The sequence below is a fragment of the Cervus elaphus genome, chromosome 5 (genome assembly GCF_910594005.1).
Source record: "Cervus elaphus chromosome 5, mCerEla1.1, whole genome shotgun sequence".
In the NCBI taxonomy this organism is placed as follows: Eukaryota; Metazoa; Chordata; class Mammalia; order Artiodactyla; family Cervidae; genus Cervus; species Cervus elaphus.
In genome coordinates, this window is record NC_057819.1 from 35,982,151 (window position 1) to 36,220,229 (window position 238,079).

At 35.8% G+C, this 238,079-nt stretch overlaps 1 protein-coding gene across 9 annotated transcripts; it reads left to right on the top strand.

The window, feature by feature from the left end:
- The first annotated feature begins 30,403 nt into the window (after positions 1-30,403).
- Positions 30,404-226,962, top strand: KIAA1109 (KIAA1109 ortholog). Of its 9 annotated transcripts, XM_043902345.1 has the most exons (88): positions 30,404-30,648; positions 32,068-32,155; positions 46,407-46,537; positions 49,136-49,252; positions 50,259-50,337; positions 51,465-51,529; positions 59,676-59,862; positions 64,630-64,711; positions 65,316-65,509; positions 67,493-67,572; positions 69,469-69,619; positions 74,958-75,114; positions 76,132-76,210; positions 78,546-78,637; positions 79,932-80,049; positions 88,008-88,163; positions 88,424-88,521; positions 90,612-90,790; positions 90,958-91,064; positions 92,067-92,272; positions 94,675-94,902; positions 95,680-95,817; positions 103,146-103,325; positions 106,087-106,215; positions 108,177-108,296; positions 109,022-109,302; positions 113,648-113,898; positions 116,581-116,839; positions 118,037-118,874; positions 121,131-121,201; positions 121,732-121,905; positions 122,396-122,516; positions 123,622-123,768; positions 124,289-124,416; positions 124,748-124,947; positions 126,301-126,498; positions 130,573-130,784; positions 134,272-134,423; positions 134,887-135,037; positions 135,209-135,361; positions 137,238-137,478; positions 138,562-138,704; positions 142,198-142,417; positions 142,877-143,035; positions 144,779-144,954; positions 147,867-148,042; positions 150,412-151,118; positions 151,548-151,787; positions 152,289-152,382; positions 153,446-153,496; positions 157,562-157,768; positions 159,486-159,724; positions 165,795-166,039; positions 168,146-168,251; positions 172,109-172,206; positions 172,957-173,142; positions 174,817-174,985; positions 176,539-176,750; positions 177,832-178,030; positions 181,444-181,503; positions 186,133-186,359; positions 187,523-187,723; positions 187,910-188,040; positions 189,330-189,453; positions 191,204-191,313; positions 192,181-192,271; positions 192,814-192,876; positions 195,129-195,382; positions 196,149-196,364; positions 197,549-197,729; positions 198,284-198,485; positions 200,076-200,237; positions 200,854-200,993; positions 202,596-202,797; positions 204,530-204,730; positions 205,501-205,680; positions 208,103-208,240; positions 208,929-209,186; positions 210,105-210,255; positions 210,654-210,811; positions 210,923-211,115; positions 211,338-211,555; positions 214,422-214,673; positions 215,355-215,558; positions 217,220-217,414; positions 217,838-217,972; positions 224,337-224,502; positions 226,214-226,962. In XM_043902345.1, exons 3-88 carry the CDS (start codon positions 46,441-46,443, stop codon positions 226,428-226,430), a joined length of 15,273 nt encoding a protein of 5,090 aa, XP_043758280.1. In that variant the 5' UTR covers positions 30,404-30,648; positions 32,068-32,155; positions 46,407-46,440; the 3' UTR covers positions 226,431-226,962. The 9 variants fall into 9 exon arrangements, with proteins under 9 accessions (XP_043758280.1, XP_043758271.1, XP_043758278.1 ...); XM_043902336.1 differs by lacking the exon at positions 187,523-187,723; XM_043902343.1 differs by lacking the exon at positions 187,523-187,723 and having other exon boundaries at positions 198,284-198,380.
- The last annotated feature ends 11,117 nt before the right edge of the window (positions 226,963-238,079 follow it).

Here is a 238,079-nt window from a genome sequence, read left to right on the forward strand (position 1 = left end):
GCCCCCATGTCTCACTGTATCTTTTGTGGAATACAGGAGTACTTCAAAAGATGAGCCTGAAAATGGATATTCGTGAGAATTAGAAACAAATCACTGCAGGGAACTAACAACATAAAAATGCTTCAAACTGTGAGGAATTGAAGCAACAGTTCCTGTTTGGACGTACACAATGGACACAGCGTGTGAGCAGCTATAAAAAAAGCCTAGAGGAAAAAGTGTATCTATGAAAAACAACTTTAAAAAAACCCACAGAGAGCTCAAACGCTTCACGTGCAGACAGTCACGTGAACTTTTCTGCAGTAACTACCACAGAAAAGTCTTTGGAGTCAAGAGAATCTATGGCAAATGTTTAAAGTTTTAATCTCAGAGTAAGTTTTGCCAGGACTTACCCATCTCCTGGTGCCCACAAATTCCTCTTAGTGAAACTAAAAGTCTTCCTGCTTCTATTAACCCCCAAGCTACATGGCCAAGGTTACCATGTCCATTCCAACGTGACTTAATTATGTAAAACTGGATGAGGAAGATTAGTAATTCAGTCCTTAATCTGAAATAAGGCATATATTTCTACACTAGTGTTTTAAGAAAGCTCAACTTGTGACTTGCTATGCATATACTGTTGTTGTTCAGTCTGTTAAGTCATGTCCAACTCATTATGACCCCATAGATTACAGCACACCAGGCTTCCCTGCCCTTCACTATCTCCCAGAGTTTGCTCAAATTTAAGTGCACTGAGTCAGTGATGCTATCTAACCAACTTGTCCTCTGCCACTCCCTTCTTTTACCTTAGATCTTTCCCAGCATCAGGGTCTTTTCCAATGAGTAGACCTTTCATATCAGCTGGCCAAAGTACTGGAGCTTCAGCTTCAGCATCAGTCCTTCCAATGAATATTCAGGGTTGATTTCCTTCAGAATGGGTGATTGATAAAACATGACATCATCACCATATTACTTTTCAAATGTAAACCTACTACTCTGGCATCTCAAGTAAGATATTCTGAATGGAATGAAGAATAAACATAAAAGTACAAGCCTGTAATCATTATTGAATATTACATATGCCAAAAGGAATTATTTTAATTGAGTCACATTCCTCTGGGAGAAATCTTTTTTTTTTTAAAGTCACCAACAGACAAATCTGACAGTGACACAAAACTCCCTTTTGATATTGAAGGAATGACTCTTCCTAACTGGGTTACTAATGAGAAATTTATTACACTCAGTCTATTTTGTAATTGTTATAATCATCTCTAGATGATTCAAGTCTTAGAGGGTAATCCTTGCACATTTTGGTGATTTAAGAACCATTCCCCAGCTGGCACAGTACTAAATAAGCAAGAAATTTCTGTTTCACTTAGGTTGCTTTCAGCTAGAACTAGTAGAAAGCTCATCTCACCCTGCTCAAACATTAAGGATATGTATTATCTTACATAACAAGGCGTCCATAGTTAAGAGAAGTTATCAAGTGTCTGAATCATCTTATCAGAAACTCAAGTTCTTTCCATTACACTATCCCAGAATGTCACCTTTTGCTTAGAGGCCAGCTCCCTTCTTGGTTGTAAATGAACCCTCAGGCATCATGTGCAGCTATGTCAAAGTCTGATGGATAAGGTGGCCATCTCTCCCCATATATCTCTTAGAGAAGGAGACATTTTCCAGGTGTCTCCTGCATTGGTTCTTCAGGAACTGGGTCCCATGACAACTATTAAATCAATCACTTCCAAGGCAGGTATAAGCCAATGATTAATTTAGACTAATCAAGATTTAATTCTAAGGCTCACAAATGAAAAATGGACAACTCTATCAGTTAATAGGTTTTGTTGTGAGTAACAGAGCTTTTAGCCCACTTTGGAGACGTATTTTGCTATGTTGAACCAGTGTGAAAAAACTCTTGTCAGGAAGCATATTGTCTGAATTACTTGTATTCACTTATTCTTCCTAGAATATTGAACCACAATGTGTCTTTTAGGATTTGAGAGGAGTTCTGAAATTAAAGGATGCATTTGTCATGATTTTTCATTACATTGGGAAATCAAGTGCAATTTAAAAATATCAACCAGTTAATTTAAACATTAAAAAGGAATTATTGAAAGAGGTATGAGGTAGTCATAGAAATGATGAGAAAACTGGAAAACAAGGACTGGGCATCCCAAAGGTGATGAGGCAAAGCCAGGATCAACCCTAGTAATGGCTACTCGAGACCTCCACTTCTGCCGCTGTTGCCTGTGGAGGCTCTCTGTCCATGTCACTGGCTTCTAAACTCCACAGTGGCAGCCTGAAGCTCTCTCACTGACCCTGTGCCTTGAAGTCAGTCCTCTAAGAGGCAAAGTTCTAGGCAGAAGCATCAGATTGGCTCCTTTTAGGTCAGATGTCCGTGCTTTGACTGCCGGAGCAATAGAGAGAAATATCTGCACTTCCATCTGTTTTTGTGATGAAGAAATCAGGCTGTGTCCCACCTGCCTTTGGATTCCTTCCAAATAAGAATGTTAGGAAGCTGGTCAGCGAAACCACAAATACCCACTACAGAAGCTGTGGATGGGTGCTTACAGGGGAGCAGGGTCACTTCACTCAGTTTTACAGGATGTTGGGACGGGGGAGTGAAGAAGCAGTGATCCAGTGTGGGTGGGAGAAATTTTAAACTGAGAGACACTCACCAATAGAAAAAATTAAGTAGGAAATTAGAATGGAAATTTTCAGACATACAAGATCTCAAAATATCTCATGTTTCACATCCTTTTAAGAAGCTTCTTGGACATGTACTACACCAAACAAGGAATAAGCCAAGAAAGAGAAAGGAATAGGAACCAGGAAGCAATGTATCCAAGGTAAAAGAGCTGTGTGAAGAATTCTTAGGATGAGGGTGAAGGAAGCCCCCACATCACAGCTGAGCAACAGACCCAGAAAGCCACCAGCTCCTAGTGGAGCAGGACAGAGGACTCTGGAGAGTGGGATATGTATAGGAATGTGGATATGTACATGGAGATATTTGGGGATACATTAGTGATAGATGCACAAAAAAACAAAGTAAATGAAAAATAAGTTAATTACTAACTCCAAATAAGATATAAAATTCTACAAGGAATGTAATATAATGTCTACTATAATTCAATTGTAAAGATTACAATTATAATAATGCAAACACTGAATTTTGATCTAATAAGAAATTGTGATAAAATCAGATTCTGGGATTTCCTTCAAAATAGTGTGAGATGATGGGGAGAGTATGTGGAGTATGGATAGGGCATGACCAGCTATAGTTTAATGGTTGTTGAGGTTGGGTAACAGGTATATGACGGTTCATTATACAATATCCCTTCCGTGGGTAGTTGAAAATTCCGTGTAATAAAATGCTTTGAAAATTATATAACTATATTGAAAGGATATGAGGAGATGAAAGGGTTGGGGCAGGGATGTAAGCGCTAATCCTCGGAGATCGAAGCCCATACCGTTTCAGTCCCTGAGTCAGGAAGATCCCCTAGAGAAGGAAATGACTACACACTCCAGTATTCTTGTCTGGAAAATCCCATGGACAGAGGAGGCTGGTGGGCTACTGTCCATGGGATCTAAAACTAAAAACTCAAGTAGTGGTTGAATATGCATGTTACTCAGAGATATGGACATAAATATCAGATGGTATAGTTAAGAGATAAAGTCAAGTGTCCTGAGGAGAAGGAATCAAGGATGAAGCTGCTGGTTTCCCTTTTGCGCCTTGTAGAACAATTTGAGTTTTCAAGCCATGTGTCTGTATATCTTTATAAATTAAATTATTAAATTTCACATAGAAAATCTTTTTAAAAGAGAGAAAAACAAAGCAGAAGGACTAGTCTGAAAAAGTTATACCTTGCTGTGCACCGCTGGAGAATCCTCTCTGGGTTGGATGAGCAGGACTCCTGGCAGGAGTCAAGGGCAAGGATGATGTCGGGCCAGGAGCTCAAGTCCGCCCACAGGAGAACTTCCCAACCGTTACCCAGAAAGTAGGCTTCCCTGTGGCTCAGACGGTAAAGCATCTACCTGCAATGAGTGAGACCCAGGTTCCATCCCTGAGTTACGAATATCCATTAAAGTTAACAAGAAATGCAATGGGGTCATTACAGACACGCCCTTGGTATGCCAACATCTTGTATCTCATACTGGTCAGCTACTTATTAGCTAAACGTCTAGCTTTGCAAAGATGAGAGCCAATAACTATTCCTGGGGCCTTCTGGATGCTTCTTCTTCTGACTAGAAGAAAATTCGCAGTGAAGCTGCCACTCTTTCAACATATCTTTAGACTTTAGTCCATTCTTTTCCTTGTGGCTTCCACGGGCAGATAATTTTAGTTTGAGGTGACATTAAATGTATTAAATAATTGATGCAGGACTCATTGTGATCAATTGAAGGGACCTGAGTCACAGTGAAGAAGCAGGGGCCTCCAGACTGCCTGCCAAGCCAGGCATTAATTATTTGGTTGTTGGACTGTGTGGAGATCCTGAAGGTCCCAGGGGAGGCCAGGGCCAGTGTAGGGGGCATACAGGAGGTTCGGGACATTTGCCATTCACCAACTTTTACCAACATGTTTCAACATTTTTTAACAGTTCTTTCCTGTATTAGTATAAACCAGCCAAATACCAGCCCTGTTTCAAGAATCTTAGCACTTGGCAGCTGACCCAGGTGGGATCGCCATATTTATTTATTTTTAACCTTTTTTATTTTATAATGGAGTATGTACGCATGCTCCAGTTGTGTCCAACTCTTTGCAACCCCATGGACTGTAGCCCACCAGGTTCCTCTGCCCATGGAATTTTCCAGGCAGGAATGCTGGAATGGGTTGCCATTTCCTACTCCCGGGGATCTTCTCCACCCAGGGATCGAACATGCATTTCTTAAATCGCCTGCATTTGCAGGCAGATTCTTTACCATTGGTGCTACCTGGGAAGTCACCTAATGGAGTATTGCTAATTAACAATGTTGTGATAATTTCAGGCGAACAGCAAAGGGGCTCCATCAGACATATACACGTATTCATTCTCCCCCAAACTCCCCTTCCATCCCGGCCGCCATGTAACATTAAGCAGAGTTCCCCGTGCTATGTAGTAGGTTGTTGTTGATGATCCATTTTAAATATAGCAGTGTGTACATGTCAATTCCAAACTCCCTCACAACTATCCTTTACTCCCATCCTTCCCCCTGGTAACCGGTAGTTCCTTCCCTGAGTCTGTTTTGTAAGTAAGTTCATTTGTATCATTTCTTTTTAGACTCCACATATAAAGGATGTCATACCAGTATCTTTCCTTCTCTGTCTGACTTACTTCATTCTTATGGCACTGTCTCGGTAGGGTGGCCATATTTAGTGTGGGTCTGAATCACCTCACGTTTGTATCTGCCTGAGGCCGGCACTACGGATGTTAGTGCTTTCACCACAACTTAGCCTGGAGGGAGAGGGACAAAGAGTTCTCTTGGCGTAACAGCGTATCCCTGATGTACCCTAGTCTGCTGAAAGGTACAGTGCCTTTTTGGTTGTCCCTAGTTAGGTTTTCTCCATTCTACTGTCTCCGGTGCTAAGTTGCTTCAATTATGTCTGTTTGCGACCAGATGAACTGTCGCCTGCCAGGCTCCTCTGTCCATGGGATTCTCCAGGCAAGAGCACGGAAGTGAGTTGCCTTGCCCTCCTCCAGGGGATCTTCCTGACCCAGGGATCGAACCCATAACTCTTACATGTCCTGCATGAGCAGGGGAGTTCTTTCCCACTAGTGCCACCTGGGAAGCCCACATAACTGTGATATTAAATAGTCCCACAGACACTAGGTACGTTTATGTACTTCAGAGGTTTTTAAACATGATGGTTAGGGACACAAACCTGAAACATAAGATCACAACAATAATCACTTCTGCACACTGGGATTCGGATTCTTAATCAGGGATTCATAAACTTGGGTAGGAAAAATTACATTTTTTTACCACTATCTCTAGCTGAAATTTACCAATTTCTCCAATTATTAATGTGATAAGCCACCTAAGTACCAGCTATATTTGTGACTTTGTCTCCAATAGAAATCACAAATACTTTCATATCACATTACAGTTACTGTAGATAGCTCAAAATAATGTTTATGCTCAAAATTTCAGTAGAATGCATTTTTAAAATAATAAAAAATTTTCAGTAGTTATTAGACCTGCCACTACATCTTGCTATTTGAGGTGCTAATAGGAAAGTATATGTATTATAAGTTTGTTTCTAACTATGTTTAATGTCATTTATTTCCTTTGAAATTCTGGGTATTCTATTTTATATTTTTCAAAACATAATCTGAGAAGCAGTTTTCAAGTTTGGACAGTCAAAGGGTTCATGGCACACACTCATCAAAAGGGAGGCTTCCCTGCTCTATGCAAAGCACTTTACATAACTATTGAATCATTACAATAACCCTGTAATTAGTTACTGTCATTCACCACAGTACAGATCGTGACACCAACCCTAAGAGCGACGGGAAATGTGCCTGAAGTCAAACCACACAGCCAGAAAAATGTAGCAAAATCGAGATGAGTCAGTCTGTCTCCAAAGTCCATGCCTTCGTCATCACATTACAGCACACCTGGGTATTATAAGAATTGTGTGCAAACCATTATTTTATGCATTAAGATAGGGTTGATTTCTGGTGTGAAATCAGAGTTAAAAATATTATTAGCATTGAAATAAAATGGTTCTAATTATTACTGAGACAAAAAATTTTCTGATTACAGAAGTAATATAAAGTGGTAGCACAAAGCGGGATCACACAATCTCTGTCTAGTGAAATGAATAAAAATTAGTCTAACAGTCAAGCAGCAAATATTCATCTCCTATGATGCAACAGATCCTGGGACTGTGACTGGGACTGGGACCAATAGGTCCTGGGACTATGGAAGTGAAACAAAACAAAGTCCCTGCTCTCATTTCACACCAGCCCCCAATTCAACCAGCAGCAAACAAACACGGGAAAAGAAATAGCAGAATGGAACAAACTAGTTATCCAGAAAAGATCCTGATATGAGGCACAGTCAGACTCCAAACCTTGTCCCCATCTCCCAGAAGTAGTACTTAGCATAAAGGAAGGGATTTATATTTGAAAGGTGACTGGAAGGTTAGTAGGCAAGTCTAATGAGTCCAAGAAAAGGCCTCATGAGTTTAGCTCCTACCTGCCGCCATAAGACATCAGCAGAGGTCAGAACTGGCTCATGATTTTTCCAGAGCACTAAAAATGCTTGTGTTGGGGTTTTCACTGCTTTATTCATTTAACAAATATTTTAAAAACACACAGTACTGAAAAAAAAAAAAACACTGAATGATAAGAAGGCATTCATTCTGGGATCAGAGAGCAGAGGTTTTAGGCTGAGGAGACAGAGAATGCAAGAACAAATTTGGAGTGTATGATGGTTTGTTTTATGTATCAGCTTGGCTAGGCTATGGTCAGATGGTCTAGAGGTTGCAGTGAAGGTATTTGGTAAACATGATTAACTTCTACAATCAGATGACTTTAAGTAAGGGAGATTACTCGAAAATGTGAGTGCATCTCATCCAGTTTTAAGGCCTTAAGAACAAAAAGCAGGTTTCCCAGGAAAGGAGAGAAATTTTGCCTCAAGACTACAGTATTAACTTCTGCTTAACTGTCCAGCTTGCCCTGTGAATTTCAAACCAGTCAGTTTCACAATTGTATGAGCCAATTCCTTAAAATACATATGGACTGAGTGATTCAGAGAGAGAGTGATGTTTCTATATCCATATGGACATACACATTCCATCCCACTATCTGCTTCTGAAGAACCCAGCCTGCAAGAATTACTGCCAAGATACAGTATATCCTATTGATGCTGTTTCTCTGGAGAATGTGACTGATACAGAGCTCTGGTTTGAGGAACAGAAAGAAGGCCATTGTTACTGGAGCACAGTGAAAGTGGTGGTAGTGGGGATGGCTTGGTGGGAGAGTGACACGTGAGGAGGACAGAGAGATGGGGGGTGGCCAGGCTATCTCAGGCCTTGTAGGTTCCACAAAACAGGGATCCACAGAACAGATGCTGAACAACAGGTTAAGTGAGAAGAGAAATCAAATTTTTATGGTTCTGAAAACTAAATTAAGTTTCTCGCTTATCAGATTGGTAAATATTCCAAAGATTGACAGCCCCCTGTGTTGGTGAGGCTGTATGAAAAGGAGCCTCTTAGATATCTCAGGTGGGAGGGAAAGGGGCATAACCCCTATGGAGGGGGGAATGTGAGAATAGCTAACAAGACTGCATATGCATTTATCACTGTGTCAAGCACTCCCAGCTGAGGGAATTTAGCCTGAAGTTGCACCTCCATAAAGATGAAAGACATAAATTATTGGCAGCATTATCTGTAATAGCAAATTATTGGAGGCGACTTAAATGTCTATCCATAGAAGATAAGTTAATAAACTAGAACCTGCACACAGTAGAGTTTTACAAAGCTGTTTTTAAAAAGGAGAATTTCTATATATTGCTACAGAGTGATTTATAATTTTGTTAAGAAAAGCAAGGGGCAAATGAATACTGGTAGAATGCTAAGAAGGAAGAGGAAGTAAAAGACTGCGTGTTCATGCATGCATGTGTGTGTGTTTATTTTTGCAAATAAAAAAAAAAGAGGCCAAAAATTGCAAAAACTCAGATACATATCAGAATTATCCTGGAATTTTTTGAAAAATACAAATGCCCACGTGTGGCTTTTTTCTCCAGATTCCAGATGTGTTTCTGATGAGCAGCCATGTTTAAAAACAACTGGACTATATGAGGATCTTTTCATTTTACCTAGTTTGTTTCACTTTTTCAATTTCACATTCAGTGACCGCCCCCCCCCGCTTTCATTTAGCTGTTTTCCAATTTCTCCGTCTCTTCTTTTTTTTCAAAATGTTCTTTCTCAAGCCTTTATCAAGGGTAGTAGAAAAACCTTTGTATACATATACATAGCATGTATAATATAATATATATTTTAGAAAACTTATGAACTTTTGCCTAGCTAAAAAATTTATGACATTTTCATTCCACTTGTTTGACTTAGTATGAAGAGAATGCTAGATTTCTAATTAAAAATTAGATGTGCAAAAAGCAACAGAGGTTTACTGTATAGTCCAGGGAACTATAGTCAGTATCTTGTAATAACCTATAATGGAAAATAATCTGAAAAATAATATATGTGCATATGTATAACTGAATCAGCTTGCTATGCACCTGAAACATTGTAAGTCAACTATACTTCAATAAAGTATATATTAAGAAAAAAATAAAGCCTTTCTTAGACCCCCCCAAAAAAAAAGAATTTGAACACAATATAATTTACCATTTGCTTATTTTTCCTAACCATTGTATTATATGTATTTATATTATGAATAAAAGTACTTTAAACATGAAAACAATGCAGGAACTAAGAAAATGTTTTTTATGTAGTCAAATGGACAGAAATGAGAATAAGACTTCCCTCAGTATAAATTTTTACATGGTTTTAATCTTTACCTTATGTAAGTATTTTAAATAATCCCAATCATAAAATTAAAACAGTGTGTAAATACTAAAATGTGCCACCCAAGTCCTCTTTCAAGGAAGCTACCCAGCCTCGGGGGAATGCAAACAGTAGAAGGTCTCCAGCTGTCAGCTCCTTCAGGGTTTGCCTCAGCTGCAGAAGAAGAACAGCCTCCTGCAAAGTCACACCCTTCCTGGGCTGACCACATCCTGTCACTGAGCCAGGCAAGGGCTCAAAGGCCCAGGACTCGCCTCCAGATTGGCTGAGGCTTTGTTTGGCTTGCATCACAGTTTGTCTTCTCCCTTTTGCTAAATCTTGTTCCCTCTCCCTTCTTTTCACAAGTATTGATCTCTAATAAACACCTTGCATCCCAAATTCCCATCTCCATCCTATGTCTCCAGCAGTGGCAGGCAGGTTTCCCAAGAATCCAGACTGCTAGAGTTGCAGCCAAGAGCTGGATTATTCACCACCTGGCTGGTCGTGAAGACCCCTTTACTGGTGGCGGGCGGAGCACAGCAGACCTTGGCACGAGGCAATGGTCCCGTCGTTTACTGGTGACGAGTTGACAGGGTGTGCCAGTCGAAGGAAAGGCACTATCAAGCGGGTGCTCTGTGTCTACTCTCTGAGGAGCATGCAGGAAGTAGTAGCTCTGATAGGATCTATGGTTGCCAGGAGGGAAGGGTGGAGGAAAGGGATAGCTAGGGAGTCTGGGATTGACGTGTGCACACTGCAATGTTTAATGTGGATAACCAACAAGATCCTACTGTATATCATGGGGAACTCTGCTCAATGTTATACCATAGCCTGGATGGGAGGGGAGTTTGGGGGAGAATGTGTGTCTGTATTTGTGTGTGTGTCTGTTATTCAGTCGTGTCTGACTCTTCGTGAGTCCATTGACTGTAGCCCACCAGGCTCCTCTGTCCACGGAATTCTCCAGGCAGGAATACTGGAGTGAGTTGCCATTTCCTTCTCCAGGGGATCTTCCTGACCCAGAGACTGAACCCACATCTCTTATGTCTCCACCATTGGCAGGCAGGTTCTTTACCACTAGCACCACCTGGGAAGCCCTCTTTTGGGGGAGAATGGATTCATGTATAAGTATGGTTGAGTCCCTTTGCTATCTACCTGAAACTATCACAACATTGTTAATTGGCTATATTCTAATATAAAATAAAAAATTAAAAAAAATAGTAGCTGTGAGGATTGCAGCATTGGGTGGTATTGCTAAGCTCCACTGATGCCCTACAGAAAGTTGAGAGCCAGGTAACAGACAATTAAAAAGAACTCTGGAAGCCAAAAGGTCTCTTTGTTTACATGCAAATAAGCTCAACTTCTATAGCAGGAGAGCCGAGAAAGTTGAGGATCAAGATCAGACATTATGGTCTAAGTGGCTGAATTTCAAAGAAACTTAATGTCCAACAATAGTAGTCTATTGCACTAAGGTAAGGCCTCTGATGGGGAAAACTTAGGCAACTCTGGGATGGAGGTATCTGAGCCAATGCTTCCAAAGAGTTAGACTCCTCATACTCCCCTGAAACTTCTGAGTCTGTAGCAATGTCCTGGTCCTCCCTGTTGAAAACTAGTGATGCACCCACACCGGAAGAAGTCTTGGAGCCCTCTCCGCACCAGGCAGAGTGCACCCCTCTCACGATCCGCCCCATCTCCCCTCTGCCCTGTTGTTCAGTCGCTCAGTCACGTCCAACTCTTTGTGAACCCGAGGACTGCAGCACACCAGACTTCCCTGACTTTCGCCATCTCCCAGAGTTTGCTCAAACTCATGTCCATTGAGTTGGTGATGCCATTCAACCATCTAGTCCTCTGTCATCCCCTTTTCTCCTCCTGCCTTCAATCTTTCCCAGCATCAGGGTCTTTTCTAATGAGTTGGCTGTTTGCATCACATGGCCAAAGTATTGGAGCTTCAGCTTCAGGATCAGTCCTTGCAATGAGTATTCAGGGTTGATTTCCTTTAGGATGGACTGGATGGATCTCCTTGCAGTCCAAGGGACTCTCAAGAGTCTTCTCCAGCACCACAGATCTAAAGCATGAATTCTTTGGCATTCAGCCTTCTTTATGGTCCAACTCTCACATCCATACATGACTACTGGAAAAACCACAGCTTTGACTGTATTGACATTTGTTGGCAAAATAATGTCTTTGCTTTTTAATATGCTGCCTAAGTTCGTCGTAGCTTTTCTTCCAAGGAGCAAGTGTCTTTTAATTTCATGGCTGCAGTAACCATCTGCAGTGATTTTGGAGCCCAGGAAAATAAAGTCTGACACTGTTTCCCCATCTATTTGCCATGAAGGGATGGGACCAGATGCCATGATCTTAGTTTTTTGAATGTTGAGTTGTAAGTCAGTTTTTTCATTCTCCTCTTTCATCTTCATCAAGAGGCTCTTTAGTTCCTGTTAACTTTCTTCCATAAGGATAGTGTCATCTGCATATCTGAGGTTATTGATATTTCTCCTGGCAATCTTGATTCCAGCTTGTGCTTCATCCAGCCCAGCATTTTGTATGCTGTACTCTGCATATAAGTTAAATAAGCAGGGTGACAATGTACAGCCCTGATGGATTCCTTTCACAATTTGGAACCAGTCTGTTGCTCCATGTCTGGTTCTAACTGTTGCTTCTTGACCTGCATACAGGTTTCACAGGAGGCAGGTCAGGTGGTCTGGTATTCCCATCTCTTTAAGAATTTTCCACAGTATGTTGTGATCCACACAGTCAAAGGCTTTGGCTTAGTCAAAGTAGAAGTAGATGTTATTTCTGGATTTCTCTTGCTTTTTATATAATCCAACGGATGTTGGCAATTTGATCTCTGCTTCCTCTTCCTTTTCTAAATCCAGCTTGAACACCTGGAAGTTCTCGGTTCACATACTGTTGCAGCCTGGCTTGGAGAATTTTGAGCATTATTTTGCTAGCATGTGAAATGAGAGCAATTGTGTGGTAGTTAGGGTTAAGTCACAAAATAACACAGCTGGGACCGATCTGGGCCTGATCAGAGGGGATAGAAATTATACCTTAAAGGAGCTACTAGACTATGGTAGCAGGTATTAGGAGCTGGGAGATGATTTTTTTTAAGATCTAACATTAAAAATTTTTTTTTTGAATTTCAGAAATTTTGTTATAATTTTAAAGATAGGTACTTACATTTGGGGTAAAATGCTTCCCTTTAAAATAAATGTTATTGTAGTATAGTTCCTTTTCAATGTTGTGTTAATTTCTACTGCACAGCAAAGTGAATCAGCTATAAATATACACATATCCCCTCTTTTTGGATTTCCTTCCCATTTAATTCACATAGAACATTGAATAGAGTCCCCTGTGATATAGGACAGGTTATTGTTAGTTATATATTTTATACACAGTGTCAACAGCGTGTACTTGTCAATCCCAGTCTCTCCGTTCATCCCATACCCTCCTTCCCCACTTGGTGTCCATGTATTTGTTCCCTATATATGTGTCTTTATTTCTGCCTTGTAAATGAGATTGTCTATACCAATTTTTTTCAGATGTAGAGATGTCCTGGAGCTAGAGATTGTCATACAGAGTGAAGTAAGTCAGAAATCAAACAACAAATATTGTATATTAATGCATATATGTGGAATCTGTGAATATGTATTGACTGGATTCTGAGGGTCCTGATCAAAGGAAATGTTTATTGACTAGAAAGCATTCTACTAAGATGCAGCATTTAATAGTCTTGCAAAGGACCCAGGAGATGGTGTGAACTTGCTTCTGAAATGGCTCCTAGAGGCATGGATAAAGCCTGTCAATATGACACTCATATCATGGCCCACACTGAACAGACTTGAAATGCCACAGTTTCCCTGGTAGACAGTAGAGGAAGGGATTTGAAAGATTGGGGGAGTGAGCATGTGGATGGATACAGCATGATGATAAGATTTGGCAGATGCTTACATTCCACAGGAAGGCCCAGGGGATGTACCATTTACTAATGCTGTGAGAATAAACTTGGCTCGCTGACAGAAATGAGGATGATAGAATCCCAAAATAACAGAAGGCAGAGGGTGGCACTTAAGAGCCAGAAGCCAAAGGACAACAATTATTGTAATGATGAGCAAGATCAGATTGGAAGCCAAGAGGTCTGATACACAAAAAAGTACAGAGATTGTTAATAGTATACAGCATCCCCAAGGGTAAAGTCGATGGGTAGCTGTCACAGAAGCTGTTTCACTTATATCAGCAGACATGAAGAACAGATGACCAACGGGTGAGATATATGATTCCTTGCACAGTTCTTCACCTGAGTGAGGTTTCAGATGAAAACGTCATTGACTAAAAGTTGGCAGTGGGAGGGAGCCTGTAACACCATGCTAAATACACATGGTGATAATTTCTTCAGTCCTTCCCTGGAGAGATTTATAGCCATTTGTATAGGTAACTATGCATCAAAGAAAAGGAAATACCCAGACATTCTAGGATTGATGGACCCAGTGTCTAGGTGACATTGTAATCTGGAGTGCTGAAGCATCGTCATGGTCCCCCGTTAATGTGGAAAAATATTAGGATCAGTCAACAGGGTTCTGGTCAAGACGAGGCTTACATTGCATTCTCTGAGTCCCATTGGTCATTTCCCCAGTCCCTGAATTGAGACTGATATACTTGGCAGTTGGCATAACCCTCACATGTCTTCTTGGTCTATGGATTGGGAGTAGAGAAGACCATGTGGAAGACCCTACCATCCCTTGCCAAGACATTAGATAAAAAGCACAGTATTGCTTCCCAAAGGCAGCAGAAATTAGTGCTGCCTTTAAGACTCTAAATGATGTAGCAGTTATGGTCTCCATTCACTTAATTCACCAGTCTGGCCCCTGCAGAAACCAAATTAATGCTGGAGGATAATTATAAACTACCATGAACTCAACCAACTGATACCCCCGGTCACAGCCACAATGCTGGATGTGGTATCTTTTCTAGAAAAGATGAATATGGCCTCATAGATATAGTATGCAGCCATCAATTTAGTGAATGTTTTCTTTTCTCTCCCAATCAGAAAAGAAGATCACATGGAACTGTTCTACCCCAGATCTCTGTTAGCCCTCTTATCGTCTATCATAATATAGCCTGAAGAGGTCTGGACCATCCAGACTTTCCACAGAAAAGCACATTATTCCATTATATAGATGGTATTATATTGATAAGACTACATAAACACAAATGGTTGGTGTGCTGGAGGCCTTAGTAAGATCCATGCGTTCCAGAGTGTGGATGATAAACCATGGAGTTTCAAGGGCATACTACATCTGGAAAAATGTTTAACGTTTCAATGGTCAGGGTTGTGTTGAAGTATCCCCTAAAAAAGAAAAGTTAAGGTTTTGCCTTTGGGCCTCCTTCCAGGAAAAGAGAAGTATTGGTAGGTTTGCGTTCTGGAAACAACACTTCTGGCCATAGAATGAGTGATGAGTGGCTGCCAATTTTGAATAAAGTCCAGAGCAAGAAAGGGATCTGCAGCCGATGTAAGTTACTTTCTTTCTTTCTTTTTTTTTATTTACTTTTAATTGAAGTATAATTGCTTTACAGTGTTGTGGTAGTTTTTGCTGGATGACCACATGAACCATCTGTAAGTATACATATACAGATCCAAGTTTCTATGCAAGCAGTTTGACCCCTGGGTCAGGTACACTCTAGAACCTTTGAAAGTCACAAAGCTGGGTGCCTGCATCTGTAGCAGAAAATTATGTACCTGGCATGCTGCTTGGACCCTATAGAGGTGGAGTATCATGGGGAACCAAGTGACCATACTTCAGGAATTGCCTCTTACGAGAACTTACAAATTCATAAAATTGAGCAGGTTCCAGCAACAGTCTCTCATAAGATGGAAGTGGAACTTTCAGCACCACTGAGCGCAATCAGGGCCGGAGGGCACAGAGCAAGCTGCATGTGCAGGTAACCCAGATTATGACATCCACCACTGTTACACCAGTGCCCGTCACTCAGATGAAAGAGGGGAAAAGAAAATCTGATCTCAGTTTATGGATGAGTCAGCTCTATGTGAGGATGCAAGCTGAGATGGAAGACAGCTGCACCATAGCTTCATTCAGAGAAGGTCTTGGCAGTGATGAGAGAAAATTATTTCAGTGGGCAGAGGCCTCATGATCAGTGGCTTGGCCAAGACGACCAGTGACAAAGAGTTCTGGAATAGAAGCATGTGGATGGACATTTGGAAGTGTACACTTGTGGAGGGAAGATTTTTATATTATATCTTAATGCACACCAGAGAGCTTCCATTATGAGAGACAACCAAGTAGACGAAATGATTTGGCCAATCAATGCCTACCCATGTACTAGTGTGTTAAGTACAAGTGTCATATGATATGTTTATTTCGTACCACTAACCACTGAAGTGACCTAGAAGCAATAGCACTCCAGTAGCAATGAGTACATCTAGTTCTCAGATCTTAGTTTTTGAAATACCAATATCCGTTTAAAAGAAAGCAGGAATCCTCCAACGTTTCCTCATTGGAGGAATGGTTGACTCCAAATCTGGGACAGAAAAAATACAAGGTGAGCCTGAAACACTTTCATACCAAAAAAGCAGTGAAAAGCGAGAAGGTCACAGGAGCCATCTTGGAGTTCCCACTGACCAAACTTGGGACAGTTTGAACATCAAATTGAATAATGATGCTAATGAATTATAACACACTGAATAAAAAGGCAATCATAAGTCCATAGTATTCTTTTCTAAACATGAGAGGGAGAGGAGAGGAAAAAGAGAAAGCTTTCATCTATAAAGGAATACAAGCCAACAGATGCGGTGGAAATGCTCAGTAAGAAAATCACCATTTTGCAACCACTGATTGATGTAGGTGGGAATCATTAATGGATGCTAAAACTCAAAATAAAAAGTTATTGGGGAACAGGTTATTCACACAATTTTCAAATAGCATGCTGCAGATTACTTATTCATTATAAAGAGGAGGGAAAGATTTGATTTTATAATAGATCTGGTGGACACCAGTGTAACCAAGTCATGAACTGCCTTGTCAATAATGGAGTGGATATTTTTAAGTTCTTGTGATGAACAGAGAAGGACACAACATCACCTGTGCTATGCTCTTGTCAGAGTGTTTAACCTGAATATAATCATGAGGAAAACAATCAGGTAAATCCAGAGTATGAGACAATTTATAGTTAAAACAAGCTTCCCAAAATGTCAATCATTGAAAGCAAAATAAAAGATGGGGGAATCTCTTCTGTACAAAAGATTAAATTCTTCTATATTAAAGAAGTGCATGACCTTTGATTGGATACTGGGTCAAAAATAAAAAATGAATGACAATTAGAAGGCACATTTTGGGGACAATGGGAGAAAATTGAGTATTGGACAGTATGTTAGGTTAAAATAGCGTGTTGGTGTTACATTTCTTAGGTATGATGATGGTATGGCATTTATGTGACAGAGTGTACTTATTCGTAGGATATATAAATACTTTGCGAAGTATTTAGGGATGAAGTGTCCTGAGAGACAACGAGAGTGTGTCAAAATATTAACAATGGGTAAATTAGGTTGCAAGATAAGAATCATTTTATTTTTACTATTTGTTCAACTTTTTTATTGGTTTGGACTTTCTTCAAAGTAAGCAGTTGGGGAGGGTGCAAACTCTTCAAAACATGATCCATTCAAACACTTTGCAGAACTGATTTTGTGCTATTGACAAACAATAAAGCAATCTGAAAAAATAAAAGACAACGAGAACAGCATTGTACAATGGAGGCAAGGCTGAAAAACAAATCATTGAGAAGGAGGAAAAGCTTCCATCAGTCGCAGTGAACGCCGGGGAGAAAGACGGAAATTGACAGGCAGAGGCTGCATATGCGGTGCAATAGCATTTCCTGCAGCTAGAAGGAAATTGGTGCAAGATAAAGATTTGAACAGCACTCCCCCTAAAAATTAAACTGTCCTCCCAGGCAGAGGGTGAAGTTTAGGGAAAGAGGGTGAGGATAATGGAGGGGGAGTGGAAGGAAAAGGCAGCTTGAAGAAGTGTTACGTCACCGTCACTACAGGCATTCTCTGCTCTTCCTACAAGTTCATGCGATTGAGGGAAATGATACACAGACCCACTCAACCACCCAAAGCTTTTGTACACCCCTGAGAAAGCGCCAGATCTTGAGATCACCTTGAGACTTCAAGTTCTCTTGGCTTTTTCTAAAAAACTCATTGTTCCAATTATATTGACACCAGAAGATCTAGGATCATGTTTTACTTAAAGCTTCCTTTAAGAAAGGTCCTTCTTCCATGACCCCTGAAAATAAATTGAGATATAAGCAGTGTATGAATTGGATATTGGAGATAAATTATTGAAAAGCCAGTATTTCCTAGGCTGTTATAATTACGGAGTTAAGTTTGGAAACATGTGGTGCTTTCTCCAGATCGGAAGGAAAGTATGACACATTTAACAGCTATATAACTTTCTTTCTGTTGCATAAACATTTCCTCATTATTAACATTTCATTCTCAACAAATCAAAATGAAGTTAGCAATGTAAAACTCTGTGTTTACCTGCTCTGGGGACAGTAATGTCCTCCACTGTAAGACGAGTGATAAAATTCATATTTTTCTTCAATAAGAATAAGCCATCATAAGGCAGGAAAAGATTTCGTAATTAAGGTTTCCAATAGTTGTTCTCGGGATTGGAAAAAAATTTACAACTTTTGTATCACATTTACATGTACTAATTACTGTTTTAGCAAAATGTTTTGTTGCCATCTAGAGGATGTCTGGCTTTTAAAAAAATATAATTTGATTCCAGTCAGAAAAATACATCCATCTGAGTTATTCTTTTTAAATTGATTTTTCTCACTGGAGCATGGAATAGTACTGTGGAGGCTGAAGCTCAGAAGAATAGGACAATCCTAGGATGTTAGGGCTACAAAGCGCCTTGGAGGTCATTCAGTGCAATCCATATCTGATCCATGAAACCTGTACACATTGTCCTCAATGAGGTCGAGAGCTGAAAATCCATCCAACAAAGATGATAGTAGAGCTACTTGTTTTTCAGAGATCTTGAGCAAGAAGCTTTGCAATTCTGCTTTGAAAACTGTGAAACTGAGTCTGAAAAAATCATCTGGGTTAATATTAACAAAAATGACTAAGAAGTCAAATTCCTTTCTTAAAACAATTTGTTTGGTTAGTGTAATAGACTTGCTAGACTACATGAAACAGCCATGAAGTGTTTTTATTAGATGAGCAATGCAGGTCCTATACATAAGAATGAAATAACCTATGTCAACTTGTGCACCTGTTGTATTTATTTTCAGGTGCCGGTAGGGCAGAGAGTTGGGCTAATCTTGTTGTTCAGTCTATCAGTAGTGTCCAACTCTTCGCGACCCCATGGACTGCAGCACACCAGCAGGCTAATCTTACTTCTTAGTTTTAAGCACTTTATCAATATCTACCCATATCCTCATATTCTTCTCTTCCTTTAGGTCTCCATTCTAATTAAAGACAATCACAAGGATAATGTTTGTAACTATATTTATCCTTGTAAAATATGTGGTACTAGATGCAGTGCTATTTTGATAAGTATAGCATTGTACTATAAATCTCATTCTTTATTTTACTCTTTGTATTATTGCAAGGAGAGATAATAAAGCCTTCCTCAGTGATCAATGCAAAGAAATAGAGGAAGACAACAGAATGGGAAAGACTAGAGATCTCTTCAAGAAAATTAGAGATACCAAGGGAACATTTCATGCAAAGATGAGCACAATAAAGGGCAGAAATGGTATGGACCTAAGAGAAGCAGAAGATATTAAGAAGAGGTGGCAAGAATACACAGAAGAACTGTACAAAAAAGATCTTCACGACCCAGATAATCACAATGGTGTGATCACTCACCTAGAGCCAGACATCCTGGAATGTGAAGTCAAGTGGGCCTTTGAAAGCATCACTATGAACAGACACTACTATGAATATCTTGAAAATTAGCGCTTCAAGGACTTGTAGAAAGATTTTCTCTGGGATATATCAGAATAGGTCACTGGGTCACAGGATGTACACACATCTCCTTCCTTTGTCCATGATCAGATCATTTCCAGAATGACTCACATTAGCAGTACACGATTATTCACCAAAACCTTAGTGACATGCATCTTTATCATTTAAGTAACATGATAGGCTAACATAGCATATTATTAAAAATTTCCATTTCTCTGGTTACTAATTAATTTGGGACTCTTTAGTATGCTTGTTGGACATTGGGCTTCCTCTTCTGTGAATGCTTCTTCATGTCCTATGCCCATTTTTTTCCCATTATATTCACACTTGAAATTATACCTTCACTTGCTTTTTATGTTCCCTTGTTTTGTTTCTTTTTATTTTAATGATTGTTGATTTTTGAAATATAGCAAATATCTTTTCTTAGTCACCTGTGTACTAATGATACCTGTGATATCTTACCCTGAACAAATATTGTTTTCTTTAATTTGGATATAGTCAGCATCATTTTTTCATCTTATTGTTTGCCTTCAGGATCTTGTTTAGGAAGCCTATCCTCAGCTTTTTTTTTCCCATCCATATTTTTTTTCCATTAGCGCTGTTGTTTACCTTTAGTCTACTTATTTATATAAATGAAGTAGGAATACATATATATTTTTATATACTGAACTAGTTATCACAGTGCTCCTGAAAATAGGCACCTTCTTTTCTACACTGTTCTGGGGTAAGAATTTCATGTAACAGTTTTTACACACACACACACACACACACACACACACACACACACACACAGTTCTGTTCCACAGGCTTATTTATTTGTTCCTGTTTCAGTACCATATTGTTTTTACTAATAAAGCTTTGTTTTAGTCAATACCTAATAAGACATGCCCCTGCTCTTTCTTTTTGTTTATTAAAATTGATTTAGGTATTTGTTAGCTTCTATGAATCAATATAAAATTTAAAATGAGCTTGTTGAGTTCCTCATACTTCAGCTGCATTTACTAATTCAGTTTCATTGAATTTATGTATTAAATATAATTCGCACTATTCTAAATTAAAACATTATGAGCATAGCCATCTCTTCACTTACTTAAATCTTTTATATCCCTTAAAATTTTGCTCATAAGTGTTTATACATTCTTTCATTAAATCCTAGTTCTATTAATAGTTTTGTTAATGGTGTCCCATTTCCTATATTTCTAATTGGAATTGTTTAATGAAAGTATATTATAGTATTTATATACTGTAAAAAAACAATACCACTGCTTTTGAGAGGAAACTAAATTTTGTAGTTAAGTTCATGTTTGTAAAGTGAAGACACTTTTAAACCACTGTGTATATATCTGTCTCTTTCCATGGTAAATCCCACACCCAGTTCTAATCTTCATTTCTACTCAGCTCAGATCCCCTAGCTTGCCTTATCACAGCATTTAAAACATGCCCTTTAAAGAAACTAAAATGATGTGACGTATAGCCTCTATAGTTATATACTTTTTGAAGTTTTTTATTCAGATTCTTCTCATCTGACTCAGTTTCACTTCTTAACTCAAAAGACAGGGACTTTCAAGGTGTTTTCAGACCAAAAAGCTCATAACCTGATTTTACTATCTAGCAACATTTGTGTCAGCCACTAGGAAGATGATTAGTTTATGTAAACTTAGATGAATCTTGTCATAAATTGTTGGGTTTTGCAACTACCATTAATTTAGAGAAAAAGTAGCAAGGGGTTGCTTAGGATAGCTGTATGAATGGGGCAATAATTCAATTACATGTTACTGAAGTGGGAGTTTATAAAAGAGAAAATATGATTAGAGTTTAATAAAAGTGTACATTAGAGAATTACATCTTTGATGTAGAGTAACGAGTAAACAAACTACCATATTTTCTTCTAATGAAAGTGCTGACACTGATCTGTGACATTGACATCACTTAGTGTGTCCCATAAAAATTGCCACTGAGAATTATAGCTATTGCTGAAAAGGTTTAGTAATTTTAGAAAAATAATTCAGTGGTAGTGTTCAGCTCAGTTCAGTTCAATTGCTCAGTCACGTCCAACTCTTCGCGACTCCATGGACTGCAGCACGCCAGGCCTCCCCGTCCGTCACCAACTCCCGGAGTTTACTCAAACTCATGTCCATCGAATCAGTGATGCTATCCAACCATCTTGGCCTCTGTCGTCTCCTTCTCCTCCTGCGTTCAATCTTTCCCAACATCAGGGTCTTTTCAAATGAGTCAGTTCTTTGCATCAGGTGGCCAAAGTATTGGCGTTTCAGCTTCAATATCAGTTCTTCCAATGAACACTCAGGACTGATTTCCTTTAGGATGGACTGGTTGGATCTCCTTGCCGTCCAAGGGACTCTCAAGAGTCTTCTCCAACACCACAGTTCGAAAGCATCAATTCCATGTCCAGTTCTAACTGTTGCTTCCTGACCTGCATACAGATTTCTCAAAGGCAAGTCAGGTGGTCTGGTATTCCCATCTCTTGAAGAATTTTCCACAGTTTATTGTGATCCACACAGTCAAAGGCTTTGGCATAGTCAATAAAGCAGAAATAGATGTTTTTCTGGAACTCTCTTGTTTTTTTGATGATCCAGCAGATGCTGGCAATTTGATCTCTGGTTCCTCTTTTCTTAAACCAGCTTGAACATCTGGAAGTTCACGGTTCACATATTGTTGAAGCCTGGCTTGGAGAATTTTGAACATTACTTTGCTAGCATGTGAGATGATGACAATTGTGTGGTAGTTTGAGCATTCTTTCATAGTGTATCCAACATTTAAATTTGGTTGGGACAGAAAAACTTGAATTCCAGAGTAATAAAATAGGGTATATATATACGCTAACTGAAATATGTTTCCTTATGCCATTAATAGAAGAGGTCAACTTTTGCTGTTATTTATCTTTGCTGTTACTCAGAGATTTGTTTCTGCTAAGGAGAAACACTAAAAAACTTAAGTCAAATTTAGAAAATTTAGAATTTTATTTTGCATATTTATTAATTAATCAAAAATAAAATGAGTTCTATAGGTTTTCTGTCTAGATAAGCTCCCCTAAGTTCTCTGACTGTAAAATGTCTGTCTTACAAACAATTTCTACCCATAAATTATAGTCATATTTTGCCTACCTCCTTTTGTTACTGATGAAAAAGTTCATCTTTCAGTTGCAATTGCATTTTTAGTCTATGGAACATATCTCCATTGTGAAATATTAACCTCTCTTGGCTTCCTTGCCGTACTGCTTTTTGTGGTTCCCTTCCCACCTTATTGGTCACTTTGTTCCATTTTGCCTGGCTTTTCTTTCTCTACCTCCCCGATCAATGCTGGAGATTATTACAGTTCAATCTGGAGCTATCCTTTAATCTCACGCGTTACTTCCTTCCTGGGTGTTCCAATGCATTTTCTTGACTTTAGTTACTAACTATGTGCAAATGACTACCAAATGTACATCCCTGGAGGTGACCCATGAAAGCACATAAAATAAACTAAAAAATCATATTTTAACTTAAAGACACAAAGAAGTATGAGGGAGCTAAGTTCAGAGAGGGACAAACCCTTGTGAATGAGCAGGAACCTGGGACTGCTTCCATCCTGGGAGCTATTTGCTGGGTCTTGAGACACAGGAGGGTGAAGGAGCAAGTCTGTTATAGCTAGAACTCTGCTGGGACAAGGAAAAACCAGTCCGTTTTTTAAATCTATTTTTAAACTGTTTTATTAAGATAAAATCTATACCATTTTTCCATACAAAATGTATGATTATGATTGATTGTTTTCTTTCTTTTCATGTAATCATAGGGTTATGCAATCATCATCACAGTCTAATTTTAAAACACACTTGTGCCCCCCAAAAGGAACTCCATAACATCAGCAGTGAATCCCCAACCCCCCTCCTCCAGCCTAAGCAACCATAAATCTACTTTGTATATCTATGAATTTGCCTAATCTGGATATCTAATATAAATGGAATTATGCAATATATGGTCTTTTGGGACTGATATTTATTATAACGTTTTCAAGTTTAATCATGCTGGAGCAAGTATCAGCACCTCATTTTTTATTGTTGAATAATATTTCATTTTATCGAGGTAGCACATTTGGTTTATCTACCCATCAGTTAATAATATTTGAGTTTCCCCTTTTGAGTTTCATAAATGGTGCTGCCATGAACATCCATGTATACATTTTTATGTGAATATATGTTTTCAATTTTAGAATCCGCCTCCCAATGCAGGAAGCATAAAAGACCTGGGTTCAATTCCTGGGTTGGGAAGGTCCCCTGGAAGAGGAAATGGCATCCCACTCCAGTACTGTTGCCTGGAAATCCCATGGACAGAGGAACCTAGTGGGTTATAATCCATGGGATTGCAAAGATTGTGAACATGTCATTTTGCATTCCTATCAGCAAAATATGAGGGCTCCAATCTTTCCACATCTGTTGTTTTGATTATGGCCATCCTAGTTAGTGTGAAAAGGCATCTCATTGTGGTTTTGATTTGCATTTTCTTAATGAGTAATGACATTGAGCATCTTATGTGCTTATTAGCCATTTGTATATCTTCTGGAGGAATAGGTAGTCAAACAGTTTGCCCATTTAAAAACTGGGTTATTTATATATCTTTTGTTGAGTCATGGTAGTTCTTTATGTATTTTGGATATAAATTCCTTATCAGATATATGATGACAAAATTATTATCCTATTCTGTTTTGGGTTGTCTTTTCACTTATTGATAATACCATTTGTAGAACAAAAGTTTTTAATTCTGATGCACTCCAATTTATATTTTCTTTTGTTTCTTGTGCTTTTGATATCACATCTAAGAAGCCATTGCCTAACTCAAGGTTATGAAGGTTTATCTGTGTTTTCTTCTAACATTTTGTAGGTTTATATTCTGTATAAATGTGCATACTCCATTTAATTGCCTTTGCTCCTTTGTCAAAGATCAGTTGACTATATTTGTGTGGGCCTGCTTTGAGGCTCTCTTTTATGTTCTATTGACCTATGTGTCTAGTCTTTCACTAATATCACATTGTATTGGTCTAGTAACTATTGGTGTAATAAAAAGAGAGAACTCTGGTTCAGGCCAAATAGCAAGTGGTCCTATAGAAATTCTAAGATTTTTACTCTTTACCACTGTACATGCATTGAACCACTGGTCTGCTGAAAGAATGTAAGCATTCATGAACCAATATCGGTGAAAAGATATTAATAAAGCCACAAAAAGTACCTACCTCACTTGTCCTGTCTTTCCAAATAACTGAGGGAAGCATGTTCATACTACTCCCTGACATATAAAACTGCATAATGGACCATTTGAGGTTTGGCAAATGGATTTCATACATCTGCCTAGTCTCACAGACCTAAATATTTTTTAGTTGTTGTTTGTATGTTTTCATACTGGGCTGGAGCTTTCCCTTGTATGCAGGTCACTGCTTCTTCCATGGCTAAAATTTTGTCAGAAAAGATTATTCCTACTAGGGGAACACCTTCCAAACTTCACAGTGTTTCAGGAATGTGTTTTACTTTCCAGATACTTTTGACAAGTCTTTGTTGTTTGGCTGGTTTTATAACACTTTCATTGTATTTACCATACCCAATCCCGAGGGTTAGTCTAACATACAAATGGCATTATTCAAAAGACACAGTTGGCAAAATTTGTAGAGACCCTCCAAATACCCTTGCCAAAAGCACTGCTGTTAAGTCTTTTTAAATCTCAGGTCTACCCCTTTCAGAACTCATAAACTCTAACCCTTTGAGATAGTGCCTAGATGCCCAATGCACTTGACCTTTGCCTCTTCTCACCTGCAGCTGATAAAAGGAGATGTACTTCAATGTTGTAAAGGCCTAACTGCTTCTATTAAAAATAATCTTGCTCTGGTGGAGCCAGCTTTCACAGTGTGCTCTTGGAAGATGAAGACCTTAAGCATCACAACTTGCATCACAACTAGAGATTTTGTCTATTGGAAAAGATACCTCCAGAAGGATCCTTTTCTGGCTCACTAGAAAGGGCCCTATCAGGTACTGCTAACCAACCTCTGTGCCGATGAGCTCAGGGAACAGACTCCTGGATTCCAATGATACATTGAAAGAAAGCAGCAAGTCCTGACTGGATCCGCACATTATCTGGGGACTCAAAGGTCAAAATTTCCCGGAACTGAAGCAGACAACAACTGGTAAGACAGCTTTTTCAAGATATCCAGATCAGGCCTGTCAGAAGGTTTAGAATTCACAGAAGTCTCTTTTTCATCTGTGGACTTAGATGGTAGAGAATCTGCCTGCAGTGCAGGAGACCCAGATTCCTGGGTCTGGAAGATCCTCTGGAGAAGGGAATGGCTACCCACTCCAGTATTCTTGCCTGGAGAATCCTACGGACAGAAGAGCCAGGTGGACTGCAGTAGATGGGGTTGCAAGGAGTCAGACACAAATGAGTGACTAACACTTTCTTTTTCATCTAGACTATGAACTGATTCTGGATTCTTTTCTAAATTCATAGTTTCTGAATTTGCAATCTACAAGCTGTGTTTACTGATAAAGCATTTGGTTCTAAACAGTTTCTTTTGCGATAACAGCATTGTTTAATTACTTCATGTTTGTTCCTGCATTGTGTTTTCCCGAAGAGTTTGTTTAATTCCTTCAATTTTGAGTGTGTTCTTGCTGGATGCAATATACTAAGATAGAGATTTTTAGGGAGAAAATGCCTGAGACATCCTCCTCCTATCCCTTCGTGTTACACAAGTGTGACCACAATCGGTTTCTGAACTGTGAACCTTCCTCTTGACATGGGAAATGACACTCAGGAAAGGTCCTTCCGGGCACTGAGGAGCAAAAGGACACTAAACGCTGATAAAAAATAAAACCTAACAGTCTTTTATCTATACAAACAAAGTAGCAGTGGGTAGCTTGTACACTTTGGTCATGTGTGAATATTTCTATATGATTTGTTTCTAGAAATGGAATTGCTGGGTCAATAGATACGAGCACTTAAAGTTTTAAAAAGATTGTCCCCCATTAAGGCTAAACCAGTTCATGCCCACCAGCAAGGTAAGAGAGTTTCTGTTTCTTCAAACTCTTTCTAATATTGAGTTATCAAAAATGTTTTGAGCTTTGTCAGTTGAAAAGAAATGGCACAACTTTAGCTTTAATTGGCCTTTATACTTTTATAAGAATTATGACCATCTTTTTTAAAGTTTTAGGTCCAGTTATATTTCTTTTTATGTGAACTATATGTTCATATATTTTGCTCATTAGGTTGTTGGTTTTCTTGTTGATTTGTAGGATATTATATGTCATTACAGTTCAAATCCTCCTTAGAAGGCTGGATTTTTCTAGTGTATCAAAAGATGTACAAACTCCCTCTTTTAAAACGTATGTTCAGCTACTTTCACTTTTCCATCAGCTTTAAAGTATGTAATTCTGGTCTTCTTAACATATCTTCAACTTAAATGTCATTGGTTTGTTTGTTTTAGCATTGGTGGTTCCTGGGACACAGAAGCTTGAATTGTGGCCTACATTGGCAGGGGTAAGTGAAATAAAAGAAATAATTTAAGTTGGTATATATATTGGGAAATAATATAGGAAACTATTATTTTTTTGTGTGTATGTTTTTATAGACTTACTGGTGTTACCTTTTTCTTCTTTTTGGTATAAGAATTAACTTCAGACTTGGTGTGGTGTTATAAAAAGTGTATAACAACTTTGGAACATTCAAATTTGTATACGGAGAAATTGTGATTTTAAGAAATTATTAAAAGATAGTGAAATAAAAATCTGAATTAAACATTCACAACAACTAACATATTGATGCCATTAAATCCCTTTATGCATTAAAATACAAACAATATGCTGCTTTAACATCATTGTTTTAAAATTAGCTATAAAGTAGTTGTGTTACTGAACCAAACGAGTCTGCTTGCCCCAGTGCAGTAATGCCCATCTACTGACACTGGATTGTTGTGGAGGAAAGCACAACATTTATTGCAGGTGCCAGGCAAGGAGTCCTGGCAGCTAGTGCTCAAAAGGCCCAAACACCCTGATGGCTTCCAGGGAAAGGTTTTTAAAACCAGATTGAGGGAGTGGGTTGCAAGGTGTATGATCAGCTCATGGACAGTCTTTTGAGTGGACTGGTGGTGAGGTAATGGTGAGTCAGCATCATCAACTTTCTGGTTCCAGCTGGCCTGGGGTCTATGTGCTTGTGGGCAGTGTACAATTAACTTCTTCCACCTCATGGGGGTTTCAGTGTCTGTAAAACAGCTCAAAGGACATGGCTTAGAATATTATCTATAGTCCTTGAAGAAGAACTGATTTAATCAGACATCGCTTTATTTGTATTAAACCCACATGAAGTGAAGTGAAAATGACCCACGTGGGAAACAACCAAAATGTTCCTCAGTAGGTGAATGGTTAAACAGATTGGAACACTCAGCATTAAAAATAATAAACTGTCAATATATGCAACAACTTGGATAGATCTCAAGGGCATTGTGCTGATGAAAAAAGCCAGTCTCTAAAGGTCACTTATCCTATGGTTTCATTAAAATAATATTTTTGAAATAATTACATGTATAGAGATTGAAGACAGATAAGTAATTGCCAGAGGCTAGGCGTGGTACAGGGAGAGTAAGTGTGACTATAGCCTGAGGAGATATATTTATGGTGATAGAATAGCTCTTTTCTTGTTTGCAGGGATGGTTACATGACTTTACACGTGGTAAAATGATATAAAGCTATATATGCACATTACACCAATGTCAAACACCTGGTTTTCATGTTGTATTATAATTATGGATAATTATATAATCATTGGGAGAAACTGGGTGAAGGGTACACAAAATCACTGTGTACTACCTTTGCAACTTCTGTGAATCTATAATGATTTAAAAGTAAAAAGTTAAAAAAGAGACACAAAAAATCAGAGAGAGGGCTTCCATCATGAGAGCAACTCTTATTGTCTCTGAATGGAGACAGTTGCCTTTGTATCCTTAGTTTTGTGGGATGCTGGTGAAAAAATGAAAGTAGATGGCAGATAAGTGAAGGGAATAAGCTTTTTCGTGAAAATTAATGAATGAAATGGTCAGATAGCTTAATGATCTTCACAACGTTAAAAACCTTAAGAATAGAGAGGCTTTTAAAATAAATAATTCATTTTCATGATGCTATCTAATGCATATCTGCAGTTACAAGGTAGCTCTTGGTCTTAGGGATGAAAGGCAGTAGAGTCAGAAACTTTTAGATTCCAGTTCTCCACTCAGTGATTAGATGAACTTAGTGAATTTCACCTCTATCTTCCCTCTTTCCTATTAACTGCTTGCGTAGCTCCAGGGCAATTGAGTTTCAGTTTAGTTTTTGATTTGAGGAACCTGAACCACATCTTAGTATTCCTTGCCCAGAGAACTTGCGCTGGGACAATTTCCCTCTGGAAAAGTTGACTGTAGCAAACTTGAATCCTTGTGGAGGTCTTGGAGCCTTACTAGGGGATAAGGATTAAGAATGACTGGAAGATTCTTCCAGACTTTGAAAGAGACTATTGAAATTAATTTGTTTGTAGAAGTGTGGAAATAAGCTCTAAAGAGTTCATTCGAATAAGGGAGGTAGGGGTGTCTTGGTGGCAGGTGGAAGTAAGTAAAATAATGTATACTTTTTTCTTTTTGGCTTTCCTCCAGTCCCTTCATGAACTACTCTTGCTTGGGCCTCCATTTCCTTATAGGGAATGAAGGTGAGTACAATACTTCATGTAATTACCTTTTTCTGGCTTTATTTTAAATTTGGCTTCATAGCTATTGCTCTGAGGTAAAAATGGAGCTCCCACATAAAAATGTTAGGGGAGTGGCACTTCAGCTCAAGGAAATCACAACTAGAGATTTAGACATTTAGAATTTAAGAGGCAGACCCTGATGCTGGGAAAAACTGAAGGCAGGAGAAGAAGGGGACCACAGAGGATGAGATGGTTAGATGGCCTTACCAACTCAATGGACATGAGTTTGAGCAAGCTCTGGGACATGCTTAAAGACAGGGAGGCCTGGCATCTTGCAGTCCGTGGGGTCACAAAGAGTCAGACACGACTAAGCGATTGAACAACAATAGAATAATGCTTAAGAGCATACACTTTGGAGTCATACTGCTTAGGAACCCTAGCTCTACAGTTTGGTAAGTTATTTAACCTCTCTCTGTACCTTAGTTTTTAATTTGTGAAATGGAAGTAAGTTGAGATAATAAGAATATTTATCTCACAAGGTTTTGGGAGGATTAAATGTCAGTAAATATAAAGTGCTTAGAACAGTGCCTCGCTCAAGCTTGACACTGTATTAGCTATTGCTAGTATTAGTATATTACCGTTTGCATTTCTAGTTATCTTATGTGCATATTCTACATCTGCCCCCAAGCAATCAGAAAACTTCTACAGCGTTAAAGACTGTTTCCCACTTTTCCTTTTCCATTACAATTGGTACCTAAGACGTGTGCAAAATATCTATAGTAAGCCCGTAACTCCAGGAAGTCTTTTGCTTTGGTTCACCCTCGAATATTACGAAGAGCTTTTCTCTTTAAAAATAGTATCAAACCAGTTTTCATTAGTGTAACAATGAGACAGTTGAGCTATTCACTGTGGCAGCATTTCACACCGTCAAGCTCCCCTGTATTGGTAAGAGTCATAGGAATACTGCTCTCCTGAGCGGATTCACTTCAAATCAGAGCACCGGTCTGATTCTCCTTTTTGTTAGCGATCTGTCCCTACCTGTGCTCTTCTCTCTCAGGGCCTCAGTAGAGCAATTCATTAACATTCCTTTACGGTGGGTAGCAAAATGATTTTTCAAATTTGCCCCTTAACTCCGCCTCAACGTCCAGGTTCCGCCCCCAGCCCGGAGAAAGGGGAGAGGGGCGGGGCGCCCCAATTCCTGGGCGGGGCTCGGGTGGCGTGTCTCGAGGCGCCGGCGCCGTGACGCGTGACGTTACCAGTTGACGCAGCCGCAGTGCCGCCCGGCCCCATCTCGGACCCCTCCCATCTTCCTCCGCCCCTCTCTGTGTCAGAGGTTGGGGCCCCGGGCCGCACGTCGGGCGGCGGGCAGGGTGGCGGGGCGAGAGGGTGTGGACCCGGGCAGCGCTCAGCAGACCGTGTTTGGCTGGGCGCAGCAGCTGCCGCCGCCGCCGCCGCCCAAGGCCCTCGGCGTCCCCGGGAGAGAGACCCGAGCGGTTCCCATAGCCCCGGCGCTCGCTCAGGTGAGGGGACGGGTCGGGTTGAGCAGGGTCTGTGTGGGCAGCACTGTTCCCAGCATCTCTGTACCGCAGCCTGGTCAGAATCAAGGAGGTGTGGTTTCGTCGCGGCTGCTTGCTGCAGCGTCGACTCATCTCTTACTCGTTTGCCATCTTTACCTCCAGCAAGGAGACTTGAACACCGGGTATCCGAGGTCAGTGAGAAGGCCTGAAAGGGCCTTGACAGTCAGGTGATTAGGGACTCGAATGCAGGAACTGGCCCGGTGAATGGAGGTGAGGCAGACGGGCGACGCCCACCTGCTGGTATGCGGGAAGGATCGCATACCTGCAAGCTCTGGCTTTAGTCTTGTTAGCTGCATGGGGCTGCAGGAGACCCCAGAGTGCTTAACGCAAGGTAGATTGTGGACCAAGGGCGGGGGAGTCTTTGAAACCCTCTCTACTCTTCAGGTGTGGTGTGCTTGTATTCTGATTGGTGCTTGCTGAGTCTACACTATGCAAGAGTACATTTCAGCGGAAACATCTTTTGACCAAAGGAAGGTGAAGGGAAGTTGATTTTCCCTCTAGAGAATTGTCCCCCTCCTGCTTCTCTTGGCCTTAGTGTTGACAGAAGCAGGTTAGGGACGGTTGTTAAAGGGACAGAGTTCTTGTAAATTTCCTCTGTAAGGAAATAATTGTTTTCCGTGACTGTTGAAACGTCTAAGTTTCAACTGGTTTCACGTTGCTGCTTTCAGCTCTGTGCATAGCAGTGAAGCTGATTTATTTTAAATTAGCGAGATACATGAAGTTTAAAAATAAATGAATTAACCAGAGTATTTATCTTATCTAAGTACTGGTGGTACATGCTTTATGTGCATATCTCAATTAATAATCATAACAACCCTGTCATGTAAAGTCTGTTTTTAACTCTCATTTTATAGATGAGAGAACTAAATCCCACAGCCCTGAAAAACGACTTGTCCAAAGTCAGAGCTGTGATTTAAATCAGGTAATTGGACTCCGGTTCAGAGTCCTTTAAGTAGTATGCTTTACCACTCCCAAGCAGCTTGAGAACTTGCAAGGTGATTTTCATTTGATAAAAAATGCTGGGAACAGGAAGGAAATTGAGGCATCATTTTTGCTGGCAGGGACCCAGGAGTATGTTTTAAAGGTAACGTCTGACCTCTAGAATCCTCTGACTACCAAAATCATGCTCTTTCCATCCATACAGTGGTTTTGAAATCTTTGGAAGACTGTAGTTTGGAAATATGGTCTTCTAGTTTTAGGGATATTTTTTGAAGAAAATATAACATTTGGATTAACATTAGTTTCCGTGTGTGTGCACACATGCAAGGGCATGTGTAATGAAATCATTTAATCTGAAATGGTGAAACTGCTGATAAAGCCAGAATATCTTGTATAATTGGTTAAAATTGGTATTCTTTTCAGATGTGTTAAGATGAAACACTTCAGATAGGCCTTCTGATCAAGAAAAGGAAAACAGAACATTACAGACTCTGGAAAAAACAACAACTTGGTAAATATTTTGGGTTGTCAATTAAAACTCAGATAGAGAAAATCTAACTTTCTGCTTCAGTCGTAATTTAACCTGCTTAAATTAACCTGCTTGAATTGGTCTAAGAATGGGGGTGGGTGACAGTAGTGTATAAGGTGACCTGTCAATCATTTTACCTGAGTTTTGAACTATTGCTATGACTGACAGTTGAGTCATGTGCTTGGCTTGTGTATCGGCAGGAGAAAGCCAAGGGAAGCGTTCACTTAATTATCTATTAAGTGTCAACTTTCTGTTCTCTCTTTTGCTTCCTCATCAATCTGCCCATGTTATAAAGGATTTTAAAAAGAAAGGAAAAAAATTAGTTGACTTTTGGCTTGTTCTTCATAGAATATTGTGTATAGTTTAACTTAAGTATGTTTGTTTCCATGATGGTTCATTCACATGGCTTTTGGCTGGAGGCCTCAAATTCTCACCACATGAACTTCTGTAGGGCTTCTTAAGTGTCCGAACAAGGCACCTGCAGCTGTCTTGCTCTGGAGCAAATGATTAGAGAGAGAGAGAGCACACGCGTACAAAGAGGAAGCTATGATGCCAGTTTTGACAGAGTGACACACCATTCCTTTGCCCTATTCTTTTAGAACTGAATCAGTAAGTCCAGCCCACACTTGGGAATGTGTTAAGCACCACTTCTTGAAGAGAAGAGAGAAGTCACTCAGTCGTGTCTGACTCTTTGCGACCCCATGGACTGTAGCCCGCCAGGCTCCTCCATCCATGGGATTTTCTAGGCAAGTGTACTGGAGTGGGTTGCCAGTTCCTTCTCCAGGGGATCTTCCCAACCTAGGGATCGAACCTGGGTCTCCCGCGTTGTGGCCAGACGCTTTACTGTCTGAGCCACGAGGGAATCCCTTCCTGAAGGGAGGAATATCAGATACTTTTTGTACATATAGTAAAGCTTCCACATACCGGCTATCAACTGTCAGTTTCTTTAGGGGGCAAGTAAGCTCTGTTAAAATATATAGCTACAGCCTTTATGTCTTCCAGGTGAGAGAGAAGTGTAGAAAAGTGGGGAGGTGGTTCAGTCAGATTTGACTTTACAATTTATCCTCCTTTGCCATTGATTAGGCTCAATAACTTGATGTGTTGCCTCTTGTAGTTAATTTTAAAAAGTGACTACTGGCCTTTGATTTATTTGAGGATTCTTTTAGAAGAAAAGAAATGCCATACTGGGCAAAATATGAATTTTTTATACCAAAATATGGATTTTGGTAACATTAAATATATTAGCTCCTAATCTAGAATTTAGAAGTGGAAGGAAGGGATTCATTTTTGTAGTTAAAAAAAAAAAAATGAGGACCAAAAGACAATTACAGGCTGATTTCTGTGAACATATGGATGAAGCACAAGGTGGAATGAAGAGTGCCAGGAGAAATATCAATAACCTCAGATATGCAGATGACACCACCCTTATGGCAGAATGCAAAGAACTAAAGAGCCTCTTGATGAAAGTGAAAGATGAGAGTGAAAAAGTTGGCTTAAAGCTCAACCTTCAGAAAACTAAGATCATGGCATCTGGTCCCATCACTTCATGGCAAATAGATGGGGAAACAGTGACAGACTTTATTTTCTTGGGCTCCAGAATCATTGCAGGTGGTGCCTGCAGCCGTGAAATTAAAAGACACTTGCTCCCTGGAAGAAAAGTTATGACCAATCTAGACAGCATATTAAAAAGCAGACACATTACTTTTCTAACAAATGTCTGTCTAGTCAAAGTTATGGTTTTTCCAATAGTCATGTATGGATGTGAGAGTTGGGCTATAAAGAAAGCTGAGCGCCGAAGAATTGATGCTTTTGAACTGTGGTGTTGAAGAAGACTCTTGAGAGTCCCTTGGACTGCAAGGAGATCCAACCAGTCCATCCTAAAGGAAATCAGTCCTGAATATTCATCGGAAGGACTGATGTTGAAGCTGAAACTCCAATACTTTGGCCACCTGATGCGAAGAATTGACTTTGAAAAGAGCCTGATGCTGGGAAAGATGGAAGGCAGTAGGAGAAGGTGATGACAGACAATGAAATGGTTGGATGGCATCACCGACTCAATAGACGTGAGTTTGAGAAATCTCCAGGAGTTGGTGATGGATAGGGAGGCCTGGTGTGCTGCAGTCCATGGGGTTGCAAAGAGTTGGACACGACTGAGTGACTGAACTGAACTGATACGATATGAGAGGCAATATAAATTTACACAGACTGTAAAGCCAAACTGTGTAGATTCGTATCCTGGATTGGCCGTATCTTAGCTGTGTTTGTGCTTTGCTTCTCATTGCCACAGTTTTCTCTCTGTGAAATAGGGAATTGTTAATAGGTAGTTATTTCTAACAGTTAGATCAGTAACTACATGTAAAGTGTTTAGACCAGTGCGTAGCACATAACAAGCAGTGAATAAACATTGGCCATTTTATCATGGTAGCTATATTTTATCATTATAATGGTGAGTTAATAGCATGGAATGAACATTTAAAAAGAATAATGTAACACTGTCCAAAATGTTTGTAAGTCTAAACTTTAGACTACTGACCTTATTGGACCTTGTCACTTTTTATATATATGTGAAGTATGTTTTTATCCAGCTCCATATCCAATTAAAATACTGTTTCAGGTATCACCTGTAGTATAAGGTTATATCTGCATAAAATTCCTAAAGCAGCCTCTTTAAGTTGTAGTATTTATGTAAAAGTTCAATTTAAGTGTTCTCAGTTCATAGAAATTGGCTATTAAATGGATCTGTTGGGTCTCTGCATAGCAACATCCTAATAAAAATAATTTCTTTGAACTTGGTATGATGAGAATGTTGGTAAACACACTTGGCCAGTTACTTCCTCCCTCTCGCCCATATCCATATCCCTTGTGGCTCAGCTGGTGAAGAATCTGTCTGCATTGTGGGAAACCTGGGTTCGATCCCTGGGTTGGGAAGATCCCCTAGAGAAGGGAAAGGCTACCCACTCCAGTATTCTGGCCTGGAGAATTCCATGGACTGTATAGTCCATGTTGTCGCAAAGAGTCAGACACGACTGAGGAACTTTGACTTTCACTTTGAGTCAGTTACTTCTTAATTAAGGCAGACATAAATGACTTTGAAATTGGGACCTCTACAAAGGTATCTCAAGGTTATTTCTTACATATGAGCAGAAACCAAACCATACCTGGAAAGTTTTCAAGTAAGTTTGAAATATATTCTGTAACAGCTAATGTAGAATCTGTATATATTCTGTAACAGTTAATGTGAAATCAGTCTAGTTTGGTTTATGGGCAAGCAATGCAGAAATGTGCACAAAGTGCATACTTCACAGGATTTCTAGTGTACGGAGCGCTGCTGTGTGCTGATAGATACGCTTGAAGTTGAAGAGAATGTCACTGTTGATGAAGTTTAAAGGAAAGCTGTAGAGTTGATTTATTTTCCAACCCTTAAAACCTGTTTAGCATAGTGAACTATATGCAATACCCTGTGATAAACCAAAATGAAAAATCATATATAAAAATGTATATGTATAACTGAGTTACTTTGCTGTACCGCAGAGATTGGCACTACATTGTAAGTCAATAAAAAAGAAATTTAAAAAACCCAAACAGCCATATAGTTTTCTTTATGAAAAGGAACTGTGGTTAAATTCAAAGAACTTTAACAATCTGAAGATATATGAATACCTTTTATACAAATGATTGTGACTTAATTGTTGTGTGAGAGATTTGAGTATGATTAATTTTTTCCTTTATTTTTGTTATATTTGGGATGGGTTATCAAGATGTTGAATATCCTCTTCTTAAACTCAAGTAAACGGAAACCAAATTTTCTTGAGTGTGAAAAAGATCATTTAGGAGTCTCTTGGCCTTGAATAAGTACTTACCTTTGGCAACAGTTCATAATTATGTACTTTCTACAGTGATGCATTTATTTCATTTATGAAACAAGTATTTATTGATAGACTACTGCATACCAGGAACTTTGTTGGATATTGCATACGCAAATGAATAGGGCAAAGACATCCTTAAAGAGCAGTTAGCTCTTGCTGGGAACAGACTTGGAACTAATAGTTACAATGTGATGAATGCTAAGATACAGTTACTACTGTGGGCATCTGGAGCTCACTACCATTGGGGATCTCTCAGAGACCAAACAAAATATGCATCAGAGTTATCCCAAGTCAAGAGCAGGAAGGCTGCAGGTGTGTACCCAACTACTTTCTAGGTGTCATTGACTTTATTTCCGGCATTTCTGGCCTACCCTAAGTACAGACTGAACACATTTCTGCAGTCAGAAAGCAGCCTACAGTGGGGTGTTCCAAGTGTTCAGAATGAATAATCTTCTGTTGTAGAGGCAAATATCAACAGTATATGGGGAAGACACAAGTGGCATTGATTGCCAGCATCAGACATTTACACAGTATATTAACCTACTGTGTGCCAGAGTTCTTCTAAATGCTTTCCATATCCAAACTGTAAACTCTGTGAGGTAGGTACTGTTAGTTCTCATCTTACAGATGAATAAGAGCACGGAGAGTTAGGTAACTTGCCCACGGTCACGTAGTGATAATGTTCCAACTGGTTTTTGAATCCGGGTGGTCTCAGTCCACATGATGCTCTCAATCCACATTATGGACTGCTTTTGGAACAGTACAGTCTGAAGCAGGACCTTTTGACTCTTCTGTTATTCCTTGATAACTGCTTCCTCTTTCTGTTCCTCCAGTCTCCTTCCTGTTGGTGTTCTTCCTTCTTCGTAACCTAGCCCTTTCCCCTTCAGATAACAGTACAGCTGTTCAGCTTCCCTTCTTACACTCAGAGCTGTCAAATCAACCAATTCTTGCTGAGGTGTTAACTGATATTTCTGAGGTTTTAATGAAGCCTTGAGTTTGATATTGCTTGGTATTTGTGTTTTAATTTTTTTAAAAAGACAAGGGTTTAAGAACTGAAGAAAGACAGACATGGTGGTAGAATGACAGATGATCAATTGACAGATGATCACGTTGATATTCTAGAGGTGGGAGAAACCTGTTCCTTGGCCATAGTTATAAGGAGAGGCTGTGGCCTGTGTGCTTGGGCAGGAAAATCCCCTTTCTTGCCTGTCATGTCCTGTCTTCCAGCCACCACCCTCCCACCCCCCTTTTTTTTAAATTAAGGAAGAATTACAAGCCAGTTGTAAAATATTTAAATAATAGTTATCTCTCAGAAGTAATGGCATTGCTAATGTTTTTGCAGGTTAATAAAAGTATATACATATACACAGCACATATGTGCATATGTGGTGTATCTATATGGTTTAGATATGTAATACGTATAATGGATAGTCTTTTTTTTTTAAATATATGTAGAGTACTATACATCTTTTTGCTCAACTTGCTTTTCTCCTGCTAACATTACATATATATATGTAATGTAACATATATATATATATAAAATGTAACATTACATTACATATATCCTGAACATTTCTCTATATTGTTCCCTATAGAGCTGTTTTATTCTTTTAAAAAGGCTTACATATTGTTTCACATAGTAAGAGTATTATATATGGTAAGGGTGTCCCATAATTTAACTATTTTCCTATTAACTAATATTTTTCTATTTTCTCAGTATGATATATAATGCCTCAGTGATTGTCCTTGAAAAAACATCTTTGTTTCTAAGTATTTCTGAGAAATAAATAGAGCCCTGGAACTGAAATTTTCAAATCAGAACATGTACATTTTTGTATTATCTGATAAATTGTTCTTCTCAAAGGCACTACTCTGTCAACTGTAAGAGTGCCCATTTCCCCATACTTTTGCCAATATAGTTGATTGTAATTTTTCTAAAAATTTTTGTTTTTATGACTAGTGAGTGATAAATTGTGATTGTTGCCAATTGTTAGTGATATTATCTTTCTCTGTGAATTACTTGTTTATATATTTTCTTATTTTTCTGTCAGATTATTTGTATTTTTTTTTTTTTTATTTGTAGGCTGACCTCTATTCTTGTAGGACCAAATCAACATTTGGAGTTCTGTCTTTGAAAATCTGATGATGCAAGTATTAGATGTTAGTTTTGTTCCTTCATGTGAGTGGGAGAGAAAATAAGTTGAATATAGTACTTGAAAAAGATTTTACAGATAATTCACTTAGAAAAGTAAATGTTTTTTTTTTTTTTTTGTAAATGTTTTTTTTTGAAAAGCTGTTTCTAAGAATTGTGATAGTGGTGGTAGTATTAGGAACTTTGATAAATCTCTGGCCATTGCTGTGTTTGATTAAACTGTTTCACATCACATTTTCATGCTTTTCTTTGTACATCACTAAAATAGTAATTGCCACAATTTCTTTACTAATGTGGACAGCAGTTTTGAAATGAGTCCCATGGATTTCAGGAAGAATGAACAGAATATAGGTGAATCATGAAAATACTGAGAGAATATGTCTTAAAATGTGTAGATCAGTGTTAGTTTCTTGTGTAATAGATAAAAATACCATTTAAAATGACATACTTGAAATTAATGGCTGTGTTCAAGGCATTGTCACTGGTATTGTGGATACAAAGATGAATAAAACAATCTCTATTGGTCATTATGATTCAGAGGAGAGAAGCAGGAATATAGGTTAGATTCAGGTTATGTGTCTTTGCAGGAATATCAGGGAAGTGAGACTGTTTTCTTGGAAGGCAGCTATGCTCACCACTATACCACCAACACTAGGCTGTTTTTCTCTATTAAAAAGTAAACAATTTTGATTTATACCTATATTGATGATGTTTACTTTGATCACTTGGGCTTCCCTGATAGCTCAGAGGGTAAAAAATGTGCTTGCAGTGCAGAAGACATAGGAAACGTAGGTTTGATCCCTGGGTTGGGAAGATCCCCGGAGAAGGAAATGGCAACCCACTCTGGTGTTCTTGCCTGGAAAACCCAATGGACAGAGGAGCTTGGTGGGCTACAGTGCAAAGGGGTGCAAAGAGTCATACACAACTAAGCACACAGGAACTTTGATCACTTAATTGTCAGTTGTCTCAAAATTCCTCTTTTCCCCTTCTTCGTTAACAGTTATTTTGGAGAGCAGTTACTCTAAGATATGAGTATGCTGTTGCTCATCAAAATTTAGTTGATTATTTATATCGGTATGGATTCATAGATTTGTATTTATTAAAGTTGTAGTTTGTTACTATTATTTTCTTCAATGCCTAAATTGTCCCAGATTTTGCCAGTGGGAGCCTCTTAAAGCTGGTTTTTACTTCCTTTTGACATTTTCCATCATTCTTTGAACACGTTTTTCCTTTGTGGAAAACAAAGCTCATCCTGACTTTCCCTGCCCTAGTTGTAGAATTAGTCATTTCTTCAAGGAACCCTCTAAAGAGAAAATGGTTTTTAGAAGAGAAGTCCTCTGCTCATTTATATTGGGGTACTGCTCTCAGGGTCTGTTAATGAACTATGCACGCACATATATATACATACATACACAGCTGTAGCTATTTTTATCAATTTATGTTGAAAGCCATACCTCTAGTTTTTATCCAACACAGGATACAGGGTTAATTCTGATTTTCTTCCTTTATATATCCTCTGACAGTGAGACACTTGGCTTCCATTATTCTTGATATACTTACTAGATTAACTCCCTCCTGCATCCCCTACATAAGCCACCTCCCAGGTGTTTGTCCTCCTTATCCTGCTCCTGTCGTATTCCAGATCACCCTCTTGCATGGAAGCTCTGCTTATCTCTTTGGGATCTGATGCCTTCCTGTTTGGATGACCTTCTTTCTTGCCCAGGCTCTGATACCTGAGCTGGACTGCTCCTGCCCTCTCCCCATGCTTTGGATGCCCTCGTCCTTCCACCCAGGCTCCAGGACCTGCCAAGTACTCCTTCTCATGATGCTATGGCTTTGATACCTTAAAATACTGCTGCTTTCCCTCTAACCTTTTCACCACACAAATGGATACTTAGAGTATTCAAGGTTTTATTTGACTCTGACATTCTACTTTTTGGCCACTGAGACTCCTGTCCCTCTCCTCCCCATGTGTGTATGCCTGCCTTAATCTACTTCAGTTCAGTCACTCAGTCATGTCCAACTCTTTGCGACCCCATGGACTGCAGCATGCCAGGCCCCCCTGTCCATCACCAACTCCTGGATTTTACTCAGACTCATGTCCATTGAGTTGGTGATGCCATCCAACCATCTCATCCACTGTTGTCCCGTTCTCCTACTGCCTTCCATCTTTCCCAGCATCAGGCTCTTTTCAAATGAGTCAGTTCTTTGCATCAGGTGGCCAAAGTATTGGAGTTTCAGCTTCAGCAGCAGTCCTTCCAATGAGTATTCAGGACTGATGTCCTTTAGGATGGACTGTTTGGATCTCCTTGCAGCCCAAGGGACTCTCAAGAGTCTTTTCCAACACCATAGTTCAAAAGCATCAATTCATCGGTGCTCAGCTTTCTTTATAGTCCAACTCTGACATCCATACATGACTACTGGAAAAACCATAGCTTTGACTAGATGGACCTTTGTTGGCAAAGTAATGTGTCTGCTTTTTATATGCTGTCTAGGTTGGTCATAACTTTTCTTCCAAGGAGCAAGAAGCGTCTTTTGATTTCATGGCTGCAGTCACCCCATGCAGTGATTTTGGAGCCCAAGAAAAAAGTCTGTCACTGTTTCCACTGTCTCCCGATCTATTTGCTATGAAATGATGGGACTGGATGCCATGATCTCAGTTTTCTGAGAGTTGAGTCTTAGACCAACTTTTTCACTCTCCTCTTTTACTTTCATCAAGAAGCTCTTTAGTGCGTTTTCACTTTCTGCCGTCTGGGTGGTGTCATCTGCATATCTGATGTTATTGATATTTCTGCCAGCAATCTTGTTTCCAGCTTGTACTTCATCCAGCCCAGCGTTTCTCATGATATACTCTGCATATAAGTTAAATAAGCAGGGTGACAATATACAGCCTTGACGTACTCCTTTCCCGATTTGGAACCAGTCTGCTATTCCGTGTCCAGTTCTAACTGTTGCTTCCTGGCCTTAATACAGATTTCTCAAGAGGCAAGTCAGGTGGTCCGATATTCCCATCTCTTTAAGAATTTTCCAGAGTTTGTTTTGGTCCACACAATCAAAGGCTTTGGCATAGTCGGTAAAGCAGAAGTAGATATTTTTCTGGAACTCTTGCTTTTTCGATGATCCAGTGAATGTTGGCAATTTGATCTCTGGTTCTTCTTCCTTTTCTAAATCCTACTTGAACATACGGAAGTTAATGGTTCTCATATTGTTGAAGCCTGGCTTGGCGAATTTTGAGCATTACTTTATTAGTGTGTGAGGTGAGTGCAATCATGCCGTAGTTTGAGCATTCTTTGGCATTGCCTTTCTTTGGGATTGGAATGAAAACTGACCTTTTCCAGTCCTGTGGCCTCTGCTGAGTTTTCCAAATTTGCTGGCATATTGAGTGCAGCACTTTCACAGCATCATCTTTTAGGATTTGAAATAGCTCAACTGGAATTCCATCACCTCCACTAGCTTTGTTCATAGTGATGGTTCCTAAAGCCCACTTGACTTCACATTCCAGGATATCTGGCTCTAGGTGAGTGATCACACTGTTGTGATTATCTGGGTCGTGAAGATCTTTTTTGTACAGTTTTTCTGTGTATTCTTGCAACCTCTTCTTAATATCTTCTGCTTCTGTTAGGTCCCTACCATTTCTGTCCTTTATTGAGCCCATCTTTGCATGAAATGTTCCCTTGGTATCTCTGATTTTCTTGAAGAGGTCTCTAATCTTTCCCAATCTATTGTTTTCCTCTATTTCTTTTCATTGATCACTGGGGAAGGCTTTCTTATCTCTCCTTGCTATTCTTTGGAACTCTGCATTCAAATGGGTATATCTTTCCTTTTTTCATTTGCCTTTCATGTCTCTTTTATTCACAGCTATTTGTAAGGCCTCTTCAGACAACCATTTTTCCTTTTTGCATTTCTTTTTTTTTGGAGATGGTCTTGATCCTTGCCTCCTGTACAGTGTCACGAACCTCGGTCCATAGTTCTTCAGGCACTCTGTCTATCGGATCTAATCCCTTGAATCTATTTGTCACTTCCACTGTATAATCATAAGGGATTTGATTTAGGTTATACCTGAATGGTCTCATGGTTTTCCCTACTTTCTTCAATTTAGCAATTTGACAATAAGGAGTACATTATCTGAGCCACAGTCAGCTCCCAGTCTTGTTTTTGCTGACTGTATAGAGCTTCTCCATCTTTGGCTTCAAAGAATATTATCGGTCTGATTTCGGTATTGACCATCTTGTGATGTCCATGTGTAGAGTCTTCTCTTGTGTTGTTGGAAGAGGGTGTTTGCTATGATCAGTGCATTCTCTTGGCAAAACTCTTATTAGCCTTTGCCCTGCTTCATTCTGTACTTCAAGGCCAAATTTGCCTCTTACTACAGGTATTTCTTGACTTTCTACTTTTGCGTTCCAGTCCCCTGTAATGAAAAGGGTGTCTTTTTTGGGCATTAATTCTAGAAGGTCTAGTAGGTCTTCACAGAATCATTCAGCTTCAGCTTCTTCAGCATTGCTCGTAGGGGCATAGACTTGGATTACTGTGATATTGAATGGTTTGCCTTGGAAACAAGCAGAGATCATTCTGTCGTTTTTGAGATTGCATCAGTACTGCATTTTGCACCCTTTTGTTGACTATGAGGGCTACTCCATTTCTTCTAAGGGATTCTTGCCAACAGTAGTAGGTATAATGGTCATCTGAATTAAATTCACCAATTTGAATTTTAGTTTTTAGTTCGCTGGTACCTGAAATATCGATGTTCACTCTTGCCATCTCCTGTTTGACGACTTCCAATTTGCATTGCTTCATGGACCTAACATTCCAGGTTCCTAGGCCATATTGCTCTTTACAGGATCGGATTTTTCTTCCATCACCAGTCACATCCCCAACTGGATGTTTCTTTTTTTTTTTTTCGCTTTGACTCCATCTCTTCATTCTTTCTTGAGTTATTTCTCCACTGATTGCCAGTAGCAGATTGGACACCTACCAACCTGGGGAGTTCATCTTTCAGTGTCCTCTTTTTCCCTTTTCATACTGTTCATGGGATTCTCAAAGCAAGAATACTGAAGTCGTTTGTCATTCCCTTCTCCAGTGGACCACGTTTTGTCAGAACTTTCCACCATGACCCTTCCGTCTTGGGTAGCCCTACATGGCATGCCTCATAGTTTCATTGAGTTAGACAAGGTTGTGGTACATGTGATCAGATTGATTAGTTTCCTGTGATTATGGTTTTCAGTCTGTCTGCCCTCTGATGGCGGAGAAGGCAATGGCACCCCACTCCAGTACTCTTGCCTGGAAAATCCCATGGACAGAGGAGCCTGGTAGGCTGCAGTCCATGGGGTCGCTAAGAGTCGGACAGGACTGAACAACTTCACTTTCACTTTTCACTTTCATGCATTGGAGAAGGAAATGGCAACCCACTCCAGTGTTCTTGCCTGGAGAATCCGGTGGACGGGGGAGCCTGGTGGGCTGCCGTCTGTGGGGTTGCACAGAGTTGGACACGACTGAAGTGACTTAGCAGCAGCAGCAGCAGCAGCCCTCCGATGGAGCAGGGTAAGAGGCTTATGGAAGCTTCCTGATGGGAGAGACTGACTTCACCTTGTGGCTTTTAGCATAAACTGTTCAGGTAGGAAAGAGGAAACAACCAGGTTGTTTTTATTCCATCATTTGCTCAGTGGAGGTTATGCAGTAGGTTCTTTAATCAGTCTCCAGTTCATCTTCTTTCAGGGATTGTCGGTGTGGCACTGAAGCAATGTGGCAAACCGTATAGCGCCAGTCAGTCTGGCTTTTCTGTGTCCAGTGTTGTTTTTACTCACTTCCGTTAGGGCAGAATGTCTGCTTTACTTTAGGGCTTTTGTTAAGCATAGCCTTTGCTCTATACATGCTCAAAATACATTCTTTTAACTACTTTTAACAACTGTATAGCAATCTTTTGTCTGTTGATTTCTGTTAATGATTTTTCATTAACTAGTAATTGGACAAATGTTGGTTAAAACTGTGATACTGCAGTTTTCTGTCTTGACAATTTGAATACCCTATTTCTGTATTCTGTTTGGCTGTGGGCTGTTAAAGCGATGGGTGGTCCCTGTGATTTTTCATGAGGACTGTAGATCCTTTTGGCAGAGAGGTCACTTCCCCTTTTATATGGAGATCTGAATGCCAGGGTATGTCCCTCATGGAGTACCTGCTAGGGGTCACTAGGTGCTCTTTTCATCCTCAGTAGTGTGCTGGCAATACATCTGTAAAATGGAAAAATAAGTTTGAGATAGGTTCAGATATTATTTTATAATATGTAAACCATTATATAATATATGAATATTTGGTTTAGATTGTAGGCCTTCTCAAAGTGTTTTCTCCCTTTTAAAATTTTTACTTTTTTTAGTCACAGAAGATAAGAGAAAGCTCATGTTGTAAAAGTTAGCCTGCTAATTTTGTTACTAGTTGATAGATTTTTTTCAAAGTATTGCAGAAGGTAGCGTTTCACCTCAGTTTTATTTAAATATAATTGACATATAACACTGTATTAATTCAAGGTATGCCACATAATGATTTGATATATGTATATATTGCAAAATGATTGCCACAATAAGTTTAGATAACATCCATCATCTCGAATTATTACACATTGTTCTTCTGATATGAACGTTTAAGATATATTTTCTTAGCGACTTTCAATATGCACTACACTGTTGTTAACTATAGTTACCATGCTGTTCATTACATTCCCAGAACTTATTTATCTTATAATTGAAAGTCTGTATCCTTTGACCCTCTTCAGTCATTTCCACCACCCCATGCCCATGCCTTTGACTCCCTGGAGGAGGGCATGGCAACCCACTCCAGTTTTCTTGCCTGGAGAATCCCCTTGGACAGAGGAGCCTGGCAGGCACAATCCATGGGGTTGCAAGAGTCGGACACAACTGAGTGACTAAGCACAGCATAGCACATGCCTTTGACTGCCACCAATCTTCTCAATACATGAACATTTCTTACTTACTTTCTAAACCATAGGAAAAAAAGTGTACCGAAAAATGAAAACATTAAAGTTTCCCTAGCAATTTTGCCCTGGGTTTTCATATACTTTTAATAATAAACCTTTTGTTACTGAACTTATTTTTTAAAAATGAATTTTTAATTTGCCTTTAAATTATAGTGTATTCAACCACGCAGAAATATGAAATGTTGTAATCCTCTTGTAGACATTATCTTGCAATGTTGTCTCATCCAGTTTTTAAACTTGTTTTGTGACCTGTGAAGATAGTATTTGTGGTGAGTAAACAGAAAAACATTTTGAGAAGGTGATAAGCTAACTGTATGGAATTTCAAATAGAAAGTTGTCTTCACATATCTTTCTATTTTAAAATCTGTTTTTCTGACTCTCCATAAAAGTCATGTATGCTATTTGGTCGTAAAGGATTACTAACTGTGTAGCTTTGTCTAGCTTTTCTCCCCCTTTTCCTGATTTATCACAAGATAATTTTGTTATAGATGGATTGGGTTAGTCATGTTAATACTCTACTATCAGAGGGATAATTTTTTGTTTCTTAGATCATAAAAAAAAGAACTTGCATTCCTTTTTGCTGATTCTCAGTCCATATATATACACATACACACACATATACACGTACACACACATACTCAGTTACACACACATAAATACATTTGCACATGTCCGGTCACAATTTGACGTGTATTATATTTTATGCTGAGCATCTAATAGCAGGAGATCTGCTTACTGTCCAAACTCTATCTAGAATGAATTTAAACTAAGAAGATTGTTTCTTCATGGAATAATGGGAATACACAGCTGATAGAAGTTAAGAAGGATTACTAAAGCTTAATATTTAAATACATTAAAATTAAGTAGCAGTTTTGGATGTCTAGATGAATTTGTCTAATATAAATGACTGTTATTTCCTGATTGTTGAGAATAAATATCTTTGGTTAGATTTAAGACTAATTATGTCCCTCTTATTTTGAGCCAGCCTTTAGTAATTGAACTTGGACCTCTAGTCATACTTAGAATAGTGAAATTAGGATTTTAAAAATATGATACATTGTTTTATATTTTATGTAGAAATGTGGACATCTTTGTTATTATTGTTCGTTATATTTTGCATTCCTGTCATTGAAGAAAACAATATGATTTAATAAACTTTCACATTTATTAAATTCACCTGCTTCCCCTTACATAGGTTTAATTCTAAATTTAACTTTTGAACTCTTTCAGGCCTTTTAGATGCTATTCTGGAAAAATTTTAGTAATGGATCAAAGGAAGAATGAGAGTATTGTTCCTAGTATCACTCAACTAGAAGATTTTCTTACAGAACACAATTCCAATGTTGTTTGGCTCCTTGTTGGTAAGTAGAATATATTTTCTTGTACTTTATTATTTTTTGTGTATGGATTAACAGCTGCCAGATTTTAAGCAGTAGTTCACTGAAGTTAGAATGCTTACAATATCATCTGTTTGTTTTTTTGGAGACAAGTATTTTTATCTGTGTTTCTATGAATATTTGCTCTGGAAACTGCTCTTGAGGGCTGTTTTCCTTAGACTGCTTCCTTGTCTGTGTTAGGGGAAATGGGATGATAAGAGAGACCTAGCTTTTCTTTCCTGTTTCAGATCAGCTCTTCCATTTCCCATCCCAACATACATGCAGACTCTTTTGTTTTATTATAAAGTGATAAATCCTCATGGTAAATGTTTTTGCCTAATTAAATCTTATCTCTTTCCTCACTCTTTATGCACCTGACAGTGGAATTTTCCAGTAATGATTTTTTTTTTTTGCTTATATTCCAGAACTTTTCTAGGTGTACACAAAAAATACAAAGCAGTATATAATTAAATTGCAGAGAGAGGGAAGTTGTATGAGTGAGTGAATGAATATGAACAGACAAGGAGAAATACATCAAGTACTGAGGAAGGGAGCAGTTACTATAGGTTGTTACTGTCCAGGATGTTTCATGGAAGATTGCTATTTAATTTGAATTTTAGCATAGGAATTAGAAAAGTGCAGGGAGGAAAATAGAAAGGGTAAGATGGAGTGAAAGAGGAAAGGGAGGTAATGGTAATATTTATTGAGGAAATATTTATTAGACATCTGTGTACCGTGTGCCACAGGCGTTTTGCGTATGTTATCCCAGTGATGTTCATAGCAGAATTATGAAGGTAGCTGATATTCTCCTACTGACCTATTGGGGAATTGAGACCCATAAAAATTAAATAACTTACACAGGTTACACAGCTGTTTTTTTCCTTGAGTGTAGCCTTATGCTTCTTTCATGATGCTGTGTGGTAGGGTTACAATAGAGGTGAAGTGTATATAAGGGAATTGTAATGATTTATGGTTTGTAGGTAGGATTGGCTTACCACTTAAACTTTGTTTTTTCTCCCCTAATTGATGAACATGAACTGTTCTAAATTATCATAATGAAAACTTAAAAGTAAAATGAAGTGCAAAAAGATACTATGAAATATAATTTCATAAAAACAGCATTGAAAATTATCTTTTAGTTTAATTAAAGGCAGACATCTTTCTTATATCCTATGTGCCCCCTTTCCTATCATTTAGAATTTCTGTTTTTTTGCATGGTATACAGCTCCTTTCTTTCAGGTGAAAATAATAGCAACAACCAGGAAAACATTGAGGGGCTGTTTAATCTCTCTGTTTTACTAATGGTCTTACAATATGGAAGGGCATGGAGGGGGGAGGGACATTATACGCTTAAAGGGCCACAGTTCCCAGGTGGTTCACTTTCTGAGATGAAAGCATGCTTTCTCAGCAAATACCTTTGCCTTTCTGAAGAGCCCATAGCAACTTGCTATTCACACAGTGACTCATGGTAAAAATTAATACAGGATGACTTTAAGTTTAAAACAATATTGTATCATCAAAAGAATTGTTCAAAAGAATTGTTCTAGAAATAAATTTTATGGGTAAATCATAGCACTTGCTACCTCAAAGCTATTAACATCAGTCTAAGCTACCGTAAGTAATGTTGTATTTTGACTCTCAGTGACTGCTTTGTTTTAGTTACGTTAACATAATTTTTTAAAAGTACAAACTTAATACAATGTTGCTAAAAGATTACATATTGAGTTGCTTTATATTACTTTGTCTTAATCTAGAAAATAGTTACACTTTTCAAATGCATAAGTAAAAGAAAATTTATCAAAAAATGCTTTCTTGTATTTTTTCATTTATGTATTAATGAGCTAGGTTTTTTTGGAGGAATATTACAAATTTTATAAGTGACTATAAACTTTTCATGAAAAATGGTCAAATATAGAATAGCATGTATTGAAGCGTATTTAATGGTGTTCTTTAAAACTAAGTTATTACCAATTGCAACATAATAGTATTAATATTTGGTGGCCTATTTAATATAGATATGCCTTTAAGTAGGTTAAAATTCTCCCTTCTTTCCAACAGTATTTTAAAAGCAGAGACTGTTGATTTTTTTAAAAAGCGACTTTTCTCTGATGTAAAAAAAATCATCAGTTTTCTTTGTAAGTGACTGTAGCCTTTAGGAAATAGCTTAGGAATGAACTCTGAGTCTAATAAAGGTAGATTTTCCCCAGAATATTCAGAAATATGGGCTTTCTCTTCCCAGAATACTTTGTGTATGTTTAATAACTGAAACTGTACAAAGTAGTCTAAAATGAAACAAATAAAGGAAAGCGGTTTTACTTGAAACATTGTTTTACTTGATCTGATTGAAGTCTGTATTTTTCTGGTGAATGACTAAAGAGAATGAATTTGAAAGATGGGTAAAGTAGAATCAACCTTTGGTTTTAAAAATTCAGGTATTGTAAGAGGACATGTTAATGGAAGAAAATCCTCTCGTTTCTGAACATGATAAATGATCTTTTACTAACAAATTTTTATTAAAATGTTAAGGTGATCAAAAGGAGATGTATAGTGAGATCCTTTTTTTGCATTCTTTTCTTCCAACAGCTACTATTTTGTCTTGTGGATGGATTATTTATCTCACGTATTATAATTCTCGGAATGTTGGTCTTATTTTAACACTGGTTCTTAACAGGTTATACAAGCATGGCTATATTCATATTGGTAAGTCTGAGTAATTTTTTTCTTCTGTGTAATCTGGAAATTGTAAGTTTATTTTATAAACAGACAGTAGCTTGAAAAATTTACTTTTGTTTCATGAAAGTTAATCTACCTGAAATTCTCTAATATAGTACTCTGACTAGGGTTGAACTACCATTTGGTTATGTCCTTTACTTCATTCTTATTTCTCAGAGTGTTTCTGTAGTAACCTGTTGACTTTTTTGGCTTACAAGAGATCCTCATTAAAATAATTTGAAATATCTGAACACATATAAAATATGGAACTGGATATTTCTCAAGATTCTACCATCCAAAGAAAATTTCTAATGCTTGATGAAGTTTTGCTTTTTTTTAAAAAAACTGATACTTAAAAGATTTATAACTAAGTGGAATCATCTTTTGTACTTCATTTTGTAACTTCTGTTATTAATTTAACTTGACTACTTATAAATGGGAAGTACACAAGTAGATAGGAGGGTATATTAGGAAGTCATATTCTTTGGAAAAACCCTGAACCACTGGGAAAAGGAGGTGAGGGTTCACCTAATAGAATATTTCTGATCTTCCTTAGAGTACCTCTTAGTGGTCATAAACAAAAGTTCTCTCAAACATAAGTAGTCTTTCATTAATTTGAGGCAATGACTGGTTCCTGGAGTCACCAAAATTAATGGAGAAAAATGGTGAATTAGTCACTGCTTTGGGATCATTTAATGGCTGTGCCTAATTAAGAGAATTACTCATAGGAAGTAGCTGTTAAACTCATGTCCTCATATAATTATTTAGTAACTCAGTTCATAGAAATGATATCTATGGCACTTTTTGTTATATTTGAGGGAAAAATGACAAGATTAGTAAGGTTGTAAGGATATCAGGAAAGAAGTAAGGAAAGAACTTTTAATTATTGAGTAAATTGAATGTGAAGATTATTTAAAGCTTTTAGGGCTCTACTGTTTTTCAAAACAATTACATTAATTGCTGTTGTGTGGTTTTTTTTTTTTCCCTACAACAGGTTCATTTTCTTTCTCTGTTCTTTCTGGAAAAGTCATGGTTCGTGAAATCTATTACATTACAGAAGACATGTCTATTAGGTAAAAATAAATATCCATCTTAAATCTGAAATACTACAAACTTTTTTGATTATAATACTGAATTGAATATGGCTTGCTTTTTCAGAGTAACAATGTTGGATTTTCAAATAAAACCATAAATCAGCAATCATTTTTTTCAGTGACTCATACTGGTGAATTGATTTTTTTTTTTAATGTTTCTATCAGTGGATTGATTTAGCTAAGGTTTACACTGGCCAAAAAAATCATACTTGAATAGCAGCTTATAGAAATGAATAATCTCATATCATCCCTAGTTTTGAAAAGTGAGCGTTAGATTACTTGACCATTTTTGTTGTAGAATTCGTTGTGGTCATTTGTTATATAAGCAAGGATCAGGGGTGTTGATATCTCTTATCTATTATCCCCTTTTTATAGATAGTCAATTTTTAGAATAATTTAACCTTAATAGCATTTCTAGTTTTACCTTAAGAAAGAGATGAAAATTGAATATAATGAGAAATGATAGTTCATATGTTTGATATATTCTGTCTTCTGTAAGCATTGAAAGAAAAGCTTACTCTATTTATGTGATTTTCTTAAAATTCATTACTTGGATAAAACTTGAAGATACTTAGTTGAGAAGCACTAGAGTTTGGCAGCACTCACACCTCACTTATAACAGTAGAGCTAACTTCTTTGTGAGTCCAAGACTTTCCAAGTTAAAAGTGAAAGTTAGGCTATACTTCCACCCTTTGGGGATGTGAAGTGATATGTCATTATAGAAATGAAAGAAAGTCTTTAAAAGTTTTCCCTTTGAGTGCTAATATCTCCCTTTCAAGATTTGGCTTTTTTTTTTTTTTTTTAGTTTATATAATTTTAATTTAATTTAAAAAATAAAACTTTAAAAAGAAAAAGTTTTTTCTGTTAACACTTTATTTTCCTACTAAATGTTATTTGGTATTACAGTTTACCTAAATAGAAGATTCTATAAGCTTTTGCAGATCTTCTTTTCCTTTCTTGATTGGAAGAGTATGAAACATCTAAGTATGCTAGTGTCCAGTTTTCTGTATTTACCTATTATCAATTGCCTGCTTTTTATAATAGCTAAGAAATGAGTTAAATAAATTGTTGCTTAAGCTTTCAATTTTGTAATTTATCCTGCTTAGAATTCAAGATGGATTTATAATTTTTCGGTGGTGGAAAATGTATAATCCAAAGCAGAAGCAACATGGTAAGTTTTCATTTTTTCATATGTTTGAAATCTTCAGTAATATAATCAGAATTTTCATTTGTAGATGTTGAAATGTTTCCCATTTGGTAATAGATAAAAATATTTTTAAAAGGTTTGGAGTTTACAGAACTGATTTTAACATTCCTTTGCTGAAAATCCTTCAGCAGCTTTCCTCTGCATGGTTAAATTTAGTTTCCTTAGTCTATTGTTTATTTAGGGTTATTCTCAGCATGACCCTTACCCACATTTCTAGTCTTACCTCCCATTATATCTGCGGACTTAATCCCATACTGTGGTTAAAGTGGCTTCCTAGCACTCTTTGATCACTCTACTAAGATACTTATCTTTTCAGCTTCTTAGCTTTATTCATACTTTTATGTAACATTGCTACTAATTCACATTTATCTACTATGGTAAGGATGTGTAGAAAAGAGGAAGTGCATCCTCTAGACTCTCTTCTGTTTCCGCTTTTTATCATCAGAATTTTATCTCAGTATATTCTGCTCACCTGTTCATTTCACAACTCTAGGTGCGCCTGTCTGTGCCTATAACTTTCTTCTCTACATTAACCACACCAGTGGCCTGGAGGAGAGGAGACCTTGTCTTTACTTTCTAGAATAGTAACTGGCAAACATTTCTGATCTCAGGATTTGTTACATTCTAAATAATTGAGGATTCCAGCAAGCTTTTATTTATCAAGCTGTTTAATATTTGCTTCATTCAAAATTAAGCCTGATCGTTGTAGAAACATTTTTATCATCAAAAACGTCTTTAATAAATCCATTACATGTTAAAATAAATAGCACACTTTATGAAGAATAATTTTTCCAAAGCAAAAATATAGTGAGAAGACTGACATAGTTTTAAATTTTGCAGATATTTTAAATGTCTGTCCTAATGGAAGGTAATTGAATTCTCACCTCTGTTTTCATATTCATATACTTCTTACAGCCTTTAAAAAAATCCCATTGTCCACTCATTTGAAAATGACTGATAAAAAGTCAAATATCTTAGTATAATAATATTATCAAAATAATTTTGACTTTGTGTTCCCCAAGAAAGGGTCTCGGGATCCCCCCAGAGGTCCCTAGACCATACTTTGATAACTACTTTTAAGGAGAATTTAAGTGCCGCCTGGGAGTGTAGGGTCAAAAGAGAATGAAACCCCTCCACCTTTTCTTGGATATGAGGACCTGTGTTTCAGGCTCCCCAGTGAAATTTTGAAATGGTGGTTGTTTCTGTATAATTTTGGAACTTTCCAGTTTAATGTTGGATTGTGTGTGTGTGAGCTCCCCTAGGAATCTCATCATGATGTATACCATTTTTTCTATAGGAAAACAGATTTTAAAGTTCTGGAAGTTTGAAAACTTAGCAAAAGTTTGAGCTATCCTAAATTATTTTTAGATTTCCTTATTGTTTCCCTATTGTTTAGTCTTTTTTTTAAACTATCATTGCCTTGCTCCCACATATCTTTCATCCCTCCTATATAATACATAATTTACTCTACCTTGAAAATGTTGGCATTAATGGGTTAAAATTTGACATCTGTGGAGTTAATGAAACCAAAATTATTAGAAAGAATAATGGACAAATTTCATTTCTGGAAAAAGTTTTCTAAAAATTAGAGTTGTATGTTAGATAATTTTGAACAGAAGCTGAATGACTTCTTAAGACGAAAGTGTTCTGCGGACCTTTGGAATAGGCTTTCTGCAGTCTCTCATCTGTGATTGAGAGTGGCTGTGTCATAACCCTTCTTTAGTCTGTGGTTTTGGAATTTTGGTTGTTAAACCAACCTTTTTACCTCATTTCTCAGTAGTTATTATAAGCATTCTCACAGGAAAAGAAAATGTCCTTTAGATAATATATTAGTGCATTGGGAATCTTTTGTTTTTAAGTTTTGACTTTTTATTAATATGAAATCTGAATACATTTAGAACTTTGAAGCACTTTCCTACACTGCTTAGGTATTGTGGAGAGAATATTCTTGATTCTTTCTTTAATTTGACTGTAAGTCTTAAAGGTGGTACTTAATTAAAGATATCTTACACTTTAGAGATGGTTAAAGCTCATTCCTGAGAGCCAGGTTCTTTGGAGTTCAGTTCTAGTTTCTAACACATTCACTTAATTTTGGGCATGCCCAGTATTTCTACCCTAGATTTAGTTTGAAAAGTCCATCTAGCTTGTGCCTTAGAGATAGATTACTTTAGGAGAGTATTTTTCCTCAGCCTGTCATGCTTCTGTTAATCTTGGAGTCTGTGTGGTATTTGCTGTTTTGATTTAATCTTTTTCTTTTTTACATGTTAGTTAACATAAACTTTCGAAAATAAGGTTACAGTGGAGCCAAAATAAAAAAGTTCTCTTCATTTATGTAGCTTGTTTGTGGTAAAACAAACTAACCCACCCTATTAGTATATTTGCATTAGAAGTTTTATTCCAGATTTTTTTTCCCCTTGGTGTTTTAAAATGATAATGTGAACTGATAAAGCTGTAGGGAAATGGTGGGTTGAGGAGGCCCATTTGACCTAACACTACCCCACCCAACGCTCCTGACCCCAGAATTCCAAGGAACATAGAAAACAACTGATTTTTCTCAAAATCAATCATCAATTTGGTAACAACTAATGTCCTCAAAGCCCCCTCATTTTGCAGATGGAAAAATCATCAATTCCTGTGATTATAGCTGTTAAAATCAAGACAAAAACCCAGATCTGCTAACTTCCAGTCTAGTGTCCCTTGTATTTGTTAAATAGCCTTGTCAAATGTGGCCCAAGAGGATTCTTGAAGAGTCTTATGTATAAATAAACACTTATCACAGCTTATGGGAGGAATGAAGACATTTGCAGTATCCAGAGGCAACTGCAGGTTGTAAAGTAGGCCTACTGGGATTGCCCATTTCAGAATTTTCATTGATGTGGGGGATACCATCTTAAATTGTTTATAGTCTTTTGTTTTGAAGAAAATAATTACTTCATTTTATCATGAAATGTAACATCTCCTTAAAGTGGTTTGCTATTCACCAAAATTCTTGAATGAGGGTCAAGAAAAACTGACCCAAGTTCTTTAAGAAAGAGGTAACTTTTGGTGAAAATCTTTATTTAATTTAACAGATAGTTATTTTGCATTCACTTTACTGATCACTGTGCTAATCTGGAGAGGGTATAAAAAATAAAGACTGTTATCTAAATCTATTTGGGGGAATACATGCATACAAACAATTGTAATTAAAGAAAAAAGGGAACAGTGAGTGTGTGTTGAGGAAAAACAGTGAACCATCCTCAGAATTACCAACTTTGATATGGACCACTTAGTGTGGTCCCAGCAAATTCATGATTTGATGGTGTTTAAAGTTCTGTCTATTTGTCAAGGAGGCAGAATGGTAGAGGGCTTCCCAGGTGGTGCTAATGGTAAAGAACCTGCTTGCCAATGCAGGAGATATAAGAGACCTGGGTTCGATCTTGGGTTGGGAAAATTCCCTGGAGGAGAAAGTGGCAACTCACTCCAGTATTCTTGCCTGGCGTATCCTTTGCACAGAGAAGCCTGGTGGGCTACAGTCCATAGGGTCCCAAAGAGTCGGACACAACTGAAGTGACTTAGCACGCATGCATACACGCACAGAATGGTAAAGCTGTTGTGAAAGTTCCATCTCTTAAGTAGCATGCTTGGTGATGACAGTAACTAGGATTGTGTCAGGCATAGGTGGAGTGGACGGGAGGGTAGTTCAGATGGAGTAACTGATTTGACCAATGACATTGAGGTTGGAGAACAGGTGTGTTTAGGAATTCACAACTCCATATGGTGGTAAATATAAGGTAAAGGAATAATAGGTGATAAGATGGAAGCTATGTAATGGAGGGTGTTGAACATGGGGAAGCCACTGTCATGAAAGGTTTTGGGGCAGAGGAGTGACATAAGCTTAGCTTATTTCAAGGAATATAGCAAAATGTAATCACTACTTAAGATGCATAACCCCAGTCTAATATAAATTGCTCTAATATTGCTTTTTCCTTGACTGGCTCTGCCCTGTCATTTCCTTATGTCTCAGATTCTTTTTGTCACTCTTAATGCTAACATAAATCTCTGTTTCTGCCCTCTCTGTAATTGTCCATAATGTAGAGCAGAAACATGATCATGATTTTTGGATATTTTATGTTCTTAATACTGAAGAACATTTAGTCTAAATTGTTCTTTCTCATTTTTTTTTATGCCAGCAGTTTGCAGTAGAAAAAAGATTTCAAAACTCCATTTTACAGTGATGTTAAAAGTTGGTAGGCTATATCAGTTACACTTTTATAATTGTAATTATTTGCTCATAGTTTTACCTACATTTGAAAATTTACATGTATGTGCCCATGAGGAGCACAGCTTTGATGAATGGCTAAAGAGGTTTCTCTTCCATATGCTTTTAAAATACATTCTCTGTTGTAAAGGATAACATTCTTAACAATGTGTTCATAGTCACATCCTTCAAAGGTAAAGACACAGTGCCAAATAGCAGTGCAGGAATAATCAGTTTGGTCTAAGTACATTATTAGTCTGGCATGATTAAGGGGCATCATTTAGAATATAGTGTATAGAGGAGTGAATAGGCCAGAAACTAAGCTTTTGATAAAAAGTTGTACAATATTGTAGAATATGGGTTAAAATAGTAGGCTGTATTCAATAATATGACCTTACAGTCTGGTTATTATTTCTTGCTTACAAAGGGCAGATCCATGTGCTTTGATAGTTAACCAAGAGGAAGTAGAGATGATTGATGTTTCTTTGTGGAAAATTTAGAAGCCTAACTGGGGCATGTGTCTGAGTAGATACATGGCTGCTAGCCATCTAAGGAGATAGGCCCCTTCTGTGAGCAGGGTCAAGATTTTCATTAGGAAGTTTTAGAACTCCTCTATTAGGAGAAAAGAGTGTCAAGTGCAAAACTATTATGCCATAGAGCTTGGGTGAGATAATTTAGGCCAGGAGCAGATTTAAAGTTGTTACCTGTCCAACTCTACAGAAGAGAAAAAAATAATACATCTGATTTGTTTACCATAGAATTTGTTGTAAAATATTTTCTAAGTCATGAACTAGTGATCTGTAGTTGATGGTTGTTGACTAAACACCACTTAATGAGGATATCAGTCAAAAATCTTTATTTTGAGGATACTTAATTTTAAGGGATTCTTTTGGGAAACAAATAGCAGGACCAATTACCTCTTAATATATGGTGATATATCATAGTGTTTAAATTCATACTAGTCTGATTAGCTAGACATGCATTCTTCTTATCCAGAGGAATTCTTAGTTTATTAAGGAGTGAAAAGGTAATGGTAAAGTATGTCCCTGTTATTTTGTTGCTTAGAAGTTTTAGCCTAATATAATCTAGTACTGTTAAATTTGTAGCATCTAAATCTTGTTTGTTAAATAAATAAAGGAAATAAAAATCCCTGAACAATTTTTAAAAGGTCAGTAGACTTGATTCTGAGTATATTGCAAGGCCTTGGTATCACTTCTGTACTTCAGATTTTTTTACTACAAATAACATGTGTCACAATTACATAATTAAATAGTGCCTTTTTTCTGATTTCCCTTTGGAAAGTAAGTCTTAATTAGCTATTTGTTCAGAAGACTTACACTGTTCTACAACATTTATTTACTTTTTTCCTCCATAAATTAACTGCTTATTAAGAGCCTTTTCTGTCTATACTTAAATCTATTGGGTGATGCTTACTCCTTGGAAGGAAAGCTATGACAAACCTGGACAGTGTTTTAAAAAGCAGAGACATCACTTTGCCAAGAAAGGTCCATATAGTCAAGGCCGTGATTTTTCCAGTAGTCATATACGGATGTGAGAGTTGGACCATAGAGAAGTCTTAGTGCCAAAGAATTGATGCTTTCACACTGTGGTACTGGAAAAGACTCTTGAGAGTCCCTTGGACCGTAAGGAGATCAAACTGGTCAATCCTAAAGGAAATTAACCCTGAATATTCATCAGACTGATGCTAAAACTGAAGCTCTGATGCGAACAGCCCACTCATTGGAAAAGACCGTGATGCTGGGAAAGATTGAGGGCAGGAAGAGAAGGGGGTGACAGAGGACGAGATTGTTAGATAACATCACTGAATCAATGGACATGAGTTTGAGCAAACCCTGGGAGATAGTGGAGGACAGAGGAGCCTGGTGTGCAACAGTCCTTGGGGTCGCAAAGAGTCGGACACAACTTAGTGACTGAATAACAATGAATTTATTAACAAATGAATTTGGGAAGCTCATTACATGAATGTTAGATAACAAGAAGTATGAGAAGAAGATTTCTGCCTTCAAGGGTAGAACATTATTAATGTAGAGAGATTTAAAAGAGCCAGTTAATTATACCTGTCTTAAATTACATATTGATTAAAATTTTCTGTGTGACTCCAAGTGTCATCAGAGTGAATGAAACCTAAAAACTGCTTTTAAAATTTCCAGGAGAGATAAATGCCAGTGAGAAATCTAGTATTACCAGAATTTAACAATTAAATACTGCATTTAAGGTATGACTGTTGATCAGTTTTTTGTAAAATGCAAAGAAATACCTGGACCCTTTTGACAACATTTTTGTTTTCAGCGGTTAATAACATTTTTGTTTTTGAAATAACCATTATATTTATTGATAAAATTGATAAGTAATTTTATTTTGTGTTTAAGAACCAGTATTATAGAGACCTGGATTTTAGTCTTCCTCTGAGTTATATAATCTTGGGCTCTGACTGCTAGGTTTGTTGTGAGGATTAAATGAAATTCTATGAGTAAAGTACCTGGAACAGTACCTGGAACATAGCAACTGTTCAGTAGAGATGAACTCTTTTTATTACGATGAACATTATATCACACTATGAAATCAAAGATTATTTAAAGAGAAGAAGATTTGTTATAAATCAATATGACTAGTAAGAATTTGACCTGCTAAGGCAAGGGAACTAGTATTTCGGGTATAATCATCCTACGGGTAGCTAGAGGTATTCTCATTTTATAGAGAGAAGGAGGCTAAGGGTGGTTAATGTACTGCCTTAGATCATAGCATTTATAAACAGTGTTACAGGAATTCAGCCTTACATCCTTTCTACTGTTTACTTACTGTCTTTTTCTAGTTCCTGGAGAATCTAGTGTAGGTTTTCCCAACTTTTTTTTCCCCCAAAGAAGCTGTATTTGTGTGTTGCTGAAATTCGGCCTCTGTATACTGGTGCTGGATTAAATCTCAGAGTCAGAGTTTTGGGTGAAGTAGAGAGAAATAATTTCATTGCTTTGGCAGCCTAGGGGGGCTAATGCCCTCAAGACTGTGTGTCCCACTTTGGAGAGAGTCTTACAGTGTTCAAAGGGCAGGGTGTGATCAGCTCACAGACATTCTTCTCATTCGTTGGTTGGTGGTGGGGTAATGGAGAGTCAGCATCATCACCCTTCTGGTTCCAGCTGATCTGTGGTCTGTGTACTAGTGGACAGCATACAGTTAACTTCTTCCCTGTTATAGGGGTTTCAGTATCTGCAGAAGAGTTCAGAGGACATGGCTCAGAATATCTGTAGCTCTTGAGGATGAACTAAAGGTCCCTGACTTTGTGTAATGGCTAAACTATTATTTTGTCTTGCCTGAATGTTTTAATACAGTTACATCTTTTATTTGAGATTATTATTAATATTTGAGCCTACAGTTCATGAAATCTTTGATTTAACCTTGTGTAGTTTTTAAAAACAAACTATTATTTATAAAGTCATAGTTTCTATGATGCACAAGTTCAAATACTAGTGTCATATTTTAATGTATTATAACTTGAACATTTTACTATGTATATTTTAGTATACACTTATGGCATATTGGGGTAAAGTTTTACTCTGTAAATTGCATTGTGCTCTTCTTGGCATAAAATCTTTTTGTTGTTATACAACTGGGATGTAGAAATTCAAATTGTTTTGGAATGCCAGGCTAAAATACTATAGTGGCATCAGCTTTTTTTCTTTGTTTTGTCAATGTTTTATTGCTTTTAAAATGTAATTCCCTTTTATCATAGAATTCTATTTTAAAATAAATATTTGAGTTACTTTAACTTTGGAAAAGGATTTGACTTAAAACTTGAACAAAGTTTTTAAAAAATTGACTAAAAACTTTTTTTTTTTTTGTAATTGATATCTTTAGATCCAAAAGCAGAAACTAGATTATACATCACAGTCAATGACTTTGAATTTCATGTGTATAATCGTTCGGATCTTTATGGACATCTTCAAGAATTGTTTGGTTTGGAGCCAACAATAATTCCACCCAAGAAAGAAGATGATAAAACACGAGAAAATGGAAGAACAAGAACCCAGTCCAAAATCGAAAGGTTGTTGTCACACTTGAACTTTATTAATCTCCAACATTTAAACATCTGCTTTTATTAGAGTATTATTAATGCTGTTCACCTGAACACAGCCTAATCTTTCCTTGTAGATTAACTAGAACTTTTATTCTCATAAGTAATTATAAAATTCTTTAAAAGTTATATAGAATAATACAGACTAGAATTATGTAAAATATATAGAATTATATAAAAAAGATTAGCTCTCAGCTTAAGCTGTCAAGTCTGCTGTGCTTACCAGTTCTACTTCTCTCGTGTTGATAACTACTGCTATCAATTTGTTTTTTATTCTTTTAAATACACACACGTAAGTCTAAACATTATTTTTCATGCAAAGTTAAAAGCACATTGTATTTCCTTCCTGACCACTTGCCCAGTCCCTGTCTTTTTGAGAGAGAAAAGCTTCATCTAATTTATTTCATCTGATTGATGACTTTCATTTATAACTTTATTGCTACTTCTATCTTGGGTATTCTTTTGGAAAAGGTGTATGGATTCATTACATATTCTAATGTATTGTCTATAGATTATAAGATAAAGTCAAGCATGTATCTGCTGATACTTTTTAAGTTGACCTGTCTTTATACTTAGAAATGTCTCTTAAATAGTAGGCTTTCCTGGTCGTTCAGATGGTAAAAACTCTCCTGCAATCCAGGATCCCTGGGTCGGGAAGATCCCTTGGAGAAGGAAATGGCAGCCCACTCCAGTAATCTTGCCTGGAGAATTCCATGAACAGAGGAGCCTGGCAGGCTACAGTCCATGGGGTTGCAAAGAGTCAGGCATGACTGAGCAACTATCACTCACAAGTCTAAAAATACATATACATAGTTAAGGTGCATATACAATTACATAATTTAATTTTATTGGTTTCTAGGTTCTGGGTTCTGTTTCATTGACCTATTCATTTTCTTTCACCAATATCACAGTGTGTTGATTTCTGTAGCTTTGTGGTTAAGTCTTGAAATCAACTGATGTCATTCCTCCAACTTTGCTTTTCTCCTTCATTATTTTCTTGGCTATTCTTGATCTTCTGCTTCTTCAAATAAACTTTAGAATCCATTTGCTGATATTCACAGAATAACTTGTTGAGATTTCAATAGGGATTGCATTGAATCTATAAATTAAGTTGGGAAAACTTGACATCTTGACAGTATTGTGTCTTCCTATCAATGAACATGGAATGTCTGTCTAATTATTTAGTTCTCTTTGATATCTTTCATAAGAGTTTTATAGTTTTCCTTACATAGATGTTATATAAAAATTGTTAAATATACACCTAAGTATTTAATTTTCTGTGGTGTTATAGTAATATGTTTTAAATTTCAAAATCCATTTGCTCATTACTGTTACGTAGGAAAGTGATTGATACTTGTATATTACTAATCTTGTATCTTGCAACCTTGCTGTAGTTACTTATTAGTTCTAAGACTATTTTTGGTTACTTCTTTGCAATTTTTCTACATGGATGATTGTGTCAGCTTCAAGGAAAGACTCTTATTTCGTCTTATTTCTTCCTTCCGAGTCTGTATACCTTTTATTTCCTTTTTTTTTTTAAATCTTATTGCAGTAGCTAGAACACTTCTAGTACAAATTTGGAGGAGAGTGATGACAAGGAACATCCTTGCTTTGTACCTAGTCTTTGTGGGAAAACTTCAGGTTTCTCACTATTAAGTATGATGTTAACTGTAGTTTTTTTGGTAGATTTTCTTTATCAAGTTGAGGAAGTTCCCCTCTATTCGTAGTTTACCACGAGGTTTTAATCATGAGTAAGCATTGGATTTTGTCAGATTTTTCTGTATCTCTTGGTACGATCCTTTGATTTTTCACTTATAGGCTGTTGATTTTTGAATGTTGAAGCAGCCTTGTACACAAAATAGTTTTTGTGTTTTTTTTAGATTAATTAATTTATGTATGGCTGTGTTGGCTCTTCATTGCTGCATGTGAGCTTTTTCTAGTGGCAGTGCCTGGGCTTCTCATTTAGTGGCTTCTCTTGTTGTAGGGCACAGGTTCTGCAGCACGCAGACTTCAGTAGTTGTGGTGCATAGGCTCTAGAGCTCAGGGTCAGTAGTTGTGGTACACAGGCTTAGTTGGTCTGAGGCACATGGGATCATCCTGGTGAGAACTCAAACCATTATCCTCTACATTGCAAGGTGGACCCCTTAACCACTGGACCATCAGGGAAGCCACCTTTTTTTTTAAAGTAGATGATGAGGATGTTTATTTCTCAGTTAAATATGTCATGCATATTATATCCCAGGCACTGAGCTTAGGTACTGGAGATAGAATAGGACAACTTCTTGGGCGAATTTACAGCCTACTATGGGAGTTCGAACTCTTAATAGACAATTTTAGTGCAAGAAATATAACAGGGACAAAACAGAATTCTCTGGGCACATACAGAAGGATCAGGAAAGTTTGAAGCCTTAAGGATAAATGACTTAAGCAGAGAAGGAGATGCAGGGTCATGGAGAAGAAATGTCATATGCAATAGAGAAGTTGTTACTGAGGCTGGAGTGGATTACTTGAGGTGGGGATAAATTAAACTAACATGGTTAGCAGGATTCGCTGTTAGAAATGTGGCCTTACCCCAGGTCAGCAGTGCTGTGTTATGATTGAAGGGAAGTAAGACTGGAGGCAGGGAGACAAGATAAAAGGATGTTGTAACAGTTCATGGTAGAGATGATCGTCAACTGGCTTGTCAGCAATAGGAAGGGAGAAAAGTGGATGGATTCCAGATACACTTAGGCAAATTGATGCTTAGGAGATAATGGAGTATATGTGGAGAATGAATAAGAAGAGCGAGTCAACAATGAATCCAAATTTCTAATTTAAACAGTGGTCATGCTTAGTTTTAGGAGAAGGGACAACAAAGGACAAGATGGATGGCATCACCAACTCGATATGAGTTTGAGCAAGCTCTGGGAGATGATGAAGGACGGGGAAGCCTGGCGTGCTGCAGTCCATGGGCTCACAAACAGTTGGACACGGCTGAGCGACTGGAGAACAACACGCTTAGTTGGCTTCCCAGGTGGCGTGAGTGGTAAACAATCTGCCTGCAATGCAGATTGACCCAGGTTGGATCCCTGGGTCAGGGAAGTTCACCTGGAGGAGAGGGCATGGCAACCCACTCCAGTATTGTTTCCTGGAGAATCCCACGGACAGAGGAGCCTGATTGGCTACAGTCCATAGGGTTGCAGAGAGTTAGACATGACTGAAGCAACTTGGCATGCACGTAGGGAACCCTGGAGAAAGAGGATAGGGGCTGGTTGTGAGGTTAGTTTTGAGTTTAGTTTTAAGCACTGAGGCTGCTGCTGCTGCTAAGTTGCTTCAGTTGTGTCCGACTCTGTGCGACCCCATAGATGGCAGCCCACCAGGTTCTCCAGGGAAGAACACTGGAGTGGGTTGCCATTTCCTTCTCCAATGCACGAAGTTGCTCCGTAGTGTCCGACTCTTCACAACCCCATGGACTGCAGCCTACCAAGCTCCTCCGTCCATGGGATTTTCCAAGCAAGAGTATTGGAGTGGGATGTCATTGCCTTCTCTGTTAAGCACTGAGGGCCACCTTACAAAGACAGCTCTAGAAGTATGATTTAGGAGTTACCGAATTTATTAAAGAGATGTGCCTCAAGTTTTCAAATGAAATCTTTAGTTAATTGCTGTGAATTTTTCATTTCTTGAATTTTGTGTACTTTGTGTGTAGCCAGTTTCCTTGGAAGGAAAGTTATGACCAACCTGGACAACATATTAAAAAGCAGACACATTACTTTGCCAACAAAGGTCTGTCTAGTCAAGGCTATGATTTTTCCAGTAGTCACGTATGGATGTGAGAGTTGGACTATGAAGAAAGCTGAGCACCGAAGAATTGATGCTTTGGAACTGTGGTGCTGGAGAAGACTCTTGAGAGTCCCTTGTATTGCTTGGAGATCCATCCACTCCATCCTAAAGGAAATCAGTCCTGAGTGTTCATTGGAAGCTGAAACTCCAATACTTTTGTCACCTGATGCGAAGAGCTGACTTATTTGGAAAGACCCTGATTCTGGGAAAGATTGAAGGCAGGAGGAGAAGGGGATGACAGAGGATGAGATGGTTAGATGGCATCACCGACTCAGTAGACATGAGTTTGGGTAAACTCCAGGAGTTGGTGATAGATAGGGAGGCCTGGCATGCTGTGGTCCATGGGGTCGCAAAGAGTTGGACATGACTGAGTGACTGAACTGAACTGAATTTCTTTTTTTTTTAACTCTTGGTCTATATTTTTTAATTTTATTAAAAGAAAATTATTTTGTCACCAAGTGGTGGGAGTAGGGAAAGAAAAGGATCAGCTGAACTGTTAGAAGTACTTGAAACACTTAAAACATCTAAGTAACTTGTATCTTGGTCATTTTTGTTTTAATTATAATTTTTGCTCTTTTGTAAAATGTTACATTTTCGTGTCATGGACATAATGATAGATATAATGACAGCACATGAAAATTTAGACTTTTGTCATTAAAGTTTGCCATTCTAAAAATATGCTTTTCTATTATAACTTCTTATGTAAAAATTGATATGTGATAAGAGTCCATTTTATGAGACATTTTAGGGATATCAGTGTTCCATTAGATAGTCCTTGTTTTGTTACTGAATAGTCTTTAGCTATATTTGTAAAGGTACAGCTGATATTAATGATGTGTATTGTGAGGAAGTCAACAGTATTCTCAGGTACTTATTCTCATTTTCTCATATATGTCAATTTTTGTTTTTTCTTTTTAGAGTTAAAGTAAAAACAGAATCTCAAGACCCTACATCTTCATGGAGATCACTTATTCCTGTCATAAAGGTCAACGTGAGCACAGTAAGTAAATTCTGCTATAGTTAATAATTGATGCTATTACCCAATAGCAGAACCTTTTAATTTTGCAGATACAGTTTCACTTAAGAACAAAAAGTAATTATGTAGTTTCTGGGCTACATTTTTTGTTTAGTGAAAGAACTATTTCAACACCAAGACCATTTTAGAACAAATATATACACCTTAAAGGCTGCTTATTTATTCACAGGTGCTTGCATTTCTTTAAACACTGGTCTAAATTGATTGTTGTGCATGTGTGGTCAGTCATGTCTGACTCTTTGCGACCCCATGAACTATGGCCTGCCAGTCCTCCTCTGTCCACTGGATTTTTCCAGTGTTTCTCCAAAATACTGGAGCGGGTTGCCATTTTCTCCCCCAGGGAATCTTCCTGATCCAGGAGTCGAATCTGCTCCTGCATTGGCAGGTGGATTCTTTAGCACTGAATCATCTGGGAAGCCAAAATGGAGCAACTTAAATAGTATTATTTACTGCTAAAATGGAATCATTTAGTAGTTGCTTGAAAATGCTTGTTATTCGGTCAGCTAAGGAAAAAAAAATATGTCCTAGATAGTATGGCATAATATCTCTTTATCTGTTTTGTTTTTAGGGACGTTTGGCCTTTGGAAATCATTACCAACCTCAAACTCTGTGCATCAACTTTGATGATGCTTTCTTAACTTATACTACAAAACCACCTTCCAGTCATCTTGACCAGTTCATGCACATTGTGAAGGGAAAGCTTGAAAATGTTCGAGTCATGCTTGTTCCTAGTCCGAGATATGTTGGTCTTCAAAATGATGAGTAAGAAAGTCATAAAAATAACAGATAACTTCTTTATATGTAATATAGCTATCATTTAGAATCTTTAGTATCCTTTTAATTTCTTTGCTGTGAGTTTGGCAATAATTAGTTATATCTCTCTATTAAATCAGTTGATAGTATTCCTGCTTTATAAGATAAATGGAGTTTATCCATTGGTATACTCCTATTTAAATATTTTTTCTATAAACTTATAACTATAATTTTTCTATCCTTTTCTTAGAGTATTTGGGAAATTTATTTTGGGCAGTTAAGCTTCGATGTTTGTATGTTAGAAAATACACTTTACAGGTAGGTTTTTACTTGCATTAGAGATGGATAAATCGTAAATTTAACAAACTCATTATGGTGAAATACCATTTGAGTTAATGAAAAGTTGAAAATGAAATCAAAATTAATCTCAGAAAACTGATGGAGTTAAGACAGTTTTGGGGCTTGTTTGACATTTAAGTCCCAGTCAGTTTTCCACCTAGCTTTCCAGATTTACTTTCCTTCAGTGAAGTAGCTGCCTGCATTTAGGAGACACGTTGTAATGATGCGCACTAGAGTTGCTCTCATTGTGGTGGGATGCTTCCGTTCTAGAGGACTGCGACCCTCAGTTAACAGCAGACACACACATAAATCCCATCTGACTCCAGTCCACATGCTCATGAGTTATATTAGGGCTCTTTTAATTTTTATTATTCTCAATCTCTGTTGTTTCTTGTGAAGGAATCTCTATGGTTAAATTTGTGTAATGGAAGTACTCATATGATGAGTTTCTGCTGTGTCTCAGTTTTTAGCTTTGTGTGTAGGCAGTATAAAGTTTGAGGTTATGAGAAGCATGATTCTTCCTTTTTAGTTCCAGCTTTTGAATAGCTTGCGATTAGATTTTCTAGGGCTTGGCTAGAGTGACACAGTCATTTTCTCTGCTTGTGTACCAGGGAGGCTGTGGATCTACCTGGTTTCACTCTTCAGATCACTGAATTTGCTAAGCATCTTGGAATGTATTCTGTGCACACAGTTCTGTATTTATGGGTACAAAGTGTAATACTGAAAAAATAAATCCTGGATTTTGTGAAAATTACTAGAGAGTAAAATGAAAAACTATCCCACTGTTTTTGTAAGAAGAGTTAAACCTGTATTTTTCACTCTTCAAAAGTAAGAGTGGAGATTGTATAATGAAATTAAATGCTAAACTTTATGATTTAGTATACATTTAGAAGAAGACTGTTGAATTTGTATGTGCTATATTATCTCATGATTAAGATGTTAATTTTGATATGGAAGGAAGATATTGTGGTATATGACAAAGATAAAGGTTGTTAAATTAAAGCAAGTGGGAAATGGTTTGATGGCACAGAAGCACTCATTCCAGAATGGGTTCAAGATGTGTGCTTTAAATTTATTTCAATTTATTTCAAGTTGATCAACTAAGTATTCTTGAAAATAGATAATATAAGGTTGTTGAAAATGACAAGATTTTTTTCTTATTTAATGTTTCTAAAAGGTTATACTTTATTTTACAGTATATAAGGTGATATTTCTCAATCAGTTTTATAGTATTATTATAAATTGGTTGAATTCGAAGTCTAATTTTAAACTTATTGTTGCAAATGCAGAATATGCTTATTCTATTCCAGTGAACATTGTTCTTCATTGTATTTAATTAAGCTTTGTTTTAAATTGATTTCTCTTGTTCAAAACAAAATGAAAAATGCAAAACATGTTTTTCCTTCTTAAAGCAATTTACTGATCAAAAATTTTTCAGTGCCCATTTTTTAAATACTCTAATATAGAAAGCAGTTATGGAACAATTTACTGTAAATGTGAAAGATGTTTTCCCTTTTCAAGATGCTACACTTGATTGCTTTTTAGTGTTTTTTTTCTTTTTTTGCTTTTACCTATTACCATCATTAATTAAAATACCAAACATTTTATATTCTGGAGATGTACTTAGTTTTCCTTCTTCCTTCCTTTGTATAGACCACCAAGATTAATGGGAGAAGGTTTTGTGGTGATGCAGTCAAATGATGTTGACATCTACTATTACATGGATGAGCCAGGTATTATTTTTTAAAATATGTTTTATAGCTACAATTCTGTTTCTTCTATGAAATAGACAAAATATTATTTAATATTATTATTATTTAATATAATCAATATAATTTATAATTAATTATTAAGTATATTTTAAATTATTATTTAAATAATATTGTTTAAGTATCTTTACTTAGGATATAAATAAGCATCAATAATGGTAAATGTGCATGTGAGAATGCCTACCTAAAGAATATCTGTGTCATTCATCTAAAGTTGAATATTAATACTTCAGTATTTCATATGAAAAAAGAACAATATAGTAATCTTTCCTTCAGATTCCATTTTTGCAAGTGCACTTCAGAAATTGTGAATACAAACGACCATGAGTGAAAGCCATTAGAGAATGTGGTGGTAGTTAAAGTAGTTCATGCTGACTTAGGGGGAAAAAGTCATACTGAGTTAGATTTGAGGCTTAAAGTTTAAGGATTGAAGTCTAGCTAGTTATAGTGCTTCACAGGTGGTCTCAGTTTTATAAAGTAGCTAAATATTTGATTTTTAGTCATTTTTTCCTAATTTTCATTTTCATACTTTTCAGGAGGTTTATGAGGTCAGAGTATTTTCAGAAATAGGATGTTATTTGCCATTTTTTTTGTCATGTTGAACTGATGATGCAAAAGTTATGGTGGACAAAACTACTGGTGCTTTAGCATGAATCAAAGGCAGTGATTTCCAAACTATAGCAGTAATCTCTTGTCTTGTTCACTGCCACACATTCGCAATAACAACAGATGCCAGTATACTTTACCGTGTCTTTGATTAAGCAGTAAAAATTACTTTTATCAAATCTTGACCCTTGAGTAAACTTTTAAATATTCACTTATTAAAGTAAGTACACATAATGTACTTCTGCCGCATATCAGAGTACACTGATGTTTTGAGGAAAATCACCGTGTGAGTTCCAAGCTGAATTGTTTGCACTTTTCAAGGAACACCGGTTTTGCTTGAAAGAGCAACTAGAGACAAACTATGGTTTTGTGCTTTCATGTGAAAATTAGAATTTTGAAAAATTTTAGTCTGCCGCTGTGAGCTTGATGACTTCTGATGAGACTACCAGTGATATTAACAATATGAGTTTTTAAATATTTAATAATGAAATTTGTCTGTTTGGGAAAAGTATGCATGTTTCAATGAACCCATATTTTCCAAATGATCAATTCATGATGTCTGTAAAAGATTTATTCAAAGTGCAAAGGCAATCAATAAATTTTAATGTATCAGAATGTGAAAGTTCAGGGATATAATTTCAGATTCCACATTGCAAGTATTCTCTAAGAAATTACCACTTGTGGAAATTTGGTGTAGTGTCAAAGAATATCCAATATTATCTGAAAAAGCAGTTGAAATAGTTCTCCCTTTTCTATTTGTATGAGGCTAGATTTTCTTCAGATTCTTGAGTAACAAGATTAAATGCAGAAACAACTATGAGAATTCACTTGTTTTCTATTACACTGAATATTTAAGAGATTTGCCAAGATAAAAACAATGCCAATGTTTCTTATTAATTTGTTTTAGAAAGTAATAATTATTTAATATTTTAAGTAAAAATTAAAGTTTTATATTTTCATTAAAATGTAGTTTTTTTGCATCATATTTTCAGTAAATCTTAGACATTTGGTTTTGTCAACATGTAATGAGTTTTATTTAAAAATAAATTTTAAAATATTGCTCAATTCAAATTTTAAATTCAGTAAAATTTTATAGATATAATACAAAAAAATTTCCCACTTTGGTGTCCTCAATAATTTTTTAGTGTGTAAAGGATTCCTTAGATCAAAAAATTTTTACAACTGTTGATCTAGGGAAGCCTTTTAATGGTTATTTTAAGTAGCTACCTTCATATTGTATATTCTGCAATATAGGACTTGTTCCAGAAGAAACAGAAGAAAATATTGAAGGAGAAATGAGCACTGAAGATTGCAAATTACAAGACTTGCCTCCATGTTGGGGATTGGATATAGTTTGTGGTAAAGGAACAGATTTCAACTATGGGCCATGGGCTGATAGGCAGAGGTACTTGATTAAATTATATTTCTACTAAGTCAAATGTATTGGGAAAATGCTATAATTTTTATTAAAAACTAGCTCAGTGTTTTTATAAGCTATTTTATTATGACAGGGTAAGATATCACTGAACATTTTAATCCAAATAATTTGTAGAACAATTGATATAGTCAAGTTTGCTCTAAAGGAGGAGCTAATTCATTAGAAAAGTGGTGAATGAGCAGTGTATTGGTTCATTGGCTTTTTCTTTTGTATTTAATCAGTGAATATGCCAGGGATTGTTGGGATTATGGAGATTCAGAGCTAAAAGTTGAGTTTAGGGAAAAAGAAACGAAAGAGTTTTATTAAGATGAAGAGCTTAGAAAAGCACTGTGTTAGTTGACTAAGGCTGCCATAACAAAGTACCAGCGACTTTGTGGCTTAAACAGCAGAAATTTCTCATAGTTCTGATGGTTAGAATTCTAAGACCAAGGTGTTGGCAGGATTGGTTCCTTCTGAGGGCCATGAGGGAAGGATGTGTTCAAGGCCTGTCTCCTTGGGCTGTAGATGGTCATTCTGTATATTCACATGATCTTCCCTCTTAATATGTTTTATAGGTCTCTGTGTCCAGATTTCCTCTTCTTAGAAGAACGCCAGACATACTGGGCTAGGGTCCACCCTATTGATCTCTTTTTAACTTAATTCTCTAAAGACTGTCTAACTATAGCTAATTCTGAGGTACTGAAGATTTAGTTCAGTTCAGTCACTCAGTCGTGTCCGACTCTCTGCGACCCCATGAACCACAGCATGCCAGGCCTCCCTGTCCATCACCAACTCCCGGAGTTTACTCAAATTTATGTCCATCAAGTTGGTGATGCCATTCAGCCATCTCATCCTCTGTCATCCCCTTCTCCTCCTGCCCCCAATCCCTCCCAGCATCAGAAATCTTTTCCAATGAGTCAACTCTTCGCATCAGGTGGCCAAAGTATTGGAGTTTCAGCTTCAGCATCAGTCTTCCAAAGAACACCTGGGACTGATCTCCTTTAGGATGGACTGGTTGGATCTCCTTGCAGTCCAAGGGACTCTCAAGAGTCTTCTCCAACACCACAGTTCAAAAGCATCAGTTTTTCGGCACTCAGCCTTCTTCACAGTCCAACTCTCACATCCATACATGACCACTGGAAAAACCATAGCCTTGACTAGACGGACCTTTGTTGGCAAAGTAATGTCTCTGCTTTTTAATATGCTATCTAGGTTGGTCATAACTTTCCTTCCAAGGAGTAAGCATCTTTTAATTTCATGGCTGCAGTCACCATCTGCAGTGATTTTGGAGCCCCAAAAAATAAAGTCTGACACTGTGTCCCCATCTATTTCCCATGAAGTGAAGGGACCAGATGCCATGATCTTAGTTTTCTGAATGTTGAGATTATGCTAACTTTTTCACTCTCCTCTTTCACTTTCATCAAGAGGCTTTTTAGTTCCTCTTCACTTTCTGCCATAAGGGTGGTGTCATCTGCATATCTGAGGTTATTGATATTTCTCCCGGCAATCTTGATTCCAGCTTGTGCTTCTTCCAGCCCAGCGTTTCTCATGATGTACTCTGCATATAAGTTAAATAGGCAGGGTGACAATATATAGCCTTGACGTACTCCTTTTCCTATTTGGAACCAGTCTGTTGTCCCATGTCCAGTTCTAACTGTTGCTTCCTGACCTGCATATAGGTTTTTCAAGAGGTGTGTCAGGTGGTCTGGTATTCCCATCTCTTTCAGAATTTTCCACAGTTTATTGTGATCCACACAGTCAAAGGCTTTGGCATAGTCAATAAAGCACAAATAGATGTTTTACTGGAGATTTCTTGCTTTTTCGATGATCCAACGGATGTTGGCAATTTGATCTCTGGTTCCTCTGAAGATGGGACATATGAATTTTAAGGGGACGCAGTTTAGCTCATAACAGGTTCATAACTCATATGGAAGAGGAGAGAATTGGAAAATGCTTTTTGGTTGTGGTAATATGTGAGTTGAGTTTTGAAAAATAAGTAAGAATTAGCCAGTAAAAGAAGGAAGGAAGGAATAATCAAAGCAAGGGAGGAGTCCTTCAAATGCCTAATGAAGTGTAGAATTGTCTTAATAAACTCTATAGGTTGTTAAGAGATTTGTAGGTAGTTAAGAAATTCGTAGATTTTATACTGGAGGTAATGGGTAGTCCCTGAAAGGTAAAAAGGGTTTTTTTATTTCTTAGTTATTCTATTGATTTTGAAGGAATTTTCTTATCTTTAATATATTATGAACATCTATATTTACTGAAGAATTTTAAACATAGGAGGTGTCATTTACCACTATTTAAGAGAGAACATCTAAATTTTTATGTAAATATACATTGGTTAAAGCTAGTTTAGTTTTTCTTAAACTAGCTTGAATGGAAAATACAAGCTTTAAAAAAGCAAACAAAAAAAGAAAATACAAGCTAAACAGTTGCAGAGGCAGATATGAGAGTGCTGATACTGACTTGATATACTGACTCCTTATTATTTTAAAAAGTTATTTCTGCCCAGCATTATTAGAATTACATACTTTGTCAAGTACTACATTCTTTTAACCTTGGTATCTCTAGTATATAGGCATACCTGTTCCATTAAGTAGCTATTTAAATAACAGTTGAATGGTAAATGTGTAATTAAGTATATTAGTTGAAAACTTGCAATATACTAATATAATACTTAAGTTCTGGGTTAGATCTGTAGAGTTGAAGTAAACAGCTTAAAATTTCAGGTTAGGAAACATATTTTTCAAATTATTGGATTTAAATTTTCCTTTGATGATAAAATTTTTCATACACTAAACCATGCTGCTTTTTCTGTGGAATAATTGAAAGTGAGGAGCTCTGCATTCCATTCAGTAACAGTTATATTTGAAAGGAAAAAATTAAAGCAATGCTTTAACACAGACACATAAAATATTTTTGCACTTTAGCATTTGAATAAAGTACAATTCTTCTTAAGTTGTGTTTAATTTTAATGCTTTAAGAAAAAGTATTAGGCTATATTTACATGAAAATCCAAGCCAAAATTCCTTTAGTATATAGTCATAGAGAAATGATACTGAAGATCATGTAAAAAAAACAGTTGTCTTTACCAACTCCATTCAGTTAGTCCTGCCACTGCTAGGCGAGAACAGCAATATATTTCTTAACCCGAACTTAACAAAAGCATTCAGATTTATTAAAAAGAAAGAAGAAAAATTTATCATTTGAGTTTAGTTTCCTTTTGTGAGTAGCAATAGTACTTATCTCCTCCCTTACATACTCAAATTGTGCATTTCCTTTTCTGTAGCCATTTCCTTTACTCCTTCCCCATATTGAGTTTCTAAACAAATATGAACTGTTATCAGAAATGTTAATTAGGTCAGTTTTTTTAAACATTTATCTGTTAGTGTAAAAAAGGTAGGAGATCTCACCTGTTTTATTATTGGATAGTTTACTCAGCATGGTGAGTTGTTTTTTTTTTTTTTAATATTTAATTATTTGGCTGCATTGGGTCTTAATTATGGGTAATGCGCTCAGTTCCTCTGGAGCACGTGGGGTCTTTGATCCCCAACCAGGGATCGAACCTGTGTCCCCTGCATTACAAGGTGGATTCTTAACCATTGGACCACTAGAGAAGTTTTTAACCTCTGATTTGTCATGACCTTATTTAGCTTATAGATTTTTTATGTCTATCACCTTTACATGATTTTCTCAATCTTTAAGATATTCAGCTTTTCTTTTTAAGTGTTTTCATGACAGTTGAAATCCAAACTTTATAAATTTGTACTTACTCCTTAATGATAAACTATAATAATGCTAATATTCCTGACATTTTCTGGCCTTTTATTGCTTTCACTTAAGTGCTTTCAGGGCTTTCCAGGTGGTGCTAGTGGTAAAGAATCAGCCTGCCAGTGCAGGAGACACTAGAGACACGGGTTTGGTCTCTGGGTTGGGAATATCCCCTGGAGGAGGACATAGCAACCCACTCTAGTATTCTTGCCTGGAGAATTCCATGAAAGAAGAGCCTTGCAGGTTTCAGTCCATGGGGTTGCAGAGATTCAGACATGACTGAAGCAACTTAGCACTTAAGTGCTTTCATTTATAGTTTCACAACTCAGTGAGAAACACAAGGACAAGTGTGGTGAACTGGTTATACCTGTGAAAGAATGGAGATGCAGAGAGGTTCAGTGATTTGGGCAAGATAATGAAGCTGTACCATCTGGAGCCAAGATTCAAAACAACCCTTCAAGTCTACTGCTCTTTTCATTGTATCCTGCTGCCCATTTTTTAGTCCCTGATCATCTAATGATCAGATGGAATCTTTGTCTTTAATATCTTAGTTATATATATTTGTGTGTCTTCACCAAAACATTTATAAATTTAATTTTCTTTTCATGTTGTTAATGATAGCAGTTTAAAGTCTAAAATCAGTCAGTTTGCAAATTTGGTTCTGTTCATCTAATTTTTCTCTGTTCATTCCAAGCAGCATTTCCAGTTACTCATGACTCCTTCCTCATCTTTTCCTTTTAAAAGTCACAAACTGATGCTTTTTCTGAATGTATGAGTAACATGCTAATTTTTTAATTACATAGAAAAGTCTGAATTGAAAATTTCTTGGTTTCTTTCATCTTTTGTCAGATAAGGGGAGGCAAATACATTCAAGCTCTGACTTCCAAATACTTGCATCTTTTTACACACCTGTTACTCTTTAGACTCTTATTGTTATAATATTGATTAAAAATGATTATAAAAATAATAGAATAACATTTCTTTCCATGTGCCATGTACTACCAAGTGTTTGATGTGTGTTGTCATTTAATTCTTGGATATATTCTCTGAGACTGGTTATGATAAACCTCATTTACAAGTGAGGAAGCAGGCAAGTATTCTCAGAAAGGTTAAGTAATTATCCAGAAAGGAAAAATGATTCTAATTAAACCATTCCCCTTCAACTCTTTCTTTGCCATTTGGACATTTGATATACTTGTAGAAAGTCTTTATTTTCTCACAGTATTGGGTGAATAGTGTAAACTTGGTCTTACCCACGTCTTATTTTATAGCAGTATATTAAATGCTCAAAGCTCATTGATCTCTGAAAATAGAAAACATTGGAGAAAATAGTCTTTCATTTTACTGAAAGGAAACTATAGTAGGTGTTATTTTGTCACTTATTTTTTTGAAATAAGTGTTTTTAAATAAATTTTTTTTGAAATTTATGTCTAATTGTTAAATGAGATAGCAATGATAATATCAGTATAAAGTTATAATACTGATTTTAGTCTTTTTTATGAGAAGCAATTTTATTTGAATAACTTGTCATTATTCTTTCTTCCTCCTTATTTAGAGATTGTCTGTGGAAGTTCTTCTTCCCTCCTGATTATCAAGTTCTGAAAGTTTCTGAAATTGCACAGCCTGGGAGACCAAGACAGATCCTTGCTTTTGAACTACGAATGAATATTATTGCAGATGCTACAATTGACTTGTTGTTTACCAAAAATAGGGTAATTATTGAAATAGTAGAAAGTAGTGTTTAAAATTTGACCATTATCTTCTAGAGTGTTTTTCTGGTAATTAGTTCCATGCGTGTGTGCTAAGTTGCTTCCAGTTGTGGTTGACTCTTTGGGACCCTATGGACTTCAGCCTGCCAGGCTCCTCTGTCCATGGCATTTTCCAAGCAGGAATATTGGAGTGGGTTGCCCTCCGCCAGGGTATCTTCCCTACCCAGGGATTGAACTCACATCTCCTATGTCTTCTGCATTAGTAGGCAAGTCCTTACCACTAGTGCCACATGGGAAACTCAACTAGTCCTATACTTAGATTCATTTTTCTGAGCTTCGCCTGACCCCTATCCCCAGTATGTATGTTACATCATTTAGTGCCAAATAAGTGGAAAGAATTAATAATAATAGACTTTGATACTGTAGTCTCATTATTCTTCTCCTTTGAATCTAGCCAAATTGTTTTAGTGTATTTTTGGTATAAATTTGAACTTTTGCTCTTAGGAACTTTTAATACCTATTTAATATTGTTGTAGCTCAGTGTCTGACTCTTTGCAGTCCCATGGACTGTAGCCTGCTAGGCTCCTCTGTCCGTGGGATATTCCAGGCAAGAATACTGGAGTGGGTTGCCATTTTTTTCTTCAGGGGATCTTCCTGACTCAAAGCTTGAACTTTGGCAGGCAGAGTCTCTACCACTGAACCACCTGGGAAGCCCTGTTTAATATTGTGTATGTGTGCCATGCTCAGTTGTGTTTGACTTTTTGTGACCCTTTGAACAATAGCCTCCCAGGCTCTTCTGTCCATGGGATTTTTCAGGCAAGAATACTGGAGTGAGTTTCCATTTCCTCCTCCAAGTGATCTTCCTGACCCTACAATTGAATCCATGTCTCCTGTATTGCAGGCAGATTTCTTTTCCTCTGAACCATTGGATTGATGATTGAATTTTGTCTGCATTAATAACTGAAAAGTAAAGATGGAAGAATAATTATAATGTCTCATATGAATTTTTCCTTTTGGTAGGAAACAAATGCTGTACATGTAAATGTCGGAGCTGGTTCATATTTAGAAATTAATATTCCAATGACGGTTGAGGAAAATGGTAAGCTACAAATGAGTGTTTTCCTTTTTAAGTGATTATGGGCATAATTAATATACAAATAATTATTAATCCACTTAGACTAAAATTAATTGAGTTTTTGCTTTCAGTTTTCTGTTATATTTTAATGTGCCCTTAGTAAATGCTATATAATTATTTATGCACCTAGAGAGAAGAGAAAAACTTTTATTCAAGCTATGTCTTATTTGTGCTGTCATTGTGCTTTATACTTTTCTTTTGTAAGATTGTGCATAATTTGCTTAGCATATGTCTTTCCTGTTGGTCTATTGCTCTGTAAAAGCAGGTGCTGTGTATTTCTTTTTACCAGTGTATACCTGGTACCAGACCCAAGACCTGGCACGTGAAACATGGTCCACGGGCAGAAATTGATTCAGGAGCTAATAAGCTTTGTTTTAGGTTATATCTTTAGTAGATTTTTGTCAGAGAGTAAGCTTGTTCTTTGAATAGCATAACTTTAAGAAAGCAGAATAATTCATGTTTAAAATATTAAATCATGCCCTGATAGTTGTAGTTTCATCTGAGGTAAGATAATCTAAGTTCATTATGCATTTGAAGTTTGGGCCCTGATACAGAGTAATCAGTAACATTAAACATTAAATACTTTTTGTTAAATTTATCAAAATGTCAAATAGTCTTCCTAATTTTTATTTGTTTTTCCTATTCTCTTATTTGTAATTGAGAACAATTGAAATTCTGCTTTATTCACTGTTGAGTATGGAGAGTAGCAACTTATCCTTATTTTTAAATTACTATCTAGCAATGTTTCTATCGCTGAGTATAATTAGAGTAATTTTTATATAATTGGCTCTCTTTTCTTGTTTCTGTCACTCATTTTGTTTCTACAATAAGAAGAAAGCAGGCAAAGGGGTTGACTAGATTTATTAGTTTCTATTTAAAAGATAGCAGTTGAGTCTGCCTGCTTAGATAATTAATCAAAAAAATGACTGAAAATGAGATAGTATCTTTCCCCTTTAACTTTAGAGCTATTACAATGAAGAACTAAACCTTATCTTAGTTACTTTTAAAAGAATAATCATACTCAGTCTTAAAGCAGATATTGAGATTCTCTAGGATTCAGAGTAGTCAGTTGGAAAGAAGCATCTTTTAGGATAGCCTTAATTACTGACATATAGGTAATTCTGTAGGGGAAAAGACAATTGAGTATTGCATAAAATTGAGAATAGTTCAGTTAAGGGAGTGCTTTTGCCTTTTTTAAACTGATGATGCAAATAGGATAATATCTGTACATATTTTTTAGGGGTACAGTTATTGGTGCACAGGGGTAAAGGGGCCATCTGAGGACTGAAGCATCAACATCTTGACCTATCATGAATTCATGGGAAGTGCCACAGAACAGTGACTGTGGAACCACATGAGCTAAAGGTCTAAGGAAAACCCAGTCAGGTTCTTGGTAAAGTTGTTGTTTAGTTGCTTAGTCATGTCCAGCTCTCTTGTGACCCCATGGACTGTAGCCTGCCAGGTTCCTCTGTCCATGGAATTTCCCAGGCAAGAATACTGGTGTGAGTTGCCATTTCCTTCTCCAGAGGATCTTTCTGACCCAGGGATCGAACCCACATCTCCTGCATTGACAGGAGGATTCTTTACCACTGAGTCCCAGGAAGGCTGGTAAAGGTTAGATGGCTTTTAAGATGAGTATCTTCAGAGGGAAAAATAGGCTGAAGTCTTAGATAATAACAAAATATAACTCAAAAACATTTACAACTTGCCCGAGAGATTCAGGTGTTTGGGGGAAAAATTGCCCAGAGCAGGATGCATGTTGAATTGACCGTATAATAATGATCATAGTGTTAGTGTTCATAGGAGGACAGTCCATCAAGAAAAGAAGTGAAATCCTCTGAACTTTTCTGCATTTATTCAGAACAGGGCTGTGTTGTTTGATAACTGTCATTATGTAAGGAATAGCTGTTCTTCAGAAACTGTCACTATATAATGAGTAGTTGAAAATGATGAATATATGTACCCTTGAGTTAATGGGGAAAAATAAGACATGGGAGCAGTCTTAAATACTTGCTTATTAATCATTTAGAAAATAGACTTTTAGTTTTGCATTAGAAAGCAAAATCAGGATAGATATTATATGAAAATGGAACTTTTTTCCATCAGAGCTGTCCAAAATGAGAAAGGTTATGGATTAGATAGCATAATCCACATTATTGGAGGTGTATTTAAATAGTAACTAATCACCAATTTTCAGGAATTCCTTCTTTGGGTGGTGGGGGAATTTGTTTCCAGTTTCTGAAAATTTTAGTTATCTATTTTTTTAGGTTCTTATTTTTTATGTTTTCACCTATTTTAGGTTATACCCCTGCAATTAAAGGACAACTCTTACATGTTGATGCCACTACCAGCATGCAATACCGGACTCTTTTAGAAGCAGAAATGTTGGCAGTAAGTCTAACGTATATGATGCTATGCGTGTACCCATAAAATACAAATTTGGGTTTTTTTTTAATATAAAATTTTAATGGTCAAATCATCAAATAATCTGTCTTCTTATTCCAGAACCACCAGGTGCTCTTGCCCATATTTTTGGGAAGAAGAGTAGATTCTCAATGCTTTGGATTCTCTTTGGCCTCTCCCTATTGCTCTTCTTTTAGGGGAAATGACTATAAGGCAGCAATACATGGGTTTTTGGCCTTTAAAAATTTGAGAAGTTGTTAGAAAATTTTTTGAAAACTTCATTGTATGGCTAGACTCTCTCCTGTGCTGTAAATAATTAGATAAATTTTTACTGTATGTTTCCTGGCCCCGTCAGATTCTTTCTCAACCTTAATAATTCACTGTCCTTTTTACTTGATGAATAATGTACAAGGAAGAAAATCTTATTGATACCCTAAATTGCACCATATTAGAAACAGAATTAATGTGGAAACACTTATGATTAAAAATTGCAGGCTGGGAACTCATTAATCAAGCTGATTGTTATTTTTTCTCAGGGATAACAATAATAACCAAATTTACTGTGTGGAATAGCTAATATTCAGAGAGGATTGCTTTATATTAGATGGTATCATTAGGTCCTTAATTGCTTATCTAAACAAGCATATTTACACGATATATGTAAATTAAGAGGAAAATTTTATAGTTATCTAAAAATATATTGAATACTATAAATATGTGTTAAACTGACATATTTAGCATTTTAATGAATTCCTGAGCTATTGCTGATAAATGGTACTGTGCAATAATGCTATTCCTGGTCAGGCAGCTCTTGCCTTTGGAGAATTGCCAAGCCTTGGCAGGTGAAATATATCACAAAGCACCAGGTCAGATTTATAACTACTGTGCTGTCAAATGAGAAGCCAGGAGGCACTGGTGGCCAAACTCCTATGTGACGGGATGCGTTGCACATTACCCTCCTTGACCCTGAGCCTCTCACTCAACAGATTAAGTTTAAAGAAGAATTAATGAGGTTACTCTTTGTTTAGCTACAGTATCAAAACTGTAGCCTGACTTGTTCTTAAACTTTTTTGGCCACATCATGGCTTAGTATTTCATGAGCTGGATGTAACCATGGGTACTGACCTTTAGCTACAGCAATTTGAAAATCTATAAAGGACCCTCTGTTCAACTCAGTAGGAAAATAAGTTTTAATTACCAGTTTGTGTGAGTTCATTTCTAATGCTGTTCATGCAATGTCACGTTTTAACGTCTAACATTTTGCTTAACATTTGGTTTGCAGTTTCACATCAATGCCAGCTACCCCCGAATATGGAACATGCCACAGACATGGCAGTGTGAATTAGAGGTTTATAAAGCCACCTACCACTTCATCTTTGCACAGAAGAATTTCTTCACAGGTAATTTTCTAATAAATAAAAACACAGTGAGATTTATCAGAGTGAATTTGTTTATATTAAGTTTTGCTTTTAGATTCAACATAGGGACTTAATGACACAATTCATACTTTTTTATTTTTATACTTCTTTTGGGGCTGAGATTATTAGAGGAAAAATTTAAATATATATGTTCTGTGCTGTCTTTTAATGCATAGAAGGAAACTGTGAATCCAAAATTGACCTTGGAAGGAAGTGCAAGAATTCATTTTTGTGTCACTCTAATGGGGGGTTAGATGGGGAAAATGAATTGGTTTTTTCCTGTTTATGAATTAGGCATCATAGTGGATTTACTATTTTGTTTTAATTATTGTAATCCACAGACAATGTATTCACATAGTCAAATATGTTTTTGTATTCAGAGCCCCTACTTAACTCCTTTCTGTTGATGTGTATAATTGAATTGATACTATCGTTAGTTGGAAAAATTCTTTTATTACTTGCAGCATGTTATGATAGCTACTTATTACATTTTATAAGTATGGGAATGTGTAGTCTTAGTCTCTGAATAACATAAATGTTTAATCACTATAGTAATTTAAATTGTTACTTAAAAATAAGCATCTTTTTAACTTTTTTGTAAGAAGTTTAACCAAACAGAATCAGTCTGCTTTTCCAGGATCAGTGGCTACCCTAGAGTTTCTGATATTTGTTTGACTGATTGCTACATTTATCCATTTGTTTGTCCACCCACCAGTTGTTTATTTGTGGGTATAGCAGTGATTAAGATATGCATAGGTAGTTCTGTCGTGACATTATTTACTAGTAATATGATGTAGGCCAAATTGTCTAATTGTTTAAGCTTCAGTTCCTTATCTATGAAATAGAGACGAGTTACATGATTCTTCTCCAGGATTCAGGTTTCAAGGTCTCAGTAATAGAAACTTTGACAGAGTCCTGGAAGGTTAAACTTTTGTCAGTGAAGCTGGACAATGAATACTTAATTCAGGTTTATGAAAAAAAAATAATACCTAAAACTTTGTGTGTATTAGTGTCTATTTCTCTTTTAAGCAGTTTCACATATTAAATCATTAAACCCCTATAACTCTCTGAGGAAAATTTTATTATCATTATTTTACAGAAGAGGGTAGTCAGTTACAGAGTGGTTAAGCAATTTGTCCAGGTTTAGGTTGACTAGGTCAAGTTAGGATTCCAACCCAATAGTCTGGCCCAAGAATCTGTTTTTATATAAATATCTTCTTTTCCTTCTCACTTAATATTTTGTCATTTCTAACTTGGCTAATCTTTTAAAGTAGATTCTAGTTTCTTTATTTTTAGATTTTTTAGATTATAAATTATTTAATTTATTTAAACTTAAAGAAAAAACCCAACATTTTCAAGCATGTTATACTTTACATTGTGTTTCCTCCAGATTTCATAATCTCAGACTTTAGTAATGCTAAGAATAGTTAGAAGTATAAATTTCTCAAGATTTAAAGTTTATTTTGTAGTAGTGCTTACATTTAGACTGAATATTTTATTAGTTAAACAAGTACTTATTTCTTAAATTATAATTGTGTGTTTCTTAAATCATTTTCTTTCTCTAACTCTAGTCTTTATGCTTCTACCTGTTGAAATTCGCTTTTTGAGTTATTTTTTTCTAAAATTGATTTGGAGAAATTTTTAAAATGTAGAAAGGTACAAAGCTTAAGTTCTCATTTCCCAGATTTAACAACTGTAATATTTAGATATATTACTTCTGAAATCTTTCTGCTGCTGTGTGCATGCTCAGTAGTGTCTTACTCTTTGCGACCCCATTGACTAGTAACCCACCAAGCAACTCTGTTGATGGGATTTTCCAGGCAAGAGCCCTGGAGTGGGTTGCCATTTCTTCCTCGAGGGGATCTTTCCAACCCAGGGATTGAACCTGCATCACCTGCATTGGCAGGAGGATTCTTTGCCACTGTACCACCTAGGAGACCCCCAGAAATCTTTCTAGAATCCTTTAAAAACTTTTTCATTCTTTAAAAAAGACACTGTCAGAGTAATATTAGTCTAATCTTGGAGAAAACATACTTGGTCATAGTGTTTGAATTGCTTTTCTCTTTTCTCAGTTTTACATTTCTTTATTGACAGATTTTTGCAGAAAATAAACTATCTATTTGTATGTCTCAAGAACCATTCTCACATTAGTTATTAGTGAGATAAAATTGTTCATAAGCGATTTCAGTGTGAGACAAAGATCACTTCATGATAAAAACAATGTAGAGCTGCTTCAGGAATGAAAGATACAAAACAAAGGCAGAAGTAAAGTCTTTACTGGCAATAGTGAAATTGACTTATGTTTACTCTAAGAGAAGAACAGGACATTATAACAGTCCCAGTACCACTTGATGGATATTTTATAGGGTGTAACTTTCCTGGTAGCTCAGCTGGTAAAGTATCCACCTGAAATGGAGGAGACCCCAGTTTGATTCCTGGGTTGGGAAGATCTTGCTGGAGAAGGGATAGGCTACCCACTCCAGTATTCTTGGGCTTCTCTGGTGACTCAGCTGGTAAAAAATCCACCTTCAGTGTGGGAGACCTGGGTTCAATCCCTGGGTTTGGAAGATCCCCGGAGAAGAGAATGGCTGTCTACTCCAGTATTCTGGCCTGGAAAATTCCATGAACTATATACAGTCTGAGGGGTCGCAAAGAGTTGGACACGACTGAGTGACTTTTGCTGGCCTAATACTTAAGTATAAAGTAAGTTGTAAATGAGTTTTTTCCCCAGACTAACATTTAGATTACCAACTTCACAAATTTTTTTTTTTCAATTCCCAATATTTGTTGAGACATGTTTTATAGTTTGGTCCATTACCATTGAAAAAAATTCCATGTATATTTGAAATGAATGCAGTTAACAAATTGCCTATTAGTTCATGTTTGGCTGAATTTTTCAAATATTTGGTATATTTACTGATTTTTAGTATGCTTGACTTATCAATAATTAAGCATCAAGCATCAAAAAGCTTCCTTTTTCTGGTAAATTTATTTGGTAAAACCAGTTGGTCATATGAACATTTTTTGGTTTAAAGAGACATACATATCGGAAATAGCTTTTGAGGTTCCTAGTAAAAATATTTTGTTACCATAATTTTTAATATTTATCAGGGAAGATGTTGTGTAAGCTGGTGGGGAAACTGTACTGCAGAATATATTGAAATTGTAGATAAGATACTTGAAAAATTTGTAAGACATTAAAATAGAAATTGACTAGTAACTATAAAATTACATTGGTTTCCTTAGATTAGTAGATTATTTGAATTTGTGTTTATTTCACTAGCATTTATATTTCAGCCTTTTAAGTAGTAATATCAAGTAAATAAGTGGTTACTATAAGCTGAGAGTCTCTTATGAATAATGATTCAAAACAAATACAAACCATGATCTCAACCTGCAGAAAATTAGGAGGGTATCGGGAGAGGGAGCTCTGAAGCCTGAGCCCACCTTCGGGCAAGTGAATCTTGGCTGTAGGCGCCCCCCTGGGCGTGGAGGGCTGTGTGTCGTTCCTGTTGGTCAAGGAGAAGGCGGGCTGGGGTCTCAAAGCCAGGGGCAAAGGGGACTTAGCTGCGGCATCTGTCACCCCCATCCTCCTGGCCTCCCTCAGTTCCCCACACTTATGTCTTTCCTTCCTCTCACTCTGTCTGACTCTGTCCCTTCCCTATAGCCCAGCCTGCATCCATCCCCATGACCTATTTGCACCCTCCCACTGCTCCCCTGACCGTGGCCCTCCCCCTGCACCACCCCCTCTTTTACATGTGTGACCCACTTCACTCTATCTGGGGTCTCACCTCCAGCCAGTCTCCAGCTTTCTGCTGTAGTCTGACCTCAAGCCCTTCTGTTGTGGTCTAACCTCTGAACTTTCCACTGTGGTCATGCCCTTGACCTGCAGTCTAACATCCAGCCTTCTCCTGTACTCTGACCTCTCACCCTCCCACAGCAGCTTCACTGCCCTTGTGGTTTAACATCCAACCACTCCAGTGGTCCAAGGTCCACCCTAGAACTCTCCCTTGCTATTTAATCTCCAACTAATGTGGTCTAGATTTACCCGATGGCTCAGCAGTTAAAGAATCCATCTGCAGTACAGAGGAGACAGGAGACGCAGGTTCAATCCCTGGGTCGGGAAGATCCCCTGGAGAAGGAAATGGCAACCCATTCCTGTATTCTTGCCTGAAAAATCCCATGGACAGAGGAGCCTAGCAAGCTACAGTCCAAAGGGTTGCAAAGAGTCAGACACGACAGAGCAACTAAGCACATTGCTTATGTGCATTTATTTATCGATCTCAAGTATATTGCACAAGCATGAATTGTGACCTTAACAAGTACATGTAAGATGTGAATACAGAGGAAATCACCATGATCTGAAGGCAATTAGAGAAAGTAAGGAAGGGCATTAGGATCTGAAATGATCTTTGTAAGTGAACTCAGTAACGTTAATGAAAATTTGCATAGTGTTTTCATAAAGCATTCCAAAGCATATTCATTTATCTCACCTTCACAACTCTGAAAAGAGACAGCTGTTACTGTTATCCCTGAATTAACGGTGAGGAGGTTGAAGAAACATTCAACAACTTGGGCAGACTCATGAAGCCAATAAGCGGGAGAGACATTTAAGAACAATTTTTTGACTGTAGACCCTTGTTCTCTCTGTATGATCATGTTGTTGTTAAAGATGGTTAGCATTTTCCTTAACAAAAAGGTTACCAAAGAGTGTGTTTATTTTAGAAGGGATGAATAATTTGAGTTAAAGTGCAGAACCAAGCATGTTTATGAGGGAAAAACATGAGGAAAAACAACTTGATGAGTGATAAATTTTGTATTGTGTAGTTGGTTAATCCCAGAGATAACGTTTGGGCACCTCCTGAGTGCTGACCATTGTGTTAAAGCAAGTGATGCAGTCAGGATAGTTAGATACAATAGTATGTAGAAATAAAGTTTTAGAAGTAAGCATAGATACTGTAAGATATGATGAACTACTGGGATTGCTTGTTAAAAGAAATAAAAATGTATTTAAAATAAAGTAAAATTAAGTGGAATTTTCCTTTCTCTAGTCTCAGAATAGGTTAATTGGCCATATGCCTTTTATTGATGATAAAGTAAAACTCTGCATCTTATTAATTTTTATTGAAACTTGATATTAAATTATTTTGTCATTTTCCCAACAGAGGATTTAATATATGTGTACAAGTTTCTGTACATTGCAGTTATTTTTAAAAGGAGTTCATATGATATTTAACTTCTGATTTCTTTACTGAATCTAATATTTCTCCTTTAAAGATATCCTTTAAAATTCAAGGAAAATGACTTTAAATATTTAATTATTTTTGCCTGTTATTTTTCTTAGAATATCTTTAATAAGTACTACCATTCATATGCTATTTTGTGACAGTTTCTGTGCTAAAGTTTCACTTATTAGCCCCTAAATTCTCAAAATAAGTCTGTGCAATTGTCCCCATTTTGTAAAAGAGAAGACCAATAGAATTTCAGTCATTTGTTCAAGATTATATAACTAGTAAAATGATAAGCCAGAATATAAACCCAGGACTATCTGGTTGTCAAGAGTTTGTGTTAAAACAATGGTACTTGCTTCTCTCTTTCAAATACACAAAGTTCTGATACTGTAGCACTGTATTATGTACTGAGCATACAAAGATGAGCCTGACACCTTTAGGAGGGTTACAGTTGATTGAAGAATGTGATTCCGGTGAGTATACAATGCATGTAAATGATGTGACTGCCAGAAGGAAAGGCAGTGTGATAGAATAGGGCTAACATCCTTGTATAGTATAAAGAGCTTTTGCCTGTTGGGGTTAAAAAAAAATAAGTATGAAAGGATATGCAGACAAAGTATATGAACACAATTTTGAAAAGCACCAATTAAACCATCTGAACCAGCAGTACAGTAAATCAGCAGTCAATAAAGCTGATTGACTGTAACTCTAAGGTCAAGACTTTGTTTTGCTCACATTGTATTCCCAGGGTCTAGAACAGAGTGTGCACACAGTAGACATTCTGTAGATATTTGTTTTGTGAATAAAGTGACATGAAAAAATGTTCAGTCCTCCTTGTAATTAAAAAATTCAATTAAACTGAGATATCATTTTTCAGTTATCAGTTATCAAGCCGCAGCGCCCCAGCTGCCATCAAAAATAAAAACAGAAAGAGAGGTAGAAAGAAATATAATGCAGGAACAGGTACAGTGAAATAGATAGTTGACCATATATTTTTAATAACATAAATTAATCTACTACTTTTGGAAAGCAGTTTGTGATTTATTGTGGCTTAGTCACTCAGTCGTGTTCAACTCTGCAACCCTATGGACTGTAGTTCTCCAGGCTCCTCTGTCCACAGGATTTCACGGGAAAGAATACTGGAGTGGGTTGACATTTCCTTCTCTAGGGGGTCTTCCTGACCCAGGAATCGAACCTGCATCTCCTGCATCTCCTGCATTGGCAGGTAGATTCTGTACCACTGAGCCAGCTGGGAGGTCCTTGTGATTTATAATAGCCTTAAAAATTCATAAACTTTGACCTAGCAAATCTACTTTTGAAATCTATCCTGACAAAATAATTCTGAATATGTAAAATATCTTGTATGGAAATATATGCAATAACATTGTCTACAACAAAAATTTGAAGAAAGTCTAAATATCCAAGTACAGTAAATGGTTAAATAAATCTTTGCAGATCTTTTTAATGAACTATCACTAAAATCTTTGTTACTGTCTATTAAATAACATGGCAAAATTTTGAGTTCAGTGAAAAAAAGTAATACATAACACATGTGCATCTAGGATAGTGTAAAAATTTACAAAGAGAAAAAACTAGAATGAGATATGTCCACAATATTAGATACTTGAGTAGCAGAATATCAGGTGATTTTCTTGCTCTTTTATCTTAAGTTTCTTTAAAGATATAATAGGTATATGAAATACATTAATAATTTTCTTATCTGTAACTGTGATTAGTAAGTAAGCATTTTTACTGTCAAACTGTTCATTTGTTGTACTTCAATTGCTAAGTTATTTCCAACTCTTTGCGAACCCATGAACTGCAGCACATCAGGCTTTTCTGTCTTTCACTGTCTCCCTGATTTTACTCAAAGTCATGTCTGTTGAGTCAGTGATGCCGTCCAACCATGTCATCCTTTGTCGCCCCTTTCTCCTCTTGCCCTCAGTCTTTCCCAGCATCAGAGTCTTTTCCAGTGAGTCAGCTCTTCGCATCAAGTGGTCAAAGTATTGGAGCTTCAGTTTCAGCATTAGACCTTTCAGTGAATATTCAGGATTAATTTCCTTTAGGATTGACTGGTTTGATCTCCTTGCTGTCCAAGGGATGCTCAAGAGTCTTCTCCAACACCACAGTTTGAAAGTGTCAATTCTTTGGCACTCAGCCTTCTTTATGGTTCAACCCTCACATCTATACGTGACTACTGGAAAAACCAAACTTTGACTATACTGACCTTTGTCAGCAAAGTAATGTCTCTGCTTTATAATATACTGTCTACGTTTGTCATAGCTATTCTTCAAAGGAGCAAGCGTTTTTTAATTTAATGGCTGCAGTCACCATCTGCATTGATTTTGGAGCCCAAGAACATGAAATCTGACATTTTCCATATTTTCTCCATCTATTTGCCGTGATCTTAGTTTTTTGAATGTTGAATTTTGAGCCAGCTTTTTCACTCTCCTCTCTCAGCTTGATCAAGAGGTTCTTTAGTTCCTCTTCACTTTCTGTCATTAAAGTGGTATCATCTGCACATCTGAGGTTGTTGATAATTCTCTTGCAATCTTAATTTAGCTCCATCTTAATAACCTTTTAATATTTTTGTATAAAAATTCTTTTTAATTACAATTGAAAACATCATTTTTGATATTAGAATATTTTTATTTTGTTTTTTGAATTTCAATTAATTATACATTTTGTCTCCTATCCCAATAATTTTAGATTTAATTCAAGACTGGTCAAGTGATAGTGCACCAGACATTTTTTCATTTGTTCCATATACATGGAACTTTAAAATCATGTTTCATCAATTTGAAATGATTTGGGCAGCTAATCAGCACAACTGGATTGACTGTTCCACTAAACAACAGGAAAATGGTAGGTACTTTTAAAAAATTAGGTTAAATGTTCTGTTCATTAAGACAAATATCAACAAAGAAAATTGGTATTGATTTTCTAGTTTTAATAGATACTAGAATTGATATTTTTTTGCATTGTCTTGTGAGGCTCTCAGAGAACTATTTCAGAATTCATATTGAACTAAGCAGTTAAGTTTAATTTTGTTTAGGTATGTATTTAAGGCAGTTTTTTTTTAATTTTTTTTTGGAAATTAAATTTCTTTTTCTCTTTTTTTGCAGTGTACCTGGCAGCCTGTGGGGAAACACTAAACATTGATTTTTCTTTGCCTTTTACGGACTTTGTTCCAGCTACATGTAATACCAAGTTCTCTTTAAAAGTACGTATAGTTGGATGCATTGTTTGTTCCACAAGGTTTATTAGTAAGTTTGATTTCCTGGCACTTATCTTTATTCTCTCCAGCCCATTCTGTTGCCAGCCTGTAGTATTTTGGCTTTCCTCCACTGTTCACTAACTTTAGTATCACAGAATTGCTGCTTTTTTTTTTTTTTGGTCATTAATTGCAATATTCTGCCATTCCCATAAATTCCCTAAGTTCCCCTAAGAAGCTGGACAATAATTTGAAAACATATGTGTACTCCAGTATTCATGGCAGTATTATTTACAGTAGCCAGGATATGGAAGCAACCTTAGTGCCCATTGACAGATGAATGAAGTGTGGATGAAGAAAATGTGGTATATAGACTCTTTGGAGTATTACTCAGCCTTAAAAAAGAACAAGATATTGCCATTTGTGACATAGATGACCTAGAAGGGGTATTATGCTTAGTGAAATAAGTCAGACAGAGAAAGACAAAGACTGTATGTTTTCACTTATATTTGGAATCTAAAGAACAAAACAAATGAATGAATAAAACAAAAATAGACTCTGAGATACAAAAAACAAACTAGTGGTTATTAGAATGGGGACGGGTGAAATAGGTGAAGGAGATTAAAAGATACAAATTACCAGTTATAAAATAAATAAGTCACAGAGATGTAATGTAGAGCACAGGGAATATAATCAATATCTTGTCATAACTTTGTATAATGTGTAATCCATAAGAACATCGAATCACCGTGCTATACAACTAGAATGAGTATATTGAATAATATTGTAAGTAACTGTACTTCACTTAAAAAGAAGTTGGCTGATGAAAAAAAATTCCTTGAGTCATTTTGTTAGAGCTCATTTCTAACCTCTGTTACTAATCTTTATTTTCTCTTAAGAGTTTATTGTAGCTCTAATGTTTTACTGAGTCTGTGAACTAGATTGTACATTTTTTTGTACAGTTGACCCTTGAACAGTCTAGGGATTGGGGTGCTGACTCTCCCTGCCATCAAAATATTCATGTGCAACTTAGAGTTGGTTTTCCCTAGAACCTCCATATCCTTGGTTCCTCTGTATCCAAGGTTCAGCATCGCAGATTCAACCAACTGCAGATTGTATAGTAATGTAGTATTTACCATTGAAAAAAAATCCACGTGTAGGTGGACTTGTGCATTCACACCTGTATTATTCAAAGGCCAGCAGTATTTTATTTCTAATTGTACCCATGAATTCAGGGAATAAACACAAGGACCTTCTTCCTTTTATCCAAAAGCCAGCTCTTAGGAGTTCAGAATTCATGGTACATCTAATTTTAAGGTATTTACAATCAACAGTAGTTGTAGTGTTGATGGAGGTTATGGTGGTAAAAAATAGAAACAATAGTACGAGCAGCCAGCACTTTTTAACATCTTCTTAGTGCCAGACACTATTCCAATTGCTTTATGTATACTAATTCACTTAATTCTCAGAACAACCTTCTTGAAGTAGTTGTTATGTACATTTATGGAATAGGAAACTGAGGAGGCGAGTTTATGTAACTTGTCATTAGCTAGTGAGTGGCTAAGTTGGAATTTGGACCCAGGCAGTAAAGCTTACTATGCTGCCTGTTAAGAAACCAGGCATCAAGATGAGCAAAGATTAGGGCATCTGTAAGGGAAAAAAGTGAAACTCAGTGAAGATCCTGTGATACAATCCTTAAAAGCCAGTTGAGGAACCAAGACTTACTATATATAGACAATCATATTTTTAAAATTAATGAAAATATTGAACATATTCCATCTGAGCTTATATTAGATACTTTTAGTTGTTTTTTTTTTTAACTGAATTATATGTGAAATATCCAAGGAAACCTTCTTACTGTTCTCTAAAAATTTTGCAGTTTGTTTCCCTGATTTTTTTCTTGACTTTCTAAGCATAATTTCAGATAATGTAAAATCTTATTCCAGTTACATACTATTCAGTGTATTTTTGCAATTTCAGATTTATTTTTTGTTGAATTTATCCTCAAGCGTATTACAGGTAGAATTTTTTGTAAATAGTATTCTAACAAACTTCTGTACCTGTTTTATTACTTTGGGTTATTATAAATTGTTTTTTAGGGTGAAGATGTTGACCTTCATTTGTTTCTACCAGATTGCCACCCTAGTAAATACTCATTATTTATGCTGGTAAAGAATTGCCACCCCAATAAAATGACTCATGATACTGGTATTCCTGCTGAATGTCAAAGTGGCCAGAAAACAGTTAAACCAAAATGGCGGAACATTACTCAAGAAAAGTAAGTATGTAATATTAGTGATTTAAGTATTTTGTGTTAATGAGGAGAAATTAAGCTTTCAGTTCTTTCAGAGAATAATAGTAAAATTTGTCTATATGTAACTGGTATCTAAATACAATTAAAGGAATAAGTACCTGACTAGAAACTTTATTTTTTACTCTTCTAAGGGCTGGTTGGGTTGAATGCTGGACTGTCCCAAGTGTCATGCTTACAATTGATTATACATGGCATCCAATTTATCCACAAAAAGCAGATGAACAGCTGAAACAGTCATGTAAGTGTTTCTGTATAATCAGTATCTTAAAATATCAAAATTGATAAACATCAAGGATACAAAGAAGAAATTAAAACTTTTTGGAAATGCATCTATTCTTTTGACATAATTATGCATTTCAGGTCATCTGAGATTTTTTGCATAACTTTCTTTGGACATTTGCTATCAGTTACTAGACCACACTGTTTCTTGGTTTACTTTATCTCATTTAATCCTTAAAGCAACTCTGTGAAATAGATATTATAATATTATTGTCATTGTAGAGTTGAGGAAATATGCTCAGAGAAAGGAATAATTTTCTCAAGGTCTGGTGGGCAGAGCTGGAGTATGAAGTCAGGTATATGTACATCTATAGATTTAGAGTGCTTGATTTTGTAAAATGTTAGTTTCTTTAATGCATTTTGACAGCTGTCGTATTATTTATAGTTTCCCTGAGGCTTAAGTGCGGCTTTATTTGGGTTGAAAGTGGAATTAGAGTCTAGTGAAAATATTTTCTTTGTATTTTTCTGGTTAGTTAAGTATTAAAGAATAGTTTTTGTAACTTTCTTATATATAGGTCTTGATAATGCCACAGTGCATTTGTATAGCTGTTTATGTGAAAATAACTTTATAGTTTAATGTCCAAGTAGAGTTAGAGCCTAATTCTGACCCAGCTTTACTGTATATTGCCAGAACTTGATGAGAATATTGCCGTTGTTAATGAAAACCTTTTATTGATTCTTTGTAGTAGTAATAATAATAAGCAAAGGCTTATTTGGAACTCTTTCTGGATTTGTGTATTTTTGTATGTATGTCAATGAAGTCTATTCTTTATTGCATTTTTAATTATTAGCATTTCAGTTTTGTTTTCACTATATACTGGAGACATTTTATCAGTGTTAGTTGCTTTCCTATTTACAAAATAGAATTTTTTAGTGAATAGTTCCTTGAAGAACTTTTAAGAGATCTTTTTCCCCCTTTCCACTCAAACATTATTCTTTTTTTCCCCTCAATTTATTCCAGTGTCAGAAATGGAAGAAACAATGCTGTCTGTGTTAAGGCCATCTCAGAAAACAGACAGAGTTGTTTCTTCTCCCTCTGCTTCTTCACGTCCTCCTATTGATCCCTCAGAACTTCCACCTGATAAACTTCATGTAGAAATGGAACTTTCTCCAGATTCTCAGATAACTCTCTATGGACCTCTATTAAATGCCTTTCTGTGTATTAAGGTAAGATTTTTAAAAGAATGTCCATATTTTTAAATGTAGGAAAAGCAGTTAACCATCTAATTGATATTGAGACCATTTGAAATGGCCAGTTTTACGATTTAAAGCATTTAGGATATACTATATGTTGACTGAACTTGTGGTGATAGGCTCAATTATAAAATTATTTGTTTAAAATAGTGCTAAAAACTGTTCAGTTTGGCATTTTTTTGAGAAGTTAGTGTATTCTAGGAATTTTGTGCTAGTTGCTAGAGATAAATGATACAGCATCTGTTGCTAAGAAGATAGGCTAGAGGATTATAGCAGGATAGATAGGTACATGGACAATTTTAACACATTGTAATTAATGTGGCAGCAGAAGTATAAAAGAACTTTGTTATCTGAGGATATCTGTACCAGGAAAAGGCTACTTCAAGTGAGTTCATTAAAAACCAACAATTTTACTTCATGGTAAATAATAAGCAAAGAGTTATTTGGAGCTCTATCTTGAAAATTGAAGCAAGTATGTGAAAATGCATTCATTTCAGAGTAGGACAAATTTAGGCTCTGAAGAAATATGCACTGCTTCTTTGTGCAAAGACCAAATCAAGTGTTGATTCATTTTGATAATTTTTCCAGTGAAATATATAATATGATTGTATAGTATGACAGTACTTTATGGTTGCTGTCTGTAGCATGTTTATGGAGAGATGCTATTTTGAGAAAAATATTTGAGCATTTTTTCAGTTTTCTAGACTTTGCTTTTATTCTTTTGATACTCAAATCATGCTTTTAAAAAGACCCCAACAAAACATCACTAATTTTTGTTGATTTACTTTTTTTTATAGGTAACTTCTCTAAGCCGTCCAGATTTTTACTTATCGCTGATATTTTATCTGTGATTTGAGCAGTTGTCCAGAATCACATTCAGCTACTTCATGAAATTTTTCATTTTTTCAGGATTTTGCAAATTCACTTTGCTTTAGATTTTCATTGTACTCTTGGATATCTATTATATCTGATAATCAAAGAGAGATGAATTGACCAAATTTTACCAATCATGAGCAGTAGAGTTAGTTGTGGCACAGGTGTTTGTGTGAATCTGACTTTATCAGTGCTTACTTATTTGCTTCCTTTTGTAATTTCACAATTGCAGAGGTTTGGATATTGAAGGCTTAACTAACAAGTAGTCCTTTAATGTACAGTAACAGGAAAAATTAATTCTGGAAAAGGTCTGGGATGATCAAGGTTGGCCTGGGATGGACACTCAAGGTTGATTAACAAAGGCTCTCTAAAAGAAGTGCTAGCTAAATAAATTTTGAAATTTTTTAAGGTCTCAATATTTGATATCCTATATTTATTAAAAACTGCCATAGAGCATCAGATGATGCAATTTAAGGTAAAAGATGCAAGGGAAAATGTGTTTAATATTTTTGGAAACCTATGGTTTCTGTTTGCCTTTTTTTTTCCCTAAGATTTTAGAGATTCTTGAAGGAATAAAGGAGTAATTCTTCAGATTCAAAGGGAGGAAACACACACAAACACAGATTTTTTTCTCTCATGACCATTTTGTGGCCTAAAATATTCTACAAATATTTCTCTCAGTATCTTATTTTTTTGGCATTACATGTGAATATTTATAAAGGATCTAAAATTGAAGAGGCTGAATTTTATTTTAATTTAAATGTAAGCAATGATTTAGTTACCAGGTGTAGGTGGTTGTATTGATACAAATCAGTTTTGAATACTACTAGAGAAGTATTAACTGTTTTTGCATTACCACATGTATATTGAACCTCCGTTGTTTTAACTAAAAAATTCCATAGTAGTACATAAACAAAAATAAGAACAAAGAGCATAGAGAAACAAAGATATGCCTTTACTTTAAATTTCTTTGTAAATTCTGTTACCTATGTTAGTAGTTTATTATGTTTTGATGCAAACTCTGATAACAGATTTTATAACAACTCTTTATTCGTGTCAAACATTTATTACACTAAATATTACTACTCAAATTCATCATGTTAATTCAGAACTTGTATGAAATATCTACTGAAATAAATTAAAATTTTTTAAGTTTTGACACATTTTATAAAATATAATCCAGTGAACTCTCTGCTTCCATTTATTAAGAATAGATAACACATAGCTGTTTTTTGTTTTTGCCTTAGTGTCGTGCTCACTTGGAGTTGTTACCTATCTTAAATGTATTACTTTTTTTTCTCTTTAGTTTTAACATGTTTTATTTAGTATCAGTGTTAGAACTTGAAAGTTTTTTGGATATTTTATCTTGTTTTCATTTTAGGAAATAGACTAATACTCTAAAATAGGATAAGGAAATGCTTAGTTTACAAATTTCAGGCTCTAAGGTGAAACATTATTGTTATATATCTCTTTTGATAGCAATTTATTCTCAATATTTATAGGAAAACTACTTTGGGGAAGATGACATGTACATGGATTTTGAAGAGGTTATTTCAAGTCCCGTTCTGTCCCTGTCAACATCATCCAGTTCTGGATGGACTGCTGTTGGGATGGAAAATGACAAAAAAGAAAATGAAAGTTCAGCAAAGTCAATTCATCCACTTACCTTGCGTCCTTGGGATATTACTGTACTTGTTAATTTGTACAAAGTTCATGGACGTCTTCCTGTTGTGAGTGTTTGCATATCAAAACAGTTGTCTATTATGAAATCTACCTAGCATAGGAAGTGATGTAGTGTGTGCACATACTTACATGAAATAATTCAGATTCAAAACTGTTCTATATTTATCCTTTTGTCTTTATAAAGCTAGTGTATTACTTTCTTCATGATCACTTGATCATTGACAATTTTCCTATTTTTCTTCTTTCACTTTAGCTCCTTCTTTGCTGTTCTGTATAACTTTAGAATATTTTTCCATGTTGTTGAATTGCTAGATTTACAGTTAGCCTGATGGATATCGTAGGACTTTACACTTAGTCTTTTATCTCTGACTCTAGACCAGTTTGGGACCTTTTGGTGGAACTATACAAAATCATGATTCAGCCTTGACCCTGGAGGTTGAATTGTGTCACGGGTTTGGATTCTCCATAGTATCCTGGTTTACGCTAAAGATGACCCTTGGGCCTGTTGGTTCTTATATTGCCCAAAGAACCCGTGGCCATTGGAGTCAGTCCAGATGGGGAGAGAGTGGCCCCTGGAGCATTGTGCTGCATATTGGGTCCATATTATGTTCCTAGGGTCGCACAGGAGAGAAATCAGCTCTGGTGCTTAGTTAACCTAAGGTCTTTTTCTGGGATACAGAATAGTTATTTTTGTCAGTAAGCACCATTCTTCCTTTAGAAAAAAATCAAAATTTTTTAATTGTGTAAGTGTAATTTTTATTTTTCTGTACTTCCTTGGTCTTTAATTTTTCTATATGTTGATTGTGGTTTTTGCTTGACTTTAGCATGGAACAACTGATGGTCCTGAGTGCCCTACAGCTTTTTTGGAAAGACTATGTTTTGAGATGAAAAAAGGATTTAGGGAGACCATGCTGCAACTTGTCCTGTCACCCCTGAATGTGTTTGTCAGTGATAACTATCAGGTAATGTGAAAGTGAGTTGTGGTAGATACTCGGAAATTTATTGTTACTATTTATGGGGTGAAAACAAAGTGTTAACTTCTGTGCATGGACTGTATAGCTTTTTAAATTAGGGACCTTCAGTTTAACTGTATTTTTTGTATTGTGTGAATTGTTTCAAGAATTTTAGCTTTTCTTTTTTTCCCCTGCTGTTCCTTATTTATGTGATCCCAAACAATTATATATCTATTGTTCTTAGAAATTGTAAGAAATACTTTCTGACACTCTTATATGTTTATGAAAGGGTAAAACTAATTGTATAGAATGTTGGTAGATTCTGTTGAAAATCACAACCTAAGTGGTAATATTATGTGTTAATCACTCAGTCATGCCTGACTCTTTGCGACACCATAGACTGTAGCCTGCCAGGCTCCTCTGTCCATGGGATTTCCCAGGCAAGGATACTGGAGTGGGTTGCCATTTCCTTCTCCAGGAGATCGTCTCAAACCAGGTATCGAACCCAGGTCTCCTGCATTGCGGGCAGATTCTTTACCATCTGAGCCACGAAAGGAGGTCCAAGTGTTAATGTTAATCAGTATCATAAACCATAAATGGTGGTGGTGGATGGGGAGTCCTGGCATGCTGCAGTCCATGGGGGCACAAAAAGTTGGACACAACTGAGTGACTGAACCAAACTGAACCATAAATCTTGAAAACACGCGTATCTACATGAACACTGATTACTACTTTTCATCCAACATACTTACAAGGTCCTTTGTTAATACCTTCAAGATATCCCTAAGGCTGTTTTGGAAGAGAACTGGTGATATTCATCAAATGGGAATATTTTACATTCCTGGGTACCTTATCACTTTATTATTCTTTTTTTTATGCCAATGACTTTTTTTGGCATCAACCCCTTCTTTAAGTCTCTTTCCTACTTTTAGTCAAGTGGTGTGCTTTAGAGCTGTGATGGATTTTGATGTAAGACAAAGTAAAATTATAGACAGGGTGATGAATCTGACTGTGAATCATCAACAAATGATAACTCACCATGGATTCTGTGAAGTAATTGACCATCTTATATAAAAGAGCATACCCCTTTGCACTCTTCTGCTATAGTGGACTTCCCTGGCGGCTCAGCTGGTAAAGAAGCTGCGTGTAATGTGGGATACCTGGATTCGATAAAACTGTATTATTTTAGTGTAGTAGCTAAAACTTAATATTTAATGTATACTAGTGTTTTCCACAGAACATGTTTCTTTTTTTAAAAACTTTTATTTCAAGAAATTATAGATTTATGGGAGGTTACAGAGATAGTACAGAGTTTCTGTGTTTCCTCCATGTTGACCTCATACATAATTATGGTAAAAAAAAAAAAAAAAACCAGGAGATTGACATTTGTACACTATGTATGCATAGTTCTGTGACATTTCATCATGGGTAGATTTGTGTAACTGCCACCAAAATTAGCATGCAGAACTAGTCTGTCGTCACAAAGCTCTCACTTGTGTAATACTTTCATTTTAACTTGTCATGTGAAACCTTAAAAATAACTCTGGTCCTTCTTTCTGTAATTAATGGGTCATTAGGATTGGTTTTGTTTTGTTTTGTTTTTGAGAGGCAAATGTATAGAGAAGAAACCAATCTCTGTTTTTCAAATCTCTTGAGGAAATTAATAAAGGTAATAGGGAAATATCTTCTCAGAAAGGCTAATTTCTGAGACTCTTAGGAGAGTAGCTCTGATTTTTTGAGTAACTGATGATACTTCAACTTTTATCTTAATCACTGCATTCTCAAAAGACTTTCCTGGTTATAAAAAATGTTTTATTGAGTTTATTATGAGGGTCCATATTACCCCTAATTGCACAATTATTGGCATACTTGTACAGAGACAGAAGTGTAAAGTGTGATTTATATGGTGATAAGAAGAGGAATTCATGGAGTAGAGATATCAAGACAGTAATAGAAGTATTGACACGAGTGACATTTTGTTTCCCAGATGGCAAACACTTTATAGTTCATGCCGAAGACAAGTATAGTCTATACATATTCTCTAGGAATTTGCTTATCTACTTAATTTGCTTGCATTTTGTAGTGCTAGCATTTCTAAGAAATATTTTTTTCTTTTGTCTCTATACTAATACTCTTTCATGATGGGAAGCTTCACACTGTGACTACCCTCAAGACTCAATTCTGGGTCACTCATCTGTAGCTCCTTATTTCTGGTAGCATTTGTCTTAGTGCACAGCTTCAAGGCTAAGGATCTAATGTGATGGGTCAGTGACCGTGTCCGACTTATGATGCCACATACATTTTACTTAATCATCTTATGTCTATTAGTTTTATATTAGGGCTGCCAAAGCAAAGTATCCTACACTAGGTATCTTAAAACAACAGAAAATTACTCTTTCACAGTTCTGGAGCCTACAAGTCTGAAACTAGTGTGTTTGGCAGGGCCATGCCCTCTTTCAAGGCTCCCTTGTCTTTTCCTAGCTTTGGTGGTTAACAGTCCTTGGCATTCCCTGTTTTGCAGCTACAAAACAGGGAATCTGTTCTGCATCACTCAAATCTCTGTCTCCATCTTCACTTGGCATTCTCTTCATGAGTCTGTGTGTCTTACCTTTTCCCCTTACAGGGACACTGTTAATTGGACAAAGGCCCATTGTAATACAGTGTAACTACATTTTGACTTGATTACATTTGCCAAGACATCGTATCCAAATAAGATCACACTCACAGGTACCTGAGCTAAGGAACTGAATGTCTTTGTGAAAGAAAGTGAAAGTGAAGTCACTCAGTTTTGTCTGACTCTTTGCGGCTCCTTCCTCCGTGGCATTTTCCAGGCAAGAATACTGTAGTGGGTTGCCATTTCCTTCCCCAAGAATGTCTTTGTAGGGGACACAATTCAACCAACAGAGTGATGTAAGCCATAGTACAATTAAGAATGTAGTCTTTACTGATGTACCAGGTAGTCTTTACCTTTAGGACAACCCAAGATCCACATGTTTGTTTATGTTTTTGGTTTTTTGACAGTGAGTGTTGAGAGAAAGTATATAACCCTGGATGATGTTTGGTTTTTGGCTTGGGCAGTTAACCAAGCTAGTGCACAATAAAGAATACGGGAGGAGGAACTGCTTTACAGGAGAAGAGTATGAGTTTCTGATCATGTTGGGTTTGAAGTACCAGGAAATCAACCTTTATTTTCTAGCATTTTCCAAAGAATGAGCTGCATTATCTTTGTGAAGTAACTCAGATAAACTCACCTAAGTGTCTGTGTAGGTAGAATGTCTTTCAGAAGTCATAAATAGTTGACTTTCTGATGGTATTCTAATACACTAACAACAGATACATATGCAGGCATCCAGCATTCTTGGAAAATACATTTGGATGGTCCCTGTGACAAATACATCTAGATAGATGATCCCATCCAACCATCTCATCCTCTGTCGTCCCCTTCTCCTCTTGCCCTCAATCTTTCCCAGCATCAGGGTCTTTTCCAATGAGTTGGTTCTTTACATAAGGTGACCAGAGTACTGGAGCTTCAACTTCAGCATCAGTTCATGCAGCGAATATTCAGGATTGATTTCCTTCAGGATTGACATTTGTACATATATACTCACTATAATTTCTGTTTCCATTCATCCACTGACAGACACTTAGGTTGTCTCCATATCTTGGCTATTGTAAATAATATTGCAGTGAACATGGGGATGCATGTATCTCTTTGAATTAGTTGTTTCATTTCCTTCGAATAACTACCCAGAAGTGGAATTGCTGAATCATATGGCAGTTCTGTTTTAATTTTTGAGGAACCACCATTATCTTCGATAGTAGCTTTACCAACTTACATTCTCCTTAATAGTGCACGAGGGGTTTTTTGTGTTTTTTTTTTTTTTTCACATCCACACCAACATTTGTTAATTGTTTTTGATGATAGCCATTCTAACAGGTGCGAGGTGATAGGTCACTGTGATTTTCTTTTGCATTTCTCTGATGCTTAGTGACATTGAACGTCTTTTCATGTGTCAGTTGATCATCTGCATGCCTTCTTTGGGAAAATATTCATATTCTCTGACCATTTTTTATATTGGATTGTTTGCCTTTTGGTACAGAGTTGTAGGAATTCTTTATATATTTTAGATTTTAGCCCTGTATCAGATTTATGACTGGCAAATATTTTTTTCCTTCTGCTGGTTGCCTTTCCATTTGTTGATAGTTGCCTTTCCATTTGTTGATAATTTCCTTTCCTTTGAAGAAGCATTTTAGTTTGATTTAGTCCCATTTGTATATTTTACTATTGTTGCTTTGCCTTTGGTGTTAGATTCAAAAATAATCACCAAGCTTATGTCAGGGAGTCTACTGCTGATATTTTCTTCTAGGAGTTTTATGGTTTTAGGTCTTACATTCAAGTCTGTAATTCATTTTTAGTTGATTTTTGTGTGTGGTATAAAATAGTGATTGTGTTTCATTCTTTTAAGATGTGGTACCCAGTTTTCCCAGCACTGTCTGTTGAAGAGGCTCTTCTTTCCTCATTATATATTTTTGGATCCTCTGTCATAAATTAACTGGCCATATATATGTGTGTTTATTTCTGGGCTCTCTATTCTGTTCCATTGATTTATGTGTCTGTTTTTATGCTGATACCATACTGTTTTGATTATCACAGCTTTGTGATAGAGTTTGAGGTAAGAGAGTATGATGCCTCCAGTTTTATTCTTTTTCAAGGTTACTTTGGCTATTTGGGATTTTTGTGGTTCTATACAAATTTTAGGATTATTTGCTAATACTTTGAAGGATGGCATTGGAATTTTGATAGGGATTGCATTGAGTCTATAGATTGCTTTGGGTGATGTGGACATTTGAGCAGTATTGATTCAACTAAGCCAAGATCCACATGTATCTTTGAACTCAAGAAAAGCTATCAAAAACTTTATATTGAGAATTATAGAATCTCAATGCCAGAAGTGAGCTTCATTGACCATCCTCTGCAGCTGCCTCACAGAAAATAGAAGGGAACTGATGCCTGGAGATAGGTGATTTTATACACTATCACACATCTTGGACAAAAAATGTATCAGAAGACTCTCTAGAGCTTTTATTATAGTCACAATTTGAAATGACCTTTTGAAATACCATTTGAATTCGATTTAGCCCTGTCCTTAAAAACACTTTTTAATGAATGCAGGTTCCAAAATTTGTGCTGAAACAAGGAACATTAACGCTGTAAGATGACCTGCACATACACACTAAAAATACTGTCATGGTAAAATTAAGATAAATAATTTCAAGTGTAAAAAGTGCTGCAAGGAAATGAATGAAGTGCTTTGGTAGCATGTAATGGCTTTGAGATAACTGTTGTTTTTCAGTCACTAAGTCATGTCTGACTCTTTGCAATGCTATAGATTGCAGCATGCCAAACTCCTCTGTACTCCACTGTCTCCTGGAGTTTGTTCAGATTCAGGTCCATTGAGTTGGTGATGCTACCTAACCATCTCATCCTCTGCCGCCCTCTTCTCTTTTTGCCTTCATTCTTTCCTAGCATCAGGGTCTTTTCCATTGAGTTGGCTGTTTGCATCAGCTGGCCAAAGTATTGGAGCTTCAGCTTCAGAATCAGTGAATATTCAGGATTGATTTCTTTTAGGATTGACTGGTTTGATCTCCTTGCTGTCCAAGGAACTCTGAAGCGTTTTCTCTAGCACCGCAATTTGAAACTATCAATTCTTCAGGGCTCAGCATTCTTTATGGTCCAACTCTTACATTCGTACATGACTACTGGAAAAGCTATAGCTTTGACTATATGGACCTTTGTCAGCAAAGGTCTCTGCTTTTTAATATGCTGTCTAGGTTTTTCATAGCTTTTTCCAGGGAGCAAACATCTTTTAATTTTATGTCTGCAGTCACCACATGCTATGATTTTGGAGCCTAAGGAAATCAAATCTGTCACTATTTCTACTTTTTCCCCATCTGTTTGCTATGAAGTGATGGGACTGGATGCCATGATCTTCATTTTTTGAATGTTGAGTTTAAAGCCAGCGTTTTCACTCTCCTCTTTCACCCTCATCAAGAGGCTCTTTAGTTCCCTATCACTTTCTCCCATTAGGATGGTATCATCTGCATATCTGAAGTTTTTGCTAATTCTTCCAACAGTCTTCATTCCAGCTTGTGATTTATCCAGGCTGGCATTTCTCATGATGTACTTTGCATATAAATTAAATAAGTGGGGTGACAGTATACAGCTTTGTCATAGTCGTTTTCCAGTTTTGAACCAGTCAATTGTTCCATGTCTGGCTCTAACAGTTGCTTCTTGACCTGCATACAGGTTTCTCAGGAGGCAGGTAAGGTGATCTGCTATTCCCATCTCTTTAAATAAGAATTTTTGATAGTTTGTTGTGATGTGCACAGTCAAGGGTTTTAGTATAGTCAGTGAAACAGACATAGTTGTTTTTCTGGAATTCTGTTGCTTTCTCCATGATCCAGCAAATGTTGATAATTTGATCTCTGGTCTTTAGGTAAGAACATGGTAAAACTTGCCTTTTTAAAAGATCTCTGTGGTGTTCTTGTAGAGTATGGAGCAGAACAATGTAAAAGTAAATGCTGGGAGATCATGGCAAGAGGTTGTATTATTTGAACCAGGATGATAGCAGGAAGCTGAAAGAAACTCAGTGCATTTGTGAGAGGCTGGGAGGTAGATTCAATAAAAGTTGGTGACCGATGGCTAGGGCATTACCAAACTTACTTGATTCTTTTTTCCTAATAACAATCTGTGAACCTAGTGTTCCATGGAACGTCCTGCTTTAGGACATATCCTTTAGCTTTCTGAATAAGTGTTAGAAATTTTCTCTTTGAAATGTTGATGCTTTTTAGTTATGAGTATATAATTATTCTCTGTAAGAGAGATCTTTCCTTTTAATATTTACATAATTCTCAAAATCTTTTTGGAAGATGGTTTTCTTTGCTAGTTCCTCATTATGGTCTTAATGGGTCTTTTTTCTTCCATGTTATTTTCTTTTTTTTGATACTTTAATCTCATGATTCCTGCCTTGTCACAAAAGATTGGTCTTTCACATTCCCTGTAAGTCAGAATACTTCTTTTTATTTATTGAGGTGCCTACCAAAGAGAGATCTGCATTTTTTTTAAGACTTTGCTGTCTTGCTTTGCAGTTGGGCTTTTACAGATAATGTCACTAAAGTAGCTGAACTCAGACTACTTTTATGGATACAAGGCTGTGTTAAGAGCTTTGGATCCTAAAGTCTTATTTTCCAGATAGTGTGTTTTTACCACTTGTCTCAGGGGGAAAAGGCAACTAGCAATTATAAATGCTGATTTTTCTTGTGCTTATTGTTTTCAGCAGCGACCGCCTGTGGATGAAGTGCTCAGGGAAGGTCACATCAATTTGTCAGGTCTCCAACTGAGAGCACATGCTATGTTCTCAGCGGAAGGTCTTCCTTTGGGAAGTGATTCCTTAGAATACGCATGGCTAATTGATGTGCAGGCTGGAAGCCTTACAGCTAAGGTCACAGCACCACAGGTATGTTCTCAGGTCTCAGAATGCTATCTCCTGACTTACTTCCTTTTTCCTTTACTGACCCACCTCCCCAAGAAAAAGTTGTATGCCCATTTGAATATTCATTTTACGTCCACTTGCCACTAAGAATTTTCTTAGTCATGGATGAGTCAGAGACAAGTTTCAGTTTTCTGGGCCACATAAAATTGATGGGTGTAGTTTTTTATAGTCCTGTGTAATATTTTCAAGAATTCAAGACTTTTTTTGAGAAGCACTCAGGATGAGAAATTTCTGGAAATCAAGTTATATATTATTAAAATTATATTACTTGACTCTCCACTGTTGGGACAATCTTGTTTTTCCAGTACATTGGATAATTTTCTGAGAACTTTACTTTTTTGTGTATTTCTTAGGTAGGATTTGAAGGGGGCATTTATAATATTAAGGTAGCATGTTTCTTTACTTGTCAGGTCCTAAAGCAAGGTAGCATCATTTGAATCTGCACTTAGTGATATGGATACTAATTTAGAAAAATAACAATGAATTTATTGGCAGAAAATCTCATGTAGAAGACTAGTTGTAATCCCTTTGGATAAATTCTCCTTCCCTCTCACTGTCCCACTTAGTGTTTAGGAATCTCAGAGGGCTTAAGGGTTACTGTCAGCCTCCCTGACAAAGGTTCTGCATCCACAGGTTCACCCAGTCATGGATTCAGCCCACTGCAGATGTGAAGCCTAAGGATACAGAGGGCTGACTGTAACCCTTAGTTATAGAAATGGGCCATTAAAATTTAGTGAAATGTCTGTACTACTATAAAACTTCACTTGTTGAGACAAATACAGTTAAACCTCATTTTCTTGTGTTTCACAGATTTTGCTTTCTGGTTGTGTGTGTTTTTTTTGGATTTTTTTTTTTAATTGAAGGTTTGTGGTAATGCTGCATCAAGCAAGTCTGTTAGCACCATTTTTCTAACAGCATTTGTTCAATTTATGTACCTGTGTCACATATTGCTAATTCTTGCACTATTTCAGACTTTTTCATTATTATTGTATTTGTTATGGTGATCTATGATTAGTGATCTTTTATGTTAGTTACTATTTCAAAAGGATCATGACTCATCAAAGGCTCGGTTTAGTATTTTTTAACAGTAAAGTGCCTTTTAATTAAGATATATATGTCATTTTTTTTAAGATATATTGCTGTTGTACACAGGATAGACTACTAGTTACTTGTAAACATAACTTATGTGCACTGGGAAACCAAAAAAATTGTGACTTACTTTATTGTGATATTCACAATGTTGCAAATTTACTGTGGTGGTCTGGAACCAAATCCACAGTATCTGTGAGGTATGCCTGTGTTTATAATATGCATTTCATAATTAGTGTTTCAAAAGATTGAAATGTGGTAGACATGTACATACTCAGTTTTTAGTAGAATTACAAAATGAGTGTGAAACATGTAATTTAGAGGTAATAGTGGCAACCTGCAGATAAATAAAGACTTGTTTGTTGTTGTTGTTCAATTGCTAAGTATTGTCTGACTCTTTGTGACCCCATGGACTGTAGTCTACCAGGCTCCTCTGTCCATGGAATTTCCCAGGCAAGAATACTGGAGTGGGTTGCCATTCCCTTCTCCAGGGGATCTTCCCGACCCAGGGATCAAGCCCAGGTTTCTGCCATGGCAGGTGGTCTCTTTACCACTGAGCCACCAGACTAGATAACTTGTATTGATTATATCTGAAGGAAATATTTGAAGGGAAACAAAAATTAAGATTCTAGAAATAGTAGGAAAATAAGTAGAATTGAAAAAAGATATTTAATATAAAAATGATGGAAATAAACATATAGTAATGGTTGAAAACAAATATTTAGTGCTTACATACCTCATAACTTTTGTATCTGCCATTTTCTGTCTCTAAATCTGTAAGTAAAAACTGAAGCATGTAATAAAAACAGCTTATTCCCTAACAAGCATGCAGTGAAGCCATGCTGACTCTTGAAGACTGGACACAGTTCTTTTAATCTAAAGATTGCTAGAATCTCAGCTTTTATTAGAAGTTGAAACATTTCTCTTTCTTCCACACTGAAATCCTGGCATCACTGTTTCTCTTAAGGTTCATGAATCCATTGGTGCTTTTAGTGTTTATTCTAGTCTTTGTGTATTTTAAAAGTAAACTCATATTTTCTGAGAGTTTAAATTATGTACTTTTGGGGGGCAGGGATAATACAGTGTATACCCCTGGCTCAGTGTTTATTGTAAACTGATAAATTATGACCCTAAGATTTTTTAAAAACTCAGGATTTGATGAAAATTGATATATACTTAAACTTCTATTCATGAAAGTTCTTTTAATCTTCAAATACCTGATTTTCTAAAATTTTAGCTTAGTAGATATAAATTTCACTTTGAACCTTGGTTTATTGTCAGATAAAGAATTCTAGGTGCTTTTCTGTGCACAGAATTCGGAGTAGTCATATAAGAAGAAAGATAAAACCTTTAAGAAAAATAACTGGCTTTAGAGGTTGCTGAAGTTTCATTTTTCAGTTGAAATGATTTTTCATTTTGGCAATGCATTTTGTCATTTACAAATGAACAGTAATGTAAGCTTATAAATGATGTCAAGGTAGAAAAATGATATTGGCTAACAAGTAGATTATATAGCAGGTATAAAGCACTGTTTGGATTCTTTCAAGTTGTATTAATATTCTTGATAAACTTTTGAACTGTGAACACTTGTTTAGGACACTAACAGTGTTGTCAACCTGTCATGGCTTATTCGTAGCTGGCTTGTCTCTTGGAGTGGGGACAGACATTTATTTTTCATGTGGTATGTCGAGAGTATGAACTGGAAAGACCAAAATCAGTAGTAGTATGTCAGCATGGAATTGATCGACGCTTCTGTGAATCCAAGGTATGTTAAAAATATGTTAGCAGTATTACAAACATTTATGTTTTTTTTTTCAAAATGAAAGTTCAGTTTTTTCAATTAATAAAATTATTTTGCTAATTTATAGTCATTTTTATTTAGTTGTAAATATCTAAAATGAGGTAATTCTTAAAGCATACACTCACAAGTAAATGGAGATATTATAAAATTGTATCTCTTAAATTTTTATTGTTAACATTAACATCTTTCTGCATTATTACACTAACTCTTCGGGATATAGCTGTGTACTTATGTAGAAGATTTAGAAAGTGGAGAAGGAAGGTTGAATTCCTTGCATGACATTGTTGGCAGACCCTTCTGGAACACACATGTTCTCCTATAATGTAATTAATGATGTTGGGCATTTGCCTAGTTTCCTGACCCTAAATCTTATGCTCTTTCTGCAACATTGCACTACTGCGGCTAAGGGTTATTACACTACTTTGAAGAGGGTTGTAGGAAGTTGATAATAATTCCTGAAATCATGTATAGTGAGATACAGGGTGTTATTTTGTAGTAAAGAATGTTCCTTATGAATTTGGGGTGTGGAACATTTTTTAAAGTATGTTCATTTGAGAAATGAGCAACTTGAAACAGTGCAGTTTCAGAAAAGAAAAATAGCTGACCCCAATTCTGCATCATAGAGATAACCATTTCTAACAATTTGGCTTTTCTTTCCAGTTTCTTTTCTCTGTGTCTTTCCTTTCTTTTTTCTTTTGTATACAAACCATATGTTTGCTATTGTATTACTGTGAATTGGAAATAATTCATTCAGCTTTTAATTTTATATCCAAAAAAATCAGTAACCTGTGCTTATTTATCATCAATAAAACAGCTATAATTGGTGATAAAAATTACTTTTTTCTTGTTATAAACACACCACCAGGCTCTGGGGTATTGGTTCCTTAGTCATTAGTTTCTTATGGGTGATTTGTTTATGTTGTAGGCATCTCCTCCCTTTATTATTTTTTTAATACTGAAAGCTTTAAGTTGTATTGTAATTTTAAAAAAAAATTAGCTTCATTGAGCCGTAAATTCCATACAGTTTCACCCGTTTTAAGTTGGAGTTTTGAGAAATGTTACATGTACTGATGTAGCCATTACCGCCAAGAAAGATCTAGAACATTTCTGTCACCTTAGCAAATTCCTTAGTAACCCTTTGCAGTCAGCCACTACTTGCAGCCCCTGATATTCTGTCATTTTAGATCAGAGTTTTTAAAAGGCCTATCTTGTGTGGAGGAAATACATTAGTATAGAACACTGACTGTCATATGAGACGCCTTCCTTGCAGTCCTGGCTCTGCTACTGATGAGCAGAGTACATGCTGTTGGGTTGGTACTTTACTCAGAGCTGCTGTTTCACAAAGAAGTTCATTGAAGGTGATGTGTATGTTATCTTCCAACCTAATCATGACTAAATCTATGTTTTAGGAATAAATAATAAAATAACAAAAATAAGTGTGTGTGGACTTTTCAAGATATCAGCGTAACATTTACAGTTCATATATTTGTGGATGTGTAAAAATGTGCATGTGTATGGAGTATGAAATACTCTTAAAATCTTAAAACTTTGAATTCCTATACAGTTCATATAAACCTGTGATATTGTTTACCTGTGATATTGTTTATCAGTTTACTTTGCTATTCTTTTTGAGTTTTAATAAGAAATTAGGTTTCTATTCTGTCAATTTAATGTTGTCACTTTTGAATGAAAGTGACATATGGTTATTTATGAGTTAGTTTTCTTAATTGGCAAGAATTTAAATGCTCATTGTTTCATTTCTCATTATAAATATATCTATATATAATTTATCATTATTAAAAGGTGAAATTGCTAATTTAAAATACACATGTAACCAGAATTTTGTTTCGTTAAATAAGCACACTTACATATCAAAATAATTAATTGATGGTGAAGAATTAAGAGTTGAATCCATTTCATTTTAGTTGAGTTGTATTCCGGGGCCTTGTCCAACCTCAGATGACTTGAAGTATACCATGACTCGTTTAGCAGTAGATGGAGCCGACATTTATATTGTGGAGCATGGCTGTGCTACAAATATAAAGGTACACATTTGTCTGTTTCTTGGTCAGTGTAATCCTTTTTCCTCTTAGCCAAACCAAACCTCTATTTCTTGAAGTAAATCACATATTTTTAGTTTGCCATCGCAGAATACTACAACATTCTAGGAGGGAGCTTTCTATTTTTTAATTCACCTGTGTTCTTTTCCAGTCTTATTTTCTTTTAAGACATACTTTCAATACATTTTTCTTTTACTGAATTTTTATAACCTTGCTTTATGGCTGGAATATAAACTAGTAGGTTGCTTTTATGACAGGAACATAAACTCGTAATGTTTTTAGACGATTTAATTTTGAATGCCTTTAGGCTTTATTTATTTAACGTCTTGCCTGGCTCCTGGAAACATTTGTTTGCCACCGCTGCTTTAAGGGTTACTGTTGAAAATCAGGCATTGAGAGTCTGTGATTCATCTGTTGCTGCCCTTCTTATTTTTCTTTTCTCCTTCTCTCATTTCATTTGGAATTATAGTCTTCTCCTTTCACCTTCTTTTTAAATTTTAATGTTTATTTTTATTCTGTTGCTTTATCTTTTCTGTTTCCACTTTCTCATTTTTCCTTTCTTTCTTCCATTTGTCAGGCTATTTGAAATAATTACTTATTTCAAATAGCCTGACTATTTGAAATAATTACTTATTCTATAGTTTACTGTAATAAGTTGCTTAAAAATACAGAAACTACAGTTTTGTTTCTTTTTCTTCATTCAACTTTAGATGGGTGCAATTCGGGTTGCAAACTGTAATCTCCACAATCAGTCAGTTGGGGAAGGAATAAGTGCTGCAATTCAGGATTTTCAAGTGAGACAATACATTGAACAGTTAAATAATTCCCGAGTTGGACTTCAGCCTGCAGTACTTCGGAGGGCCTATTGGCTTGAAGCTGGGTCAGCCAACTTAGGACTTATCACTGTTGATATTGCATTAGCTGCTGATCATCATTCTAAACATGAGGCCCAAAGACATTTCTTAGAAACTCATGATGCCAGAACTAAGAGGTAAGTGAAATTTAGGAATGGTAATAAAGTTCAATGAGATGTACTAGATAATTACAGAGGAAATCCTACTGCTAGGAATAAAATAAGAACATCTTAAAGACTGAATGTGATTTTGCTGGGTACACTTCAGTGAGTAAATAAGAATTTGATATTTAAATAATCACATAGTATATATCATCTCTGATGGTGCGGTTGCTGGGAAAAAAATATTTTCTGATATGTTTCTAAGCCCATGCTATGTGTGTCAACAGTGAAACAAATATAAATTACTGCCCCCCATAACATTTCGTAATGCATTTACACCCCTTCTTTCTCACCAAAGCCCTCCACTTCCAATTTGTCATTCCTAGAAAACACCATTACTAATCACCATTTATTCTACAAAACTTCTGTTGTAGGTCTTCACAGTTGCAGGGAAGACAAAAAGTACCTAAACCTTAAGAAATAATTTTTAAATAGTTTCCAAAGCTTCTTACTGAATTACATCTGTTTAAAATGATAGTATGACTTTTTCCATCCTCATCTCTTCCCTTCTTAAGTTTATAAAGTTTACAAAGCTTGTTTTAAAAATAGAGAAAACTATTAAGAAATAAAGGAAAATAATTATCATAATCCTACCACATTGAATTTGTTACATTTCTTCCCAGTATTTTTAATGTATTTCTGTTAAGCTTGAAATCATCCTGTATTTGCACTTTAAAATTCTGCATTTCTGTAATTGTTACCTTTTTTTTTTAAAAAAAAAAAAAGCAAAACTCTTTTTTTTTTTTTATTGTTTTTACCAGCAGCAAAGTAAGATTTTGGGGGAATAGCAAAGAATTGCAATTCAAGACAAGCAGACTTTGGCGAAACATAGGCAAGTTTGGAGAATAAAGGAGAGGGTCTTGCTTCTATAGAGGAAAGGAGATTGGGGAGGCTGTCTGGTTCTTCATTGGCTGCAGCCCTTTGGCAGCTTGTTTTTCCTGAGTCAGAAGGCTGGGGTCTGTGAGCTGTACTTAGCCGTTTCCCATATATTAAATATATAGATTGTTTCTAAATTTTTCATTGTAAATGGCTTTTCCCACAATATACCACAAAGGGTATATCCTTTAAATAGTTTCCTCAGAAGGGGGTGTGACTGTTAAAGACTGAGCTTTTGATATGCTTTCCCAAGTTACTTCCTGGACGCTTTTCAATTTATATTCCCCGTGGCTGTTTAAGAGAGTCTCTGTCTTACTGCACCTTTGCCACCCTCTGAGTGTTTTACAGTAACTGAAAGGTGGTATCTCTGTCTTATTTTGCATTTCTTTATTTTGGGATTATTTAATACTTTTTTTTCAGATATTTATTAGATATTTTCCCTCATTTGTGAATTACCTGCTAGTATCCTATATACATTTATTTATTGGGATCTTGGTGTATTTCTTACCAATTTTTAAGAACTCTATAAAGATTATTGCCCTTTTTTGATCCCTGTTACTGATATTTTGCAGTTTCATTTATTTTTTCTTATGTTAAATAGATTTTAAGTTTATGTATTCAAATGTATTCACCTTTCTGTTTTATAATTTTTTTGTACTAATTTGAGAGCACTTCTTTGCTAGTAATCACATGACCCCTGTATTTTATTTTTTACTATTCTTTTTTTTTTTTACTAACATAAAACTCTAAACCATCTGGATTTTTTTTTTTTATGGTGTGTGTGCATTAATAAAGCCAAGGATGTAAATAGTTTTTTTTTTTTGCAAATATCTGTTCAAATATAGAAAAAAAAAAACTAATACTTAACACCTACTCATTTCACAAAATGTTTAGATATTTTCACCTATTAATCTTCCCCAAAGAACTGTTTTTCTAGTAAAAGAAATCCTATTGAGGTTTTTATTGAGATTACATTAATCTTTTAGGTTTATTTAAGATACTGGTATATTATAAATCTTAGTAAGAAAACTCATGTGTGGAGAATATTGTTTAAAAAAAATTTTGGTTTCTTTGTGCACTGTTGCCCTGGAAGCCAGTTGGTATGAAGACAGTGCCTGTTTTGATAGGTCAGATGGTAGAGGAGGGTGATAGTGAAGCTGAAGAGGTGGCTCCATGTGACTTAGGGTGCCTCACTGAGGTTAGTTTCAGTGCTGTGATTTGTTAAAAATTGTGAAGTTTGAGATTTTATCCTACTTATTAGCTAAGAAGTTATCCTGCCACAGTATACTGATTGCTGGCAGAAGACGTGCGAAACCTGGTGAGAGACACAGGACTTTATTACAGCAAAAGTACTAGCCAGAGTCAAATGTGTTTGCATTGGTTACCCTTGTCCCACAAATAGGATTGCCAGAGAAAATACAGGATGTGCAGTTAGAATTGTTTCAGATAAACAACAGATTGCTTTTTAGTATAAGTATACACCACCTGTGACATGGGCACAAACATTTTTATTTGCTAAACCTGACACCCCTATCCCTGAGTCCCATGGGGATGTCAGAAAAGACCCATGATGGATGTCTGCACATAGTAGGGTGCATTACAGAAGAGGAACACTCAGCTTAGGTAACTTTTACCACTTTTATAGTAAGTGGAGTGAGCCTGCTCTTTTCCAGAACCCTGAGAAATAGCCTGGTCAGAGCCTTGCATTCTTGGCATATCCAGCAAGAACAGGTAAGGCTTTTACCTGCCCACAGTGAATTGCTTCTCCCTACATGGTAGCTCTAATGATACCACGCTAATGGCAGAAAGTGAAGAGGAACTAAAGAGCCTCTTGATGAGGGTGAAAGAGGAGAGTGAAAACGCTGGCTTAAAATTCAACATTCAAAAAAACAGATCATAGCATCCAGTCCCATCACTTCGTGGCAAATAGATGGGGAAAAAGCAGAAAGAGGAAACGGTGACAGATTTTATTTTCTTGGGCTCCCAAATTACTGCAGATGGTGACTGCAGCCAGGAAATTAATTTAATAAGCCTTCCCAGTGATTTTTTTTTTTATTTAAACTTTTTATTTTGTGTTGGGATATAGCCGATTAACAAACAGTATTGTGATTGAGGTGAACAGTGAAGGGACTCAGCCATACATGTACACCTCCCAGCGATTCTAATGTGAGCTGAAGTTTGAGAACTGGTACACTGGTTTATATAAAGATAGGGATGGGTAGGTTACATTTGTTGCACAACTGCTGTATTCCAGATTTTGCATAAGGGGTTTTACATACATTATACTTATTTTTCCTTTTGTCTTGCCCAGACTGATGTTTCTCTTCTAACTTGATATATTTATTTCTTCACTTCTAACTTGATATATTTATTCCACCTCATCTTTCACATCTCAAATATTACTTTTTGTAACAGTGTTTCATTATGTTCTTTGTCACAACACCCTCTTTTTTATCTCAGAGCACTTACTATAATTTATAATTAGATACTATTTGTGTGACCCATCTTTGCCTCTGTACTATAACTTCATATGGATAAGGTTATGCCTAGCACCATACAAGGCGCATAGTAGGTATTTTCAAGAAATATAAATGAATGAATGTAAAAAGGAAATGAAATACTTATTCTGTCTTCCTGTGAGAGCCCTAAGGATCTAGTGAGATAATGCATGTGGAAATGCTTAGAAAAATGGACTGTTAATATGAGGTTTTATTATTTAAAGTTGAAAAAGTAATAAAGATATACTTCTCAGATTTCTATAATATAATATTTTTAAGGAAGAGGGTAGTTAATAATGGCTGATAATTTTGTGTGGGAGTCACTCACAGAGCCTAAAGAATTTTACAGACATTTACTCTTACTGTCTTAATTCTTAATACTTCATTCAGAGTCCTTATTACAAAATCACAACAATTTTTTTTTCTAAAATATAGAGTGGTGTATTATTTTGATTTTATTGAGAATTTCTTACTTGCCTCATATTTATAACATTTTGGTGTACTAAATTTACCATATGACTAAGTCTTTGCCATGCTAAATATTACCATCTTTTAAGCATAATCTATACTAATAGTTCTGTTTTTTAAATTAGTGTTTAAATTTTTTGTTCTTTTGAGAATGTTTACTGCTGTCTTTAAAGTGAATTTAAATGTTTAATTTATATATACATATATTTTTATCTCTTTGATTTTTTAAAAATGTATGTTCTATTTCTCATTATTGTTCCTACTTATTTTCATCTCACCATGGTGAGACTATTTTTTTTAAGAAAGGCAAAATAATTAAAAAGATAGTCCATAGTAAAAACAAACCTTTGTGTTTAACTTGTCTTTTAAAAATATTAACAGTTAACATATTAAATTATTTGCTCAAAAGTTTCTGATTTCTTAATGAGTTTTTGTTATGTTGTCGTTCTTTTGTTTCTTTTGTTGTGTGTTCTGTTTAGGTTGTGGTTTTTGTGGCCAGATGATACCCTGAAGAATAAGAGGTGTAAGAACAAGTGTGGTTGTCTTGGTGGCTGCAGATTCTTTGGTGGCACAGTAACTGGCCTAGATTTCTTCAAACTTGAAGAGTTGACACCTTCCAGTAGTTCTGCATTTTCAAGCACAAGTGCAGAGTCTGATATGTATTATGGACAGTCTCTGCTACAGCCTGGAGAATGGATTATTACCAAAGAAGTTCCCAAAATTGTAGATGGTAGTGTGTTGTCACTTATGTTTATCTTTTATTATCTTCATTCTGATGTCATTCTGAGAGAAGTTCAGTGTTACTTTGTTCAGATTGGTTTTTTGAGCAGTCTTTTATGTAGGGTTTAATTATAATCTGTCTTTGTTTTGCAGGTGATTTACCTATAGCCAGATAAGACCTAGTGAGTTTTTCAGAGTTGCACAAGGCAAAAGTAGGTTTATTGTACAGATCTCCTGCTGTTAACATGGGTGGTTTTTCCTAGCCCAACTTTAAATATTTGCGAATATATCATTATTTCCCTAGAACTTAGATTACAGAAATACACTTAGGAATAGCTGTGCTTTGAGGTTATAATTGTTTTACCAGTTTACTTCTATAGGAAAAACTTACCAATAGTAATATTTATACTATTGGCTCTCATGTTATCTACTACTTTTGCAAAATACTCTTCTTATGACTTAAATCATCCATGTCAATAAATTTGATGTTTCCGAAGAGCCTGTAGGATAACTTTACAGATACATGAGTTTTGTATGAACAGTGAATGGTGGATTTAGGCATATTGAATTTATATCTATCTATTATCTTTTCTCCAAAGACTTCAGAAATACATCTTCCATTGTGTTTCTTAATTATGTATTCCTACAATTAAATGCAATACCTACTGCTAAAGGTGCCATACTGACAAGAAGTGAAATTCAGGAGAAGTCTTGATATTGCACTAGTATTTAGCCCTTTTCCCTTGATCAATTCAAAATAATTAACTTAGCTCTGTCTTTTGTCAGTAGACAAACTAGAAAAGAAGTAGTTTTAACTTTTAAGAATTTATTAGCTTGATTGTCATGTATATGGAGCTCTTAGAGGAAAGAACTGGGAATATGTTTGCCAAATTCTTGTTTAAATGATTTTTCACTGAATATTAATAAATTGTACATGCTAGTTTAAGGTTACTTGACTTCAGCAGTTTTACCAGAATAAAAGCAGATTACCTTACAAAATCAGCAAATACCAAAACTTCTAGACATTTAAAGGACAAGAAAGATAACGAAACAAAATTTACTTAGCTATCTTCTTATAATATTACCTTTTTGCTTTTGAATAATATTTGTTTTTAAAGATTTTCATAAGCATTTCTTGTTTCATCCTCAAGCTACCCATGTGATTTCCTTATTTTCCCTGTTTGTGGTGAAATAACTGAGGTTCATCACTGAGACGGAGTTGCATGAAGTCATACAGTCATGTATGTGACTGAGCAGAAACCAGAATCACAGTTATCAAAGCCACTTTAGCTTTTTCAACCATACACAGCTGGCACTATTTATAAAGACTTTGCTTGATTCTGTAATCTGTAGATCAAATTTTTACCATCACACATGCAAGGAAGAAAATCTACAGGGAATTTGCACATGGTATAAAAGGGAGAAAATAGCAGACTCTCTAACAGCGAACAAAAGAAGCCTCATTTTAGTTCTTATGTAATAGAGAGTGTCTGTGCCTCCTAGTGATTCCCTCAGGAATGAGCTGTAATTGGTAAACTGCCATAAGTTTCTTGCACAGGGAAGCTTGAAGTTAGCCCCTTCATAGTCCCTTCGTAAGTATATGACTTTCTGATTGTTGAGTTTTCCAGGAGCCACGTATAGATGTAGTGTCAGGACAGAATTAAGGAGGGCATATTGGTATAACTAAAGAATTTCCTTGGAAGGTCAGTAGATACTAGTTTCCTATCATTTAAAAGTGAATCAAACCTATTTTTCTTTTGATTTTGGTTGTGATTTTTACATCCGTGATGTGTAGAAGCAAATATTACTTGTATTCTAAGTTCATAAGTCTTCTTACCACTTAAGTTCTATCTAGAATTGCCTTCTACTTGTTGAGATGTTTTCTCCTACTAGCAGGTTCCTCTCGTGTGAATAGCACAAGGATAGCTGGAGGAGAGGGGAAGTAGGGCACCAATATATATATATATATAAATTTTTCCCTAAGCAGCTATAGAATTCTCCTTTTATCGCTGTTTGCCCCCAATTTACATAACACATCACAGGGCTCTCATAAAAGGCTGAGAGAATGTTCAAAATTCAGGAAGACATGACGACTGAATGCAGTAATATACAATCCTAGATTGGATCCTATACTGGAGAGGGCAAAAGGCTTTATAGGACATTACTGGGCCTTTTGAGAAAATTGGAAAGCACGTGGTAGACTAGATAACAGTATGGTATCAGCACCAAATATACCAAGTTGGTAACTATACTGTGTTTTTGTATTGTTCTTAGGAAATAAACCTTTTGAGTATTTAGGGTAAAAAACCATGACTGCAAATTACTCTTAGGTGGTTCCCAAAATATTATGTCTGTTACTATAAACTGAGCAAGTGTGGGCAAAGTGCTTAAAATAGATAATTTTGAGTAAAATAGCTTTGATTTGTTACCACTCTTGAAATTTTTCTAATTTGGAAATTTTTCATATAAATAGTTATTTGAAAAAGAAGAAATTCAGTCTGTGAACTCTGGTTTCATATGTATGTTGATGTCTTTCTGTAGTGTTTAGCATATTGCTATATGAAATCAGTTACTTGTGCTTTTTAAAAACAACTACATACTTAACAACAGGGTATTCGATTGCGTTCTCATGTTTTTCATAAATTGTTTTTGAAATTATTGTGTTTATGTAACCTACATTTTGTTTGTTTAGGTAATGTGAATGGCATGAAGAGGAAAGAATGGGAAAACAAATCAGTGGGAACAGAAGTAGAGAGGAAAACTCAGCACCTTAGTCTTCAAGTACCGTTACGGTCTCACAGCTCGTCCTCTTCCTCCGAGGAGAACAGTAGCTCCAGTGCTGCACAGCCTCTCTTGGCTGGCGAAAAGGAGAGTCCCTCTTCTGTTGCCGATGACCATTTGGTTCAAAAAGAATTCTTGCATGGTACAAAAAGAGATGATGGCCAAGCAAGGTCAGTGTTCAGTTAGATTTAGAAACCTGATTGTAATAGGATTATAGGATTGTAAGTGCTTAAACCTGTGGCAAGAAAAATCCCTCCCCCTTCAGCTCACTTGCTGTAGACAATTTTTTCTCCTCTTGAACTTATTTTTAAATACCTGTTTGCTGTTGTTTTTCTGATTGCAAGAGTAATTAATACTATTCATTACAGATATTAAGAAAATACAGAAAAGTATAACAAAAATGAATGTTTCTTGTCCTCCCACCACTGAAAGTGAACTGTTGTTAACATTTGGATATTAGCCTTCCAGTGTGGTGAATAATTTTTGGTCTTCCCTTTGGTCCCTGGTTGATTACTCACTTCTTGAAAATCACTTTCCCCTTGACTTGATAGCACATTTCAGATCCCCCTGCCCCACCCACTGCCCAGGTTCTTGACTATTCTCTCTCGGTCTCTATTTCCAAGTCCTCCATTTTTTTCCTTTCCATTCTTCTTTCTCTTATTCTTAACAGCTGCCATTTGTTAAATGTTGTTATCCCTTAAGATTCTGTTCTGTACCCTTCTCACCACTCACTCTACTATTTCCCTCAGCAGTCTTAGTAACTATTTGGCTTCAATTATGATCTGTAGTTAATATCTTATAAGTGTAAAAACTCCATCCCATACCTGTGTCCCTGTGAGCCTAGCCATCTTCTTGATGTTTCATGGATGGCTCAGACTCAACATATTAAAAAGTGACCTTGTGCCTGTCGTGCTTGGCTTGTTATGCCTCAGTAAATGGCACTCGTATATCAGTTGCTGAAGTCAGAAATACTGGAGTTATCTATGACTTATTGCTTTCCTTTATTTCCTCTTATCTGATCAAAGACACCTGGCATATTTTGTTGAATAAACTTTTAATGAATATGGGAATAATAAAAAGCTTACAAATCCGTTAGTGTCCATGGATTATGGATAGATTATACTCCAGGTTTCTTTAAATTTTTATTCCGTTTTAAGCTGACTCCATTTTTTTGTTTGTTTTGTTTTTGGAACTGTATGGGGTAGGAACATACACTGTGCTGTTTTGCTACTTTCTGTGGGTATTTTATTATAAAAGTTTACATCTTTCTTTGTAAAAAGAATACAAAAAGATTTTACAAGTACTTCTATTTGTACTTAAATTATGTGATGTGCAATAAATGTTAATAGTTTTTCTTTCTGTTTTAGCATTCCTACAGAAATTTCAGGAAACAGCCCTGTATCTCCTAATACTCAGGAAAAGTCAGTAGGTCAGTCTCCTCTGAGATCTCCCTTGAAACGACAAGCCTCTGTATGTTCCACCCGACTTGGAAGTACCAAGAGCCTTACTGCTGCTTTTTATGGGGACAAGCAGCCTGTTACAGTGGGAGTCCAGTTTAGCAGTGATGTCTCCAGAAGTGATGAAAATGTACTAGACTCACCAAAGCAGAGGAGAAGTTTTGGTTCATTTCCATACACACCATCAGCAGACTCTAATTCATTTCATCAATATCGATCAATGGACTCCAGCATGTCAATGGCTGATAGTGAAGCCTACTTTTCTGCAGCTGAAGAATTTGAGCCCATTAGCAGCGATGAAGGCCCTGGAACTTATCCAGGTAGAAAAAAGAAGAAAAAGCAAGCCCAGCAGATTGACTATAGCAGGGGTTCCATATATCACAGTGTGGAAGGACCACTTACTGGCCAGGGAGAAAGCATTCAGGATCCCCGGACTCTGCCATTCAAAACTCACCCTTCCCAGGCTTCCTTTGTTTCTGCATTAGGTGGAGAGGATGATGTTATAGAGCATCTGTATGTTGTAGAAAGTGAGAAAACAATAGAAAGCGAACAGATTACTTCTCAGCAACCTGTGATGAATTGCTATCAGACTTACCTTACACAGTTCCAGGTAATTAATTGGTCAGTGAAGCATCCAACCAACAAAAGAACCTCTAAGTCCTCACTGCATCGCCCCCTTGATCTGGAAACACCAACCAGTGAAGAAAGTTCATCATCATTTGAACAGCTTTCTGTTCCAACTTTTAAGGTATAAGCTAAATCATTAGTTTTCACTGATCAATTTATTTAGGAAAATTATTTTTAAGATGTTTTAAAAATTGCTCTCTCAGTATTTAGCTACCTTTCTGAAAGATAAAATTCCTGAAGACATGGCTTCATGTATGACAGTAAGCCTCAGGTTTATTGATGAGTTTTATAAATGTAAGCATATAAAATTAAGGAAAAGTTTCAGACTTGATTATCAGAATATTAACAATGCATAGTCCATGTCTACATTATATTCTGAGATTAGGATCAAGTCTCTGTGAATTCATATTTTCTGTCTTAAAAGTAAAATTTTGGAATTGTTTTTAATAGTTGGTATTCTTTCTGTTAATCCATAACTGCTTCTATGCAAATCCAGTTCTGCATACTTGATATTTGAGATCTTATAATTTAGTATCAATTGATTATTGTCCATTTCTATAATGTATTCTGTAAATAGCTTTTTGATAGGAAAGCTAAAAATATGTCAAAATAAATTTAGTGATAAAGCCAATATGAAAACATTTTTATAAATATATAAAAGACCTTTATGATTTTAAAGACCAAAATTGAGCCTATAACATCTTATGGAACTGATTAACATTTAAGAATTTTATGTGGTATTTACTTATGTGTAATATATATTCTTATTTAAACTGTCTAAATGTTAATATTCTCATTGTTAATTCAGATATTTGTTATATACTACTGTGTGTTAACCATTTGATGTTCAGTGGTGAGGAAACAGACGTGGGGCTTATAGTTAGGCAGTTAATATAGATAAATAGATAAGTACAGTGTATGATTACGAATTGAGAAGTCTTACAAAGATAATCAAAGGATGCTGGAATAGAGAATAATGGGAGGTAGTCTGGTTGTCTAGATTGTATTGACATGAAAGGTCTATCACAGGAGGTAATATTTAAACTGAAACTTAAAGGATGAGGAAGAATTGAAGATGGGAAGATTTAGGGGTACTATATTCAAGGAATAGGACCAGGACCTTAAAGCTTCAGGGGAGTTTTAAGGAAATGTGATATGATCTCTTATATTTTGGCTACCAAGTAGAAGTGAATTGTCATCAAGCAAGGAGGAAGTGGGGTGATGACTTAGGAGGCTGTCTCAGTAGTCTGTGTAAGACATGATATACTCGGACTTACGTAATGATGGAAATGTGATAAATGGAGTGGAATATCCTTACAGATGTATGTACTGAGTAATATGTATTGAAGAAAGAAGAAACATAGTAACAGTCCCAGATTTTATTTTGAGGTTGTACCCATTTCTTATCTTGCCTAAGATAAATTGCCCATGCCAAAATTTTAAAATGTTCTCTTTATTCCGTGTGAAAATATGTTGGTATATGAATGTTTTAGTATAAAACCGAATGGTACTTGCTTTGAAGAATTGCTGTCAGAAGTTAGAATTATTAATATTTTAGTATTTTCAATAAATCTTGTTTTGCTCAGGCAGTCAAATGTCTAGAGAAAATAAGCCAAGGAGTTCATATCTTTAGACAACTTCAAAAATAGAACATAAAATCTTTTTTCTTCACTAGATCTAAATAACAGGCTAACATTTAAAAGGATTTAGTTTCGTTATTTAAGTACATTATTTATTTTGTTATCTTTTATGGATATCCCTGGAAGAGGGCATGGCAGCCCACTCCATACTCTTGCCTGGAGAATCCCATGGACAGAGAAGCCTGATGGGCTACTCTCCATGAGGTCACAAACAGATGGCCAAACTGAAGCAACTTAGCATGCACGCATGATATAAAATACAATCTAGTTTTTCCTATAATTTAATGTTTCTCTGGGATTCTTTCCTAGTTATATACTATTTTATCTTCTTTTGCATATGTTTAAAATTTCATAAAATGAGAAGTTTAAAAGAAAATAAAAGCCGATTGTGCTACAAGACTCTTAAATTAGCTTTTTCTAAGTAAAGTCCAGTTTAAAGAGGAACTATGGAGGAAAGACATTGGACGCGCTTATTTTTAAGCTTTAGTAGTGTAGTCCACTCTCGTTGTTGAATCCTTGCAGCCCTGCTTTGTCATTGGAATAATCAGAAGATGAAATTGACAGTTGAATATTTTCTGTGATTTTCTCAATTTGTCTGTTAAATATTTATATTTTACATATCAAAATCACATTAACAAGGTAATTTGGATATTGAGAAATATCAGTTTATAGCATAAAGTTGGAGAATAACTAATACTGTAATTCTAGTCTGTAAGTAATGTTTTCTTTTATTCTAGGTTATCAAACAGGGGCTCACAGCTAACTCTTTACTAGACAGAGGAATGCAACTTTCAGGATCAACTTCAAAGTAAGTAAAAATTATGAACTTTTGAGATTTTAAGTCAGTCTTTCTTGATTATTAGATTGTAGAGTTTATTCTGAGAAATAACTATTCTTTACCTGATCATAGTATTTATTTTATGAATTAATTGGCCCAAATAATTTAACTCTGTTGTCTTTCATGGCTTTGCCTACATTTATGAGCATTCAGTAGCATTTCTTTTAGATATACTATGCAGACCACAACTTGACATACTAAAATTGGGAACTAACAAGAATTTAGTATTATAAATTTTATATTTTGGAAATGTCCCATCAAATAAGTATATCAAAAAAGTTGTATATGTAATGCGTTAACCATCTTAGATCAGCTTGCATCTTAGTGCCTCATTTGTCTTGTCCTTGAAGAGTATTTGGGACATATCTAGTCCAATTTCATGAAATTTGTAGTTGAAATAATTACAAGTTTAAAGATTAAAGAGACTCCAACTGCTATTTTGTGTGTGTGTGTGTGTGTGTGGTCTTTTAAATATATATTTTGCTTGTTAAATTGTATAGTACACCATATACTCCGCTGGAGAAGAAAGCTGTTGATAACACTGATGATGAGACATTAACAGAAGAGTGGACCTTGGATCAGCCAGTCTCCCAGACTAGGACCACAGCCATAGTTGAAGTAAAAGGAACTGTTGATATTGTTCTGACTCCCCTAGTGGCTGAAGCTTTAGACAGGTATTAATTTTGTGTAAAAGTACAACTACTATTTTATAAAATAATAAGTGTATGTGATAATGATTAGTGTATGTGATATAATATTTTCATGAAAAAGAATGATGAATAATTATTGATGAAAGATTCTATTTTGATTGAGTAAAAATGAAAATATATTTAAAAGGAACTGTGTTTCAGCTATTATTTGTTCCTTTCTCAGCTTAAATAATTATATATTATAATATTATAATAATTATATTACATTTTCTACTTTTTGCTTTTGGTCTGTTGAGCATAAAAATGACCAAATACCCAGGAACGGAGTTACTAAGGTTAATGAAGGGATAAAGAGGAAATAATGTATTCTCTGTCCTACAAAGAGATTATAGTCTAAGGAGACAAAACTAAGATGAATAACATCTAGAATAGAACATAATAGGATAGACTAGATAAACTAGATCACAGTATTAAGTGACATTAAAATGCCTCATTTGCTGTTTTTCTTCCTCAGGTATATTGAAGCCATGGTTCATTGTGCTAGTACTCGTCATCCAGCAGCAATTGTGGATGATCTACACGTCAAAGTCCTCAGGGAAGCTGTCCAAAATAGCAAGACTACCTTCTCAGAAAATGTAAGAACTTTTTGTTGAGTGAGTGCAGCAATAAGAGTATTCTTCACGTGTACATAGTAGCCAAACTCGAGAAACTTGAATATACTAAAACTTTATCAGTCATTTAAATTGGAATACAGGTGGACATTTCTAAACAACCGTTATATGTCATTGGCTCTGTAAGAGAGAGCATATATGACTGTCAGTTCAGTTCAGTGGCTCTGTTGTGTCCGACTCTCTGGGACCCCATGAGAACCCCATGAACAGTATGTGACTATGCTGTGTATTAAAGAAGAGTAATATATTTATTAAAATGTGGCATTTTTTCTTTTATTTTGGAAGTAGTTTAATTCCAAGCCTTTTCTAAAGAGCTTTGGTCCTAAGTGAAGGAGAGTTGTTTAGCACTGGTACATTCGTTTTCTGAGAAAGCAAATCTTTTTATTATTTTGACTTTCCTCTGTGATTAGATAACTTGTATCTTAATATTTTTGAAGTTATTTTTGTTCACCTCAGTGAATCAAGCCACTGTCTTCTGGTGTGTGATATTTTCCTTACTTTGTGGTCTGAGTCACAAAGCTACTTTCTTAGCAGTCATGTCTTAGTGCTCATCAGTGACTGTCCACTTGAATTTCAAGTTTATCTGAGTTGTATTTGGACTGGGGACCAGGCAAGGTGAAATTAAAGCTATTTTTAGTGATCCAGTTATTCAGAATACATTGGCGTTTCATGTGATAGGTAATTGAGCTAGAGTAGTACAAATCAAAAGAAATTTGAAAATATTCCCAGCCAACATGGAGAGCTAGTTATCAGAAACCAAATAGGTTTTCAAGTACACGGAATTTGGTGATCCTTTAAAAAAACCCTTTTATTGTTATTGCCGTCTTTTGTGTCCATTTTTGTGTAGGCTGATTTAGCTTTATTATGTACCACTCTTTTCAACCTTGGGCTTCCAGTCTGTTTCCCAGCTTTTCTAAGGTTTGGACTTTAAGACTGGAAATGCTAACCAGATGGCAGCTAGTATATAGATAGGTATAAAGAAGCACAGTGAATAACAAGTTGTTCTTGTAGATGATGTGGAAATTATTAAAGGTCTGTGAAATAATAATACTACTTTTAATCTTTTTAGCTATCTTCTAAGCAAGATGTTAGAGGAACAAAAACTGAACACTCTACCATAGGAATGACTAATCAAGGACAAGCACAGACAAATCCTATGATGAAGCAAGATAATGTAACAATTAAAGGTCTTCAGGCTAATGTTAGCATACCAAAGGTAAAAATTTAATATTTAAAAAAATTTTTCTGAAAGCAAATATTGTGGTGATTTTTATTCTAAACTAAATGGTGGTAGAATAAAGTATAATATCAAATTTTTTAATTTTATTTCTTTGATGATCTAATGTAAGAATTAATGTAATATAAATAGTTTACCTAAACAGAATGTCGGTTAATATATTACTAATATTTAATGTTACTTTAATATGTAATTATTATATTATAAATATTAAATATTAAATAATTATTTTAATATTTAATTAACATTTAATTAACAATAATGTTATTTAATAAATTAAATAAGTTAATTAAATAAAATCTAAAATGTTTCATATCCATCAAGAATTTCATTATTATTTTATGAGTTTATATTTATAAGCTTTGCCTTCATTATACTCTCGTACGCATAGATAGATATGCCATTCCTAACAATAGTTTTTCATTTTCCTGTGTATCTTGTGTTTAAGTGGTAACGTTTTCCTTTTCAACTCTGAAGTATGTGACATTTTGTGTGTTAGGTGAACTTATGTTTGCTACAAGCCTCAGTAGAGGAATCTGCAAATACAGCTCCTAGTAGGAGTGTGACTCATGTTTCCTTAGTAGCGCTGTGTTTTGACAGAATTGCTACACAAGTCCGTATGAACAGGTAAGAAAGAATTTATTAACCTGAGCCGTGACTGTCTTGCTGGATGTAAAAGCAAGCCTTAACTGTCTTTTCAATATATTTTGGAAAATTCTGATGTTAAAACTCAAGGCTGATATTGGAATTTCAGATCTCATTTTTATATTAGCAAAGTGGGTTTTAAAAAGTTTACACAGTTTTTATTCATACTATCTTTCAGTAAACACTGAAGAATTTTTTAATTATTGGTTTATTTAAAATAGTGGAATGGTTTTTTTTTTCAAACTAGTTAAATATTTTTACTGAGCTATATTATATAAATGTTAACCATTATACTCTTTCTTTTTTCATGAAGAGGTGTGGTTGAAGAGAGTTCAAACAGTGCCGACCCTGGTAAAACATCAAATTTTGATAGGTACGTTCATGCCACTAAGATGCAGCCTCAGTCATCTGGATCTCTCAGATCAAATGCTGGAGTGGAAAAAGGCAAAGAGATTGCAGCCAAGTTAAACATTCATCGAGTTCATGGGCAACTGAGGGGTCTTGATACAACAGGTAGGCGTCTACAATGTATTTTTTCTTTGACATATATAAATGTAAGAGGATTTCACAACAGAAAACATAATATTTTTCCTTTGAATATTGCTTCAATTTTAGTATTTCATAAGAAAAAGGTTTTTCTAGATGAACACAGAATGTTTAACTACTGCAAAAGATAAGGTAAACTTTGGCAGGAAGGTGAGTGGTATGGCCCCAAATTAGGAACGGCTTCTATCTCCCATCTGTTTTCTTCATGGTGTCTGTTTGCTCATTATAGAACAGAGAGGGTATGATCCTTATAGTCTTTGCTTTCTTTTTAAAACCATTCTGTTGACACAGCTTTGTTAAAAAGGAATAATTGTGGTATCAAAAGTAGATAGTCAAATCTGTAAAATATAGTACCAATAAGAATGACAGGCATAGCTGTGGGCTTCTTAAAATAATATCTTTGAAGAATTTTCAAAAAACTGAAGAAATTGTCCAGTTGACTGTTACATGAAATGTGGGAACCAAAGCTGGGTTTGTAAAATGATCTCTAAAGAGCTGGTAGGAAACTTCATTCAAATGTAGGCAAGTTACCTCTAGGTAGTAAATTTCCATGAATTTCTTTATCTTCCTTTTGCTTTTCTGTATTCATAAGCTGTAATCAGAGAAAGAAATTTTTTAAAAAAGTGATAAAGTAAAAAACTTTGGATATTAATGTCCATATGGCATATTGAAAAGGATGGAATTACGGCAATCAATGTCTGTGATGAATTGTTATATAAAATGTTAGCATAAAGCAATCTTTGAATAAAAGGTATAGTTTTCCTGGGAAAGAATGTTTTTCCTAAGTCTAGGAAATTAATTTAAATAATTTTTATTTTGTAAAATCACAAGTCAGTATTTAAAATAATTTACTATGAAGCTGAATTATTCAGGAACTTTTTAAGTTTAGACTTTTAGACTTTTTTCTATATAATCTTTTGGAAATTATCCTGTCTCTGAATAATTATTTGTTAATTATGGAATCTTCTTTTCACCTTCTTACCTTAACATGATTCTGGAACCTTTTAATTAGTATGACATTCAGTTCAGTTGCTCAGTTGTGTCCAACTCTTTGCGACCCCGTGAATCACAGCACGCCAGGCCTCCCTGTCCATCACCAACACCCGGAGTTTAGGCAGTGTTATTTTAGAAACTGGTTGGTTCATTGTTTTTCTTTGACAGAATACTAAGATACCTTTAGGACAACCACTGTGTCAAATGTTATTGTTTATTGTTTTTTGTTTTATTGTTTTTGTTTTATTTATTTATTATTTATTGTTTTTAAAAAATAGACAAACCTCTGCTTTTAAAAATGGTCATTTTGTTCTCTTTTAATAATAGATATTGGTACCTGTGCCATCACTGCTATTCCCTTTGAGAAATCCAAAGTTTTATTTACTCTTGAAGAGCTGGATGAGTTTGCTTTTGTGGATGAAACTGATCAGCAAGCTGTTCCAGATGTAACTCGAATAGGTCCCAGCCAGGAAAAATGGGGTTGGATAATGTTCGAATGTGGACTTGAAAATTTAACAATAAAAGGTAAGCTTTTTAAATTTCTGCCTTAAGGGAACAAATTGGACACAGATTACTGAAATGTTTTGAACAATCATGACTTTCAGTAAGCTGAATCAGCGTATTCAAGCAGAAAGTATGGCATCTGAGATTATTTAATAGGAGTGAGTGCCCCATCCCAATTGTGTAAGTGGATCTTTATGGAATTATCATGTGATTTAAAACTAGCAAAGTAGACATACAAATCATCAGTGCCTGAGCAAAGCAGTGTATAGCTCAGAAAAAATTCTTGCATAAAATATAAAACAACTTTAGAAACTTTGTATCTTTGGAAACTGGATCTTTGATTATTAGATTCTTGCCATGTAGGATGAAAATACTGTAAATTCTTTATTCCGTGATCAGTCAATTCAGTTAATCTATCATGTACAACTCTTTGTGACCCCATGGACTGTAGCACGCCAGGCTTTCCTGTCACCAACTCACAGAGCTTGCTTAAACTCATGTCCATAGAGGCGGTGATGCCATCCAACCATCTCATCCACTGTCATCCCCTTCTCCTACTGCCTTCAATCTTTCCCAGCATCAGGATCTTTTTCAGTGAGTCAGTTCTTCATATCAAGTGGCCAGAGTGTTGGAGCTTCAGCATCACTCCTTCCAGTGAATATTCAGGACCGATTTCCTTTAGGATGGACTGGTTGATCTCTTTGCAGTCCAAGGGACTCTCAAGAGTCTTTTCCAACACCACAGTTCAAAAGCATCAATTCTTCTGCACTGAACTTTCTTTATAGTCCAACTGTCCCATCCATACATGACTACTGGAAAAACCATAGCTTTGACTAGATGAAACTTTGTCCGCAAAGTAATGTCTCTGCTTTCTATTATTCTAAATTTGTCATAGCTTTTCCTCCAAAGAGCAAATGTCTGTTAATTTCAAGGTTGCAGTCACCATCTACAGTGATTTTGGTCCAAGAAAATCAAGTCTGTCACTGTTTCCATTGTTTCCCCATCTATTTGCCATTGAGTGATGGGACCGGATGTGATGATCTTAGTTGTCTGAATGTGAAGCCAACTTTTTTACTCTTCTTTTTCACTTTCATCAAGAGGTTCTTTAGTTTTTCTTCGCTTTCTGCCATAAGGGTGGTGGTGTATGTGTATCTGAGGTCATTCGTGTTTCTCCTGGCAATCTTGATTCCAGTTTGTGCTTCATCCAGCCCAGCGTTTCTCATGATGTACTCTGCATATAAATTAATTAACCAGGGTGACAGTATACAGCCTTGATGCACCTTTCCCGATTTGGAACCAGTCTGTTGTTCCATGTCCAGTTTTAACTGGTGCTTCTTGACCTGCATGTAGATTTCTCAGGAGGCAGGTCAGGTGGTCTGGTATTCCCATCTTGAAGAATTTCCCACAGTTTGTTATGATCCACACAGTCAAAGGATTCGGCATAGTCAATAAAGCAGAAGTAGATGTTATTCTGGAACTCTCTTGATTTTTCGATGATCCACGGATGTTGGCAGTTTGATCTCTGGTCCCTCTGACTTTTCTAAAATCCAGCTTGAACATGTGGAAGTTCACAGTTCACATACTGTTGAAGTCTGGCATGGAGAATTTTGAGCATTACTTTGCTGGCATGTGAGACAAGTGCAATTGTGTGGTAGTTTGAACATTCTTTGGCATTGGAATGAAAACTGACCTTTTCCAGTCCTGTGGCCACTGCTGAATTTTCCAAATTTGCTGGCATATTGCGTGCAGCACTTTCACAGCATCATCTTTTAGGATTTGAAATAGCTCAACTGGAATTCCATCACCTCCACTAGCTTTGTTTGTAGTGATGCTTCCAGACGCCCACTTGACTTTGCTTTCCAGGTATGGCTCTAGTGAGTAATCACACCATCGCAGTTATCTGGGTCATGAAGATCTTGTTTGTATAGTTCTTCTGTGTATTCTTGCCCCCTCTTCTTAATATCTTCTGCTTCTGTTAGGTTCCTACCATTTCTGTCCTTTATTGTGCTCATCTTTACATGAAATATTCCCTTGGTATCTCTGATTTTCTTGAAGAGATCTCTAGTCTTTCCCATTCTATTGTTTTCCTCCATTTCTTTGCATTGATCGCTGAGCAAGGCTTTCTTATCTCTCCTTGCTATTCTTTGGAACTCTGCATTCAAATGGGTATATCTTTCCTTTTCTTCTTTTCCTTTAGCTTCTCTTCTTTTCACAGCTATTTGTAAGGCCTTGTCAGACACCCGTTTTGCCTTTTTGCATTTCCTTTTCTTGGGGATGGTCTTGCTCCTTGTCTCCCGTACAATGTCATGAACCTCCGTCCGTAGTTCTTCAGGCACTTATCAGATTAATCCCTTGAATCTATTTGTCACTTCCACTGTATAATCGTAAGGGATTTGATTTAGGTCATTCCTGAATGGTCTAATGGTTTTCTCTACTTTCTTCAATTTAAGTCTGAATTTTGCAATAAGGAGTTCATGATCTGAGCCACAGTCAGCACCCGATCTTGTTTTTGCTGACTGTATAGAGCTTCTCCATCTTTGGCTGCAAAGAATGCAATCAGTCTGATTTTGGTATTGACCATCTGGTGATGTCCATGTGTAGAATCTTCTCTTGTGTTTTCGGAAGAGGGTGTTTGCTATGACCAGTGCCTTCTCTTGGCAAAATTCTGTTAGTCTTTGACCTGATTCATTTTGTACTCCAAGGCCAAATTGCCTGTTACTCCAGGTGTTTCTTGACTTCCTATTTTTGCATACCAGTCCCTTATGATGAAATGGACATCTTTTTTGGGTGTTAATTCTAGAAGGTCTTGTAGGTCTTCATAGAACCATTCAACTTCAGCTTCTTCAGCATTACTGGTTGGAACATAGACTTGGATTACCACGATATTGAATGGTTTGCCTTGGATATGAACAGAGATCATTCTGTCATTTTTGATACTGCACAGAAGTACCACATTTCAGACTCTTTTGTTGACTGTTAGGGCTACTCAGTTTTTTCTAAGGGATTCTTGCCCACAGTAGTTAATATAATGGTCATCTGAATTTAATTCGCCCATTCCAATCCATTTTAGTTCACGAATTCCTAAATTGTTGATATTCACACTTGCCATATCCTGTTTGACCACCTCCAATTTACCTTGATTCATGGACCTAACATTCCAGGTTCCTATGCAATGTTGTTCTTTACAGCATCTGACTTTCCTTCCATCACCAGTCACATCCACAACTGGGCATTGTTTTCACTTTGGCTCTGTCGCTTAATTCTTTCTGGAGTTATTTCTTTACTCTTTCCATTTGCATATTGGGCACCTCCTGACCTGGGGAATTCATCTTTCAATATCAAATATTTTGTCTTTTCATACTGTTGATGGGGTTCTCATGGCAAGAACACTGAAGTGGTTTGCCATTTCCTTCTCCATTGGACCACGTTTTGTTAGAACTCTCCACCATGACCCATCCGTCTTCTGTGACCCTACATGGCATGGAGTTAGGCAAGGCTGTGGTCCATGTGATCAGTTTGATTAGTTTTCTGTGAGTGTGGTTTTCATTCTATCTGCCTTCTGACGGATTAGGATAGGAGGCTAATAGAAGCTTCCTGATGGGAGAAACTGGCTGTCTACTGACATATTTACTTTTATGTTACTGACTGTAACTTTAGAATAGGAAGGCTGAGTCGTGTATAAGACTTTCAGATTTGGTCCTGTGTGTGCATGTGCTTAGTCGCTCCGTTGTGTCTCACACTTGCAGTCCCATAGACTGTAGCCCGCCAGGCTCCTCTGTCCATGGGATTCTCCAGGTCGCTATTTCCTTCTCTAGGGGATCTTCCTGACCCAGGGATTGAACCCAGGTCTCCTGCACTGCAGCCAGACTCCTTACCAACTGAGCTATGAGGGAAGCCTCAATGTTAATAGTAGTGTTTATGCCTACAATTCCTTACCTGATGACCCAATATTACATCACTTTTATATATAAGGATAAAATTTTGGTAGGAAAGAATCTTTATGAGGTTTTTATTTTTTTCTTTATAAAAGTTGTAGAGTACAGCATTGAGATAAGACCTAATGTTTTTAATAAATAAATTCTTTCATTTGTATAGGAGGAAGACAGTCTGGTGCTGTTTTATATAACACTTTTGGAATTATGGGTAAAGCTAATGTCACAGAAAGGGGTGGAGTGCTGACATCCAATAATTCTTCTGATTCTCCAACTGGCAGTGGCTATAATACTGATGTCTCTGATGATAATCTTCCTTGTGATCGAACAAGCCCTTCTTCAGACTTAAATGGAAATTCTGTTTCTGATGAACAAGTTGGTGAATTTCTAATAATAGTAATGCTTTGGGAAAACAGAAAATTCCTTACCCAAGTCACAGTCAATTTCTAGAGTATATTTGCTTATCTTTCCGTGTTGTAGATTTTGCTTAAATGGTAGCCAAGGCATTTTGATGATTATATTCTACAAGTGTAATTGCTAAAATTTCACTTATATCTGTAAATATATAATAACATTATACTTGCTTATGTTAAACAATTTTATTTGTTGAATTAATGGAATTTCAGAAAAGCAGAACTTTGTTTTTATCTTGTTTAAAAGATTTTAGCAGAATTCATTTTTTAAATAAACAGCTTTATTACTGGTAGTATTTCACATGTTTAAATATTTTAACATTTTTGTCAATATCTGCCTTTTTTTTAACAAGTGTGTAGAAATGAGTTCAAATGCAACTCATTATTTTTGTCATGGTATAATTTCATGATGATGAATATAGTAACAGCAATAATGAAAATGTTCAAAATTCTGTAGACTACTGAATACTTGTACTACTATCTGATTGCTGATCTTGGGCACATTTTTTTTTTTTAGCATCTTGTGTGTTTCTGAAATGAGTATTATAATGATATTAACATTCAAGAGTTGTGATGATTGAAGGAGGCAGGTCATAAGAAAGACTTAGCTTGGTGTCTAGAGCATAGTAAGAACTTGGTAAATGTTGTTCTTAGACACGCATACACTTCTGCTCATTTGAAGATTAGACCAATTGAAGAAGAAAGAAACTACCTTTTAACTAAGAAATATGTCTTAGTCATCCAGTATGCCTTGGTACAATCACTTCTGAACTCTGGGTCTCTGAAAAGTTACTTTTGAAATGTTTATTTTGATTTAATGCACAGTAAATAGGTTTTTTATATTTTAATTTTTTTTATTTTTCTCAATTATGGAAGTGTGATAACACAATTACAGGAAACTTGGGAAATACAGAACAAGGTTGCATACGGTTCCACTATATATTACAATTATCTTTTAAGTAGATAAATTCTTTTTTAGTTAGAGTTTCAATATCAAACTCTCACAAATTAATAGAATGAATATGCAGAGAAGTAGAAGGATATAGTGTGGGCTTCCCTCGTGGCTCAGATAGTAAAGAATCTGCCTGCGATGTGGGAGACCTAGATTCAATCCCTGGGTATACAAATAGTGACACAATTTTTAAAGGTTATATTCCAGTGCTTTATAGGTGCTTCTCAGGTGGTGCAGTGGTAAAGAACTCAGCTGCCAGTGCAGGAGACCCAGGAGATGCAGTTTCAATCCCTGGGTTAGGAAGATCCCCTGGATAATGGAATGGCCACCCACTCTAGTACTCTTGCCTAGAGAATCCCATGGACAGAGGAGCCATGGGTTACAGTCCATGACGTTGCAAAGAGTCAGACACACGACAAAGTGTAAAACAAAGCTTTCAACTGATCGTCAGAATTATATCCAATGACTTTTTAGATATCATCATTGATATGTGCCATAGGCACCAAAAATTCAGTCAGTGTAAATCCAAATTTATTATTACTTTGTTTCACATGTTGTTTTAATTACTTGCTTATTTACAAGGCCCTCTCCCTTTATTTAAAGTTCAGGTTCCTCTAGACCATTTTCTATATATTTGTATATTCTCAGTTGCCTGGCTCACAGCCCTTGTCTGAAACCCAAATGTATTTGAGAATTCAGATTTTTTTTCTTTAAAAGAAAGATCATATGCCACAGCCCTATATTGCCCCTCCCTTCTTCCCTCTCCCCACTGGTAACCACTAGTTTGTTCTTTGTATCTATGAGCCTGCTTCTTTTTTGTTATATTCACTAGTTTGTTGTATTTTTTTATTCCACATATACATAATTAAGAAGTGCAGACTATTATGTATAAAATAAGCTACAAGAAAATATTATACAGCACAGGGAATAAACCAATATTTTATAACTATAAGTAGAATATAGTATTCAGTCACTCAGTCATCTCTGACTCTTGTGACCACATGGACTGTAGCCCACTGGCTCCTCTGTCTATGGGATTTCCCAGGCAAGAATACTGGAATGGGTTGCCATTTCCTTCTCCAGGGGATCTTCCCTGACCCAGGGATTGAACCTGCATCTCTTGGGTCTCCTGCATGGGTGGGTGAGTTCTTTACCACTGTCCACCTGAGAAGCACCTAAATAGAATATAACCCTTAAAAATCATGTCACTATATTGTATACCTGTAACATATAATATTGTACATCTGTACTTCAGTAAAAAAAAAAATATATATATATATATATATAAATTAAAAGGAAGATAATATGGCTTGTGTACTATAAGCTCCTAGTGAAATCTTAGATAATATTAACGTTAACATCTTGAAATATTGAATATTTTTGCATCATGACATTAATAAAAACATCAAATAGGATCGTCTCTCACACATTCATATCAGATTTTGATGCCACATTTACAAAACAGATTTAGATTTTCAGAATGTTCTGGATGTTGGAATTTCAGATAAGGGAATGTAGACTTCTGTTTCGTGCCTGCTGACTTTAAAATTGCTATGATCTATGACCCATATTTTTTTACATTTAGGATTCAAAGCTGTTTTGTGGATACTCTTTATTCCTTAATCATCCCATAAGCAAATGCCGATCTTTTCTCCATTTTGACCAATAATATCTAAAAGTGAATTAGAGACCTGTAAACAGATATAACAAGCAGTGGACTTTTTTTCTTTAATATTATACTTTTTCCCTCCCTGCATTCTGAAGAGTGGTGATTACACATTGAAAAAATATTACTCCTATTTTTTTCAATACAGGTTCAGATTAGCATATAAGGTAACTAAGAATTTTCTATTGGAAAGTGTCACTTATTTGAACATAGACTGTAATAGTATTTCTCATGGCACTTTATTTGGAATTTTGAAGTTTCCCCTTAAAATAGAATGGAAAATAGATTGCAGTAAGAAGCAGACCTTAATGCTGTCACTCATCGTCTGACATAAATAGTTGGATGACCTCTGTGCTGTGTGCTCAGTTGCTTATTCATACCTGACTCTTTGCAATCCCATGGACTGTAGCCTGCCAGGCTCCTCTGTCCATGAGACTTACCATGCAAGAATACTGGAGTAGGTTGCCATTTCCTTCTCCAGGGGTTCTTCCCAACCCCGGGATCAAACTTAGCTATCCTGCATTGGCAGGTGGATTCTTTACCACTGAGCCACCAGGGAATCCCCTAAAGGGAGTTAATCCTAATTCCATGGATTTCCCTGGTGGCTCAGATGGTAAGCAGTTTGCCTGCAATGCAGGCTACAGTTCTTACCTTGAAAATGCATATGCAGGAGATCTCACATTGGTGGGAGCTGCAAAACTAAACCTGTTTTATTTCACACTGTTATCTGTAGAACTTGACTTGATGGAAAAGTTTTGTGCTTAAAATACTCTGTGCTAGTGGTTTTAAGGGACTATACACTAATAACTTTTGGTACTCTATTTTATATAGGATGAAGGAGTTGAATCTGATGATTTGAAAAAAGATCTACCTCTAATGCCTCCACCTCCAGATTCATGTAGCATGAAGTTGACCATCAAGGAAATTTGGTTTAGTTTTGCAGCTCCCACCAATGTGAGATCTCCTGCACATGCATTTTCTAGGTAAGAAATTTTTAAAATAGATTACTATCCCTTGATTCCCCTGATTTTTTTTGAATTTTAAATTACATAAATTCTATGTCATGTATCTTTTTGGATTGTTTTTCTAATATATCTAGTATTAGGGTTGCTACTTTTTTCCTATCTTTCTTACTTCATACTTTCTGTAGACATTATTCTCAGCTTGTTTAACCCTTTTTCTTTTCTAGAGTTTTATTTTAATTTTACATGTCACCCTGCCGTGAGCTTTTTACTTTTTTCACCTCTAACAGACTTTTGTATTTTTCTTTCTAATTCTGTCATCCTTTGCATTTCCTACGTATATATTCAGAATCTATCTGCTGGTCAGAAAGAAAAGTAATTTTGCCTAAATAAAATAGCCACAGAGTACAATATGTATGGGAGATTGTTTGAAATAGTCTTGAAAACCTTTGTTTATATATATATATTTTTTTCATTTTAAAAGGCAGCTGAACCTTTTAAGCACTGCAACTCCAGCTGTTGGTGCATGGCTTGTTCCCATTGATCAACTCAAGTCATCTTTAAACAAATTAGAAACTGAGGGGACCTTGAGAATTTGTGCTGTTATGGGATGCATAATGACAGAAGCATTAGAGGTATGTCTTTCAACAATGCAAAGTGTCATACAAAGTTTATTATTGGAAATATTCCCTTATTATTTATTGTTGTTGGAAAATATCAGACCTGCAAGTTCTTAATTTCTAGATATCTTTTGTTTATTGTATCTTTGCTATATCCTTCTAAATCTGTTGTTTTGCTTTCCTCAGAATAAAAGTGTACATTTCCCCTTAAGAAGTAAATATAACAGACTTACAAAAGTTGCCCGCTTTCTCCAAGAAAATCCTTCATGTTTGCTGTGCAATATACTACATCACTACCTTCACCAGGCAAATTATTCCATCATTGATGACGCCACAATGGTGAGTTACTGGAATCATGTGTTAGTTTTTAAAAAGCCTCTATTCTGTTGGGTAGCCACTGAGAGACAAGGTTTGAGATGAGTATGGAAAATCCAAAGGAGAAATGTGGTTAGAAATCCAGGCTTATAGACAAGATTGGGCTCAGATTAATGGTTTAGGTGTTGCCAGCCTGAAGGTGTTAGAAGCAGTAAACATGGATGAGTCTTCTAAGAATATGTTGAGTGAGAAACTGGTCAGGGCTGGATCCTTGATAAATACTGAAATGAAAGGGGCATGGAGAGAGTGCATAGAGGTATACAAAGTGCTGAGGAGGGAGAGGAGGAGGACCTGGAAAGACCATTGTAGAAGCCAAAGGTATAATGAATTGCAAGCAAAAGAGTAGTCATTAGTCGTTTTTCACATAAATGTTTAATAAGGACTAATTAATAATTGGGGGAATATATAACTATATGAATAGATTCAATGTATCTCTGCCCTAGAAAAGCACTATGGAAGGTAACAACACATCGTGGTTAAGAGCTTAGAGCTTGAGGACCTCCCTCTCCGCTCCAAGCTTCTGATCAACAGAGAATACACAAGAATCTTCAGCTAAATTAATAATCAATGTATCAGTACTGTTGATGGCCAGTCATGCTCCTGATAACCTCTAATGAAAGAATATGGAGTAAATTATGGATTTCATAAAGGTACTCAGACCTTAGGTTAGTATAGTGCCTCCTACTCCCACTCTGTGAACTGAAGACTGGGAGGCCACAGTGCAAGGATAACTTGCCCATCTAGTCACAGGCAGAGAAATTAGAACAGAAAGAATGGCAGGAATTTCACATGAATGGATGCTCTGCCAGGATATGGTTTCCATGTAACAGGAAGAAATACAAGAGACCCTCCTTCCTTGATTCTGGGAATGAAAGGGAAGGCTAAGGAACCTGATATTCCTCAGAAAGTAAATGAGTGATTCCTGCCATCTAGTAAGTGGCTCTCTTCAGTCAGAACCATTACTCCTAACACGAGGAATTGTAGGAAAGGTGAAGGAGAGGAGTTGGGTATTTTCTCCTTTAGGCTAAGTCTACAGGCAAGTTTTCGTTCTTAAAATCATCACTATGTGGAATAAAATATATTCTAAATTTTGTAATTGTTACTGATAGTATATTTGTTTCAAAACAGTTACAAATCCTTTGTCTATCATTTAACTATAATAATTTGTTATTTTTTTAATGTTAAAATAGAGGTAGTTACCTAATTTTTGGAGGAAATGTTTTCGTTTCTTCTTTGCTTAATGAATATTCCAGGTGGCACAAAATACATTTAATTCTTCAGTTGATCAAAGCAGGTGAAGTTTGATTGAAGCATTGAATACTTCTTACAGGGGATCCCACTTTTATACCCCATGTTTAGCCTCTTATTTACCTGGTAGAGTCCATAGTGTTGCAGAGAGTCAGACACGACTAAAGTGACTTAGCACACACGTACACATGCTGTGTTGTTTATTATGGAAAGAAGCAACTTTCTGTTTAGAGTGAGTTCTGTCATCAGTTTGAAATAGTGATTCCATTGTGTAAACCTGGACAAATGACTCAACATATAAATTCTCATTTCCTCATCTCTAAATGGGAATTATGAGATTTAAATGAATAAATGCATATAGAACACTGCTGCTGCTGCTAAGTCACGTCAGAAATGTGAAAGTGAAGTTGCTCAGTCGTGTCCGACTCTTAGCCACCTCATGGACTGCAGTCTACCAGGCTCCTCTGTCCATGGGATTTTCCAGGCAAGAGTACTGGAGTGGGGTGCCATTGCCTTCTCCGATATAGAACACTAAATAGTAATTATTATTGTTACACTAAGATGACTCCTAACCATGTCATTGTTGTCACAGAGTGATGGCCTTCCTGCTCTGGTAACTTTAAAGAAAGGTTTGGTTGCACTGGCAAGGCAGTGGATGAAGTTTATTGTGGTGACACCAGCCTTTAAAGGAGTTAGTTTACATCGACCTGCTCAGTCCCTGAAGCCTCAGTCAGCTGTGGACCATGAACATGAAGATGGGCTTGGGCTGGACAATGGAGGTGGTCTTCAAAGTGATACCAGTGCTGATGGAGCAGAGTTTGAATTTGATGCAGGTAATTCTATAAATATTTTGGCTGGATATTATGTACTTGGAACCTAATACTTGTGATAATTTTAATAAGTTTTGTCCCAAATTTGAAAACATCATGGCTTAATGATACAAGTCTGATTTGTGTTGGTCCAAATAAATGGTAATGATGTTGGACTCTTTATGCACACTTCACTTTGAAGTTTAAATTTTTTGAAATGCAGTAGAAATACAGAGAAATTCTTCTCCTAATCTATCTGGTACAATTAAGAGACATCTTTGTATAACTAGACTATTTTGAGTGAAACACATGAATTTTTTGAAATTTGTATTTGTCTATCAAACTCCCTATGCCAGTCTTTTGTAGATTTGAATTTTACCTGGTAGTTTGGTTCTGAATTTGTGTAATGTTTAGAGGTATGCATTCAGCCTATAATTCTGTCATTATTATTATGACTGTGCAGGACAGAGACAGTAGATAATGCATTTCAGAAATATACTTGCATACTTTAATGCTTTTGCAAAGAGTAATTTTTATTACTATCATGATATATAATTCAATGGAAATTTATCTTACGATATTTTGAAAAAATATTAAAAGTACCATGGAAAAGGACAGTAGTCTTAAAATTAGAGCTTTCAGAACATTGATATATATTACTTTACCAAGTTTTAAAAAAGCTTCTTTTAAACTTCGTATTTAACAACTAAGTATGAGTAATAGGCTAGATTTTTGTTATTTTGAAAAATGTCAAGTCTAACCACAAATTGAAAAAAAATAGTGCAGAAATATTCTTTCTAATTGTCTGCAGATGCCTAGATTAATTTGTGAACATTTTGTACTTTCTTCAGTATAGCTGAATTGGTTTTTAATCTCTATATGTGAAAGATTAGAAGCTGTTTGTTCCTTTCTTGAGACTGAGTGAAAAGATTGGGGTTTGAAGAATAAAAGAAAGAAGAATGAATATTGTAGCAGAATCCATAATTAATTTTTCAAGAGATACTAAGAATTGAGTTTTGCTATACCACCAGGAACACTGGAGTGTTTCAAGATGTTTCAAGACTATATGATAATTTGTAGCCCACCTGTTCTTTTGTACTGTTTCAGCCACAGTCAGTGAACATACAATGCTGCTGGAGGGAACAGCCAACCGGCCTCCACCCGGTAGCTCTGGACCTGTAACCGGAGCTGAGATAATGAGGAAGCTCTCTAAGACTCATACCCATAGTGACTCTGCATTAAAAATAAAGGTACTTTGTTGCTGTCTTTGTTAGAGTTACTTTGACTTACAGAGAAGACCTAAGCTTTTGTTATCTCAAATGTAAATATTAGGTATTCATCCTAAATATCCAAATAGTGCTTTTATGTTGAGATTAACATACATAGTAACTTGTAGTTTACACATTTCAAAGAAAATTATATTAACAATCAGTAATTAATGTTGAACGAGGACTTTTTTAATTACCAAGCCTTAGGGCTGTCTTTTCAATTTATTGACTACTGTATTCAATAAAAGGACTTCCCTGTAGCTCAAATGGTAAGAATATGCTTGTGATGCAGGAGACCAGGGTTTGATCCCTGCATTGGGAAGTTCCTATGGAGAAGGGAATGGCACTCCAGTACTCTTGCCTGGAGAATTCCACGGACAGAGAAGCCTGTCAGGCTGTAGTCCATGGGATCGCAAAGAGTCGGACACGACTGAGTGACTAACGTACACACGCACACGTAGTCAGTAAAAAACGTGTACCTATGGCTGATTTTTGTTGATGTATGACAAAACCACAGAATTCTGTAATGCAAATAAATATCCTTCAATCAAAAAAATAAAGTGGAAAAAAATGTTAAAAATGTTGATCAGCTTATAATTATCAGTTTTAATGAGAAGTCTTACTGGTATTGCATGATCAATATACAGTTTAAATAGTTAATAAAGTTAAATAGTGTATGTTGTTGAACATGTAAGAAAAGAGACATTTCCATTCATACTAGTACTGGGTGGGAGTGTAAATTGGCATAACCTCTTTGAAGAGCAATTTGTCAATTTTTAATTGTAAAATTTTAAACATAATGCCTTTTACCCGAATGCTCAAAGACACATGTCCAAGAATGTTATTTACAACACTATTTATAATAGGAAAATAATGGAAGAAACATAAATTACTGAGAACTAATAAATAATGTACCTTCATATGGATGCATATTATGAAGACTTCAAAAAGATAGAGTAGATCTCTAAATGGACATGGAACAATCACCAAAGCACATTGATTTGAGTAAAAATAAGGTATAGGACAATATATATCTCTGTGTTAAAAAGGATAAATATGTATATGTGCTTATATAGGCAAATTATTTATAGAAGGATAAATAAGAAATGGTTAATAGGACTTTTGGGGCAAGGGATCTAGTAGACTGGAGTTCAGGAGATGCTTTTTATTGGCTAGTCTTTTTGCTTTTGAGAGTTTTATTCTGTGTAAACATTGTTCTTATAATGAAAACATTTAATGACAGAATGATATACATTTTTTAAAGTTTGGGCTTAAGGCTTATTCTGTTTCTGCAGTACAGTTACAAGCCTGGGACACTTTAAATTCTCAACCCCTTAATCTGTCTCAGAATTACTCCTTTTCTTTTAAAAAAAAAATTATTTATTTTTAATTGGAAGATCATTGCTTTACAATGTTGTGTTGGTTTCTGCCATATATAATTAGAATCAGCCATAGGTATACACATGTGCCCTAGAATTATTCCTGGTTTATGATCTTTCCAAAGGCTCTGATCATATTACTGTTAATGCTGTTCTCAGAAATTTTTTGAGCATTCCTTTATTTATGGATTATGAAAATCCAAAGAATTGAAATTAGAAGTACTTTGTTTCATATCTCTGCTTATTAGGATATTTCTGTCTGCATGGTCTTTCTTTGTACTGTTTTAAACTGATCTAGAATTCCAGTCTTAGATATAACAGATCAGATAGATATTGGTCAATTGTATAACTTTTTATTTTTTTATTTTTTTCTTCAGAGAATTGCTGGAAATTCTTTTTGGCATATTAGAGCTTTACAGAGAATCAGGTCTTAGCACAGAGATTTATTATCAGAGTATTAAGAAGGGTGGTATCAGTTCAGTTCAGTAGCTGAGTTGTGTCTGACTCTTTGTGACCCCATGAACCGCAGCACACAAGGTCTCCCTGTCCATAACCAACTCCTGGAGTCCACCCAGACCCGTGTCCATTGAGTCGGTGATGCCATCCAACCATCTCATCCTCTGTTGTCCCCTTCTTCTCCTGCCCTCAATCTTTCCCAGCGTCAGGGTCTTTGCCAATGAGTCAGGTCTTCACATCAAGTGACCAAAGTATTAGAGTTTCAGCTTCAGCATCAGTCCTTCCAGTGAACACCCAGGGCTGATCTCCTTTAGGATGGACTGGTTGATTCTCCTTGCAGTCCAAGGGACTCTCAAGAGTCTTCTCCAACACCACAGTTCAAAAGCATCAATTCTTCTGTGCTGAGCTTTCTTTATAATCCAACTCTCACATCCATACGTAACCACTGGAAAAACAATAGCCTTGACTAGACGGACCTTTGTTGGCAAAGTAATGTCTCTGCTTTTTAATATGCTGTCTAGGTTGGTCATAACTTTCCTTCCAAGGAGTAAGCATCTTTGAATTTCATGGCTGCAATCACCATCTGCAGTGATTTTGGAGCCCAGAAAAATAAAGTCAGACACTGTTTCCACTGTTTCCCTATCTATTTCCCATGAAGTGATGGGACCCGATGCCATGATCTTAGTTTCCTGAGTGTTGAGCTTTAAGCCAACTTTTTCACTCTCCTCTTTCACTTTCATCAAGAGGCTTTTGAGTTCCTCTTCACTCTCTGCCATAAGGGTGGTGTCATCTGCATATCTGAGGTTATTGATATTTCTCCCGGCAATCTTGATTCCAGCTTGTGCTTCCTCCAGTCCAGCAAAGGGTGGTATAGTATGAATAATTTTGGGATATATGTCTTGATACCAGACTCCCACTTCAGATTTTAAAGGGAGTTGTAGCTGTGAGTGTGCTCAGTTTTGTCCGACTGCTTGTGACGCTATGGACTGTAGCCCACTGGGCTTCTCTGTCCATGGAATTTTCCAGGCAGGAAAACTGGAGCGGGTTGCCATTTCCTATTCCAGGGGATCTAGCCGACCCAGGAGTCAAGCCCCGGTCTTCTTGTGTCTCCTGCACTGCAGGTAGATTCTTTACCATTGAGCCACCAGGGAAGCCTCCGAAGGGAGGTTGAGTGAAGTCATGTGAGTGAAGGTGCTCAGTCACATATGACTCTTTTTGATCCCATGGACTGTAGCCCACTAGCTCCTCCATCCATGGAATTTTCTAGGCAAGAATACCAGAGTGCCATTTCCTTCTCCAGGGGATCTTCCCGACCCAGGGATTGAACCTGGGTCTCCCACAATGCAGGCAGGCACTTTACTGTTTGAGCCAGCGGGGAAGCCCACACAAAAAAAGGGAGGTTAATCATTGTTAAAATTCAGTGAATGACACTAAATGCTGTCCTTTGCATTGTACTGTAGAGTTTTAAAACATTACTACATACATTTGAGATTCACTGCAATTCTAGTAGACACAAACACTTTAGGTAGACACGGTTGTATTAATGTGAATAATAGAGCAATAAAAACAGTGAGTCATTGTGGTTATCCATAGTCTTTTTTATGTGCATAAGAAAGAGCCCCATGTTGTTCTCTCTGTAGGGCATTCATCCGTACCATTCTCTGAGCTATACCAGTGGTGACACTGCCACAGATTCTCCGGTGCATGTGGGACGTGCAGGAGTATCGGTTAAGGAGAGTCCAAGGAAGGAAAGCCTACTCAGCTACCTGACTGGAAGTTTTCCAAGCTTGCACAACCTTCTGGAAGGGACCCCTCAGAGAAGCAGTGCAGCAGTGAAAAGTAGCTCCCTGACGAGAACAGGTACATCCTTAGTTCTGACAACTATCAGTTTCCTTCTGTGGGAGATTTAAAAAACAAGAAAAAATAGGGCTTATGTTTATTCAGGTATATGTTTTGGATGCATACCTAGTCTTTTGTATGACAACTTATCTTTGAGAGTGTCTTTTGGGAAACTCTTCTGTGTAACTTGTTGGTGTCTCTTAGTTTGCATTTTTAAATTGTAGCATTTGCTGTTACTGTCAACTAGGCATGGTGTGTAATGCTGTCTAGACCAGCCAAGAGTGAATCTATTCTCATTATAGTCTCAATAAATTATTTATTAATGCCTTAATATCCAAATGCCAAAAGTATGTAGTAAGTTTTAAAGACATATGCAAAAGGAAGATAATTTAGCCCGAGTTTCAAAAATGATTACATAAATCACATTTTCTGCTCCTTAGTACATAAGTAATGCTATACTCAGTAAAACTTTATTTTCAGGAAACACAATGGCCTCTGATATGTTATCTGAACACCCCTTGTTATCTGAGCCATCGTCTGTGAGTTTCTATAACTGGATGTCAAATGCTGTGGGTAACCGAGGAAGTGTGGTACAGGAGTCTCCTGTCACCAAATCAGGACACAATAGTCTCCCAACAGGTACTGAGCTATCATGTCATTTTACTTAACTAAGGGGTGCATGTAAAGTTATAGTAAATCCTATTTTTCAAAGGATGGTTAAAAATATCTCAAAGGTTTAAGTTTACCATGTAGTTGAAATTGTCGCATTTACAAAATGCTTGATAATATTGCAGTTGAGAGAGTCATAAGCAGTAGCTCAGTGTTCTTGTGGAAAGGCACATATGTCAAATGTGAGATATATATAATTTAAAGAGTTTAAAATTTCCATTTAATGTGTCTGGCTTAATTTTCAAAGTACCAAAAGGAGGTAAATGAAAAGATGCAAAATATAATGACAATATCATATACCTGCAATACAGAAAATACTTTCGGTTTATCCAGATTCCTCTGCAGAGTAATATAAACATTTTTATCTGGTGGCTTAGAAGGTAAAGAATCTGCCTCCAATACAGGAGACCTGTGTTCAGTCCCTGGATTGGGAAGATCCATTGGAGGAGGGCATGACAACCCACTCCAGTATTCTTGCCTTGGAGAATCCCCAAGGAGAGAGCAGCCTAATGGGCTACAGTCCATGGGGTCGCAAAGACTCAGACATGATAGAGCAACTAAGGACAGCAGCACATACTCTTTATAGTTATTTAAATATTTAATTAAATCTAAAGAAACACTAAAAGCAATAAAGTAAGATTCTTGCCCTCAAGGAGGGAAACAAGGAAAGTTTATTGATTTTAAAGGGATATTTATAAGTAGCAGCAAAACAGGCAGAGAATTCACAAAGAAATACTGGTGGCTATTTCCAATAACATAAATAGAGTCAGTCCTTTCCTATCATCTTCTATTCTCTCATTTTTCCAAATTTCCTATATGTATGTATTTTTTTATTGTGAAAGTGTGTATATATTTTTTAAAATAATGTGAAGTAGCCTTTGTTCCCAGTTACTTTGGGCAGCTGAAATTAATCTGTGTAACATATATTTGGATCACTTTTAAATTCTATTCAGACAAAAATATGAAATTATGAAAAGTGACTGATAGAAGACTACTCAGTATGTTTTATTTTTTGGCCAGTGTGTGGCCCACATTCGAATCTGCAGCCAGTTCTAATTCTGACTCTAGGCGTGCAGAGATGTGCTCATTCCTAGTATTGGCCCTTAATTGAAGGAGATAGAAGGCTGGTTCTTCCACCAGCTCTCAGCACTTTCCTGCAGCTAATCTCATTACTGCAGAGTTTAAATTTCAGGAGAGCCGAAAGGAACATTTCCTCTCTATCACAGATTCTTTGCCTGACGAGTTAACAGATAACAGAGTACAGAAGAAAGAAGCAGTGCCATTTTATTTTTGTTTTGCCTTGAGAAATAATAGTTATGAAGAAAATTGTATGTGGGGATTCCGTGACACCTATGGTTTTTGCCATATAACCCTGCTCCTGTCTATAATTTTGTTCCTCTGTGCAAAGCTGATGGGATATCAAATGCTTTTCAAAGTTCTTCTAGCCCTATAGTTTTATATTTTGGACTGACTGGCTCTAATACATACTTCATGTATGAAGAGGAGTGATAGTATTCTGAAAATGTAGTTTAATTTCACTTTTTATTAGTGTCTGTAAAATAACCTGAAAATGTTGTTTTTTTCCTTTTCAATTTAAATAGTCTGGTAATATAATTACAATACAAGCTTCATAAGTTTACTTGGCTGTATCCCTTTATGTTCTTTTCATTTCCCAAGAATTTAGAATTTATTTTTGAATACTTACTCTTTTAGGTGTTGCACCCAATCTTCCTACAATACCCTCAGCCTCAGATTTCAACACCGTCTTGTCTAGTGACCAGAATACCTTGGACGGGACACATTCCCAGCACAGCACTAGTCAGGATGATGTGGCAGGTGTGGAAGAAGCCAACCAAGGTTTTCCTGCTGTGCAACTTGCTGATGCTCAGGTGAGCCTCTCCGCTGTCCCCTGACTGTAGTGAGCATGTATCAGGCAGCACTTCGCAGTTGGAACCATCAAGTGTGTGCACTGTGGAATTCCACTGAAAATCTTCTTTCTTGCTTATCTGCCTAAAGCCTTCATGTAAAAAGGAGGCGCCTTTAAAAAGTACATAGGTTAATTATAAATACAAATTAAGCATCTATGCTACTGCTAAGTCGCTTCAGTCGTGTCCAACTCTGTGCAACCCCAAAGACAGCAGCCCACCAGGCTCCCCCGTCCCTGGGATTCTCCAGGCAAGAACACTGGAGTGGGTTGCCATTTCCTTCTCCGGTGCATGAAAGTGAAAAGTGAAAGTGAAGTCGCTCAGTCATGTCTGACTCTTCATGATCCCATGGACTGCAGCCCACCAGGCTCCTCCGTCCATGGGATTTTCCAGGCAAGAGTACTGGAGTGGGGTGCCATTGCCTTCTCCGTAAGCATCTATAGATATTCATTAAACTGAAGAATGGTGTATAGTTCGTCTGCCTCATACAGCAACATTGTTGTTATTTGGGGATAGAGACTGGCTAAATAATAGGACTAGAAAGTTAAGTTTATTCATTTCCTACAGTTTTAAGTGCTCTGTGAAGGCTTGAGTGAGCAACGCGGAGGCACTGAAGATTTTAGAACAGAGGAATAAGGTGCCTGGAATTGTACATGTGGAAATGTTGTATGGGTAGCAACGTGTTAAATGGATTGAAATGGAGAAACTAGAAGTGAAAAAATGAGCTGATGAAATAGTTCACAGAACTGGTAGTGAAACTCTTAGCTTAGGTGGGTATGCCTTTGATAAGGTAAAAGAGAAATACAGTGGAGGTCTTATTTAATTGACTAAATGTAGGGAGTGGAGAACAAAATTTCCAAGGCAAATGGGAGAGTGGGAGATGGGTATTTAGAAGTGTTGTCTTTTCAGGATGAAGGAGGCCTGAGCATATTTTTCACTTAGGATGAATTAAGAGAGTTCTAAAAAAAAAAAAAAAACGGCAAACTGATAGAGAAAGATTCAAAGAGGGATGAGAAGTGTTGGAATTTAGAATCCTTTATAGAGAGAGAGAATTTTTTGACATAAAATGTACTTTTTCCCCTGAGAATGTTTGGGAAGGCAGTATGTATGGACAATTCATAAATGTACTGGTAAGTTTGCAAATTCACAGCCTCAGTTTTCTATCACAGTAGGAGGTGACTTACATTAAGAAATGTGTCAGGCACTTCTAAACTTTTTTGAGATTTACTTCTTCAATACCTTGGAGTAATTTTTAGGGATTCTTTCACTTTTTTTTTTTTTTAAAGAGAAAAGAAATAATTTTTTTATGTTTGTTTTGGCCTGGATAAACATTCATGGTATTTATTAGTATCTAATACACATTTTTAGAGACAACTATACTGTTTTACATTTAAGACTCTAAAATTGACCAGAGACAGTAATATTAAGTAATACAATAAAAAACTATGTAAGGTGATTTAAATATATATAAAGGTTGGAGTGAAATTGAAAGAGAGCTCACCACAGATCCACAGAAGAATTACCAAATACTGCTGACAGTCTAGTTATTTAGAACCTCTTGTTGTCCTTATTAGCTTAGCTATAGGAGTAGAAGAGGATTAATCCAAAGCAGATATAGCAAAACAAGTGAGGTAATAAGATGTAATATGCAGTCTTGGAAGCTGCTGAAAAGGAGTTTAAGGTAAGATTATGAGAGAAAAAGGAAGTCGCCTAACTTTGGAATTAAAGCATTGGTTATTTCCTTGGCCAAAGAAGCCTTTTAGGATGGTAATCTGGGATGGGAAAAGGAAAGAACTAAAATGACTGGTGAGTTTGCATGATTAACTAGGGGGCATACAGATAACAAGATTAGGAAAGATGCAGGATGGCTTGAACCTTGAAGAGTGTTTCCTTTGGGATGAAAGAGCAAATCCAAGACAGAGTAAACCCAAGAAAGCGTATGCCAAGCAAATATACAAGGGAGAGAAAAATTCTCCCTAAATTTCCAGTGTAAAGTGAATTGTCTGAATTCTGTCACTCTAGACCTTCAGGCCTTCACAGGAGTAGTAGCCTATCTTCCCAAGCACAAACAAATGAGGTGACATAGAGACAAGTGAAAATGTGAACTGGAGTCTCACTGCAAAAATGGCACAGCTCCATTTTGATAGGTTTTCTTCTAAGCTTCAGGAAAAGAGAATGTGTGGTGGAAAAGAGTTAGAAGGGAGTCAATGAAGGCAGTTTAGGATGTAGAAGAAGGAAAAGGAGCCATGCAGCAGAGAATGAGTAGTCAGGATTATTATTACTGATCTACTGTGAATACATAGAGTTGCTTTTATTTGGGTTAGGACTTAGTGACTCTGAGGTTCAGTTAACTAGAGACTTAGCCAGAGTGATGTATTTCCACAGCATATATGACACTTAAAATGTAAAAGTTCTTTGTCAGAAAATGTTAAATGACTTTTACAACCAAGGGATACCACTTAAAAATAGATCAGCTATTAAAAATACAACATATAAAATGTTTTTATATTAACAGAGGAGATTGATAAGCTCCTTTCTGAACCTTTTATAGCAGATATTTATGGAAACACAGCAGATATCCATGCCTTTTTTAAAACAAGAAGTAGAATGGTTTAAACTAATTTTATTTTCCTTGTACTTTCACTCAAGCACAATCAAGGAACTTTGTGTTTATGATTAATTTGAAGATGGGTGGCACATAGTAGGTGCTCAAAAATACTAAGTTTTAAGTAAAATTAGAGCATATTTATTATACAAGGCCTTTTTTCCCCTTCACATTACAGTAATAATATGTACTGAGATAATATGTAAGAAAAATAGCCACAGTAAATGCTGAATTATAAATTGAGCTAATATAAATGTGTTATATCTTTTAGGTTGTTTTCAAACCTCTTCTGAGTCATACAGGGATCCAGTCACAGGACACAATGCCACTCTGCTACCGAATGTACTTCGGAGAACATCTTTCCTTTTCAGGGACTTTGGACTGCCTTAGAGCAGATATTGTGGATTCAGACACGGCCAAGGAGAGAAAAGGCAAAAGAGCAAGAAGGTGTCTTGCATTATTATTGTTTTTATGTAAAAATTTGTACAAAAGTTATAATATCTGCTTTTTAACTTTGCTTTCTTCTAGTGCTTATGTGGAAGTAATTTTAATAGCCTAATGACAAGATAACTTCCGCTTAACAGAAATAGTAGCCACATTTTCTTAATAATTTGTTGATTTTATCACTAGGTTGTGAGACCAATTTTTAGGTATATTTTTGTAAGATGTTAGTACATGTATGGTGTTGTTTAGTTGCTAAGTCGTGTCTCTTTTGCAACCCCATGGACCATAGCCTTCCAGGCTCCTTGTCCATGGCATTTCCCAGGCATGAATACTGGGGTAAGTTGCCATTTCCTTCTCTAGGTGATCTTCTCAACCCAGGGATTGAACTCATGACTTCTGCATTGGCAGGTGGAATCTTTACCAGTTAGCCACCAGGGAAGCCATGAAAATACATGTATCAGGGTCAGCCAAAGCACATATGTTGATAAATATACTTTATTTACTGTTGTAGTAGTATTTTATGATCTTATGGATTAATTTTATATATTATTCTTAGAATTTATTCCTGACCTCCTTTCTGAGTTGACTTGTAGCAGGTAGTATTTTCCATTAAGAACAGATTAGACATCATGTTGAGAGTATAGCCTTGTCTTTCACAGTCGTGTGGTACCATAACAGTGACCAGGCAAGCTGAAACACTGCAGAAGTGACCTTAATGATTATTAAGATTAATGGGGAAAATTACCTTTGTTTTGTGACCTGGAAAAATATTTCTCAAAATATTAGAAAGTCTTTTACTGTTTATTATACATGTATAGGAAAATGAAAAATATAATAAAACTGATATTTTGTGCATACAGTTTGAAACATTAGAAACATTTGAGAATTATATTTTCTTTTTTAAAAACTAGAGGGTAATTTGTATAGTCCTTGTCTGCTTACATCATGTAGCTTACAACACAGAAGGAGCATCTTTTCTGTGCTTTGGCAAATGTCATACTCCATCTAAGCAATTTCCAGTGTTTTATCTTTGCACTTTCAGTGTTATAAAATGTCTTCACTAGTTCTTTTCAACCCCCGTCACTTTCTTTGGGATACCCTCATCCCTTTTATCACAACCACATCTTCTTTATGCCAGTAAGTTTGCCTTCTCTGGGTTCCATGAGCTGCATATCTAGAGTTTCTAGATCGAAGTACCAACATTTTCATACTCAGTTGTTTTCTTTTATAACTCCATTTACTTTTTAAAAACTTATTTTTATTGAGTTAATATTGATTTATAACATTATATATACATACATATAATGTGTACAGCATTCTGTTTCTCCTTGCTACCAAAAGATTAGTTTCCTTTTGTCGTCATACATTTGAGTTCCCTTACTCATTTTGTTCTCCCCTCCCTTACCTCAGGCTCTACCTCTCTGGTAACCACTACTCTGTTCTTTGTATCTGTGTGTGTGTTTGGTTTGGTTTGGTTATTTATCTTATTATTTGGTTTTTGTTTTTTATATTTCACATGTAAGTGAAATACTGTATTTGTCTTTCTTTCTGACTTATTTCACTTAGCGTAATGCCATCAAGTTCCATTCACGTTGTTGCAGAGGACAAGGACTTCATCTTTTTTTATGCTGAGTAGTAGTATGTGTGTGTGCACTTTGTGTGTATATCATATTTTCTTCATCCACTGGTGGGCACTTAAGTTGTTTTCATATCTTGGCCATTGTAAATAATGCTGTTTTGAATATAGAGGTACATATATCTTTTAGAAGTAGTGTTTTTGTATTCTTTGGAAGAACACCCAGAAGTAAGAAAACTGGATCATAAGGTAGTTCTAATCTTAATTTTTGGAGGAATCTCTATATACTGTATCCCATAGTGGTATACCAATTTATATTCCCACCAGCAGTGTATGAGAATCCTTTTTCTCCACATCCTTGCCCACACTTGTCATTTCTCACGTTTTTGATGATAGCTATCCTAACATACATAAGGTGATATCTCATCATGGTTTTGATTTGTATTTCTCTAATAATCAATGATGTTGAAAATATTTTCATGTGCTTGCTGGTCATCTGTATGTCTTCTCTGGAAAAATACACATTTATGACTGAGTGACTAACACATACCACCCATTTTTAATCATTCTTAAAATTACTGAGTTGTATGTACGTGTGATTTTGACTCGACATAGAATAAGATAAAGAAAGAAGACTTAAGGCCTAATTTCCAACTTATAAAAATAAGAAGTATGTTGACTTAGAACATACTTCACCTTGGAGATTATTTTGCTAACAAGTTAATAAAGACTGTATGATTCTGGGGAAAAAAGAAAAAAACCTTGTCATTTTCTTTTTCTTTTTCCACATTTTTAGGCAAGGCCATGTGAATCTTCCTCCACTTGAGTTCAAACCGGCATTGATGTTGGAAACCTTTAGCATCAGCGCTGTTGTAATGGAAAAATCTGTGTGCACCCCTCAGAACTCCACCAGTGCTCTTTCTTTTCATGATCTCAATAAGCGTTATTATAATACTTTTCACTGCAACTTTACTATTTCCTGTCAGTCAATAAGCCAGCATGTAGATATGGCTTTAGTTCGTCTCATTCATCAATTTAGTACAATGATAGACGACATCAAAGCGACTCAGACTGACATTAAACTTAGCAGATATACAGCTGGATCAGCTTCCCCAACACCTACTTTCAAAACCAGAAAACACCGGGACTTCCGCTCATCCGACTTCAGCCGCAGTTCTAGGGGAAGTCTTAACGGTGGCAATAGAGTAAATAATACAAAGAACAAACGGACCAACAATGAGAATAACAAAAAGGAGTCTCGAAACAAAAATTCATTAGGAAGATCTGAAAGAAGAACTTCAAAAGTGTCTAGGAAAGGTTCAAAAGATGTGGTGGATCATATGACTATCCACATGGATGACTCTGATTCAATTACAGTATCAGAACAAAGCGAGCCTTCAGCCGAGTGCTGGCAGAATATGTATAAATTGCTTAACTTCTATTCACTTATCTCTGATCCAACAGGAATACTGGAAAAATCTTCAGAAACATTTGGACCAGCAGGTAATGGATATTTTTATACTTAAAAAATCTGTTTAGAACAGCAATAATACTAAAAAAGAAAAAAAAAGACAGGTTATTCACCATGTATTCTTATTGTTATAAGAAATGGATAATTGAAAGCATAGGAATTGGCAGTCACCCAAGGAGAGAGAATAGTGATGGTGATCAGATATTCTACTGCCCCTTTTCCCATCCTTTCTAACTTTTATACAGTCAGCTCTTAAAGAATTCAGACAGACCTGCTTTCAAATACCTGAGTCCTCTATTTATTTTCAAATATGACCATGGGAGAATGGTGGAAATTTTCAAAAGTCATTTTGGTGGAGAAGAGGACAAAGAGGGCTAGTGTGGAGTGTGAAGGAAAGAAAAACAAGGTAATGTCCTTCCATTTTGCAGTGTCTAAGCCCATATATTTCCATTCACTTAAAGGAGTTCGGAGCCCCACAGAGCCGACGTGTAAAGTTGTGTTTGAGAATGAACAAGACAATACTAGTGTGACTAAGAGGAAACGTAGTTTGGTAACTGCTGAACCTCAGCATGTTACTCTGATAGTGTTTGGGATTGGCATGGTGAACCGCACACACCTGGAGGCAGACATTGGTGGGCTAACAATGGAATCGGAACTGAAGAGGATTCATGGCAGTTTTACACTTAAGGAAAAAATGAAAGGTATGATGACATCCTGATAACTGGAGTGCCACTTTTCTGAAGAAAGCCAATGCCATGTCTCATAAATTCCTACGTGGTGATTTTTCTTCAGAAAATGGAACTTCCCATTTACATGGATCAAGAGTGCTAGTGTATATAGTTTTTTTCCTATTCTTAATGTTTTAAAATTTTTCTAAATATTCTGTGCTGTGCTGTTCTGAGATTTAAAATGTCATTGGACTATTTAATGGCATTAGGCTTTTTAATGCATGAATGGCATAGTAAACTACATATTTTGCATTATTCCGGTTTTGACACATAACACATATGTATATGTGAATGGATGGAAAGAAAAACCTTCAAGGAAATTTTTTAAAAATTTGTTCTGCAATAGTTTAAATTTCATTGTACCTTTAAAATTATCTTTTGTCACTGAGTGTATTATGGATGAAATGAAATTTTAATACGAAGTGCAACTAAATTTCCAGAGTTCATAGTTGTTTTTTTTTTTCACATTTTAAGATGTTTTACATCAAAAGATGACTGAGACATGTGCCACTGCTCATATTGGTGGGGTTAATATTGTGCTGCTTGAAGGGATTACACCAAATATACAGTAAGTGTGTTGTTTTTTTAATTATTAAAGTTGTTTGTTATAGGTTTAGAGGAAACTTAAAATTCATTGGATGAATCCCGTACCTAGTAAGACTTGAGATTTATATAATATTGCCAGATACTGTAATTCTGTCACTAAGAATATCACCAAATGAATTTTTTCAGAAAAATTACTTGCTCCCTTTATAAAATTGGTTTACTGCCAGTCCTGCCACCCTAAAAAACTGACTGCCAGTACATTTTAAGATTGTGTAACAGGAAAAATGATTACAGTGTAAATTCAAGTTAGACATATAAGATGCAAGAGCTCACATAAATCAAATAAGTAAAACAAAATTATAATCAGAAAATAGACTGTCTCTTGATTTTACTAACTAATCATTACCCAGTATTCATGCTGGGTTTCAAAACTTTATCTTGCCATTTTTTCATTTAAATAATTTAACAATAAAGCCTATGAACCCTCCTAATAGTATAAATAAGCTTTCTACAGTGAGTATACCATTCCATATTGCTTTTCTTTTGACTCTTTGCTCTCACCTTTTCATGTTCTCTCTGTGGATCTGTCCAAAATTGTTCTAATAATATTACCTTTATACATGATATTTAGATCACTAATTGGTTGTCAATACATTTAACCATTGACTTTGCTCATACACTTGGGAATATATACCTTCATTCCTAACTTCCTTTCAGTGGAGCAGTTTTATGCTATAACTACAAATTGTATTTTGATAATTTAGTCAGATTTTGAGAATTTGCTCATTTTTAGTAACTAATGTCCTACGATTGTCCCTTAAAGCATCTATCATGCTAAATACTGACAAAATAGAGGATCTAGTTCAATGTTATAAAAATTAAATATTAGTCATAAATTGACTCATTACAGGTCTATTCATGACATTTCATACATGGGTGATATGATGACTGTCTTGGGGAACATTTCCTGAAATGAATGTGTAAATCTTGCTGGGGCAGTTTTGACTGTTTATTTTTGAATTTAGTTTTGAATGTTTATTTGCTTCCTTTTGTTTTCCTGCTTTCTCTTGAATCTTCATCTGTAGACTGGAGGATTTTCCTACATCTCCTACAAGCACAGCCAAACAAGAGTTTCTGTATGTCATTATTATTCTTTTTCATGGACTTTGTGATTAACATCGTATTGGATAGTTTTAGAGATAAAATATTAATATTTATCTGCATGGCTGTGAATGTATGTAGTTAGTTACTATTTTGTAGCTTTAATATAGATCCTTTCATAGATTATACGGTTTGCTAATATTCATGAAAAACACACAGGTAAGAACTACCTTTTTGGCAATTCATACCTTGTTTTATTGTTGAAATATTGAAAATTGTAGTTGTATGTTGCTTTGTACTCTTTTAAGACCTGTTAATATTGAAATTTATATTATCACAAATCCTCGTTAATATTGGATGTGATAATAGAAGCTGAAATGTTTAACTTTGCGAGAGTTTTGACAATTTGCAAAACTAATTATTAAAACACTAATATATGAAAATATCTACATTGCTCATCCTTCTAATTCTGTCTTTAAGATGTAGAGAGTTTGCTGCTCAATTGTCAAATTTTTACGTGGCTTTTATACTGTATATACTTTAATATTTTTGATTGGCTTGATTTTACCTATGTATATCTGATATTTTATGGTAGTGAGCTATATCAAGCATTATGTATAAATATTTGTCATGTGAATCTTACCTCCATGACAATTTAGTATGTTACTTAGCACTGATTATTTATTTGAACATTTTCTATAAAATTCAAGTATGCTGAATAAATTTAGTTGACTCTGCATATTTTGTTCCAGGCTAGTAAGATTATCAATACCTGGTGAGATTTATTGCACTGTGTATTGATAATGGCCATAGACAAAATATCATCAATCAACAACCCTTTTTTGGGATTATCTGTGATCGATATCACTTCATCAACCAATTAAAATCCTAATAAAGAATAAATGCACTAATACTAAATTAGAAAATTGATTGTTTTTTGGAAACCACTCTTGCATATTAATATCATGTTAAAAGGTATATAAAAAATAGCAGTTTCCACTTTAGTAGTTGTAATAGCTAGAGAAGATGTGTTGTTTCTGTTTTAATCACTGAGTTCTCTGGATATATAACAAAAAAATAAGCATGGCTTTAGAAAGGATGCTTTTTAATGGCTGAAGATCACATCTTCATCCAGTCAACTAATTAGGTTTCTAGGTTACAAATTATTGTCTGCACACTATGTTAGGTTTCAGAGATGGAACGGTAAGGAAATAATAGGCAGTTCCTATCATAATATCACTTCATAGACCTGCTCCCTCCTTTTTCAGGCCTTCCTGTTCAGAGAGTTAACATATAAAGTACAATTGCCAAGTAGGAAAGAAAGTTCCAGTGATTTTTAATAGATAACTAGATAATATGTGATCATAACATTCTCTGTCCCCACTGTAGAGATTTTCAGGCAAAACTGAATTGAGGCAGGCAGCATGGCTCAGGGTGCCTTCCTTTTCTGGCCCCTAAAGTTTGGGCCTGCATGGTCAAGGAAGTAGGGTAGGGTTGGAGATAGAGATAAAGTGAGTCAAAGTATCAAAGTGAAGTCTTCAGTCCTGTCCAACTCTTTGTGACCCCATGGACTGTAGCCTACCAGGCTCCTCCCTCCATGGGATTCTCCAGGCAAGAATACTGGAGTGGGTTGCCATTTCCTTCTCCAGGGGATCTTCCTGACTCAGGGGTCAACCCCGGTCTCCTGCACTGCAGGCAGATGCTTTAACCTCTGAGCCACCAGGGAGATAGAGACAGTGAGGCCCTAAATTAAATCCTCAAATTCTTAACCTGCATGGATGAGCGCGGCTGGCCTGCCTGTAAGGCCCTATTGTCTGGACACAGGAAGAAAAAGAAGATGAGGAAAACTCATTGCCTCATTAGACACTGTGGTCACTATAACTTAGGTTCAGAGTGCATCTAGCAGAACTTTGTCAAATAGACCAGCGCTGTCAATGAATTCTCAAACCAAACTTCTTGGTCACTTGCTGTGAACTTTTTACATACATGAGGCATGCTTGGCATCCTACAGGTTTTTATACTCATCTGTTTAAAAAGATTTTGATTACTTTTCTGTGTAAAAGTCTACTACATGTTTTATGATATAGATTAAGGCACAGCTCTTTTAAGAGTTAAAATAGAATTATGAATAGTTAATTCATTTGGCAGCTTGTAAATTGTTTAATCCCACATTCTGGGTCTCCTTACATCTTTAACATGTACATTGTGACAAGAGTTAATCAGATTCTCTGCGGTGTCTGGCTCAGTTTGATCAGTGTAGAACTATCCTGTCGTCTAGCTCCAAGAAACATTACTCAACGCTATAGTCATGGGCATCATTTATGTAGCCTCCAGTGTAAATGAAGCCCTCTGGAGTTGGGCAACAGAGTCCTTGAAGTTGTTAACATCACAGTTTCCACTGGTAATACCACAGATCTGCAGTAGCAGAGTAGTCAGCGCTTTCTAGTCTAACATTTGGTGTATAATTGAAAATCAAGTGTTGTGTATAGGCTAATATAATCAAAAGTAACATTAAAGGAGACTTCTATAGATTATAAAAGTAAAATAGTAAAATAAGTGTAGAATTTCTTGACTGTCATGATGACTTCTTTGTAAATTTATGCTTTTTTAAAATTTATGCCTATTTTATTCAAGCAGTGAATGCTATTCACAAGTATAAAGTCCTTTGCATTTTAGCATCATCTAAGTGTTTTGGCTTATGTTGAAATTTATTTTAAAATGGAATCTTTTTATTATTAGAATAAGATTCAAAATTCAGTTACTAGTCAGCATTCTAGAATCTACCATCATTCTGGTTAGAACAGTTCCATAGATTACTTTTTTCCTTTCTCTCATCAGTGATAGTCTTTGAAAGTAGTTTCGTTTAAAGAAGAAGGCAGATATAGTTCTGTAGTAATCATTTTTGGAGTTAGTATATTACCTGGATTTCACTATCTGTAAATAATCAAAACTTCTGATAGAACTACTCTTATGCTTCTCAAGATTTATTCTAATATAAGTTAAATGGAATGCATTGATTGCTTAGAGCCTTGAGACTATAATTAAATTCTCAATGAATCCTTTGTAGCCTAAGTAGAGATAAATGTGTGTGAACTGATCTGTAGTTAATATGAAATTTGCACTTTGTGTGTTTTGCTTAATCTGTTCTCAAGCATCCTTTGCCCATTTGAAAGATAACATTTATGTTAAGCTTTCATTTTATTACAGGGCCTTTAGTGGTGTAGTTCATTGACGAATCTTTCTGTCATATGTGTCAAGACTGCCTCATCCTGACTTTTACATACATGATTTTCACAACATGCTTTCTGTGGAATCTCACAGTTGTAGTGTTGAGTCATTCTGCTGTACTTCTTTCTGCTCATTTATTTCACAAAATTCAGTGAGTGTCTGCCATGTTCAAAGCATTGTTCTAGGTATTGGAAGGAAAAAGACAAGAAACCAAAAAAGACTATTTCTGTTTTATATCTGTACCAGTAATTTCTATTTTATATCTGTACCAGTAAAACTTCCTAATTTTTACCTAAGTAGTAGTTACTCTTCATGAATTGGACTTCTATCATTTCTTTGCCACTCACTGAAAATTTAAAAAATGGAAAATGCAAGTTGAATTTCATCTTTCTCATTAATTTCTTTTAACTTATTAGGTGATTATAAGATTAATTTCTTTGACTGATTAGATTTTAAGAGGTATAATGGTGTTTTTCTTCCTTTTGAAGTTCACTGTCTATATTTTCTTAGTGGTTGTAGAGATGCCTGAAATAAGTTGAAGAAAAATGGAGTTCTGAAAGGGGAAAAATAAAAATGGAATTTTGTGTTGTATATGTGTAATATGTCAGTGTTCATTCCCTTCCATGTAATCACATACATATATTCTTCTGTCACCTCTTTATTAAAGAAATAGAATAATATTCCATACAAGTAGAATAAAATATATGTCAGTAATTTTAGAAGATATTATTTATTCAGTATGATTTAAATGCATGAAAAATCTTATTTACTTCAATAAATGATTTAAATGCATTTGTCTTGCTCTCAAAATACATTTTCAAAATTTCTCTTTATTTGACCATATTTTAATGATCCTCCTTCTCTATTAATAGAACTGTAGTGAAATGTAGTATTGCCAAGTCCCAAGCCCTCTACAGTGCCCAGAGGGGACTGAAGACTAACAATGCCGCCGTGTTCAAAGTAGGAGCTATCAGCATCAATATTCCCCAGCACCCTGCCACCTTGCACAGCATGATGGTTCGGAGTTCTCACCAACTGTCTAAGCAGATCTCAGATCTCATCAGACAGCCTTCTACAGCGTAAGTTATGTATTCAAGTTTTGTGATTCTGTTTAGTATTTCACATCATTTTTTCCTGTGTTAACAGTAGTTTGGAGGAAGACAGAGGTTATATCTAGAGTAGTGACTATTATGGATAGTGGGGCGAGTAAAAAGTAGCTAAACATGATTGTGGAAGAATCATATTGAAGTAGTGTGTATTATTGAAGTAGTGTGTTACAGATGCAAGTGTCAGTCTTTCATATTGTATCAGTAAAGCTTAGGAGAGCCTAAGGATTAGTGGACATTATAAAGAGGTACTACTAAAAGGCAAACTGAAGAGTTCTAGGACTGTAACAATCTTTATTTCCTTTAATTTCATTGAAATTTGTGACTACATAGATTTATAAAGTTGCAGGGCCATTTATGTCTCATGCATGGTTTTGTGCTGTCCTTCATATGAAATTCTTGTATGTGGTTCAAAGAAGGATTTGATAGTGTCATTTACATGTTTTAAAAGGCAGTGAATGGGACTTCTGCAGAGTAACCTTTACCCAGGGTTTGTACTGCTGAGCTCTTTTCCTGGTCTCCAAAGCTGTAACTAAGGAATAACTAATAAAAATTTAAGTAAAAGGTAAAAGTTTGCCTTGTTACATTTCCTTTTTTCCTAGTCTATAAGGCAGAAAGACATTAGTGTGTTTTTTGATGGTGGCTTAAAGCAGTGATTTTTTTTCCAGTTTGTTCTATCTTGATCTTTAAATTCTGATGTAGTATTAATTCATGTCTAGTTGATTAAGTAGTAATAACTCACATGTTTTTCCTGCCACTGGAATATTAAATCCAGAATGTATATATGAGCCTTAGTTATAAAATTCTCTAAGGAATTTTTTCTTATTAGAATATATTGGCAAACAGAGTGGAGTAGTTAGAAAAAAAATGACTCTAGAGTCAAACTGCCTGTGTGCTCAGTCCCTAAGTCATGTCCAATTCTTTGCAGACACAACTGTAGCCTGCCAGGGTCCTTCTGTCCATGGCATTTTCCAGGCAAGAGCACTGGAGTGGGTTGCCATTTCCTTCTCCAGGGGATCTCCCCGACCCAGGGATTGAACTCACATCTCCTGCACTGACAGGAGAGTTCTTTGCCACTGAGCCACCAGGGAAGCCCAGAGTCGGACTGACTGAATTCAAAACTGATTTTACAGCTTCATAGCTGTGCTTCCTCACTGGTAAAATGAAGATAATAGTACCTACTCACAGGATTTTGTTAGATGAATAAATGATATGAAATGCAGAAGGCGCTAAGAATAGTACCTGGCACTTAGGAAGCACTCAGATAACTATTATTTGTTTTTGTTGATGTTAGTTATTATTATTCATAGTGGTAGTGATAATAGTGGCAAATAATAGTAATACTGTTATATCAACAGAATTGCATGATGGTTAAGTCATAGAATCTGGAATCAGACAAACTTCTGGTTTCACATTAATGATATGAATGACCTTGGGGCAGCCTTAACATCCAGTTTATATTGTTGTTACTTCTTGTTTACTTTTCCAGATCATCATTTTTCGGTGGTTGTTTGAGGAAGACTTAATATGATCTGGTATTGGAAAGAAAACGTGTTCACAGTTCATTTTTGCTATTTTTCATTGAGAATTCCAATTTTATACAATTTTTATTTTTTATACAATTTAAATCTTAGTAGCTGTTCTGTTTGTGTCCGTTTTTCACCTTTTAAACTTTCTTTTTGCTTTATAGCCCACAGCCTGTAAAAGAAGATATTGCAACCCCCCTACCTTCTGAAAAAACCCCAACAAGTGTTAACCAAACTCCTATCGAAACAAATGAATTTCCTCAACTACCAGAAGGTTTAGAGAAGAAGCCTATCGTCCTTAAGTTCAGCGCCATGTTAGATGGTATAGCCATTGGAGCAGCACTTTTACCATCTCTGAAAGCAGAATACAAGATGGGACGAATGAGAAGCCACGGAATGACAGGTAACACTGACATTTGAATTCATTCTTAAAATTTATGAGTGGATTTGAGTATTAGTAATATTTTGGTGAAAGGCAAATTTGGTTTTATAGATTTATATGAAAATTTAAATAATTTTAATCAAAACACTTTTAAATTTCATTAATCGTGTGTTTCATTCAGTCAAGTGAAAATAGCAACACACTTCATTGAGTGACCATCATGGACCCTGTTCTCTTTGAAGTCTTTGGAGTTATCCACTATTTAGAGACCATTTCCAACTTAAGTTGAACACATTTTTACATCTGTTAGGTTCCTATAACCTGAATAACTTGGTTTATTTTCACACTGAGTATGTTTAGCTTTAATCGGAGGTTATTTGACTTCTTCAAAATAGCTACTTTATAAGGTTTTGTGATGCTTATGTATCCTCTCCAAAAGCACTTTGCTGTTGTATTTTTTTCTGAAATGTATCCCATGCTTTTGTAAGTGTGCTGATTATATACATAGAGTTTAGACAACTATAAACTCACCAACCCATTGCATTTTCTAAGAATTAAAACATTACCAGAACTTTGAAGGCTCCTTCAGGAAATGTTATTACTGCCAGATAATATTCCCCATGATTGCTTTGCAAAATAACTACTATCGTGAATTTTGTGTTACCCATTTCTTTTGCTTTTCTTGATAGACTCATAAGTGATTCTAAGTTGTTGTTGCCTGTTTTAAACTTTATTCATATGAAGTCCCACTAATGAATTTTTTAACTGGGAATTTTTTTGTTATACATTTTATTTGAGATTTTTCCATTCATGTTCTTTGGTCCATTCATTTTTCAGTGAAATATAATAGTCCATTAAGTGATTATATCACAGTTTACATATCCATTCTGCTCTTGATGGACTTTTGGCTCATTTTACATTTTTGCTGTTACATTTATTCTCAAACACATCTTCTGATGCACATGTGCAAGAGTTTCTCAAGGGTATTTACTTAGGAGTGATACAGCTAGGTTGTAGGGTAAGTACATCTTCAGTTTTATGAGGAAATGCAAAACTATTTACTGTAATGCTTGTGTCCACCAGTATTGGATGAGAGTTCCACTATCCACATTCTTGCCAGTATTATCTCAGTATTATCTGACTTTAAAATTATTGTTTGTCTGGTAAATGTAAAGTGGTATCTCATGGTTTTAATTTATGTTTCTATAATTATTAATGGAGCTGAAGTTTTAAATGTGATTAAGAAATCCTTAGGAGCTTCCCAGGTGGAGCTAGTGGTAAAGAACCTTCCTGCCATTGCAGGAAACATAAGGGATGTAGATTCAATCCCTGGGTCAGGAGACCCCCTAGAGGAGGGCATGGCAGCCCACTCCATTATTCTTGCCTGGAGAATCCGATTGACAGAGGAGCCTGGTGGGCTAGTCCATAGGGTCTCACAAGAGTCAGACACGACTGAAGTGATTTAGCATAGCACACATAAGAAATGCTTATATTTTCTTATATGAACACCTGTTGAAGGCACTTGTTTGTTTTCTGCCCATTTTACCATTGCATTATTTGTACTTTTCTTGGCTACAGGAATTCCTTGTACATTTTGTATATTAAACCTTCAGTGTTACATGTTCAGCATATATTGTCACTCAGAAGCTTATTTCATTTTTCGGTCTTTTGATCAACAGATATTCTTCAATTTTAACTTAATTGAATTTACCAATATTTTCTTGTTTTATTGTGTATTTTTGTGTCTTGAAATACTTCTGTTACCAGGATCATGAAAACATTCTCTTGTATTTACTATTAAACCAAGTTTTGCTTTTCGTATTTAAGTTCCTAATCTGTAACGAATTGAGTATTTTTTTCCTTTAATTTGGTATGGAGTAATATGCATAACCAGTTATCTCGGCATCATGTATTGACTATTCTGTCCTTTTTTTCAGTGGTAATTCAACTTTGTTATCTATTAAGTGTTTATGTATATGGATGTCTGGTTCAGGGATCTCTGTTATGCCTCAGTGGCCTGTTTGCACCAGTATCATACTGATATCTGACTTTTCCTTTTTTAGAGGTTGTCATGGTAGTTTTTGCTTATCTGCTTCTTTATATACATTTTAGAGTCAGTTTGCCTAGTTCCTTGAAAAAGCCTGTTTGGATTTTTATAGAAATGTAATTAAATCTGTAGACTTACTTAGGGTAGAACTTAGGGTATTAATGACAACTGATACAGTATTTAACCTTCTTATTGCTTCATATTTCTGTCTTTCTGTTTATTTAGATCTTCTTCAGTGTTTTTCAGTAAAGTTTATAATTTTTCAGCCTAAGGGTTTTATGTATCTGTTGTAAGATATCTTTGTTTACTTTAGATATCTAGGTACCTTATGTTATTGATGTTATTACAAGTGGTATATTTTATAAAAGGGCATTTTAAACTACTGGTGGTATTTACAAATCAGCTTGATCATTTTATGTTACTTTTAAACTCAGAAGTTATGTTAAACTATTTTATTATTACTAATAATCTTTAAATTTCCTAAGTAAATGTTTATACATTTGCAAACATTACTTTTGTGTCTTCCTTTCCAGTCTTAATGCCATTTTATTTATTTCTCTTATCTCATTTTGCCTCTACTACAGTGTTCAATATAAGGGATATTGTGTGCGTCCTTGTCTTACTGCCATTTTTTAAGGGAATTAATATTTCACCAGTGAATATAATCTTTGCTATTTGTTTTAGTTGGGTTGTTTTTATCAGGTTAAGAAAATTTACTTTTATTCCTAGTGTGCTGAGTTTCTAAGAATAATTTGTGAATCCTTATTATTGGATACTTTTTTCAATCTGTTAAAATATTTTTCTCTATTCTATTAACATTATAAATTACATTAATAGTTATAAAACATATATACACATATGTGAATCAGTTCAGTTCAGTCGCTTAGTCTTTGTGACCCCATGGACTGCAGCACATCAGGCCTCCATGTCCCTCACTAGCTCACAGAGCTTACTCAAACTCATGTCCATAGAGTTGATGATGCCATCCAACCATATCATCCTTTGTCTATGCCTTCTCCTCCTGCCTTCAATCTTTCCCAGAATCAGGGTCTTTTCCTATGAGTCAGTTCTATGCATCAGGTGGCCAAAGTATTGGAGTTTCAGCTTCAGCATCAGTCTTTCCAATGAATATTCAGGACTGATTTCCTTTAGGATGGACTGGTTGGATCTCCTTGCAGTCCAAGGGACTCTCAAGAGTCTTCTCTGACACCACAGTTCAAAAGCATCAATTCTTTGGCACTCAGCTTTCTTTGTATTCCAACTGTCACATCCATACATGACCACTGGAAAAACCATAGCCTTGACTAGACAGACCTTTGTTGGCAAAGTAATGTCTCTGCTTTTTAATATGCTGTCTAGGTTGGTCTTAGCTTTTCTTCCAAGGAACAAGCATCTTTTAATTTCATGGCTGCAGTCACCACCTGCAGTGATTTTGGAGCCCAAAAAAATAAAGTCTGCCACTGTTTCCATTGTTTCCCCGTCTATTTGCCATGAAGTGGTGGGACCAGATGCCATGATCTTAGTTTTCTGAATGTTGAGCTTTAAGCCAACTTTTTCACTCTCCTGTTTCACTTTCATCAAGAAGCTCTTTAGTTCTTCTTCACTTTCTGCCGTAAGGGTGGTGTCTTCTGCATATCTGAGGTTATTGATACTTCTCCTGGCAGTCTTGATTCCAGCCTGTGCTTCATCCAGCCCAGCATTTCTCATGATGTATTCTGCATATAAGGTAAATAACCAGAGTGACAGTATACAGCCTTGATGTACTCCTTTCTCGATTTGGAGCCAGTCCGTTGTTCCATGTCTGGTTCTAACTGTTGCTTCTTGACCTGCATACAGATTTCTCAGGAAACCGGTCAGATGGTCTGGTATTCCCATCTCTTGAAGAATTTTCCACAGTTTGTTGTGATCCACACAGTCAAAGGCTTTGGCATAGTCAGTAAAGCAGAAATAGATGTTTTTTTGGAACTCTCTTGCTTTTTTGATGATCCAACGGATGTTGGCAATCTGATCTCTGGTTCCTCTGCCTTTTCTAAAACCAGCTTGAACATCTGGAAGTTCACGGTTCACGTACTGTTGATGCCTGGTTTGGAGAATTTTGAGCATTATTTTGCTAGCATGTGAGATGAGTGCAATTGTGCAGTAGTTTGGACATTCTTTGGCATTGGAATGAAACTGACCTTTTCCAGTCCTGTGGCCACTGCTGAGTTTTCGAAATTTGCTGGCATATTAAGTGCAGCACTTTCACAGCATCATCTTTTAGGAATTGAAATAGCTCAACTGGAATTCCATCACCTCCACTAGTTTTGTTCTTACAGTGATGCTTCATAAGGCCCACTTTACTTTTATTTCCAGGATGTCTGGGTCTAGGTGAGTGATCATACCATCGTGGTTATCTGGGTCATGAAGATCTTTTTTGTATAGTTTTCTGTGTATTCTTGCCACGTCTTCTTAATAATCTTCTGCTTCTGTTAGGTTCATACCATTTCTGTCCTTTATTGTGTACATCTTTGCATGAAATGTTCCCTTGGTATCTCTAATTTTCTTGAAGAGATTTCTAGTCTTTCCCATTCTGTTGTTTTCCTCTATTTCTTTGCATTGATTGCTGAGGAAGGCTTTCTTATCTCTCCTTGCTATTCTTTGGAACTCTACATTCAAATGGGTACATCTTTCCTTTTCTCCTTTGCCTATTGCATCTTTTCTTTTCTCCACTATTTGTAAGATCTCCTCAGACAACCATTTTGCCATTTTGCATTTCCTTTTCATGGGGATGGTCTTGATCACTGCCTCCTGTACAGTGTCACAAACCTCGGTCCATAGTTCTTCAGGCATTTTGTCTATCAGATCTAATCCCTTGAATCCATTTGTCACTTCAGCTGTGTGTACGGGATTTGATATAGGTCATACCCGAATGGTCTACTGATTTTCCCTTACTTTCTTCAATTTAAGTCTGAATTTGGCAATAAGGATTTGTGAATAAATGTATTTATTTATATGTGTGTGTCTGTGTGCGTGTGTGTAGTGTGTGTATGTGTATGTATTTATTCCTGGCCACAGATCTTGATTTTAATAAAGTTTCTGCTACTCTTTAATTCCCTCATAAGGAATTGGGGAAATTTGGCCTGAATAATGGTACAGGTTGTATATTTATAATTGAACAACTACATGCCAAATTGTTGATTTAAGTGTTTAGAACCAGCAGTAAACTACAACTCATACCACATCCTTATTTGGAATATGGTCCCATTATTAATTATTGTTAAAGTCAAAGATACATGCAATTATATAATTTTATACTTGATGAATGTTTTCAGTGAGTATAATTTAATTGATTTGACAGTTTCACTGTCCCGTTCCATACCAAGTCGGGATCAGGAGGCAAGTTATCAACTGCTAACTGTTCTCTGTGAAGAAAACATTGTGTGGATTAGTGTTTTCTGTTTTTTTGTTTTGTTTTTGCACTTAGTGAATTTCTCTTGTTTTAACTCTTGTAATAAGGGGCAGTTTCTTTTCTACCTTCTGTGAAATAAAAAACATTTTTAAGTGTTTCTCTAGCACCAGTGCTGCACACCTTTTAGGCTTAATAAGTGATAGTTGCTGGCTTAATAATACTGGCTGACTGTTTATAGTAACCATTTGTTGTTATTCAGTTACTAAGTCATGTCTGATTCTTTGTGATGCCAGGCTCCCCTGTTCTTCACTATTTCCCAAGGTTTGATCAGATTCGTGTCCATTGAGTTGGTGATGTTATCTAACCATCTCATCCTCTGCTGCCCCCTTCTCCTTTTGCTTCAGCATTTTGCTTCTTTCCCAGCATTAGGATCTTTTCCAGTGAGTCAGCTTTTTTCAGGTGGCCAAAGTATTGGGGCTACATATGTTTAAAGACAGGAAAATTTTGTAAGCAAATTTAAAGTATCCTTCTCATATCTTTAAACATAGGTTTTGGGAAATGCATACTTTTTTTCATATGCATTGGACATAAGTAAGTAATGAAATGAGTGAATGAGCACCTGAACAACAAAAATAATTTCTCTTTTTTTCTTACAGGTGCACAGACCAGGTTTACATTTGAGCTGCCAAACCACAGATTGCGTTTCACTTCAAAAGTTTCTGCCACAGATATGTCAACCATTCCTCCTTCTGCCAGTCTTAACCTTCCTCCAGTTACTATGTCAGGGAAATATATAATGGAAGAGCATGATAGTTACTCAGATCAAGTGTGGAGTATAGATGAACTGCCTTCTAAACAAGGGTACTATTTACAGGGAAATTATCTACGTTGTGTGGCAGAAGTAAGTTCACTTTTAAATTGTCTTATTCTTTGTAATTTAGGAGCCTTCGGGCTTTAGGTGTACCAAAATATGTAGTGATCCAAATTTTTGAGAGAAATCATCAAATCATTTATTCCTACAGAATTTTGTACTGTGTCTGGTGGGAGTGTGTGTGTGTGTATAGGTGTCTCTCTCCTTATAGTTTTAGTTAAACATTTTTTTCTTGTTTTAGTCATCTTTGGGTTCATATTTATTGTATTGGTTTTCACATGCCTCTCTGCCATATTTTCATTATTCTTTTGATTATAAAAAAGCTAATAGTATTTAACATTTGTCAGGTGCTGCATGTGCCACTGACTTGTACAGTTCTTAAATCAGTCCTTTGAGATGGATATTTTATTCTCATTTATAAGTAGAGAAACTGAACCTTTAGGGTGATTACATGATTCATCTAGGTATACATACTTATTAACAATATAAAGGTCACACAGAGAGAGAAAATAATTATAAGCACATTCACAGACTAATTTTTGCACTAGGGCAAGTTGAAAACAGCATACCTGATTCCATCATTATTTTTTCCCTTTATATACTGTACAATTATCACAAGTTTAAAAAGCATTTGAGTATGTTTTTCATTTGATTCGTGGTAAGCAGGTCAGTTGTTACTGTCCTAATTTGTTACAGTAGATAATTGAATTTAAAGAGATTAAATGACTTTCCCTAAGCCCCCCAGCTATCAATTGAGAGATGCTTGAGTCAAAGGCATACTTGTCCCTCAGCTTACTTCGTTAGAAAAAACTGCAACCTTTTCAGAAATTATTTGTTTTATAAATTTTATTCTCTAGAATCTGAAGCATCTATAAGAATGCTCTTTGGCTTCTTTCTAGAAATATTATAGCTTGTAGGATATGGTTAAGTCTGGTTTCCCTTCTTTAGACTTTGCTTGTCCTAGAACCTCTCATGTACAACATGCTAGAAGTCTAATATTTACTTAGTAAAAAGTAGATTATAAAGCCTATTTCATTTGTGCTTTCTACTTCTGAAAAATAAGTGTCCCAAACTCTAGTTTAGCAATACTATTATTAATATTTCATTTGAAAGAAAATAAAGGAAATCCAACCATTATATTGCATAATTCCTTACCAATATTAGCTATTATAAAGATATAAAGTTTATAATTGGGGCAGAACACCATCCTAAATATACTGAGAATGCAGTTAAATTATAAGCATTTGAAAGAGTCTAAAGTTGCATCTCTGTGAGAGTTGCCCATTTTACTGTGGCCTGAAATAGACACATGTGAAAATCATCTTTTCCCATTTGATACTACTCTATCCACAATGAAAGTACCCAGTGCAACTTAGACTTTATGTGACTTCTCATTTAAGACTGCTTACATGTATTTTGCACTTAACTTTTGATCAACATAGGAACACTATCAAAGTGACAAATGTTGAAGCTTTTGCCTTACTCATAAAGATGCTTCGATTCATTATAAATAAACTCAAATCCAACTAAGGCCTGCTTTCTATTTAATCTGTTAGTTCATTGTTGTCAGAAATTCTTTATACTAATCATAGGACATGTATTAATAGTAAAGCTGAGTTTAGTATATCTGATTTGCTAATTCAGCTTCATGTAAGCTAATATGTTTCATGAGAACCGTAATTTTGTTGTTTTTATTCACAGTTGTATTCTTAACATCTAATGCAATACACAGAGTAGATGGTCAATAAATATTTGAATGAGTAAAAACATTTACTTTCACTTATACTGGTCCATTGTTCTAACACTAAAACAGTGGTCATTAAAAATAAATATTACTCCATATAATCAGTATTGAAATTAGGTTACATAAAGTATAATTTTCATTCATTTTCAAAAGATTTCTCTTACCTCATTGGCTACTGTTATTTTTTTTTAAAAAAAGGGGAAACGGTATCTAACAATGTCAGGCCAGTAGAGTATTAAGGAATCTGAATATTTTGACCCTCCTTCAGTATATTAATTTCAAGTATCATGTAAGTAATTGTTCTTCCTCAGAGTTTGGGATGACTTATGTGAGATGTATTTAAGACTAATATAGTCAATATGTTAATCTAATATTCTGATTTTGTTTGGCAGGTTGGTTCCTTTGAACATAATCTTACAACTGATCTTCTAAATCACCTGGTATTTGTACAGAAAGTATTCATGAAGGAAGTTAATGAAGTAATACAAAAAGTTTCTGGTAAGATGATCTGCTACCTTACAATATAGAACATTCTCACTGCCTATAGGATGGTCCACGTACCAGTGGTATAAGTATTGATTTTGTCATTTAGATAAAATTGTTAACTCCCTAACAACTCTGTATTCCTTTAATGGATTTCTCACCTACAGATGCTCCTGCTTATTACTTTTTTTATGTGTAATATATACATTTACAATTTATTTACTATAAACTACACAAATCCCTTATGCTTCCCATCCAAAAAAAAAAAAAAACAGCTTAGTGTGTGTCTATTAATTAACTAATCTTAATCATTGTGGACAGAATTTAGATCAGTGTTAAGATTTTGATTTTACTCTATATCAGATGGTAACTATATGCTGGTTACATGGTAAATTGTCTGTAGCAACCTTTATTATATTTTTGCTGTTTCTCAAGAGTAGATTACAAGTAACCTTCTTAATCCCTACTTTACATTTTAACAGGAAATATATGTCTTATTTAAAAATGTTTATTTGATTTTTAATTCACAAGATAGAGTATTAAGAGGAATTAGGGTGGAAAACAAGTTGACTTTATAACAGTTCTTGAGGCTGAATATTTCCAAAGTGAATATAAATAATCGTGTTAAAATAATAGTTAAGCTTCACCAATAAAATGGCATCAAGAGGGGATTCCTCCATTGTTGATGAATAAATTAATTCATTTTACAAATTTATTAAGTATCTATTCAATTATAATTGTGATGAGTTCTCTGAATGACAAGAAGAGGGTGCTGTGTCTATGTCAAAGGAAAAACTAACGTATTCTAAGGAATCAGAAAAGGCTTCACACAGAGGATGTCATATTCAAAACTTCACAACTGAAGTCTCATTTGGCAAGAAAGAAGAGAAGATTAAGGCAGAGCTTATGGGCCAGTATTTGATAAGGCTTTGAAGGAGGACAGAACATGGATTAGGAAATTGAATTATGTATAGCAGCTGTGTGTGCAAGAGATTTTCCTGGTTCTCCTCGGTTGGTTCTGGTTGTGTCTGAGGTTAGGAAGCTACTTGATGGTCACATTGACGAGGCCTAACAGAAGTATAGAAACTTACAAGTGAAGTAGAACAATTAAATCAACTGGGAGTCTTGGAATTTTTCTGAAAATGGTTGAATACAAACCGTTTAGGAAGGGATGAATATATAGCAGAAGCCCTTTCTGCCACTGAAGGTGTCTCTTCTTGGAGATATACAGAAGTTTTGATGTGGCCCATTTACCTGGTTAAAGTCACATTAGAACACTGTCTGTACAAATTAAGACTTTTTCAAGACTGCTATTGCTAAATATGTGTAATTAAAAAAACAAACCCTTCTAGTAACTAATCTTGTATCTCTTACAGTACAAGTGTAGAGTTCCTGGTATTAGTATGGTACTGTAAGCCGTACTTAAACTGGTTTTGATGAAAGAGAAAGGCTTTTCTTAACCTTTGAATTACATTGCTAGGATTTATAAGAAAAGTAGGTCTATGAATAATGAACTGGAAAAGAAAACTGGAAATTAATGTTCCACCCATGAAGACTTGCCAATCACTGAAAAATAAAAAGCTCAGAAATGATGCCAATGTCATTTAGTGGCTATATCTGCTCCCTGAACCATTCCTTCCTGACTGTAGAGACAGCATGACTCCTAGGAAAATAGCTGAAACATAAGTCACATATCATCCAGCTGGTCCAGGGCCTCATGGAACACAGATGTTCCCTTATCTTTCTCAAAACCAGAGAATGTAACAGATTATTGAGAGGGAATGCTTTGAATCCTTGTAGCCCAATTTCTTAGTATTCTAATATCTGTATTGCTTCCCTACTCTCCCATAATCCTCATGATTATTTTCCTTATTTATTTTTAAAACTTTTTCCTCATGCTTTCCCTTTATGTTACATTTAGCTTTAGGATATTTTCTGTTGCATAGGCATACTCATGTTCACAACCATCATCAAGTTTGTTAGGAAAATTCTTTTTTGAAGAATCAGTTCTTAGAATCTTAATTGTACATAGACTGCCTGGGTTTCAGAAAGCTGTAGGTAAGCACTGACCTAGTAAAGAGAGCACATCTATCTTTCATTATGTACAGCCCTATGTATGTAATGTATTTGTAATGTATTAGTAATATATTTTTATATATATGAAATAAGGTTACCATTTTTACAATTAGATCAGGTATATGTTTAATTCATAACAAGGTAGAAAACTGTAGAGTTAATGTGACTTAATAGTGTCTCTGATATTTCTATAAACTAAAAGGATTGTGTAGTACATTTTGTAAGAGGCAGAGCTTGTCTTTTAAATTAAAATTTTTTGAAACTATGTAAAAGATATTCAGCTTTCTGGTTAGTCCTTCTATTTAAATATTTTATTGGGTATTCTGGGTATTTTGTCTCTTCACATACACCTTAGAATGAGTTTGTTGATATCCACAAAATAAGTTGGTAAGATTTAGATTTGGATTGCATTGAATTTAGAGATCAAGTTGAGAACTGATGTCTATCTTTTATCAGAGTTTTGTAGTTTTTCTCATGTACATCTTGTGTATATGTTGTTAATTTATAGTAATACCTAAGCATTTTAATTTTTGTGGAAATGTAAATGGTATTGGGTTTTAAATTTCACATTCCACTGTTTATTGCTGCTGTATAGGAAAGTGATTGATGTTTATATATTATTAAACTTTGTATCCTGTGACCTTGCTATACTCACTTATTGGTTCCAGGAACTTCTACATAGATGATCAAGTCATTTGTGAACAAAGACAGTTTTATTTCTTCCTTCCCAATTTGTATATCTTTTATTTCCTTTTCTTGTCATATTGCATTAGCTAGGACTTCTTGTATGATGTTGAAAAGGATTGGTAAGAGGGGCTATGCTTGCTTTGTACATTATCATAGTGGGAAAACGGAAAGCTTTTCACCAATTAGCATGGTTTTAGCTGAAGATTTTTTTTGTAGATATTCTCTATCAAATTGAGGAAGTTCTGCTCTGTTTTAGTTTACTGAAAGTTTTATCAGTAGGTTTTGAATTTTGTCAAATGCTTTTTCTGCATCTCTTAATATGATCATGTGACTTTTATGCTTTAGCCTGTTGATGTGATGAATTACATTAATTTATTACCTACTGGGAAGAAGCTTCCCATCTCACTTACATTTGCTCCCTTGGATGATGCTAAATTCAATACACATAGAGGAATCATTTTGAGATAGAATGTTTGAAAGATAAACATGCAGAAAAGCTTTTACAGTAAGACAAAGAGAAGTGGAAGTAGAGGTTGGATTTCAGAATGTTGGAACTTTCTTTCCTGAATACCACATAGCCTAAGCAACAAGTGGTTTATTAATAGGAACTTTATCCCCAGGGTCCTCTACCTCCATTTTTTTTTTAATGTATAGGCCAAACTTTTATTATCACACTCTTTGTTATTAAAATCTGTTATCTTATTTTTCATTGCTCCACATTTAGTTTTTCTTTCATTCTTTTTTGTTTATAGAACATGTAGAAATAAATAACCAAGGTCATATTTTTGATTGAAGAAATTTTTTCATTGTACTTTTTCCTTCAAATATATTTTCTGAGATGTATAATCATGTTTGGTATACTTATATGTATAATGTTTTAATTTAGGCCATATAAAAAGTTCTTAATTTTCTATATATGTAGTACTATCCCTGCCTTATATCTTACTAAGTGAAATGTGGCATGGCTAGAGTTCCCTGTTAAAGATTCAGTTAATGATCAGTAAAAAGAGAATATTGTGTGTGTGTTTAAACACATAACATAATTACTCTATTCCTTTTGAAGAAATTGCCTCAGACCTTCAATTATTTAATTAGTTAACCTCTTTTAGGCGGGGAGCAGCCTATTCCTCTTTGGAATGAACATGATGGAACAGCGGATGGAGAGAAGCCTAAAATTCTACTTTATTCTTTGAACTTGCAGTTTAAGGTAACATAAATAATAATATAATAATGATTCCTTAAGAAGTATTTTTCCACTTAATGTATACTTATAGAAAACTCATATGATACATGAATATGCCAATCAGAAAATAAAATTGAAGTATTAAATATAACCCTATCCACTCAGATAAGAAGCTTTAATAATTGAATATCCTTTAGGACTTTTCCTGTTTGTATTTAAATATATATATATATATTTCTGCATTTTTAAAAAATTTGAATACCTTTCCACTTCAGAACATTTAGATCTGCTTTATCTTCTTACACTGCTGTGCTATATATTATAAAGTTCTAACAATTTAAGTACTTCCTTCTAATGAACATTTTGATTTTTTCTAATTATTGCTATTATAAATTACTCTGTAAGAAATGTTTTGTACACTTGTCCAATTAAAATTATACCTTAATGTAAATCTTATTGCTTCTAATATTTAAGATATTAGTGTTCTTAAAAATAAAAATTATTCATACCAAATAGTTACTTGTAATTAATGTATTTAACCCATGAAGAGTCTGTATTTTGAATACAAAATACTGAAATGTAATTTAATAGCTAAAAAAGTTCCTACTGACTTGAGAAATTAAAGGATGTTGCCAGTTTTATCAGTTCAATAGATATCCAAGATATTTTAGAACATGGTATTTTATTTATCACATACTGAAAGATTTCATTTGAATGGGTGTGTATTGTTGATTTAAGATTCTTTTTTTCCTCCAAACATATATAAACTACTAGGGTATTCAGGTAACGGCCACAACTCCCTCAATGAGAGCTGTAAGATTTGAAACTGGGTTGATTGAACTGGAACTTTCAAACAGACTTCAAACCAAAGCTTCACCAGGAAGTAGCAGCTATCTGAAACTGTTTGGTAAATGCCAAGTGGATTTAAATCTGGCTTTAGGACAGATTGTCAAACATCAGGTGAGTGCTGAATATGTTGATATTAAAACTGTGACTTTGAAACCCTGCAAAACATTTTGAACTACTTTAAGTATTATTATACTTTACAAAGTATTTAGTTTAAGCTCTGAAAATTTGATTGTAAATTCTAATGAAAATTCATTAAAGAAGGCCCTTATAATTTTATCTGGCATTTAATTTGAGTATTTTGGCAGTATATTGTTCTGGCAAATACAATCACATGAAATTTAATCTAGTATCTGCATGAATACTTATAATTTCTCTTGATTTTGTTAACACTCTGTATTAACACTGCATGCGTGCTAAGTAGCTTCAATCACGTCCAACTCTGTGTGACCCTATGGAGTGTGGCCCACCAGGCTCCTCTGTCTATGGGATTCTCCAGACAGGAATATTGGAGTGGGTTGCCGTGGCTTTCTCCAGGGATCTTCCCGACCCAGGGATTGAATCTGCATTACCTGCATTTGCCAGGCAGGTTCTTTACCACTAGTGCCACCTAGGAAGCCCACTGTATTAACATTAGTCAATCTGTAAAATGTTACTGGGCTTCCCTCGTGGCTCAGATGGTAAAGAACCTGCCTGCAATGTAGGAAACCTGGGTTTGATCCTGGGGTTGGGAATATCCCCTGGAGGAGGGCATGGCAACCCACTCCAGTATTCGTGCCTGGAAAATCCCCATGGACAGAGGAGCCTGGCAGCCTACAGTCCATGGGGTCACAAAGAGTCAAACATGAATGAGCGACTAAGCTCCTGTTTGAATAATGGCAAATTTTGCGTGCCATAATGTTAAACATGTAAAGTTAAACATACACACACACACACACAGAGTAGTAAATCGGATTCTGTTTTATAAAAACAGCTTTCATAGCTCATGAGGGAATTTCTGTTTTGCTAAAAATTAGGTAGATTTTTAATCATTTTCCTTCTTTTCTTTGAAGAACTGATTAAAAGAATACCAATCACACTTTTAAAGTTGAATGGCTATATTAAAGATTATGTTGAGGAATAAATGAACAAAATTTTCATGTCATCTCTAGAAAAACTAATTTTTTCTAATAGAAGCACAGTTTGAGAGATCTAATTATCTTGCCATTGAGGATATGAACCTAATCCTAGCTGTTGTACAAATTTTATGTATCACTTCTGTTTATTTCTTACATACCCATTCATATTGTATATTAATTTCAAATGTTATGGTATAGAGTATCAGGAATTTATCATTAACAAATGAAATGAAGAAAAGTGTACTGTAGTTCTTTTGGTGAACAATACCAGCTTCCCTGATAGCTCAGTTGGTAAAGAGTCTGCCTGCAATGCAGGAGACCGCAATTCAATTCCTGGGTCAGGAAGATCCCCTGGAGAAGGGATAGGTACCCACTCCAGTATTCTTGGGCTTCCCTTGTGGCTCAGCTGGTAAAGAATCCGCCTGCAATGTGGGAGACCTGGGTTCGATCCCTGGGTTGGGAAGATCCCCTGGAGAAGGGAAAGGCTACCCACTCCAGTATTCTGGCCTGGAGAATTCCATGGACTGTATAGTTCATGGGTTGCAGAGTCGGACACAACTGAGGGCTTTCACTTTCACCATTAATGGTGTTAAAACTTTTAATTTTTAAAATTAAAACATTTAAAACATTTTCGTTATTTGATTTTATTGAGCTTTTCATTTTATCTTAGGTTTATGAGGAAGCTGGTTCTGATTTTCATCAAGTTGCCTATTTTAAAACTAGAATTGGATTAAGAAATGCCCTGCGAGAAGAAATCAGTGGTTCTTCAGATAGGGAAGCTGTGCTTATTACCTTGAATCGACCAATTGTTTATGCACAGCCTGTGGCCTTTGATAGAGGTAAGATGAAATCTATCAATACTACATTGTCAGATTTAGAAATGTTTTGGTAATACTAGAGAAAGTCATCTGTAGTTTACCAGCGTAAATGCTTGACAGTAAATGTCTCTGAAATTTGAAATGTGAGCATCCAAAAAAAGTTTCTTGTGTATTCTCATCAGTTTTTGAAGTTACTTTACTTTTTAAAGTTCCTTGCTTTTTACATGAATCTATAGGAATGTCTGATTCAGAATTTTAATTTTAATGCTAAGTTTTTTGGTTTGGGTAACTATTGCACCCATTCTTCTTGGCACTGTCTTTATTCAATTATTCTATAAACATTTATTGTTCACTATATAGAAGTGGAATATAAACACGGAAAACAGGAACTCTGCCCTCAAGGAGCTCTCAGTTCAGTGGAAAGAGAGCAAAGTAGACTGCAGAGTTGAGATATATATATACACATATATGTATATGTATATATATACACACATACTTTTTTTTTCTTCTGATATATTAGGGAGTTCTCTAACTTTCTCTGTGCTTCTCAGAGAAGAAACTACTTTTTTAGGTTCAACTTGGAGTTAGGAGTTTACTTGGGTGATAGGAAATGTCCTATTTTACCTCTGTAGTTAGGAACTAAATAAATATTTGCCAGGTGAAAAAGAAAAGGAATATACATATATAAATATATATCAGCACAGGGGCCCGAGAAAATATAGCAGCAACTTTCATGAAGGAAAATGATGAGAAATAAGGCTAAATGATAGGATCTAATTAATGTCTCTTGGGCAAATAGTAATTGTTATTTTAGAAGTAATAAAGAACCATTTATGAAGCCATAAAATAAATTGGTGATGGGCATTGGCTGTTGATAAGATCAGTTTGTTAGAAAACTACCTCTAACATTTTGTTTTTCTAAATCTGGTACACTTTTTTTTTCATTTCTCATCTTACCATCCTCTGGTCAGCTTCCAGTGGTTCCTTAAAAGTACTTTCTACTCTTGTATCCATGCCATAACTCTTGCTTTTCCTTCTGCTTCTCTGACCTCTTCATCTTTATCTTCTCTTAAGACTCCCCCTCTATATATAGCATTAAATGATGGTTTATTTACCTAAAGATTTCATTCTTATTACAAACTCAAATGTTTTTTACTCCTCTCTCTAAATCACACTTTTAAAATGTATGCTTCTAGTACTACATACCTCTTCAAGAATTTTTAACAGTTGTAACAGAAAGCTTTGTACGGTCAGGGACCATATGTGTTTTCCTTTGTGATCCCGTCCCAATGCTTAGCATATAGTAGGCATTCCACAAGTAATTCATTAAATGAGTGACTAGACCTGAATTATCTTCTGTGTTTTGCCATTTTGCAGTTTCCTGCTTTCTACTTTTTTCATTTGTCTGGTTGACTATGTCCTCTTAGATTCTTTCTAATTCTAATGCTATAATTTCCTGGGGCTAATATTTATTAATCAACAGGCTAATTTTTATTAATCAACAGTTTTACTTGCCATGTAGATTTACAGCTTTGATTTTAATATTTCCTTTGCCCTGTCTTAATTATCAAAAGCTGTGCTGTTTTGGCTGAATTATAAGGCTGCATATGACAACTGGAATGAACAACGAATGGCTTTACATAAAGATATTCATATGGCTACGAAGGAAGTGGTAGATATGCTGCCTGGTATCCAGCAAACGTCAGCCCAGGCATTTGGGACTCTCTTCCTGCAGCTCACTGTGAATGACCTGGGAATTTGCCTGCCTATCACGAATACTGCACAGGTATTAAAAAGAGAATCATAGTCCAAGATTTAGAACCAAACATTTCTACTAACCATTTTTTTGTGTGTACAGAGTATAACAATAAATATTTCCAGGATAACAGTTTATAACTTGAGTTTAATAAATAGTAAGATTGAACTCCTTCCAACATTATTCATCCACAGAGTATTAAATGTGGATCTCATGAAACTTTTCTCTGACTCATTCTGATGTGCCTCATAACAGTAATGAGATTGACACCCATCTAATAAATCTTCATTTTTACCTTGGAAAATATGCAGCTTAGTTTTAAAATATTTTTACTTTATATTTAGCAAAGACATCTTTGGCATATACTTGTTGACAAAATAGAAACATGGCATATTTAAGAATATGATATAATATTTAATAAATTCATCTAAAACAGGGTAGGGAAATTCCAAAGTCTTTTAAACTGTAATATTTAATGGTAACAAACTTCCAAGTTATGTGTACTAGATAAAGCAGAAATACTCTTTGTGGTTTAAGAACAGTTCTCGGGAATGCATGTTTGCATGCTCATTTGTAAAAGAGAAAAAGCTGTGAACCCCTATTATGCTAAGAAGTTACGATTATAACAAATACAGAGGTCTGTGTTTTATTGTTATAATTTACCTTAACCTGTAACCAGTTGTTGAATGAATTTACCTTCTAGTTATTGTCTGACAGGAAAGTGTTAAGAAAATTCTGGGTTGAGGATTGGCAGTATGTGTTATGTTTGTGCTTCAGGAGTTGAAAAATGATAATACAGCATGTTGGACAGAGCTCGGGAAGGCTATACACAGCAGGGATGGTTGTCAAAATGAAGATGTTCCCCACAACTAAAGCAGAGACTTGAGATTTTAAAAAATAGATAATCAGCCTTTTACACGTTTAGTTTTTAAAAAACTAAATGGCAAGTGCATATCACATGGGCAGTTTAATGTTTTAAAGTAGCATCTTTCTAAGCTGCTTTTTAACAAAGCTCTCTAGGGTTGACTCTTTCTATATGTTGGGTCTTCTAAATCCTAGATTTCCAAACTTTAAACATTGTCACCTTTTGTCTCATTAATGTATTTTGCAGTCTAATCACACTGGAGACCTTGACACTGGTTCTGCCTTAGTACTGACCATTGAAAGTACTCTCATCACTGCTTGTTCTTCAGAATCTCTAGTCAGTAAAGGGCATTTCAAAAACTTTTGTATCCGTTTTGCTGATGGCTTTGAGACATCATGGGATGACTGGAAACCAGAAATTCGTGGGGACCTAGTGATGAATGCCTGTGAGTGTCTCTTATTTTCTGTATGAGCTTTATAATTTTTAAAAATTAAAAATAATCCCATCTTCCTTAGTAAAACTAAAGGATGTTCACATGTAGGAATTTTATGAGACTTTGTGAAATAAAGACTACTTCTAATTAAAGATACCAGAACATATTTGTGAAAAACTGCAGCTTTCAGTAGTTTGGGTAAGTAAACCAACCTGATATTCTTATTGATGGTGTAGCATTTGCTCACCCCCTGATTTTTCCTGTAATTGATTTATGAATGACCACGTAAAGTGTCACGGTCTTCGTAGACCGGTACCTGGGGACTGGAGTTGACGAGAAGAAGGATGCAAGGGACTCAAGTCTCGAGTGAAACAAGGGTGCTTTATTTGCAGAAACACATGCTTATATATCTTCAATTAAAAAAAAAAAAATGATTATTCAGCCATTAAAAAGAATGAAATTCCACTAGTTGCAACAAAATGGATAGTCCTTTGAGTAAAAGGTCACTGAAGGGAGTCACTGAAGGGAATCCAAGCAGGTGCTCTTTCCCATGATCTCAGTCCTAAGAACTGCGTGCAGCTCTGCTCGTTCCTGTTTTCCAGGAACTGATAAGGAACAGAGAGTCCTTGAGAAACTGCACACAAAGGGAGAAAACATATTGGATCCCTTAAAGTTGAACGTCCCCTGACAGTAAAGTATCTTTATTCTGTGGGAATATTGAAAGAAAGTGATATATGTATAAGATCCAGTTCATTCTATATCATAATACAGGATAACCAGGAACTTGAGCCATAAGTAAATCCACGCTTCCAAATATGTAGTATACAGAGTATAATTTGGGTGAATTCCTCTGATTCCATAATGCTCAAGGTTGGGAATAACTGAAGCTGTGTTTAATATGCTATTTTGAAGATACAGGGGTTTATTTTTATTTTAATATTTTAAACATTATAGCAGATTTGATAAAGTATCATTAATCTTACAATGAAAAGTTATACTTGAGAATTAAAGGTTGTGAATTAAAATCCCTCAGTTAATCTGTAGACCAAAATTAATACTTACTTTCCAAAAGATTATATGCTATTATTTAGCAATTTTCCCCTCTCTCCATTGGAAGAAAATTCCTCCAGTTGTGGGTTTTCTTTAGGTATTTGGAAGACTTTCCAGTGTTTTCATATCAAAAAATTAAAGTTTTGGTATTTAATTTCGGTAAAATTTTAGGTGAAATTCCTGGTTTTGAATGCTTTGCATTTAAGTAATTAATAGGTAAAATACTAGAATGTCTTTGAAATACTTCAGGTTATTAAGAAGACTTGCTATCAAAGTACTCATGCTTAATACCCAAAAGACCAAAAATAGCCTTCATTAGCGACCTTTACAAATAATCATTTTACATGGTTGTTACATATATGTTTTAAAAAGTCACCATAACTGTCTTTTGTTTGTGTGATTTTTTTCTCCTTAAAATAAATTTAAACCTATTGATTTTTATTAAGGTGATATTTTGTCATCATTGTAGTCATATTGGATAAAATATATTTGGAAGCAAAGGAAGAATACTGTTTCCTTAACAGTTTAAACAAAGGGGAAATGCATAAGAAATATACGTCTGACTCAAAATCAAAAACATATTAATATAAACAACAACTTAGCACTTCAGTGGACATTATTACCAACAAAGTAGAACACTAACATGCTATAATAATTGTGAAAATCATAATTTATTTTGAGTTTTGGAGGTTATCAAATGACTTGTATTTGTAACGTGCTTATTGTTGGGTGTCTTGGGAGGATGGCAAAGGAGGTGAGTAGAGTAGTTGTTTTGTTGATAAAAAAGAATTCCAAATTGCAAATTTGCCAAGTAGTTTACTATTTTGTAGTTTTTATTAGTAATAAGTATACTTGCATGTAACTGATAATGTTTTTTTTAAAGAGTCGAGTTTAGGGCAGAGAAATAAGAAGTAGGATTGTGTGTTAGGAATTTTTTTCAAAGATCATTTAAAAGTCATGCCCTAGAAAAAAGGTGACCCACTGTATTTTCTTCTCTCGGTAATGATATTTGGAGGAAATGCAGTTAAAATTAGAAAACACAATCTGTAGAAGTGTTCCATGGACCATTTAAATAAATAACGATTAGACTTTTTTATTAACACGTACTTAGAGAAGCTAAACTACTAGAAGTTTGAAGAATTCTAGTCTTTGTGCTAACACCTGGGTAACAGCATTTGGTTATCACAGCAGGAAAACTGCCTTCCTGGATTCTGGTTGGTCCAACTCAGATGACAAGTGCAATGGGAAAGAGCCCAGTTGGTTTCCTGCTTCTCACTTTGAGGATTCAGATCTAATCCTAAGAATTTGAATATTCCTTACTAATACACCATGGCTCTGTATTCTATGAATTTATATAATCTTTTTTTTTAACTTTTAAATATTCTCTACCATTCCTTTGGATTGGAAGTCCTTAATGTTTTCTACCCTTTTTTAATTTACTAGCCTTAGTTATATTTCTCCAATTTCAAAGGATTTTGCTTTCATTCTAGCATGTTTAGATTTGCAAGGGTTGTTTAGGTTTTTTTCCTATTTTGTTCTTTTTTATAACTATGACATTAAAGGTGAATTAGGCAATGTGAGTTGTAGAAATACTGTATTTGGGGAGAGTCTATTAAACAATTTAGGCTTTATTTCTTTAAAAGTTGTTTCAAGGATGGTATGTCTCTACTTTTAAAACTGTTGATTTAATTAACCTCTAAAAAAAAGCTAAAGTTATCTGATTAAAGATAAGTAGTAGAAAATGCTTCAAAGTTAAAGTCACATGTATTCTGAGGATAAGTCAATGAACTCAGGACACTGATCTTATGAGACTGACATCATGGCAGTAAGTCTTTTTTTTTTTTAATTCTCATAAAAAGGTCCTTGTCAAAGTAAAAGACAGGGCTGATGAATCATGTCTGTGAACTCATGTGGCAGTTCTTAGTTATCAAAAAATCAGTTTTAAAGCATTTGCATTCTCAAAGTGCCATTTACTCATGATGGTATAAATTGTCACACCATCAAGAAACTGGAGTTTCAGAGTTGGCCAGGTATTGGCCAGCAGATGAGGAAATCACACACAGAATGCAAAGGTAAAACTGCAGTTAATTTTTTTTTTCTTTATTGAAGCATAGTTGATTTATAATCTATTAATTTCAGGTATATGCAGTTTAGTTCTTAAAATCAATAAGAATAAAATATTGTGAGATATGAAGTAGATTTTGCAAGTCATCTAAGGTAGTCCTTTTCTTTCTCCAGATTAGAAACTGAAACCTAGAGAGACTAGTAATCCTATTTATATTTAGATAAAGATCTTTGAAAGAAAAATTACAGCATAATATTTAACTGCAAGCATAATTTTGTTAAAGATTATTTTGGGGATGATTTTTGTGCAGGTGTAGTTCCAGATGGTACCTATGAAGTATGTTCCAGGACTACAGGACAAGCAGCTGCTGGTAAGTTCACATTTGTTATTACTTTTGCTATATGTATCAGGTAGAATTCTGCTTTTTAAAATCTATTTTTCCTGCCTTTGTATTAGAGGATCTTTTAACTAAAACTCATTCTGCTATTCTCTAATTTTTAAAAACTATTTTGCAATAATATTAGTATATTTTTATTTATTTAACAATTAATTAGACACCACCAGTGTATAACAAAACTACAAAATGTTTTGGTAAAGACAAAGATGAATAAGATATACTTTCTACTCTATAAATTTAAATTCTAGTAGTGTAATTATGGTTCTGCAGTACAACTATAAACTGTAATAAGTGATAAGTTCAATAAAATATTGATATAAAATTCCAACTGCTGTTGAAATTTATAGGAGGCAGATAAAATTTCTAAATTACAAAGGATACTAGAATGAGAGAAAGCTTTATGGAAGAACTAGCATTTAAACAGGGACTTGAAAGATGGATATAACTGTTTCTTAGGCAAAAATGGAAAATATTAATAGGGAAAATTCAGGCAGAGAAAAATACCTGTTTTGACAGAACACAGGTTCTAGTTAGCATTGTCCGAATTGGCTGGAATAGTTATGTGAAAATAAGATGGGAAAAGTCTTAAATCCCAAAATAAGGAGTTTGGACTTGATCTGGTGGGCAGTGAGAAAAGCACTGAATATTTTTGAGCAAGAAAGCAGAGGTGGCAGTGTCAAAGGGATACTTTCATGGGCAGGTTAGGAGAAAAATCTGGGAAACTGGCTAGGAGATACTATAGAAGTAATAATCTGTATTGTCTCTGAGATAATAGCATAGTGTAAATTTTTATTATTTTGCCTAGTATAAAATTAGGGTAAGCAAGAGATATTTATTTAAGATCTCTTCAAATGTTGAGGAGATACTATAGAAGTAATAACCTGTCTTGTCTCGAAGATAAAAGCATAGTGTAAATTTTTATTATTTTGTCTGGTATAAAATTAGGGTAAGCAAGAGATACTTATTTAAGGACTCTTCAAATGTTGAGGAGCAGCAGAAACTGATTAAGATTAGTAGATTTCCTTTTCTCCTTATTATTCCCTCTTATCCTCCCAAACGTAGTCCACATGCCCATCCTAAGTAAATTGTCTCAGAAAATAGCAAGGCCTGAAGTCCCCACTGACTGAAAGCTTAGGAAATTTCCAACAATAATGTTTGAAGAAATATGTAACTGAAGTAAACATACATAATGGGAGGAAGAGCACATAAAAGTCTTTGTCAGGACACTTGCTTTTTAGTGAAAACAACACACTCAAACTAGCTTAACCAAAAGCAGGAACTTATCAAAAGAATTATTTGCAGATCACAGTTAAACTTAAGAATGGCTGTCTCCATGAAGAGAAAGAACCAGGTCAATTCAGGATAATCTAGAAACAAGATTCCAGCTGTCACCAGAGCTCTTTCCAGCTCTTCTCTTTTCTTCATTCTGGCTGCCCACTTTTTCTTACTGCTGACGTCCTTACACGTGGCATGAAACACAGCTGCCAACAGCTCATGAACCTCATTTCCCCACCCTCAGTTACTAGAGAGGGACCATATTTTCTCAAGTCCAAGAGAGGATTCTTAGTTTTCCAACTTTGACCCTTACTTACACTGATTATCTAGTTAATTCTACTCAGATGACCATTTATCTACTACTATGGGCAGGAATCCCTTAGAAGAAATGGAGTAGCCATCATGGTCAACAAAAGAGTCTGAAATGCAGTCCTTGGATACAATCTCAAAAACGACAGAATGATCTCTGTTCGTTTCCAAGGCAAACCATTCAATATCACGGTAATCCAAGCCTATGCCCCAACCAGTAACGTTGAAGAAGCTGAAGTTGAATGGTTCTGTGAAGACCTACAAGACCTTTTAGAACTAAAACCCCAAAGAGATGTCCTTTTCATTATAGGGGACTGGAATGCAAAAGTAGGAAGTCAGGAAAGATCTGGAGTAACAGGCAAATTTGGCCTTGGAGTACGGAATGAAGCAGGGCAAAGGCTAATAGAGTTTTGTCAAGAGAACGCACTGGTCATAGCAAACATCCTCTTCCAAGAACACAAGAGAAGACTCTACACGTGGACATCACCAGATGGCCAACACCGAAATCAGATTGATTATATTCTTTGCAGCAAAAGATGGAGAAGCTCTATACAGTCAGCAAAAACAAGACCAGGAGCTGACTGTGGCTCAGATCATGAACTCCTTATTGCCAAATTCATACTTAAACTGAAGAAAGTAGGGAAAACCACTAGACCATTCAGGTATGACATAAATCAAATCCCTTATGACTATACAGTGGAAGTGACAAATAGATTTAAGGAACTAGATATGATAGACAGAAAGCCTGATGAACTATGGATGGAGGTTCATGATATTGTACAGGAGACAGGGATCAAGACCATCCCCATGGAAAAGAAATGCAAAAAGGCAAAATGGTTGTCTGAGGAGGCCTTACAAATAGCTGTGAAAAGAAGAGAAGCTAAAAGCAAAGGAGAAAAGGAAAGATAGTCCCATTTAAATGCAGAGTTCCAAAGAATAGCCCGGAGAGATAAGAAAGCCTTCCTCAGCAATCAATGCAAAGAAACAGAGGAAAACAACAGAATGGGAAAGACTAGAAATCTCTTCAAGAAAATTAGAGATACCAAGGGAACATTTCATGCAAATGTATACAATAAAGGACAGAAATTGTATGGACCTAACAGAAGCAGAATATATTAAGAAGAGGTGGCAAGAATACACAAAAGAACTATCCAAAAAAGATCTTCATGACCCAGATAACCACGATGGTATGATCACTCACCTAGATCAGGCATCCTGGAATGTGAAGTCAAGTGGGCCTTAGAAAGCATCACTACGAACAAATCTAGTGGAGGTGATGGAATTCCAGTTGAGCTATTTCAAATCCTGAAAGATGATGCTGTGAAAGTGCTGCACTCAATATGCCAGCAAATTTGGAAAACTCAGCAGTGGCCACAGGACTGGAAATGGTCAGTTTTCATTCCAATCCCAAGAAAGGTAATCCCAAAGAATGCTCAAACTACCTCACAATTGCACTCATCTCACAAAGCTAGTAAAATAATGCTCAAAATTCTCCAAGCCAGGTTTCAGCAATACGTAAACTGTGAACTTCCAGATGTTCAAGCTGGTTTTAGAAAAGGCAGAGGAACCAGAGATCAAATTGCCAACATCCGTTGGATCATTAAAAAAGCAAGAGAGTTCCAGAAAAAACATCTATTTCTGCTTTATTGACTATGCCAAAGCCTTTGACTGTGTGGATCACAATAAACTGTGGAAAATTCTGGAAGAGGTGGGAATACCAGACCACCTGACCTGCCTCCTGAGAAACCTATATGTAGGTCAGGACGCAACAGTTGGAACTGGACATGGAACAACAGACTGGTTCCAAATAGGAAGAGTACGTCAAGGCTGTATATTGTCATCCTGCTTATTTAACTTATATGCAGAGTACATCATGAGAAACGCTGGGCTGGAGGAAGCACAAGCTGGAATCAAGATTGCCAGGTGAAATATCAATAACCTCAGATATGCAGACGACACCACCCTTATGGCAGAAAGTGAAGAGGAACTAAAAAGCCTCTTGATGAAAGTGAAAGAGGAGAGTGAAAAAGTTGGCTTAAAGCTCAACATTCAGAAAACTAAGATCATGGCATCTGGTCCCATCACCTCATGGGAAATAGATGGGGAAACAGTGGAAACAGTGTCAGACTCTATTTTGGGGGGCTCCAAAATCACTGCAGATGGTGATTGCAGCCATGAAATTCAAAGATGCTTACTCCTTGGAGGGAAAGTTATGACCAACCTAGATAGGATATTAAAAAGCAGAGACATTACTTTGTCAACAAAGGTCAGTCTAGTCAAGGCTATGGTTTTTCCAGTGGTCATGTATGGATGTGAGAGTTGGATTGTGAAGAAAGCTGAGCGCTGAATAATTGATGCTTTTGAACTGTGGTGTTGGAGAAAACTCTTGAGAGTCCCCTGGACTGCAAGGAGATCCAACCAGTCCATCCTGAAGGAGATAAGTCCTGGGTGTTCATTGGAAGGACTGATGCTAAAGCTGAAACGCCAGTACTTTGGCCACATCATGCCAAGAGTTGACTCACTGGAAAAAGACCCTGATGCTGGGAGGGATTGGGGCCAGGAGGAGAAGGAGACGACAGAGGATGAGATGGCTGGATGGCATCACTGACTCGATGGATGTGAGTCTGAGTAAACTCTGGGAGTTGGTGATGGACAGGGAGGCCTGGCGTGCTGTGATTCATGGGGTCTCAGAGCCGAACACAACTGAGCAACTGAACTGAACTGAATGAGGGAGGTTCATGCCAATCCTACTACAGACACAGGAAGGTAGATGAACGTGGGGCTTGGGGAGGAGGGCATTCATAGGTCACGTGGGGAAAGTAGAGTGCTGCAGAGAGCAAACAGTAATTACACACTATACAATAGGCAAATCAGTCCCATAGTCTCATGTTTCTGACAAAACTGTGAGAGATACTAGTTATTACACAGGGCCATCATCCATTTTATTCCTTGAATGTAGAATTATTTAAATTTCTATACTTAAGACTTACCAAAAATGCCTCTTCTTTATTTAAACAGAAAGCAGTAGTGCTGGAACCTGGACACTCAACGTATTGTGGAAAATGTGTGGGATTGATGTCCACATGGATCCTAACATTGGAAAAAGACTGAATGCTCTGGGTAACACCCTTACAACCCTGACAGGAGAAGAAGACATAGATGACATTGCTGATCTAAATTCAGTGAATATAGCTGACTTGTCAGATGAGGATGAAGTTGATACTATGTCTCCCACTATCCATACTGTAAGTAAATTCACTGTTAGCCATTTTCAGCACTGGCTTTTACCCAGTGAAAGGGATATTATTAAATCATTGTTACTTATTATAGTTGCTAATTGTGAAAGGAGAAAGGGAGTGGTGGTTCTTTGTACCTATATTTATATAATTTTTTTTTTAATTTCATAATATTGTCTTTTAATTGAATTGCTTGTTTCATAATGACTGTCAGCCAGCTTGTGCCTTAACCTACAGATTACACATTAACAATAAAAGCAAAGAGCAAGCAAATCTGGAGAGAGAAAGTAGATTAGTAGTTGCCTAGGCCTGGGAGAGTTGAGGGCGTTTAGGAGAGTGGATGGGAAGAGACTGCTAATGTTATAAGGTTTTGTTTGGGAGGTGTGAAAATCTGATGGTTGCACAGTTTTATGAATATTCTAAAAACCACTGCACTATACATTTTAAATGGGTGACTTTTATGGCATGTGAATTATATCTCAATAATGATTTTAAAAAATGAAAGTCAAAAGCAAAGTGCACGCACAAAATATACATTTTAAAAGTGTGTATTTCCATGTATACTGTACATATTCTGTAGTATCAGATTATTTGATCAGTAATTATTATTTATTAGTTAAAAAGAAAGTTTCTCTGAACATGGCAACACCTGCAGCTGGCATTGGTCAACAGAAAGGGCCCAATTCTCCGTGACAGCACCCCACCTCACGTCGTACAACCAATGCTTCAAAAATTGAATGAATTGGGCTACAAAGTTTTGCCTCATCTGCCATATTCACCTTAACGCTCACCACCTGACTACAACTTCTTCAAGCATCTCAACCACTTTTTGCAGGTGAAATGCTTCCACAGTCAGCAGGAGGCAGAAGATGCTTTCCAAGAGTTCATCAAATCTCAAGGCCCAGATTTTTCAACTATGGGAATAAACAAGCTTATTTCTCATTGGCAAAAAAATGTGTTGATTGTAATGGTTCCTATTTTAATTAATAAAGATGTGTTTGAGCCTAGTTGTAATGATTTAAAAAAAAAAAAAAAAAAGAAAGTTTCTCTCTGCTTTCATTCTAGTATTTTTTTAAAAATCTGAAACCTCTTTGTACTACTGTATCATTTATTAGTTTTATTCTTGGAAAGAAAATTTTATTAAAAAGTTAACGTTACTGTTTATTGTTTAGAGTTCAGATGGAAGTGCAGTAAGTGGAGATGGCCACAAGCTCACCTTTGGGCAGCGACTTGTAAATCACCTACTAGGCCTCAGGCCCCCACATCAGCGCTATTCTGTTCCTGCAGAGTATCTATGTGACCCAGAGATGTGGGCCTCCCCTCAGTCTAGCCAGTCCCACTTGAAAGCATGCAGAGCTCACTCATGGGGAAATGTAGGTAGCAACTAGATTCCTTATGATAATGAAGGGGTTTGAATCACTGGAGAATTCCAATCATCTTACTTAACATAGATGGCTTTGATTCCTGCATGCTTCTTTTGATTTAAGGTGCTATTTCTGTGATAAGATTTGCTTTGTGACCTGGGGGTGTTACTGACAGGCATGCTTTTGATTTTTCAGGAAGCTATAGATTATCGAAGACAAGGAGCATCTGGTAGCCAGCCAGGAGAACTCAGAGGAAGAAAAATTATGAAGCGTATAGTAGATATCCGAGAATTGAATGAACAGGCCAAAGTAATAGATGATCTTAAGTATGTATAATGATTTTTAACTCAGTATAATATTCCCTAATAATAGAACCATGAGATTTTAAATGAGAAGGGAACTGGGTTGGGGCTAGTACAACCCCCTTTAGTTAAATAAATGCGATCACCAAGGTCCAGAGAAGTTTGGTAATTTGTCTGAGGTCATACATTCATTAGTAATAAAGCTGAAAACATTAGTCTAGTGCTTATCACAGCTCCCCATTTCTGAGCATTTTAAGTCTGACTTTATGTCGCATATATGCATCTCTACATGGCTATTTACATGTATCTTTACATATGTATATATGTGTGAGTGTTTTGCTAGCAATATTTTTGGAATGTGAATGTTTGAAGAGAGGAAGCTAGTTTAGAATTTATTAAGTACTTATTGTGAATCTAGCATGTTATCTCAATTTAATCTTCACAACATTTCTGCAAGATTAGATGGCATTATCCAAACTTTATAGATAAGAAAATTGGCTCAGGGAGATTTAAAAATCAGAATTTGAACTTGTCTTTGTCTGAATTCAAACTTCATACTTTTTTTTGTTTGCCTGTTTTAGCAGGTCACTAAATTATGAAGTGAGTCTAGGGCAAGTCAAGAGCAGGGAGTAGGTGGTACTAATTTTTTTATCTGTTGCTTACTATATAGTTCTGACTAGGTCATACTTGTTCTGTAAAGGCTAAATATTCTTCTTGCCAAACGTCATAATTTTGTTTCCCCCCAAGGTGGTAGTCATACTTCAGCCTTTCTAATCTTTGTACACCGGTATCTGTGGGGTTTTTTGGTATTCATGGATTTAACAGAAATGTATGCAATATATAGTGAAAGTTATTCTCTGAAAACTTTTCTGTAAAATCAGGTACAATGATTCATATTTTCTTGTTGACTTATATTACAGTTTGAGTTTTGTAATCAGGGGAAAAAATGACTTGTAGCAAAGTATACTTCCTCCTCTAAAATCTTTTCTGAAACTTAAAATTATACATAAAATTTTACATACAGATATTATTCTGCAGAGTGGTTCCATAGCTTTCCTAAGATTATTAAAGAGACTGCTTGATGTAGAAACAGATAAGAACCATTTCCTAAAACATTAAAGACAGTTTTTCCTTTTTTTTTTTTTTTTTTTTACAGTTAGCCAGGTATGGGTATTAACATTATGGAGGATTTTGGCCTGACCATACATAATCTTTGATATTCTGATAAGTTAAAGAATCAAAAAGGAGCAAGTAAAACTCATTCTTTCTTTGTTATCTCTTTACACTAACTGCCATATTTGTTTTGCATCCAGAAAATTAGGTGCAAGTGAAGGAACTATAAACCAGGAAATTCAACGTTATCAACAGTTAGAATCTGTTGCTGTGAATGATATTAGAAGAGATGTTCGTAAAAAGTTACGGAGGTCCAGTATGCGAGTGAGTAAACAAAGAGGATTTTATTAAATTATACTATATAAAAAAGGCTTTTATTTTATGAAAGTTATGATGATACTTATGTTGTTCTCTTTCCTTGTCCATTGCTGGTGATAACACTTGGTTTTTATATCTCATGTCTACTGTGTACTAAGCACTGTTTAAAGCACTTTACACTTAACAACCCATTAAATCTTTATAACAACCCTATGTGTTAGCTTGTATCACTGAATATTTTCCCATTTTAAAGTTGATGAAACTGAGGCATAGAGAACTCAAGTAATTTCACCAAGGTTACACAGCCAGTAATCCCAATGGAGCCAAGATTCAAACCCAAACAGTGGTATTCTATAGGTTATGCCCTTAGCCACTGTGTTTTGTTTGCCTATCATAAAGTCATACTCTCTTTTTTGACTCTAAATCAAATGTGAAATCCTTTGAAATGTCCATTCTACCCCATCCCATTTTCCACAGCTGACTTTACTCTTAGCCACTACATACTCTCGGCACTTTATTCTTACCTTTATTATTTGCATGTTTAGTTGCCCTTACTAGAGTTTGAGTCTCTTAAAGGACAAGTTATTTATCTTTGACCCTACCATCTACCACATTCTGGGATTTAGCCTAGTTGCTGAACAACTGAAATAAATATAGTAGAAAATAGTTACAAAACTTATTCAAGTAGAGGTAAGTTGCTTTGGGTCAAGGTGGTATTCTTAGTAGAAAAACTAATATTTTAAAATATAGTCAGTGGAACCCTCCATTTTTCTAACCAGAGTAAGGTTTTGAGTACCACCCCAATACATAAAAACTGATTAAATCAGAGCTGCTGAGGTTAGAGGAAGCAGGGAAGGCTTCAGGGATCCTTAGTTCTTTGGCTTGAGCTGTCTTTCCTTGGTCACTACCAGAGTCCCAGACAACCTCATTTGAAAACTGTTCTAAATTATTTAAATTAGGGGTAAAATTCAGCTTAATATTCATCACTGGCTTCTGATGGTACTAAATGGACAGTGATGATCGGTAATATAGAACTTTAAAATTTATGGCACTATGTACTTCACAGTCATGTGACATAGTGTTAATATTGCTTGCATACTATTTATGTTAGTTTATACTTGGCAATAAACTGTAAAAAATAAAACTAGGTAGAGAGGATTAAGGAAATTATTGAAATTACATCTGTGTTCTTAACATTTGTCAAATTTGTCAATTCCCTTTTAATCCTCTTGCTTTCTTATCTCCATTATTAGACTTCTTAATATCCAATCTCTCCAAACTACAAATTTGAAGAAGAAGGATTTAGAGACAAGGAGGGTGTTCCAGTTGCCACTTCCTTTCCTTTTCTGTAATTAAGAGTTCTCTTGGTGGGGTAGTACTTAAAATGATTAGTATGATTAGTGTCACTCTCTCCCTCACCTTTCTCTCAGAGTCTTTCAATTCTCATTTTCTTTTCTTACTGTTTCCTTTTCTCCCCCTGATTTCTGTACCTCTCAGTCTTGCTCCCAATCTTTCCTCTCAGGCCAGCTAGTGGCTCCTATATTCCTTGTAAGAGGAACTGATGTGTGGGCTAAAGAGTAGCTGATTCCTGCTGCACTTTGATCCATCTCTGTTGTTAAGTGACATTTAAAGTCACAATTTAAGATAACTTGTTATTGAGCTGAAGGAGACTAACTTGTTAACTAGCAGAAAATTTTATCTGAAGTCAGATATTACAACAGTTAAAAGTCACCTTATTTCTGTCCCCTTTCATTAGGCTGCTTCTCTAAAGGATAAGTGGGGTTTGGGTTACAAACCAAGTTACAGCAGATCGAAGAGTATTTCAGCTTCTGGAAGACCACCTCTTAAGCGAATGGAAAGGACAAGGTAATATATTTCAATCGGTGAAACAAGTAATAAAATTGCTGACTTTTTTGCCAAAGTTCACTACTTATTTATTGTGTTCTAATTGGGCAGATTGTAAAATTAAGGTAGCAAATGGATGCTGTCAATGTAAGAAGTTTGAGAAATTCTGTCTCATTTAAATACTTTTATATCATAAAAGTCATTGTGTACTTTTTAGTAATGAAGTACATTGCCATTTAGACAAATTTATGTGTAAACTTATAGACCATCCAAAGAAATGAATATTTGCATATTAGTAACTGTAGCTTTAAATTTGTCACTGTAGAAAAGGTTCTTGGAAAAGAACCTTTAACATATGGGAAAATGTAAATTTTATATATTATAGAAAAATATACAGAAAAATATAGTTTTACTAGTAAAAGAACACTGTTGGGACCTCCTGGTGGTCCAGTGGTTAAGACTTTGCGTTCCAATGCAGGGGGATTTGATCCCTGGTCAGGGAACTAAGATCCCACATGCCTCATAGCCAGAAAAACAAAACCTAAATCAACAGAAGCAATATTGTAACAAATGCAATAAAGATTTTAGTCCACATCACACACACACACACACACACACTAAAAAAAAAGAAAACGAAAAAGAAACCTTAAAAACACTATACAATAAGTATAAATTGTTTTTTATAAGGTTTGGTTTTAGAAAATCTTGTGTTAATTAAAGCAATGAATTTTGTTTTATGCGATGCTAAACATTAAGGAGTTCCAAAAGTTCAACCCTTGGATAAAGTAAATATTTAGAAATAAAGTGTTAATGTCTTTAATCAGACTCTTATAAAAGTCCAGGGTTTTAAGAATATTAATGTTTAATAACCTTATATTTTACTTACAGTTCTCGAGTAGGAGAAACTGAGGAGCTCCCAGAAATTCGTGTGGATGCCGCATCTCCTGGACCCAGAGTCACTTTCAATATCCAAGATACAGTAAGAGAGAGACTATTTGTTGGTGACACACAGTGCTAGAGAATCTTTAGTAATTACTAAATTATATGAGTTACTCAGTTTAGAAGTACTGATTCCTACAAGTGGCAGTGCAGATTGTGATGGGTACGGTGTCTGTGCTTCACCAAGAGGGCCCTGCCCGAATGCTGCTGTCTGAGAGCCATACCCAAGTGCTAGTGTTCTGTGTACACAACAGTCTCCCTACTGCGTGCTCATAGGTAGAAACGTTTCGTTGAATAATTTCTTTCAAGTTCAGTTCCACGTTAAACTAGGTAGTTTACACAAATGTAAATGTACATGTTTTTATTTAATTTATTTTATTGTTTATATACTTTAGCTCAGAATATATAGAAATAATATCAGAAACTAGTAGTAAAAAAGTCAGTTTCAAAGTTATACTATAATTTAACCATAGCATGTTAAAATTTATGTTAAAATGTTTGTTCTTTTTTTTGTTTACTTTTAAAACATTGGTTTTTTACTTTTCATAAATTTTTATAAATTTTCTTATTATTTTAATTAAGTTGAAAAAAACAGTATGGGGAAGTGCACCACAGTCCAGCTGTCCTGGGGAAGGGTATTTTCAGGTACTTTTTAAGAACAACATAAGTTTTCCTTTAAAATTAATTAACCACTCTGAAAATCTGCTTTCAAAATGTCTTCTTCTCATTTCATACTAAACTCAGATCTTGAAAATATTTTACATAAAGCTTTAAAATGATTGGTTGAATTCTTTTTTTATCATGTATATTTCATAAACTCTTGCATGAATATATTTTAGTTCTATACTTATAATTTAATAGTAATTATTTAATCTCAAAAATTAAAGGACTAAATCAGTGTACCAAATTAATGAAATCATAAACCAAAAACTGCCATATATTAGTTATTTGCTAATCTCTAAGTGAATCTCTTTTTCCCTAAATTCATCTATAAAAAGAATCAACTTTTAAAAAAATGAGTTACCTAATTCAAACTAGAATCAAACCTATCTCGGAATAACAAATTAATCATTGAATGTTATTTATTGAGTCACTGATATAAAAAAGCATTTATAAAAGTAATCTATTAAAAATTATGTTCAAAGCAGTATGGAAAATGTGCTACACAATCATTTATAAGTTAAATTAACACCTTTATAAACCACGTTTTCCCTAAATATAGTTGTAAGAGTAAAATTTAATTTTAAAATTGTTTGTATAGTAGGTATATAAATCTTTGTCTAGAAATTTTCCACCAAGTTACATTTAAAAACTGGAACTTACTCCACATTTGTTTTGTTTCACTTCCCCCACTCTTTTAAGATAGCCTCAATATCTATCCCATAGTTCCACTGAATTTAGTCAAGCTGAATTGTTTTAGAATTATTTGGTTGTAACAGAGTAAGCTTGACAGACATGTCCTTTTTTCTAAAACTGAACCTGGAAATAAATCATTTATAGTGAATTGAATAGATTCTACTAATTGATTTTTTCACCTGTCCAACATTTTTTAAATCAAGAAAATTGACATGTAACATTATTTTCAAGTGTACAGCATAATTATTTGATATATGTATATACTGTGAAATGACTGATTTATTCTTAAAGGCATTAATATTTCAATTGATTCAAATCCTGTTTCTAAATTGTATATGCTGTTTATGAAAAATAGTATATGAAAATAATAAGTTACAAAGTAGATCATTAAGCATGGTTAAATAGAAAGTGAAAGTTAAGAAGCTCAGTTGTGTCCAGCTCTTTGCAACCCCATGATTATACAGTCCATGAAATTCTCCAGGCCAGAATACTAGAGTCAGTAGCCTTTCCCTTCTCCAGGGGATCTTCCCCACCCAGGGATCAAACCCAGGTCTCCCACATTGCAGGTAGATTCTTTACCAGCTGAACTACAAGGGAAACCGGTTAAATAGAAAGTAAATATAAAACAAAGGGATGTTTATCTATGTAAACTCTTAGCACAGCTTTAAAGAATCAAAGATTTTCTTATAAAATATAACTTACTTATTTACTAAATGATGTTTTGAAGAAAAGCTATAAAGAAAATCTAGATTCTGCAAATATTTGAAATTTTGATTATAGGATTTCACTATGCATCTAATTGTAGTATCAATAAATTTACCTTGCACATTATACATTTCAAAGGCTTGTCACATTCTCAAAGGATATGTAAGCAGCTCTCAAAACTTGGAATCAAAATTAGAACATAGAAGGTTTTTTGTTTTTGTTTTTTTGCCTATTTAAATGAAATGGCCTCATGGTATAGTCCTCCGGGAACAACATTATATTTATACAAACTATTCACCTTAAAATATAGGATTCTTACATTTGATTGGCTGACATGCTTAATTATGTAACTATTTACACATCTTTCTTCAGTCCTTTAAGGCCCATTTTAAAAAGATGTATTCACAAAAAGTATTCTAGAAGCACAAAGTGCATTCTGTGCTAACACCTGCATGCTCTTCCGTCACTAACTGCTCTCTTGACCTTCTAATTTAAAGTGGATCACACTGTTTACTCTTGTCTCCATACCATGACTAACTGTTCTTTAAAGAATTACGGTATGTACTAATTCACATGATGCTGTATGCTTACATAAAGTAAAATTTCACTCTGATTTTTATTGTGTCAGTGGTATGACTTTTCTGTGGTTTGAACTTCTTCCTTCCTTGTTTTATATGCCATTTCATATGTTCACAGAGCTGACTTTTCAGTTCAGAGTGAGGAAATCCAATTTTGAGATTTTAAATGCTTAAACATGTATTTTTTCTTTTCCTTTTTCAACTTGAAAAGAGGTTTGTAATATGAACCTGTTTCATGTTTTCTCTCTTTACATTCAGTTTCCAGAGGAGACAGAGTTGGACCTCTTGTCAGTAACCATTGAAGGTCCTTCCCATTACTCATCAAATAGTGAAGGATCATATTCCGTGTTCAGTTCTCCCAAAACTCCAGGAGGCTTTTCACCAGGCATTTCTTTCCAGTCTGAAGAGGGTCGACGGGATGACAGTTTGTCTTCTACCAGTGAAGATTCTGACAAAGATGAAAAGGATGACGACCACGAGAGGGAAAGGTTTTATATTTACAGGAAACCCTCGTGAGTAGTAGCCTTTTTGTTTTAAGATCCTTAGGCAGTACCCTAGAGCTGAGCTTAAAACATTTTATGACTGTTAATGTTTACAGAAAAACAAATAAATCTTACTGTGCCTAGCCAGAGTGAGACTGAGATATATCCATGATTTATTAATATAATCTAGCTCCATTTGGCATTATTGTTTTCTTTCCCCATTTTTTTCAAACAAAATCTGGAAAGTAGCATTTAAATTTTACAGTTTATGAAATGAAATCTCCTCCAAAATGTAGAATGTAGGTCATATTCTGATATTCAGACTCTTTATTAGTCAGTGATTGTGCCTGTGTCCCAAGTACTTAGCACATTGCCTGGCACATAATAATTCCTCAGTACATAGTTGTTGAATAAAGTGTGACTCCATTAAACAGGAAACACCTTAGTAAGTAAAAGCTATCTGGGTAATTTGTGTGAATTTATAAAATAGTAAAATTTATTTACAGACTTTATTTCCAAAGTTATTTGGCTCAAAAGTAAAGAATCTGCCTGCAATGCAGGAGAGCTAGGTTCTATCTCTGGGTCAGGAAGATCCCCTGGAGGATGGCACTCCAGTATTCTTGCCTGGAGAATCCCATGGACAGAGGATCCTGGCAGGCTACAGTCCATGGGGTTACAAAGAGTCGGACACAACTGAGCAGCTAACACTTTCATCGCTCACATGACATGCTGGAAAATAGTTTGCTGAAAACTTCCTATTTTACTACAATATAATGACCAGCTGTTCTTCCTCTAGACATACATCTCGTAAAAAAGCAACAGGCTTTGCTGCTGTTCATCAGCTGTTTACAGAACGCTGGCCAACAGCCCCAGCCAACAGAAGTCTTAGTGGCACAGCTACAGAGAGAAATATTGACTTTGAACTTGATATTCGAGTTGAAATTGATAGTGGAAAATGTGTGCTCCACCCAACCACCCTTCTACAAGAACATGATGATATAAGCTTGAGAAGGTAAGATATTGGTCAGAAAGGGGTACATATAACTTCATTTGTTAGGAATACTATTTATATATCACTAATCATAACAAACATTTCTCCCCACATCCCAAAATACAGACCTAAAAGAGTATTTCTAATCATAGTTGGAGTGTTTGACTGTTCATTTACGTAATATTCTATTTCTTTAAGCAAATGTATAATACTTTTTGGTGATTAGAAATGGATGACTGATTTAGATTCTGCAAATCTGTTAATTTGAACACTTTTGTCTTTGGAATTCTCCAAGTATGAATTCCTCACGTAGTCCCTATCCTGTTACTCACATTTCTGTTTCAAAGGACAGTGCAATACTCAAATGTGTCTTGTTATTGAGAGTTTGATGAATTCATAAAGAAATAAGAAAGACTGCGAAACAACTGAACAAAGAGGCCTCAGTAAACTGGAATGTTGCTCAGGCTGTAACTGTAGCTTTACGTTGCCACCATTGAAAAAACAGTTGTATAAACAGGCCTAAAGTTAGATTCATTTTTCTTTGAATTTCTGTTTTGCTTTTTCTTCCTAATCTAAAAAAAAATTAGTGAAAATAACAATATTAATAATTTAGTGGATGAATAAGAAATGGGTGGAAATGCAGGTGAAACACGTAGGAAGAATGCTGACAATTGTTGAAGCTGGGAGATGGGCCTATGGGGGTTCATTCTACCATTCCATTTACACTTGTATGTTGTAATTTTCTATAATAAAAGATTTTTAAATGTCTCACTGTCTAATAAAGATTTTTATACAATGAGATGATAAAAAGGCAGTATAACTAGTTCAAGTCTTAGAAGTGTAATAGTGATGATAAAAAGAATGTTAGTTTATTTTTGGTTGAACTGCAATAAGCCAAAATAAACTGCTGGTATTCAGCTATATTTACCTAAGTAAAGAGTAGTTTCATTTGGTTCAGCCTTCGTTTGGAAGAGTTGTGACCTCAGGAAAGGACAAAGGTAACTGCCCTGTATAATTATGGAACATACAGCATAAACCTCATCCATGCAAGGATTAGCCAGTTTAGCTAGAGATAATGATGAACCTCACTTTTTCAACTTTATTAACAAAAGTTTGACTTTAAAAAAAAAAAAAAAGTTTGACTTTAAACAATATAAGAGAAATGTCTTCCAAAAAGATAAAAAAACATTTTTTTCTTTTTATAGGAGTTATGACAGAAGTTCCAGGAGTTTAGATCAAGAATCTCCTTCCAAAAAGAAGAAGTTTCAAACTAATTATGCTTCTACCACCCATTTAATGACTGGCAAGAAAGTGCCATCATCTCTACAAACAAAGCCCAGTGACTTAGAAACAACAGTATTTTATATTCCTGGAGTTGATGTAAAGGTAAAAACCTAAATATCTAGGATAAGAAATAAGATGATTATTAGCCAGGTTTATTTTCTATCATATATATTCTTCCTTCACTGCTGCTGCTGCTGCTAAGTCACTTCAGTTTTGTCCAACACTAGTTACATTAAAATGAGACTTTCTGAAGTTTTCTCTAATGTAGTTGTATTCTGAACATGAAACCTTCTAAATTGCACATTGCCCCATGTGCATGAAATTTTCCATGAAATTTTGACAGGAAGAAGTTAATTTTCTTTTCTAAGCATTGATATTCATGTTTGCAAAACATTGCCTATTGCAACTTTTTTAGATTCTAGAATTATACATTCCTAGAATGTTAAGCTAGAAAGAATTTAAAATAGTATCTGGGATGATCTCTTTTCACTTTAAAAGTGGAAAAAAGCTAATAAGGAATTTGCTAGAATCACAAAGCTAACTTGTGAAATCTTCTGGTTCCTGGATCAGTGTTCTTTCTGCCAAATTTTAGTACATTTCTTTGTTTTCCTCATGTGCATAATTTTAATTTTGGAAGTTTATTTGTTTCAATACAGTTGCATTACAATTCCAAGACTCTAAAGACCGAATCACCTAATGCCTCCAGAGGATCTTCCTTGCCACGAACACTCTCTAAAGAGTCCAAGCTGTATGGTATGAAAGATAGTGCCGCATCTCCTCCTTCTCCTCCTTTACCCTGCACTGTCCAGAGCAAGACTAACACCTTACTTCCTCCCCAGCCCCCACCTATTCCCTCAGGTATTTAAGGAAAATATACTCTAACTTTTTTCATAAATTAATTTTAAGTCATCACCTACTTGCTCTAGTAAGACTTTCAAATTCACATGTTTAAGAAAAAAGGACTTAGACTTGCCAATAATGACTGTACAAAATTCATGTATGGAAGTGTAAGCTAATTCCTTTTGCCTAGTTTTCAAATTACTATTACCTTAGAATATCAGTTTTTACTTATTTTTTTAGATCTATGTATACAGAATACATTGAACTTAAACCATATTTATTATCTATTATTATATAACAAATTATCCCAAACTTAGTGGCTTATAATCTTAGACATAGTTTCTGTGGATCAGAAATTCAGAAGCAGTTGGGCTGGGTGCATCTAACTTCACAGTTGTCTATGAAGTTGCAGTCAGGATGTTGGGTAAGGATACAGTCATCCAAATGCTTGACTGGGTCTGGAAAATCTGTTTCCATCATATCCCATTCACATGGCTGACAAGCTGGTGCTTTAGTCTTTCCCCACATGACTGGCTGCTTGAGTGTTCCCATGACATGGCAGCTGACATTCCTTCAAAAGGAGAGATCCAAAAGAATACATGGCTGAAGCTTCAATATCTTCTATGGCTTAGTCTCAGAAGTCACATACCATCATTTCCACAATATCTTATTGATCATATAGGTGACCCTTATTCAGTGTGGGAGGGAACTACACAAGAGCATGAATACCAGGAGGAAAGGACCGTTGGAAGTTATTTTGGAATCTGGCTAGTATACCACATGAATAATACCTTATATATATAATAGAATTTCCAAAATTGGTTATATTGGGTTGGACAAGAATTAGTGAAAAAGCTTTATTTGAGAGATGGAACTTGATACATTAATCTTTCAAAGTAGCCAGTAATCATGATAATAATGCCTAATATTTTTATATCACTTTTAAATTGACAAGACACATCTATGTCCATTAAGTACGGGGCAGGTATTATTATCTCCATTTTATATATGAAGAAAGTTAAAGCTCATAAAAGTTGAATTTTTTTCCTAGGTTTGCAAATTAATACATGGTAGACTTGGAAACCTAAGCCAAAGTTATCTAAATCTTAGCTGTTATATCATTCTGTTGATGTGGAAATATTTAGTCAGGGAGAAGGAAGGAGAGATGCAGCCCATGTAAGGAGGCATGTAAATATTTACCAGGTAAGAACAGCAAGAACCTAAGAAAGTGTAAAAACTGATGTTTTTCCTCACTTGCCACAAATTTTCATTAGTCAGAGTCCTCTATATCTTCTTAAGTGGACAAATAATACTAAATGAGAGACTAAATTCTAAAATACTAATGAGAGAGTTAGCGAAGTATAAATTTTAAAAACTGAACCAAAATTTGTGACCTAGAGCAAGTAGGAGTAACTGTTGTATTTATATACATCATTGATCATCTCTGTATTCTAACAATAAGATTTCTATCAACCTATTTTTATTGCATTCTTGTATGGTTTTAAGTATAAGGTGCTTCACCTGATTAAACTCATCTAATTCTAATTTCTCACAAAATTATGTTTTCTGGAAACTATTAAATTCATCTCACATCTGTACATCTTCTAGCCAAAGGAAAAGGAAGTGGAGGAGTAAAAACAGCCAAGTTATATGCCTGGGTAGCACTTCAGTCATTGCCAGAAGAAATGGTAATCAGTCCCTGCCTATTAGACTTTCTGGAAAAGGCTCTGGAAACTATCCCAATTACACCAATTGAAAGGAACTATACAAGTGAGTGTCCTCTTAAATACTTAACTGCCCATCACATGTATTTTGGGGTCCTGTTACTAGAAGGATTTTGTAATGCTTTTATAATACATTCAGTGATAAAGGAATTATAGAACTGAAAAAGAACTTGAGATACCATCTAGTCTTGGTGGGGTTTATGATTCCTCCGTGGCTACAGCTACTTAATGACAAAATTAACATCCTTAATCCTGTGTTTGAAGAAGCAAATGGCAACCCACTACAGTATTCTTTCCTGGGAAACCCCATGGATAGTGGAACCTGGCGGGCTGCAGCCCACACATTCACAAAAGTTGGACATGGCTTAGCAACTAAACAACAACAGGTCCTATATTAGAGTGACTCTTGGACTGGAAACACCCCTTGAGGACAATGGCAAAATTACCATTTTCTTTGTATGTTGTTTGGTACAGCAGCAGGAATCAAGAGTTTGAAGAAATGAGTAAGAGGTTTGAATAGGGGAAGATGTAATGAATAATGGGCTACAGAAGCCAGTGTTTCTGTGCATTCATACCCTGATCTCAGTACTAGCAAAAGAGAAAAAGATCTTTTAATAAATAGTTTGCCTTTACCCTAACAGTAAAACTTTAAATATTTTAAGCTGTTAGCTCTCAAGATGAAGATATGGGACATTTTGAAATACCAGATCCTATGGAAGAATCAACAACATCACTAGTATCATCTTCAACATCTGCTTACTCTTCCTTCCCTGTAGATGTTGTGGTTTATGTACGAGTTCAGGTAATATACTTCATCTATTCCTTTTTATTTTAAAGAAAAAATTTTTTTTAAGTTTATCTGAACATTTACAATATTAATTGCTTTTAAAGTTTTCTTAAGGTTTGTGGACCTCTAGTATGTCTATGATGGCCTAGAGGTTGCCTGAACCTCTGGAAAGTATATGTACAATTTTATGTGTTATTTATTTGTCTGCTGAGGAAGTTCATATCTTTGAGTGTTCAAAATTGAGATCTCATTCTTTTGTGGCAAAGGTAAAATATGTAAGTTAAAACTCTTTTTTAGCACATTATGCCTTTTAAAAATTATATCATGGCATCTGTATTTCTTATCATTATGGTTATTTGTGGGCAGACATAAAGTGAAATTGAGATATAAAGTCACAATAGTACCTTTTTTAGATTCTTCTAAGGGTTATATAATCATGTATTTAATAATTTTATTCTAAAATTCAGTCCTGTTTCAGGTCTGTTGGAGTATAGGTTTCCCCTCTAATACTGTGGGTTAAGTTCCAGACCACCACTGTAATAAAGCAAATATTGAAGTGAAGCAAGTTACTTTTTTAAATTTCCCAGTGCAAATAAAAATTGTTTACACTATCCTATATTCTATTAAGTATATAATAGTATTATATCTAAAATAAAACAATACCTACCTTAAGTAAAAATGCTATTAGAAAAGCTATACCATTAGACTTGCTCAAGGAGAGTTGCCACAAACTATCATTTTGTGAAAAAAAGAAAAAAAACACTCAACATCTACAAAGCACAGTAAAATGAGGTATGTTATATTAGCATCCAATTGAGTCTGTTTATTAAGGAGGATTTAACTTGTATCCAAACTTCAAGGTTTAGTTTACCTTCAATTAAAACTTTATGATCAGTCTCAAGAATAAAAGAAACACTAATGATCATTTCTTCAGATTAATTTCTATAAAAGCAATTTGGCCAAAAGAATTTCAGTCTGATCTTCTGGAGTTTTGCACTAGCTTTTTTGAAGATCTGATGAAAACATAAGTGAGGCCTGGAGAGTTTGTAAAGCTTCAGTTATAAATGCAATAATAGCCTTTTAAAATTTTGGCATAAAGAAATTACTTGCTTTAAAATATTTGATTATGAACAACGTGGACATAAATTTAATGTTCTGAATTATCGAAATGCCTACATATTTACTGTTTAGAATTCCTCAAATATTTAGTTTTAAAAGTGATACGATTTTGTTAATGCATTTTGGTTAATGTATATGTGTCTGTTTGAAAAAGGGAGGGCAGGGCGTTAAACTCAAAATAATAAATTTGATATATGTAGACTGAAATGGAAACTGAATGTAATTTCTGGAGTCCAACTGAAAAATTTTTAATCACCTAATTCCCTGGTGGCTTAGAGAGTAAAGTGCCTGCCTGCAATGCAGGAGACCCAGGTTCGATTCCTGAGTCAGGAAGATCCCCTGGAGAAGTAAATGGCAACCCACTCCAGTACCCTTGCCTGGAAAATCCCATGAATGGAGGAGCCTGGTAGGCTACAGTCCATGGGGTCGCAAAGAGTCGGACACGACTGAGCGACTTCACTTCCTAGAAATTTTTCTTTGTCTTTCTGTACTTTTCAGCCCTCACAGATCAAGTTTAGCTGTTTACCAGTGTCAAGAGTAGAATGCATGCTAAAGCTGCCATCCCTGGATTTGGTGTTTTCTTCAAACCGAGGAGAACTGGAGACTTTAGGGGCTGCATATCCTGCAGAGACCTTATCCCCTGGAGGTAGTGCTCCTCCAAGCGGAACAAAAACCTCCTCGAGCAAAACTGGAGTACCAGGTGTGGAAACATTCTTTTATTCAATTAGCATAAAAAGCCAAGTACTATTTTAATAGTAATTAGTAAACATTTCCAAATAAATACATTTGGAAAAGGAGAATATTTGAGAATTAGGGTATTTATAGAAAAAATCTATAGTGGATCAAAGTTTTGAGTGTATTTCATTATACCCAAGGAATGGCAGTTGCACAGCGTTTTGTTGTCCATTCATGTGCATATCACATGTAATGTGAAGTGTGAATGATAATGTGTTCAAGTACTTTTGAATGTTTTATTTTATGCTGTATTTTTACGTTATGAGTGATCAGTGTTGCAAATGGTAGGTAAGAGCTGTAGTATTATCTTGCAAGGATTTCTTATCACACTGAATTAAAAGTATATCAAATTGTGTGTTTATGTATAAAAAAAATCTTAGTGGTAAAATGTTGTTACTTAATCCAAACATCCGTTTCATGAAAGGTTTAGGTATTAGAGTAGAACCGATGATTTCCTGATGAGACAGTCATTTTCCACTCAGTGTCATTTCTGCCCTAAAACTCTGGAGGTCACAAATGCAGGAAGTGAAGATTTTATGGGACATTTTTAAAAAGAAAGGCCAGAATGAATGAAAATGTAAAAGAACTGATAAGAGAACTAATAAAAAGACAGTTTAACAGTTCTACCCCTAAAGCAGATATTGGAATATTCACTTTTTTCTTAATATCAAAATGTGATAAATTAACACAAATTATTATAGCAGTATATATGCAGTATGCTAGGAATATATAATGAAAGGAATATAATATGCTATTTTATAATAAGCTATTTATTATTTATTTATAATCTATGTTTATGCCCATGTTTCTTTTAGAAAATGAAAAAGTGAAGTAGCACCCCTTATGTTATCATAATAAAACATGCAGGAAGGAATGATGATGAGAATAAATGTATAAGAAATGTAGATTATGACAATATCCATTCTTTGAAAAGGTCTTTATGAACTTGACTGAGTTCTGGATCAGTGCTAAGGGCTGGATATACTGTAGTGAACTTAGCTAACAAGCATATTCCCTGCTAATGTGAACTGAATTGAATTTGGAGAAATAGATAATAAGCAAACAAGTATATTTTCAGTGAAAACATGAAGGTGGTAAGTATGAGTTAGCCACATAGACAGCTGGGGGAATAAAACACTCCAGGTTACAGAGTATAAAATCTATAAAGTAGGAAAGAGTTTGACAACTCTTTGAAATTAGCCTGTTCCACTCATGGTGAATGTTGGCAATAGGCCTTCTTGATTTCTAAGAGAGAGACCTTTAACTTTCTCCTTTTGTGTATGTAGCTCTGTTTCCACTGTTTCTGTGGAAATGTGGACTCCAGTTGTATGATTTGGATTTTTTACAATTCATTCTCCTCCACTGCTTAACACTCAGCTATTTTGTACCTCTTCCAACCGCCTGCTTCCAGTAGAACAAAGGAGAAATTAAACAGGAAACCTTGGAGTTGGCCAGTCATATGTATAAATAATTATTTCAACAATGAACAGAATATTCAGCCCTGGTTTATACAGTATATTAACAGGAAAATACATCTAAGCCCTCATGTTAAGGATTTAAATCTACTGATCAGTTAATGTTTGACTATTTCCATTTTATTTTCAAATCATGTTTGGTTCTTGAGACTATATTAAGGACAGTTTTTTTTAGTACTTTCTGTGTTTTATTCTATTTTGGGTTTCTTGTGTTCCCTATAGGCTCATCAGGATTAGGCAGCCCTCTTGGCAGAAGTCGACATAGTAGTAGTCAGTCCGATCTGACCAGTTCCAGCAGCAGTTCCTCTGGGCTGAGCTTCACTGCATGCATGTCTGACTTTTCCCTTTATGTATTTCATCCATATGGAGCAGGGAAACAAAAAACCGCTGTTTCTGGCCTTACACCTGGATCAGGAGGATTAGGTATACTTAGCATGTTTGCATCTTTTCCAAATTTATCACATCTTTTCAAGTTTTCATCTTTTTAAAAATGATGTTATCTTTAATTAATGGATATAAAATGAGATCAGAAACTTTATTTTTCTTCTTGATAATATCTATCCTGTCTCTACATTAAATAAACAGAAATATGAAATAAGTAATGTAGGTAAATCATATAAGATTTTAAAATTCAAAATATTTTATAAGTGATATACACTGTGTAATCTCTTCAGATATGAGGTTACTTATGTTACTTAAGTGTTTAAATGTTTCATCAAATTGCTATTTGTATAAAAAGTTATATTCTGTCAATAGTTAAAATTTTAAATTTGTACATCATCACATTTGTTAATTTAAAATGATACTCTTTAATATGACTAGACTATTTAGTGAACTTAAATTCCACTGCCATTTTAAAGTACAGATTTACCACTAAAAATACATACGATGTTGGTATTAGTGAATGTTACTAACTTATTTAGACAAATAATAGATACACTCCATGTAGGTGCTGGTTTTTGTTGAGATGTAGAAATCACCAGTTATGGTTATGGACTTGAACCTATTACTGTTAGGAATGTCCAGTGTTCATTATGTCATTCTGCTTAAATTTTTAACCTCATTTAAGTGATTTTAATTAATAGCATATTATAGCCTATTGAATAACTTCATGTAACTAGTTGTTGGGGATTTTTGTGTGTGTATATATATGTGTGTGTGTGTGTGTGTTTTCACGTGTATTTTTTTTTAAGGGAATGTAGATGAAGAACCCACTTCAGTCACTGGTCGAAAAGACTCACTCAGTATAAATCTCGAGTTTGTAAAAGTGAGTTTGTCTCGGATAAGGCGTTCTGGAGGTGCCTCATTTTTTGAAAGTCAGTCTGTAAGCAAGTCTGCAAGCAAAATGGATACTACGCTAATAAATATATCTGGTATTCAATTTTATATTTTTTAATTGAAATATTGTTCTTCCAGAATTAAATAAGGGCCTCCTTTTAAGTGTTTAAATATTAAATAATTTAATAATATTAAGCATTTAGTGATAAACTGATTTAAAGGAGAAGAATAACTTCCAGCCAAGTACTATCTCAGTCCAGTGAGATATCAGTTTTAGAAATAGGATTTCTAGATACATACATGGAAATAGCACACAAGAGCCAAAATATGCCTATTTAAGTCACTAAAAACTGCTTCTTCACTTCTCTACCATGACTTGGTACAACTTCTGACTTATTTTTTTATTTTTTAATTATAAAATCTAACACTAAGGAGGAATGGGTGTTGAAAATTTTTTACTTGGTATCGTAAGATCTTGAGTTGTGTACCTGTGTATCACTAGCTTTATTATAAAGCTAACTAGTTATATATGATGGACAAATCACTTGCTCATTTTCTGTACACTGTGATTTGAGTATTTAAAATTGAGTAGAACATTTTGAAGAATTCAGAGTACTAAGTGAGTGAAAACTTTAAAAATTATTCCAACAAATACAGGTAAGTACACTTAATCCACTCAACACAATATATGTTTGGTCATTCAGCAAACATATAATTGAGCCTTTATTTTACAGTGAACTTGTGCCAGGCACCCTGCTAGGTGCTTGAAGATGCCCATGTGAATAAGGCAAGGTCTTAGGAGTAGACAAATTACAGTGCAGTGTGACAAATCCTATAATAGAGGCTTACTTAACGAGGAGGAAACAAATTCTGTTTCATATAAGAGAGGAGAGAAGGTTTCACAAAGGATATGATGTTGGGGCCAGTCTTCAAAATTATGTAGGAATATTCTTGGCTATGGCAACATGGTATTTAATGGTCAGAGCATCAAAAAGTATGCTTTTGGATCATACTTTGATTCACTGAGTTAAAGCATAGGTGTAACTGAACACTGAGTTAGTTGTACAAAGTAGATGGGCCCAGAGACAGGGAGGACTTGACTGGAGGTAAAGCTGATAAAACAGCCCAGGACATGACTGTGGGGTGGGGGGACTCATACCATGCTAAAAAATGGGGTTCTGATCCTTTGGGCAAGGAGAAGCCATTAGCAGTTTTTAAGAACTGTATGACAACACTGTCCTTAAAGATAGCAATACTGTACTGTACACTGAAAAATCTGTTATGAGGGTAGATTTCATGTTAAGTATTCTTGCCACAAAAAAAAGAACAACCAAAATTATACATGAATTATAAAATAATCTATGTTTTTTAAAAAGGAATGTTTTATGTTTTAAAACCTATGTTTTAAAAAAGGAATGATCCTTAAGATTAGGAAGAGAGCTGACGGGAGAATGGTAAGAGATGGTAAAGTGGAAAGATGCTTGGGGACACTGTCTGAAGTAGACTAAGCAATAGGGGATGAGGGCCTGAATTGTGATAGTAAAAAAAGAAAGAGAATGGTTTCAAGATAAATATGAGAATCCACAAGCTTAAGGACAAGTTGTATGAGGAGCAATAGAGGAGACAACAATTGCCTCAGGCTTTTAGCTTAGGTAACTCAAGGGGCAGTGAGGTCACTACCTTTAGAAAATAAAGAAGGAAACGCTTATATGACAGTGAGGTGGAAGGATCTGATAGGCAATTGGCTATTGGGCTGTGTGGATATGGGCTCAGGCTGAAATGGGAACTTCAGGTTTAGGGGACGCTGACATGTGAATGCAACAGAAGCTCTGGTGGAGGACTGGAGGAGCACCTGAAGCAGAAGTAGCAGAGCAAAAACCCCAAGACAGCCATCAGAACACTTTGAGACTGACAATTTGTTGCCTAGCTGGTAAAGAGTCCACCTGCAATGCAGGAGGCCTGGGTTCAATCCCTGGATTGGGAAGATCCCCTGGAGAAGGGAAAGGCTACCCACTCCAGTATTCTGGCCTGGAGAATTCCATGAACTGTACAGTCCATGGGGTCGCAAAGAGTCAGACACAACTGAGTGACTTTCACTCACAAAACACTAACTTCTGCCATACAGTTACTTGGTTTGCAGCTGCTTTTGAAGAAGTCTGTATTCTAGCTAATCCTGATGATTCATTTTCCGTATGTGAGAGGAGCCCTATGTTAAAGCTGGAAGCTGTCTATAAGACTGATCTCAGGTCCTGTGTGAGAATTTCATGATAAAGTGGTAACAGAATTCCAGTTTGCTCTCACCTCAAAAATGGAAGTGGAACTAATGGTGCTAGAATGTGCTATTTTTATCAGCTGTGAAAGGAACACATTATCACTTACTGATCATACTATATATCTCATTTTGGTATTTCAAGAATTGTAACAGTATTATAATTCAGTTGTGTAATATTATATCTACTATGTGAAAATATTAAAGGTTTTGGAAATATGTTCTAACAAATTTTATTTATGTATCAGCTGTTTGTGATATAGGGTCTGCTTCCTTTAAATATGACATGCGCCGCCTCAGTGAAATTCTGGCATTTCCAAGAGCCTGGTATAGGAGGAGTATTGCAAGACGCCTATTCCTTGGAGACCAAACTATTAATTTGCCAAGTAAGCTTGTTTATGTAATTATAGATTATACTTAGGCTGCTTTTAATTTTGATTACAATAATGATAAGATCCATGACTGATAACACAAACTTTGTCTTACTTGGTAAACTACCCTGCAGTTGTTTTACTCATTCAGTAAATGTCAGTGGAGCCCCTTTGATGTGCTGGTAACCACTGGGAATGTACTAGCATTGGAGGTCAGAAAATGCTTGCTCCCTCAGGGATTATTTTGTTCTGTGATGATTACCCTATAATCTCCGTAAAATCTGGAAATGCATGAATAAATTTAACCAACTTAATCATGGTTAAACATGGAAAATAGAAAATATTAGGGACATGCTACCATATTTCATTTTTTCTCTTCAACATAGATATTGCTGTAGTATTACACTGTGTAAGTGACAGTTAAGAGTTAGCATTATACAGTAGAAAATATTAGAAATTTGGATTCTAGGTCTGTTCCCTCATCTGTAATATGGGACAGAGTGTCTGCCCTACCCTTCTCATATATTTTCTGTGAGAATTAAATAACATGCTGGAACTTTGCAGACTGGACATTGTATAGTTTTCAGAGAACTTGAAGAAATATAAAATGTGATTAGAAGTGGTGGAGTGGTGAAATTTCTTGTTTTATAGCATGGAGATATTATCCTGTTAATTTTGTTTTTGTTATCTACTTTCCTTTTAGCATCTGGCCCAGGGACACCTGATTCCATTGAAGGTGTAAGCCAACACCTTTCTCCTGAATCATCAAGAAAAGCTTACTGCAGGACCTGGGAGCAGCCTAGTCAGTCAGCCTCCTTCACCCACATGCCTCAGTCACCTAATGTGTTCAATGAGCACATGACGAACAGCACCATGTCACCAGGGACAGCAGCTCAGAGCCTAAAATCCCCAGCTTCCATAAGGTCAAGGAGTGTGTCCGATTCTTCAGTTCCCCGAAGAGGTAACACTGTTCTTTTGTTATCGGTAGCCCTCTAGAGCTCCTAATATAAAAATCTTAATTAGTCACTGCCAGATTTTTGCCCCAACTGCAGGAAGAGATTCTCTTAAAGGTTTTTATGGAAGATGTGGGGTGGGGGGAGGAGTTCCAAACACAACAACACACACACACACACACACACACACACACACACTTCACAGTATTTGCTAGTAGATGAGAGAGCTGGACGGCTAGTTGCTTTGAAAAGGGATAAGGAGAAAGAAATGAGCATAGTGTTAGCATGCTCCATATGGTAGTTATTGTTAGAAGTAAAACAAACCTACAGTGTTGTAAAAGGTACTTGATATTGAAAAAGTTGTCATTCTTTTATTCAGCTAGTTTTTAACTTTCTTATGTGCTCAACACTCGACTTGTGTCTAAGTACATAAAATGGTGCAGTTAATGTCACAAGGTAATAGATTATAGAGTATAATTACAGAGTATAATGAGCAAAGCCAGGACTCAAGATGCATACTGAGTCCATAAGAACACAGAAGACAGGCATCCCGGTGAGCCTCTGCATTTCATAATGGTACCTGCCTTCCAAGTTCTTTTTGGCAGCAGCAACATGATTTTCGGCTTTGTTAGGAAAGTCTTAGGGCGATAAATGACCCGTGCTGCTGTATATCATGCACACCAGCATCTCCTCATATGAAATGGAGATCATACAGACCTTTATGAGCCTTCAAGAAGTAAAACTGAACAGTCAGTAAATGGTAAATACTATTTTAGAGATAGTGTGACAGCTAGTAAATGTTAGTTAGCTTTAACACAGAAATATCATAATTTTACTTTTTGGATTATAGTAATAGGAGTGATCTTTGCTTTGTAATTGGCTGAACATCTATATAAATAAATGTACATTTTATGTTCTATTTTTAGATTCACTTTCAAAAACATCAACTCCTTTTAACAAATCAAACAAAGCAGCAAGCCAACAAGGGACCCCATGGGAAACACTTGTCGTGTTTGCTATCAACTTGAAGCAATTAAACGTTCAAATGAATATGAGTAATGTAATGGGAAATACAACGTAAGCTATTCAGATACAAAGAAAATATATTTAATCACCATATATAATTTTTCTAATTGTTGTAAAGCAATACAAAACCTTTTTCAAATGCTGAAATGTTTGAGACAGTAAAGACAATAGATAAATTGCTTTATCCTGAAAATGGTTTAATCCTAAAGATACTGTAACATAAAAACAGCATGAAATACATGCTCTAAAAAGATAGAAAATAAGGAAAATAGCATAATTTTCTAGCTAAGAAGAAAGCATCATTATTAATATTCAAATGTTTACCATAGTTTTTATAAGAAATGTATTTTCATTGTCCAATTTTTTTTTTGAAATCATATAACTCCTGTTTTAATTCATGACATTGGAAGCCATATGTCTATTTAATAAGCCTTTTTTCTTTTTGATAGCTGGACAACTAGTGGTTTGAAGAGCCAAGGCCGCCTGTCAGTAGGAAGTAATCGAGATCGAGAAATAAGCATGTCTGTTGGTCTGGGAAGATCACAGTTAGATTCTAAAGGAGGAGTAGTTGGAGGAACTATAGATGTAAATGCTTTGGAGATGGTTGGTATGTTGAAATTTATAGCTGAAAAATATACTGAGAAAAGCATTTGAAAATTGATTTTGATGAGTTTTTATTAGGCATTTCTGTGAAAAGTCATTACTGTTTCTATTTTAGCTCATATTTCTGAACATCCAAACCAGCAACCCAGTCACAAAATTCAGATTACTATGGGTTCTACGGAAGCTCGTGTGGATTACATGGGCTCAAGTATTCTCATGGGTATCTTCAGTAATGCTGACCTCAAACTTCAAGATGAATGGAAAGTAAATCTGTATAACACACTGGATTCAAGCATGACTGATAAAAGGTATTTAGTGAAATATTACTTTTTCAGTACTTTACATGACTGCTCTTAACATATTTTCTATCATCCAGTGAAAAGACTCAAACTATTTTTCCTGCAATTACATGATTTTTATGTCATACAATTAATATGAATGAAAAGCTGGTGGGGAAGAGATTTTTTTTTTGGGTGCTTTTAAACTATTTTCTATAAGATGTATGATAAAGACTCTGTTTTATGCTCTAGTGAAATTTTTGTCCATGGAGATCTGAAGTGGGATATTTTCCAAGTAATGATATCAAGATCAACTACACCAGACCTGATAAAAATAGGAATGAAGCTCCAGGAATTTTTCACTCAGCAGTTTGACACCAGCAAACGAGCTCTGTCTACCTGGGGACCAGTTCCTTATCTTCCACCTAAGACAATGACTAATAACCTAGAGAAAAGTTCACAAGAACAATGTAAGAGTTATAAAACTAAGACTTTATATATCTTTCACTGTGTTACAATTTTAATTTAAAACATTTAAATATCATACTTACAAAGGGGTCCATATGCTCTTTATCCTACTCACTCAGCAAAGTACTCATGTCCTACCCACCAATGGAATCAGAAGCCATCATTTGGAAAGACATTCATTCATTATCTCCCCTGCCACAATCCATCTATAATCATATCATTATTACAAACTACATCACTATATTACAAATTAATACTTTTTACATAATTACTTACAACTAATGATTTTGATTCTGAATAACTTACATTGTATTTCTTATTACATTATTCACATTCATTTGATTGTTTAATACATTCAATTATACTCCATGCTCTTGAATATTAATTATGATAATACCATGTTCTGGTTCAGAGCACGGGCCATGGAATCAGAATGTCTGAATTTGGGTTTATTGACTGTGTCATGTTGCACAGTTTATTATTTTCAATCAGTAATTCAAATATTATGTATCAACTATGTTCTTAAGCACTGTTTTAGGCATAGGGGATCTACTAGTGAAGAAAGTTCCTATTCTCCATTAAATTTTAATGGGAGAGACAGACCATAACTAGTAACCAAATGTGTAAGATAATTTCAGGTAGAGAGAAGTGCTGAGAAAAAGAACAAAGCAGGGGAAGAATATAGAGAATGACAGTCTGTGAGGATAAATATTTTAGAAAGGGTGGTAAAGGAAACCTTTTCTAAAATGAAAGAGCTAGGCTAAGATCTTGGAAGAAGAGTTCTAGGCAAAGCATCCTATGAGAAGGTGCAAAGCCCCTACAGTTGGGAGGAAACTTGCTTGTTTGATGATCATTAAGGTGGCCGGCCCACTGTGGTGAAACAGTGAGCAAGCAGGAAAATACTGAACATGAATTCAAAGAAGCTGCAGATAAGGTTTTTAATATGTTGGGGAGCTACTGGAAGAATTCTGAACAGATGTGATACTATTTGATTTACTTCTTACAAAAATAATCCTTTTTAAAGCATCACTCTGGCTTCTGTGTGGGGAACAGACTGAGGTGGTTAAGAATGAAAGTAAGGAAATCACTGCAGTAATCACTATTACTACAATAACTGCTATTACTACACACTTACACTTTTAATACCATTGTAAGGAGGATATCCTGAGAGTCCAGGCAAAAGACAGTGGTGGCTTTAACTAGATTGATAGAGTTAAAAGTGAAAGGTGGTCTGTAGTAGGATAACTTTTAATGATTTATTATCACAGAAGCAGTACATGTGCATTGGGAAACAATGTGCATTAGGAAAGAATGTAGATATCCAAGCAAAAAATAAAAACCTCACATTCTGCCCAGAAATCATCACTGTGATTACTTTATATAGAGTATATACTTTCAGATACTTTTCTAGGCACACATGCGTGTGCACACATACACACACACACACATACATATATACACTGTTTACCAGACTATTATTGTTTTGTAACCTTTTCCAGTCAACAATCTCAAAATTTCCGTTACATTATCTCCTCTAGCCACCTCATCGCAGTTGGCAACTGACCTTAAACCCAGTTGTAAACCCAGTTTACAACTGGGTTATCCAAACCAGTATATCCAATTGAAGATCACAGGTTAAAAATAGTTATGTTTCTTTACTCTTTTTAAATTCTACTGAATTTAGTCCCTCGCTAAGTAAGAGACTTGGCCAATTGTCCTGTAGAATATCCTACTTTCTCAGTCTTTCAGTTGTCTTTTTGTGGTTTCATTTATCTTGTTCTCCAAGTCCCTGCATTACCTTTAAACTGGAATTGGTATCAGACATAAACTAACAGATGGATATTCCCCAAAGTGTCTGGCCTAGACTTTTCCAAAAACCTTTGTCATGGACAACAGACAAACAGGCTTAAGGAGTTGTCTTGGATTAAAGGGAACTAAAGAGATACGCAAACTATATACAATGCATGATCTTTAGATGGATCCGGAATGAGAACTGTAGAAAACAGCCAAAAGGATATTACTGAAAGAAGTGGGTAATACAAATACGAACTGTACAGTGAGAAACGTGTGAGGTTTGCAGGCCCGCACACAGTTTTTTAATAGTAATGAGTACTGTGGTACTACGTGATCTATGCCTGGTGGAATCCTGATGGAAGTGTGGATATGAAGGGCCAACTTTAAGTAATACATGGATTTTTGACTTTGTGGAGGTTCAGTGTCCCTGTGTATCAACCCCCATGTTGTTCAGTGTTCAACTGTGTATCTGATTAGCTCTCCTTGAACTTTAATGTGCATCTGAAACGCCTGGAGATCTTATTAAAATGCAGATTCTGATACAGTAAATATGGAATAGACATAAGAGTGAATTTCTAACAAGCTCCCAAGTCATGCTGATGCTGCTGGTTCTCAGACCTCACTTTTGAGTAGCAAGGTTATAAAAGATTTTTTTTTTAAGTACGTAAAATCAGGCATCTGCCTTTGATATCTAGGTCTGCTCTGATCACTGGTTTACTTAACCCCTCTCCTGTAAACTAGGTGTTTTCTCTAGATGACACACCTTGTTTATAGTTACTGTGAGAATTGCATAAAACTTCACGCAGGCACTTTATACATCATTATTACAGAAGCATTAGTTATAATTATTATTAAAAGATTGTTACTTTCCTTAGTTCTATCCATCTTTACACAGCATCTTTTCCAAGACTGTATCCTTACTAGCTTTCGCTTAATGTTAACCAGGGACTGAATTGTTTTATCCCTTATCTGAGTCACTTTAGTTGTAGAAAGTAGCCATGTGCTATCTTCCTGCCCAGCACTCAGGATGTTCATGAGACACTTCTGGATAAATGGTTTTTTGTTTTCTTGCAGTGCTCGATGCAGCGCATCATCGACATTGGCCTGGAGTATTGAAGGTGGTATCAGGATGCCACATATCCTTATTTCAGATTCCGTTACCTGAAGATGGAATGCAGTTTGGAGGATCAATGAGCTTACATGGAAATCATATGACACTAGCTTGTTTTCATGGCCCAAATTTCCGTTCAAAATCCTGGGCCCTTTTTCATTTAGAGGAACCAAATATTGCTTTTTGGACTGAAGCTCAGAAAATATGGGAAGATGGTAAACTGCCATTTTCAGCTTTCACTTTTACCCATCTTCTTATATGATTATATATGACAAAGTAATTTTCTTTTCCCATATCATTTATTTTTCTTATGATACTTCTGAAATCCATCCCTATTATTATGTACCTGACATGTTAAGGAGTTAGTTTACTGTCAGTGAGTCAGTATCTATGAAGTCTGGCACATGTTAAAAGGCTTATTTCTGAATTTACCATCTTATTCTGTTTTTCACTTAGGCAATTAAATTTCTGCTGCCATGGCTGGTCGTAGTTAGTCACAGTTATTGTAAACACCTCTTAGAGAAACATGAAGAGAGGACAGTACACAGTGGCGGTGTAAGGAAACTACTGCCAGTCAGGACTTTTTACGAAGCTTCTATGGACAAGGCTGTGCTTCTGCCTCTATCTACAGTTTCCTTTAGCTTTAATTTTCTATTCTATGATTTCTTAATGATGAAGGAGATAAATGCTTGATGTTCTTCATCTTCTTGGGGATAAATCCAGTTATAACTAAAAGAAAAAGAGTTTGACTTTTTTTTCTCACCTAATGTACTGCCTATTTTTACAACCCTTCTCTATGTATGACTTACCTAGCTGAATCTATTGCTCTAGGGCCACAACTCTGCTTCCATCTAAAATATAGTTTGTTACATTAAGAAACTTGTTCCCCCCTCTAGGCTCTAGTGATCACTCTACATATATTGTACAAACACTGGATTTTCATCTGGGCCATAATACCATGGTCACCAAACCATGTGGTGCTTTGGAAAGTCCTATGGCAACAATAACCAAGATAACCAGGCGTCGCCATGAAAATCCACCCCATGGAGTAGCAAGTGTGAAAGAATGGTTCAATTATGTTACGGCCACAAGGAATGAAGGTTAAAAGTTTGATTCTTTGGAAAGATCTGTTTTGTATTCTCTATTTTTGGTTCTGTTGACTGTGTTTAGAATTTAAGTGGAGGGAGCATTAATTAATTAAAGTGGAGGAGGGAGCATTTCCATTTCTTTCAACAAGCTTCATTTTATTCTAGCACTGTAAGTAGCAATATTACTACATGATTCAACACCCTAGCAGTGCAACAAACATCTCATGGACTAAAATTATTTTTGATGTAATGAAAACATTCAAAATAAAATTGGTTTACATAAGTGAAATTAAGTTTATTATAATTTGAAAAGATATTTTTATACTAATGTTCACAATTGGAGGTTTGGGAAAGTTATTACACAACTAAATAACAATAACACAAAGTTCTGATGGCTGGAATAAAATGAAACTAAATATTAGTATTCCAGTGAAAGTCGTTAAGTTTAATAAAGAGTGCTTTTGATGAATTTTTCATTTGATTAGATTCACTGGTCTCGCAGTAATGCATTCATGAAAATTCTTATTCTGTGGTTGTTTTTCTGTTACAGTTTAGAGTACTGCTTTTTATCAATCATTTCATCTGTATTGAAAAGCTGACTAAATTGAGACATGTTAAGACTTGAATGTTTTGCTTAAAAATGACTTCTTTTCAGAGTGGAAAAGATGGCTTGGGCCTCGTGGAAAATAGTTGCTATGCCCTAGCAAACCTAGGGATCAAAGACTGTTAAAAATGTTCTGAGAACAAAGGAGGATAAGGAAGTAAATTAGAAAATTCTGCATGTATTGTTTATTCTACCTTCTAAATAAGACACTTTGGGGGAAGGAGTTCTTTTGGACTGGGATACTGTGGAGGGCTGTTAGCATACTGAACTGCTACCTGTGTAACTAGAAAATGCTAATTTTTATATGACAACTCTGATGTTACCACAGCACATATGTTGGGGAAACTCAGGACTTATACCTACTCCCAAGATCGGGGTTGTATTTAATCATACCTTATCAGAGAGAATTATTTGACCTATGAAAAACTTTGAGCTTAATAAAGCTCTTAAATTCAGATATGATTTCAATTGAGAATAATATTCAAAGTTTAAGAAACAAAAAATGTATTGGATTTATCCAAAACCATGTTATAAAATCTTCAGTATTGAGAATAGTGACAGGTGGATTCTTTACAGTCTGAGCCACCAAGGAAGTCCATTTGTGTATGGATGTATATATAAATACATGTGTCCATATTTATATCTGGGGGCTTCCCAGGTGGCCCTAGTGGTAAAGAATCTGCCTGCCAGTGCAGGAGATGCCAGAGACTCAGGTGCAATCCCTGGGTCAGGAAAATCCCCTGGAGTAGGAAATGGCACCCCATTCCAGTATTCTTGCCTAGAAAATTTCATGGACAGAGGAGCCTGGTGGGCTACAGTCCATGGGGTAGCAAAGAGTCAGACACATATGCCGGACCGAGCACATGACATGTGATTGAGCACAGCTCACATATTTTATCTATATGGTATATAACCAGTCTCAAAGCCAAAGCTTTAATATGCCTCTTCTTAAAAAATGTCTTCATTTTCCATTTTGAAATGATAAAAGTTCTGTATATCAGTGTCAGGACAGCTATATGCTTATCAATGCCTATTAATATGATTCTTACTGTCTTTATTATGCTTGTAGAGCTAAACCTGCTTCGTAATGTTGATGCTAATAACACTGAGAACAGCACAACAGTGAAGAATTCTAGTTTGCTCAGCGGATTTAGAGGAGGTTCTAGCTACAATCATGAAACAGAGACAATCTTTGCACTACCAAGAATGCAGCTTGACTTTAAATCCATTCATGTTCAAGAACCACAAGAACCTTCATTACAGGGTATGTGGAAAACAACCTTTAGTTTCTAAAGTTAACTACGAAAATTCTACAGGATCTTCAAGCTTCCTTTTTTCCCCAAAGATTATTTTTGTTTTACAATGAAACTGATTTTCTGGTTTAAACTGATTTATATTCTTACCAGCTATATGACGTCTGGCAAAAAATGTACTCCATTTGTGCCTCTTCTTCCTCAAATGGAGCTAACAGGACTTCATTAGGTTTTTATGAGGACTAAATAACATATACTTCTATAATGCTCGTAAATAATCATCATCATCCTATAAATCACATACAGAAACTACTGGTTTCTCTATAGTTGCATTTAAGTGGATGCCTTTACATGGACCCATGTAAATCCTTTGTTAATGTGAAAAGGGACTTATTTCAACAATCTTTTAATATAGAAGAACTCTGCCATTGCAGATGCCAGCCTGAAGCCAAAGGTAGAATGCAGTGTGGTGACAGAGTTCACTGACCACATCTGTGTGACGATGGATGCTGAGCTCATCATGTTTCTTCATGATTTAGTGTCAGCTTACCTTAAAGAAAAAGAAAAAGGTGGGTAACATAGTTGGTTTTTTTCACTACCATTTACATGAATTTGACCCAGACTTGCCCGTGAGTGTCCAGGAGTCTCCGGCGGAGGCGTGGGTCGGCGGTGGCCTGCTGCAGGGTTGGAGGCACTGAGTATAGCAGCACATGCACGGGACTTCTTGAAGGAGGTCAACATTATCTTCATTGGCCCATCAAAACCAGACCCAGCTTCCCCCTCAGTCAGTCTCTCCCATCAGGAAGCTTGCAAAAGCCTCTTATCCTTCTCCATTAGAGGGCAGATAAACTGAAGGCCACAATCACAGAAAACTAACCAATCTGATCACATGAACCACAGCCTTATCTAACTCAGTGAAACTGTGAGCCATGCCATGTAGGGCCACACAAGACAGACAGGTCATGGTGGAGAGTTCTGACAAAACGTGGTCCACTGGAGAAGGGAATGGCAAACCACTTCAGTGTTCTTGCCTTGAGAACCTCATGGACAGTATGAGAAGACAAAAAGGTATGACACTAAAAGATGAACTCCCCAGGTTGGTAGGTGCCCAATATGCTACTAGAGATAACTGGAGAAATAACTCCAGAAAGAATGGAGAGACAGAACCAAAGCAAAAACAACACCTAGTTGTGGATGTGACTGGTGATAGAAGTACAGTCCAATGCTGTACAAAGCAAAATTGCATAGAAACCTGGAATATTGAAAGAAAAGGGAAAGTAAAGTTGCTCAGCTGTGTCTGACTCTTTGCAACCCCATGGACTGTAGCAAACCAGGGTTCTCAGTCCATGGGATTTTCCAAGCAAGAGTACTGGAGTGGGTTGCCATTTAGGTCCATGAATCAAGGCAAATTGGAAGTGGTCAAACAGGAGATGGCAAGAGTGAACATTGACATTTTAAGAATCAGCAAACTAAAATGAACTGGAATGGGTGAATTTAACTCATGTCCATTGTATCTACTACTGTGGGCAAGAATCCCTTAGAAGAAATGGAGTATCCATCACAGTCAACAAAAGAGTCCAAAATGCACTACTTGGATGCAATCTCAAAAGCGACAGAATGATCTCTCTTCATTTCCGAGGCAGACCATCACAGTAATCCAATCTGTGCCCCGACCAGTAATGCTGAAGAAACTGAATGGTTCTATGAAGACCTACAAGACCTTCTAGAACTAACACCTAAAAAAGATGTCCTTTTATTATAGGGGACCGGAATGCAAAATTAGGAAGTCAGGAAAGATCTGGAGTAACAGGCAAATTTGGCCTTGGAGTACAGAGTGAAACAGGGCAAAGGCTAATAAGAGTTTTGCCAAGAGAATGCACTGGTCATAGCAAACATCCTCTTCCAAGAACACAAGAGAAGACTCTACACACTGACATCACCAGATGGCCAACACCGAAATCAGATTGATTATATTCTTTGCAGCCAAAGATGGAGAAGCTCTATACATTCAGCAAAAACAAGACCGGGAGCTGACTGTGGCTCAGATCATGAACTCCTTATTGCCAGACTCAGACTTAAATTGAAGAAAGTAGGGAAAACCACTAGACCACTCAGGTATGATCTAAATCAAATCCCTTATGATTATACAGTGGAAGTGACAAATAGATTCAAGGGATTAGATCTGATAGACAGAGTGCCTGAAGAACTGTGGACGGAGGTTCGTGACATTGTACAGGAGGCAGGGATCAAGAGCATCCCCACGTAAAGGAAATGCAAAAAGGCAAAATGGTTGTCTGACGAGGCCTTACAAATAGCCTTGTCAAACACAAAATAGAAGAGAAGCTAAAGGCAAAGGAAAAAAGGAAAGATATACCCATTTGAATTCAGGGTTCCAAAGAATAGTAAGGAGAGATATGAAAGCTTTCCTCAGCGATCAATGCAAAGAAACAGAGGAAAACAACAGAATGGGGAAGACTAGAAATCTCTTCAAGAAAATTAGAGATACCAAGGGAACATTTAATGCAAAGATGAGCATAATAAATGACAGAAATGGTACAGACCTAACAGAAGCAGAAGATATAAAGAAGAGGTGGCAGGAATACACGAAAGAACTATACAAAAAAGATCTTCATGACCCAGATAACCACAATGGTGTGATCATTCACCTAGATCCAGACATGCTGGAATACGAAGTCAAGTGGGCCTTAGGAAGCATCACTACGAACAAATCTAGTGGAGGTGATGGAATTTCAGTTGAGCTATTTCAAACACTAAAAGATGATGCTGTAAAAGTGCTGTAGTCAATATACCAGCAAATTTGGAAAACTCAGCAGTGGCCACAGGACTGGAAAAGGTCAATTTTCATTCCAATCCCAAAGAAAGGCAATACCAAAGAATGCTCAAACTACCACACAGTTGCATTCATCTCACATGCTAGCAGAGTAATGCTCAAAAATTCTCCAAGCCAGGCTTCAAAAAGTATGTGAACCATGAAATTCCAGATGTTCAAGCTGGATTTAGAAAAGGCAGAGGAACCAGAGATCAAATTACCAACATCCGCTGGACCATCTAAAAAGTGAGAGAGTTCCAGAGAAACATCTACTTCTGCTTTATTGACTATGCCTAAGCCTTTGACTGTGTGGATCACAACAAACTGCGGAAAATTCTTCAAGAGATGGGACTACCAGACCACCTGACCTGCCTCCTGAGAAATCTGTATGTATCTACACAACAGTTAGAACCGGACATGGAAGAACAGACTGGTTCAAAGTCAAGATGGGAGTACGTCAAGGCTTTATATTGTCACCCTGCTTATTTAACTTATATGCAGAGTACATCATGAGAAACGCTGGACTGGATGAAGCACAAGCTGGAATCAGGATTGCCAGGAAAAATATCAATAACCTCAGATATGCAGATGACACCTCCCTTATGGCAGAAAGTGAAACTAAAGAGCCTCTTGATGAAAGTGAAACTGGAGAGTGAAAAAGTTGGCTTAAAACTCAACATTCAGAAAACTAAGAGCATGGCATCCAGTCCCATCACTTCATAGCAAACAGATGGAGAAACAGTGACTGACTTTATGTTGGGGGGCTCCAAAATCACTGCAGATGGTGACTGCAGCCATGAAATTAAAAGACGGTTGCTCCTTGGAAGAAAAGTTATGACCAACCTAGACAGCATATTAAAAAGCAGAGACATTACTTTGTAAACAGTGGTCCATCTAGATAAATCTCTGGTTTTTCCAGTAGTCATGTATGGATGTGAGAGTTGGACTATAAAGAAAGCTGAGCGCCGAAGAATTGATGCTTTTGAACTGTGGTGTTGGAGAAGACTCTTGAGAGTCCCTTGGACTACAAGGAGATCCAAGCAGTCCATCCTAAAGGAAATCATTCCTGAATATTCATTGGAAGGACTGATGCTGAAGCTGAAACTCCAATACTTTGGCCACCTGCTGCGAAGAACTGACTCATTGGAAAAGACCCTGATGCTGGGAAAGGTTAAAGGTGGGAGAAGGGGACGACAGAGGATGAGGTTGTTGGATGGCATAAGTGACCAATGGAGATGAGTTTGAGTAAATTCTGGGAGTTGGTGATGCCCAGGGAGGCCAGGATTGCTGTAGTGTATGGGGTCGCAAAGAGTTGGCCACAGCTGAGCGACTAAACTGAACTGAACTGAAATGAATTTTTATAGTCCAGTGATAAAATTAGTGGAATGTGTCTCCTTCCTCTTTTTAGTTACAAATATCAATAAATATGTATTAATAAGACTGTTTAATAGGCTTTCTGACTATCTGCTAGGTACATGGCATTTTTTCCTAACTACACCTCAAAGTGAATGGTGTTTTATACTTTATAAAATGTTTCCATATATGTCATGTATATTATCATATCTGGTAAGATATTCTCACAAAGTTGGAAAAGAAAACCTCTTTGAGGAAATATTGCTAGTCAAAATGAAATGACTGGAGAACCAACTACACTACATAATAAAGTTAGCCAGTTATATACATAATTGGGAGCATTGAATTAAAGAAGATAAATCTGTTTGTAATGCACAGAACATTATTTTTATAGATAAATTCAGTTCGGTTCAGTCGCTCAGTTGCGTCCGACTTTGCAACCCCATGACCCGCAGCACGCCAGGCCTCCCTGTCCATCACCAACTCTTGGAGTCCACCCAAACCCATGTCCATTGAGTCGGTGATGCCATCCAACCATCTTATCCTCTGTCGTCCCCTTCTCCTCCTGGCCTCAATCTTTCCCAGCATCAGGGTCTTTTCCAGTGAGTCACATCTTCGCATCAGGTGGCCAAAGTATTGGAGTTTCAGCTTCGACATCAGTCCTTCCAATGAACACCCAGGACTGCTCTCCTTTAGGATGGACTGGTTGGATCTCCTTACTTAGCCCTTAGTAGCGGTATCTTGTTTTTATGAATAAAATAACATTGGTTTCCTTGCTGGAAACTTAAATGTTTGCCCACTAAGAAATATATGGTCACCCTAATATCCATGTGCAGTTGGCTGAATATATTACAATGTGTCCATACAATGAAATATAATACATAAATATATATTATATATTATATAACTATAATAAATATTTTTAAAATATTTAAAAAATACTTTTTAAAAGAATGAGATAGTTTGAAATGTCATGAAATGGAATGCTCTCCAAATATATTGTCTTTATTTACTCGAAAATATTTAATGTACAACTATATATGAATATACAATGCTAAAACATGTGCTTTTAAAAAATGCTTAGAATAGATGAAATTTGTTCAGCTCACCCTGTAATACTGCTTCATTTTTTTCAAGAAGATAGAAGTATAAAATTTATCTTGAAGGTATTTCAAAATAGCCTCACGATGAAATATGTGAGTAAAGAAGATACAGATTATCAAAAGACCACGTGGAAAGAGTGCAAAAGTAGCATACTTAGAATTGCTCTTCCATTACTCTTTAATCTAGATGTACCAAAAATTCAGGGAGAATGAAATCAATAATATGGCTGAGAGAAATTTATGAGATATTTCAGGTAAAATGATTGCAAGTATATAACAGAAAATATTATATATAATATACATAGATACACATATTCTTGCCTGGAGAATTCCATGGACAGAGGAGCCTGGCAGGCTACAGTCCATGGGGTCTCAAAGAGCCAGACATGACTGAGTGACTAAGCGCAACATCCATAGATCCAGTCTTCAGATAGAGCAACAGCATATACCAGACACTGTTTATCCTCCTGTTTTTCTCTGCCTCAATATTTAAACCTCATGCAGAGAAACAGATTCTAAAGTTCTGTGAAGTTCAATATTATTTTAGTATACCTAAATATGAATGCCCGCCAGATTTCCTTCCCTCAGAAATTATGTGGAACCTTTGTCATTTTATGAAATACTGTATTTGTCTTCCATGAACTGTATTTCTTTTCAAAAGTGTATTTTTTATAGAAATTGTTGTAAGAACTTATTTCAGTAAGAAAGAAGAAACATTTGATTATTGAAATTACAATAATAAAATTATTACCTATGGGGATTTTAATTATAAATAAAAATATTTTAATAGCTTTAAGTATGTTTTGCTTTTAAAAATTAAAGCAAGTTGTTTTGGCCAAAATAAATATAAACATGCCTTAGAAAATTCTTAGCAGCATGTTTGAGCAGAATCAACATATTTCCAGAGCATCAAGATTAATTATATTACTGTATCCACCACAATAAACAAAAGCAGAGCAACAGAACAGCAATAACTGAAGACATCTGTATTCTGATGTGGTGTGATAGTACAGCTTCATTCCTAGATTAATTCCCAATCAATATATTATCACACTGCTAATTAACAGTTATAACCGGAGGTACATATATATCATATTTCATAATATTTTATGCCCAATTTGTGTCTTTAAAATTTGTGCCCTATAGACATCATATTGTATTTATTAAAAATCATATGTAAGCTACCTTTGTCTCCAATTTTATTTTAAACATATCTTTTATGAAGTCTTCATTTTCCATAAAGCATTTGAGTACTCAACTATGAAGAGTGAAAAAAAACTGCTTACCTAAAAAACTCCTAAGTTAGTACCACTGTTCAAATGTGTGTGTATATATATATATATGTATGTATATATGGCCATTAAGATGAAAAACCCATTGAGTTATACACTTGAAATGAGTGAATTTTATCTCAATAGAGCTATTTAAAATAACTTTGATATTGTCCTTCTCCAAGAAATACCAAAAATTGGCACTTATCTATGGCTTATTTTAAAATACTACTTTTTAAGAAATGTAACTAAATGAGGCTTTGGCCAGTTTATAAGTAAAAATAGAGCCAATTACTTTGTTCATATAGTGATTTAAAATAAATTTGTAAGATACACCTTACGTATTTGCAATATTAACATGTCATTTTCATTATAGCTATTTTTCCACCTCGGATTTTATCTACTCGACCAGGACAGAAAAGTCCAGTTATCATTCATGATGAAAACTCCTCTGACAAAGACAGAGAAGACAGCATCACTTACACTACTGTGGACTGGAGAGATTTTATGTGCAAAACGTGGCATCTAGAACCCACTCTTAGGTAAATAATGGGTGTATATTTTTACCTATTTTCTATGAGATATTATGAGAAAAAGGTTATAAATAATTCAGTAGGTTAAATGTGGTTTGCCAACAAATATTTCCATGTTAATCACTTATAACATCTACAGTGGCCGACTTTTTGCTTTTCTGATGTGGTGTGACAGTACAGCTTCATTCCTAGAATAATTCCCAATCAATATATTATCACACTGCTAATTAACAGTTATAACCAGAGCTACACAATACATAGCATATTTTGTGTTAGTTATCTGTATTTAATAGAATTTGTGGTAACCAAATAAAAGCACTTTGGTATTAATAACACATATCCTTATGAGAAATATTAACAGTGTCAATACTCAGGAGCAATATTAAGATACTGCAAAGGTCCTAGTGCAAAAAGCTAGTATATATAAATCTCAAATATAGTGAAATTGACTATCTTTTAATTTAAAATGAGAATAAAAAGTTAAATTTGCCATAAACATTTATTTTTCTTCTTTAGAAAACTATCAAGAGACTAGTTAAGTTATATGATATAGTAGTGGAGAATGTGGTTAAAAAGCTCTGCTCTAAGCCCAGCTATATAGCATAGTAGCTTAGTGACCTGGGCCAAAGGATCTAACTGTCATAGCTGCCTCATGTGAAAATTTTGGAAAACAGTATTACCTACCTTATACAGGGTTGTTACAATGGTTAAATGAATTAACTAATGCAACATGCTTATAACTATTACAGTTTTAGCAGACTAATGATTAATACCCTCTTTTTCCCTACCTAAGTTCAGGATCAACTGAAATAGTGAGAGGCAGCTAGAAATCAAAATGACAGCTTTAATACTGATAAAGCTGATAACAGAGAATGTTGTTTTGTGTCAGGCAACAATGTCTCTATTACAAAGTCCAGGTCTGGACTTACCTACAGGGTCTCAATGATACAGCGCTCAGGGGGACTGGGGGTTGGGGGCAGAGGGATGCTAGAGTTGTGCAGTCAGCAGACCTGCTTTCTCACCTAGTTACAGGCAGCCATAAACAGTCTTGAGCTAACTATTTGGGGACCTGTTCTTGAAAAATCTCTGGCATGGAAGAACAGTTTAAGACAAATGGCTCCTAAAGAGTAGGTGGTGAGGAGGGTAGTTAATTACCCTACTCATTTCCTCTGTTAATTTGCCAAGTAGATAAACCATCAGTAAGGGGGCAGAGAAAGACCAAGAGTATTTCATTAATGCTGTTCATCTATATGGAAGGAAATATGGTTCTTCTTCAAAGATGTTTAGCACATAGCAAACAGTAAATTTTAGTCTTTTTTTCCCCCAGTTTTATTGAAGTGTAATTGAGAAAATAGATACTTTAAGGGTATAACGTCATAAATGGATATACATGTACATCATGAAAGGATTTCCCCCACCCCCATCAAGTTAATCTTTGAGTGAAACAGGTGTCCTTTAAAGGTTTTAAGAAGACCACATAACTTGAGGCCTAAAATAAATTAATCACAATGAAATACACTAAACTCCATTGCTGTGTAGGCTCACACAGTTTTTGAGTGCTGTTATAGCGAATCTAGGAATTATAAGTTAGACGATCAGTTTTATCTATTGAAAATATTTTTCTTGAGCATACTTTGGAGGCTTAGTGATGTTCCTGAACCTACCTTCAGGACTGTGCTAGGACACCATACTTAATAATAATGATTTATAATTATTTTAGATTAATTTCTTGGACTGGAAGAAAAATTGATCCAGTAGGCGTTGATTATATTCTTCAAAAATTGGGCTTTCATCATGCCAGGACTACTATTCCTAAATGGCTTCAAAGAGGAGTCATGGATCCACTGGACAAGGTTCTGTCAGTTCTTATTAAAAAACTCGGTACTGCACTACAGGATGAAAAGGAAAAGAAAGGAAAAGACAAAGAAGAACACTAAAAAAGTAACTTAATCTGTGAACAAACTTTGATTCTGTCCGTTAAGCTTTATTACACTGGAGTGTTGGGGGTGAGTGGGTTTGTATAATAAAATTATTTTAAATATAACTTTAAAAAATTTAATTTTGTGGCCATTATATTAAGTTTGTAACTTAACCTGTTTATTCTAGTTCAACCATTCTGTACACAGTGAAGTATTGCATGATAATGTAAATTTTGTGAAAAACTAGATTAAAATATACAAATCTGTTCAGTAAGGTTTATAATTATATTATGTGCAATATGATTTCTGCATCTTTAAAATATTTTCAGAATAACTGTGAATTTCCTTTATTATTGGCCATAACTTTAGAAAAAATCTTGTTGATACTGTGAGAGTTTTTTTTTTGGACATTAATTGCTTTTTCTTTTTTATTTTAAACGTAGACTTGTATAAATACTTATTGTATATAGTTTGAGTAACTGTGATATGAATAAATACCACTAAAGTATTGTTTGTAACTATTGTAATAAAGTCACAATAATTGATTTCAGTCTAGTTGTTTGAGATTTTTCTTCCTTTTATAGTTTATTTTTACAATTAATAGATGCCCCTCCTGTGTCAGTTATTGTGTCAGTTAATTATTTCATATAAAATAATTAATACTTATAAAAATTAGCTCTGGGAGAGGCATAGCAGAGGCTTCAGAAATACTAGGTATTCTGTTAAGCTACTGGTGAGTACACAGCTATTCTATTATACTGTGTTCTTTATACATTTATATGTATTCTTTGTGTATATGAATTTGTATACTATACATATAATAAATAAATCTAAAAGGAATAGCAAAATATAACATTCAAAGGTAGCTATAATACTATTAATCACAACTCAGGTTTGAAATCTAGCCAAGTCAATACAGTCAGTTGGATCAACAGTAGAACTGAAGTACCATGAGCTAGAAAACACCTCAAGAAAGCCTCTGGTGCAGACTTTTGTGCTTATTTTCTCTGACAGATTAAAAATTAATTACTCAAAATTAAAATTACTCAAAAATTAAAAACTCAAGAGTTAAGACACTTAGCCACAGGTATGTGTGTACAGGTATGTATGATAAGTGTTGGTGGGAAAATTAAGAAGTGCTATGTATGGTCACACAGCAATTCAGTAGCAGAACTAAAACCCTATGTCTAGAGTCATAATTTTGTATTTCCCCAAACCATCTTATGCATCATTTTCCTGATCTCTGTTTCCCACTTGGCAGTTCTAGCATTGGGAGCTATACATGTATATTATTGCTATTGGTCAAGCTTGCCAGAGAAGTATCTAAGATAGTTACTTTATAAAACAAGTAAAACTTTTTTAAATTAATTCCTTGAGTTGTACTTCAGGTATTAACTCTCTGCTTCAAAGAAACAGTGTGCTAGTAGTAAGTTCTAAATGTTAAAAATTTCCCATGGTTTTTATGTTGATATTGAGATTACCAAAAAATGACAAGTATAAACTCTGTTTCTGGCCCCTTCTGTGATAATGCTTTAAAAAGAAAGCTGCTGCTGGAGCTGTGTGCATGTTCAGTAGTGTCTGACTCTTTTCCACCCTCTTGACTGTAGCCCACCAACCTCCTCTGTCCATGGGATTTCCCAGGCAAGAATACTGGAGCAAGCTGCCATTTCCTCCTCCAGGGGATCTTCCTGATCCAGTGACTCAACCCAAGCCTCCTGCACATGGATTCTTTATTGCTGAGCCACCTGAGAAGCCCAGAAAAAGAAAAGGAGAATATAAATCTAAAACTGTTCAAAATTCCTGTGGCTCTATTGGACAAAACTATGAGAAAAACATATTTTGGGGGACACTGCTAGTAGGAATGTAAATTGGCACAACCCCAAGAGGACAATTAGGCAAGAGCTATTAAAGACACATAATCTCTTCTTGAACAGTTTCATCCATTACTGGGCATTCTTCATTATGTGTGAAATAATTACGTAAGAATATTCACTGCAGTATTCTTCATAAATGATTGGAAACAATTCAAATGTCCATCAATAGAAGACAGATTAAATGGCCCACTTAGTGAAATAGTATGCAATTATTAAAAAAAAAATGATCTCTAGTATTTATTCCTGAATCAAAAAAGCATGATACAACTCTGTGTAGATGACAGTTCCCAGGCAGTCTGCCAAAATTATATTTTGAGTATCATGTATCTTACCCTAGACTAGTAAATCACATTACATCTAGATTTTCTATAAAATTCCAATGACGTAACAAAATCAAAAGGATTCACACACTATCTATAGTAAAGAACCATTTTTTAAATTACCTATTTGAAACACCAAATACAGATCTGCAGTATCAGTCTCAACTACCAGAGCAATACTTGTAAAATACAGTAAAAATCAATTACTTGAAAACATTTTAAACAATATTCAAGAACATACGAAATGAAAGCTCAAATTTTAAACTTTTAGATTCAGTTTTACTATTAGTGTTATGTTCTGTAGACTACTATAAGAATTTCTTTTTTTTGAGATTAATCCTTTGTCTGTTTCTTCATTTGCTATTATTTTCTCCCAATCTGAGGGCTGTCTTTTCACCTTACTTATAGTTTCCTTTGTAGTGCAAAAGCTTTTAAGTTTCATTAGGTCCCATTTGTTTAGTTTTGCTTTTATTTCCAATATTCTGGAAGGTGGGTCATAGAGGATCTTGCTGTGATTTAGGTCGGAGAGTGTTTTGCCTATGTTCTCCTCTAGGAGTTTTATAGTTTCTGGTCTTACGTTTAGATCTTTAATCCATTTTGAGTTTATTTTTGTGTATGGTGTTAGAAAGTGTTCTAGTTTCATTCTTTTACAAGTGGTTGACCAGTTTTCCCAGCACCACTTGTTAAAGAGGTTGTCTTTTTTCCATTGTATATCCTTGCCTCCTTTGTCAAAGATAAGGTGTCCATAGGTCCGTGGATTTATCTCAGGGCTTTCTATTCTGTTCCATTGATCTATATTTCTGTCTTTGTGCCAGTACCATACTGTCTTGATGACTGTGGCTTTGTAGTAGAGTCTGAAGTCAGGCAGGTTGATTCCTCCAGTTCCATTCTTCTTTCTCAAGATTACTTTGGCTATTCGAGGTTTTTTGTATTTCCATACAAATTGTGAAATTCTTTGGTCTAGTTCTGTGAAAAATACCGTTGGTAACTTGATAGGGATTGCATTGAATCTATAGATTGCTTTAGGTAGAATAGCCATTTTGACAATATTGATTCTTCCAATCCATGAACACAGTATGTTTCTCCATCTGTTTCTGTCCTCTTTGATTTCTTTCATCAGTGTTTTATAGTTTTCTATGTATAGGTCTTTTGTTTCTTTAGGTAGATATACTCCTAAGATCTGCAGTATCAGTCTAAACTACCAGAGCAATACTTGTAAAATACAGTAAAAATCAATTACTTGAAAACATTTTAAACAATATTCAAGAACATACGAAATGAAAGCTCAAATTTTAAACTTTTAGATTCAGTTTTACTATTAGTGTTATGTTCTGTAGACTACTATAAGAATTTCTAAACACAAGCTCTCAAGTTCTATACTTCTTACAGTGACCTCAGTCCATGGACTATGCTAAACAGAATTGCTCTAGAACTTTCTCTATCCTCACTAAGGAATGGTGTCTTCTAAAGTTTAGTGGAATAAACCTGATTGCCTGCATGGGCTTATAATCTGTTAACTACTGGTAGCGACGGACTTAGAATGCTGTGCCCTTCACACAGTGAGAGCTAGACACCCGTCTCCCTTTGTCTCGAGCACATACTCTAAGGTCAGTTGAGAATCTCTTTTTGCTGTTGTTGTTTCCATTCAGAACCTCAAGAATAGAATATCCTTAACTAGACAGACAGATAGCCCTCAACTAAGCCCAGTACTCAGTAAGTTCTGGATTTGTGAATTTTGTCTGCTTCACCTGTGTAGGTCAGAGCTGAGCAACTCAAAGCCCAGGAAAGGCTCTGAACTCAAGTTCAAACAGTTTTTTCAGGCAATGATATGTGAAAAACCCTAGCAAAGCTCTCAAAAGAACCATCAGATGTTGGGAAGCATTTCTGAAGTGAAATGCTTTTTAAAAAAAAAAAATGCCAAAGACAGAGAAAATGCTGTCAAGAACGATGGCAAGAAGACCCTGGTCATTAGGTGTATACCCAGTGGTCTAGATATGGGAGGTAACAGGAAGTAACAAGAAAGCTGAGTGCTCAGAATGAATACAGGTAGATCAATCAGATAACCAAGTCAACTGCCAAGTAAAGCGGTGCCGGATAGACAAATAGCTAAACTACCTCTCTGATAAGCTCCTTTCCCGAGGCTTCACATTTCCTCTATGAGTGCCTTTCCAGAATATAACAACCCAATTTCTCTCCCAGCTTGGTGTTCACTACTCCCCAGAAGTGACTTAATCCATTTGGGTGCCCTAGAGACAAGAAAACGAGCTAAGCCTATTCTCATTTCACCTTATGAAGCCAGCCTGTTCGCAAGGAGGATGCAATTCTGATTTCCTCCCTTGTGCGTACTATAAGGGGCAAGCAAGCTGGGGTTGTCCAGTTTGTATTACTAGAACAAGGAAGTTTGTGTATTTAGAGAGTGGCAGCAACCCCATTTGGCCAGACAGCTGAGCACATTTTCTAATTTAGATTCATTAGGCAATAAAGCTGACTTTTAACATCCATAACTCTGATATGTGTCTCAATGAATTTCCACCTTTGGAGAGGAGGAAGCAGGTATTTATTGATTTTAGGCATAATAGTTTTCTTTTTAAATACTGTACTATTACTATTGTTAGTATTACTTTAACATTAGTGTCTTGTTAACATGTTTATTCATTTTTTAACAGAATGAAAATTTACCTACCTTACAATGAGAGAAAGCTGATGCCCATGGGCTTCACTAGTTTTATCATTACCCATATGCAGCTGGACTTAACAATGGTAGACTAACCTATTGAAGATCCAGTGATTTCTCAATCTAAGAAAGATATATAAGAAAGATATACAGCTGGGGTGCTGACCTACACAATGTAGTAGATGTTTTAAACTAGTGTTCAGTATCTCATACTGTTACCTCTCATAAACAGAAGATATAGATCCAATAACAGAGTTGAGAGATAAAAGTATCTCCTTTCACTATTAGACCGAACAGGCACCTTCAAAATGTATACCTTCATCCAATTCCACTGAAAACAGCTCTCAGTATCCAAGGGAGGAATGTTTCCATGAGGAACACACAACAGTCTCATTAAATTAGAATCTGAGGTTGCCACCTAGTTATTTGGGTTTTAAGATGCCAACTGGTTGAACTAGTAAAAGGTACTGGGTACAGAACTGATTGTTTTATTAATAACTGTGGAGAAATAGGGTTGCTGCTACAAATGGGGGCAACATAGATCACTCCAAGGCAAACCCTATTAGTGCCTCTAAATAAGTGGCAGAGTATAGCAACCACAGGCATCTCTGTTAGCACTCACATCTCTCAGAAAGAAAGACTATCTTGGAAGATATTCTCAGTGGGTCTCCCACATTTCCAGACATCTTGCAAGCAAGACTCCTAACCGTTCTCTGTTCAGGACTGTATTTTCAATGATATTTGTACAGCGAACAACTCTGGAAAATAGAGATGCTACCCAGCCCCACAGCAAAGGGTAAATTTAAGTACAGCCCTGGAAAATACAGGGTCTCCTTTGTCATAAAAAATAAAGAGTTTTTCTCAGTTGGTAAAGAATCCGCCTGCAATGCAGGAGACCACAGTTTGATTCCTGGATTGGGAAGATCCTCTGGAGAAAGGATAGGCTACCCACTCCAGTATTCTTGGGCTTCCCTTGTAGCTCAGCTGGTAAAGAATCCGTTTACAATGCAGGAGACCTGGGTTCAATACCTGGGTTGGGAAGATCCCTGGAGAAGGGAAAGGCTACCCACTCCAGTATTCTGGTCTGGAGAAGTCCATGGACTGTATAGTCATGGGGTCTCAAAGAGCTGACACGACTGAGAGGCTTTCACTTTCAATATGGATTAACTATTCATAATTCTATTTTAACTTTTAAGTTCTTCTCTTGTAACACCACCTCACTGTGTGTGTAGCATTCATCTGGACCTACACATGCTGCTTCCATGGGTCCTGGGGACAAGGAGAAACATACAGACATGCTGATACCCACACTGTGAAAAAAAAGTTCTTTATCACTGACTCATGAGTCTTATGTGTTCTGCCAACATCCATGAAATTGGGGCAGGCTAACTTTAAAGTTTTCAAGTACTGTACAGTAAAACCACAAATCCCCCATAGTTCCTGACAGATTATTCCACTGAATAAAGGAGCCCCAATCATCTGAAACACTAACTGAAGGCAACTGACATGGGATGGGTGGTACAAGAAATATGCAACCACCGTATGACCAACTGAAATGAGGGTTCTACCACCTATTTAACTTCGGTCTTGGAAGTTTTATGTGTTAAATTCTGTGACAAACATTTAAAAGTTACCTTTAAAATTTCAGTGCTTATTCATATATGAGACAAAATAATACCAAGCATTTACTGGGTAACAGGTGTAGTGCTAAACTGTTTTTATCTACCAATTAATAGATTCCTCCCAACAACTGTATGAAGTAGATGATAACCTGCTTATTTTGCAAATAAACTGAGACTCAGAGGAGTCTCAAGGAAAGAAGTCAGTGATAGTTCCTGGGGATAGCCAAGGAAATCATGTTAATTAGATAAGAAGTTAGAAATAACATTTGTTCTTTAGGCCAAAGACGACCCAACCCAAGGCCATACAGCTTGGTTAGCAAAGTGAAGGCGGACTTCAGCCCCACTTGCCCCCCTGGCTTGGTGTCCTCATTCACAACCTTACACTATGGCCTTGCTCCTGGATGTTCACTTGTACAACTTGGTTAATGATGGTGTCGAGTATGAGATGGGGAATTCACTATCCCACCCAATTCCCATAGTTTTCCTTGTCAAATAAGAGAGTCATGTCAAGTATGAAGGATCAAAGTACTACAGTTTAACAGTTCCCAAAATGTCCTTTAAATCACTCAGTATATTTTGGCCATCTGATGTTTAGTTAACTTTATATCAGTATGTCAGAAATGTGAAAGCAAGGATTTAAAACATGGTGTATTTTCACACACACTGGCAATCATTTCTTATTTATTATACATATAAATAAAAATATATATAAATAGTAATATTTACATAATATTAAATCTAAGGCAGTTTAATAAAACCATATAGCAACACTCATGTAGTTTTGAAATAAAAGATCATTTAAATTACACTGAAATGCCTTAAACACTAAATTACTTAAACTTTTTACTGTGTAATTCACTGAAAATAATGCAAATTATGTGGATTATCTGTCCCAGAGCATCAGCGAGGTAAATCTCACCTAAAATTTATCAATCTTCGGCTGTGTCAAAATTTTAATCACTTAAAAAAATGGGGCCCAAAACATCACATTGCATATCGACAGTATTCACATGCTAAACTTAACGCGCTGTTCTCTGTGCAAGCACAGAAGCAATGACGCTTTGGAATCAATGAACCTTATAAAGCAACAAGTACAACTAGCTCTAAGATGTTAGTTTATCACTATCATTAGCCAATAAAAATAACCAGGGGTTCCTGGAAAAAAGGCCAATTTTAAGTCTAAGGGATGGAAAATAGAAGCATCTTATAGTTCCAGAAAATAAATAAATACTTTTTAAAAATAGGAAGATGTCAAAAGGGTACAGGAGACTACAATGAAAGAGATCCCAGTGCTGGAATAGTTTGAGCAACAAAATAATAACAGTATTGGTGTATACTCAAATAATAATTATCAGTGGCCCCACACTAGCATTTAAGGGGAAGAATTTTTTCTTAAAATGAATTTCAAATACCAAATATGAAAGGAATGAGAGAAACAGAAAATTACCATTAGAACCCCACAGTAGAAATTCTGGTTCAAGATAGTGAAGTAGGAAGATCCTGAACTTACCTCCTCCCACAGACACACCAAATGTACAACTACATATAGAAAAATTTCCTCTGAAAGAAACCACAAAACTATAGCTGAGAGACTCCTACGCAATGGGCAATCCAAAAAACCCCAAATCGACACAGGTAGGAGCAAATGAGACACAATCTTGCTGAAAATTCCACCTATAGTGTGGTGACCCACAGTCCATAAGAAACTCATGATTCCGAGCTTACCCTGAGGAGCAAAGGGTCTGAACCCCACATCTGGCAATTTCAAGACCCACATCTGAGATACAAACTCCCAAAACATCTAGCAATGAAAGCCAACAGGGCTTGCATCCACAAAACCCACAAGTTGCTGGATATAAAATCAGTATACAAACATCTGGTGCATTCATATACACTAATAAAGAATTATCAGGAAGAGAAATTAAGAGAACAATCCCATTTAAAATTGGATCAAAAAAGAATAAATTACCTGGAAAGAAACTAAGAGGCTGAAAAATGTATACACTGAAAACTGTAAGACACTGATGAAAGAAACTGAAAATGACACAAATAAATATTTGTGTGGAAATAGTCCAGTCTCATGGATTAGAAAAATTAATGTTGTTAATATGGCCATATTACTAAAGCAATCAACAAGATTCAATGCACTCCCTCTCAAATTTCCAATGGCATTTTTCAAAGACAGCAAGCAATACTAAAATTTGTGTACAACAACAAAACAACCCAAATAGTCAAGGCAATCTTGAGAAAGAACAAAGCCAGAGGCATCACACTTCCTGACTTTATACTATAAACTATGGTAGTCAAAACAGTATCGCACTGGCACAAAACAGATGCATGGATCAATGGAATAGAGCAGAGAGCACAGAAATAAACTCATGCATATATGGTCAATTAATTTATGACAAATGAGCCAAGATTATACAACGATTAGTCTCTCCAATAAAACTGGACAACCCATGGAAGAAAATGAAACAAGATGACTATCTCATACCATACACAAAAATAAACTCAAAATGGATTAAAGACTTGAACATAAGACAAAAGCCTAAAACTCCTAATAGAAACATAGGTAAAAGGCAAAAATAAACAAATGGGACTATAATAAACAAGTCATACTAAAAAGTTTCTACATAGGAAAGGAAGACATTAATAAAATGAAAAAGCAACCTCTGGAATGGAGAAAAAAATTTAAATCATATATCCGATGAGGGTTAATATCCAAAATATACAAAAAGCTTATAAAACTCAATACCAAAAACCCAAACAAACTGCTTTTAAAAATGGAGAGAAGATCTGAATACACATTTTTTTCCAAAGAAGGTATACAAATAGCCAAAAGGTACATGAAAAGGTGCTCAACATCACTAATTATCAAGGAAATCAAAACACAATAAGATACTAATTAACATCTGATAGAACGGTTATTATCTAAAAGACAAGTAATAACAAGTGTTGGTGAGGACGTGAAGAAAAAGCAAACTCTCATACACCATTGGTGGGAATATAAATCCATTCAGTGTCAATGGATAACAGTATGGAAGTTCCACAAAAAATTAAATATAGAACTATGACATGATTCACCATTTCCACCACTGGTTACTTATCTCAAGGAAATAAAACCAGTAACTGGAAAAGATATCTGCACCCTCACGTTTACTGCAGCATTAGTTACCATAGCCAAGGCATGGAACAACCTAAATGTCCCTTAATGGAGGAATGAATAAAGATATATGATATGTGATATAAAGATATGTAATATATATACACACAAGTGAATATTATTCACCCATAGAAAGAAGAAAATGTCAGCATTTGTGACAACATGGATTGACCTTGAGGGTTTTATCTAAGTGAAATAAGACAGAGAAATATAAACACTGTGTGATCTCACCTACATGTGGAATTTTTAAAAAATGAGGTCATAAATACAAAGAACAAACTGGTGGTTGCCAGAGGCAAGGGGTGGGCATGTCAAACGGTACAAACTTCCTGTTATAAAAAAAATAAGTCCTGGGCATGTCACACACAGTATTTGCTATGATGTGTGTGTGTGTTAGTCAGTCAGTCACGTCTGACTCTTTGAAATCCCGTAGACTGTAGCTTGCCAGACTCCTCTCTTCATGGAATTCTCCAGGCAAGAACACTGGAGTGGTTGTCATGCCCTTCTCCAAGGGAGCTTCCTAACCCAGGGATCGAACTCGGGTCTCCTGCATGGCAGGCAGATTCTTTACTGTCTGAGCCACCAGGAAGCCCAGTAGATCTTAAAAGTTCTTATCACAAGAAAAAATATTTATAACTGTATGTGGTGATGTTAACTAGACTTGTGGTGACCATTCTGCAGTATATACATATACCAAAACATATGTTTTGCACACGAAACTCATGTTATGTGTTAACTGTGTGTGTGAGTCACTCAGTCGTGTCTGACTTTTTATGACCCCATGGACTGTAGCCCTCCAGGCTCCTCTATCCATGGGATTCTTCAGGCGAGAATATTGGTGTGGGTTGCCATTTCCTTCTCCAATGTGTTAATTATATTTTAATAAAAAAGAAGAAATTTAACTGACAAAACATTTTAAAAAAGAATACCACAGTAAAAACTGCTTCAGGCAAAGTGAAAATTAGTGAATCACACTTAGGGCAAAACAGGATATTTTCATATGCTCAAATTATCTCCCTCAAAATATTTATTAATATGGTGGTTTTAACATATGTTCACAAACTCTGTGGGGCTTCCCAGGTGGCGCTCGTGGTAAAGAACCTGCCTGCCAATGTAGGAGATGTAACAGATGCAAGTTCGATCCCTGGGTCAGGAAGATCTCCTGGAGAAGGGCATGGCAACCCATTCTAGTATTCTTGCCTGGAGAATCCCATGGATAGAGGAGCCTGGCTGGATATGGTCCATCGGGTAGCAAAGACTCAGAAATGACTGAAGCAACTTAGCAGAACACACCACAAACTCTGTGGTACTCCTCTCTCCAGAAGGTGGATCTCTGTTTCCTTCCCCTCATGTCTTTGCTGCCTTCTAACAGAATATAGAAAAGGGAAAATAGTAACTTCACAGCGGAGCGGAGACACCAGACGGACACAACCTTAGCCAAGTCATCAAGATTAACATCACCACTAATAGTTGCTGATATCATGTACTCTTTGATATGCCACAAGATGTACACTTCACCTCCATCTTGTCAAATATCCTTAATTCTAGTCTAACCAAGAGAAAACATCAGACAAATGTAAACTGAGGGCCATTCCACAAAATATCAAAATCATGAAAAAGGATCAAATCATGAAAAACAAGTGAAGACTGAAAAACTATTTCAGACCACAGAAGACTAAGGAGCCGTGATGGCATGGTATCCAGGATTGAATTTGGACTTTAGTTAAAAACCTGGTGAAATCCAAATAAAGTATACAGTACAGTTAGTGGTAGTACTGTACCAATGCTAATTTCTTAAGTTTTGATAAATATACTACACTGTAACATGATAACACTAGGGGAAATGGATGGAAGAATATAGAGGCACTCTATCTTTACAATTCTATAAATCTAAAACTATTTCAAAATAAAACATTTATATATGCTGTATCTTTAAGAGTAATTTTTAAACATTCATTTTACTTCTTCAGCTTCTATTTCCACTCCATGTCCCTACTCAAATTTGGTCCTAATG

Coding starts and splice junctions, on each gene's coding strand:
- KIAA1109 (XM_043902345.1), top strand. CDS start 46,441: ATGGATCAAAGGAAGAATGAGAGTATTGTTCCTAGTATCACTCAACTA. Junction 50,338..51,464: donor ACAGAAGACATGTCTATTAG/GTAAAAATAAAT, acceptor TATCCTGCTTAG/AATTCAAGATGGATTTATAA. Junction 215,559..217,219: donor TACGGCCACAAGGAATGAAG/GTTAAAAGTTTG, acceptor TTATGCTTGTAG/AGCTAAACCTGCTTCGTAAT.